Below are 284,455 nucleotides of genomic sequence, written 5' to 3'. Positions count from 1 at the left end.
ACAGGTCCATTTTGTGCCCTGAATTTCTGCGTCTCCACACCTCTTCAGATTTTTCTGTCCTTAAGAGCTCCAGCAGGAGCTGTGCATCCAGGTGCAGGCACATCAGTGTGAGTGCCAGCAACTGGTACGAAAACAGATGGTGGTGGGTGCAGTGTGCTCCTGCTGAGCCCTTCTTGCTGCCTCCTGCAAGCTCCAGTCCTTCCTCTTGGGTGCAGCAGAAACATGGCAGCATTTACCCTGCTGGCACACCCTGCCCTTTGCTGTGGCACTGTCCCAAATCTCCAAGTTAGCTCTGCTACAAGAGAGTGCCCTAAAGGGCTCTGTGCTTTGGCCTCACAGCCCTGCTGGGGTGCTTTGAAAAATACCTTAACGTTGAACCTGTACCTGCACACTGATCTGGGTAAGGTGGTGTAGACAGAACTGCATCCAACTTCCTGGCTTTCTGGGAAGCTGGGTTATGCTCAACAAAGGCACTAATTAGTCAGGACTTGTTAATGGTGTTGCTATTTGGCAGTGATGTCTCTGGCACAGGCCAACACTGTGCTGCATGTCTGGGGGAAGCCCACTGCTGGGCAGGCAGTGTGCTGCCAGCTGCCTGCAGCTCCCAGCCATGGGTGTTGGGTGACTGTGCAAGGCATTTGCTGGAAACAGCCTGTCTGAACCTGTGTGCTGCTCACTGCATGGCTCTCCTGGGGACAGGAGGGAGGTGTCACTGCTGCAAGTAGTTGGTTGCTGAATGAGGATTCAAAACACATCTGTGAAATGTTGCCTTTGGAAAGCCCTGCTGCAGCAGGTGGCTTATTATCTACGGGGAGGAAGGGGAAGCATTTAGGAAAGTCATTATTCCTTTTGGTAAATGAAAGGATGGTAAACATTCCTTCACATCCTGGATAGATCAGTAGCACAGCATTAGACCAGCTGGTGGTAAAATTTCAATGAGCATTGAAAATGCAATAGCAGAATTGACCAGTCCTCTATTAATCTTGAAAACCATGGAGCCTAAGCAGGCTTTGATCCCAGGGGATGGCTAGAACAAAAGCTTGGAAGCAAATGCTTCCACAGAGCAAATGGTGCAGTATGTGAGTGATTCCGGTGCGGAAATGTGGCTCGTGCCACAGCTACTGGTTGGGCAGGCTGCTGCTCTGCTCTGGGGCATGGCAAGGTGAATAGCTCTAAAGCTGCTAAATCTGTCATGCAGGTGAGCTGAGGTGTGTGGCCAGGTGCTGGGCAGGCACTGCTGCTGGTTAGACACGTGCTCTGCTTGTTTCCCTTGGTGTCTGTACCACCTTGTCCATGCATCTTCTTGGCGTTGCTCTCTCCAGCCTGTAGCTAGGGGAAATCAGAAGGTAGGTCACCTTGAAGAGACACCTGAAAACCAGCTAAGATAGAGGAGGACTTGTGATCAGTCTTGTGGGCAGCGTGGGACCCTCAGGAATGCAAACGCAGTCACTGTGATCAGTACTTCAGGAAGAGGATGGACTTATGGTGGGTAGCAGCCTGCTCTGTGTGCGTGTCCTCTCCAAAACATGCAGAGCAGAAGCTGGAGCCTCCTGCTGTCCTGTGACTGTCTCTTGCAGTTACCAACCAGAGCCCACATCCAGCTGCCACACGTGAGCAGTGCCACACTGTGTTTGCCAGCTGGAGCCTGGGGCAGGGACATCACAGAGCACCCTGCTGGGGCAGCTTTGGCCACAGGAAGTGGTGAGCTGAGCTGAGGATGAGCAGAGGCAGTTCAGGCAGACGGCATCCCTGTGCCACTATTTCTGGCTGGCACTTTGTCTTAATCCACTGCATGTGAGCAGGGTCCCAGCAGAGTGGACAACACAACAGTGCTCCCCATGAGGTCAGGATGAAGCCTTGAGGCAGCTTCTGGCTTTGCTGAGCTCTTATCCTGAGTGCTGGAAAGTGGAGGCTCACTCAGGCTCCTGTTTGTTTCCTGCTCTTCTTGTGGCAGCCATTGGAAATACTTTTCCAAGGAATTTTGGCGTGCTCCTGAAGTGGAAAACTGCTGTTTCCAAGTTCCTGTGTTTGACTTAATGCTTAGTGTGTCATGTTAGCACCTTCCTGGCTGAGGGGCTCCAGGGCAGTAAACTCTCAGCCCCACTCTGCCTGAGCCATTGCGCATCTCCTGCCTGGCTCAGAGGAGCATCCTCTCACACCACAGACTTGTTGTGCTTTTTGTGCTCAGTCGTACCTTCCTGCTGCTCACGCTGCCAGATGCCAAGTGTTTCAGAATGGCCAGGAATCCCCATCTTAAAATAACTTGTCTTAATGACTGTGCCTTCATCTCGGAGAGCCTAGCACCCAGTTCATCCATCTTCCCTAGTGAAATGACTTTCCACTCACGTTAGCTCATTGCCTCATCTCTTGCATTGCCCTGGATCTAGCTCTGCTGTGAAGAGGTGCATTCTTCCTGTCTGCATTTTGCCCATCTCTGCCAATGGCATTCAGAGGAATCAGTCTCCTGCCTGATCCAGGTCTGTGCCAACTCACAGATCTCTGCCAGTTTCATGCTGGCTTTGGCAGGTGAGCAGTCCTTCCTGTCTGCTTTACGTGTTTGGCTCTACCATGAGAAGTGGTTATCTGGAAAACAGAACCCACTGTTCATTGAGGGAGTGTTGGAGTACAGCTTTCTTGCAAGCCCCAGGGTAACAGCACTGGTGCTTGTGGCTGTCCAACCCCTGTCAGAATTTGTCTGCCCCAGGACAGAGGAGACCAGCCCTCACTGGTGCATCTCATCCTTCATCTCCCCAGAAGCAGGCTTGGAGCAGAGCAGGAAGAGTGAGGAGCCCCTGTGCCAAGTGACAGGTCTCACTTTGCCTCCTGCCGGCTGCGGCCCTAACATCACTTGTACAAATGTTTCCTCTTGCAGGCTGGTGGAGGAGCCTGGCTGCCTCTGCAATGGGCCTGATGATGGGTAAGGAGCTCCAGCTGGGTGCAGTGCTCACTGTCTGGATCCAGGCCTGGCCAGGCAGTGCAGTTCCCAGCAAGGGATTGGCTGGGAGCTGAGTGATGGCTGATGCTGTTGGCCCAAACCAGACCAGGGTCTTGTGTGATGTCTGGTGCTTAATCCTGTAACACTTCAGAGGGGATGAGGGCATGTGCTTGCCGTGCTTTGGTAAGCAAACTCTTCCCTTGGCAGGAGGGGGTTATGCTCAGGGAAATGTCAATGTCTTGTACTGCAAATAGGGCACCTGTTATAAAACTCTTCTGTGTATCTTTTGACTTGTGTTGTGTTCTACTAGATTTGAGTGTGTAAAAGCTCAAGAGAAAAGACACTGTTGTGTGTTAAGGATGCAAGGCTAATTCTGCTGTACTCAAGATAAGGTCTGCTGCTCAGTATATGGCTGGGTTTCTCCTGAAGTGGCCAGCTGCAGGGTTTGGCAGTGTCTTACTCCTGGTATGGGAAAGTTCCTTGTCAGCTGAGTGGTGTGGGAATGCCTTTTCTCCTCTAATAGCCTGTGACAGAATTCTTTCCCACTGAGTCTGCTGTGTCCTTGAGTTGAGTTGGAGTTCAGCTGGGGCTGTCCGACATTACTTGGGATACAGAAGGGCACCCAGAGCACAGCAGCTGCAGGTGGTTCCCCAAAGTGTGCTGCACAGGGTGCAAGCATCCACTGCTACATGGCATTTCCCATCCTCTTAATGGGAAACCTGTGAGCACACAGAGGTTTGTGCTTGTGGATTCTCCCATCTGCAGCACTCAGTCCCAGCTCCAGCTGTTCCTGGCAGGAGGAACTTTTGGAGGGCTTCTGTGGATTGGCTGGAGCAGCCTTTTCTGTCCTTTCTAACCCATACCTTTCTCGTTGGCATGCTGGCCAGTTACTGTCACCTTGCAGTGCCTGTATACCTCATGGTATGTCTGATGTCTTTCTCCTCTCTTCTTGTGCAGCAGCACCAACTGACCCAGAAGCAGTGGTGAAGAAGTACCTGGTGGAGGTGAAGGGCACTCCTGCAGATGAGGTGAGGAGTTGTGGGGGTGTACACGAGCTGTCTAGCTGCTCCATAAGGTGCTGCACAGTCGCCTTCTCCTTGCTGTCTTGTTCTCCAGGACTGTATCATCTGCATGGAGAAGCTGGCCTCTCCTTCAGGTTACAGCGACGCTTGTGAATGCAGAACAATCAAGGCAGAGATGGTCGGTCGCCTGACGAACTGCCAGCACTCCTTCCACATGCTCTGTGTGCTGGCCATGTACTCCAATGGAAACAAGGTACTGAGCCAGTCCATCCCCACCAGGTCCCGTGTGCCTTGTGTCTGGGCGATGCACTGCAGAGCTCTGACACCTGCTTCTCTCCCCACAGGATGGCAGCTTGCAGTGCCCCTCCTGTAAGACCATCTATGGAGAGAAAACTGGCACTCAGCCCAAAGGCAAAATGGAGGTCTCCACTTTCCCTCAATCCCTTCCTGGCCACAGGGACTGTGGGACAATCCAGATTGTGTACCACATCAGCAGAGGCATTCAGGTGAGCATAGCTTGCCCCTGGCAACAGCTGCAGCCTGCTGGCTGAAGCTGTGAGGGCCCCTCCCTCACACAAAAGTACAGGGCACCAACGTGCTGCCTGCAGGCAGCCCATTGCTGAGCAGCTGCCAAAGATGCCATTCTTCTGAGAGTTTCCTCAGGCCATGTGGAAAAGCTGTGGTATGGGATTTTCTGCCACCAGAACTCACATAATCTGAAGAGCTGGCTTTACCTGTATCCCAGCTGAGGCGCCTCCTGGAGGACCCATGATGTAGCACGTCCCATAGGAACCTGTCAGATACCTCCTACAATTAGCAGTGCTCTGCTGCTTTCACGTGGAGAGCTGCCTTGGTATAGGACTGCCAAATCCTCGTGCTTACCCCATTTTTGCTGCTCTCTGAGGATGAAAGTGCCAAATACGTCTTCTCTGTTGCAGGGCCCTGAGCACCCCAACCCAGGGATGCCTTACACAGCAAGGGGATTTCCTCGCTATTGCTACCTACCAGACAATGAGAAAGGCAGAAAGGTAAGGTGTTGTGTGATGGGTTTTCCTACTGGGGCACCAGATAAGTGGCAGGGGGATACACCAGTGGTTGGAAGGGATCTTGTTTCCTTGGTTTCCTGCTACAGCAGGGATTTAGGCTGTTAAGCTTCTGGCAAGCAGCTTTCATGGCTTTAGCTGCTGAAGGACAGTTCTGACTTTCTTCCTTCCTATCTTTCCCCACCCAGGTCCTGGAGCTCCTGAAAGTGGCCTGGAACAGGCGCTTGATTTTCACAGTGGGCACCTCCAGCACCACTGGTGAGAGCAACACGGTGGTATGGAATGAGATCCACCACAAAACAGAGATGGACACAAACCTGAGTGGCCACGGCTACCCTGACCCCAACTACCTGGACAATGTGCTGGCAGAGCTGGCTGCCCAGGGCGTCACCGAGGACTGCCTCAGAAAATGAGTGGTGTTGAGGGGCTCAGCTGGGCTGTGCACATCTCTGTGGCCCCCTGCCCAGGGGCCCACCCAGTGCACTTAATCGTGTTGCCTTAAGTTCCTGTGTCTAACCATCTGTCACCCTAAGCAATAATTCTGTCATGTGGGAGTGCTGTGTACTCTGTACAGTCTTTTTTTTTTTTTTTTTTTTCTCCTGGAGGGAAGCTATTTTTGTAGAAAACGTGACTGTATGTCCAGGTAGGGTTGGTGTCTGCAGCTGGGAGAGAGGTGGTGAGGTGACAGGGCCCCTTGTGAAGGCAGGACCCCAGTCCTGGTGCTGTCTGGGGTGACAGGAGCGTCTCTTCCGTAAGAGCACTTTGGAAAGAGGAGGGCCTCCCTCCTTCTCATTGCAGTTCTTCTGAGCAAAGCCTCCTGCCCCTGTAGCAGATACCTGTATCTCTTGGTTGTAATAAACACTTCATTTCCATGGAGAGCTGCTGCTTTGCCTTCATCCTGCGTGGTGGCTCAGGATTCCCCCTCTGAGGGACTGGTCTGCTCTGTGGAGCTGGTGTCACTTGATCCAGCCAGGAGAAGGGAGGGGAAGCTCAGCTCTGCTGGAGGACCCTGGCTCTCTGCAGGGGCAGGATGCCATGTGCTGAGCCCGGGAGCTTGGCTTGCTGTTTCACCCCTGCCTCCCCCCCTCCTGGAAGCAGCAGCAGCAGTTGTGGAGCTGTGCTTGTCCCTGTGGACAGCTGCTGGGGTTTTGTGCCTGATGCAGCTCTGTGCTGTTGGCGTGGGGTGGTGCTGCAGGGAGTGCTGGTGCCACCGGGTGGTGACAGGCCCTCTGCTTCCCTCATCCCTTTTGCTGCTGTGATGCTCCTCTCTATGCAGCCTCCCTCTGTCATGCCCATACGAAAATGAAAGGATTTTTGGAGACATTAAGGGCTGGGGGCTTGTATCCAGTGTCCTTTTTGTCCTTGCCCCCTTTGCTTAACCCTCTGAGCATCAGTTACCACCCTCTGCTACACACAGGCTTTTTGGAGAGAATGATTGCTGGCTTTGTTTGGGGATGCTGCCAAAGCAGGGTGCTCTTTTGAGCTAGCTGTGGTTTGCAGGGCTTTGTGGAAAGATGATGTTGTTCTGCCCTGTTTGCCAAAGGGAGGTTTCTAGTTTACAGCTCAGCTTTCTATCCCCTGCTGATGTCCCAGGGAGCAAAGCAGAGGGCTGAAGTGAAAATTCTCAACACGAAGCAAGAATTTCCTGCTGCAGGTAGTTGGAGCCAGCCCTTGAGTGAGCGCTCCTGTACGTCAGTCAGCTGCAGCCTCCCCACCTGGCGGCTGTGTGGGGCTGGGTGCTGCGTTGTCAGCCTGACTCACATGGTGTCACCCACTGAGCACTGAAGGCACGGCTCTGGAGCGTCCCCAACAGCAGCTGCTGCTGTGCCTGGGTTTCTCCAGCTCCTCCCTCCCAGCACAGGGAAACTGACTGCAGCTGTGCCTGGTTCTCCCCTCCCCAGCTGGTCTGTGTAATCCATGGATGTCCAACCTGTTGGCTTGCCTGGGCTGTGTTGAGTGAAGAAAAATTCCTCTGGGCCTCATACAAAATATATTATTGAGTTAACGTATGTAAGTAACAAAACTTATTTTTGTGTATATATATATATATATATATAAATTAAAATGTAAAAAACCAGCGACAAAACCATAAAGTTAGCAGGCTGCCTGCACTTGTTTCCATGAAACTCATGCATTGATGTGTGGTTCAGGGGAAGTGGTTGCAATTCTCATCGGGCTCTCAAGGTGTTTGTCAGAGAGTTTTGATGAAATACTGCTCCTCCTCTCCTTCACCTTTGAAAACAGCTGTTCACAGATGCACCCAGCTCTCTGGTCTGTCCAGGTCTCTGCAATGAGCAGCTCCTCCCATTTCAGTATCAGCAGGAAGCTCGCACAGAATGCCTTCTAGTCCCAGTGCAGGGAGGCTGGCTGCAGCCAGGTTTTCCCCTCCCCAGCAGGGCTGTAATCTCTGGATGCCCCATTTCCGCTTAATCTGAAGGAGAAGTCAGAAATCCTCTCGTACAGAGGAGTGGCAGCCCCAGCCCTTGGCAAACAGTGCAGAGAGCACTCAGCCCTGCTGCTGGGGTGGCCCTGAGCCTTGGCACAGCTCCTGCCCGGGGGCAGCATTATCTGCATCCCCATGTCAAGGGTTGGAGGGGGAGGGAAAGTGGGGGGGGGGGGGGGAGGAAATTCTTACTGGGTGAGAAAGGAGAAGGTAGCCTAGCCCCGAAACCCACAAGGGGCAAGAATTGGGAGATGGCAGCTTGGCTGCCACCCCACCCTGTGTACTGGGTGGGACCAGTCGCTCTTCAGCGCTTTGGGTTTTGGGTGAGTTTGGGGTGTGATGGCTCCAGGCGCTTCCCTGCCTTCAGGGCAATGCTGGCTGCACCCACAATCTGGCTCTGTGTGCCAGGGAGTCATGGGGCACTTCTGGGTTTCAGGCAGTATTGCAGTGAATGGGGTGGAAGGGCACTCACCCTATTTCCCCCATAGCCCTAACGAGGCTTCCCAGTCCTGCCAACCGGTCCTTCAAATGCAGCTCCAGTGTCACCTCTGTGCCTCAGTTTCCCCTTTTGCATCATACAGCAGTGGCTGCATCTTTGGTGTCCTGTGACTGGGGTCAAAAAGCTCAGGGCTGTTTTTGGGACTTGTGGTGACCTGGGAGGAGCCCTGTCCCTCTCTGCCTGCAGGGTCCTGCTGTGCTGGTGGAGCCAGTGCAGGAATGTGGGGCTGGGAGGGCCGTGCTTGGTGGGGGCACGGGGGCAGCTCAGCCCCTCAGCAGTGGGACGGAGCGGGTCGGTGCAGAACAGACACTGCCATGGAGCTGCTGAGTGTGCTGCTGGCGCTGGCTGGGATGGACGCAGCTGCTGGCCTGGGTGAATCTGGGGGGCTGTGAGGGGCTTCCTGTGGGTAGCGGTGCTGGGGAGGGGTTTAAGGGGCTGTGTGTGGCTGGGGGGCCTCTCACTCACTGCTGTGATCCCAGCCCTGTTGCCCTACGTGCCCCGCTTGGCCCCTGACGCCATGCCAGGGAAGGTGACGGCCACCACCTTTGTGCTGGAGAGACCCTGCTGCATCTTTGACCCCCTTGCCAATGCCTCCGATGCCGTCTGGCTGGCAGTGGCTTTCGCTGATGGTGAGCATGTGTTGCAGTGGGGGGCATTGGGAGTGTTCACCCCCGACTGCTCATCCATCTGTGCCGTGCAGCCTCCACCGCCTTCAAAAACCCCACATCCAGAGCTGAGGTGCCCCCATATGAGGGGCTGCCCACCGCCCGTGCCTACATGACACTGGAGATGGCAGCGGCCGCCTATGGATGCTCAGCTCCCGGTGCAGCCGTGCTGCGGGTCGGCGGGGACACGGCGTGCCATGGTCGGGCACCATGCAATGGGCCACTGCCCTCCCCGGGGCCCTACAGGTGAGGTTGTGGGATGGGACATGGCACTGTCCCCCATACCGGTGCCAGAGGTGCCCATCCTGCAGGGTGAAGTTCCTGCTGATGGGCTGCAGCGGCCCCAAAGCGGAGACGAAGTGGTCCGACCCCATCCTCCTGCGGAGAGGTACCACACCACCCCAAAACCAAAGGGGAGAAGAGCTCCCCAATGTCCCTGTGCCATCCTAACCCCGGGTGCCACCCCTCACCCCATGCCTTTCCAGCTCGCAGCCTGAGCACCATTGACCCCACACCAGCACGTCGCAGCAGCACTGCGGTCATCATCGCCGCCATCCTGGCCAGCCTGGGTGCCGCGCTGGCTGTGGCCATGCTGGGAGCTGTGGGGTACGAGTGGGGCATGGGGATTTTAAGACTTTTTTTTTTTCGTAAATCAGGAGGGTTGCTGTATTTTGGCAATGGGATGGGGTGGTTTCTGCGGTGTTTGAGCTGCATGGACCCTGCTTGATGCCTCACCCATCTCTTCCTACAGCACCCAGGTGTGTGTCCCCCTGTGCCACCGGGACCTGGGCGCCCACCTGCCCTACAGGACCCACCATGTCCCTCCAGCCCTGCCCCACACGCTGCCCCCCGCCTGCATCTGTGGCTGCACGCCGCGGCCCCATGGCCCATGGCCCACCAAGTAAAATCACTTCCATCCTTTATTGCTTCTTTTGTTGTCTTCTTCTGTTGCTTGGTGTCCCAACCACCAGGACATGGCCTGGATGTGCTGGGTGTGCCGTCCCCACAGACCCCCAGGGTCAGTCTGGAGGGGCTCTGAGGGCTGATGGAGCTCACGTGCATTGCGGGCAGTGGGGCCAGTCTAACTCAAACCACGGTCCTGCGGTTGTTCTACGATCTCGGGGCACAAGGCTCGTACAATGCTGGATGCTTTGTTCGCCATGGGACGGGGACACCAGGACGTGGGTTCACCCATCCCAAGGGTCCCCTTCTGGGAATGGCACTTTGGGACCCACCCATGCCACGAGCATGACAGTGCTCAGCACACCACCCAGCAGGCACCCAGCCGTAGCGTAATGCTCTGCAGGGAAACGAGCCCGACCTGTTTGCCGCGGGGCTGCGGCCGCACAGGAATGTGGGTGGTTGGAGGCCGCAGGCGGGTCCTGCGGGGGGGACAAGGCGTTTGGCCCCCGCCCTGCGCCCGCACTCCGAGCTCGGCACCAGCACCATGCGCCCGCTGCTGCTCCTGCTGCTCCTGCTGCTGGCCACAGCCCACGGCCTGGGTGAGTGTGCACCACAGGGGGCTCGTGGCCCCAAATAATGGGGTTGGGGGGGGGGGGGTCTGCTGGCTGGAGGTGTCTCCTGTGCATGCAGAGGGGATCTGTTCTGGAGGATGGGTGTTGTGGGTGACACCGCAGACTGGGACCCTCTTTGGTGTCACCCAGCTCAGCCCGCAGCACAGCACAGGGTCCCCTGGGGTCTCCCTGGTGATGGCACTGCTGCCCCTTTTCACAATATTTGCAGCATCTGAGTCCAAAACGGGTGGTGGCTGTGCGGAGCTGCCCTCCTCCCCGTGCCCAGATCCCACAGCCACCCGGCCCTGCTCTCATTGCTCTGCTGCAGTCAATTTGTCCTACCAACCCCACCTGACTCGTGCCAACCTGGGGGGCCGTGTGACGGGCAGCACCTTTGTGCTGGAGCAGCCCCGCTGCGTCTTTGATGAGTACAACACGTCCGAAATCTGGCTGGTGGTGGCTACCAGTGCAGGTGAGTGGGGTGACGGAGGGATGGGGCTCTACCGAAGTGCTCCCCTTCACTGCCATCCCCATCCCCGCAGGCAAGAGTAACTTCAGTGACAGTGCAGAGCCGGAGATGCCCGAGTGGAGCTTCCAGCGCTTCCCTGCCAACACCTCAGCCTACCTGACGCTGGGTACCATGCAGTATCACTACCGCTGCCTTGAACCCAATGGGGAGCTCACTGTGCTGCGTGTGGGCAGCGAGACCAGCTGTGCTCACGACGCCTCTGTACCCAACTGCAATGGGCCCCTGCCCGGCCCTGGGCCCTATTGGTGGGTTGTTAGGAACAATTTCTTCTCAGAAATGGCAGTGATGCAGTGTCACAGCTGCCAGGGAGGGGGGCTCAATGTCCCTGGAGGTGTTAAGAGCTGCAGGGATGTGGCACTGAGGTCGGGGTTGGACTCGGGGATCTGATAGGGCTCTTCCAGCCCTAGAGATTCTTGATCTCCTCCGCAGGGTGAAGTTCCTTGCGCGGAATGGCTCTGAGCCCATAGCCACCACGCAGTGGTCGGAGCCCATCACACTGAAGACAGGTACCAGGGTGAGGGTGGCACGCAGTGGGGTGGGACAGTAGGGCAGGTGAGGCACAGCCCTATTTTGCTCTCCCAGCAGCCCAGCAGACCCCAAGCAGCCCTGGTATGGGCGGTGGCCGCAGCGGTGCCATGATCGCCATCGCTGCCATCCTGTCGGTGCTGCTGGCCGTCCTGCTGGCCGCCTTCCTGACCATGCTGTGCAGGTGAGTCCCATAGGGCACAAGGGATGGCAACGGGTGCAGCAGCGTGCCGTGTCCCCATGCTGTGTCCTCCCCCAGCTCCGAGGCGTGCGGCGTGGGCAGCTTCAGTCCGGACTCGGTGTCCATCCAACGCTACAACACCCACCACGTGTACGACCAGCCAGCCGCACGGCTCTGAGGAGGGACAACATGTCACCGTGTCACCATGTCATCATGTCATCATTCCCTGCCCCCGGAGATGGACTGGGACATAAACAGATTCATGCGTGCCGTGCGTCTGCCTCTGTCTGTGGGCTGTACTGGGGGAGGGCTCAGCTCACACTGTGCTGTTCTGTGCATCACGTAGGGGCTGGAGATGCCCGGGGTGCTTCTGCCAGGCTCCCCCCATGGCACCTGCACCTGGGAAGGGAACACCTGAAGTGCTCCTGAGCAAATATTTGGTTGTAGGAAGCAGAAAATCCTGTGATTTCCAGAACAATGATAATGACTGCCTCACTGTCAGCCTGCCAACCGCCCCCAGCTGTAGGGCACCGTGTCCCCATGTTGTCCCTGTAGTGTCCCCATGGAGCCTCCACAGTGTCCCTGTGGTATCTCCACGGTGTCTCTGTGATGCCCCTGCCAAGACCCCATGGTGTCCCTCAGGGTGCCCCGGGGTGTCCCCAAGGTGTGCTCATGGTGTCTGCCTGGTGCCACATGGTGTCCCTATTGTGTCCCCATGGTGTCCTCACAGTGTTTGCACATTGTCCCCATGATGTCCCTCCCTATAGTGTCCCCACGGTGCCCTTGTGGTGTCCCCAGGGTGTCCTTCTGATGTCCCTATGGTGCCTCCATGGTGTCCCCATGGTGACCCCGTGGTGTCCCTGGGCTGAGTGCAGGGGCTAGGATGGCACAGGGTGGTCTGGGAGTGCGCCAGGGGTACATGGGATTTTGGGGCATTGGAGCACTTAGCGTGTGAGCAGGCACTGCGCAGGCATGGTGCCGAGCTGTGGGCTGCAGCACGTCCCGCTGCCACATTTGGGGGGCTTAGAAATGTGGGGGTCCCTGCAACCCCCAGCCCCGTGGCCACGCTGCGTACGATCCCCCCCCGCCCACAGCCCCAGGCCCCGCCCACTCCCTATATCTGGCCCCGCCCATTTCCGTAATCCCCGCCCACCGGTCCAGAACCGCTCTCTGATTGGCCGCCCGCCGTGCCGGTCCGCACATGGGCTCGGGGCTCCGTGGCCGCGGGTTCGGGGCCGCGCTCCGCTGCCCTCTCCTTCCGTCCCTCCCTCCCTCGCCATGGCCCGGCGCAGCGTGCTGTCCATCCGCATCGTGGAGGGCAGGAACCTGCCCGCCAAGGACATGTGAGTGCTGCCGGGGCTGAGGGTTGGCATCTCGGTTCTGCATGCTGTTTTGCCTCCGGCCCCCGGGAGAGCTTTGGGGAATCCCTCCCCAGGGCTTTACGGTGACTCCCACCCAATGCATTGGGCTCCCTTGAGGGTGGGTTTGGGGTGACCCCCTCCCAGCTCTTTGGGATGGCTTCAGGATGTGTTCCCCCAGTGCTTTGGGATTTCCTCTCCGGATGGCTTTGGGATGACCCCCTGGATGGTACCGGGGCAGCCCTTCCTTTAGGATTTCCCCTAGGATGGCTTTGAGGTGACCCTCCCAGCGGTGCCCGTGCTTTGGGGATTCCCTTCAGCCTGAATGTGGGGTGTCCCATCAGCTCTGAATGCCTTGGGGCCACCCCTGGCTCTGTCCCTTTTCCAGCACCTGCTGCAGGGGTTGCTGTTCTCATCGGGTGGGGATTTCCCTTCTTCGAAGCCCCCAGAGGTCTGTCTGTGGTCCCAGCATTATCCCAGCTCCCATCTCTACGGAGCAAGATTTGGGGACAGCACTGGGTGGCATGGGGACAGCCCAGGGGGGATCCATCTAAGGGGAGCCACTAAGGAGCACTGCAGAATGCTGGAAAAGCAGCAAAAAAACCCCACAGCCGTCATGGAAAAAGAGGATAAACAAGGAAAGAAGCACAGCTTCTGGCTTTTTTAAGCTCCGTGTGTCAGGGCTCGTGTTTTTCAGTCCCTTGGCACGATGCCCTGCGGGGACCTTGAGCCGGCGCGGGGGGGGGCTTTGCCTTTTGGAGGGCAGAACACGTCTTGGGATGGTGCCACGGGCACAGCTCCATCCCCTCTTCGCTGTGCTCCGGGATTTACGGCACCCTTCCCTCCGCCATTGGGATCGCTGTGATTTCCCCGTGGAAATCCGAGATGTCACAGCGCTGCCGTCGGGTCAGAGTCTGCCCGCAGTCACCCACCCACGGCACGCTGTGTCCCCGGGCACGCTGACACCGCTGCCACATTCTGCTCCTGCACGGCAGCGCTACGATTTCAGCGCATTTCACCACCCTCACCGACGCTGTTTCCAGGCTGAGTTCCCTGCCTGCCTGCTCTGTGCTCCCTTCCTCCTGTGAGCCCCCTGCCCCTACGAGCTTTGGCACCGGGACCCCACGCAGCTGTCCATAAAGAGGCGGAATAACGCTCTGCTCTATGGCACATCGCTGGGCTCCTCCCTGCATCCCCAGCGCAGGAAGACAAAGAGCATCTCCTGCTTTGTGTGCGCTGCCCGGGCAGACGGCACGGGGCTGTGTGTGCTCAGCGCCCGCTGAATGGTTTGCACAAGGCAGGAAATGTCAGCAATACTGCGGGGTTAATGGGGCTTCATCCGCCGCGTTCGTGTCGAAGCTGCCCGCAGGGGAGCTGGCTCTTAGCAACCAGCGTGACACGGTGCTGCCTTGCGTGGGGACACCCCGGGACGGGGACACCCATATGGTCTCCAGGATGCAGCGCGTGGGGCCAAGGTCCCTGCAGCTCCAAGGCAGCTCTCAGCTGTTTGCTTTTCCTTGTTTATTTTACTTTCCCCAACCTGCTGCTTGTCACCGTCCAAGCAAACCCATCATCCCAGCCACGTGGCTCCTCCTGGACCCCTCCGGTCCCCTTTGCTCCCCCAGCAGCTCAGGGCACCAGCACCCCTGGGAGCTGCCGGCCCCAGATTGAGGACCCAAAGTCCTTTGCCCCCATAGCCAGCACAGTTCCGCCAGCTCCGCCGCCTCCGGCCCCAGTGAGTCACCCTCCTCAGGAACTGAGCTGGCCATAAAGTGGTGTTTTTTTGGCAGTTGCACACAGGAGCATTGACCTGAGCTATTACCAGCTCATTGAGCATCGCTGTGACCACTGGTCTGTGTCACCGCAGTGTCCCCAGGGTTGTTCCCATCCTTGCAGAAGGATCTGGGTTCTGGGTCCATTTTGAGGCTTGAGGGGGCTGTGTTGGCTCCTGGAGCTCCTGCTTTGGGGAAAGGGTGGGATTTGTTTGTTCCCCTTCCGATCTGGACGAGGAGCTGCCATCAGCTGCCAGCAGGATGCTGTGGTCAGGGCCGGGAAGTCGGGGTCACTGCAGTGCTAATGGGGTCGTGCCATTGCCTTCCAGCACGGGGAGCAGCGACCCGTACTGCATTGTGAAGATTGACAATGAGGCCATCGTCAGGTGAGCACATCCAGCCCTGCTGCCCTCTCCCATCTGGCTCCCAAAGCTCTGCTTTGGGTTTGAGACATGGATCCCAATGTCCAATAATCCATGGTCAACCCATAAGCCACCCCAGTGTGGGTGCTGTGCACCAGTCCTGTCATCTGATGTTGGGATGTCACTGCTGCCATCTGTCCCACAGGACTGCCACAGTGTGGAAGACGCTGTCCCCATTCTGGGGGGAAGAGTATGAGGTGCAGCTCCATCCCACCTTCCACAGCATCTCCATCTATGTCATGGATGAGGATGCACTCAGGTATGGGCAGAGCGCTTTGCGGACAACGCAGTGTTGGGTTGGGAAAGGCAATGCTCAACCCCATAGCAGACAGCAGAGAATCCACACATGGCTGTGCAGTTGAGGGCTTTGGGACATCCAAACTGCCTGCAGCAAGGGGTGGCCTAGGAGCTCTGTGTCCCCTCAGTGCCACCCTCCATGTCACCTCCCTGTTGTGTATTGCAGCCGTGATGATGTTATTGGGAAGGTGTGCATCACCCGCACCATGCTTGCAGAGCACCCCAAAGGTAGGGGACGGCGGGGTGTCCCCAGCCCTACACCCAGCCATGTCCCCAATGCCCCCTGCCCATGGTGCCCACTGTTCCCCCAGGATACAGCGGCTGGGTGAGCCTCAGCGAGGTGGACCCCGATGAGGAGGTGCAGGGGGAAATCCACCTCCGTGTGGAGCTCCTGGAGGGCGGCCAGCGGCTGCGCTGCACCGTGCTGGAGGCCAGGTGATGTTGGGGATGGGGACGTCCCAGTCCTGGGATGAAAGCTTTGGTGGTGTCTGGTGAGTCCTGGCTGCTCTGTGACTCAGTTTCCCCACTGCACTGAGACAGTGGGGAGCTAAGGAGGGGAGACAGGGAGCAGTGGGTGCCCACTGTAGGGATTCTGAAGGCTCACTGGAAATTTCTCCCTCTCCTCCACAGGGATTTGGCCAAGAAGGACCGGAACGGTGCGTCCGACCCCTTTGTCTGTGTGAGCTACAATGGCAAAACACAGGAGAGCACCGTGAGCTCAGCTCAGCATATCCCCATCCCTGATGTCCCCTTGGGGGTCGGGTGTGTGTGACATGGGGACAAAGCCATCTCCTTTGCAGGTGGTGAAGAAGTCCTGCTATCCTCGCTGGAACGAAGCCTTCGAGTTCGAGCTGCCCGACCCCCCTGCAGAGAAGCTGTGTGTAGAGGTGTGGGACTGGGACCTCGTCAGCAAGAATGACTTCTTGGGCAAGGTGGGCTCCCAGAAGCACCCTGCATCGCCCCGTTACTGGGGTGGGACGTGAGCCTGTCCCAACCTCCCCCAGGTGGTGGTCAGCGTGCAGGGGCTGCGGGCAGCTGGGCACCAGGAGGGCTGGTTCAGGCTGCATCCAGACACAGCCAAGGCCAGGGAGGAGAGGTGAGTGTTTTGGGGTGTCCCAGAGGGATGTGGTGTGGGGTGCATGGTCTGGATCTGCTCTCCATGTTCCTATAGGCGCCGGGGCAGCCTGGGCTCACTGCAGCTACAGGTGAGGCTGCGGGATGAGACAGTGCTGCCCTCTCACTGCTACCAGCCCCTGGTCCAGCTGCTGTGCCAGGAGGTGAAGGCAGGGCACCAGGTGAGGTCTCTGCAGAGCCCCAATGGGACGTGGTCACAGTGCCTGCTGCCACTGTGCCACCATGTCCTCGTGTCCCTGCAGGCCGGTGGGGTGCACCTGGTCACCCTCCTCGATGAAACCACCACGGCTGAGTGCCGGCAGGATGTTGCCGTCAACCTGGTGAAACTCTTCTTGGGCCAAGGGCTGGTGAAGGAGTTTCTGGACCTGCTTTTTGAGCTGGAGCTGGCCAAGCCCTGTAAGCCTCGGGCAGAGGAGGGCAGGGTCTTCCTTACCTCTTTTGGTGCTGTAAAACCTCCGGAGTGCTCTGGTTGGGAACCTGCTGGGTTCATCCCAAGGAACTCATTGGCTAAAGTTGGCTGAAGTTGGTGGAGGCGGGTGATGTGTGGTTGGGAAATCCCCGTAATTCCAGTGGAAATGAACAGGGTGCAGGGGGTGGAAATGCCTGGTGGGTGACCTGGGGCTGCTCCACAGACTTTTTCCTGTTTCACAGGTGAACCCAACACTTTGTTCCGGAGCAACTCCCTGGCCTCAAAGTCAATGGAATCTTTCCTCAAGGTGCTGCTGCCCCCAAATCCCCCTTCTCCACAGGGAGTTTCACCCCAAAGCCTGCTCTTTCCAGCTCACCACAGCTCCACACTGTCCTAAGGGGAGAGCATGGGGAGCTGTGCCTGCCTCTGGGGCAAGAGTTGGAGAAAACCCCCTAAGGTTGGGTGCTGTGTCCCCTGGGCAGGTGACAGGGATGCAGTACCTGCATGTGGTGCTGGGGCCCACCATCTCCCGGGTGTTTGAGGAGAAGAAGTACGTGGAGCTGGACCCCAGCAAGGTGGAGATCAAGGACGTTGGGTAAGGAGCACGGGGGCTGCAGTGGGTGGGGGTGCTCGGAGATCCCACCGATGGGATCTGTGGTGCCTGCAGGTGCTCGGGGCTGCACCGCGTGCAGACAGAGAGTGAGGTGATAGAGCAGGGCCGCCAGCTCCTCCAGTCCTACCTCAGGGAGCTGCTGGATACCATCGGCAAGTCAGCTCCTACCTGTCCTCCTGTCATCCGTGCTGCTTTCCGGCAGCTCTTCCAGCGCGTTGGGGAACGTTTCCCCCAGCATCAGGTCAGGTCCAAATCCAGCGGTGGGGGATGGAGGAATGGGGCGGACTTGGTGTTGCACCGTGCCATGAAGAATCTGTGGGTGCCCATCCCTGCAGTTGTCCAAGGCCAGGCTGTACAGGGCCCTGGGCAGCTTGAGCTGGTGGGGTGCAACCAGCCCATGGCAGGGGTTTGGAACTGGGTGGGCTATGAGATTCACAACCCTGAAGCATCATGAAGTATGGTGCCATTGGGATGGACTCTCACACATCTCGTGCCTCCGGTGGTTGTAGCACACTCAGTTCGTGGCTGTCACCAGCTTCCTGTGCCTCCGCTTCTTCTCGCCAGCCATCATGACCCCCAAACTCTTCCACCTAAGGGAGACGCACGCCGACGCACGCACCAGCCGCACGCTGCTGCTGCTGGCCAAGGTGGGACATGGGGACAGCGGGGAACGGGTGGCACTGGAGGCAATGACTCCACCATCCTGTGGTCTGCAGGCTGTGCAGATGGTGGGCAACATGGAGCCAGCGGCAGGGCGGGCCAAGGAGGAATGGCTGGCCCCTCTGCAACCCGCCCTACAGCACGGAGCCTCCCAGATGAGGGCCTTCATCATCCAGCTGGTGGGCACGGAGGAGGAGGAGAAGGGTGGAGAGGGGTGGCCGTGTGCCCCCCGCACCGCCGTGGTGAAGGAGGGGCTGCTCTTTGTGCACAAGACGCGGGGCAAAGGGCCGCTGCTCGCCTCCACCTCCAAGAAGCTGCACTTCTGCCTCACCAGTGAGGCCCTCAGTTTCAGCAAGAGCCCCGGGGCGGAGGTAGGGGGACAGGGGAGGTGGGATCCCATTGTGGCACGGAGGGCACCGAGCACTGTGTCCCCAACGGCAGAGGTGTGGCTCCATCGCTTTGGCCAACATCCGTGCGGCCGAGAAGGTGGAGGAGAAGAGCTTTGGGAGCTGCCACGTCATGCAGGTGGTCTACGTGGATGACGCTGGGCAGCAGGAGACGGCGTACCTGCAGTGCAAGGTGGGCTGGGACAGGGATGGGGCTGTCACCCACCAGGACGCTGTGTCACCACATTGTGTCACCATGCTCTGCACCGCCGCAGTGCGTCAATGAGCTGAACCAGTGGCTGTCCGCCCTGCGAAAGGTGTGTGGCAACAACCCGCAGCTGCTGCACGCCTACCACCCCGGTGTCTTCCGGGGGGACAAATGGAGCTGCTGCCACCAGAAGGACAGGACGGGTACGGGGGTGTCGGGATGCGGGGTGGTGGAGAGGTGTCCCCACCATTTTCAGCCCCTCTGTCCCACAGGGCCAGGGTGCGGCAGGACACGGCACAGCATCACTCTGCAGGACTGGAGTGATCCGCTGCAGCCCGACGTGGAAGCGCAGCGCCTCTTCCAGCACCTCCACGGCCTGCAGCAGCCTCTCAGGTTGGATCCCAGAAGTGGGAGCGGACTCCTGCATGCCCTCTGCCCCACAGCTAACCGACCCTCTTCTCCTCAGGGAAAAGTACTGGCAGCTGATGGAGGAGGGGGGACCTCAGAACGGCCCTCGAGGCTGCGGTGAAGGTAGAGGCGGAAAGGAGAATAGAGGGAGGGACCCCCAGCGCCCCATCCCCACCAGAAGCGCTGTGCTTGGGGCCCGCTCCCCGCCCCCGAAGGTCTCACTGCCCCGTGCTCCCCCACCCCAGGACCCCTGCTGCCCATCGAGCTCCGCCGGCTTTTCGAGGCGCTGCAGGACCTGGAACGCTGCCACCGCCAGCTGCCCCCCGCCCTGCTGGAGCTGCAGACGTGATGGAGCGGGCTGGGATGGGGCGGAAGGGAAGGGAAGGGGGGAGGGGGGGGGGGGGGAGAGGTGAGGGGGGCTGTGCCTCGAGTGTGGCAATAAAGGTGCAGTTCCGCCCCGCGCCGCGTCCGGAGTCTTTGTAGGACACGTGCGCGCAGTCCTCCCGCCCGGCAGGGGGCGCCACCACCGGAAGTGCGGGCGGAAGTGGCGCTCTGGGCGCCGCAGGAACGGTGGGGAGGGAGCGTGAGGCGGCGGGATGAACGCTCCTCCGGCTTTCGAGTCCTTCCTTCTCTTCGAAGGCGAGAAAAAGTGAGCAGCAACCAGGCTGGCGGCCGTGGGGGGGAGCGGTGGAGGGCACCGTGCCCCCCTAGTCCCCCCCACGGCCGCCCAGGCTGTTGTGTGCAGTGAAACATTGCCCTAACGGCCCCTGTGCTGTGTAGGATCACCATCAACAAGGACACCAAGGTGCCCAACGCCTGTCTGTTCACCATCAACAAGGAGGACCACACGCTGGGGAACATCATCAAGTCGTGAGCTGAGGAGGGGCTGGGGAAATCTGGGGGGAGGCTGGTTAAGAGTAATGAGGCTTTCCTTAAGCTCAGATATGTATTTTAATGCAGGCTTGTTCACTGCTGCTTTTCCTTTCCAGGCAGTTACTGAAGGACCCTCAGGTGTTGTTTGCAGGTTACAAGGTCCCACACCCCCTGGAACACAAAATCATCATCCGTGTCCAAACAACGCCAGATTACAGCCCCCAGGAGGCTTTCACCAACGCCATCACAGATCTGATCAGTGAGCTGTCCCTCCTCGAAGAGAGATTCAGGGTGAGCTCATTTCTTTCCACTGCAGGAAGCTCGTGCTTTGAACCAAAGGGAGGGATGGTATATCCCAGAGGTGGTGCTGCCTTATAGCAATAAACTCATCTGAGCAGTTGCTCAGAACTTCCTTGCAAGCCAGGCTCCTCCTGAGGGTTATTTATGTGCCCTGTAGGAGTTACACGGGTGCTCTGTAACAGTTCTACCAATGATTTTCTCATGATCTTGCTAGCACAGAAAACACTGTAATTAAAATCAAATTATATACGATCTGGTGCTTGATTTAGTGCCTGGCAACCCTGCTTGTGACACAGGACTTAGTATTAGATGATCTTTGAGGTCCCTTCCAACCCATCCCCCTTTTATGTTTGCTTGGCTGCTCAGGTTTCCATGGGTGCTTACACCTTATTTTGCACATGTTCTGGTGTTTGATATCAGACTGATGAGATCAGTTTTAAACCGTCCTCCAGCTCAGTGACAGTTCTGTTTGTGTGCTTTACAGGTTGCCATCAAAGACAAACAGGAAGGAATCGAGTAAAATGAGCACACCAAGACTGGACTGCGCTTCTGATGAAGAATGATGCGTCTGGGAGCTGAATGCTTTATTTAAACCTTCATTCATGGCAATTACTTTCCTTTTCATCCTGCTTATTTTTGGCAGCAGTATTGGGAGGGGAGGTTTGTGTCTGCCAAGTCTTGTTTGATTTGATGGCTTAATTCACTACAATGATTTTTACTTTTCTACTTGGAGCCTTAATGCTGCTATGTGCACCAGGCTGTAGCTCAATTTGACTGTACTTTGGAGATGCTGAGTGGCAGCAGCAGATCACATTCCTGCTTTTCCATTTCAAGAAATCCAGATTCTGGCAGGAGATTTGTTACTGTGTTTTATTAAGTGTTGTTTCTATAAAACAAATGCACAAATTGTGTAAACTTACAGAAAAAAGAACTGGATGACTGGATGTGTTTAACAAACTCTGTACCTTTTGCACGTAACAGCTGGTCTAGAAAACTTCATGGTTACATGGGTAACACTCACTAATACTGCACTATTTCAAAGCATGGGAATGAAATTCTATAACAAGTAACTATGACTTCTTCCAAATTGCTGTAATGTTCACACTAGTGAGAGCAACAAGGTAAGTGAAAGTAGGGTCTGTTATCACGTTGTTTATGTAGACTTCACTCAGGTGCTCCCCATTTGCTTGAAGCTCTGGCCACTTGAGAATCTGCAAGGAGAACAGAGTTTGTGTAGAAAAGGAACGGTGTCACTGTTCCTAAAACTTGGTGAATGTTAATTATTGCAACACCTGGTTTGACAGTTGGGCCTGGGTTGTGTCTACTGCTGGAACAGAGGGCTCACATCCAGCGTGGTGGAGCTGAATAGAAAGGTTGTTCCCCTGCCTGAGGGAGGCAGATACATGCCAGTCCTACTGAAGGACTGAAGTTCAGTGCAAGAGGGACTTGATCAGAAAGGAAAAATTGAAAGCAGCTCCCCCTCACTCCTCCAACAGCTGACTGTTGATTTGAGCATGTTTACATTTATGGAACACGAGGTCACATCATATTTACATACAGTTAGAGCTTATGTGCCTCACAGCCTTTGTGAACATGTTGTTGTTCAGTTACCTCTGTAAGGGCACAGTACTGACCCAAAACAGGAGTGTTTTCATAGGCCAGGGAGAGAATGAGCAAAAGGGAGGCAGGAACACATCCCAGAAGCTTGCCCTTCTGCAACACACGCAGTTCTGCCAAGGAGCAGCTGCTGCTGTCACCCTCTACTCATCCAGGCAGGGAAACAGTGGCTGCACACCAGACAGCAGTGCAGGAACAGCCAGGCCGTATCATTTAACCGCTGTGGTTTTTTCAGAGCGGCCTTTTCCTAGGAAAAGTCAAGCTACAGCACACAAGAGCGAACAGATTTGCTTTGCAGCTCATAATCCCTGTCACAATTGTGTGTGTGTGATTTGAAGTGGCCGTGGTCACGCTCTGGAGATTGGTTTTAATTGGCCATGAATGTTAGGTAGAGAAGACAGTAGGCATGTTCTGCTGTGAAGCTGCTCAGGAGAGCTGCCCTGGGGAGGAGGGGAGCACAGCTCTGTCACAAAGGGTAAATGAGACCTACCTGTGTGGGTGGGATTCTCTTGTCTGAGTGTTTTCCCTTTGCAGAGCTCCATGCTGTGGTGTAGTTTGAGAGGTGGTATATCCACACACTTCCCTGCTCATCACCACAGAACACATGCAGTTTTGCTGTAAGACCAAAAGAAACAGCAGAAAAGCAAGAGTGGAGCTGAGGGTACATTGGTCTATAAAGCTGAGCTCAAGGCAGTGCTTTATCCTCTCAACAGAGGATGTCACATTCCAGCAAAGTTATCTTTCTAGCACAAAAAAAAACAATACTAAACTACACAGCTCTGGAAAAAAAAGCCTCCATTCAGACTCCACAGTCTCATCATTTTGAAAAGTGATGCTCAGATCAGGTTTCTTCACTCTTTGTTAGTCCTACACTGCCCTGGGACAGGTGCACCACACCAAGGTAAAACCCCTCTGCCTTCAGAAGTCAAGGAACAGTCTCAAGTATTTACATGCAGCAGGTGCCCATTAGCTGCACTGTGCTGCAAGTTAAGGGCTCCTGTTGCTCATGGGGGGCAGGCCTGCTATGTTCTCTCGGCCTGGGAATTAAATCCACTCCTCTGCTTTAAACAACAGGCTCCTCCAGCGAGTGGGAGACATTTGCATCTGTGCACAAGTAAACCTTGAGCAGTATGGCTGCCTCTGGTGCAGCCTTGATGCTTGGGAGTGCTGAAGGGTGCTGCCTTACCTGGGCAGGTGCTGAGTGTGAGATAGGACAAGTCTGTTGTGGACCACTCCAGTTCAGCTAGAATAACTGCAGACACTGTTCTCTGGCTTCCTTTCCCCTTACTGTCAAAAGATCGACTCCAGCTCCATAAGTATATACATCCTGGTTTGGAGCTCTTGGAAACTAGGGAAGAAAAGTGGAAGATGATGTAAGGTGCTGAGAAGTGCTTCAAAACAGCTGGGGAAGGCAGTCCATCCGGAAAGTGGCTTTCAAGACATGGAACCTGACAGCATCAGCAAGCACTTCCACTTCTTTTACCTTATTTCAGGATAATTGGAGGATTCAGGGGGATTCTTAGTCCCACACATGTTCCAAAAGTGCAACAGGCAGAGCTATTCAGAAAGACCCACCCTAGGTCTTACAGAGCCTCCAAATTGTGGGAACTCCCAATCCTCTGCAAAGGGCTTCCAGCAGCCCTTGAACAGCAAAGGGTTCTTCCCTCCCACTTCAGCACTGCTAAGCAAAGTCTGCTGTGTTGAGTCCGTCTTTTTTCCAGCTCTGCTCAGATGAGACTCCATACCTCATCTTTACACAAAGATAAGCGAGTCTAGAAGGAAACTCCATTGAGCACAGCACTCCAGAATCTACAGCAGATGCAGTCACACCCCATTTACTTCCTCTGCGTTGTCCTTCACACCGAGGTACCTCACCTCTTGTGGATCTGGCTATCGTGTTTATACTCACCTACAACATCATCATTCAGAAAAGCCAAACCGTCAACCCTGTGAGATGTCGACATTTCTCCCTCCTCATCAGGAAATTTGAATGAGGCTTCAAAAGGCCTGGGGAAGGAAGAGTGAAATAATTCAGGTCCCGAATGAGCAGCACTGAAAATGTGCTTAGATACAGAACCCAAGAAATGGAAATCCACGTTAGTCTCATTCCAGATAAAGCAGATTAATCCCCACTTGAAATTAATTTTTGAGATACCTGACTTTTTAATTTCCAGGAGCCTGCTTGCTTCAGGGACTGCTATTTTACTCCCTTTAAGTTTGGTGAGCCATGCTGCATTCCTGGCACAGACCTCCATATGAAATAAAGCTAGGACTACTTCTGTTGTTACAGAAAGCAACTGTTGCTCTCACCTGCTTTTCTCTTCCTTCTCCAGTTTGATATTCCACGTAAAGCAGCCTTCTTCACAGCCAGCCAGCAGGTACTGCTCTGGGCAGGTGGGCACCAGGGCAATCCGTAAGGGTACAGACAAACATTCCAGTACCAGCAGCTGGCTAAAAAGAGAACAGTGAAGTGGTGCTGCAAAGCAATAGCTAGAGCCTCCTAGACTGGCCACATCTGGTATTTTGTACCTTTACCTTGCTTTGAAATTGTAGTCACAGTCTGGAATTCCAATATCCCACAGCACAATTCGCTTGTCATAGGATGCAGCTGTAGGACACAGAAGAGGCAGGCAGTGACACTGCTGCTCATTTGGTTCTCATGCTAGCTGGCAATTCTACCTGTCAGGAGCTGTAACACTAAGCCTGGGGCATCACAGAGCTCACTAAAGTACAGCAGCAGTCATTGAGGATCCCAGCTCAACACCACCTCACAGACATTGTCAGACATTCAGTCATTTGCATTCTTGTGCTCTAAGAGGAGCAGACAAAAGGAAAGTTTGGTTCCTGGTGTCTGTTACCAAGTTGTGGCTTCATGAGAACATTAATTAGCACTCATTCAAGTTCCCATTTCTGGCAGTGGGTTCCTGTGGAGCCTACAGTCCCTACTCTCAGACAGATTCTGCTGTATTCCACACGTTTGTGTTTGCATCCACAGTAGCTCCCATTGGGAAAGTTAGGGACAGATTTAAAATAAAAGACTCTTACTGTCTCTGTCACCCAGCTGACTGAGTGGCAGCAGTAACAAGGCCAAGAGAGTATTTTCAGTGATCAGAATGCCAATCAATTAGCATTAACTCAAACAAGTCAGTGTCTTGTCCTCAAGCTTGCAGACGTAATTTATTACAAGAGATTTTTATTAAATAAAAAAAAGCCTGAGCAACTCTGTCAAGCTCATCAAGCCTGCACTAAGCATTACAGGGATGTGGTAGCTACTTCCCAATCTCTTTAGGTTTCTGCTTTTTACACTGTTGAGCTTACTCTTGTGAAGTACCCACTGCAGCTGCCCATGTTTTAAAGACATTCCACTTGTAATGGTTGGTGTAGCACTCTAACCACTCCAGGATGTGAGCAATTGTAGGCAAGAGGGACAATGTGCTGTGGGGTGCAGGTGTGGTCTGAATGTCCCTGTAACAGCTTACTTTACAGACCCAACAATGCAGCTGCAATTTGTAACAGATGGTTCATTTCCCACCGCTCCTTAAGCCTTCATCTCAGCAGCCCTGCCTGCTGCAGCTCACTTCCACCTCAGGACCCAGATAGAAATTTCTGACGAGGCACAGATTTTCATTTATTTCAAAGCAATTAAGTGCACTGCTTTGCTCATTAGAACAACAAAACCCAACAGGCCACGACATGCTGCAATGTCCCTCTTGCCATGCTTGATGAGAGCCCTGCTAGCTGGCTGCCTGGCCCCCAGCAGCCGTTCTGCCTGTCATTCTTCTTACCCAGCCCTGCGGAAGGAATCCACTACTGAACTGTTTGTGGCTAGTGTGTGGCAGCCACCCTGAGAGCCAGCACAGCAGGGAGCTACCAAGTGAGAAACTGGAGCTGCTGCACCTCAGCTAAGGAATAAGACTCTGTCTGAAACAACTTGCCCCTGCTGTGTTCTAATGCCATCCAAAAGGAACTCCCTGCATTCACCTGTCCGTACTCATACCTGTGTGGTCCCAGTAAGCACTCAGTTTCCCATACCTGCTTGCAAGGTGACAGTTCCCCTTGTGAAGGAAGCCCAACCTTTTCCAGATTAGGTGCTGAAGCTAAGATTCTGAACTACTGACTTACTGAAGAGGTGAGTTTCTTGAGTCGGGCTGAAGCAGACGGTGGCAATGGGCTTTTTATGAGCCTTTATTTCTCCATAGCAGAAGTCAGCTGCCACATGAATCAGTTTGACAATCCCTCTCCTCCCTGCAGCTGCCAAGATGTTATGAGATTTCTTCCGACTGTCACTGATCACCATTGGGAGAGTTGTCCATGCAACACTGAAGAACTCCTAGGACAGAAAGAAGCAGAGAACAGCATGAAAGAGAGTCAGCAGGAAGGCTGTTAGCTCAGATGTAACACAGCTGTCATGGAGCAATCCAGGTGAGCTGACACGACCACTCAGGCATAAGCACTGCATTTCAGAACACCTTCGGAAGAACAAAACCTATCAAAACAGGATGTTTATTAGTCTATGCTGTCAAGCTTCCTTAGCAGCCTGGATACACACACACACTTATGCCTCTCTGAAAAAAAAAGAAAAAAAAAAAAAAGAGGCATAAAACTGATTAAAAAAGAGAAAGAAAACAAACCAGGCTAGAAGAACTAGCAGGAAATATTTACTACCCATCTTTTAAGACCTGCCCACAGTAATGCTTGCAACCTTCTTTCAGAATTGTTTACAATTTTATCTATGGAATTAAAAAGGATTATGGAATTTCCATTTAATGCTCATCGTTCACATCTGCAACCCACCTCTGTAGCCACCTTATACTTCTTCAGCACCACCCCTGTTTCACAGTCGATCAGACAGACAGACTCCCCTCCACACGTCGCCACAGTTCTTGAACAACTCACAATGGGATCTGAAAGATGAAAAGAGAAGGTGAGAAGTTCACAGATAACACATGAAGACTGCCCACGGCCTGGTGCTCTCCCAGACTCCTGTTTTCAAAGGCAAAATATGTACACAAATCTCTTCCTGAAAACAGAGATTACAGCTTGATGAAGCTGGGGGTCTAACACATGGATTCTGCTGGGATTCCAGAGCCAGGGGGTTCAGGGAATCCTGCAAACCTCTTTAAGAGCTCACCTTTCCTGGGTGCACAGTCCAGCAATGGCTCGAAGACACAGGACCAGAGCTGCGTTTTAAAATCCTCGCGGCTGTTGCCTTTACTGTGACACTGAAGAAAATGCAATGGCTCTACACTGATATCCTCCTACAATAAACCATCCACATTTAGAAAATTAATTCCCCCTAACAGCAGTTTGTGACTGCCGTGGGAGAACCCTCTACCAAACACAGCAATCTGAGTTAAACCAGAGTATTTTTCAGCCCTCCTGGGCAGGAGAGATTAAGATGCCACTGATGCTCGAGACTCCCGAAACAGAAACTGGAAAAGGTGTGCCCTGCAGACCCCAGCATGGAACTTTCTTTTCTCTTGTAGAGAAATGTGAAAAACCCTTTTAAAACCCCACTGATAAGAGCTGAGAGGGAAACGCTTTCCCCCACGCAGCCATTAGCTTGACCTGACAGCAAGTCCCATGCCAGTCCCATTTCTAAGAACAGGCTTTCAGAGCACCACCTCAGAGTGCTGGTCCATCCACTCCTTGCAGAGAATTCACTGTCTCCAAAGGGGGGCCTTCCCTGAAATTTCAGAGATTTAAAACAAAACACAGAATAAAACTGTAACTTACAATATACCTGGCCAGTCACAAGCTCCAAGATATGCAGAGCTCTGCTGACATCTCAGTGCAGCTCCTCCCACTAAACCAAGAGGTTGAAAACCTGTCCCCAGGGTGGGGATAAACATACCTTGGCCTTGGAGTTCTTCACTGGGGTCAAGTTAACAACCCCGTTGTCCTGTTCCTGGCTTTTCTGTTCTCCTGGCAGCTGGCTGGATCTTCTATTGCTTTGCCCTTTGGGAATCTTCTCTCCATTCTTATGTGTCCCTTCATCCCCCTGCTCAGGGGTTGCCTCTTTGGCTGGCTCATTCGATGCTCTTGCTTTATCAGGAGCTGAATCATCCTCCTCTTGACTGGAATTTCTGGGATTAGGTACCGTTTCCTCAGTTTTTGCCTGGGACCTGGACTTCTTCCTTCCAAAACGTGATTTTGAACGATTTCTTTTCCTCTTTCTGGGAGTTACCGTAACCTGTAAGACACGCTGTCAGTTTCTGCAGAAGCTTCCCCAAGATGTGCAGATGGTTTGCAAGTAAGAAAGAGCCTTGATTCAAATCCCAGTACCCTCCTGGAGTCATAAACTAGGTTCCAAAAATCAGGCAGCTCAGACTCTCAGAGCTCCTAGAGGCAGAAGCTAATGACAGCCCAGTTTGCAATTCATTTCTCCTGCCCCAGTTACTCGTGATTTACATACATGGAAAAACAAATCTGGCCCATGGCCTGAGAAGATTCAGTCTGCAGCTGTTCCAAAGCTGTTCCAGCACCATCTCAGCCTGCCATGTCAGCCCAGTTCTCTCATCAGAAATATTGCTTCCCCAAAGGATGGGTGGAGTGGGTTGGTTTATACTCATGAAATCTTTTGGGTTTCCTATGAATGGAACAGCTCTGTCTTCTCGAATAGCAACCCAACCTTCTTATTGCTGGGATGGCTTCAATCTGGCTATAAAGAAGTCCCAGTTGTGGAACACAGGCTGCAGCCTGAGGCTGCCCCTACAGTCAGCACAGGGTCACTAAAGGAAACTGACAAGCATTACTGAATTTGCTAAAATCTAATTTAAAAAGAAACGTAAATCATTAATGTAAATCACCTACCTTCGCCTCCTCCTCTGCAGCTTCCTTGGAGCTTTCTGCACTTTCTTCCTCATTCTCATCCATGTTTTCTTCTGTTTCAGTATCTGTGTTTAACTCCAGACCCAGCGAGCAAGTCAGAAACTCTTCTGCAATCATTTTCACCTTATAAACAAATATGTTGATAGATACAAAAGAAAGACAATAAGAAACCACAGCCAAACTCCGATATGCCATGACAAGAGTTGGTCTGCCGGGCTTTAAAGCATGTTCTTCCCTCCTATTCTACATGAATTTCACAAGGTTATTTCACTGGTCATACTGAAATGTGCAGGCTGGTGCACCAGCACCACACCTCTCTGATCAACCATACAAATCATGTGGATGCTGCAAACTGCCCAGGACAGATCAGAATCTGCAGATCTGCACTGCAAATGAGTGACTACAATGACTTCTGCAGATGATCACCACCCTGCAGTGCATCACACTGCCAGCTGGAGTGGACTGTTCACCTCCACATACAACAACATCAGTGGCAGCCTGCATCGCTGACTATGTCTGCACTACTTGATCCAAGAACTTCACTCTGTCACGGACTTCCAAGGTACAAAACAACATCCCAGCAGTAAAACAAGACAAAGGAGCGATGGAAGCTGATGCACATACAACCCTGTGTTATAGATAAAATGGTAGCTTTCCTCACTAGGAGCAACTACAGTCCTGTCATTACCTTCTCTCCTTTCATACAGCTTCCTTGATGGAAGCCACAAGATTAAAGGCTGCCATTAAAGTGATCTGCAGTTTGCAAAATTAAGTACTAGGAATACCATAGTCTTGTTAATTGGTACAACTGTCATTATTGTTTATGAATTAAAAACCAATGTCCAATGACAATCATTGCATCTTGGTGCACACTTTGCATTGGTGCTCCTGTAACTGCTTAACAAAACAATGAGGAAAAGAAAAGATACCATCCTCCTGAAAGAGTCCTCTGAGCCCAAATCTACACAGTACTTCAATCAGAACTGTTCAGGATCAGGCTGCAGAGCCCTTGCCAGAAGAAAAGAGTGTCAATGAAAAGCAGCTCACCCGCCAGCGGGTGAATTCACTCAGGGAGCTGGGTCCATACACAACATTAGTCTGAACTGACTTCAGGAACTTTTTCTTGATGGACTTCACTTGCTCAGCTGTGTACTTCTCAGGAAGTTGGTCACGGAAGAATTCTTCCCAGTGAGCAGTAACCTACATAGAAAGACTGGGCTTACTCAACAGTGTACTACAGAAAACTAAAGCACAACAGTGCTTGTAAAAACATTTCAGCTGTTAACCCTGTGGCTCCACTATCCACATGATGGCACTTACTTGATTTATTTGATCAGCACTTGAAGCACAACTTCAGTGCAAACAAAATCCAGTCCCTCAGATCCAAGTTTGTGTGGCAAAGAACATGAACTCAGACCAATGCCTGATTTCGTGCTTCTAGATTCACAGCAAGTGCTCTTAAGAAGTCTCACACCATGCTTCACTGCAGAGAGCACCTGACAGGTAACTATAACAGCTACGTGACAATGGGCATCTTTGAGTTTTCTTGCAGTTCAAGTGTTGCACAAGCGCAGCACACACACACCACCACCATTTGTAAATTCAGATATCTTGGCTCCAAAAGGCTTCTGAACCTTGGGCACAATGAAGGGAGAATTTGTCATGAGCTGAATGACCACGTATGCAAGTAAGAGAACCATTCCAGGCACGCAGAGCAAAAGAACAAACAAGTCCTTGTTCCTGGAGCGTGCTGGGAGAATCAAGATTACCCTGAGCCTGGTTTTGAACTCCCATGCCTGGGGCCACGACAAGTAACATCAACTAGATGGAGAGGTGCACGCAGCTGGTAAGGAAGCACTCTGTTTCTTCCATATTTGCATGGCAACTGAGTGACCTAGAAACTGGAGGCTCAAACACAGCCCTCGCTGCTCCTGCCCCTGTGGAGCATTCATGACAAATCCTCTTTGCTAGTCAAGAATTCTCTGGCTGTCAGTTCCTGCCAGTTTTGCAGCCTAGTACTCCAACAGAGTCAGCACTATGGAAACGCAGAATGTCCTCACACTGATTGAAACTGAAGGTAGAAGTGGCAACAAATGCAAGCAGTGACCAGAGAAAGCAGTAATGAGGTATTTAAAGTACATCCCATACTGTGGCACGGTATTTAGTTACTTTGCAGGTGTTCACAAGTGAAGAAAATACTGCCCATCTTACCTTGCTGGTCAGCTTACGGCTATTGACACGCCTCACGTGATTAGCCAGCTTGGTTATGTCCTTGCCATTGAGCAGCCGAAGATTTTGCAAAAGAAACATCACTTTATAATCATCATTGAGCTAGAAAGACAGCAGAGTTACAAAAATTGTACACATGGTGGTTGCTTCAGTTCATTTATTGCTTATTAAAATACAAGCCAAGGAAGAGCAGAACGTATTTACGTGAGAAAACATACTCCATAAAATCTTCTCAGCGTTTCTGACTCAAATAACTTTCACTTGTAAATTAGGATTCCTCTGTAAGTTGGGATCTTCAGCAATGCAGACAAGTGCCTCGCACTTCTGCAGTACTTGACACCAACACAAGGTGGTGGTGATGAAACTGGCCTCTGACCCGCCTGCAAGGCAGGGCACTCTGTTCACATCCTGCAGAATAAAAGCACTGAGTGCTTTCTAAGGTGCCCTCACTTGTTGCCTAAGAATAACACATGAGAACTAGGTACAATTGCTGTTTATTTCCCCCTCTACGTAATATTTGTAAGAATGGGAAATAACTCACTGTGAGGTACACATTGTTCTCGTAATTTAGCTCTTCAAGCAGAGGGAACTGTTTCAGAGCAGTGACATCTTCCAGCTGGTTGTTGTTGCAGTTGAGGACACGCAGATCAGGCAGGGTTAGACTGTTGGGAAATTTGTCCAATAAATTATCAGAGAGATCCAGTTTCTGTAGATGCCTCAGACGTGAAAACAAACGTGGATCTAAGTCTCCAGTCTTCAGCTGCAGCTTGGACAGGCTGAAAGGAAAAGAGAACATCAGCTACCTGCATTTCAGTGCAAAACGAGTGCTGACCTTTACAGGGTACAAGGCCACACCTTGGGACACCCCTCAGTCTGGTTTGAGAAGGGAAAAAGCAGCCTTCCTCAGTGAGAAACTGAAAACTGTGTATTACAGGAAGGATGGTGCAGGGATGATTAGCCCATTTAGCTGAAGCCCACAGGGAACTTCCAGCACTGTCAGCCAGGGTCTCCTGAGGACCTAAGCCTGAGTTCCTCTAACAAACAGAATCTCCATCTATAATGATTAGTAAATAAAGGGCCATACACAGAAAATGCAAATAAATCGGGTACATGAACTTAGAAAGCAAGATCACTTCCCACTTGTCATCTCAGAAGCCTAACCAGCCAAAGTACGCACAAAAAGCTGAAAAGGCTGCAAGACTGAGTGTGACTGCTGTTGTGACTCCAAGCAGCAGCATCACTTGGGGCTGGGACACAGACAAGGACTGGGAGAGACTCAGCACAGCGCTCCCCAAATGGACTTTCAGAAATATTACCCTTCAAAATCATGGCATGTAGCTGCATGGAAAAACTACTTCTAGAAATTCACTGCTTCTGCCACCTGAACACCACCTTGTTACCCAGATTCCTGCAACCCACACTCTATAGATAAATTTTCAAGTTTTTCCCTGAAAACAATTATTTCAGCACAAGACAAACTAAGAGAAGTTACTTGTACGTACATATGAAACACAGAGCTCCTCCATCAGCAACAAAAACAACACAGACACCTGCCAGAAATCAGCTAGATGAGTCACTTGGAGTGACCAGTTCTCAATTTAAAAAATATCCCACTGTTATTTACCACTTGGAAAGTCATTTATTACATTCAGTGACCTCTGAGAGAGTCTGAGCAATAAAAGTGCTTTAGAGGCTGCTAAGCATGTCAGCTCACTCACCCTTTCTGCAGTGTTGCAGATAGTAATATAATTGGATTTAGAGCAAAGTGATGGAGGAGAAAATAAAGGGAATGGACATAATGCCAAAACATTAAGAAAATCCTGTAGATCCAGACCAGAAGCACTGCTCCTATTTACACTGAGCAACTGCTACCAAAGACAGAAGAGGTTTCTGAGGAAGGAAGGAACACCTCTTAGCATTAGGAAATCAGAACCCAGGAAACATATATGGTGAAGAGAGGCAGTAATTGTGGCAGCTCACTGCTCCTGCACTGAGAACACCATCTCTAATTCTGGGCTTTGTCATGATTTCTCTTATTTCAGTAGAAATGCCTGGAAGGAGGATTACCCGTGCTGAATTCATCTGGAATTTTCCACAGGCCTGCTTGCACTTACTTCAGTGTTTCTATCTTTCGGAGCCTCGTGGATTTCGGAACCGCTCTTTCCAAAAGAAGCTCTGTAGTAATTTTTGACATGTTTATCTTCGTCCTCCAGCTGCAATCACCAAGCAGCTGTAAGAACTCTTCTCGTAGCCCCCCTGGGAAAACAAACAGGGATAAGAAGAAATCCTTTGCGACCGACTCCAAAGGGGAGAAAAAAACGTGATGAGGTCGGCTGCTGCTTCTGCTGCTGTGTTTGAAGCGCTCTTTTTCTACGGCTGAGATGAGAATAGTGGGGCTACTCACTAAGGTGGGCACACACCCCGAACGAGCCCACCCAGCCCGTCCCAAAAGCTCGCTCCGCGAGCCACAGGCTGGCTGCAGATGAGCTGCGTGCACCGCGAGGGCTCTCGGCGTTAAGGGCTGTGCAGTGCAGCCAGGCTCTGGCCCGAGGACGGCCCTACAGCAGGGCTTAGGATAAGCTCACCTGCAGCAGCCGCGTCCTCTGGGGGAGGCGATACAGAACGCAGAGCTGCCCACACGGCCGGACTCCTTGCCGGCAGCCTCCGCGTTCCTCAAACTCGGGATTAATGACCACCCATAGCAACACCCGCCGCTCGGTACGGCCGTTTCTTCGCCGGGCCGCCCTTACTGTAAGCAACTTCTATCCGCACCCGGCACAAAGCTCTGCCCTGCCCGCCCCGAGCCGCGTCCCCCCACCCCTCCGCAGACAGCGGTCGCCGGACACTCGGCACTCAGTGCTTCGAACGGGGCTGCGGCACGGCCTCGAGGAGGGAAACAAAAAGGCTGCACCCGAACGCGGCGGCAGAGCGGCGGCAGCTCGCCCCGGGCCCGGCCCAGCCGCGTCGCGCTGCGGGCACGAGTCCCGCGCCAGAAAGCTCTCGGGAACAGCGGGGTCCCCCGCTCCGCTCCGCCCGGTGCCCCGCTCCGCCCCGCCGCGCCGCGGCCCGGAGCGCCCCCGGCTGCGCGCGGCACTACAGCTCCCAGCGGCCCCCGCGGCGCACAGCAGCGCTACGGGCCCCGGCGCCGCCGCGAGGCATGCCGGGAGAGCGAGGCCGCCCCCGGCCCGGCCGCGCGGCCTGCACCGAGCCCGCGTGCCGCCCCTCACCTGCAGCGGGCCGGGCCGCGAGGGCGGGCAGGGGGAGAGAACGGCCGCGTCCCGCGCTCAGCCGGGCGGATGGAAGAAGAAGAGGAGGAGGAGGCGGCAGCGAGCGGAGGCGCGGGGCCGAGCTGCGGCTGCAAGGGGATCCGCTCCTGTCTGCTCTGCGAGGGGCCCGCGCAGGCTGCTCCGCCCACACAGGTAGCGGGGAGGGGGCGGCGGGGCGGGGCCGGCGGGGGGCGGGACGGCACGCGGTCCTTCAGAACGTGCGGGACCCCCGCGATGGGCGCGCATCGCTGAGGGCAGCGCGATGGCGCTGCGCCCCGGACGGTGTCAGCTACGTTCCAGCACCGCTGCGGGACGGAGACGGTACTACAGGAACGGGCTGCGCTCAGCATCCCTCGCACCTCTGCGGGCCGGGCAGGCGGTTTCCACGTTGAGGTTTTGGGGTAATGAAGGGAAACGGCTCGTTATGAGAGCTTCCCCCCTCACGTGTTTGTCATCTCTTTTTATTTCTGCAGGGGGAGGATAATTTCACTTACTGTCCGGCAACGGGTTTAGCTGAAGGCAATGAGTGCTCCCCATTTGCTGGCTGGGCATTTCCGTTCCCAGGGGTGTTTTTGGCGGAGGAGTTCATTAGCGAGGATGAAGAAGTGGAGGTGGTTGAACTGATGGATAGGGATGAATGGAAGCCCTCGCAGTCTGGTCGAAAGAAGCAGGTTTGGCTTTACAAGCACGTTTCTTCTTAGATCTCTCTGCATTTCAAACCCAATCCACTTACATATTTCATTAACAGCTTTTCTTTGGGAACTTTTTCTGAAATCAATTTCAAGAATGACTTCTCATTAAAATCAGCTGCTCGCAGAAGCAAATTCCAGTTGCGCATTCAGGCATTAATCATAGAATGGCCTGGGTTGACAAGGACCACGGTGCTCATTTTGTTCCAACCCCCTGCTATGTGCAGGGTTGCCAACCACCAGACCAGGCTGCCCAGAGCCACATTCAGCCTGGCCTTGAATGCCTCCAGGGATGGGGCATCCACAGCCTCTCTGGGAGAGCTCACACAGTTTTAGGTGAGAGAAGTAAGGTTTTTTTTTGTTTTTCTTTTTGCTTGCCAGCTAAGAAACCTAATTCCAGAGAGATTAATGTAGCCTGTCCAAGTCAGCTCCTCAGGGAAGCGATGCAGTCAACATCCCTGGAGGTTTTCCTGAAAAGGGCAGATGTGGCAGTGAGGAACACGGCTCAATGGGCACGGTGGGGATGGGCTGATGGTTGGACTTAGTGGTCTCAGAGCTCTTTTCCAACCTTAATGGTTCTGTGATTTTGGAAACTGGTGAGGAGCTGCTGGAAGAGAACAGAACTCAAAAGCCTTGACCCCATAGGGATCATAGCCTCGGGTCTTGTCCCAGGTTTTCCTTTAATGCTGTTTTTTTTTTCCCCCTCTTCCAACAGGATTACGGACCCAAAGTGAACTTCAAGAAACAGAGGTTGAAAGCTGGTGGCTTTACTGGCTTGCCAAGTTTTAGTAAAAAGATTGTGGCACAGATGGAGGCCTGCTCTGTGCTAGGTGGCTTCATGCCTGTTGAACAATGCAATCTGGACTACAGGCCAGAAAGAGGTTCTGCCATTGACCCACATTTTGATGATTGGTGGCTGTGGGGAGAACGTCTGGTTAGCTTAAACTTGCTCTCAAAAACTGTGCTGTCCATGTCTTGTGATTCAGAGGACAGCATCCAATTATTTCCTACTTTCAGTAATGAAAACAGGGAATTAAATCCCCTTGGATCTCTTACACAAACGTCACCATGTGAGAATTCAGGCAAACAGGGAAGCAGCTGCCTTTTATCCCCAAGGCTCGTCCCAAGTAAGGAAGTGACCGTTGCCATTCGCTTACCCAGGAGATCTCTGGTGGTGCTGTATGGTGAGGCTCGCTACAAGTGGAAGCACGCCATTCACCGCAGGCATATCGAGCATCGGCGAGTGTGTGTCACGTTCAGAGAGCTGTCTGCAGAGTTCAGGGCTGGAGGAAGGCATGAGGAGCTGGGCAGAGAACTGCTGGAGATAGCTCTTTCCTTTCAAGGGACACCGGTGTGATCAGCAAAGGGCTGCTAGAATTGTGTCTTAAGAAATGTGAAAAATAAAAACCAGGATTTGTAGAATTTGATTTATTTCTGAAGTGTACAAAAGAAGCTGGGTATGCATGGATGTTAACAGTTTTTTGTGAAGGCTGTCCTGGGCAATGGCAGCTTTTATCTCATCCTGCTTTACTGTTTCCTGTGCCCTAGGTCCACACCTGTCTTCTCACCCACTTCAGATTGTTCCTTGAGAGAGAAGCTCTCCAGGGGGCAGGCAAGCATCTCTCCACAGATAGTACAACGCTAAGAACTAATTAAAGTAATTATCCTTTGCTGAAGATTTATACTTCAATAGTGAGGATGAGCCATAAATGCTGTGTGTGACCTGTATCTCCTGGGACCAAAGAGCTGCATTTACAGAGGGCCAATGCTGACTCTTCCACAGAGACAGCTTGGCACAGCTCAGACCAGAGACTCACAGACTGTGTTATTTTCTGGTCGTTTGTCATCTCTGAACCCCGCTGTCAGCTCTCAGTATTGAGAGTCAGATTTTGGGAATAAGCTGGGCAACAGACTGCAGCACCAGTGGCTGTCATTTTTTTTTCTTGGCACCTCCAGCAGTCAGGTGTGAATCATACCTTGTACCTAAGATTCAAGTCATCACTTGTAGCAGGCGCTGATTGAGGGCCATCTGTCTGTTCAGAACTAACTTCTGTGCTCTTGTAAATGAAGCTGTGCTGTGGAAGAAGCATGACACACAGTTGTATCAACAAAACCATTCAGCACTCTCACAGATACGGTAATGAAATGATACTTTGCAATGCTGTCTGGTTTTGTTAGGAAAAGGGGCCTGTTTCTTAGGTGAGATTTCAGCATCCTTGTACAGCTATATCCTGTCCTAGAAATACTTCCTTGGCATAGCACATGGTTTTTAACATATCAGTAATGCATTCATGCTGCAGACTGCCCTCTGCTGCAGGCATTGCGGAGGAGGCAGCTCCTCAGCCCGACTGAACTAGGTTACTAAAAATCAGGTGAATCAGGACATTTGAAATGATGACCGCTATGCTCCTTCAGGGCTGCAGCGAAGCTGTTTTAGTTTAGCCCTGTGTTTAAGCCGTTGTGGACACAGCTACACAGTGATTGCAGCAGGGATCAGCGAGCACTGCTTCCGTGGGCAGTCCTAAACTGCAAACCTCCACCCACACCCACAGCGTCGCTGCCTCAGCAGCAGTTCCAGCATGCCCTCTCTGACAGAAGGCTGTCACTGCAGTGAGGAAGCTGAGCTTTATAAGGAGAAAATTCTCACGGAAATCTCAAAATTGCAATTCCTAACCTTTGTGAGGCAGGTTGGTGCCATCAGCCCTGTGCTGCCAGCACCCACGGGCTCAATAGCATGCTGTCTCCAGGCCCTCCATTGCTGCTACTGCACTAAAAGACATTGGGCCAAGCAGGAGATGGCTGGCAGACTGCCGGGGTTCAGCAGAGAGCTGGGCAAGGAAACCCATTCTGCAGGTAGGGCAAGCCTTGAGACCACATCTACCACCACCCTGCTGCCTTCTGGTGCTCAGCCTCTTCAGCAATCTGCTCTGCACATAGCAAAATACAGCAATCAACTGCTTCCATTAATGTTTGACCATTATTTCCAACATTCCCTTTTACTTTTCCATCATGCTCTCAGCTTGTGAGAATCCTTCTGGCACGGGTACCCACTGTTTCATTGTCTCAGCAATGGGAGCAGATGCTGGCTGCTGATGAATCAGTGTGCCACGATAATGAGATAAACAATATTAGTTCATTTTGTGCTCTGCATTTGTTAGCTGATTTTTTCTTTGAGATGTACAGCAAGCTGCTGCTCTTGCCAGAAAATTCCAGCCCTGCCTACTCAATATCTTCAGTTTAAAATCTGCAAATAATTATCTTGTAAGCCAGGAACTGAGGGCTTTGTCAAGATGGTTTTACAGTCCAAGACTTAATGTAGCCATGACTCAGTTACTGCTATGTCCACCTTTTATATTTTTCACCTGCTGAACGCTCTCCTAGGCACCACCTCTGTTCACACTGCAATTACAATTACAAACACATCGGCTCTGTTTGGCTTTTTAAAACTTCAGGAGAGAATGTACATAAAGAGCCACAGTTGTGCTGTGGGATATTAATGGTCAGGTCTGGATTATCAGTATTGCAGAAATTTAAGAAAAGCATAAGGAGGATTTAATTAATTAGGTGTTAAAAGTACTTTTGCCCAGTCTGTTAGTGTGACAAACTTCAAATTATAGGAATTCCTATCAGAGCTGTTTATCTTTTTAACCCCAATTAGCACTTGTAAAACACGTGCCATGAACCATTCTCTCATTAAAAGCAAGTGCACCTATTTGATATCTCCTTGTGTGTTTTAAAAGGTCACATGTAATATCTATGTCAGCTTTAGATAACAAGAGGTAAAGCACAAATTAACCCATAGAGGATGCTGGAGGACTTCAGCTAGCTTTCAAAAAAACAAAAACAAAAAACCCCACCAGCATGAAATCAGCAAGAAGCACAAAACTTAGCACATCTGTCTGGTTTTGCTCACAGCTGAGATGCATACCTTGTTCTACATGAAGCACTGCTCACGAAGAGATAAACCGAGTGCTGGTGAAGCACACATACAGAGGTTTGTTCTCTCCTAGTGTGCAGCAGTCAGCGTTGCACTGGTGGTCACAGCCTGGAGAAGGCGAGCTCTGAGCCCTGTGCAGGGGTGTTCACTGGACGTTTCTCAGCTCAGCCAGTGTGTCACTGCAGGAGCCACTTTCTGGTCTGACATCACACAGAGGAGGCAGCCTGTGAGAGGATAATCAGAAGATAAGCACAGGTCTGTCTGTGTTTGGCCTGAGCTGCAGGCTGTGGCTCTCAGGGAGGCTGCTGAGGAAGCTGATTTAAGATAAGGGAAGAAGATAACAAAGCTGTGAAAATAGAGAATCTTGAAACTTTTTGTTAGTTTAGGGAAGGGAGATGAGACACGGTGAAATCCCACATAAAACCACAGAAAGGCACTAAATGGGAGCAGCCAGCCCTGCAATCCACCAGTCTCCAGCTGCCCTCGCCACCCTGGGCCCTCAGAGCCAGGAAGCCAGGAGATGCATGCTCCACCATCTCCCTCTCAGCTCTTCCACGTATTGCAGCACTAAGCACAGCATGCTCTGCTCTGAGCCCTGACATCATTTCCATTGATCACATGGATTGAGTCCAGGCAGCCAGGTCTAGCACAGCTCTGTTTGCATCAGTGCTGAGGCTGCTGCTGCTGCCCACCAAAGCAATGGGATGGGTTGGGACCTGACAGCCTGCCCATGTTAAAAATAGTGGGATCAGGGAGCAGGAGCTGCCACCAAGCTGGGCCAACAAGAGAACCTGACACTGCCCTGGGTGCCTGCCTGCACTCGTGGCCAGGCTGGACTCCTGCTAACGAGGGAAGCAGCCATGGGGTGACACAAAGCTCCTTGCTCCCCTTTCCAGGAGGCAGCACTGCAGCACATGGTGGCATCTTGCTGCTGGCACGAGGTGCCCCGAGAAACATAAGGCCTGGGACAGGGTTGTGGCTGCTCCCTGCAGCAAGGTGAGCCCCGAGACCTGGCTGAGCTCTGCTGAACAGGCTGGAGGGATTGCCTAAGCAAAATGAGAGCTTGTGAGGAGAGCTGAGGGTGAGGGCAGCACTGCAAGGCCCCTGGCTGATGCAGAAAGCAAACAAACACCATCCTGGCCCCAGTGCAGGAGCAGCACACACACACAGGTATCCCAGAGCTTACTCCATACCTGAAGCCACATCGGTGACAGACACCCGGAGCTGATTGGGACAAGGTGTTCAGGCCAGGCACGAAACATGAGCTGTTGCTGCCAGGCTGCAGGACAGCAGCACAGTGTGGAAAGGCAGGCATCTCCCTGCTGACTGATGGAGTCCTGCTGCCAGCCATGGGGCAGCAGCAGAAGCAGGGAAGATTTTCTGGCACTGCAGCACAGAAGCAGCCATCTGGACAGGCACACTGTCCCCACTCATTTACAGATTAATTAAGTCTCTGTTGTTGCTGGTACCATGGGAGATCTTACTGCAGTGCAAGTCTGGACCCAACAGCAGTGAAAACGTAAACAAGTCAGAGGAAGAGGTGAGAAACTGAGTGCTCTTGTTGGGAAAAGGACCAAGAGGACGTACAGCACAAAGATGATGGGTAAGAGAGAGAGAACCCAGGTGGCAAAAAGCAAAAATACTCCCATGGAAGGGGAGAACCCAATGCCCACAGAGAAACAGAAATCGAAGCTGTGAGCGAATTGAGGAAAGCACACCATTATGCAGCTTTAAGCATGTAAACCCTCGGGAAACCACCTGAAGCCCCCGATTCCTCGTGGAGTGAGGCAATCCCTCTCCAGCCACAGATCTGCTGCCTTGAGCCTGCTGTGAACCAAATCCCACCAAAGCCTCACCAGGGCAATCTTCAAAGCCAAAGCACAGTCTCTGCTGCATTTCTCTGCCTGCTGAAATTAATTATATTTCCATATGAGCTGCACTGCTGTCACAGCATCACATACACACTGTGAGATTTGACAATTTCTTTATTACAAAAAGAAAGAAAGAAAGAAAGAAAGAAAGAAAGAAAGAAAGAAAGAAAGAAAGAAAGAAAGAAAGAAAGAAAGAAAGAAAGAAAGAAAGAAAGAAAGAAAGAAAGAAAGAAAGAAAGAAAGAAAGAAAGAAAGAAAGAAAGAAAGAAAGAAAGAAAGAAAGAAAGTAAGAAAGAAAGAAAGAAAGAAAGAAAGAAAGAAAGAAAGAAAGAAAGAAAGAAAGAAAGAAAGAAAGAAAGAAAGAAAGAAAGAAAGAAAGAAAGAAAGAAAGAAAGAAAGAAAGAAAGAAAGAAAGAAAGAAAGAAAGAAAAAGCTACAGTACTTTCCTCTACAACTGATTTCAAACCTCCTGGGCTCCACAACGCACAGAGACCAATTACTACTGCTGTTATAGAAAAAAATGCAAAGTACAGATATGACATTAATCCTATCTGCTGTAGCTCTGGCTTCGCAGCAGAGATTTTGCTGGAAGAAGAGCCTACGTGTGTAATACTTGGCAGAAAACTCAACTCTGATTTTGTTACGTAAACCTTTAACTTTTATTTTGGTAAGAAGAGGAGGAAGAGAGGCGGGCTGCTAGGGGATGGTATGAATTTCATGACCATCCACTTCCCGGAGGACACTCCTCATTTTTTGCATATGTGCATGAGTACAGGCTAGTCATGTCACACACAACAACTATTTTCTCTGCTGCACATCAGCCAATATGGTACATGCCAACTGTGGCAAGAACAACAGATGAAAGGCACAGACACGGTGCTAAGCAACTTGTTCAGCAATGCTCAAACTCACATGTAAACAAGAGAAATGAGAGTTAGTTTCCCAAGACCCTCATCAGAGAGAGGCACAGGGAAGGTCTCACTGGGATTTGAGTGTCCTCCCCATTCTGGGAAGCTGACATGGAACATGCTGCCATTAGATTTCTCAGATCCCAGTGGAAAAAAGGACCATGGTTAAACAGAACATCACAGACATCCGTAACGATTTCAGGAACCTACGCAGCCTGGGAGCTGGGAGATCCTGACTGCAGTGTTTGAGTGCAGAGCAGGAAATGGGCATAGGATCAGGGCCAAGAAAATGGGCTTATGTTTCTTTCAGCCCTGTGTCAGAAAGCTTCACATTTCCTAGAAGAGCTGATGACTGCAAAACTCTTTTTCTCTTGAAATACTTTTTATGGCAGTTTTTGCCCAAAAGGATGCTGCAGGATTCGCTAGCAGTGAAGTGTCTCTTTCTTTAATGCTGGAAAAGCAGCAGCCCAAATGAAACGTGATAGCTCTTTAATGGCACACAGATCTCCACTGGGTCCAGCTCCACCAGGCTCACCCTGCAGCTCCAGGTTCCCCAGAGGAGCTGCCTGCTTTGGTGCAGGGAGAAGGAAGCGGTCCTTTTCAACAGGCAAACGCTACAGCTGACAAACAGCACCAGCCAAAAATGGAGGACTGGGACTTATTTCTCTCCAGCACACCATGAAAAAGACATTCCAACAGGACATAACTGCAAACAACACAGGGACGAGTTTCTACCACTGTCTGCTGCCACTTTTCCTCCCTGAAACTCGCTTTTCTAGTCCTTCAGAGCTTCATCTCATTAAATTTCGTCACTGTTCTGTTTTAGGAATGTCCTTGTTAAAACTAAAACACCTGTAAGCCTTCCCTGGGCTCTTACTGAAAAAAAAACAAACAAGTGATCTTGGCATCTGTTCAGTCTAAAGTGACAGATGCTACTGAAGACAGAACAACAGAAGTCCCCAGCCCCCTGCATTTAGAATTTGTAGAAGCATGGAAAGGAATAGTGAGAAATGAACATAAAAGCTAAGGCTGATTTCTTCCTGGTTATATGTTTATGGAACATTTGCTTTGGAACAAAGGCGATGAACACTCACAGTTCCTATTGTGCTTTCCAAACATCCTCGGGTTGGGTGCAAATACCTTCATTAACCAGCTCGGCTCTAGAAACAAACTGCCAGTTAATTGCTGCTGCACAGACAGCCAGGGAGTTCTGACACTAAGACAGGTCCTACACACACACAGCCTTTTTGGACAGCTGATGCAGTTTTACTTTTGGCAACAGAACATCGCATTTGTAAAATAATGCAGATTTTTGGCTACTTGTGCCAGTGTAAAGATTTGACCTTGAGCTCCATGGCAGTGTCCACTTAAGTACAGAAGTGTGTAGGACCAGAGACCACAGAGTTTGAAACAGCGTTAGAACCCACAGCTATACATGGCAGGCAATTAGCAATTACATATTTAAGCCTCCAAACAATCCACCACCAGTGTGCCCCACCATCCAGCCAAACAGGCATTTTGCTCTCGGCCTCAGCCCCCATCACACCACCTGCATGCCTCTGTCATGCCCATCTAACTGCACTTTCAGTTTGTGGAGCTCTTCGATCTCTCGGTTGTGGCGCTCCGTTTTGTGCCGCACCAAAGAGCGGTAGAAGTGAATGGTGAAGACAACAAAGATCAGCCCCACTGGGACCATGATGATGGTGGAGACCAGAGCTGCCTGCCAGCCCGCGTGGCCGCTGGGCTTCTGGATGGTGGTGGTGTCGTTCTTCAGGATGGAGTCCACGGGCAGGAACTTGATCCAGCACAGCAGCACCACTTCCGCAAGGAAAAGGAGGATCCCCAGCACCGTGGAGAAGCCCCACGCCAGCTCAATGTAGGGATGCATGCGCTCGTGTGGGGATTCGCTGATGGAATTCAGGTTGTGGATGTTGCTCACTGCTTCCACGTTAGGCAGAATGCAGGTGCTGATGAGAAGGGCAAAGAGATGAACAGCCACCAGCACCGTCGTGCAGGCGCTGAACGCGATGAGCAGCATCTGTGGGTACTTGTACTGCATCTCCAGCTGCACCTCCACCATGGCAACCTGGGGGAACAAGAACAAGAGACCACTACTCAACGGCTGCTGGTTTTCCACCATTCAAGGCTTTAATCCAGGAAAGCATCTTTACTCAGGAAGAGCACCTAAGGGCAAGCACACACTCGAGTACTTTTAGCAGCAGCCTAAACGGCCAGTCCTGTTCCCTCGATGATGCATGCACTGTCTATCTCAAGCAGCTTGGTCTATCTCAAGCTTTACACACACATTTTGGTGCTGCAGTTTTCCAAAATAGCAGCTCCCTCCTTGCAGCCATACGAATGGCACCAAACCGTGCAGGCAGCAGCAGGAGCTCGTTATGCAGCTCACAGCCCGCAGGCAGCCATCCCGCTCACTGCTCTCACACCTTCCTCTTCTGCTCACCGCCGGCCGCTCGCTGCAGGAAGTTTCAACATGGTGAGTGCACAGGAGAGCAAAAGCAGCAGCCCTGCTGGCTGGCTGCCAGCCTGCCTACCCGGCCTCCCAAGGGAAGAATGAGAGCTACTTCATAATAATCCAAGTTAGTCCATAGTTAAAATAGCTGCCTTCTATTCTCCGAACGCTAAGTTGGTTTTTATTACAAATATGCCTGGATACAAGCTATTTATATCCCCAAATATCTCCCTTGAGGTCTCATAACTTACTGAAGGGAGGTGGATGGCTACTGGCTTACGGGCGCAGTGACAACTCCATTCTCTGAGTTCAGAAAAGCAGGCTCCTATCAGCTAACAAATCTCTGAAGCTGTTCATTTTAAGTTACTTTAATGAAGCAAAGTATGAATAGCCATTCCAGGCTCTGTGTAATGATCTGCACCATTCACTCTGGCATTACTTATAACATTACTTAGGCACTGGGAAATTAAGTTGTCCCTGCTGGTGGCCCTGAAGAGGATTAAGGAGCATGGAAGCAGTGCTACGACTGCTGTCTTTCCTGCAGTTACTTTGAAATCACCAGCAGCCCGAAGGAGGGAGCAGGTCAGGTCTGAACAGATCTGCTAGCTGCAGGACACAACACGTGTGTGGGGTAGGAAATGGCAATCGCAGCATGCCCAGGCTTTATTCCTACATCAACTACAAATGATGTAAGAGACGCTAAGAACACTGGAACAGAATTTTGGGCATTCCCAGCCCCGTGTTCTGGTGAGGAATATGTGGTTGTGTTTTTTTGTTTGTTCGTTTGTTTGTTTTGAGAGGTTCCTGTTAGTAGCTCCTGTCACAGAGAGGGAAAAAAAACACAGGTTTGGCTTCACCACCATTGCAAGGAAGGTCCATGGAAATAAAGCATACACCACACTGCCTTAAAATCATAGTATTGCTGAGGGTGGGGAAGACCCCAAGCCCAACCCCAGCCCACCATGCCCACATCCTTCAGTGCCACATGTCCACAGCTCAGAAGCACCTCTAGGGATGGGGACTCCCCTCCTCCCTGGGCAGCTGTGCCACAGCAGCACTGCCATTTCTGAGAAATGTTTCCTAATATCCAACCTGAGCCTCCACTGACACAACTTAAGACCATCACCTCTCATCCCCTAATCAGAGTCATCTTGGTTGGAAAAGACCTTGAAGACCCCCCACATCCAGCCATCAACCTGACTTGTGTTCCTTTTCCAGTTCCCTGCACACAGATTTCGGGAGATCAGACTTATCCTCTGCTGCAGTGCCCTGCATGACACACCTGTACAGCACAGCGATCGTCAGTCAGGCTACACCAGGCAGGAGAAGCTGCAGGTGCATCATTCATTCCTGAGGGCTCAACCACCCAGCAACACAGCATCCAGCAAGCTGAACAGGAACTGTACCAGCATGTTGAATCCATAGCTTTATATCAGAGCTGAAAGGCTGGCTGATGCCAACATATCAATTTCTAGCTGTTACCCGTCGCATCAGCAGCACTTTGCAGCTAATTGGATGTTTCCTCCCAGACAAACCTGTTCCCTAGGGCTGGCTTCAGCTGTGCAACACGATGAATTTTTAACACTGACTGATGGTTCAGTAAGAGGTATTTCATAGAAAAACATCAACAATCCAGATAGGGCAGCAAGGCAGAAAAACAGTTTGTTTAACACAAACAGACAAGGTGAGCGAGCTCTATTGCTTTACCCCATACAGATTGTCATGTCATCCTCTGACCGGGATAAGAGAAAGAGGACAAGCTGACATAACCCATTTAAAAGCCATTAAGCATGCTACATGGTCTGTCAAACTATTAATATGTCACGTTCAATACAATTATACTCCTCTGTGATAGCAGCCCCCTCTGCTTTAACCTCCTTGCAGAAGCCAAGGTATCAAGGGATTGACTCTGCAAGGCGCTGAGCACGCTGCTGAGCAGCAGAGGATTTCAGCACGGGCTTAATGTTAAGCTCAAGGATTGCCCTGCTGGACCTCACACTTGTAGGTTTGCTAAAGGAGCGTGTGCTCTGAATTAAGCACAAGTCAGATTATGGGCTATGATGCTTTTCTCTCATCATTTCTTTGTAAAGATCACTGGAGCCCAGATTGTCCACAACAAAGAAGTTGCTCATCTTGAGAAATTCAGACTAGTACAGATAGTATCACACAGGAGGATAACAAATGGTTTCACATAGAGCACGTTACATCCACACAGATGGTTCAGCAGCCTGTGCAAACAATCACTCCAGTAGAGCTTTTTTTTTTCCCCCCTTCTTCTTTTCCCTTTCCCTAAATCAAATGCATATCCTGCAGCAATTACACAAGTGCTGCTAGTGGGAACAGCTCTTCTTTCCAAGCAGGGAAACGAAGGAGATTCCCCAAGCTCCCTCTCAATCCCCTTTACCTGCAGTCTGCCCAGGGAGGCTCGTGCAGCCATGCAGCCCCTCTGTGCAGCACTGGAGCTGGAAGCAGCCACATCCTCCCGGCTCTCTGCCAGGAATACCACAGATAGCATCGCGTAACGAGGGAGGTTTGCATTATTCTGCAGCCTGTCCAGAAGGAGCTGGATCAAAGCCACCGCCTGTTGATTCAATATCCATCAGCTTGTAATAATTTTCAGCCAATATGGGACTGGCTGGAATTGCACACACTGACAGGGAAGTAAATAAAGCAATAGCCAAGCCCTGTGTGACACCTGTTTACATGCTATGGGCACACAGTGCTGCACAGGAACCACTTAACTCTAAATAACTGCACCACTTTCATCAATAGCCACTCTTAGTCAGTGTCCACATCCTAAGAACAAGCCTACCAACCTATGGACAGCAACAGATGCATCACCTTCCACTGGAAGGCCAGTGTGACCAGGCTGCTGATAAAGAGAATCCCTTACTGCAAAAACACCAGTTTCTGAGAAACACTAATTTGGGATGTACTTACTGTATTAAGCCGATGGTCTATGAATAATACTACACCTATTGTTAGAGACAAGGCAAAGGGAGCTCCCTGGCACCAGCTCTAACATGCACCCACCTACTGCCATGCTTTAATGCTGCTCCACTTCGGGCAGCAACAAAACAGAACTCCCCACTGTAATGCTAAGGAGCATTCATCTGCTGGGGGTGGAGATGCAGGGGTGGGAGAAGCTTAAAAAGCCCACAAAACTCTACAAAACATAGAAAGTTCCCCAAGCCTGCCCATGTCCTCCATGCAGCTCCCTTACATCACATCCTGCCCTCTGCATGTGTGTGTTCAGACCTCAGCAGCAGCTCACTTCCTGGACAGAAAATCTCTGCAGAAGAGATTTCACTCTGGATAAAACCAGAGGGGAGAGGAGGAGGCTGATGGCATCACAGCTCAAAAGCCTGAGCACCACACCGCTATCTCGTGGTGTTTATTTGTGCGCTCCCTGACACAGCTCTGACCTATGCAATAGTTCCCAGCTAACACCCAAGCACAGAGCACAGCAAGGACGAGGGATTACTCCCAACAGGCAGCACTGACAAAAATACACTCGGTTTGGCTCCCTGCAGGCTGCACAGCCCTCTGACGTTGTGCCCGAGGCCGCAGGGCCTCTCACAACATGATCTCCCTGTTTGTGCCATGCAAAGTGCTTCCGGGCAGGCTGCCAGCCAGCCTCCACCTTATTACAGGCACCACGACCTGAAAAAACATACAGAAAATGAGATTAGGACCACAGCTGTGAGCAGGTGCAGCTGGCAACACCTGGCCTTGGGGCACTGCTTGGACACGGGGCAGCTCTTGGGATCGTTTGCAGGGAGGAGATCAGTGTTTGCGAAGGGCTGGGAGGATAACTGGGAGGTGTGGGCAGCTCCTGTATCCACACTGTCTTGGGACAGCCAAGCACATCACAGCACATCCTGCTTCTTCACAGGGACAGAACACCAATTAATAGAGATTTGTTGTTGTTGTTACTTTTTCATAATCCAGAAAGCGTTCCTGCAAAACCAACGTACCATTGCAAATCCAGAGAGCAGAGCAGAGGTTCTGCTGGAGGCTTTCAGCTTGGCTCGGCTCAGGTACAGCTTCCTCCAGGACAGGGCCTGAACAGAGTGGTGGTTGGAGGTCACCAGCTCCAGGTAGCTGCGGCGCACCCAGTCCCGATAATCCATGCCCTTGGTGCCAGGCTCAGAGCAGCAAGCAGGGGTGGAGGGATCCACTGGGACGTTCAGTTCAGAACTCATCATGAGGGAAGCACTGTGGAAATAAAAAAGCCGTGGTCAGGACGAGGCAGCAGACAGGACGAGCTGCTGGAAAAGCTGTGCTGGAACGAGGCTATCCTCAGTCAGTAGGGAAATGATACACAGAACCACCTGCCTGCTAGAACTGATCAAGAGAACCAGGTGGGATTGCAGAAGGAAACCTGGAACTGCTCCAGCATGATCAGGGAGGTCGCACAGCACCCAACTTTACACGTCAAAGCCAACATCTCAACTTTCCCCTTTCATTCCTCCCCACTCATTTGTTTTACAAAAATACACTTTGAAAATATGGTCACCATCCCATTGTTTGGTTTTTAAGTTGGCAGTTTAATGTCACATTGCATCGTGCATCAGCTCCAGATGCACTGCATTAACGTACCAGGGTACATCCAACTGAAGTGCCCAGGGCTCACTCTGTGCTCCCTTTGGACACCAGTTTTTCCATTCACCCATTGCTCAGCTCACACAGGCACAGCCCTTGCCCAAAGCAGCCACGGAGCTGAACGCTGCATGGGGTTAATGAATGGATCTCCCAAATTCCTGCAGCAGAAACTTCCCCCTGAATCTCCAGCAGCTCCCTAAAGGAGAGCTGATCAGCCCCAGCCCCACACCTGTGGGTCACAGGCACCGTGCTGTTTGCTGGAGCACAGCTCCAGCCCTGCCCAGCTCCCCGCCATATGGTGTGGGCTTATCAAGTCATGGTTGCCAGGAGACTGAAGGAAGCAGCCGAGATAAAAAGCACTAACTGCCCCCAGCTCTGAGCCACACTGCTCAAAAGGAACAGTGACCAAGGCTGCAGCTGCAAGCCAAGCACTGTGAGCTGTGAGACTGCCTGTGAGTGGCAGAATTACGGCACTGCTTCCTGTGATGGCATCCTGTATATGCAGAGTGGGGGTGCTGGCTTTGTTTTCGCTGGGACGCCGACGGTCTCTGCGCTGCCATTTGTTTTCATAAAGCACACAGGAATTCAGCATGTTGGAAACATCAAGCCCGGGACAAATTCCATTAAAAGAAACACGAATTCAGAGGTTACAAGGGGAGAACAGGAACATCCAATCACAGCTGCTTCTTTCCTTAGAAAAATAAACTGAAAATACCACAAGGATGAATTTTTACTCTAGAGCAACTCCAGAGATGTTCCCAAGTAAGTAAACATCTGCAGAAGGAAACCCATAAACCCATGGAACAGCACTCACCTGGCTGCCTACGGGCATGGAGGGGCTGCGGGGGGCTCCGGGGGCTGAAACACAAAACCAAAGGAGCTTTTTACACTCACGGTACCTTCAGCTGGAAGCATCCTCACTCTAGAAGCCCTTTTCAGGCAGCAGTCTGCACCAGAGGTGAGTTATGGGGAGATCCACACTCCTGCCTTGCAGGTTACAGGTTCGGAACAGAAGCACGCGCGCTGGTGGGGCTGCACCGCACCGCACAGCACGAGGCTGCGTGCCCGGAGGCTCTTCCTCAGCTCTGGCCAAACTCGTGCCAGGTCACCGCTGCGCCAAACCGCCGCTGAAGACGCAAGGCGCCGACTCGTATTGATGTCGGTATCCCCCGCAGCGCCAGCTCGGAGGAAGGGAAGCCCCGGCAGCGCCCTGCATCCGACCTCCGGGGTGCGAGCGCGGGGATTCCTGCACGGCACGACTGAGGTAGGCAGCCCGGCTCCCAGCGCTCGCGCGGCAGCCTCTCCGTGGGCCTTCAGACCCCGCCCCTCAGACCCGTGCGGAGCAGCGTGCCGGTGCCTTCCTGCCCCGCGGCCAGGCCGGAGCCCCAGATGCCCTCCAACCCCGGATTCCGCCGCTTTGAACCCCTACCCGGGTAGAACGAAGCCCCCTCCCCCGCCGGGCCGGTCTCCCCGCTCACCGCTGCTGCCCGCTGGCCGGTTCGGGCGCGGCGCCCCGGGAGCCGCCGGGTACCGGAGCCTCCGCCGCCTCCACCGCTGCCAAGGCAACGCCGGGCCCCCGCCACGTGACCCGCAGGAAATGGGGGGGCTGGCGGTAGCCCCGCCCCTCGGCACGTGATCGCAGCCACATTGGCCAGGGCTACGCCAGGCTCCGCCCTCTTGCCGATAGCCCCGCCCCCTCCGAACGCGTACTGCTGGGGAAGCCCGGGCCGGTGGATGCTTCATTGGGTGCGGCGATCCCAGCTCTCCATCTTTGCAGAGAACGTACCGGTAGCACGGGATGTAAATGCGCTTTTATTACGGTTACTATACAGCAAAAGCCTACGCTAGAGGCAGTGCTGAGCGCTGAAGGAGCCGCCCTTTGTAAATGAGGGCTATGAGAGCTGCTGCTATCTCCCTGCATTCCTCCTCTGTTGACTTAGCAGGAAATCCCGCATAAACCCATCGGAGGAGCACGGGAGGGGGCAGACTACGGGAAATAGGAAGGAGCTCCTGCCCTGAAAATGAGATAAAGCGCTCGGAGGCAGCAGCGCAGTGCTCCAGCTCAATGGCACAGCGGTCTGTCCTCCTGATAGCATCAGTACAGGGGAAGGGAGGAAGCAACAAAGGAAAACAATTCCTAGAAACGTGGTAGAGAGACAAACGTATTTTCCTGACCGCGCTTTTCATCTCTGAGATAAGGAATACCTCTGCACGGTCACAGCACTAACGCTGCTGGCTCCTGTGGAAGTGGGGCAGCCCATTCAGGTCCCTGGTGACATCTCTCCTTTCTCTGATGCAGACTGACTCCTCTGGAAAGAAATCCAAAGTGAGAACTTAATGGAAGCAGGTCACGCTTTGGGGCTGTTTAAAATCTTCACATCACTGCTGCTGTATCTGGAACAAAAAGCAACTCCTGAACTGTTCTTTGTTTTACTGCACTTGGGAGCGCTTCCATTTTTCCGCTCTGTGGATGATGCTTCTCCCATACACATGTCACAGCACCTGTGCTTCGTCTTCACACCAAAACTTCCCTCACTCATAAGTGTCTTTGTATTCTGGAAGACCACCACAGCATGGCATGGTATTATCAGAACTCAGAGCAACGCATACCGAATACGGACCCTGCTGCTAAAAGGATGGCCATAGGGCAGACACCACCCTCAGCAACACATTCTCTTGGCTTCTTATGGGTTTCACATACAAACCAAGCACTCTCCACAAATGCAGCACGTGAATAATTCAGGATGGGCAGCACGATGTCCTGAGGAGCCAGGGCAGGGTCATACAACCTGTGTTTAATTCACCAAGACCAACTCAAGTCCATCTTCTTCCCAACTGTGAGAAGTCCTCATGCAGCACACGCCTGCTCTGCTTAATGCCAACCAGCACTGATTTATTCAGCTCAAAAGCCTGACAAGCTCACAGGCAGAACAGTCTTTGTTTATTTGCAAGGCTCTCAATTTCCCTCCAACCAAAAGCCAACAAACACCACAACGTGGCTTGTCCCACATCACAGATGCATCAACAGGGCGTACCTACCCAAAGGGGATTTGAGTGAAATAATTCCCCTAACTCAGCACTTTACACTGTGATAACACCAAAACTGTGGGACATCCAGTCTGTATCTTAAGCACTACAGAATGAAACAGTCACAACTTACCCAAAGCACGTGGCTCTACCCAGATTTAACACAAGAGTTCCATGTGGAGCTCGAGCTGGGGTATGGAGGCACAGGGGATCTAATCCAAAACGGCACTTGATGACATCTGCTCCCCCACTGTCACAGAAATACCACTGAGAAACCACTGCATAAAGCCAGCACAGAGTGCCGGATTTCTGGCAGCACTGTTCAAGGACTAAAAACTATCAAGTGATTCCTTTTCACTGTTTTTGCTTTAAATAATTTGGCATTAACAAGAACTTGAGAAGAAGTAGCGCCACATTCCGGATGCTGATGCTGTGTGATGCGGGCACTGCTAGTTCAAGATGCACTGAAAAGACAACAACCTAATTTACAAATAAAACCATTAATGCATTTGCTTTTCATTTAAGCATCAACAAACATACATACAGATTATTTTTTTTCTTACCAGAGAACTCAGTTCAAAGCAGAGAGCTCAACAGAGGGAAAGCCAGGTGTCACTACATGAAGCTTAACACAAGCAATGCTGTTCCATTCCAACCCTTTCTGCTTTACAGATTTGGAGGTTTTACACACACAGTCTTTAGGAAAACCTTAATAATGATCAAATCCAAAAGCAAAAAGTATATGAAATGCAGCTATCACCTTTTTCCATATTTTCATGTGCCAGACCGCTTGGCCTTTCTGTTCCTTCCTGCAGCATTGCAAACACCTCTTCATTGCACCAAAATCCTCTTCAAATAAAAGAAGACAGAACAATCCAACACATCCCTTTTATTAATTTAAAAAACATGGAAGAAAAGTAATAGGGAAAGTTTTAGCAATAGAAAAGGGATCTGGCTTAAAAATCTATAGAACTTGTCTAGAACATAAACTGATTTCTTTGGGTTAGAGATGACCCCATACAAATCCCCAGATTCAGAACACTCACAGTGCATGACAGCCTGGCTACAGACCACTTTTCTATTTCAGCCTGAACTCTGCCCTTAGATTCAGGTATCTGGTTGCTACCAGCTTTGACAACATTAGATTATGTAGTCCTCACAGTAATATTTTCCTTAAATGGTAATGGGTGTGTTTTAGTTTTCAGACAGAAAAACACTCTGGGCCGTGTCAGAAAGAACTCTAAGGTCACAGAGACTTATGGCTGACTCATTAGAGCAAACAGAGCAGACTGCACAGCAGTTATACAAGCAATTAAGAAAAAAAATCTCTTATTTGGCATTTCTCTATTGACATCTCTCGGGCCTGCGATGCGAAGGTCATTCACCATTAAGCAGATACAACGTTCACCAATGGGTTCTGCTTGGCTGAGATGAAAGACTTTCATGCTTCTGCATGTAAAGCAATGAACGGTGTTTCCTGCTGTCCCTCAGAGGCCTCATCCTCTTCCCATCACAAAACTTGGCTCCTCAGCATCATCTTCTTTCTCTTCCTCCTCCTTGCAATCCTCTTCGTCATCCTCACTGCTGACTCGCTCTTGAGACTGATCAGACTCTAAAAACAGAAACCATGAGAACTGGTAACACATCCACGTCCTCCTCATGTACTTCACAACGAAGTACAAACAGGTATTAGATCACACCAATTAGTACCAACAGATAACATGCCCCACGTGTCCTCCTTGTGAAGAACCTCATAACAGTGAGTGAAGCAGAGCTCCGAATACCAAATTCTTCCTTGGAGAAGCAGTCCCTTACCTCCAGCACTCAAGCTGCATTACCATTGTGACAAGCCCAACATTAAAGAACTCCACCTCCTATTGAATGCTATCTCAGTCAGAGGCAGTCAGGTGCTAAAGTCATAGATTATCTCATTCCCAATCTCACCTCTGCGTGTTGGCACGAACTTTCAAGTATCACAAAACACTGCTAAAGAATGCACGCACCAGGAAGCTGCCTGCCAGGCTCCATGTATTTCAGCATCTATCCAGGTTCACAGGAACTCCACAGGGTGCCAAAACCTTTTACAGACTGTTAAGTTTATTACAAGCACAGGAACCCTTTAAGGTAGGTGCCAGATTAGCTGGGTTCACAGAAAACCAGTGAAAGACCAGAAGAGAAAACACCTTTTAGAAATTAAATAATGCATATGGAAATTAGGTATGGCATAAAGAGCAACCTGGATCTGACAGCTGTAACTGCTGTCACACCCCTCCTACCTCCCTGTTTCTCAGGTCAAGTCAGCTCAGCTCAGGCTCAGACCGCAGTGTGTAGGATCAGTGGTGCGATGCCACCGTGTGGTGAAGTTCAATCCTGTCAGTTTGTGTCGGCGGACTGTAAAACTTCGTGCCAACCCTTCTTCTTAACAGCTTTCCTTCACAAAGGTGAAAGATGGCCACAAGTCCTATTTATTTCTTTACGTAAATGCTTGCCTACCAGGTCTGACAAGCACTTCAATTACTTTGGAAAAAACTCTCAGATCTCAAGGCACACAAAACTAGTAAAAGACAAGCCTGTTCTCAGCAGACTAAAGACAGCTGTATGCGGTTTCCAGCTTATTTATTTGGTTTTAAAATAGAGAATCACAAAGTATAACAAGCAAAGAACTGTTCTAAAGACAGAGGGGCTCAGAACCCGGCTCCCCAAAGATGACTTATTTTACGTGGCAGTCCTGTAGCACAGAGTCCTGGCTCCTCCTTCTCCCAACCACCCTGCAGAGCCAGGCATTCTATTTCATTAAGCTCACACTCAGATTCTCCCCCCAGTCACAGTTTATGTGCAAGTAGCTTTTAAAAACAAACCAGACCAAAAGCACTCTGCTACATTCCCCTGCTGTCACAAGTACAATTAACCTAATGATTAATCTATCCTCCCACATCTACATGGGAGGCTGGCAGTGGTTCAGCTGAAACAGACCCAAACAAGAGCAGAAATACAGTAGAACTGTCAGACAAGTTATGTTCTAGCAGAATTACCAGGAACAGTGTTAACTTCCCAGACTTACTGTGATCAATGGGCTCGGCTCTTTGAAAAATTAAGGTAAAGTTCACTCATTAAAAGGAAGCAGTGAGCATCCAAACATTTGAACACACATCTGTTCTGACACCGCTGAACATTTATTTCCAAGACTGCAGGAGAACAGAGGCAGAGCTTATTTCTACATGAAATGAAATAGTTGTGTGGAACAGATGGCACCAAGGTGGCTTAATTTCTTACATACGTAATCATAACTTAGTTTCCTGTTGTCCAAGCCGTGCATTTTTCCCCTTTTTCTCAGGTGCATTTAAAAATATGGCTTTCAAAGAGGACTTTCGACAGATGAACAGAAGTACCACACTTAAGACTCAGTCCTATCCATGAAGAATGCTTGGTGGGAGGTGGGATAAGCCCTCCTAAGGGTTATTAGAAAACAGAACTGAGACTTGAAAAAAGAAAACTAAATCTCACTGACCTTTTTCCTGCTTCTTTTGTTCAAGTTTATTTTTCTTAGCTTGCAGTTTCTTCTCTTTTAGCTTCTGGCTAAAAAGCAAGGAAAAAAGATTCACATAAATCCAACATTGTAAAGTGTCTGCACACTGTAATTACACACTGATTAAGGACCTATTACAGACATCCCAGGAAAAGACTTCAGAGAAGTGCAAATTTGGTCTCAACAAGTGGTAGCAAATCTAGATATAAGACCAACAGAAACTTTTCTGTGTTGGTTTTAGTCCTGTGGATACAACTATAACTGAAATCACACGATAAACAAGGATCTTCCAGAACACAACAAAGGAGGAACAAGAATGAAACTGTTCCTACATTTTAGCTACTCAACCTACAAAAATATGGAGAAAACTTTATCAAAATCCCAAGCTGTTGGAATTCACCACTGAAAAAAGTCATTATCAGTAATCTGCTTTTAATAATAATAATAATAATAATAATGCTGCAATATACTTTGATCTTCACCTTCGGCTGTGCTTAATCATTGGAATAACACTGGGGATGATAAGAGGAGATTTCAGTTCTGTTACCTAACAAAGGCAGACAGGCAGTCTAATGGCAGACACCAGGCAGAGCAATCTGGGACTCGTGTTCCCCTCACAACACAGTCAGAGGGTTCTACAGAAAGACCCCAACACCACCCTGGGAGCTCAGGACAGAAGAGAAAGGTGGTGAGATACATTAGGGGTCTCCTGCGTGCCACAGCTGCTTGATACTTACACCATAAGACCATTCAATGCAAGAAGGGGGTGTTTACGTGTTTGGGCAGCATTTCCTGCTCGAACACTTGTTCTGCTTCTCAGCCAAGGAAGAAGCAGCAGCCAGATCTGACTTGCTGGCCATCTGTTGGACCACACTACATGTAAAGTAAGATGGCAGCAGTGTTTGTGTTGTGCACATTTGTGCTAATGTGCCAGTGAGTCACTTTGCATAGGCCTTTCAGCAGCAGCTCTCAGCTACAAAATGCAAAATGCTCATTCTCAAAAAGACAAGAGAGAAGCTGCTGAGGGTCAGACACTGGCAGAGGTAAGCAGCCATGATATCTGCTACTTCTGAAAGGCATGGCAGACTGGAACGTAACATCTTACATCTCTGCTAATGATTCTCAGACCATTTCTTCTGTTTCACTTTGCCTAAAACGCATGGGAAAGGAATGATTTCATATTTCTTATTTTTTCTATTTCACTTAATAGACAGCCAGCACATTACTGAGGTAGGTAGAAACTGCTACTGATTTTAACAACACTGCACAGCCTTTTCTATACCCATGCACTGAACTGGGCTAGTCACACTGGCAGCACGTCATGCACCATCACACCCTACTACTCCTAATCCGTTAAGCAGCACCACTTTCGCACTCGAGTTGCTTGATGTCAGCTGCTACAGACATTTATGTAAGCCAGACGTGTGTACAGAACTTTCCTGACATTGCTCAAACAAATACACAGTAAGGCTTCTTGAGTCAGTGTGACAGTGTCAGCAAAAGCTGCTCAAGCAGCCAACGCTATCTTGCTTGCAACGGCACTGAAAATAAAACCACACCAGCAAAGCGTGTCAAATTTACAGATGCCTTTACAAACCAATGACATTAATGAAATTAATTTATGCAGACAGATTTCTTGGCTGATTGATGCAGACACAGAACAAGAGTATTTATCCAAAGGATGTAGCTGCAGATGAGGCACAGGGCATGAGGTTTTCCATGTCAAACCTCCCGGGAGCAATCTGCCCTTACCGCTTCCTTCTGCGTTTTGCTGTTTGCTCTTCTGCAATCATCTTATTCCTCTCCAGTTTCTTCTGGAATTCCTCATCTAGTCTTTGCTGTAATTGATCACACGTTATACTTTGGTCACAACCTAAATTAAAATACTTCTTTTCAAAATCATGTCCTTTTAGGGAGAAGTCCTTTAGCAAAATACAGAAGGGAGCTCTGCCAGATTTTGTCTGGCTGCTTCGTTAACAAAACACATAATTCTAGGGAAGACTTGTATACAGACAGCATTGGTAACCTGCAGCCTGAGCCAACCACTGAGCACTTCAGAGGAAAGAATCCTCAACAAAACAGATGAGTGACACTGGGCTTCTGCCCTAAAGAATATATCAATAAAAACAAGAGGATAGTCTGAGACACAAACAGAAACATATGAATTAGAGGACTCATTTTGGCCAAGAGAGAATATAACAACAATGCTCCCTGAAAGAGGAGACACTCTTAACAGATCTGTATTGTGTGCATGCAACTGCTTCGATGCTGTCTGTGCAAGACACTGGTACTAGGGATTTCATTTTATACTTAGAGACATTTCTAACAGCTGTTAAAGCATTCTCAAACCCACATGAGAACACAAAGATTCATCTGTCGTATTACACATTAGGATCTCTAGTGAACAGAGAAGATGGGGGATGTCTGACACAAACCATCAAACGTTTTAATGCTGACAAAAGACTCCACGTGTCACATATTCCTTTGCTGTTTTCTTTTGATGAGAAGTGGTTTGGAACTGAATTGTTTGCACATGATTTTATACAGAAAAAAAAAAAATAGCAATGGACACCAAAGGCTTATGAGAAAAAAATACAGAGTCCTGCTGACCTTCTCAGCCATGGCATCCATGAAATCCTGCCTCTGGTACTCTCGGCGCCGAAGATGCCGGTACACATGAAACTCCCCACTGCCAGCTCCAGCACTGGAACCTGCAATAAGAAGGGGTTTGTCTGCTAGAAGATAACACACACTGGATGCTCACAAATTACTACAGCTAGATGCTGGGGGGCCGGATATCTGAAAGTGCAGTGTACAAAGAAAGTCTATTAACAACACAGAATGTGTCTGCATTTTATATAGGAGCAAACAGCTCCCAATCAAAAGCCAAAGTGAGCTGCAAACTCTTATATTTCAATGCAGTTTCTACCAGTCAGGACCAACAGCAATCACCATATCCTCTCAATTCTCCCCTGAAGAGAACTCAGCCTTAGCTGGACACAGCTCGAGTTTGAACGCACACCCTGTTGTCTCCTAGACAGGGGTGAACTACAACATCCTGCTGAGGCTGCCTCTCACCGATTCTCCCCATCTCATACAAAAAAAATAAAGATCAACTGAAAGGTGATAAAACCCACTGCACTGTTGTTTCCCACGTAAAACTGACTCCACTGACAGTTTTTGTACGTTTCTTCATGATCAAAATCCCTACAGTTTTCTTTTCCTACCACCAATCTACATGTTGAAGTCTCAGAGGAGCTTTCAGTGTGGCACTCATTCTCACCCTGTGCCTCCTAAGCCATTTCTCAATGCAAAGTACACAAAAGCATTCTTAAAAGAAGACACCTAATAATTAAAACACGAGATTGCAATAGGGCACTTTGATACCAACAGAATCCCAGCATGTCAGGTGCTCCTAAAAAAACAAAACAGCTCTACTGAAGCACCTGGCAAAGCTATTTGAAAAACCTATGAGGGAATTGTAATAATGAGAACAGTTTACTCAAAAACATGTAAAACTTTTAATCTTAGATCAGTTATTCTGAAATATGAACAAGCTGGCCTTTGGGAAGGATCAATAAGATGAAGATTCCAAAGAATCTGCAGATCTACATGCAGATGCACTTTAGACTACAAATACTAACCCTAATCCCTCCAGATAGAAGTGTAGGCAGAACACTTGGGCTGGATTCCCTCCATGGCTGTCAGCTCCCTAGCTGACCATGTGCTGTCACATCCCTGCATGCCTCTGCCTCTCACCACCCAAGATTCAGACTCAAATCAATTGAAAGAGGTAATTCACAACTGTAAGCTTCCAGAGCACTTTCATATCTGTGGAAAAGACAATTTACTTGTGCCTTGTGATCACTACAGCACAAATTACTCCTTTACATGTAGCTTGTCTACTGGAGTGCCACAGGTTTTGACTTTGATTAAAGCAAGGCCCACGAACAATGCAGACGCTGAGAAAACAACTCAAAGAGCTCATTTTATACCTCTTTTCTCCAACAAAATGATTGCCAATGGGAAATCACCTCCAGTTTTTTCTGTTAAATAGTGTCTAAGCTCAAAATGGCTGATCCTACAGTAATCTGAAGAGCAGTGCCTTTACCCATCACATCTCTGACAAACTCCGGGGGAGGCCGTGGCGCCCACTCATTCAGCTTCTCAGGAATTGGTACAGTCTTTTCCTGTAAGAACAAACCAACCATCAGCATCCTCCGGGGGCAACACCTACAGTTCTAACACAGGATGGAACGTGCATGCCCGCAGCCTCTTCCACCACAGGGCAGACCCCAGAAGGAGCATAGCTGTGGATACATCTCCACTGACAGGGAGCAGGCAGAAAGCAGGAACCAGAGGACACCTCTCAGGACAAGGGTCAAGACGCCTCATTAGAGCCCAAGGGTTGAGATTTCCCACCAGCTCCCGGGAAATGCACAGCAAGAGGCAGACATCGGAGCCCCGGGCTGCCCCATTCCCCGCAGGGCGCCTACTTCCCTCACAGCCCAGGGTGGGACGCGAGCTCAGTACCCGTCCCTTCGCGGCCGCAAGCACGAAGCCGGCCCGCTTCCCGTCCCCTCACCGGGTTCCTCATGAGGCGCTCGAGGCGGAGGCGCTGCTCCTCGGCGGCGTTGCGAGGGATGACGAGCGGCTGCGGCTCCTTGCGGGGCCGGGGCGGGCGCGGGGCCGAGGGCGCCGCCATCTTCCCGTCCCACAGCGCCCCGCCCACTTCCGGCGTCGCCACGCAAGACGATGGGCGTGGCCGCCACGATGGGAGCGGCCTGTAATGGCGGCAGGCCTGAGCCCTCCCCTTTTGCCAGCCCGCGCAAACTGCTCGGAGCGTTTCAGAGGAGGTGCAGGAGGCAGCGTGGGCTGCGTGAGCTGTGCGAGCTGTGCCTCAGCCTCCTCAGCCTCCTCAGCCTCCTCAGCCTCCTCAGGGCTCGGGTATTCGCTGTTAGGGAGGCCTAGGATGTGTCATTAGTAAATGCACACTGCACAAGTGATGCCCCCTCAGGCATGGCGAGGGCTGTTAGGAAGGAGCAGGCGGTGCGCTGCGGCCTTGCTGGAAGCTGAGGGCTGCTCCGAGTTGCTGCTGCTGCTTTCTCCAGCCCCACAGCAGAGCTCGGCAGATCTCCTATCACCCCACTGCCCCCAGCGCTGCACCCAGTGACCCCACACCCCTGTGGGATCTGTTAGCAAGGCCGCTCCAAAATCCGTCACACTCCAGGCTCTGTGAGGAGAGAATTCTCAGCATTTTGCACGGACGCCCTGGCCCCAGCCAAATCCCTGCCCCGTGATGGTGTAAGCGATACGGTGCTTCCTGGTGCCTCCCGGCAGGGCTGCAACACCATCTGCTCGTGTCACTTTGGCAATTAGCAGGCTGTGCCCGCTGGCAGCGAGGAGCTGCAGCACAATTCCCCGTGGCATGGACTCACAGTAATGAGGAGGGTCGCTGCCTCATCTGTGCTTAATTAACACAGGGGCTTTGCCCAATCAGCGTATGGACCAGCTGAGGGCTTGCACACCCCGAGCTATGCTTGCCTGGAGGAATGGAAGCTAGAGCTGGCTGTGATACAGCTCTCTCTACAAGCCAAATTTTTCATCGAGCTGCTGTGGCCATACAGAAATGGCATGGCATGTGCTGGGGCTGCGTGTGCGTCAGAGAATTAGCTACTAAAGGTCAACGGTGATGGAAGAAGAGGGGCATCAGGCTTTGTGTCTTTATGGAGATAAGCTGGGGCACGGAGCTAGGCGCTGGGTTGAGACAGCTCCGTGCTGTGCATGAGGAGAGGGGAGAGAAAGGGGAACGCAGAGGTTGGGAATGGTTCCATCTGAGATTTATGGGTCATTTGTATTGACCTGAATTTATTAAGCCCACATGCTCTTCTCTCGTCCGTGAAGAAAATCAGAGCGGATCCACAGGTTCAGTCCTCTCTTTGTTTACAAAAGACTTTTTACCTCTGCTGAGGTTGCTATGGAAATGGCTCTAGTTTATGCCTCGTGTTTGTCTTACCAACCTGATTTATAAAAGAATGGCTTGAATTCAGAGCTGGCTGAGTTCCCAGCTGTCTGCGCTGGCCCTGGAAGGCATCCCTGCAGCCACAGCCCTGGCTGCTGCCATGCAAACATCTTCCGCATGCTGCCTCCCAGCTTGTGAGCTCCTGTCTCTGCAGCTCTCCCAGCTCGGGGTCCAAAACACAGCTTCCGAAAGTGGGGGTGTGAGCGACTGTGCCAGTTGCTGCTGGAGAACAGCAAATCAGTGATGGCCAGACACCACTATGTCTGGAGGGCTGCAGGGAGCAGCTGGACGCCTCAATTCTCTTGCCCAAAGCGTGGCTTGTGCTGACAACGACTTGCAGCTCTGGGAAACAACAGGCAGCTGCCTGTCATCGGACAGAGCCCACGCAAACAGCACGGGGAGACAGACCTGCAAGTAACACCCTCCCAAATGGCACACCTAGGTGTGGACCCTCGATGTACACGTGTTACTTTTGAGATGCATCTGGGGAGGAAAGACGAGATTGTCACTTGTGTCAGACCAAAACAGGATGGATATCGTTGCATCGCTGTAAAATAAAAAACCCTTGAGCTGGGATCTGGGCAGAACTGGGCTTGCAGGGAACACGGGATTTGCATCAGAGCAGTTCAGTGCAAAGCAAACAACAGTACTTCCTGATGCGTATCAGAGAAGCTCCTTTGTGTTCCAAAGCAAATGCATTCTGAGGTGTTCTCGTAACAAAAGGGATCCTTCCGGAAGCGCAGGGAGCTGTGCACAGAAAAGCCCTGCAAATCTATCAGGTAGGAGCCACCGCAGACAGCTGAAACACCCGAGAAATGCGGGGGGCTGCACGGCTGCAAGCTCCACATCTTCCTCCTTCTTCACGGCATCAGCCAGCATGCAGCACACCGCAGAGCAGCACCAACCTGTCCAGCCCACACTGAGCCCACTCTCCCGTTTTGCTGCTACATCTCCGTGTGCAGTGCAGAGAGCAACCCAGCAAAAGGACAGGAACGCACGTTTTCCAGGAGAACTAATGCCGTAATTAGGCAATTCGCTAATAGCCGAGGTGTGAATGGCTTATGGGGAGGCAGGAGGAGCAGCTGTCCTGCAGACACAGCCCTCGCAGCAATGAAGGGCTGTCAGCTCCCCAGCTGGCCAGGCCCTGATGGATGGGCATCCAGGGCTGGTTAACAGGCTCCAGAGATTTTTGGGGAGGGAATGTTTTTGTGAATGGATCGTGATGCAACCGTGGCCTGATTACAGAGCTGAGCAGCTCTCCCCACCCCAAAAAGCCATGTGTGAGCTGTGTCTGGAAGCTGTGTCTGCCATGCTGCCGAGCTGTGACAGTGCAGTCTGGAACCACGTACCAGTTTTCCCTGGGGATCCTCAGCAGAAAAGAGCACGCTAGGAAGATGTACGGCAGCAGAGCATGAGGCACTGCCTGCCTCCCTTGGGGATGGGGGTTGGAAAACATGTATGGGGAACACTGCTGCTAGGAGATGCTCCCCAGGGCTGTTAATTCACTTTTATCTGCTCCGCTCCAGGGTTGAAGGCGTTTCAACTTACACTGGCAACACACCAGACAATGAAAATGACAGACTGAGAGGAGAGGAAACCCAGCCCTGCGAAGGCTGGATGTGTCCTCAACCTCCCTCTGCTCAACCGTGATAAAAAATGCCCCCTCCTCCCTCCTCAGTGTGCCAGACCCACTCTGCTGGTCAGCCTGTGCCTCACCATAGCTGCCTCAGGCCAGCAGCGAGGTCTGTACGCACGCTGCATGACAGCATCCTCTCTCTTTCTACACAGCAAAGCTCCATGCTCAATGTTCTTGTGCTGTCCTTTTTGCAAGTGGTTTTATTTTAAAACTGGAACTTGAGTTCTCCATTTGTTTAACAAGTCCCCTTTTTTTCCTTTTTTTTAAATAAAATTAATTTATTCTACAGAACAGTAAACTCTTCCAGACTCTTCCCTATTTACAAATGAACATGTTTGTTTGCAGATCGCTGCTCCCCCCACCCCTCTCCTATCCCGTGACGCAGATGATGACAAATCAGCCAACATGTGAAGTTCTCCAAGGCAGTGCTCCCATCCACCGCCACCTGGGGACTGTGGGGAGAACAAGAGCAGTGACATCTGTGCCACATCTGGAGGTCCCCACTCAATCACTGTGTATGTAAAGGGAGTTTGTGTTAAATCCAGCGACACAGAGCATCCAGCTTCTCCCTACGTGAGCAAGGAGAAATATCCACTCCCACCGCCCCAGCCTTTGCATAGGGAGGTGGCCACTGGCAGGGCAGGGATTGAGGGCTTGTGTTTGCAACAGTGGGAGCTCCCAGCCCTCAGCAGCCCAGAAGGCAGCTCTCAGCTCTGGAGGAAGCTACAAGCCTCAAAGACAGGCTTGCAGCCTGTCTTCTTGATGTAGAAGATCATCCCTGCCCGTGGGAAGGATGAGAAGCGACTCCAGAGTTGGGACACACTTTGCTAGCTCAGGAAAGAAGGCACCTAACAAAAAAAATCTGATCCAAACCAAAACCAGACACCAGAATAACTCTTCAGGCAATTCACTGGGGTTCGAGCTTGGCTGTGGCTTGACTCTTACCCTGCATGAAGAACACAATCCCAGCAAGCAGCCTGGCCCCAGCATCTGTGCTCTCTCTCTCAGGTCTCTGCAGTGCAGGAGGGAGCTCCTTTTCATGCTGGAGATGTGCTGCAGGGGTCTGCTCAAAAGCCACCATGCTGCTAACAGGCAGAGACAGCACATGGTCCCTGCAGGCAGCAGTGCTGCCACGTGGCACTGGTGAGGGCAGGGTGGCACGTGAGCAAGGGAAATCCCAATGCTGTCAGCCCAACCCAGTCCCTGTGTTCCACCTGCACAGCCACACAGTTCCACCAGGAGCCACACTCCTTTCATTCTCTCTGGGTTTTTCAATTTCTATAAGAAAATAAAATAAAATAAAAATCTTCAATAGCATCTACTGAAGGTCTGTAGTGTTTGCACTCCTGGGGTGTGCTGTGGTGGCAATTTTGCTTCCAGCCCTGCACCTGGCCTCTGTCTGACCCCCTGGAGATACCCCAAGTAAGGGCTGATGTGAGTGGGGCTGGTGTTGTGTTTTCCAAAGTTTGCCTTCAATGATGGCAATGAGTGCTGTGGAAAGGAGGGAGAAGATTGCTGATACCTTTGTAGGCAATTCAAGGTTTCAGAAGCAAAGGAGAGGAAGAAAGGGGGCGTTCAGGGAGTCTCTACAAGGAGAAAAAGGACAAAGGAAGAGAAAGGGCAGGAAAGCAGGGAAAGACCTTCCTCCAATGAGATGCATCAAGCTTTGGACAAAAAGCCTTCTCCTGGCAGAGCATGGGAAACTTGTGCCCCAGAAACGCACAAGGATGGAGCTGTGCTGAGCATGGGGCACAATGCCTATAGGCACACAGACCTGTGCCTACGAGGACAGCTCTGCAGGGACACTTCCATCCCCATCCCAAAATGCCCAAACCTCAGTGCTGGGAGAACACTTGGTCAGGAGGGAAAGGGAAGGTGCCGCAAGCTTCAAAACAGCACTGATGCTTCCAACCTCGCACCCACTCAGTGCTGCCAGGTCCAGCTGGGCCATCACACAGGAGCAAGGAGGATGTCCTAGCCCCGGTGCTGGTGGTGGCAGTGAGGCTGGTGCAGCAGCAATGGGCACGGTTGCCCCGTGTCCCCCCATCATCCCGCCCCTAAGGGGCTCAGTAGAAGGAGTATTGGTTCTCCACTGCCCGGGTCCGACTGCGGGCGCCGTCAGCATCGTGATAGTCCTCAGTGCCGGTGGCAGCAGGCTCCGGCCGGCGCTCAGCGCTGTCGCTGCGGCTGCGGGGGCCCAGGGCTCCCTCCAGGCGGTGGTAGGGCGTGGGGACGGCGGGGGGCACAGCCACCCCCTCAGTGGGTGGTGGGACTGGCGGGGCAGCGGGCGCCGTGCTGCAGAAGTAGTGTGGGGGTGGTGGGTCGGTGCGGCAGAGCGGCGGCTGTGGCACGAGGGCTGGCGGAGGGCCAGTGTCTGCAAGGGAATCATGGAATATCTCAAGTTGGAAGGAACCCACGGCACCACTCAGAAATGAGACCATACGTCTGAGAGCACCGTCCAGATGCTAATGGAATGGGGAGCTCAGCCCCTCTAAGGGTGCCTGGGGGATGGTGCCTTCCCAAGCCCGTTCTCCCCATCCTTCACCCTGTGCACCCCAACCTTCCCTGCCTACCTTCTCCATGCCCCAGTGAGCTGTGCAGACCTCTAACCCTCTCCTATCTGAGCCAAGGATCCTAAGGAGACTCATTCATTTTTGGGTGGTGTTTTCTCTCAGAAAGAGTGGTGATGCAGTGGCACAGCTGCCCAGGGAGGTGGGGCAGTCCCCATCCCTGGAGGTGTTCCAGAACCATGGAGATGTGGCACTGAGGACATGGTGGGGTGGGCTGGTGTTGGACGTGGGGATCTGAGAGCTCTTTTCCAACCTGAATGGTTCTACGATTCTGTGGTTCTACGATCCCAGCCCCAATCCTCCCCACCAGCCCCAAACCCAACACGGCCCCAGCACCCACCGGGCTGCAGGCTCTGGGCCACCACGTAGCTCCGAAGCGTGATGTCCGCAGCGCCGCCTGACTCCAGCGGGATGGGGTGTGTGTGGAAGTGCCGCAGCATGTCGAAGATGCTCTGGAACCAGAGGTGCTGCACGTGGCACTGCCCGCTCTCGTTCAGCGACAGCCGGAGGTGCTGTGAGGACAGGACAGGAGGTGAGCTGCAGGTGGAAGGCCCCAACCTCGCTCAGCCTCGCAGCTGCCCGAGGTTGGCTCAGGAAGTCACCCACCTTGGCTTTCCCCTGGAAGTTGAAGGTCAGCACGTACTCCCCTGGCCGTGTCTCACTCTGCCGGATGACGAACAGGCCGTGGCTCCGGGCACCGCCGAACAGCACCAGCTGAGCCGCCTTGATCCGTGACAGTGTCCCATGGAACCAGGGGAAGTCAGAGAGGTTGATCTCTGTGTCCACTTCGCTGTCCTCTCCTGGCCGCAAGCACCACTGGGTTTTAGGGAGCATGTAGGCACTGCCCTCTCCCAGCCCCAACGACGAGGCAATGTGGCCACATGCCACATTCCCCCAAGCAAACCTACCTGCAAGGTGCGTGCTGGCTGTGGGTGCAGACTCCAGTGTCTGCAAGAAGCTCTCCAGTGGGACGTGGGCCAGCAGTTCCCCCACGGAGTCCCTGCCCCGGCCATGGGGTGTGGGCATAGCAGTGGTGGTGGCACTGTGAGCACCGGGCAGGGCACATCTATCCGGCAGCCTGTGCGCATCTGGAAGGAAACATTGATGCTCTCAAGCAAGAGCAGGCATGTCTCCATGATGGGGGCTAGCACGAGGACCCAAGCTCCCAGTCCACGCTGCCTGACAGGAGCTGCCCCACACACAGCAGAGGTGGCAGCAGCAGACACCTCCCGACCCCCATGGGATTTCTCACCATCAGCCAGGAACTCGCAGCTGCAGGAGGACGCCCGGCCCGGCAGGCAGGCTCCCTGAGCACAGGATGCCAACTCGATGTCATCCCCGCTATCCCTGGTGGGAGAGCACAGAGCAGAGGGTCACACACTACACACGTGGCATCACCCCCTGGAGAGACTCCTTTTGCTCCAGCCCCACCATCCCAACCAAATCCCAGCTTCTCAGCCTCAGCCCTTCCTCCCAGAGCACAAAAGAACCCGCAGCACTCAGTGCCATGGGATGGGGCATGGTGAGAAGCTAATGCACCACACACCCAGGCTGCCCCGTGTACTTGAGCACCATTGTTGAGCAAGCTCCCAGCTTGCTCACAGCCTATTTTTATCCACCCGTGGCATTCGGGTGCTCTTTTGCTTAACAGCAGCCACGTGTGTGCCAGCAGCCAGGAAGCGGCTGCGTTAGCGTAAGGGCTCACGGGGGAGCTGCTGAATTATTTAGTGGCCAGTAAGTGAATCAGCCACTGGGAGTCATTCAGCTGCAGCCACTTTAAAAAAAGAAAAAGAAAAAGAAAAAAAAAATAAATAAGAGTAGAAGGAAACCAAAACCGACAGAGCTCTGCAGAAATCCCGTTGCTGGGTGCTTACGCAGAGGTTTCAGCTCGGTTCCTTGGCAGGAGGACTGAGCGCTGCGTGCAGGAGCTGAATGAAAATTCATTCTTGGCACAGAGCGCGCATGGCAGCGTATGAAGCGGCTCATTATTATTTGCTGTGGAGTTCATTATTATTTGCTTTATGGCTGTGTCTGGAGGCCAGCACGGGGTTGTATATATTTAAAGAAGCACACAGCTGAATTTCCCCAGCAAAAGGCAGCTTTGGGGACAAGCTGATGTGGGGAGGGGGGCACAGGAGGCAGAAGGGAGCTCCCCAAGCTCCCATCCCAGCTTTGTTCAGGGCTCTCACTCCTAAAAGCTCCCTTTGGAAGCCATGGCAAGAAGGGCAGTGCTGGAGCTCCCTGGGGGAGTGTGCCTGCAGAGCCTTCATTATGGCACGGATACTGGGCTGGAAATAAAAGGATGGGAGGTACGGCTGATACTGAGTGCACGCTCTGTAGGGTGCACCTCTGACACACAGCAGTTGCTGACTCTGCCTCCAGATTTTTGCCCCAGTGAATTAGGGACTTTCTGCAATATGCCGGGCAGCAGAAATTGCATCAGCTGGGGTCTGTTCCAAGCCAGTGGTCTGTGAGGGCTGCCTACCAGTACCAGCAGCCAGCCCACCACTCTCTCTGGGCTGTACAGGGGAACTTTTCACTTGCTGGAACAAGACGATTTTCCTTTCAACAAGAACATCATGTCTGAATCGTGCCCAGGTCATGTCCTGACCGAGTGGGGAGAAGGGGGTGCAGTGTGCAGGGGGAGCCCAGCCGTGCCCATGAGCCTTACCCAGGGTCAATGCAGTCCTGGATATCTGCCACCCACGAGTGTTTCTGCAGGGAGTCAATGGTCTCCAGGATGTATTCGGCACCGTTCTCCACCTGGAGGTGAGTCACAACAGTGTCAGGTCATGTTTAGAGTCCTGCACCCCCCACCAGGCAAAGCCAACCCCATAACACAGTGGGACAGCAGCCACCTCCACATCTCCGTACTGCCACTAATAACTTCTTGCTTGGAGGACACTGAGATGTCTCCATCCCAGCAAAGGGATGGCAAGGGGTGACCCAGAGATGCTCAAAGACTGTGAACCCAAAGGGTCTGGGCTGCTCTGAGGCTGGGAAGGGTGCAAACACCATATGGCAAGAGGGGAGCAGTGGGCACCAGGAGATAGATGCTGCTGCCCCATCCTTCCCAGACCCCCTGCATGACCCTGAGCTGGGAGGAGCCCTGACTCTGGGAGGGTATCGCATTGCCAGCCAAGAGCCTTCTTGCTAATTAAATTAATGGCATACAACTGAATCACTGTCCTGAAAATAAACAGGGAGCAGTGCCCGGGGCGAGCAGCACCCGGTCCCCTGCCATGCGCCAGCTGCAGGGGAGCAGCAGAGCCCCGTTTTGTTTAACCAACGGTTTGCAGCTTGGGAGAGCACAGTGCTCCTTCATGCACAGCATGAAAGCAAGCAGAGCATGTGCAGGGCTCGGGTATTTTGCAAGCACTGCTTGTGCAATGGAAAAAATGCGTGTGCTTGGTGTCTGATGTGCGGCAAGAATGCACCGTCTGCTAATTGCTGGGTGACTGAGCATCATGGGGTCCAGCGTGGTCCCTCTGCATGAGGCAGGGGCTTTCCCACCCATGGGTGAAGGCTCTGCATCAGTCCCAAGTGCAGAAGGCAGCAGGGGCTGCTCCCCAGCCCCTGTCCCACCACTCTGATCCATGCCCCAGCACCGAGGGGGGCGCCAGCCCTCTGCAAAGGGCGATAGCAACAAGCAACAGGAATGAGGCCCAGGGCAGAAAGTGAGCCACGAGGGTGTCAGAAACACACCATGAAAGGGAAATGCGGGAGGGAGCACAGCGGGAAAGGGGCAGCAGATGATGCTGAATGAGTCCCTGGGGTTGACTCAGTGCTTGGTGCCTCACAGAAGAGATCGATGGCAATCGTTTAACCCTGCAGGCAGAATGGGGCAGGAGCAGGTTAGAGGGTATACAGGGAGGGGATAATTACTGAGAAGGTGGGAGCAGTGCTGGAGTCAAGGCAGTGGAGGAAGAGCAGCAAAAGGGGGCTGAGATTTTACAGGGATCTGGAAACCATGATCAGAAGAAATGATGAGCCATATTCCAAGAGCAAACACTGATAGTTAATGGCCAAAGCAGAGGAGATGCTGAGCTCTGTGCTCACAGCCCTCACAGCCCCACTCATGCTGACATTCAGCAGTGACGAGGACAGAAGGAAGGAGGAGAGGATGGATCCCTGATCAATTCAGAGATGACACCACGCTGCAGCGTGCTGGAGGATGATGCAAGAACTCCAATGAATGCCCTGATGCTGAGAAATCAGCTTTGAAAGAAAAAGACCCAGGCAGCTCTACATCAAGGGCATGGCGCTGACGCCAGCAGGGGAACCACGGCTGCAGAGTGCTTCTGCAAAAAGCACGGCAGGGTTAGGGCAGCTCATGAGCTGCTGTGAGTCAGCGGCATCCTCTGGGCATGGAGACAGCCAGAAGATGCGCTGGGGCTGAGGAAAGAGGAAGAGGAAAGGAGAAGCGATGCAAGGAGAAGCGATGCTTCCTGCTGACTCCGGGCTGCTGCACTGCCTTCACTTTGAGGCACGTGGGGAGGACCAACATCAACAGGGCCTGAGGGAACAGCATGGAGCTGTGTCAGGGGAGGGTCGGGCTGGTGGTTAGGAGAAGGTTCTGCACCAGAGGGTGTTGGGCACGGAACAGGCTCCCCAGGGCAGGGGGCACAGCCCTGAGCTGCTGGAGTTCAAAGAGCATTTGGACAGTGCTCTCAGATGTGTGGTAAGAGCTGGACTTGATGATTCTTATGGATCTCTTCCAACTTGGGATATTCTACGATTCTGCGGCTGGGGCCATGCAGTGCACAGTGAGAAGATCCCTGCTGCCACCCACCCCATGGTGCTTCCCAACACTGCCACCTGAGCCTGGGATTTGCCACAGAAGGCTGCTGCCTGTCAGCAGGGAGCATTCAGTTAATTGCGTTGTAAGGAGAATGATTTCTCTGGGGTCTCTAGCTGGGGATGGATTCAGTCTCTCTGCTCGCATCCCTTGCAAATTGTCTCTGGATACCCATTTCAGCACTCTTGTAGTGATGGGGTAAAGCAAAACACGATGGCAAAGCCAGGCAAACACCAGGGAGGCGGGGGAGTCACCATCTCTGGAGGTGTTCACAAACTGTGCAGATGTGGCACTGAGGGACACTGTCAGCGGGGGTGGGCTGGGGATGGACTTGGGGATCTGAGGGGTCTTTCTCAACCTTAATGATTCTATGACTGCACCTCAATCCCAATATACCTTGGCATCAGGTGGATGCTGTGTCACTGTGGGAGCCCCAAAGGAGAGCACAGCATGGGAAGGCAGGGCAGTAGCAGCATCAGTAATGCTGGGGCAAGGAAATATCCCTGGGGCCAAAGCATCCCTGCAATGGGGTTGGATGTGGGGCTGGATGCCCACCGCTGCCCCTACCCTCACCTTCAGCACAAAGGTGTTGTCCTTGTCAGGCATCTCCAAAGGCATGGTGGTCCGCACCTCGATGATGGCTGACAGTGGGATGCTCACCTTGGGCTTGGAAGCCTGAAAAAAAAAGAAATAAAAGAAAAAAGAATGAGAACAAACAAACAAATAAATCAAATCAATCAATAAATAATAAAAAGTCTTCGCTCAGTCGAATCAAACTGTCCCAGGGGGGAACGCAGCTCTCAGCAAGGCAAGATAGCAGCTCAGCCCACACGCTTGTTACGGGGGGGTGGGGAGATAAAAGAAAAAAATTAAAAAAAGCATTGATTTCCCTCATGTGCCTGATAACTCTGAGCTCTTTTAATTAAATGAAGAAAAGGCCTGGTGGAAGATGGGGAAGTTCATGTGCTTGTCTGCCAAGCCTCCTTGCTGCGGCACTGGCATCCCGACGGGGCTGGTGATGAGCACTGGGCTGCAGGTTACCAACAACAGGTTCAGTTCCTATTTTTTTCTTTTTTGCCTTTCTTTTAAAAAGGGGAAAAAAGCTAAAAGCTGAACTATGAGAACAGGAACTGTTCCTTTCCCCTCTGGGATGTTTCATTTCCACCTCTGCGATCCGCAGCACCACCTCCACGTGTGCTACGTGGGGCCCAGCACTGCTGTGTTCTTCCATCCGCGTTTCCACCAGACAAGGTGAGAAAGGCAAAACCCAAACTCCTCATTCAGCAGCGGGCAGGGAACAGCCTGCTCCTGAGGAGTCTTCCTGCACCCCGTGGGAAGTGCTATTAATGGCCACGGGGGCATCTCTGCAAGTGTATTTTCCCCTTTTTCTAAGCCTTTGGGCGCTCAAAACAACTGTCAGGGATCCCTGGGCTCATTGCTTCCCACTAAAGCAGTAGTTAAGCAGGGACGTGATGGGATGAGGGGAGAAGGAAAGGAAAACTGAAGACAGAGGGCTGTGATTACAGCAGGCTTTCCTTCCCATGGCATTTAAATAACATGAGATTTCTATTCTAACACATCTAGTAAGGCCCCAGGGAATCACTTACTATTTGCCCCAGGGCTGCCAAAGATGAGCACACACAGCACAGATGAGGCTCTCGAAGCACAGGGGAGGGCTGGGTAGCACAAGGACAGTTGGACATTAGGAAAATCTTCTCCTGAAGAGTGGTGATGCAGTGGCACAGCTGCGCAGGGAGGTGGGGGAGTCCCCATCCCTGGAGGTGTTCCAGAACCGTGGAGATGTGGCACTGAGGGATGTGGGCAGTGCTGGTGGGAGGTGGATGGTTGGACTGGGTGATCTTAGAGGTCTTTTCCAACCTCAGTGATTCTATGATTGTTCTAAATGAATTATCAGTTTGAAAATAAGGAGTGCCGAGTCCAAGTGTGGGACCTCCTGGTGGCATGTGGAGCACTCTGCAAAGTGTTGGGGAGAGCAAAACCTCCTCGTGTTCAGGACATTGTGCATCCCAGCATGGCAGTGAGCTTCTCTGCAACTACCAATGCCTTGGGCTGAGCCAGCAGGCTGGGCTTCAGCACCTTTCCAAAGATCACTGGGGATGAGAACCGGTGCTTCTGTGGATGGGACCCAACTGTGTGTGCATTCATGTCTCAACGCTCAGCACCACACCTCCCCAAACCCACCAAGCACAACTGCTGCCTCAACTTCACCCCAACACTTCCAAGGACCTCAGCCAGGCCTTACCTTGGGAGGGACGTAGAACTCGAGCAGGAATCTCTCCCCTTCCACCTTCACGGCCTTGCGCAGCAGGAGGCGGCACTTCTGCCACTGTGAGCTCCCCACACAGTTCGTGTCATCGGCCACCATGTAGCGCAGCGTGCCCTCCCTCTGGATGTCCACCAGCTCCACCTTGGAGGACTGTGCCTTGGACAGACGCAGCTTGTGGGTCCACTTCTCCCGGGGGTCACCGGGCTCCTTGCCCCATGGCTCCCTCTCGGTCCTCCTGGTGCCTGGAGCCGCCTCGGCGCCCGGCTCGGGAGAAGACCTTCGGTGCCACATCTCCTTCATGCCGTCCACCACACACAAGCTCATGTTCCTCAAGGAGAAGCCCTTTTTGAACTTGGGCTTGGCGGAGGCGTGCACGGAGACATCCTCCGAGCTGCGGGACTGGCCATAGGAGGACACTTTGCGGGCCTGCGCCTGCTGCACCGGGCTGAGATAGCGGCCGGCACCCAGCGGGGCCTCCATGCTGTCCAAGGACTCGGTGGACGTCTCCTCCTTCCGCTGGGCCACCTCCCGCCCGTAGGGCACGTGGCAGTTCTGCAGCCCCACGAAGGGCACGATGTTGTACTTGGTGGGCGAGTCGGAGACGAACACCCGGCTGACCTCCACGCTGAAGATATCCAAGAAGTTGGCGGCGAAGTGATGGGAGAAGGAAGCCTCGGCGCCCGGCGTGTCGTAGTGCGGGTTCTCCTTCAGGAACTGGCAGAACTTCTGGGCGAAGTCGACGGCGGCCGCCTGGGCGTGCAGCTCGCAGAACTCACGCCAGTCAGGGAGCGGGGAGGAGGGCTCCTGGCACAGGGCATCGCCGTTCATGGCTGCCCCATTCCACCTGGCGGCGGGCTGTGGGCAAGGGCACAGCGTCAGCATGGCCGCGACGGCCCCCCGCAGCTGGTGCGGGTCTGCAGCCCCAGCACAGAGGGGGAAACGCTGTGGGAAAGTGGTTTTGTGCTCTTTCCTCTCCCTCTGCCGCACTGGAACCAAACGTGGCCCTGGCAGCAGCCATAAATCGTACTTATTTTATGATTATGACCCATTCAAAAGTGCCATTGATTTCTCATAAAACCACCGAGGAGTGTGTGACCGGAGCAGCCCAGGGACCTCCAGGCCCATTACCATCATTAGACCCCACAGCCTCAACAGAAAGCCCCAGGGATCAACAAGTCCATGGGTTAAAGGGAAAAATCAACCAAGAAAGCAGAGCTGGAGCCAGCAGGAGCTGAGCAGAGGTAAAGGCCAGACCCACGTTGCCATGGGAGAAGCACCCAACGTCACCAACCTCTGCCCAAACTGTCAACACGAGTTGGGAGTGTGAAGCCTGGCTTTTTCACTGCCTCGCAGTTCCCCATGTGCTTCTCTGCCCCACTCACACAGCAGGGAAATCCCCGGCCTTGCAGTTAGGGATGTCTTTGAATTTCCCCAAGAGACAGCAGGAAAGCAGCGTAAAATGCAAAGCTGTTTGTTACCAGGCCAGCAAATGCAATTCTCACACATCCATCCATCACTGGCACAGAATTTAAAGGCTCAGCTACTGCCCTTCAGCACTACAGCACACGGCTGCAGCTCCCTGAGCACACAGCAGCCCAATAGGGATTTTGGGGAGACAAAGAGGGTCTCCTGCTGCCAATCCAAGTGGGCATGGCCAGCATCACCAGGAAGACAGCTTTGCCCTGGGGGCTGTGCTTCTCCCCATTGATCCCAGGAGGGATGGAGCAGGAGAGAGACTGCCCAGAACTGAGGGGTTGCCAAGATGTGACACCCAGAGAGATTAGAGAGGGGGAAAAAACAAACAACAAAGCCCAAAGCACTTCAAAAAATGATAAACCCCAAACAGAAAGCCGGGCCACCCAGCCGCAATGGAGACACGCACACAGAGGCATCACAGCATCTTGCTTTCATCTGCACAGGGATGACAGAATTTCAAAGGGCAATTTATAAAAATGGAGCCTAGAGGAGCAATGATTTGCAGGCCTGGAGGAGGCAGTGGGGTGCACAGCTCCCCATCATCCCCTGCCCATAGTAGGTCCAGGACCCCTCTTTGGGAGCAGCAGGGGGCTTGGGGCACCCTCCAACACCGCAGAGATGTCCCCCCCTGGCAGGCACTCCTTTACCTGATTCCTGCAGGAAGCAGCTCCCAATTATCTCTGCAGATTTACCTTTCATCTCGGTGCCTCCGCTCCCCTCCATGCCAACAGCACTGCCCCACTTCTCAAAATAACTTCCATGGCACAGACAGCATCCCCAGGCGGGGCGCTGGGAGGCAAAGCAAGCAGCAAATCCACAGGGGCTTTTGGGAGACTGCGGGCAATTCACCCTTAGCCCCACTGCCCAGGTGCTGTAATGTGCTCCCATGGAATAAGGCAGAGCCCTTGGCAAGGGAGGTCTGCCAGAGGTCACAGACAGAACATAGGAATATGGGAATCACCACTGAGGTTGGAAAAGACCACTAAGGACATCAAGTCCAACCCACCCCACCCCACCGTGCCCACTGACTGCAGCCCTCAGTGCCACATCTCCACAGCTCACAAACACCTCCAGGGACGGGGACTCCCCCACCTCCCTGTGCAGCTACTGCATCACTGCTCTACGGGAGAAGAAATTGTCCCTAATATCCAACCTGAACCCCCGTGGTCATAGAGTGACTTCAGGGACCGTGGGGCACCCAGCCAAAGACGTGGGCTGTCATTGCCTCTAACCCACCTGCACCTCAAATGCCACCGGGGCAGAGCCGCGTCCCGCTGCTGCTGTCACTTGGGGGGAAGCAAGTCAAGATTTTAGAAGGGGAATGAATGAATGAATAAATAAATAAATAAAAAGATTCCTGGGGAGCGGCCAAGTGGAAGCCCAGGTTGCAGTGTGAGCCAGCTGCTGGCAGCCAGGCCATGCCAAGCGCTGCCGATAAGCCGCAGGGATGCGCCCCGTGCAGCGCCGTAAGAGTCGGCACACAGCAGGAGGAGGAGAAGAGAGGTGAAGAGAGCTTCTGACCTCCAAAAGAAGAAATGAAATTTCGGCCGTCAGCAGAAGTGCAAAGGACCACGGAAAAAAACCAAAACAACAACAAAAAACAACAGGTCTCCGGTGAGGTGGGAGTCAGGACAAAGCCGCTGGGATTTGCTGAACCAGAGGAGTAGGGAGGAACTAACAGCTAATGAGGTGTTAATAACGCAGTGCCGGCCACGGGACAGCGGAGCAGCCAGGCCAGCACTTGCTCCAAGGGCTTTATTTAAGGAAACAACCCTAATAAAGAGATGTTTCCTTTCCGCCCCACACAGCGTGGCCAGGGGAGGAAAGTCAGGCAGAATGGCACGCAACCTTCCTAGGGTACGGCACCGCAGGGACCCGCGGCCATCCTGCAGGGAGCGCTGGGGTCAGGGGTGTGCAAGGAGGAGGTCCCGCTGCTCAGCTTCCAGCAACATCGATGCCACTCAAAGGAAAGCCGGGCACCTGCTCACCCCCAGCACAGGGGCTGACCTCAGCCGTCCCCACGTGTCCGCGCCGGGAGATCCCTGGGTCACGAGCGGGCGCTGCAGCAATGTGACACCGCGCGGTCCTTGGTGCCGCTGCTGGCACGGTGAGCAGAGCGCAAGGCCCCGGGGCGCTGCCAAAGAGGCTAAAAACAGGATGGGGACCGCGCCGGGGGCACGGCGAGCATCGTGCCCAATGCACTGCCTTCATGTTTGCTATGCGGCCCATAGGGATGGGAGATGGAGACCCAGCCACCTCCTCCTGGTGGCCTTTGTGCCGCCGCCAGGGCCCCAGACCGGCTCTGTGTGTGGTCAGAGGGACAGAAAGCCGTAACAGCAATAACAGAATGCCTGCCAGGGCACCTTCTTGGGGAAATAAGGGTGCTTTTGGTGCAGCAGGACACTGTTCTGCTGTCCCAACGGGTGCTGTTCACCTGCCCGGCTCCAGGAGTGTCACTGCACGCTGTGATCCACCCTGCTGCTATTTTTACCCCCACAATAGCAGAGTGGTGGCAGAGCCCCATCCCAGCCCGGCGAGCTCACGTTTCCCTCGCTAAGCCTCAGCTTCCTTCCGCCTCTCGGCCCACAACAAATCTCTCCTCCTCTCAACTTCCCACTCCAACAGAGCCCACGCTGGGCGCCTCTGAGTGCTGTGCCTTAAGCACTCACCCTATAGGGCCATAGAGGGCTCAGAGGAGTTGGTTTGGGGCACAGCGTGGCACGGCACAGCTTTTCCCAGCTCTCAGCTGGGATCTCCATCCCTTAGGGGATGGGAAGGAAAACCCCAAGATTGTTTTTCAATTACGGCTCATAATGAACACGGGATAAAGTTACACAGGTCTGTATGCGTTGTCTCTCAGGCGCGTGCGCCGACAGCATCCGATGGCACCCAGATGGGGAAGCGGGGCTCTGCCCTACACCACAACGCTCACAGCCCGGCACTCAATGCAGCACAACAGCTCCATAGAACCCCTCTGAGCTCCACGTCCCTTGAACAGGCGATGCCCGGAGGTCCCACATATCTCACTCCCCCTTTGCTGTGCTGGGTACAGCATGGGGGGCTCTATCTGCGGATGCTCCCCCCACAGCAATACTCCACTGCCAGGTGCACAGAACACCACCAGGACACCCTGCAGCTGCCACGGGGAAGATGGAACCTTTGCTGCTCTGCTCGCCCCCAGCTCGGAAGCGCGGCGCTGGGGAATGCCAAACATCCACAGACTGTGCACCCAACAGCAGGTGCTGTGAGTGCTCAGGGCTTTCCCCCCTCGAAAAAAAATAAAAATAACACCATCAGGTGTGGGATGACAGCTCTGTCGCAGTGGGGGGGATTTGGACTGAGGAAGAACGGGGCACCCCAAGATGCACGAAGGCAGCAGATGTGCGGCCACCACTGGGTTTCTGATTCTGCATTTGTCAGCCCACCCTGGGGAAGAGGAAGAGGAGGAGGAAGGGCTGCAGCACCCGCAGTGTGCAGACACCAACGTGTCTCCGAGGAGGAATGAGAGCAGTTGGGTGAGAACCACGAAGGTTGGCCGCGACCACTGTGACCATTCAGCCCGACCATCGCGAGACCCCCTCGGTGCCGAGCAGGGAGCAGAGCCGTACAAAGCCCAGCACCATCACAGCGCCGGCACGCGAGGGCCGTCTGTGCTCCATCCCGGCTGCAGCCCCGAGCGCAGCGCAGCCCCGCGGTTACCTCCACTCCCGGCGCAGCTCAGCGTGTCCCCGGGGCAGCGCGCTTCCACCCGCGCAGGTGCATGGCTCAAAGCGACGGATCCGTACGGCCGAACACGGCTCTAGGAGGGACCTGGAGGGCAAAGTTGGACGCGCTCAGCCCCACCGGAGCGAGAGCGGCGCTTCGCATCGCGGCGGATCTCACCCGCGGGGCACCGCGGAGCCCCACAGCCCCGAGCAGCGGTCCCAAAGGCCGCACAGCGCTGCGGGGAATGCGGCAGCGCCGGGGGGGAGACCCCGGGAGGGAGGGGGGATAAAGGGGGTAGGGAGCGGAGCTGCTGTGCACCCGGAGCTGGGAGGGGAAGGCGCCCCCCCCCCCCCCCACGCCGAGAGCCGCGCGGGAGGCGTGCGAACCTCATGCAAATAATGGAAATAAACAAATAAAGCCGTAGGTAAATAAAAAAAAATAGAAAAAAATCAAAGCTCGCCTCTAAAGGGCCGCGCGCGCGCAAAGCCGCGTTGTGTCCGCGCCCCCCCCCCCCCCCCCCACCCCCCCCCACCCCCCCCCCCCCCCCGGGGGGGGGGGAGGGGGGGCCCCCCCCCACCCCCGCATCGAAACGCGGGGGTGCGCTCCGCAACGCTGCGATGGGGGGGGGGGATAGCCGGGAAACCGGTACCGCCCCCACCTCCCCCAGCACCGCCGCACGCAGCCGCGCTCCGGTACCGGAGGATGCGCTCACCCGGCCCGGCACGGCCCTGCTCGGCCCGGCGCTCGGTGCGGCTCCGCCGGGGCCAAGGCTGCCCGCCGCACAGCCCGGCCCCGCCACCGCCCCCCGCTCCTCCCCCCGCTTTAAAGGGCCCCGCCCGGCGCTGCTCCGCGCTGTGCTCTGCCGTGCCGTGCCGCCCCCGGGTCAGACGGCGTCCCCCAGGGCACCCCGTGTCCCGCAGTTCCATAGGGCACATCCCGCATGGCACCTCGTACCCTACAGAGCATCCCACATGCCGCAGGGTTACCCCACATGACTCCCCGCATCCTGCCCGGCCCCCCATATCCCTCACAACATCTCACCCCTTCAGGATACCCCAAATCCCATTGCATCCCGCAGGGTCATCCCGCATCCCCATCTCCCATCTCACAAAGCCTCATCTCCCACATGGCACCCCGTATCCCACGCTGCACCCTGCATCCCAAATGCACCTCACATCCTGCAGGGTACCCCAAATCCCACAGAGCACCATATATCCCACATGCCACACAGGGTACCCTACCGAATGCACAGCCCCCACTCCTGCAGGCACCCCATATTCCCCAATTCTGTGATCCTATGATTCCATATCTCATCCTGCATCCCTCATGGCATTGCGCACAGTACCCTGCATTCCACAGCAGCCCCACATTCCACATCCCACCCTGCAGCTCTCGTGGCACCCCACACCCTGCACAGCATCCCAAACCCCAAAGCATTCCATCCCACCCTGCACTCCCATCATATAAGGCTCCCTGCCTCCTCCACACACCCCCATTCCATATCCCACCCTATATTTCACATGACACCCTGCATCCTGTACCCCATTTCCTCCTCCAGCATCACCCCGAGGGACAGCACCTCCATGCTTCCCATGTGACCCTAAAACTCATTTTCCCACTGCTTAGGGGAGGGGGCTGGGGACCAGCAGCCCCCCGGGAGCGCACCCAGCCCCAGGCTTTGCCATGCAGCAGTATCAGCCCCAGGTCAAGGTGTCAAGGTCTGTGGGTCGGAGCTTGCCTCGCTGTCCCGCTGACATATTTATAGGGCCATCGCCGTCCCTGCCAAGGGGGTCAGGACACGGCCATAATCCTCCTCTCGCTGCAGGGGGACCGGAGCCGGGGGAGCTTTAAGCGATTTACTGCAGGGTCACATTACGGAGGGGGCCTCCCTGGCAGGCGGATCAGGATGACTCACCAAAAAATGCAACGGGGATTTGCGGGAGGAACAAATCCTTTTTAGTTCTGCAAAGCACCTGTAGGATTAAGGCAATGCTGGTTATGTAAGGGGCAGAGAGGGGAAGGTTTGTTAGTGTTATTGTTGTTATTTATTGTGCTTCCTTGCCGTCCTTTTACCTTACAGGGCGTCACTCGGCGGGATTTTTGGAGAGCTTTGGGATGTGCAGGGGACATGGAACCAGGGCGGCTGTGGGACCGGGGCTGTGCCTCATCCACATGAACTGTGGGGCAAAGGGTTTTCCTCCAGCCTGGGGTTTGCCAACTGGGCTTTGCTCAGCGGTCCTACAGAGCACCTCCGGCCTGTTGGGGCTATGGGGCAGCCCTATAGGGTTCTCTGGGGCACTGCATGGCCAGAAAGTGGTGTGTGCCATCAGCCTCTTGGACCCTGTGGGTTGGGTATGGCCAAATCCCTGGATAGGAGGAGCTGTTGGTCACCGCTGCAGGTCTGGGAATGGGCTGAAATGGACCATAGGGTGGGTGGGGGGGTCACTGGTGTGAAAGGGGGAGAGGGAAGAGACCTGGAGACAGCTGTGAAACCCCAAAGCCCACAGCGATGGGGAACTGCAGGGAAACCCCACTGGGGCCCTCCTGGAGCTGCTCCTGGCCACCCAAAGGGCAGTACGAAACCACTGTTGCCCTTCTTCCCCTAAAAGACCGCCAAGGGTGCACCCCATGACCCCCCCATGCATGGGGACCTGCAGAGCCCCATCCCCTCGTGTCACCTCGCAGCATCGCTCCTACAGCAGCACAGACAGAGCTCGCAAGGACCGGCGCTTGCAGAAGGGTTTCCATAGCGACCAGCACCCGAAAAGCCCCAGATCCCAGCTGCTCTGCAAGGATGTGGGGCTGCTGCTCTGTGTGCCCCCCAGCAGCACGTTGACCTTGGGTATTGCTGCCCCCAGGATGAATTCTTGGGGGTGGCATCTGTGCAATGGGGACAGAGCTCCGTGCAATGGAGACAAAGCACCATGCAGTGGGGGCAAAGCACGAATGCAAAGCATTAAGGATCAATTTCTATGCAGTGGGGACAAAGCTCCTCTCAATGGGGACGAAGCACCAGTGCATCACACAGAGGACAAAACATGAATGCAATAGGGGCAAAGCTCCTTGCAAGGGGGAGAAAGCTCCGTGCATGAAGACAAAGCTTCACATAATAGGGACAAAGCATCAGTGCACTGCACGGTGGGGACGAGACCCCAGTGCAACAGGGACAAAGTTCCACTCCATGGGAACAAAGTGCCAACGCACCACACAGTGGGGAAAACCTTAATGCAATAGGGAGAAAACTCCACGCAGTGGGCACATGGGGGAACAAAGCAATGCACTGTGCAGTGGGAACAAGACACCGAGCTCCATGCAATGGAAGCTCTGTCAGCGATGCTGGGGGGTTTGCGGGGGCCGGGATGTTGTCACCCCACCTCTGGGCCCAGCTGCCATTGGGTGAGTGACAATCCCCACTGCCACCTCTGGTTCTGCTCGCTCCAACTCTGCGGGTCAATCAATCCCTGTGTGCATGGGCTGGGGGCTCTCTTGGGGTACGGGTGCTCCGATATTGGGGTGCTGGGACATCTGGGGTGCTGGGTGGGTGCAACATGGGATGGGCAGCAGCAGAGGCCGTGCTCCCTGCGAGGTTACATTGCACTGCCACCAAAAATAACCACATATAACAGAACCACCTATCGATCCCCAGGGCCGGGCTGCACCCAAGGTTAACCCTTTGGGTTCAGTTCCTATATTTCCAGCTGCAGTGCCACGGGGCAGCGGGTGCTGCTGGCTGTGGGTGTCTGCGCTGTGTGCAGCCGGCGCTGCTGAGCGCGATCGATTGCAGCGCTCCATTTGCAGAGCACGGACACGGCGCTGCCTCGTGGCTATGGAGACCCAGCACTGCTGTGGTGACAGCAAGAGAAGAGCTGCGCCCCCGCCGTGGCCCCCAAAATGCAACCAGGGTCTGCGTGAGCAATGTGCAGGTTAGAGGGATACAGAAAGCACGGGTTTTCCTTTAATTATTTCCCTGAATGGCTGTCGATACTAATTAAGACTGTTTCCCATAATCAAATTTAAAGCAGCGAGGGAGAGCAGGGGGCTGCCGAAATCCTTCTCTCTTGTGCTGCACTGGGATCAAAGCGGCTTTCAGAGTAAATTAGCAACAAGCTCCCATCTCCCCCAGCAGCTGCAGCACTGAAGGACGGCGATGTCTGAGGAAGGGGTCCTGGCAACCCTGCAAAAAAAATAGGACAAAATAGGACAAAAAGGATAAAAACTGCCACTCTTCTCCTCAGCGTAAGGATGTCTATCAGCTGCTCAGTGGGGATGGGGATGGGCCACAGCCGCTCACTGCTCAGGGATGGGGATGGGCATGGGTGTGAGCAGAAGTGGGGCTGAGGCTGTGTTTGGGATGGAAAGGGAAGGGAAAAGGATGAGGGAAATCCTGGTCAGCCCTGCACCGTCCTCTTGCTGTAGGGATGGGGGTTCTGCCATCCCTGCATCCAGCGTGGCAGACTCCTAGGATCATTGAGATGGGGAAATCACCACCGAGATCATCTCATCCAACCACGCATCTGAGCAAAACATCCCGGAAAGAAAACCCCAAACAATTCACTCAATGCATAGCTGTTTATTTAATCACTCATCCTGCAGAACTCTACATTATTCAGAATGATTTACGAAGAGTACAAGTGTGAATAGCAGCAGAGGTTCCAAGCCACTCTACGTAACATCTAAAAAAAGCCAATAGAACTGTCCCAGCAAAGCCCCAGCGAGCAGCCCACCCCTCCCTGGATCACATTTCCCAGCAGCAGAGAGCAAATATCATCACCTAAAGCCAACGGGCTCACAGGGGAGCAGCCCTAACACCCTGCCCTCACGTGGTGCTGAGCATCCCATGGCCCCGGCTCCATGCTTACTGTACCCATCCTCAAAGTGCCGTGGGTCGGTCTTACCCCGCACTGGGGCTACTGGTTCCCAACAGGGGCTGAAGGTGCAGCGTTGCCCCCATCCAACGAAGCAGAAAGCGAAGCGATAGCGAAGGGCCGGATCCTGCAGCGGGAGGAGCGGCGCAGGCAGGCTGTCATTGCCACATGTCACCTCCATCTCCATTCTCGTGGAACTTGTGCAGGTGGTCGGCGAACCTGGGGAAAGGGCCGGGTTAGGGCGTTCCTCCAGACATGGGGGGAGCCAAGAGATCCCACCTTGCCTTCACTCCGTCTTCTGCTGCTTTCCCAACCCAACCCCCAGCCTCGCTTGCAGCACCCGGCTCTGCTCAGCCCCCCGTTGCCACCCCGGCCCACCCAGCCCTGCTCACACCCACTTCTTGGCGCAGAACGCAGCGCAGTCTCTGCCCACGCTCTCACTCCAGGCAGTTTTGTAGAGAACCTGCAAAATAAGGAATGCAATTGGGGTGGGCCTGTGTGCAGGCCTCTCCCTCATGTGCCCCCACTGCGGCGTCCCATCCCTACCACGACATCCCGTCCCCGCCATAACATTCTGCGACATCCCATCCCTATCATGACATTCCAACTCAGCACGATATTCCAATCCATCAGGACACCCCATCCCTTATGATGACATCCCAGCCCCACTGTGACATCCCTGCCATGACATCCCAACCCCATCATGACATCCCTGCCATGACATCCCAACCCCATCATGACATCCCTGCCATGACATCCCAACCCCATCATGACCTCTCATAATATCCCACCCATGTGAAACATCCCTTCCTCACCATGACATGACATCCCTCCTCCCCACAGCATCCCACCACATTCCCATCCCCAGCAGTGCTGCAGGAGCAGCAGCTTTGCCCGCTCCCAGGCAGTGCTGGGCTCGGTCTCTAAGCCCTTTTGTTTCTAGGTGAGGCCATATCATCCCAACCATGCAATATTCATGATTATTTTTTTAGGTTAGAGCTTTAAACTTTAATGACACTTAACTTTTTATTTTCTATGCTCCTTCCCTCACCAAAACAACACAAGGTTGGATTTACTTTGAGATGATCAAGTAGAAATATTGTTCTGACTTGTCTTTCATCTCGTTTCATCCTTTAATTATTGATGTTGAGATTTCTTTTTTTTTTTTTTTTCTCTTGAAATGATAACTCAGCCCCCAGCAAGCATGTGAGGTACAGGATTTTGGGCAGCCCCAGCACTGCTCCACATGGCCGTGCTTTGCTCCCACCACACTTACCAGGAAGACAAGGCAGTGCAAGAGCAGCGTGTAGAAAAACGCGACAGTGCGAGCGGTCTTGTTGGATAGGATGAGCCGCCCCTGCAGCAAGAGCAGAGATTGAATCCCATTTTGATGTGCTAGGGATTCAATGCCTAGGGTGAGCGGCTCGGAATTTTGGTGAGCTCGAGGCTGTGAACCACAGGGCTGATCCCCCTGGGAGATGGCAGCCCTTTAGGAGACCGTTGGCCATTGACATTGGCTGAGGGAGGATGGAATTGGGTGTCCATCCCTTGGAAAGAGCCAAGCTTGGGAGCAACCACAGCCCAGAAAAGCAGCTTATGGAGAACAGATCCTACACTGCCACTTTGTATTCCTGCTGTGAAAGCTGGGGATTCATCATGGACAGAAGCAAATTCCCCAAAACACCACGTGGGATTTCTGAGGGTGGCATTAAAACCCACAGATCTCCCATCCAACCAACCCTGTGCTGAAATCATCTTTGCTATTCAGGGCCACGGCGGAGGCTGCTGTAACAAACAAGATTATGTTCTTAAATATTCCCAGGGAGTAACTCCCGTAAGTCAGTTTTTTTGTAAATGCCTCTCATTAATTCTCCGTGGCGCTGGCACACCACCCGATCCATATTCATGCTGGCATTTGCTTGGTTTTCATGCAAATGACAACTTTGCCCTCGTTGTGAGACATTTCAGCATTCTGTGGCTGCTACAGGCCAGCGTTAACCTCTGTCGTGCTGGATAGCTGGGGGTCAACACCCCAAACCCCACGACCGTGGCAGGGACGGGTCTGCCCCACGTCTCACCATGCTCAGCGTGGCTTTGTCCCAGGGACTCAGGCTCAGGTACTTGCGCTGGCGCTCCTGCAAAGAGAAGAGTGCACAGAACTGAACTGGGGGCCGGAAGGAGTGATGTGAGGGATGCAGATCTGGGAAGGTGAGGTGTTGGTGTGAGTGTGGGCGCACTGTGTGGGGTCCCATACCTTCCTGCTGAAGGAGGAGAAGGGGTCCAGGCGCTCTTCGTACTGCGAGGAGTAACGCAGCTCTGTGTCATCCCTGCTGCTGCCCTGCAGAGGTGAAGGCACGATGAGACCCATGGATGGCACAGCCACGTGTCCCTGTCCCACACCCCTGGACACAGGTGCTGCCCTCCCCAGCCTTATTGGGAAGAAGTGGTCCCAGTGGATGGAGTGGTGCATGACCCAGTGGATGGACTAGCAAGACCAGTGCGTTCCGATCATCACACCCCAAATCCCTGCGGGATGGGCAGGACAAGGAGAGCGGCTTAGGGGGAAGAAATCGGTGCTTAACCCAATAGCTACTGCCAGCAGGGCGAGTGGTGAGGAAGAGTAAGGAAACCTCTTGATAGAAGGGAACAGTTGGGATGGGCTCAGGGATGGAGACTCTGCCCTGCCCTCACCAGCACACGGTTACTGGTGGCTTCAAGGCACTCAAACCACGCTGCAAGAGGACCTTTAGCAACTATGCCCTTACGTTCTGCAATGCGATACCCCGATGAGGCCAGATCCCGATATAGGGACGCTGAATTCATCAGATCTGGCCTTATTGAATGATCTTTGATGATTATTTTTAACTTGTCACATGCCTGATTAGGTTGTGAATTATGCAACGCGGCGCGCGGCAGCCGTGTGCTCTTTAGCTCATGCTGATGGCATCCAGGGGTTGCCTTGTGGCACAGATAAACATGAGGATGATCTTCCGTGGGAGACACAGGGAAAAATGTCAGAGGGGCCAACCTCACCTCGACGTGAATGAGACCCAAATAAGGTCCTGCACAGTTGTGGGAGTCTCCCATCCCCAAACGCCATTAAAATGTCCATCAGTAACAGGGGAGGTAAGGCAGGGAGGTGGCAGGGGACAGCCTCCTGCTGCTGTTACTGGGATAAATGAGGGGTTTGGGGTCTGCCTGTCTGTGCCAACCCAACTGGAGGACAACCAGCAGCACTCACCCGGCCAGGGTAGCTCTGCAGGAACTTGATCTTCTCATAGAGCTTGATGTTATCAGCCCGCAGGTTGTCCAGCTCGCTCTGCAATGCGTGCACTGTGTGCTGCATCATGCGGTTCTCCTGCATGGGGAGCAGTTAGCAGAAAGGCTCAGCCCCAGTGGCACTGCCCTCATATGGGATGCAGAGCCCCACTGCACCAATGAGGCTGGGGGGTTCACCTGTCTGAGGTCCCTAACACTAAAGGTGTGGGGTGTCCTCAATGGCACAGTTGCATGGCTCCACTCTTGGTTCAACACAGCCATGCAATGAGGGTGATGGGGATGTGATGGGAGCCTGCTCCCCACTGTGTACCCCAATGCAACTCCAAAACATGGTAGGAGGGGACTTGCTGATGCTCAGTTTTGCCATCCCTGATGCAGTACCACATTCCTCACCATGCTCTCCCCTCTCAGTACCCCCAACTTCCCGGATCTCGATTAAAATTGCTCCTCAATTAGAATTATCCCTGTTGGCCCAGCCCTGCCTTATTGAGGAACCCAATCCCGTGACGCTATGGGAACTGCAGAGCCAGCTCTGCCCACATAAGAGTTTCTTTGGAGCCATCCTTCAACTTCCAGAACTCTTGGGTGAAACTCTGCTCCAGTCCACATTCATTATGTGCTCTTTTCATCCAGCAGCCCCAGTGCTATGCTGGATGGCCAAGCAAGATAGCCAACGCACCCTCACTGCAGCAGCAGGGATTTGGACTGCCCTTATGAGCAACACTGACAGGTCCTGGTCCCATTGACCCTTGAATGTATATTTCCCACTGCTTGCACTGGTGCTGTGCTGATGACAAACCCCACATGGCAGACAAGCAGCCCACGGCAGCACACAGGACCCGCCCAGCCCACGTACCCCCTCCAGCTCCTGGTTCCTGGCTCGGAAGCGTTCCCTCTGGCTGGAGATGATGGAAAGCAGTGAGTCCACCTGCCCCTCAGGGAATGGGGCACTGGGGGACGGTGGGTGACCTGCAGACAACAATGAGTGTGAAGCAAAACCCAATGGACACCCACCACCCATCCTGCTGCAGCACCACCCCATTCCGTGGGTACCCCCAATGGGCGCTGGGCTGTGGCCAGGAGGACCAGCAATGTGTGCTGAACACAAAACACATCACTGTCTGCCAGTGGATGTGCTGTCTGTGTCTGCCTGGGAGCATCTCCACATCACTGTCCCCAAGAGGTGAGTGCCCTGCCCATAGCACTGGGATGGCTCCCACCCACACCCCAAGCAGTTTTGTGGCTGCCTCTCACCATAGAACAGCGCGGTGGCCTCCTTGATGGGCTCAGGTATCTTCTCCAGGCTGGGAATGGCTGCGCCCTGGGGGCAAGCAGAAGGGATTCAGCATTTCCCACTCAGATTCAGATGGGTGCTCAGCAAGGGTCAAGCCAAAGACAATGATGCTTGATTCTAATTGCTGCTATGCTCAACCCTAAAACCTGTCCCTTCATGGGAGGAGAAGGGCTGGATGGCCCTCAGAAGCCACTCCTGCCACATGCCAGCACCATCCTGTATATGGGCTTGATGCAGAACCCAGGTGGGCAACAGGTGGGAAAATAAAAAGAAAGAAAGAAAATGTGGGAAAACAAAACCCAAAATCAAACAGAAGAAGAAAGAATAGAGGAGGTGATATGACAACCCCATGCGTGCTGCAGGCCCTCCGCCATTGGTGGTCTTCCCTGGGGCCACCCCGAGTCATGGAGCTGTGAGCCATGAGGTTACCTCTGCGTCTGGACGGTGCACAGCAGAGAGGGCCTGGATGGTGCTGAGGTCGTGCTCCAGTTTGGCCACCAACTCCTTCTGCCCTGCCAGCCCCGACACGGCCTCTGTCAGCTGGATCTGCAGCTCCGCACAGCGCACTGCAAAACAGAGCCAGGGCTGTCAGCCAGGGCCCAAGGGGACACCAAGAGATGTGGAGTTCCCACCCAGAGTGCTGAAGCTGCCTCACAGGCAGCAAATCCCGTTGTCCAGGGCTCCATCCTTGCTTCTGGGGGCAGCAGGAGTACATCAGCAGCCCTGAGCTGCTCCAGACAAAGCACCCACTGGGGTGAGATGGGGCCAGGGACATCTTTGGAGATGGTCCCTGCCCAGCTTCCAGCAGGGCAACATCCTTCTAGTGCCCCCCAGTCATACCCACCCCCCAAACCACAGCAGTGCAAGACCCCCAAAAGGGCCATCCAACCCCAAAGCTGTGCTGGCAGAGCTGTCCCACTGGAGGTCACTATTTCTCAAGAAATGGTGACGGCTCCAATCCCCAAACACGGGTGGTCCAATGCAAAATACCTGCATTAACAAGATTTGGAACGAAGAAAACCTCTTCCCTACGGTTAATTCTTTAATTGGATGTTTATTAAAATTGCCTGTTCACGTGTTATCAGGAAGCTCTCGTTGGCCAAAGCAAAGCAGTCGCAGTGGTGCGATGCTGCCCTGCACTTCCCCATGTCCCTGCTGGTGCTGGAGCAGCTCTGCATCCCCATTTCCTCCTCAACATTTTTGCTTTCGGGGTGCATAGAGCAAAAGTGCAGTTTGCTTTCTGTTCTCCAGTGAAGCACAGCTCCCACTTTTAAACAACAACTCGTTCTTCCTTCCCTTGGGGTTAATCTCCATGAAAACAGAAAAGCTGGGAACCACCCCTAATCCTAAAGCAACCGAAACGGATGGAGCTTCTCTCTGATCCCACCACCCCATATCTTTGTTCAAAGTTTTTTTAATCATAACTTTCTCTGCCCCAAAGGGCAGCAGCAGGAGCAGCCCTGGCTCAGCTGGGCACTGGAGATGAGTGCTGAATTCTGCCTTTGCATCCTCAGAGCTGCTGTGCTGCCACGACCCGGCCCTGACCCTTCAGATGTGCAAAGGCCTCAAAAGAGAGACAGAGGCACCACAGAAAGAAATGGGACAAAGAAGGTGAAGTCCTGAGGATAATGGGATTTTAAACCTTATGTCTTTCTCCTCAAGCCTCACTGTCCTTGACTTTTCAGACTACAGAGAAGCCATATCCAACATGCTACTGCTTTACAAAGGCAATGCAGCAACCGGACAGCTGAGTGCTGACAGAACCCCCAGCTCTGCCCGTGTCCCACTGCAGTGCTGCCAGCTCCACCTGGTATGCAGGAAGCACGCAGTGCAGATGGCAGCAGTGCTGCAAACCTTCCTGTGCCATCCTTGGCAAGGTGGTGGGCAGATGGGAGCTGCACCAGGCTGTGCGTGGGGCACCAGTGGTGCATTAGCAGTGGGTTGGGCCAACCTGCACCTGATGATGGTTTTTCTCAGCCAAATCACTCAGGACACTGATCCAAAAGCCTCCAACTTTCATTATGCCTGGCTGGTCAGTGTGGGTCATTGCAAGAAGTGCAGAACCATAGAATCACTAAGGTTGGAAAAGACCTCTATGCTACCCCACCCCTGGAGGTGCCCAAGGCCATGGATGGGGCTCAGGGCAGCCTGAGGTGGTGGGGGGCACCCAGCCCACAGCAGGTTGGAAATGGATGATCTTTAAGGTCGTCTCCAACCTAAGCCATTCTGTGATTCTATGGTAAGAACATCAAATACAACCACCAGCCCAGCCCCACTGTGCCCTCTGAGCTCCCTGTTGACTGCAACATGGCTCCCAGCAATTCAGCACAAACTGCCTGTTCAAACACAAGGGTCAAGCAGATCCATTGAGTTTTGGCTACCAGACACTGAACTTGGGCTACCACCACTGCACCACAGTCCTGCAGGCACAACTGTGGGAACTGTGGGAGCCCTGGTCTCAAGCAAGTGATCAACTACACAGCTCTCCCACAGCCTTCAGTGCTGGCCTGGAGAAGAGTGAGGGTCCCTGCTGCTGAGCAAAACTCATGGAGATGGTGTAGCACTGATCAGAGGCGTTCTACGTTAAATAGGCACAGCAAAAAATACACAATCAAAAAGCAAAATGGAGAAGCCCTAGAGGCACACTGTGTGCAGCTCATCAGGAGCACCCACCAGACTTTAAGCCCCGCGTGGCCATGGAGTGCTGGCAGCTCGGCCTCCTGCAACCAGCCCCAGCAGTTGGACTCCCTTGGTAAATTGTCCAAAATAAACAGCATCTGTTTTCACAGATGGAGAAAATTAAGACATACTGGTAACTTAGTTTGAAATAATAAGGCCAGACATAAAAAAATGAGAGGCAATCTTTCCATAAGATGGTGGCTTGATTACTGAGGATAGAGCAGATGAATAAATCACCTTGGGCTGATAGGCTGGGACTTGCTACACATCCATAGGACTGCAGGAACTGCTTGTGTGAATCCTCTTAGCCCGAAGGAAACAGGAGCTGAGTGATGCTATGGAAGGGACCTGCAGGCAGCAGCACACACATGGGCACTTACTGCAAATTAGCTGAGGCTTTGCAAGTTCACACCCTCATTTGCCTGATGGTAACTTTCTAATCTGCCTCCATTACTGAATGGCATCCTGGGATTTACAGAACTGTAAAAAAGAAGAAAACAAGAAAAGGAATGATGTGGCATGTTTGGAGCTTTCTTTGAGAAACTGTTCTTTCAGAAGTCAACTGAAGTGCATTGAAATCCAGCACTTCAAAGGCTTCAAGCCCATTTTATTGACTGGAAGGAAGATGATGGCAAGATAACGAAGGCTCAGGAGCCTCGAGCCAAGGCTGAGAGCCAAAGATAGCAGCAGGAACTGGGTCTGCCCTCTGCAGGTCACTGAGCCCTTCCCGTGCTGGGCTGCCCTGGTTAATGACCGGGTGCTGAGGGCAGTCACTTAGAAGTCAAAATGGTTTCACTTCCCCATGGGCTTTTTGGCATCTCTCTCCCATGAAACTTTCCAGGCCAACAATATCTCAGCTCCAGTCCTATCTGATGCCAGAGCTCCCAAGTTTATACTTGTATAAGAACAATTTAAGGTTCTTGAAATACTTTGCATTGGGCTTTTAAGGAAATCTGACAAAGATGGTGCTGTTACAGCCCAAAGTCCTGCTCCCTTCCGGGGAGAATCAAAGGGAGCTGACCGTATTCCGTAGCTGAAGGGATGAGGGGGGCAGAGTCCACAGGCTGCAGTTTCACTCCTGGATGAACCGGGTTGTCTTTGTCCTCTTCTGATTCCAAGGAGCAAGAGATCAGAGCAGAAGTTCTTCCCATAACAGGAAGGTCATCAAAAGCCTTTTTGTGCTGTACATCTCAGCAGTTCATATTCTATCTTGGCCTTTTTGTAATGTGGGACAGTGTTTCTGCATTGTCCACACTTGCATGGGGTCATTCACTCTGTCCTAATGCTCTTCCTTGGGGCTGCTGTTGCAGTGAGCTGTCAGTGGGCTGAGAAGCAGGACAAGAAGGCAGGGAATTATTTGGTATTTCTTTACGCAAGGCATCAGAGCCCTCTCTTACTCAAATCTAGCAGCATCATCTTCAATGCAAATCTGTTCAGAAGGAAATGCTGCAAGGCTGTAGCCCAGCAGCCCAGCCAAACTGCCCCTCAGATTCATCTCATCTCACAGGGCAGTTTAACGTCACCATCACCTGAAGGGTGTATATTCTTCCAAAGATCTCCCCAGAGTGAGTGAAGACACTGGAGATGCAAGCCAAGAGCTGCAGAAAGCCCAACAACTCTACAGAATTTGCACACGGATTGGTCTTCTGGGGCATTTTAAAGCAACCTTCCTGGAAAGGGAAGAAAGGTCTCAGAGAGGGAGGAAGGTCAGCCTGGAGCAATCAGAAGTTCGTGTTTGCCCAGGAGTCAGATGACAAAAAGGAAGGGGTGATGACATCCCTCACAGCCACCTGCAGCCCCCAGGCACAATCTGCCCCATCTTTAGCCACAGGTAGCAGCCCTGGAAGAGCCCCAAGGACCAAGTGCAAGCACTGCTCTGAAGATGCAGAGAATACATCAAGAATTTTCAGTGATGTCCTTGAGGGATGCATGCAGAAGATAGGAAGACCTAGATGGCAAGGGCTGGGACTGACAGGAGGAAGGGCAGCAAATCTCATTGTCACTGCTGTGTGCTGCCAAAAAGAAAACAGGGCATTCCTGCTCCCTCCCTTCCTCTGCCCCTTTCTTTTTAGCCCACTCTGCAGCATGAGAGCTGTGGGAAGGGCTGAGGGCTTTTTCCTGCCCTTTTCTCTGGCCCAGCCACTCCAAAATAAACAGCCCCCAGAAAGCAGCACAGTGCCACTTCAGAAATCCACCCCGGAAGGAGAGATTTCATAGAAGAGCGGATTATTTCCAAGGGTACTAAGATAATTACATGGGTAACGAGGAAGAGTTCAAGAAAACAGTTTGAATTTTCTTATCAGTTTCCCATAGCTTGGAGCAAAAAGAAAATAAAATGCTCTGCTATAATCAAATCATGTTTTCTGAAGCTCTCTGTTGGCAAGCACGCAACCTCTTCAGCTCTCCCATTAAAGCAGAAACGCTTCTCGCAATGGAAAGAAGTGGGGCCCAAGAACAGGACGCGGGCTGCTCTGCCCTGTCTGCTCCTGCTGGGATCCACAGATCCATCACGTCTCTCTCTCTCACTAAGGCAGGGGGCCCAAGGCCACCGCCCACCCGACGCAGTGCTGACGTCTCCCTGCACCCCAAGACCACAGACCAGCTTTTCTGCCCTTAACTCCGTTCCTTGTCCAGCACCAGCTCTGTGCTTCCGCACCTGCACCGCGCTGGTGGCCACGTGAGGCTTTGTTCCTCGGTGCAACAGCACCACACCTAAAGAAAAACGTGAGTTATAGACATACAAATTAACCAACCTGAGGCTTTCACGCTTTAAAAGTTTTAAGCTGAAAAGCTTTAAGTGATGATGGTAAAATCATTCAACACAGCGATAGCAATCAACAGTCTGACCGAGCATTGAGCAATAGGAAAAAAGGTGTTTGTTAAGCCCAGAACCTTTACATCCTGTGGAGCAAACTGCCAGACACCTCAAAAAATAGCAAGCACACAAAGAAGTTAAGGCATGACATAGTTCTATTTCCAAGTGGTCGCTCCTAAGCAAGGCAGGGGATGGGAGGTGACAGCACACGTACCCACGTCTGCTGCCTGAAAACCACAGCATTCCAGCTCAAGGTTTGGGCTGCTGGTTTCCAAACTGGAATTCACCAGGTGGGTTAAGATATCTGTCCCTTACCAACATCAAACTTCAACTCGTCACTCTGTAGGCACTCAGGATGTTGATTGGAACAGCATCTTATGAGGCACTGGAAGAGGAACTGATCTTTACATGCAGTGAAAATAAAGAGCAAGCTGCGTATCTGGCAAAATTCCCCTTTCTTCCATTCATTATTATTATTTTTAACCAGCTATCTGTTGGCTTGGTGCTCAGCACCCCCCTGCAGTCCTACAGCACATGCTTTCTGCCCACCATTCGCACTTGACCAGAACACAAACTGGAAGCTGACACTTCAACGTGGCACTGAAGAAATCTCATCCCCACCTTGGAAAAGGATACACAAAAAAGGATTTTTCTTCTCCGGCACAACCACAAACCCCATGGAACTCAGTCCCACACAGAGCCAAAACCACCAATGTAAATGTTTGCTGCTTGGACTCAGGTCTCACCTTAATAAAGACAGCCCACACGTGATTGTGTTTGTATAAAAGATATTTACTTCAATTATCACACCTAGGGTGCTAGTGAATAATAATAATAATAATACATCGTGTGAGTTTCATACAGTGATATTGCTTCTCCATATCATATAGGGACCGTTGTACAGTGCTGAGAACAAACATTATATGGCTAACCAAACAAAGACAGATAAACAATGCCATTCTGCTGACGGAGGGAGCGCTCCCCGCTACTGCCAGCCATATAAACTCTTACTTTTCTTTACGTTTAAACAAATACCAAGAAATAAAATGTTACAAAAGATGAGTCACAGCAACACAACGTGGGCTTCTCGAAGCTACTTGTACAAAAAAAAAAAAAAAAAAAAAAAAAAAAAAAAAGAGAGAGACACTTTTTTTTTTTCTTTCCTTTTTTTTGGTCAATTGGGTCTTTGTGAGGATCTTTTTTTTTTCTTTTTTTTTTTTCTTTTTTTCCGTTTAAATCCGTGATTGTGAATATAACAAACAAGCTCTAAAAACACCTAAGACTTAGTGCGTTACAGAAACAAAATATAAAATACTGCTAAAAATGTAAGACACCACAATACACTGGGGTAAGATCTGAGCTTATCATTAAAAAAAAAAAAAAAGTTCTCAGGAAAAAGTACACCACTTTCTGTTTGAGTTCATCTTGTGCTGTGTTAGTAGTCGGGGCATTACAAAGGTCTGCCCATCATCATGGCAAGTAGTTATTGCACAAATGCAGAGAGTTAATTTCTTAATAAAAACAATGACAAAAGGGAACATGAGGGAAACAACTAGAGAAGGAAAGGAAAACCAAACCAAAGCCAACAGAAGAAACGCCATCCCTCCCCCCCCCAGCCTCCCCCTGCTTTGGGACACGGAGCCCTCGGCTGTTTGAGTGGCGCAGCGTTGGTTTGCAGCGCCGGCACACAGCTGGTCAGCACAGCACTGCACAGAGCATCCTGACAGCAACAAGCTTTTTCATCTCTTTTCTTTCTTTTCTTCCCTATTTTTTAAGGGTTCTCCAATCGTTTCCAGAGGGCTCCTTTTTTTTTTTTCTTCTTTGCTTTCAGGCTACATCACCAAAGGATGGGAATTCACCGGGCGGTTTCGAGCGGGACACCCTCAAAAGGCAAAGTGCAAATCTGCATCCAAACCCAGCGCCCTGCAGCAGCCCAGCTCCGGCCCTGCCGCACGCGGGGGTCACTCTCTCATTTTTGCTTTGGCAGCTTTTCTCTCATCTCACCTCACCAGGGATGAGCCCAGCCACTGCAAGAGCACGGCACAAAGATCAGCGCATGGCACAAAGATCAGCGCACGGCACAAAGATCAGCGCACGGCACAAAGATCAGCGCACCACGCGACCTGGCTGTTTGTTTTGTTGTTGTTTTAAACCTCGACCAACTTCGGATGAGAAGAAAACCAGCTCTGAATTCAGAAATTCAAACGTATGCCAACAAAGATGAACGTCACGGGAAACCAGTCTCTCATTTTACATCAACACTGGAGGAGATGGCAGCGTGCTCTGACAAGGGGCACTGCGTCTTCATGACATTCTCAGTAGAGGCTCTAGGAGGCTAAGGGGATTTTCTCTCTGTATATTTTAAGTCTCTTCTCTCACAACAGAGGCTTCTTATTCTCAGTCCTAAATTACTTTAAAACTATTTAAATAATATTATTTATTAGGCATTTAGATAAAATATCTTTAAAAAAAAAATGGTTGCTCTAGGAAACACAACAGGGGCACAATGATATGGATACTCAACCAAGCCGACAGCACCCCGCTCCATCCAATGTCTGCCTGCAGGATATGCATGCTCCTGTTGCGTTTGTATCAAATAAAAACAAACCTCAGCAAAGAAACTGATAAAATCAATCTCATAAATAGGAAATACGCGGTTGTTTTCCTGACAGCAAACCACCTCTATGTATTTCACCTTATGATGTAGAGAGAGCAAGCTTGGAGAATGACACGCGAGTGCTGCTAAGGGCTGAGGATGCTGGGGGGTGGAAGCCTGTCTGTGACAGCCGGGTTAGGATTGGGATGCACTGCAGTGCCTCACTGCTGCCAACCAGTAAGGATGGCCAATGGCACCAACACGGCACCAGCAGCAACGGCCGGAGCCTGGGAGCAGCTCCTGAACGCTGGCAGCCTGCGAGCACAAACCAGTCATGTTTTGCCTTACAACCTTTATTTCCAAGCCCACAACCAACCGCGCTGCCAGAGCCAACCCAGGCAGGCTTGTTTTGGGAACCTGAGTTCTCCACGCTACCGCTCGCCTGCGCTCATTGGATGGGCCAACGACCTCCAGATGCACAATGAGAATTTCTATTGCACAAAGACGTAATGCACAGTGCTTGAAGTGCTCATCAGCAGGGGGACAAGGAGTGCTGGGCCGCGAATCGCTCCTCGGTTGGCGTTTCCCTTCCCGCACTAAACGACAAGCAGGTGGCTGCGAATGCTGCAATCGAGATCACTGTGCTTTAGATTATTCTCCACGAAGAGATTTAGAAAATAAGGCACATAGCTTTCCAAGTATAGAAAGTTTGTTCAAGAGAGAATTTTAGGAAAGTAGCAAGAACTGAAAACTCAATGGGAAATGTGGTGGCGTACAGAATCCTGACGATACGCCTACAGAACCCAAACAAAGCATTCCAAACTAAACCAAACTCTTCTCATCCCCACTCCCTGCAGGTGGAAGGAACTGGAAGCCCTGATGGAGGACAACGAACAGGACACAGAGGTGACCGTGCCGACCGCCCGCATGCTGCCCCTCGAGCCGGAGCTCGGGTACCGCTGTGCAGCTGTGCAAGCATCCCGAGGTAACCAGGTACTTTGGAAACACTTTTAAAGCTAGTAATAATTTACTCACATCGATCATACGTCAAAGTGGTAGGAGGGCTCTAAGGGAAGCTAACAAAAGCCAGGGGAGTCTGACTGAGGGAGTGATTGTAGGGAAAATTTTCGTTGCTTGGGGATAGATTGTACTTCAGGGCAAGTCAAGTGCCAAGTTTTACTTCTCTTCCAAACACAGACGTGTGCCTCTGGGAGGGACAGTGCAAGAGAATTTCAGGTTCATTCCAAAAAGTATTTGAATATTCAGCTCAGAGAGAGCAAGAACGAGCCGTGTGCTCGTATTTGTTACTCGGCTTCATGGACATACTGGCTGTTTTTGCAGTTGTCTAAATACGTGGCAAAACTCTTCACCTTCCCACTGTACACAGATACAGAAAAATACACGTGACTTGTGCAAGTGTCCAGCATATGAATTTCCTGCAGGCCGTACTGAAGGGGGATTTTGCAGAGATGGATTGACTCCTGATTTTGAACCACCCAGCTCTGGCACATCTGAGACCCTTGGCATTATTTTTATGTATTCTGAACATGATCTTTCCCCTACCAGGTTAGCTAAACCCACAGAAATCTGACCTCTCCAGTGGATAATTCTGCATTTACAGCATGGAACATGTCTGACTAATGGGAAAACAGCATCCTATGCATTATAATACAGATCAGTTTTCTGCCTCCGCTCACCTGTGCCCCAAATGACTTCACATATCTGGCTGCAGCAGTTCTACTGATGCCAAGCATGAAAATGCTACACATACAGAGGGGTTTTCCCCCTATGGAAACATGGACACGTAGACACTTCACTCCTAAAAATGTATTCATTACCCGCATAGACGGAAGACGGCAATGCAACTCAACACTGCTCTTCTTGTTACCAACAGAGGGCTGTGCTGCTATGAACATCACTACACATCACACAGTAACCATGTCACCAGCAGCTCCGTCACCCACAAGCCACAATTCCTGGCCCTCTCCACTCCCCTGGGTCTTTGGATGAGTTCTGTACCACGTCATTCAAGTAGCTCTATGAACAAAACTCAAAGACGTGACGTCACGGGGGCTGCAGGCACCCACTGCATCCTGCTCTGTTTTGCTATGGTTAAGAATTTAACCTGCACACGGCTGTTTCAACAAACAGAAGCAGTACCATAAAACCAACAGCTTTAGTGTTACCTAATCTACAGAACTGTGACAAAACTCCTCTCCTGGCATCAACATGAATAAAGCAAGTGTGAACGATGGCAGAAACTGTCCTTTGTGGAATAGCTGGACAAGGGAAAATACAATAATCTCATTAATTTTTAAAAAGCAGACGTTTCATTTTAAAGCACTTTTGTGCCTGAGCGTCTGTGACCAGCAATGAAAAACCAACAACCGGGCGTCAGATCTTATTTAAATTTCATTCGCAAAACAGCTGCAGAAACGCAAACTTCCCTGGGCAGGCAGGGCTGCCACGTGGAGGGTTTGGGGAAAGCAGGCGTGCAGCCTGGCTGGGTCTTCGGCTGCACCAGAGGCTCTCACTGCTAACGCTGCAATGAATGGCTTCCTCCTGCTGGGAAATGAGCTTCCATCCAGCAACTGCAACACACATGGCACAGAACTGCTCATCCCTGAGGAGGAGATGGCGCCACTCACACACCTATTTTTAAGGCTTTTTTGGAAACTCAAGTGCACAGCCTAATGCTAACCTTCTCCAAAAGGATAAACCTCACCTTTGGAGCAGAGAAACTCGATATCCTTGCATATTCACAGGGCAGGGTACAGGACATGACCTGGTCATGTAGGACAGATCACTCCCTAGGCATAGCACAAAGGGCTTGTCTCGCTTTAAAGATCATTATTACCTATATTTTACATATGGCATATCAATACATCCTGCAAAAGGGATGAGGAGGAAAGAATTAATTCATGAAATAATATTTCTACATGTCAAAGCTCAAATGCATGCAGGGAAAGAGACATGGACCACTCGGTCACTTCTTCAACTAAGAAAGCTGAGTGTCAGAAAACAAACTTAAGATTTTGTGCTTTAAAAGCCAGTGATTGCAATTTAAAACCATCTGGCAAGATTTTTAAACAGCTGGAAAAAAAATACTTTGCTCAAACAGAATTTTTAAATTCTCTATTTAAAAAAGAAAGAAAAAGCTGATTGTATATGCAATGCAAAGGAAGAAAACGCTGATGTTCCAACAGTGGGGCAGCAGAAAGTGCAAGGGGGACGCAGCAGCCAACATATGGGTGAGCTGAACTGCCATTCCATCCATGTGAGCCACACTGAGCACTAAGAGATGTAAGCAGCTTGTGAAATCAAGTTCCCCCACCAAAGAACCAACTTCTCTCTTCCTCCCATGTTTCTGATAGCCCCCAAGGAGCACTCACAGCACAGGGCTCAGCCACACAGCAGCTCCAAGACAGGAAACATTCCAGGATATGTACACTGATGAAGAAGTAATAAGAGAGCGCTTAAGATTTGTGTTAGAAAGACACAAATGAAGCAAAAACAGTGCCCTCCATGTGCACACAACAGATCCCTAAGTGAGAGTACTGCTCTCTCTGCACCTCGCTAAAGGCACTGCTCTGCCTCACTGCAGCGCTTCGGAGTTGGACTCGATGATCCCTGGGGGTCCCTTCCAACTCAGGATGTCCCAAGACTCTATGATTTCAGTTCAAATAAACTGGTTTGGATTTAAGTGCAAAGAAATGTTCAAAACCAAAGAATTTTTTCAGGTTTCCCTCAGCCCTATTTTACATAAATGTATCACCTCCATAGTTGGAGCTGCCACCAGAGCGATGCTCTTGTTAGCTCACTATTTCTCCAATTAAACAGCTGAAAAACAGCCACTCTTCAGTAACTGCACAGAGAATATTGCATAGAATTCTGCCATGTTCATTAAGCCCCTTCTCTTCACCGTTCCCACATGAACAAGTTAGAAACAATGCAAGGATCTTTCACCTCATGAGAAAGGCACGTGTATCTTCTTCTCTTTAACTGTACGATAAGATTTTCTTATTGCAGCACGGAGCTCTTACTAAAGGATTCACTAATTCACAGCACGGCCAGAATGCACTGACAGAAGTTCCTTTAAGGAGTGGCTCTACTTGTAGACATTTTTCAGATGAATAAATAAAATGGTCATATTTTACAGCATCAACAGCAACTTTAATTAGAGATATTTCTGCCAATTATAGCCTGAAGTCTGTATCCTCAAAGCCAGAAGCATACTGACAATCCCATGCATGACCCCTCTCCAAGCAATACTCTTTCCTAGCTTTCATCTAAACAAAGTAATGGACCTTCCTCCTTCCCCAGCCATCCAGAGAGAAAAACAACAAGTTTTGCTGCAGTGGGAAGCTATTTTTGATACAAGAGCCCGGGCCCTTCACCCACAGCTTCGTAACAACACGGAATTGGAAACGGAAAGAGAAAATAAAAATATTTTTAAAGAACCCCCAGATAAAACCAGACTGTGGGATTGCAGGTCTCCTGCAGTCTGTGCTTTCATCCACTGGGTAAGAAACGTGGGCAGTGAGAGCCCCGTCCCCAGGCTCCGTGCTCTACAAAGCCATCGTGCCATGGGACAGCCCCCACCCCATGTCCCTAAGTGCCTCCTCTCACCTTATTGTGACTGAAGAACACAAAAAGCCCCAGTGCTACTCTTTGGCATGTCCTCTCCTACAGCTTTTTTATGCTCTACTGTTCATCAAGTAAAAAACCAACCCCAATATACATTTTCCTAGAAGCGTTACCTTCAAGTGCCACACTAGATAAGAAATATAGCTAACACCTTTCAGCGCTGCTGAAGTGTAGTCTCCAAACCAGGGAGGTATGGGACTGTTTGAAAGCCAGTAGGTGGCTCATCTCCAACAAGAGAATCTCAGCAGTAGTTCAAGCTGATCCATTTTACTTTCCACCGGAACAGAAAAGCAGCTGCAATCTTGGCTAAAAGCAGGGAACCAAAAGCTGGGCACATCACTTGTGCTCTATGAGCGCGGCCGCACGGTGTGGGTCTGCCGTGCCCCTACACAACGTGGTCACAAAGGGACCGCAGTGACACCCGGCCGGGGCACCCCAGAGCATCTCAGCAGGCAAATCCACATTCATTGCAGATCATTACATACGAAACAACAAAAGGAGCTAAGTCATTAATAAAGTGCCAAAAATATCGGAAATACTGACAGCATTTTTATTTGATTAATTTTTCAATAGATACCAGTGACAACCCTTGGCAGGATGGAGTGACTTCTGACTTACGAATGCTGTCTTTATCCAGCGAAATTACATGATTCAAATGTAATAATGGAGCTCAGAATTAACAGTTAGTGTTATAAAAGAAACATTTCCTCTAGGGCAAGCTACAGATATGCTTTTAGAAACCATTATAGCATTAAAAACCGGGCAGACACTGAAGAACCCTAAAGAACTAGTGGGAGTCTGAAAAGCAACCAAAAAACGAACAGGAAAATAAAAGATACAAGTTTCAAGGCACTTACGTATTGCTTATTAAGAAGAGAGATTGACCTTAAATGCTGCATTTGTGTTCAACCTGTGAATACAGTTCTGCTGTCGGATGATGCAGCAAGAGCTCTCAGTAAGCTTTATGGAATGCAATTATAGAGACACAGGCACAAGAACAGTTTGGGGAATATTAATTAAAGAAAAATAATCAAACAGAACAAAACCCTCCCTATCGAGAAAGCCGAGTAACCGCTTGGCTGCATCAAGCACCTGGATCTCCAATCAGCAGACAAGGACAGCAGAACCAGACTGGCAAACGGATTGCCCAGAATTAATTAAAAAACCCAACCTGAACCAAACAACAACAACAACAATAACAAAAAAAAAAAGAACAGAAGAAAATACGTGTGTCTTCCTGTCAGAAGCTTTGCTCTGCGGCTGAAGACACACCTGGTTGTGACTCGTAGTAAGGTATGTGCACTTCTACCAGGACGTGCATTGACAGACGGAGCTGTGCTTTGTAAGTCAAACCTGCACAGGTACAGAGAGGTACGGCTCTGCTTCACCACGTTCCTTCCCTTGCTGGCCTTTCCTGGGGGCTAACTGCGCTCAGGCAAGAAGCTGGAGTCGCTGCCAGCACTGTCACACGCCGGTGTTTGTATTACAAACCATCTCCTCAGCTCATCACAGAAAGGGGCAGTTGCTCTCTCTGTTCCTCAGTTTGAGTTCTGCATCACAAGTCCCCAGCTACCCAAGGAGGTATCCTGAAACAGCTAGCAGTAGAAATAGGAAACGAGTCCCTGCCTTTCAGCCTCCTAGAGCCTTCTTCCCTCGATCATGAAAAGGATTGGTTTTAGTGTACTGATTCTCAATTTGTGACACTTGCACTACGTGCTGCTGTTGCATGTTAAGAGACTGTAAATGAAATACATACGTTCTAAAACATCATGCAAGAAATGTGGTTTCACATCTTACAGTCAAAAATCCTACTAATGAATTAATACAAGCACACTGAGGTGTAATATTGGGAACATACCTTTAAAGTCGGAACTCCTCTCCCCGTCCCTCCCTCCCCCAAAATCAGAAAAGTAATATTAATTAAACTTAAGAAGTAATGAATGCACCATTAAAGTGTCATCAAAAAGATGCTGACCTAAGACAAAAGTTCAATGATACACAATACGGTCAAAAAGTCTTCAATCAATAATATACAGTATGACAACTACATCTTGTAAATTATACCCAATACTGCCGGCAGTCTATCCCTCTAAAGAATATTTGCCCCCTTTCATCCCTTCCTAACAATCAGATAATAAAATACAGCACCTATAAATAAGCAAAAAAAAATTATATATATATATATTTATATATATATATATATTCCGAAATCATCTATTGTTAGTTTTAAAGATATGGCAATAAAGGAGTCTAAATTAGCAAACTTGTAGAAGCCATAACTGATAAAACAGCTTATTGAAAAAAGGTGGCAGTAATGCACTCTATGTGTGCACAAGTACGTAAGAAAATACACAGACGTATAAAATTGCACGCACACACTCACGCACACACATCCTTCCACGCACCTCTATGCTCACGCATATACATATAGACAACAGGAGGAGTTAGAGACAAGTTAGAATTTGATTTGTACTTTGATCAGCCCTAACCTGTGCATAAAATAATGGCGAAAGGCTGCATTTCTGCGGGGCAGAACGGGCGAGACCGGGACTGGAGAGCATCAACGTTTTGGTTTGGAGTTTGGGCTCCTTCGGCCCTGCTAAGAGCCTGTCTGGTCATTGCCATGTACTATTCCTCCACGTAAAAACAAGCTTCCCACAACTAAAACATTTAAAATCAGTGCTTGCGGTGGGAAGAGAGTCAGTAAATGGCCACCTACAGCAGGAAAACTTCTCCATCTGAGGCAGCTCCCGTCCCCTTAGTGGTGTGACAGCAGTCGTACACATGAACTACGCTTCCCTCGGTTCCAGGTAAGGTGAACAGCTCGGGTCACGGAGCGTGTCCCCGAAGAAGCAGGCTGAAATGTTACTGGCCAACGTTTTCTGAGCAATCTGACTTGGCTGAAAGGAAATCCTGTACGCTACGACCCAAGTGAAATGATCAAGTACATGCTGTTTCTAAGTTGTCTCCCAAACCTCCCAGATATGAGGTCTGATCAGCGTGCTCTGTGGTTAGAGGTTAAAAAGCAGATTATAAAATACCTAGATTCAGATTTTTTTTTTTTTGTCCTGATTTGGCCTAAAATGGAGTGTATTAAACAAATTCTGGTCTGCAAAAGACCAGAATCAGTTAAAGCTATGAAACAATGTGCACTACGTGTCAATATTCTATTTCACTTACAAGAAAACACTAAGTCAGCTACCACAAATTAAGATATTTTCCTGATGTGACTTTTTTTTTTTCTGTTTTGTTAAAAAATATGTGGAGTAAATGTGTTTTTTTCTTTTTAATTCAAAGTTTCAAACAACAAGATTCTTTTCTTTTCTTGAAAATACGTAGGAATCCAAACTAGTGTGTTTAGAGTCGGTTGACTGTGCAATCTCTTAGTGGCAACTGAACAGCTACAAAAAACTTTCTTTTTTTTTTCTTTTTTTTTTTGAAAAATCTCCCCTTTTTTCCTGGTTTAAGAAGATAATAGTGTATTATCGCTCTGTAGCCATTAGATGGCAGATAAAAAGCCCCCTTTTAATACGTGGGTTCGATTTTTTTTTTTTTTAAAACGTTTTTTTTCTTTTTTTTCTTTTTTTTTTTTTAAAGCCCACACCAAAGAGGAGGGCACAAGGCAAAGCTGTATGAGTTATTCCAGAAACCGTGGAAATCACTTAGGGCAATAATAAAAACACTTCAGGGTACAAAAAAGCTCGACTACACATTTCAGTTTTCTTCCTCGAAAACACGAACATAAATTGGGCTTAACGCTCCTTTTGTTTTCTATATGCACCTTGGCCTATGGCGTTTTTGCCCTGTGGCCCGCAGGGCGGATAAGTGCGCAACACAATAAAACCAGTAGAGGTCCAGTTTCACTTCCCAGCTCTCCAGAGTTGGGCGAGTTTTAATCTCAAAACTCCCACTCGGCAGCCTCCTCCCGGCTGGCGGCCTTCTCCAAGCGGTGGATTATGTTGTTCAAGTTTGCGGCTTTCTTTTTCCTCAAGGAGCTGTCTCGTGTGCTCCTGGAGCTCGCTGCCTCGGAGAAGCTGAACAAGCTCTGCAGAGAGTTGGCTTTCTGCGAGCCTGCGCCCGGCGTCGAACTCGTACTTGGCACGCTGGAGCTTTTCTCTGAACTCTCCTTTGACTTGTAGGAGCTCTCCCCTGTAAGGACTGAGGTGGAGGCAGCTGAGGTAGAGGCATCCCCTTCCGTGGCGGAGCCGGGCGGCGTCTCCGGAGCTTCTCCCGCATGCTGACACCCGGCCGGAGAGCCCTGGCGCGGCGCTCTGGGCCTGCCCTCGTCGTCGGTGTCCTCCAGGCCCTCGGCCGCCATGAGCAGCGGCTCCGCTCGCTCCGTGGGCCGGGCGCCCGGCGCTGCCTCTTCCCCCGCCTCCAGAGCCGACTCCGCTTGCCCTCCCTGAGACTTTGTGGTTGCATTGCTGTACTCGTCCGCCTCCGCGCCGCTCGGCTTTCCTTCAGGTGGGCCCTCCGCGTCCACGCCGTCGCAGCTGTCTCCCTCCGAGCTGTGGGCTGCTCTGCTGCTTCGTGCCGAAGGAGAATCGCTCGACCCGGCCTGGCTCTGGCTTCCCGCTTGGATCTCCTCAATGAACAGCTCCCGGCGGATGCGAGACCTGGGGGGACAGACAAAAGGGGTGAGAGCTGCCATGCAGCAGGCTCCTTCCCAGGGAGCCAACAGCAGCAACCAGTGTGTGTCGGCTGCAGGACAGCCGGGGCGGTGGGAGGGCCACATGCTCCAATTCAAAAGACTGGCAAAATTGGGAAAAACGTGAAATATTGTCAAGATGTTCTTAATTTCATTCATCCCCGGCCACACACCCACTTCTAAGCCTGCTGTGCAAGGAGGGACCCAGGCTGCAACATGCAGCTCCTGCGAAGCGCAGCGGGAGGGAGGTTGGTGGAACCCACAGCTTTCAGCGCAGCAGCTCTGCAGGTAACCTGCCCAGTGCCTGGTCACTGAGAACGACCCGTACGCCGCCAGGGAATCGCTGAGCTGGAAGGGAGCTCTGTGATCACCTGGCCCGACCCCCACACTGCGCAGGGGCACCCACAGCTCCAGCAGGTGCTCAGAGCTCCATTCAGCCTAACCTGCACTCCAACCAGCCCATTTATTTTACCAGCCAGCCCTTCTAATGACCACAGCAGGCACTGCAGAACAAAGCAGAGATGTAACGTTTTTTTGTAGATGATAATCAATTGGTAATAATACGATTGGTGAAAAACAACCTAAGAATTTTTTCTTTATGATTTTAAATCAAGTTACATTCATAATTTCGTGCCGTATTTTTACAGCGCTGGATGCAGTTTCATGGACAGAGATGAAAGGCTCTGCAGTCTCTCATTCTCACTGGAAATCTGACATCAGGAACATGAACATTTACAATACGCTGGACCACAAAAGGGATGATTTTAAAACTATGAATACGTTTCTAGTAGATCCAAAGGAAAATAGCTTATAAATACAAAAGAATTCAGACTTCTCTAAAAATGAGACACGATTTGTTTAAACATAAAAGTAATGAGGAAAAAATCAGGGGAAAAACAGCCACCAAGGAGAAAGCAAGATGAAAGTCCGTCGTTCTGAAATCCCTCCGGGGAAGCACAGCCTTGTGACAGGTTGTCAGTCTAACAGCTAGTCTGACTTCTGTCTTATTTTTTATTCAAAAAATCGATTTCAGAACATGAATAGTGACAAGGCAAGCAGTGCATTTCAAGGGAATTAATGCACTCCACACGTGGCTGAAACTGCCTGGTGTTCCACCCCGTGCCTCCTGTTACTGGAAGCATGTAATAATCCCCCAAACACTGCCTAGGCCACCAGCAGGAGAGCTTACGACCACTGGTCAGGTCCCAGTTTGCAACCAAGAGGGAACCACCATGACCTGTGATAAGAGATGAGAGCACAGACCAGCAGAACTTTATCTTTCACTTTTGGTTTTTACCAAGAAGGACTGCTAAGGGTCCTGGCAAATCACAAGTGAAACTCTGTCCCACAGATGGCTCTAAGAATTCTCAGCTTATTGCTCATCTTGCCTCCAAAGGCAGCACGTGATGGAAAGAAAATGCAATGAATGCAAACACCAACTGAGTACTGCTTTTGAAGCTAATGATATTATTGACTTACTTGAAATGCAAGAGAGTATTTCAGCACTACTTGCTGACTCCACACTTCTGAAGGATTTAGAGGGTCTGTAATTTTCCCTAAGAGAATATTTTTCACCTAACAGAAGACCACAGGTGCTAGCATTAATTTTCTACTACCATCAGTTGCATGCATTCTGGAACATCAATTTTCAAGTGCTCTTCACACCTATAACCTCCCTGCATGGACAGAGATACAGAACATGCTGCATCTGTGACACTTCCCAAGTCAGGAAAGGAAAGAGTAAGAGCTTCCTGCCTGCACAGGTTTTTAAATACCTCAGCTCCAGCAGGACAGAGAATGACAACATGCTCACTGAATACCTGACCACAATCCTATAGAACACAGGTTCAAAGTCTGTGGAATTCACACCCCATGCATTGCTCCTGGAATCTCATCTGGCTCCAGATTAACTTAGCATTAAATCCCTATGGTGCTGTCCTTGACAACAACACATCCTGTTGGCATTCATCAGTGTAACTCAAAATATCAGAGATCTCTGTGCCAGCAGCCCCGTGTGAAGACGGATAGCAATTCCCACCTCCTGCTCTCTTTTGCAGTTCCTAAGACAATGGAGCATCAGACTCTGATGCTACTTACAGGGCTTCACTAATGCAAGTCTTAATTCAAGGTATATTCTTATTTTTGCTGTTCCCAGAGCTCTGCAGTTGGTATAGATGCAAAGCAGAAGTCTGGAACAAGTTTGCAAACACAGCAAAATCCCTTATACCTATTTATTTCTATTTTGAAGTGAATTACTCCTTTGCCTGCTGAGGACTTTTTTTTTGAAGTTTCTTCTGCTGTGGCAAATAAATGCTACTGCTGACTTCCCACCTGGTAGGCAAAAAGCCAGATTCTGTTGTAGCAGCCATCTCTGGAAAGTGAGTGTTGAGCTGAATCCCAAAGGAAGCATCACTGCAACCACATTCCCAAGAGACAGCAAGACTAATGTGTCCTAATCTGTCCCTCCCTGAAAAATGTTCTTTAAGGAAAAACTAATGTTACAGAACGGCTAGATGGTCTGAGGTGTGGAACTGCTTCTGTATGAAGGCTCTTCAGTGTAAAAAGAAGAGGGAGGAGAATAAAGGAGATAAACAAAATTGTATGGCCTGAAGAAGATGAAAAGTCTCTCAATTAGTGGTAACACATGAGCTGCAGAACAGGAAGATTCTGTTCCCTAGGAGAACTCCTAAACTGTATTTTTCGGTGACGTCCTGCAAATGTTTTAGGAGTACTCCATGCATGAAAGCTAAGAAAGTTACTGCTGAAGGAATGGAACAGGCACATGATTTGATTTTCAGTGCTGCTCCAAACAGGCTCACAGCTTCTCTTTAAAGTCCTACGGACTCAGCAGCAGCACATCTGGGAACAGGTCCAGACCACTCCGTGCTGTGGGGCTCGTGCTACCCACCAGCTTACAGCACCTTGTTTATGCATTTTTCTTTTGTATACAACTGTCAGCACTGAGCCTACGTCGACGTACGGCCTGGTGTGGCCAAACACACCGATCAATCATGACTTGTCACGCTTTCTCACAGCACGCCTGAACAGGAGATCTGATGATAATGAGGAAGATGACACATGCCACCAGTGCTCCCGCACTCATCTGCCTAAGTGAGAACAGCACATTTTGCTGTCAGGCCGAAGGGAACATATTTTCATAGGCATTCCTCCAACTTGTGTATAATTGCCTAGAAGTGGGAACTGGAATAGAGGCCTGTATTTGGAGAACTGAGCAGTGAAAGAGGCTGCATCTGTAGCGAATTCAAGTCAATGAAATTCAGTGTAAATATGATTACTGGCTGGTTATAATTTTTAAATTTTATATTGTTTACTATAAACATTATTTTACTATTGTACATAATATTTCTGAGATATCTCATTAAACCGTGCTTCTTCTGCTTCAGCAACTTGCCTGTGAAAAGCTGAGAAGGGCTAAAGTGGAAAATACCCTTTAAATGTTAGCAGTTTTCTAAAAACAAACAAGTTTAGCAAGCCGCTGTTAGAATAATTAGGAACATTACTGGCTCCGAGTGAAGGAGCAGAATGGCATTAAATCTGGTGTCTTAACTGTACCTGTTTAATATTCATTAGAACAAATTCTCAGAGAAAAGTCTGCTGCACTAATTAAGATTCCCAATCCTAAACACAGCTGAAAATATGTTTATCCAAATCCTTCTAATTCTTACACGCCATTCCAGCATTGTTTCTTTTTATTGGAGTCTCTAGGCCAAAATCTATTTCAACTCTCCAAATGTTGAGAAGGTTCCCTTTAATAAGAAAAAGGAACTGAACAGCCCAACATCAAATTTCATCTCAACAGCACTCAATGATTTAATCATAATAATGAAATAAGTCCGTGGCAACATGTGACTTCAGGTTATCAGTTCTCTGTCCTTTGTGACTGCAGAGCTTCCAGCACGCATCATGTCTATTTTCTGAGCTCAGTGACCCAAGACATAGAAGAAAACCTATTTTTTGCTCTTATTCTGCAAAGACGCATGATGAAGCACTGTAATTCTGATGCCATCCAGTAGAGGACACTTCTAAGCAATCCCTACCAAGGTATAAAATGTACAACACACACCCATGTGTACATACATGTGAGCATGTCTGTGTTTATGCATATGCAAGTAAAGAAGACCAGCCTTGCTTACTGCAACAGGCTTTATAAATATTCAGCACAGCAGTGGACATCTCTAGATCAATGCCCATCCCAAAAGCAAGACTTTCTGTCTAAAAGCTCTGTTTACATCAGTATGTGAAGATTGCTCATCCTCAGGGATGACTTAAAATTAGGCTGGAGCATTGGCATTGCAGTTAGTCAGAACCTCCCCGCTGTCCAAACCGTTCACTTTGTACAACCACTAAACGCTAGCAGAACACAACGTGCTGAAAGAAAGCAGCACCCGGCCAAAGCAAATAAAATAAATCCTTTATGAGGGGGAGATCTCCTACCTGTAATTGTGGAACCAGTTGATCACGGTGCTGGTTTTCAAGTTGAGCTGCGTAGCCAGTTCCTCAATGGTTTTTGGTGATGGGTATGGCTTTTGCTGGTAGGCTCGTTTCAGAGCTTCCTTCTCTTCTGGTGCCAGCACCACCCGGGGCTTCTTCAGCTGGTGCTGTGGCTGTGGGCTGGCACCCTGGCTGTAGTCGATTCCAGTGGAGGAGGACTCACACGACTGACTGTCGCTCACAGAGCTGTGTCGCCGCTTCATGTAGGCTGAAAGAGAGGCACATGGGATCAGCCCCGGCTGAATACAAATGCAAAATCAATGAACGTACAAGCTGCGGGATAAACGCGGAGGTGACAGGCTGAGGCTGCACGGATGGGCTGTGCGGGGGGGAACAGGGGGGAAGCAATTGTGGGGAAGATGCAAGAGACAGAAAAACAAGATAGAAGGAAAGGAAAGAGGGTGAATCGACTGGAAACGTGCCTGAGTTTTCTGCTCTTTCAGTGGATATGGGATGTGAGTAACAGTGGTCAGATAGCAGGATGTGCTTTAAATTCGCAATTTCAGGGGTGATGAACTTCCGCATAAGCACCATCATAGCACAGCTACTAAGAGCCTAAATGGCTCTGGTTGTTAAACACGAGGGTTTCTCTAACACTTCAGATCTCTCAGTCAGCACAGTGGGAGCTGCAGGCAGCCAGAGCTCCATCTCCAACACACGATGGCGCCCGGAGCCCAGGCATCCCAGCGAGGGGCTGCGCACCCACCCGCCGTTTGCTGCTTTCTCTTCCACATTTTTGCTAGAGCAGTGACAGGTTATGAAAGGAAAACAGCCCACAGCATCCTCCTCCCCTATACAAGGCTCTTTTAAAGATGCCTGTACTTGTAATAACTCTCGCTGCGCTGCTGCAGCTCTGGGGCTGTGAGCCACCGCCAACTCCTCCCCAACAGGGACTGAATTATCCTGAAAAATCCTGCAAGGAGAGTCCCAGCAAATGCTGTCACCGTCTTGATGGATTTACACTGGGCAAAGGCAGGTGGGATTTACTGTACCTGGCAGCACCATGCACAAGCATTGCTAATGAGGAGGTTGAAAACTGCAGGTATAGATGAATCTTGTGAATAAAATATTTAATGCTCTGTTAAATACCTTCTAGATATTTAAGAGTTTAGGTATTCAGGAGCTGCAATTTGATAACCTTGCCTATTCTGTTCCAGCTTACAGCAGCCCGACATCAATCAGGCAGGCAGTAAATCTCCAGTAGGCAGCAGCACTGATTGGAGCCAGGGAGCAACGCAGGGCAGGTCACGCCGGCCAGAAACCAAATTATTCAAAAGAAAAAAATAAATTCTTTCTCTGCACAGCTCTGCCTTTAGATTGAGGGTGCACAAAGAAGGGAAATCCGATGCAATCAAACCAACTGAAATGCTGAGAGCCTTTCTCACGCACACCAACCCTGAAGGTCTGGCGAGGCCTTCTGCCTCCAGTGGGTACCACCATCCTGTCCTCTACACAGAGCTGTGTCCACTGCGACCTTTTTACACAGCGTCTTACTTTTGTTGAAGTGAATTTTGAATGTGCTCTGTAACCTTTGGGGGTATCTGCACGGCCCTCACTTTGTTCTTTCGGAATATGACAGATTACCTGTGGATTGCCTACTGTGTAAGATCACTGATAGGGAACAGAGCATGAGTTGCTAATGATCCATCACTCTGCCATGATGCCGTGCTGCGTCTGCTTGAAGTAACTATTAAAAAAAATTTTTTTTGTTTCCTTTTTTATTTTTCAACAAACTTCATTAAAAATCACCTACTTAAGTTGTTCCACTCACTGTGAAGTGATTGCAGGTACACTTAATGCCTTCGATTTCAAAGACTCCCAGATGTTGTTCCAGACTTGTATTGATATGCAAACTATACACAAGGTTCCCTTGTCTACTTTGACAACACAACCAAAAGAGCCTCTACTCCTTCAGCAGTGTGCAGCAACTTAAAGGAGGCCATGAGACAAAACAGACCCTGGTGCGGAAGATGTCAGAAGCGTGCAGGCTATCTCCAGCTGGAGGTGCTGCAGTTTGGTCAGGTGATGGTACGTTCTGCATCTCTCCCTGCCCTCCAAAGGATGGCATTTATGGCAGCTCAGAGCTCCCAGGAAGGCTCCTAAAGACAGCACACAGCTGTGACAGCTCGGGAAGAACGCCGTGCCCTGTGCCCACCTCTGTGCTCATAACCTCACTACAGGTGCAGAGATTTATTTGGGTTTCTTGTGTGAATGGAACCAATTTTATAAATGTACATATTTCATAGAATCAGAATGGCCTGGGTTGAAAAGGATCACAGGGATCATCTGGTTTCAACCCCCCACCACAGGCAGAACTGCCAACCACCAGACCAGGCTGCCCAGAGCCTCTAACATAAAAACAAAGAAAAGGAAATCCCACAGTTAGGACGTAACCATTTCTGGAGAACAATACATTACTAGAACAAACAGAATCACACAATCATTAAGGTTGGAAAAGACCTCTAAGATCATCAAGTCCAACCCCAACCCAGGCCACGATGCCCACTGACCATATCCCTCAGTGCCACATCTCTCATGGTCTTGAACACCTCCAGTGTCTTCCATCGGGCCAAAGGCACAAACCTGGCACGAGGCCACATGCTGAACTAGTATTTAGGTTTTAGGTTTTAGCAAAGTTCTCTGGAAACTTTATAACAGCTTTTCCTTTTTAGTTCTGATTTTAAACGTATGCGTTGTGTGTAGCCAACATCAGGAGATCACCGAGCACATTTCCAGCAAACAGTGAGGCTCAAGCTGCAATCCAAATTGCAAACACACCTGATGTTTGAAGACATTTGATTTTGGTGTGTGATTGGTCTCTACTTCTCAGGAGACTAAAGAAAAAAACCACACGCATTATTTGGGCAAAGGTCTGGATGCGAGTCTGAGACCAACCTGTCAGGGCCAGCTCCATCTGCTCCGTTTTACTACCTCTATCTTCCCCCTGCTGTTGCCAGCCCAGCATCCCTGTGCTCCTACAGGCAGACTCCCCAGCATGTGCTCAGCCTCAGATGAAGCAGAGCTAGCAGCTGCCCACTGAGGTAAAACAGAGCCCCTTTTAATATAATTTTTATCTTATGCAGTATTGAACAAGATTATTAAAAAGTGAAATAATGGGGAAATAAAGGGAATTAAATTTTCTCCTGACAGCAGGCTTCAGTACTGTTCAGTGAGGAGTGTGACGTTACCAGCAGCACACACACCAGGAGGTTGGAGGGAAGGGAACAAACTCCTCCTTGGCAGAAAACACAGTGCAGAGTGTCTCAGCCTAGTGAGCGTGACCCCCAGCTTCCTCCATGAGGTTACTTAATGTACATTGCAAAGCTTCAGGATCTCTTACAAAGGGGCATTTATGGCATAAACGTCAGACTGGCACAACAGGAGGAAAAAAAGGAGAGATGTGCAGCTCAGCTTTATCATAATTATCAATCTAGTCTCCTAATAAACTGTGGAAGAGAAATAATTGATAATAATGTTCTACTGGTAGCAGATACAGTTGCATTGTTCTTTAATCGACATTAGCTTAAGGGGAAGTTAAATTCTTCATGTGGCTCTGGTGCGATTTGAAAGGTTACATCGCAGGATCCTTACCTGCAAGAAAAGGATTTTGCAGAAAATAAAGGGCTGAATTCACTGCAGAGAGCTCTGCGATGAGGCCAACACTGACACAGTTCAGGAGCTCAGCACAGAGACTCAGATGATTTATAGCCCTCCCTCTGTTCAGGTGCCATCTACACAGCATATGTATTGCACAGCATTTGATAAGAATCCACTTTAGAAAACAGTTCTGAAAGGATATTGTCAGTACTACTTTCAAATTATTTTTATTTTATTTTCCTGCGTTACGGCTGAAACCCTCTTGGAGGCTATAAAAATCCACCCAGTTGACAATTTTATCTCTGCTGTATTTCTGATGCAGCAAAAACCATCATGGCTCCCTCTCCTTTACAACTGGAAGTGGGAAACCCCTCTGGATCACTCTCCCAGTGGCAGATTACACACAGCTTCAGGTGAGATCCTGCCCTGCCCGTATCACACTGGTTTCTGTAACGAGCATTTGAATTTCTTCCCAGAAGCACACAAGGTCACTTTTTCCCAGAACCTCCTTGACTGTAATTTTTAATATAATCCCAAAGTTCTGGATGAAACGTGTTAATGTTTTCAGGACATCAGTCAACAGCAGTGCTTTCAGTGCACACGATTAATGCTGTCTGAGCTAATATCATTAAGGGATACCTTGAGAGATGGATACATCATTAATCAGTTAACTGCTGGTAATGGCAGCCTATAAGCTTCTCTTTTAAAATCACATGTATGTAACAAAACCAGGCTCTGGACAACTGCTGTTTTCTAGTAATGAATTTAAGATACACAGAGTAGGCTGAGATTAGTCAGATGTGCTCCTCATAAGAGAGCAAAATAAGTTAATCTCTCACAGGTGTGTGCTCATGACACAGCCGCTCTACTCAAGCACATCTGAGCACTATCACCTTCCCCATCCCTATGAGGGCCACAGATCTCATTATTCTCAAACACCCTTTTATAAGTGCTGCATTTTTGTATCCTCTTAGTGGCCATCCATGCAGGACTGGCAAGAAGCTCTCTCAGGAATCAAAGCATGGTTTTCAGCGCAACATCTGTGAGCAGCTGCACTGCCATTAAGTAACAACCCAAAGCCAGCTCCCCAACTCACATTTCTCATTTGCTAAGGCAAGTTACCAGTGATACACTAGGGCCTCAGTAATTAATCTATAGGAGAATACAGCAATGAATTCATGACAGCTGGTGAATGGTTAGGGTTGCTTTTTTTTTGTTTTTTGTTTTGTTTGTTTCTGAGATGTATCTGCTTGAGCTTGCATCAAACAAAGCTAAGAAAAAGCTGTCTGAGCGCCCTTCGTATTGCTGGATCCACGTTGCCTCTATGCTCTTTACGGAGAGTTATACAACACAGTCATCTCTGAAACAAAGGAGAGCATGACTCAGCATTCTGCTCCACGTTACCTTTTTTCTCCATTCGCTTCATATCCATCAGCTTCTCCACGTTGTTGGGATCGTTCAGCCACAGCTGCATGCGGACAAAGGGCTCCCGGCCCTTCAGACTCAGCTTGTGCCAGGGCTTCGGGCGAGCCAGCAGGTCTGAGACAGAGCCTTGTGTCAGCCCCAGGATTGTCTCCCCAAACAAACGCTGACCTAATACAAAATTGAAAATGGCATGAATTCACTAAGAGACAAGGCAAGCTAAAAAGACAGACCACATCTACAAGATCATTCATCAATTATTCTTACTTCACTGAGAAGCATAAAAGCTCTCCCCACCCACTAAAGGTGTAAATATTGAGCTTTAATTTAATCCTTAAGATCTGGCATGACAAGGATGTGAACTCAACACCTTTGGGGATAAGGACCTCACAGTGGAAACAGTGTGCAAAACAACCCCCAAATTAATGAGATTAAAAATAAACCAAACTTCCAGCTCAGCAGGCAACCAGTGAGAGCAGTGAGGCTACTCAGCTCTTATGCAGGAGGAGCTGCAACAGCTTTGTTCCAGCAGGGCAATCCGAACATTTCAAGCTATCAGTGAACCAAAACCAATGCAGCGCCCATTCGGCAACAGTCATCTAAATGTCCTCAAAGGCATGTAAATGTTTTCTGTGTTGTAGTGGCTGTTGTGCTCTAACAGTGTTTTAGTGGCTGTGGATAATCACATTTTACAATATAACAGTTTTTCCTGTTTCTACAGCTTCTACAGTGCTTCTGGTTAATCATTACTTTTACTTCTTTTAAAATGCCATTGCCTAGCAGGGTAAAAACTAAAAATGGTTTTCAGTGTGAGGCATTTGTAAGCACATTAATAACACTAGTTTTACATGCTTAAGATCTCACTTACTGAGGACTGGAAAATGCCTGTGCAGCACAAGCCCAAACAGACAGCTGGTTTCCTAACAGCCTTCCCCTCAGCATTCTCCCTAAGCTAAGTTGCCCTAATACGCAACAGCTTTTGTTACAAGACAGAGCCTGGAGTCATCTGAGTCACTGCTGGGTACTTCTGGTGGAAGCGAGGCTATCGCAGACTTGCAAGTTAACCCAAACATCTTCCTATCCCATTCAAGTTGAGGCCTTGAGCTCTGGTGTCTGATCACTGGTTTCTGAACCCCTCACTCCAGCAGAAAGCAGTATCTACTTGCCAGCAGTGCCAGCAGTATCAGCCAGTGGCAACCAGCAGATCCTGAGGGACAGTAAAGGACCAACGAAAATATCAGGTCCACAGAGCCCTCCCTGTGCCGGACTCCATGGTCTCCCTCTGCTTTACACCTCCCCCAAGCCTCCTGTCTTCGTGAGTTCTTTCACTTCACAGGCTAAGTGGGAAGGAGGGAACGGGCAGGAGCTGCAGCACAGCCCATGAGGATGGACTGGGGCAAGGCTTTGGAAGGCAGCAGCTGGGACCACGAAAGGTGCACAGGGAAGCAAGGACAGGGTTCAGAAGTGTCTGCTCACACCTCCAGAACAAACCCTCAAAATGGATCTTACAGACTGAACAGAAACCAAAGATCAGAACTTAATTTCCTAAGAGTCTTTCAACTTTCAACTCAACAACAGGAAAATGAGAAAAAAAGCTGTAATTCAGGGCTAATTTTACATCTGCATTTCAGAGTTAACGTGCTCTCTCCCTTTACATTAATAAAAAAAAAAAATAAAAAATCAGGAAGAACCCATCAATTTACCTTTAAAAGAGCTACTTTTGAGCCAAGACAGCTGCTTTAAACACCTTTTAATCTGCCTCTGCAAATGACTTCCCTCTGGCATTCCCACGCTCCCTAAGCCCACACTCAGGCACCGGCACGGACACTGCAACCCATGCAGAGCTGTGCAGTCAGTGGGACCTGATGTGGGTCACAGCAGCCCCCCAGGAGTGTCATGGCCACCTGTGACCCAGGCAGCTGCTATGGTTTGCTGTACAGCCACCAGGAGGGAATACTGGAACATAAACAAGGCAGGGATGAGCATCCCAGGGAAGGTACGAGCAATGCTGCTGAAGGAAATGACCTTCAGATCATAGCCTAGAAATTAAAAATCCAAGGGAGGAGAGAACATTGGATTCTTTGGGTGCTAAGGAAGAAGCTCAATATGTTTGTGTCACTTATTGTATCCTAGGATACAGCAGAACAGCATAAAACACCTGAAAGGCTCCTGAGCTAACGGAGAATGTGTTAGGAACCATTCTCAGGAGGCAGCAGGTGCACCATACTCCATCTTCATCAGTGTTATTAATAACCTAAGTGTTCTTAAGCACGGGCTTCCTGAAACTTCTGTTAATTCTGTCTTTTTGTCTACTGCCTTTCCCACTGATGTAGCTCCTCATGGATGCAACCTCCTGCCTATTATGCCAGCTTCAGGGCTAGTCCTGGACCTCTCTGCAACATTCTGCAACACAGTGGGCATGGTGGTGATGGGCTGATGGTTGGACTTGGTGATCTTGCAGGTCTTTTCCAACCTTAATGGCTCTATCATCCTACAATTCCCAATACTGCAATCTTCCAGCAGCTCACTGCATTCACTTCCCTTGCTAGGGAATCCATCCTAGCTGGATGTTGCCCAATAGGAAATCACTGATAACATGATCTTGGGGCTGAGAGGACTAGCAGCATCCCAGTGTTAATGCTGTACCATCATTTGCTAAAACGGTGTCTGCTGCTTCAAGTGAATGCTTAAAAATGAATGCTTAAAAATCATGGGATGGGAGACCCACCAAACTCAAGTCTGGTTTGCTGAGCCACCCTGAACGGTTTCACACAGTCGTGGTCTTTAGTGGCCAGTGGTGTTGGAACTGGGCCACCAGCAGTTGCCTAAGACAGGTTGGCAAGGCCCTGTGGCCTGAGACACAGAAAGCTGTGCACCAAGTCAATGTGGTGCAGCAGCACACTGAGGGCACAAAAGGAGACATTGAAACTGGTTCCACACCTAATGCAGAGTTTGGGGCACATTTCCTGGCTCTTCTGCTGCTTTTTAGGCTTGTCAGCCACACTGTAGGAAAACAAAAATCATGGGAAATAAAAAAGACTAAGTAAAAATGGCATCAAAGCAAATGTAAACAAAAATACTTTTTCAAACCTCCCTGGATCACCAGAGCAGGCACAGCACTCAACAGTATTTTGCTCAAAAAGCAGAGGCTTAGGCCTGCAAACTCTTACCTGGGGCTTTGTCTGGTACATAACTCCACTGAACAAGCCTATCCCAGTGTGAATGAGCAGTAATCCTGCTGGGTTCAGTGGAACACACTCTCATGCAGGGTATGCCCAGGATCAGGGCCTATTTTTTTTTTCTTCCCCAATTACATTTAATGACAATTTGCAACCTCCCCCACCCTAGTAAAATCCAGAACAACAACACCTTGTATTCTGTGTCTAGCCAAAAAAAGGCTTCTTTATGTACTAAAATAAAGGAGTTTTTAGTGACACAGACATCATGCTCAGATGACATGGATGTAATCCTTCTGATAGAAATATCAGTAATCAAAACCTAAACTTATCTTTTAGGTTACACTTGAACAGTGGGAGATTGGCATGTATGGAGAGTGATTCCTCTCCACCCTCTCAGACATCTCTTCTGAATCTCTCCATGCAGGTGGGAAGGATACATGCTAAGCACTAATGCACGTGCAGGTAACACTGGTGCAACCTGCCTGCCTTCCAGCTAGGAATTTCAGAGGACTCCTTCAAGCTTCCCAGTGCCTTGTGAGGGAAGCAGTTGTTAAACAGGTACAAAGAAGTAGGGATTCAGAGGCACTGTGGCAGTATTAAGCGTGGATTTCACCTGCTCACGTGTGTTATTTCCTCTGACTATTCCAAATATTGCCAGTCATATCAATATTGCACTTAATTTGATACCCAAAACCTCATCTGCAGCAAAAGCAGCCTTTGCTTTGCATGTCTCAAAGCAGAACAACTGAATGACCCCATGCGGTTACCTAAGGATTCACATACACCTCAACTGAGTCTGAATTTACCCTCCTAGCTCTAAGGCACACTACTTCCATGTGATGCACCTCTCTTGGCAATCACACTGCCCTCCTCTGCTCCTCTTCTCTGCCTGCCCTGCTGGTGTCCTGAACCTACAAGCATGGGGAAATCTGCATTTCTCCAGTGAGACCTCACTGGTTTTGGGGTTTTGGTCCTCTCGACAGCCTGCTGGCCTGTATTTAGGGAGGTGGGACTGGTACCTGGCTGCTGAGCCAGAACCAGAGCTTAAGGGCAGTGAGGGTAAGGTAACATACTGTTAAGTAGATGTGACAATCCAGAAGGACTTCTTTACTGGCTAAAAAAAAATCTTTGAAGGATGAAAGCCCAGGCCAGAGTCAAAATCAAATGTTCTTGTCAACATCTACTAAAATACAGCTTAAAAACAACAGCACCAACACTTTATTTCAACCAAGAAATGGGAATAAAGCGACTTACCAAGATTGTTGTCCGTTAGCACTTCCTTGACCCTTTTTGTGATGCCATACGTATCCAGCTCCGGGGACATAGCAACCAGCTCCTGGATGCTGAGTGCTGAGTGGCCCGACAGTGGCAAAGGGGTTGTGGACTGGGATTCGGAAGCAGGCGGCTCGCTGGGCTCCTGGGATTTGCCATCCTTACTGGTCTCTATGGAAGGACAGGGCTGCTGTACCAATTCTGTCAGGCTTTTTACCGATTCGCTGGAACTCATGGGAGATTCGGGAGCAGGACTGCAACTGGCAGAAGTCTTTGGAGTGCTTTCTGTAATTGAAAAGAAGAAAGAAGCCCCTGCTTTAGAATAATTGTGATGTTTTGATTGCAGGCTGTTTAACTTTCCTTCTCGTTTATATCCTACCTACTTAAAGAAATGCCTAAGTATGCAAAACACTTTTCCTTACAACTTGGTTACTGAAAAGCCTTTTTTTTTCAAAACAGAATTATTTTCTTAGTTTATCTTCAGTAATCTTTCGTATAAAAACAAGAATATACAAATAAAAATCAGGAATAAATGAAGTGCAATAGTTTGTATGGTTGCAAGGAATTCCCTTGGTCAGGAAATTTTCTGGCTTTGCTTTCACAACACTGCTGTCTAACAACACTCTATAATCCACAATTACAGAGGTTTAACCTCTTTCTGTGACTATAAGAAAATCACCACAATGTGGTCGTGTTCACGGGGGATTTTCTACAAGTGACACAGCTTTGTATCTTGAGAGCGTTGTAGATTTCATATTGTTTCTTATCACTCACATCACATTTTTGCACCTCTCATTGCCCAGGAATAACTTAACACAATTAAAATACGGCTTGCAATTATGTCGTATTAATTAATGTGTTTGAGAATCCAACCTAAAGATGGCGAGTGGATCAGGAGACAACCAAATCTGTTATTTTGACACTTTGACAGGAAGCTTTTGGAATCTGTTAATTTGCCAACAACAATAGTTTCTGTGCAAAATGCTGTTTTCCCTATGTAAGCTCACAATTGTTTCTAATAAAATGCTCTTCATCATGCAGTGGCCAAGCATACCCCAAATCCTATTCTTCACAACAGGACTTCACTTTACAACAGTGTTTTCTGAGCACTGCATCACTCACTACAATGGCAGCCACTGCTATGAGCTGATGGTTGACACCAGATTTCACCATTTCTCACCGTCCACAACACTGCCAAATGCTCACAGTCTGCCTGGGCTCCATGGACACGCAGCTCAGGCAGTATGGGAAGCACATCCTCAGCACTACAGGAAATGCTGGGTAAGTTCAAGTAGGGTTCACTCGGCGCAGGGTTCGCAGCACAGTCGTGTTGTTCAAGGCAACAGAAGCTTCCAGGACTCCGTAATTTAAGAGAGGTTCCCTGACACACTTACAGAAAGTTGTCTCTCAAACACAGAGCTTTCACTTAGCGCTCTGTGAGAGATGCAAAACAGGCAGGCATAAAGGGAAAGCGAGGTGCATATAAATCTTTAAGGCAAGAGGGATCTTGCAAATCTTATTTCTTCTCTCTGTTCACCCCGGGTCATCATACAACCGAATATAAAACCCAGCAAATGTTATTTTTGTATCGAGAGCAGCAAAGGAATTGTACTGTAAATTCGCCCTGATTCACCCATGCGAGGGACCAATTTGGCAGATCATCCATCTTGTTCACTGTACACTGTCAGGGATGGCATGAATTCCCTACATGATAAACAGATTTCTTCTCAGGTCCGCGTCCTTTAACCCACAGCAAGGTCAAAATTATGGCTGCCTGGCTAATAAACAGCGCGCCACTCGCTCAACTTCCCTCTAATTTTGTCCCTTGTGCCAGCTTACACAAATCTTACTGAATAACTAGAGCAGCTGCAAATTTCCTACACAGTTCCTCATCCGTGCGCCGCAAAGCACGGAGTGCAGAAAAATCCCAAATAAAAAACCACCCAACAGCCATGCAGGAGTCAACAAAGCGTTCCCTAATGCCTCCTCCTCCCTCTCCTTCCCTGCCCAGCCTAATTATGTAAACAACAGAGGTAATCTCTGCCATCATCTATCACTGCGATGCTCGATGTTGCTCACATATTAGCTTATTTATTTTTTATATCACATATCAAGAGCTTGCTTGAATTTCATTTTTAAGACCAATCTGCTGCTTATTTACTCAAAAAGGTAGGATTATGTGGATCTAATTTTGGAAGGCAGTACAGATGACAAACTGTTTTTTTCCTCCCAACGAAAGGCAAGTGCAGAATGGTTCCAATGAGACATTATGTGCATAAACCACAAATAACTCCAAATATGTTCCCCGTTCACTTCTGGAGCTTTTCCATTTCAGGAAAAAAAAAACCATTTTAAATGTGACACAAATATTGGAGGAAAAGGACCATTATTTGGAAAAGCCAATTCCATAATCGAATAATGCAAACATTTCCCGTTAACCTATTAAAAAATTAAGTAGACATTTAGAGTAGAAGTGACTGCCGACAGAACAAAGGGAAAATTGGATGTGTTCACTATTACAAATTAAACTGTCAATCTACAGTCATTTCAGATGTTTTACGAAATAATTTGTCTGTATTCATTTCTCCCAAGTTCCTCACAGGACAACGAAACAAATTCAGGACGTGTGAAAAATACACACTGAGCTTTCAAAATCAAACATTTCTGATCAAAATAAGGGAGTGCATTTCTTTACATCCTGTTCTGTTTCCCACACTTCACCAAAAAACAGCCCTAATTTAAGGATGACCCAGTTCATAGGTGAGCCATTCCCTGCATTTGTACAGCTCTCCCCACGCCACCTTGGAGGAATGATTTTGTCTGTCAGGGCCCAAGGATGGCAACGAGACGCAGTTCAACAAGGGCAGTTAAAACGATCAAGAGCTTGTTGTAACTTCTGCATATCTTCAGGTTGGTACTGACAAGTGCCATTAAAGACTCAAATGCCCCACAGATGCAGTTAGGTGATGCAAATCTTCTAAAGCTGCAACCCAGTCATGGAAAGCCAAAGCCATGTCCTTCTTATGTTACTCATTCAGAATTCATTTTTGGGTATAGGGAAGTCAGGCTTTACCAAGCCGTTGTTAAAAGCACATCTGTATGTGCAAATAAACAACAATCAGATGCAGATCAAGTACTGGGAGCTGACATCCAGCATCAGAAACGCTTGACAAGAGTGACTGGCCTCCATCCATAGCGAAATCAGAACTACTGGACACCGACACCAAGGATGGGCTGCTGATGGGAACCTTCAGGTCTCTGAAGGCAAGTATGACTTCATGAAGAGAAACACATCTGATTTAGTTTGGGGGAACCAACGTGCATTAGTTGGGCAGGCAGCACCGCTGGTAAAACATGCAATCCTTATTCTCATGTCAGGAAGTTCTTCACTTTTGTTTTTTCCTACTATAGCCCTAGAGAGGGATACAGAATCTAAAATAAAGGTAAATGAATGACTAGAAACAAGGTCAGCATGATACAAACACCTCCCAATTTTGTTTTCTTTCTAAACACTACTTTCCAAATATAAAATTGCTTCTTGAATAACCATACTGCAACAAAACCCAGCACCATATTACAGCTTGCCCATCTGCTTCATCCCTATCAGGAAACTGCACACAATTTAGTGTGTATGAGTAGGGTCTGTTGGAGCTCCTTTCAGAACTGGCTGAGAACTGTAACAAACTGGCTTTGTCTTAATTACATCAATGCAAAAAATCTGGTGTGGTCTTGCATTGCTCATAGCAATAGCCTTGGTTCCATCCATCCTCCCTGTACCTTAATCGCTTTCTATCATGATGGTGTTTGGAAAAGTGAGACAGCCTGAGACAGTCTCAGGTCACTCCTTACGGCGTTTATCCAAACTTTAACATTTGATTCTCCTGTTCTTCTCCAATGACAAAATTTACCATTCTCATGCTGGGTTCAGATCTCCGGTACCAGCTCCTGAATTGCCTGAACACGGTAAATGCTTTGGACTATGATTATCCCACCAAAGCCCATCCTAGTGATGTACAGCAACTCCTTTACTTGCAGAATGCAACTTCTCCACCACAGCCTCTGCACAGAAGCAGCAGGACAGCCTGCACCCACAGCACACACGACCATACAGATATCCTGTCCTTCGTCTGCCCAGGAATTGCTGCACTGCTAACGTGAGCTTAGGTAATAGGCTTCAAAGTGACTCAGGGGAAACAAGGTATGGAGCACAGAGAAGCTGGGGAAGATCATGCGAAATGCAGAAGGTATTTAGGGACCCCTAAAAGGATTATGAAAAATACTGTATCTAAAGACAGCAGGCAGACAACAGCTGCCTTAAGTTTTGGGGAGAAGTGGATTGGAAAAGCAGATCCACTGTAATTTTCAGAGACAAATCTCTGTAGTTTATCTGATCCACTATTTAAATTTCAATACAGAGTCCTCTATCTGCAGTAATAATAACCTAAATTCCATTTAGTGTTCATTTGAGCAGTCAGGATAAAGTCATTTCTTATTATCTCCCCACTGTGTAAAAAACAGCTTGAAGGTAGGAAGTCAGCAAGCATTTTCACCAAAAAGTAATTATTGTAAGTGACATTTTTACTGCTGGCATGCCATAAGGCGAACTGCGCATTTGGAAGGACAAGTTGCTAAAACAAAATGACAGGGTACTCCGTGACATTCCGACAGGAACCCAAACATGATTTATCCAGCACTCGCTTTGATGCACCGCTTCTCCCGGTGTCCGCAGCCCAGGCTCCAGGTCTGTGCCGTCCAACCCCAAGTTGTTCCCCAGGAACGGCAGCAGTGCTGATGTGCCAGGCAGGGCAGTGAGCATCCTGTGCTCTGCTCCCTTCTCCATGGCCAATTCGTACAGAAGATGAAAGCAGACAGATACAGATAGGAGATTTCTTGGCAAACTCTTGAAAGAGCACTTGATACTTCAGGGCCCGCCTTCACCTACTCGTACAGATGAGTTAATGGACAACGGCAGCCCTGGCAGGTCGCCTGAGATCCCAGTATCTCACGCTGGGACGGGGTTAAGTTCTGTTTCCCCTGTTTCCAGCCACTGAGCTGCCCAGTCTGCAGACCAAAAATCTCATTATTGTGTTTGCCACTATCTGGAAATCCCAGGCAGAGCTTTTGCTCCCCATCTCCCACCTAACTGTAACCCCGGGATCTCCTAAAGCACCCAACAGCTCTTCCCATTAACAGAGCGCAGGTCTGCTCTCTAATAAATCAGATCAGCATTTGTGGAGCAATGCTGCAATCCATCCCTATTCTGACTAATTAAACAAAAACATCCCTGAATGCTGAACTCCTTCTCACAGGTAGCATTTTTGGTGGATTTATTTTCAGTGCATCAGTCTTGCCTATCTACAGTGTGCAAATTAACGTGGCTTACAAAAATATGATCCTCCCCAGAGTTATAAATTCCTCCAGCTATACGTATGGAGCAGGGAAAGCTCCCTCCAGCATGCACACAGAAAGATACCATGCATGTAGGTACGTACAGCCATACTGCAGCAAGTGCTTACCACAGCTACGGTTACAGATTCCCACTGTGACCCTGGGGACTTTGTTTGTTTGTTTGTTTCACAAATGTTTTAACTTGGGGGAAAATGTTATTTTGGGTTTTGGCTCGGGGAAATTTCACGTGGCTGGAGGAGGGATCAAAGGAAAAGGCCTTCAGGGAGGCACACAGAGGTCTGCATGTCTGCACCAAGAGGGGAGGAACCAGCATGGGTAACTCCAGGATCACTGAGGGAACGAGAACAACAAAGGTCCCTGTCCTGCACAGGAATAGAATCATACAGATGTTAAAGACAAGGACACAGAACTTGTTGGATGAGCAAGGCTAGGTGTTAAAAGTACCTGAAAATTCTGCATTGTTGAAGGATTGCAGGGTGTTGCAGCAATTCCATGTTGTGTGTTCTATAATTACATTATCTCTATGCCTACACTAAAAAAAAAGATGTTAGCCATTTCAGAAAGCAGGAGTTAGAGCAATGTGAAGTTCAGCACACGGTTGGCGTTGGAGTCATGAAGAAAGCCCGGCAGCTGGACAGGCAGAAGCTCTCAGTGAAGCCAGGTGACGGATTCTCCTCTCAACAAATGCACAACCAGCTGCCCCACAGGCAGACTCGAGGTGCTGTCTCACACCCAAACCCCATTAGAGAGGTGCTGTGCCCTGCTGACGCACGATGCCTCGTAAGCTGAAAGGTGTGGGCTGCACAATGTGTGCAGGTACAGCCTGCCATGAAGGGCAGCTGGGACGTGCAGATATCAAGGATCTGTGCAGAAAGATGCAACTTAATTAAAGCGGCACAGAATCACAGAATGGCTTGGGTTGGAAGGGACCTCAGGCATTATCTAGTTCCAACCCCTGCCGTGGGCTGGATCTCCCCACCCGCGTCCAACCTAACCTCCAACCTGGGATGGGGCACCTGCAGCTCTCTGAGCAGAAACATCATCAGGCCAACTCTCAGGTCAGACCAGCAGCCCCAAAGCCTTTTCCAGTCTAAGGGATGTCTATGGAAGAGGTAAACAGCACAGCAAGCATGCAGGGAGAGCTTCCTCAAATGCCAGCTTGTGCATAGGTTCCTGAGGCACAGTTTTTGCACTGCAAACTGCTGAATGGTGAGTTTTCACGTTCCTTAACAACTAAAACCAACCTTTACAAAACGGAATCAGACTTTAATTTAGATGATTAATGGCAAAATCGTGGCAGCTTCAGAAGAAATTCCTCTGCTCTGCTAATCTGTATTTAATATGCAGATTTTCCCGTGTTTCTGTAACTTAGTCAGAAGTCAATATTTAGCAATAACTGCTGGAAAACGCCTTCAATAACCTTATTATTAAAACAGCTTGTGTGCACAAGCTTTAGTCAGGATTTTCTGAATATTAACAAAATATGTCACAAAAGCAATCAATCAACATGCCACAGTTACATTTTTAGTCTAACCAAAATAAACACGTGCCACAATACCTTTTGGAAAGCAGAGCTTGCAGAGGCTCTGCTGCATGCTCTGGTGCCTCTGTTGACGCTGACCTTGCGGTTAGAGACTCACTTTCAGGTATTTGCATCTTTTGGACTGTTTGCTGTCCTTCCCTATGGTAACCCTGAGTGTGGAGGTATTTCTATGCCCTCCTGAAGATTTTAACCTGTTGTCTGCTCCAGACAAGCAGAATGCATGATATGCACTGTGCATCCATTCTGCACTTATCTGAATCTCCTCCTCTAAGCATTGTGCTACGGGCAAGACATTTATGGGATGGATCCGAGGCTAAGATCTGGATTCCCTTCCCAACAGTCCCAGCTAACAACCACAGCAGTGCTCTTAAAAGCAAGCACTCCTTAGAAGAGCGACCCTGAGCACTGCTGCACCCAATGCACTCCTCTTCAGGAGCAGTACTGGCAAAAGTACTGAAACAAAATGACATTTACATTGTATGCAACAATATTATAAAAGCGATTAAGGTACATTATTTTACACATCCTCATAATCTCTCCATACTGCTTTACTTAATTTGTGATAAAATTGTTGAGAAAGGGTACTTAATGTAGGACAGTCAGTAAAAGTAATTTATCATCTTCCCGCTTCGGTGCTCACGTTATCAGCGAACTCATTTTCTGCATTCATCATGCAATCAGCCTATTATTTGCATATTAATCAGGCAGTGGACCATGAAAGAGCCGCATCCCAGCCAAATGCTGCACTATCTCAGGAGGAACACTCAGTAATTATCATACATCAGTGTTATGATGTGGTAATTGATTATAACATCTTTCTGTTGCCCCTGGGGAGTCCCACTGCTAACCCAGCTCCAGGCATTCTGTGCAGATTTTTCTCTGAAAATTAGAGAAACCACTGCTGTCCTTTCATTAGATTTTTTTTTGCTACCTTTACAATAGGCAGCTCTGAGCATTTCCCAGTTATTTTTGCCTTTTTTTTTTTATAATGAAACCTTCATTAGAAAAAGAGCACATCTGCCTCATATTACAAAATATAAGAAAAAAATAAAACGAACAAAACCAACCACCCTTAAACAACAGTTGGGCTTGTTCCTGTGCGTCCTCTCTTACAAGGTCTGGTGGCTTTTTAGGTACTGGTATTGCTTACATAACGACTTTCCCCATCAAACACAACAAAATGTTGCAACTTCAATAGACAGTAATTGCAAAGTTCGTATAAAGGCAGTTAAGCTGCTTTATTTAGGTGCCAAACGAGAGGCTAATTTTGGTCCTCTCGTAAAGGACAAATGAAACATCTGCCAGTTCAAACTTGTACTATTTTTAGGATCCCAGTTCCAGGGGGGTAAAAAGAGAGAAACAAATACAAAGCACCACTGTAGTTACAGGGCAGTTAATGCCATACCTCATTCGTTTGTGCAGAACCAGATGGGGAGAGCGAGGTGGGAAGGCTCCCATCCCAACCTCCCTTTGGCAAGCAAACACACACAGGTGGATGCACAGGAGAAGCTGTAGGGAGCATGTGGGACAGAACTGAGTGTGCCTGGGCTCTGCAGCGAGGCCAGATGACCTACTGGGAAGGCTGGAGAGAGGAACTCACGAGGACAAAACGATGGTCCACAGCAGCTCCCTGCCTTTGGACAGCCCTGTCAGAGGGAGCTGGAGTGCGGACACCAAACGGGGATTTTCTGTCAAGCTCAGGCTGTGCCAATGAGTGGAATAGAAAAGATTATTCTGGGGAACAATCGCTCTTTTCAAGCACGCTGTAGGGCATGACTCATAGAGTGGAGAAAAAAAATGTTTGAAGTTGTTATTAGCAGTATCTCCAAGAAGTGTAGAAGTGGAATACTTAAAGATGAGGCTTACTTTTTGTGTCTGATTGCCACTGGACTTTCTCCTTTCATTAGGATTATTAATTAGACATTGTTCTATTTTCACGGTTATTTAAATTTGATGTCAAATACATTTTGTTTTCAATACAAGCTCTGTTTCCTACCAGATTTCAAATAACCACAGGATTCTCTCCTGTGCTGTTCCTTTGGATGGCTGTTCGCAGATTTTAAGACCTGCAATATCTATCAAATTTGGTGAGACAAAGTTGTCAGTTTTTCTCCCTTCCTGCTGCACCCTTAAATGCAAAAGTCAGGCTAGAAAGTAGCTTAAAAGATATTAATTTTCTTGTAATTTTTTTTTGTCTTCTTAGGGACAATTTGATATAAGTAACGCATAACTCTTCATAATCATAAGAGGATTTTGTTGTTCGAATCTAACAGGCTGCTTATTTCCCTGTCCCAGAGCTACTTTGTGCAGAAGACAGCTGCCTCGTAGCTCCATCCCCATTATAAAATGGAAATAACAACCTGCACATTCATTGCCAGCAAACCTCTTTTTCGGTATTTTGGGAGGAAAATAGCCCATTATCTGTTCTTTGAATTGAAAGCAAGGCAATTTTCATCCCCAGAGGAGCACGGTGCGACTCAGCGGGCAGCGGGTGGAGCTGGTACCTGGGAGGGCAGCTCCATCCCAGCAGCTCCATCCTGCTGGCAGCAGCAGCTCCTGCATTTCCTCTTCCCATAAACAACCAGCGAGCTCCTGCCAGCTGCCAGAGCCTCCCAACAGCAAAAAGCCTCATCTCTTCAGAGCCCTCCTGACCTCTCCTGCAGCTGCCAGCCCACAGGGACGGAGCCCAGCCACTGCCCCAGCTCCTGACCCCCCCGGAGCTGTGGCACGGCTGTGACAGCTCTGCTCGCCTTTCAGTGCTGCTCCAGTTATTTTTGTATTTGGCTTTGTAACGTAGCAGCTCTGTGCCTTCCACCCGGCTCACTGAGGTTGGCAGCTGGCAGGAGGATCCCAATGTGCTCAGGAAGAGGAGAGCAGGCATGGACCCCTTCCAGAGAGGCTTCTTCCCTCTGAATGAGCAATGGGGGGAACAGTAAGCAGCAATAATTAATGAAATGAGGTGACAAGCAATGAGCAACAGACTCACAGAATGGAAGGGACCTCACAGACCACCTAACCCCCTGCCATGGGCTGGCTGCCCCCCACCAGCTCAGGTTGCCCAAGATCCCATCCAACTTAGCCTCGGGCACCTCCAGGGATGGGGCACCCACAGACTGTGGCAGTAGTGCCAGGGCCATCTTCATAGCAAAGAATTTTCACCTGACATCTAACCTGAACCTCCTCTCTTTTAGTTTAAAGCCATTCCCTCTTGTTTTGTCACTATCTGCCTGTGTACAAAGTTGTTCTTGTTGATTAATGAAATGATGGAAAGTGGAATTACAGAGCTCTAATATTTAGTACTCATGGTTTCCTTAAAAAATGCCTGAGCAGAGAGCAAAGATACCAAAGGGAAGTGGAAATACGTGTTTACAACCAGACAGGGAAACTTCTTGAAAATGGACACCACCAACTCACAGCCATGCTTCAGAGTGAATTAAATTTGTCTTCAGAATGCAGCAGGAGTTTCCTCTTGCCATACTAATGTGAAAAGTGTGTTGGTGCTTTGTCATTGTAATTCAGCCGCAAGGAATATCTGCCTAGAAAATAGTGTTTGCTCCACGATTATGTATTTTCTGCTAGCACTTTTATAATAGTACAGCTATGACCACAATGAGGATGGAGTCATCTTCTGCAAGTTTAATCACCGGCTGGCTCAGTGTGCAGAAAAGAACGCAACCAGGACAGGAATTCTTCCCCTCATCCCAACTATTCACCAAGCATCCCTGATGGACAAAGGGCTGCAAGGCAGAGGGTGCAGGACAGCCCCAGGCGACAGGCAGGAGTGAGCAGGTGATGCCCAGTAATGGCATCCAATGTTACGTGAAGAACTAACTTGATGCTCTGACTTCATGCTGCGTTCCCAGGTCCCAGCGAGGTGCCCTGACAGCAATTCTCCCAGCTTTACTGATACCAGAAAGGTTGCCAGGAAGGTTTTCATGGTCCAAATGTCAGAGAAATGGCACAGAATATGATCACATGCACTACAGACAGACTGCAACAGCTGCCCGTACGAGGAGCCAACTGATACCCCTTGGTTTGAAATCAAGACAGCCAGGGCCAACTGCTGCAGCACCACAATCTCGAGCCCCACACAAAGAATGCAGAAAGCTCCCCAGTGCACACCAGTGTGTTTTGGGGCTTACGGAGACAACGCTCAGCCGGCTTTGTGCTTCAGCTCCTAATTTCTGCATCCAGCACAACAGGAGGTAACTTCTCAACTGAACGCAGACTCAAAACCAGTCATTAGACAAAACCTATCCAGCCTAGGAATTCTCAGCTATTACAGAGCCACGTGATCCCTCTTCTCTCCCATTAACCAGAACCATTTCATGCCATGCACAATTTTATTCACTCAGGCTGCCCTGCAAAATGACTGCAAAACAATTTCCCTCTTCCTTCCGATTCACCAGCAAAGCACAACTCACACTGGGGAAAATCCAGCAGCACCACCAACTCAACTGCTGGTAGCACCTCCAGGTGCTGAGTGCCCAGATCCACAACCTGACCCCCCATCACAGCCCAGAGCATCAGCAAAACAAACCAGTAAAACCAGTACAAAGAAGAAACCACAGCCCATGCTTCATTGCCTCCATGTGCTACAGAGCCCCGTATGTGTCGGGATGGGCATCTCAGAATCATCCCCTATGTGGGCTGCAAGCCTGAGATGCTCTCCCTGCACTTTATTTCTCTCAGAGCAGCAGATGTCACAGCATCCTGCTGTCAGACAAACAGGAAGAGCTACCTGGTGCACAGCAACTTCCTGCCCACCTGGCAGCTTCTGAGCTGAGAGACGCTGCAGGAATGAGTGGTATATACATAAAAATGTAAGGCATGCCTGGGTCCATCATCCTTCCCCAATATGTCTGTTAGCATCACAACTACAGCAAAACATAAGATTGCACTCTGACTTTTTTTCAGATTTCTTTCCCAAGAGATGATAAGAAGTAATCTCCCTGTTGTTACAAATGCTTTATGTTGAAAATAAAGCTTTTATGCATATTTTAGTTGATCTCAATACAGTAGATCTCGGGTTTTAAAATCACCAGATAATACACAATTATCTCAAGCTAGATTCTGATTTTGAAACGAGCTCTAATTAGCTCCCCATTTTATGCTGCTATAATCCTTTCTTCAACTCCCATGAGCGTTACCATTGCTAAGCAGCATGAGGTTAGGAATGATGGATGATACCCAGAAAGGAAGACAAACAAAAGGGAAATTCAAAATCCCCTGAGATCACCCGCAGCTGTATCGGCAAATGAAGATTTCCACATTAGGTCATAAGACGACCCTTACAGAAACACATACCAAAAAGGCACGTCTTCATCCCGCTGAGCATTTGCTAGTCTTTAATGTAGTATATAGAGAGTGTATGTCCTTCACAGAGGATATGCACTGAAGAGAATGAGAATTCAGCCTGCCTGGGAGTAGTTGTGAGATGAACAGAAACATTTTCTTAGTGTCTTATAGATGCTCACTAAAGATATGGGATCCCGAAATAAAACGAACCAATAGGGGCTATGTACAGAGCAAGTATTCAGAAAAACATCCAAGCACATAAACCTTCTCCTGACACGTGGCTACCTTCCAAACCCAGCCCAGCCCCATCATCAGTAATGCAACTAAATAAGGGCCAAATTCATCCTGAAAAAATGCTGATGCACTTGGGTGACACTAATTCAACTCTTTTTTTCTTTCTTTTTCCATGTGATTTGGTCCATGCTTTTGACACATAAATCATTAAAAAGGCAGATTTACCCAAGGGCATTAGAGCATTTAGGTGGAAAGAAGCACACAGAAGAAATGTTAGCAAAGGCACAGGGATACTGTTTTCGGCCACCTGGGGTAGGACACCACTTCTGGGGGACCACACGTGCACCAGAGCTTGCAGAGCTCCTCTCATCACCAAAGCCTCCACTGAGGTCACAGGCACTGAACACAGATGGATGCATCTGGTTGGAATTTTGGTACAGACTGATTTCAGGAATTCATCGATACAGCTTGCAGAAAAGAAAAACGAGCCTGCTTTATCTCTAATGATATCTATATAATGCTTCTCCACTCATCATTACACACAAAAGGCTGCTGGGTCCATCTGTCCACGTGTAACTATGGAAAAGTACCGGACAAAAGAACAGATTTTCATGAATGAGGTGTTAATCAAAACCTTATGATCTGGAAGCGTAACTAACTGGGTCAGAAATCCAGAAAATCCTGCTGGTTTGATATAATAGTGCCAAACAGTAATGAAAATACTCACAGCTAATAAAAGTTGGAGACGTTACTATGCGTGTTGACACTCCGCACACTGAAGACCTTCTTGGCAAAGCACTCAGGAGCCACTGAATGTATTAGTTTAATTTCACTTCTTTCCCTTCATGCATTCAACAAGTTCTGAGCCAATTATAACACACGGAAAAGGCTCCAGACCTTTTCTCATTTTAAAATTGTTCTGATTAATTTCTATTTTAAAATTACAAGTATGCAACCCTTTCTGCCTTGATTTTCCTGGGAAACGTCTCAGAAGACCTGAAAATTGTAGCTGGCTTTCTTTTTTTTTTTTTTTTCCCCTCCCTTCTGCCCTGGAGTGGAGGATCTTCCACAAATGCATAATTATTTTTACCTTTTCCAAACTATTTGCTGTGCGTTTAATTACAGCAGAGCTGCTAATAAAGGAAAATTACCAATTACTCGTTCAGATATCTCGGTTTTGCTCTTTTGTTCTGCACGGTGTCACAACCTCCTCATTCCTCCATGCACAGAGAGGTGCTGAGAAAAGGTGGTCTTGTGAAACAATTTTGTTTTTAATCATCGGGAAGGAGAGAGAAAAGGGCACGAACCCATTTTCTCATTTGTAAGTTTGCTTTAAGGAAAGAAGGACAGCGCTCATCAATAATATGATTTTATTAGCTGATAGGAACACGCCACGTCACAGAATATGAGCTCAAGGGCAGGAGCTGACAAACGAGATTGCGAGTGTGGGAGTGGAGCAAAACATCACGGCAGCACAACTGAGCTTCCTGAAGGAAATCACTCCCAGCTACCAGTGATCCTCCTGGGGATCCCCAAGGTGGTCGGATTTTAATGCTCTGGGCTTGTCTTTCAATCTTTTATAATTACAGTTAGTCATAAATATGATGATTAGCAATAACAATGCAGCCTTTTCCCAGCTCCTCTGATTTCAAATTCCTCTTAAAATGGCTATAATTAATTACTCATATTTTCCATGCTGTCTTAGGCATTTATAACGGTTACTCTTGCGCAGTACTGATGCTACAAAACGAAGTCAATGGCACACTCTTAATGAACAGCAGCACATAAAATGTCATAGGAAATTTTCACGTTTGCTAAATGCTTGCCTGTAAGTAACAATAGCTCCATGTCTGCAAATAATTTTTCCCATTTTGGTTTTGTTTCCATGCCTTGTTTTTTTTCCAGGGGCGTATTTTTGCTTTTATCTGTTTGTTTTTCAACTGTTCTTTTTAAGAAAGAACACGGACTGAATATCATCATAGATTTTCTTCTAGTAAAACCTTTTAGAATGCAAAATATTTTCTCAGTAGCGAGGAAAAACAGTTCAGTTGGGATATTCAGAATAAACCCAACAAGCTCCAGAAAAGGAGTGCTTCAGAATGGCAGGAAGGTGGAAAAACAACATAACCCACACTGCTCTGTGTCCTGAAACACTGCAGCTCTCACATACAGGGCATGGAGCACGGCACAAGTATTTTTCTGGAGCACAAAACAGCCTGAGTGGTTTCCATGAGTGAAGCAGATCATTGCTAAGAAGTCTGTGTGGGTAGAGTTTGGTATCTAACAGCAGGAACACAGCTGTTCTGCTCCTTCCTATGCCGTGGCCATCGCTGTAAAACCTTCAGCAATTCCATTCTCTTTGACGCTCATCTTTGTTACATCTGCTTTTTTGCAAACGGAAAGGGGAGGGCGAAACGAGGCTGGCTCAGAATACAAAACGAAGCTCGGAGCAGAAACACGTAACGTGGGCTTTTCCCCACCTTCAAATTAACAAAGCAGATTTTGTGCAAATGGAAGTGGAAAAATATGCCAGCTGGGGTATGCAGATCGCATTACAAATGAAAGGCTTGTTTTACAGCCATTGTCACATGTCAGCCTGATACGCTGAACTATGGTAAAAAAAACCCTACAGAGCTGAGGATCTCTAAGATCAGACGGAGTCTCTTCATCTAATATAAGCAGCTAAATATGTGTATTCCCTATATCTGCCATAGCAACAAGGAGGGAAGAAGGAATTAACTGGGTTAATAAAAAAAAAAATGGAAGGGTCTCCTGTATGATACAACAAAACAAGAGAAACCTCTCAGCATCAAAGCAAAAGAAATGTAACAAAAGCACAGAGAATTATTTCAGAGCAAATCATTGAAACCAGCTGATTACCTGAGCTTGCACATCCCTGCTGTAGGGAATCCTGTAATGATGTCACAGAGTGAAGGACTAGATAAGAGAGGAGAGGAAAATCAGGGAACAATAAAAGGAGATGCCAAACCACAAACTAAACAGTAAGCAGCTCAACAAATAGCAAACGGCTGAGCTCAGCAAGGGCACACTGCTCATAGAAGTCAGTGGCATTATAAGGGTACAACCGAGGCCAAGCTCTAGCCTGGCCTTTCTGCATCAGTGGGTATTAGGACAAGAGAGAGAGTCACAATAAAAGCATAATTGCAACAGAGCATTCCCCCTTCAGAGCTGAGTTCTAGCTCACCTCCTGAGACAGCAATCAATATTCTCCTAGGAACAATAACAGTCCCCTATGCACCACTAGAAAACAGCGCGCAACATTTTCCAGCTCTTTGGCCAAATTTTTTTGAATTACGTGTGGTGTTCATGCCTACATAACATCGTCCTCATTAGGAACTCAATAACAGCTGCTTATCAATTAGGCAGAAACGAGGGCTCCTTGTGTAAGCGTTCCCAGTGAGACCCCTAGGAGCCGGCTGGGACGCGAGGCCACGTGCGGCCCTTCCCAGCGCATGGCTGAAGTCCTGCTCACTGCAACCTTAAAAAGATCTCCTCCTCAACTCAAACAACAGAGTGGAATTTTAATTACCTTGTCCTTGTTGCTGCCCTTGTGCAGGCAGGACACACTGTCCCAGCTCACCATTCAACCAGAGCTGCATACGAATAAATGGTTCTCGGCCTTTTTGTGTCAATTTACTCCATGGCTTTGGCCTGGAGAGCATGTCACTGACACTTCCTTGGGACAGCCCCAATACCTGAAGTGAAGCAACCAAGAAGGGCACGTTAACACATTTGCTTTGAAGGGGGTAATGTAAGTCACTGCAGCTTCCTCTACTGCTACGCTGCTCAAGTCATTTTAACGTGGACAATTAACAGAACTTGGAAATGACACGGATATGCACTGGGATGGCGATGCCTTTCCCTTGCCACTGCTTTGCTCTGGAGAGTGTTTTGTATTGTTGGTTTTTTTTCCTGAACGAGCAACAGTACAAACAGCAAAAGGATGGTATGAGATCTGCATGCTTTCCGTATTGTCAAACACTTTCATCGGTTCTAACAGCAAAAACACAGCACAGCAGCACACAGAGGTAGATAAAACAGGACATGATTGTCATGCATTTTGTTCTCAAACGAAAATAATTGGGACTTCTGAGACTAGGCCTGTATTTGGTTCATTTCTTTGGTGTGAATTCTAACGATGTGTGTTTTCACCTGTAGCAGCAGCTGCTCCATGTGAGCAAGTACTCAAGAACACAGCCGTGCACAGCAAAGAGGGGCTCAGACAGGCACAACTCTCATTTGCCTGGAACTCAGCACGGGTGAGGGATTAAAATTCACCCTTAATGAAAAGTGTCACGGGATCCTTAACGACCCCGAGAGATCAGGCCTTTCATTTAGCATTTAGTGAAATGTAACAGGGCAATGCCAGCTCCTTCAGCACTATCAGATCCATTCGTTACAGGAAGAAGGAAAACTGGGTGCCCACCACTGCTCACAGCCTGGAAGTGCTTTCTGGTGGTCAGGGGCTGGCAGCTCCATGTATTCAGTGCTCCTTATCTCAGTTTGCACCTGCAGTCAGGCGCGCTTAAACACCTGAGATGCCCAGCACCAGATACACGACACGGCTGGGAATTCTTGACTTCAGACTAAAGAGATGGAAGGGATTTTCCATGTGTTTGTTTAAATACTCTGTGCACATTTCCAAATAATAATAAGGAAAAATGCTCTCATGTCCATGATCTTCAACCAAAACAAATTTAAGACTCTCCAGTCACGACAATGGCATTACTCAAATATTCCATGAATTCGTTACATTAAGCATGAAATATTGAGTCTCAGTAATATCTGCTTCAGCTTTCCATGTTTCTAAACTCAGTGGCCCAATTTCTAATTGCAAGGAACTGAAACCAGTCTTTGTACAAAACCTGTGCACTTCACAGAAAGCAGCAGGACTAACGCTTTCCTTTAACATCCTAAACAAACATTTTTTCACAAAACACATGTGCACCATTCTGTGGCACGGCTGTGGCAAACCGAGCTGCGTACTGAGCACAAAGCACATCAAAACACCGGGGTAAGAAGAGAACCAATTCTTTACCTTTTCCCCAAAGATCCTTTGGCAGATGCCATTCTTTGCTAGCTTTTCTTTGACCTGCCGCGTTAGTTCTATCGTATCCACTTCCTGGTACATATAAATCTCATACTGCTCAGGTGTCAGAGGAGGAACTGAAGGTTTGGATGGCTTGGACAAGGACACGATAGGGGATGAAGGGAGGGGGCTATTTTGTGGCGTCTCACTGCGACTCGCCCCAGTCATGCTCAATTCAGAACTCTGCGAGTACGGAGATTCAGCGTTTGGCCACTCTTTCCAATACTCTGAAGAAGATGGTCCTTGGAGCTGGCTACGATCTGGCCTAGTCTGATTGCTGACCTTTTCTTTTCCACCACTGGCTTCCTCAACTTTTATATCTTCGGGAAGAGCTGCATTTCTTCTCTCATGCTGCACAGTATTCCACCAATGGTCCTTCCAAACACCACCACGTCCCAACTCATTTTTAACATGCCTCAACATACCCTGGGCAGAATCACTTATTCCATGAAGCTCTAAAACAGGCGCCTCCTGCGGCTCCTTTTTGAGCCCAGAGAGGTTCTGCAATGCAGAGATACTGGAATCAGTAACAGATGAATGTTTCTTCAGGGATATGGCCAAAGGAGGATAGCTGGAAACTGAAGACATTGCAGATGTAGATACTAGTTTGGGGGACAGGATAGAAATGTCAGCTTGAGACAGAGGTGTTGTTTTTAAGGCAGGATCAAGAGCAGCCTGCTGTGCCTCCATTTCACGTCGGGCTTGTTGCAGAATGGATCGAATAGCATCATCAGAATTGCCACTGCTAGATGCAGAAGGCGGCTGAGCCGGCTCAGCTATGAAAAACAACCAAAAGACTAAATGCAACAGAGGAACATGCTTTATATTCAACATGCGCTACTGTAAATATTTTCCTGTATGAAAAAGGGCTGCAATAAATTTCTGGATGGGAGGGAGGGAAGGAGGGAGTTTTCACTAAGCAAAGATTCTCACTTTCCAAAGTAAGGTAAGATTTCCAAAGTTCTGCACTGGAAAATTTTTATCACTGCCAAAAGGCTGGACGTTTGTACACACTGACCCAACTGCAGAAGTCTGTTAGCATTTGCATGCTTTCCACCATTGCAAAAATTATCAAATAAATGCCTTTGAAAATCAAGCCTTCGACTCTTCTTCTCCCACCCCCAATTGGTCAATAACATTTTGTGAGTCTATGCACAGGTTTATTTAACCTTTCACTTCTACCTCCACAAATGAATCGTAACGCACTCAAAGCTGAGCACAGCTGCATTCACCTGGGTGGCCTATTAATAACCTCTTACAGTATAAATAAGGTGAATCTTTCTAACTCCAAAAATAAAACACACATTACCACAAAGCAAGAAGTTTAGTAAAAGGCTTCATTATTTAATTTGACGAGCCCAAATGTGCTTCTGCTTCCTGTTTTCTCATTCCATGGTTCCAATCACTGGAACAAACAGCTCTACAAAAACCAGGACTGACGCCTCAACACCACTCTGTGCCCCATTCAAACCTCCAGAATGGAGGCATGGGAAGAGAGAGCACCTAAAGGAGGTATTGAGTGGTGAACTGGCGTTCTGCAGCAGTTAGGGGATGAGCAGAGCCTGGAACATGGGTGTATGGTTCTCTCTGCAGAATATGAAAGCTTTGCAATGGCATCTGTTTTCATTGTTTAAGTTTTCCACTGAGGATGCCAGTGTTTGAAAACCAGCTCCTCTGAAAGCTGCTCTATGAAGAATGGGAAAAGTGAAGCACTCGGGAATCCCACAACTGCAAACAGAGACCTCAAAGTGAAGTGAGACTGTCCTAGCAGTATGCCTCACCTGAACACATTTCCAGATCTGCCTCCCTACCTTCCTTCCTGCACATGCTGGAAGGTACATGAAAAACTAAGAAGTGGGAGAAGATAGAGAGGCCATCTTTTCTGAGTTACCTTCTGGTTTCATAGGGAGTTTGGAGGCTGAGTTGGCATTAGAAAGGAAGGCCAACACACTCAGATAGAAGATGACACTGAACAACGTGCTTCCAGCTTCCTGCACACTGCCCATGTTTTTCTCTACGTCATCATTAGTGGCATAAACTCATTTAAATCATGTATGAACTAGCATTTTACATTTTGCCATGAGATTAGCTTAGTTTTCATTTGAAAGATGAAAATCCAAAACTGCAAATCAGCATTAATTTTTTTAAGAAAATGAAACAGAAGTATTGCAAAGTAGTGTCTACTTTAGCACCAGCCCTCTAGATGTACTGGAAATTCTTTTAAAGTTGAGAGAGCTACGGAGTAGACAGCAATATTAACTACATGGCAGCATACAATGAGAAAATAAACTTATCTCAGGCCAAGATGTTAGACATTCATTAAATTTTTAGGAAACAAAATTCTTTTTGGACTTGTTAGCTTGTCCTACATCCTTACATTCTGTAACAAATAATGAAGTCGTGCTGGAATTTGCCTGTGCTATAATTTGAGTACACAGTGTCCACAGGAAGCCAGCAGTGAGGTTCTGGTAACTGCAGGCTACCCTGAGCCCTTCACTCGTGCAGATCCCCTCAGCTCCCTCTCTCCATGTGTCCCTGGGGCCTGAAAGGGAGAGTGCTGAGCAAAGGCCCCATCAAGCAGTGATGTGCATTAACTTATCTTGGGCTGCGTTACAGACAGAAACCACTCCACGAAATAAAGAAATTTTAAAAGGCACTTTAAACCTACATTCAAGGTTTTAAGAATATAATTAACTGACCAGAAAGCTCATGGTAATTGTTTTAATTAAATTCTGAAATAAAAGGAGCGAGAGACAAAATGAGGCTGTACCTGTTTTCTGTACTTGCAGCTCCCTTTTGGCTTGTTCAAGAATGGATTTGATGGCTTCATCAGAGCCAGTCTCTGTGGTTCGGATTCGTGTGGTTATATTACCTGAGGAGGAAAACAAAACTAATGACACTGGGAAAACTTTTATTTGCTTGCTTGTTTGTTTTTTTAAAACACAAATGCAGGCAGTATATACTAATGTGCTGCCACATGAGCTGACAGCAGCTCACATCAAACCCTTACCAACATCTACAACACCAAGAACGCCCTTAACACAACAGAGGAAAAAATCCTCACTGCATGAAAGCTGTCCACCTGCTGCACTGAATGATGAGAGCAGTAACATCACCAGAGGAAGAGCTATGTGTCATACTGCATTTTCAAATATAACACACACAAGTCGATATTTTTAACTTCCCTTTCCCTGCTTTTTTTTTTTTTTCCTTTTCTTTTTGGAGGGGGAATGGAAACAGAAGGGAAAAGAACCAGAGGGGGGAGGAATAAAGACAAAAACAGAAGCTCAGAAACCATCCTTGAAAACAGCATCAGCTACCAGGCGAAGTTGGATGAGTGCATGTTCAGATCAGAACAGAATTTCAAAAACCTGGATACAGGAAATCAGAACAAGTCTGTGCCTTTCTAGAAGCTGGTACATTAACAGAACCAGTCATTTAAGCACCAACGCCATCTGAAGTACTTTTCAGCTAAGAGTTATTTCTTGTGTTTTGTTCACTCTTTTTTTCCCTTTGTTTTTCTTTTAAGCACTATGGGGAGAGAAAGAAGGGAAAATTCCTAAGACTGGAAAACCAATGCATTGTTCATTAATCAGATTATCAATTGACTGAAATCAAAACAACGGAGGGGTTCTGAGGTAGCAGTTTTTATTTTTGTCTGGCTAAAAGTCAAATTCTGCAGCTGATCTACTACAAAGCAAAATGTTCGTATTTGAATGATATTTTACTGGTCTGATGTTCCCCTGTCTTTTTGTTCAGTCTGTTCCATACGCCATACTAAGGAAAGCACCACGCTAATCTAACAGCTGATTCAAGTGTATTTGTCAACATAAACCCCGTGAGGAGAAAGAAGGAAAATTGAGAGCACAGGCAGAATGTGACCAATCTTGGATCACACACAGCTGTGCAACTTTCCTGCTCTAGAATAATAAAAATAGCAAAGAGAGCATTTCAGTAGATGCAATGATTTTTAGGGCCACTTCTACCACTTATCTCTCTATCTGTGTATCTAGCAAGGAGGAGAGTAGAGAAGAATCCAAACAGGGTTAAGTTAGTACAGCAGCAGCAGAATTAGAAAAGCAAAGTGCTGGTCTAACCCATGGTTTGTTTTATACTTACTGTCTGTTTTTCTATCAGATTCCAGGCCAGAATCAAACTGCACAGTTTTAAGGAAACACACAGCTAAAGCACACTCCACTTCCTAGGTATTGACTGCAAAGAAAAACACCTGCCTGTGACGTACCTTCAGACCCATTTCTTCGTTTCGGTACTTCCTGAAATAGTCTGTTCAGGTTCTGGCCTGGATTCTCTGTTGAAAAACAAGTTTGGTAAGAACAAAACAATCAGGGGATGGTTGCTCTGACATCATGGGCTGTGTGACATGAGAAGATAGCAGCCTGTCTCTAGAGACGAGGGTTCGAGCGTTCCTCAAACCCTCGAGTCTCTGTCTGAGCGCTGGAGGAGCTGGCTACTTTGGAAGAAGCAAGGCTGGCTGATTTGTTAATAAAGATTACAGCTACGTTCGGAAAGGAGATTAGACAGATATAAATAAATGTCTAGAGATACCAAAAATGAAGAGGTTAAAGATGGGCAGATAATCCCCTCAAGTACAATCATCAAAAGGAAGAGCAGATTATAAATCTAACAGCGTTCACTTTCAATTAAACAAAATCTAGACAAATCCTGCCTGTCCTTTCCAATAGTTCTAGCCTGTAAACAACTTACTTTTCAGTTTTCTCTACATGTAAATCTCAGTCCCTGCTTAAGATGAATCACAATGAAATGCATATGTTATTTCTTAAAACCACCACCCTACATAAGCAAAGCTGCTTTAAGTTGGCTTCCTCTTTTAATTAGCCACTTCATGCATCACCTACGATATTTTGTCACAAGACACAACAAAAACACGGTCTCAATAAACAAGAGAACAAATGACTGCCATGTATCTCTGATAGCAGCAGCTGGAGACCCCTCCTCACTCCCCATTTCAGTGTTCCCTGCTCCTTGTCCTGGCTAGCCAGCGGCTAACGCATCAGCCAAGGCACTAACCTGTATGGTGCTGAAATGCAGGGCTACAAAGCTGTACTTTCTGCACCTTACTGATCGAGGTAAAACAGCAGCAATGCACAAATGGCCTCAAACAGAGAAACCTTCACCTTTTTTGCACTTGCAACTAAGAGGAAAACTGGGCAAGTCCCTCGGCTGGTGAGCGCTTACCTCTTTGTCTACCCTGGATGCTGCGAAGAGCCAGGATGTTCTGCTCGTCCGACAGGAACTGCTTCATCTTATGAAATGGCTCCTTGCCTCTCACAGTCAGTTTATTCCATGGCTTTGGCCGGGCTAGTATCTCACTCACAGACCCTTGCGACAGTCCCAACACATAATGTCCAAATATCCGCTGTCCAATATTGTGCTTGATCAACTGCTCTTTCACCTGACGTGCAATTTCGGCTGTGTCTATCTCCTCGCCTTCGGAGATGCTCCCAGCACTTTCTGACTGGCTGGGAGATGGGGCCATGCCATTTACATCCGGACTTTGTTGTAATGGACTTTGGGAAGAGATGGAGTTTGTGCTGTAAGGACCTGTTGAAAAAATCATGCTTGTGCTTCCTGCTTCCTGCATTGCCTTGGAGTAGAAGGACTGCATTAGCTGTCGCTGGAGGAGAGAGTTTAGTGCAAATTTTCCTGTGGAGGCCAGGGGTAAGCTGGGGCTTGCCAGGGATGAGCTGAAAAAGTCTTGACTTAAACCCGTTGGTGAGAACTGGTGTGTACCATTAGTATTGGAAGCCTGCTCCCCCGCGTTGCGGAGCAACTGAGAAGGAGGGGAAGCCGGCAAGGTTGCAGGACGCTGACTCTCAGGCTGGTCTTTCCCTTTTCTCCTGGCTGACCCTACAAGGAAGGTCAAACATAATGCATTATGGGGGATTAAAGAGGGAAAAACCAAGATAAAAAATGCAAAGTTTGCCCCGCAAAGGGAAAAAGTGCAGATTGACAGGGGCCAATGAAGTGGTGGTGGGATTTTTGTTTTCGTTTTGTTTTTGGTTTGTTTTCTTTTTTTTCTTCTTCTTCTTCTTTTTTTTTTTTTCTTTTTTTTTCCATAATTCAAATTTCAATAAGCCAAACAAGGCCCCCAAAACAAACAACATGCATTTCATGTTTGCACCTTTCTTGTATGTTGCAGCCTGGAGAATCCCCCTTACAGACATTAAAACTAGAACAATTACATGAAGTGCAGTTACACATTTAAAATCAATGCAGTTACAGACAGCAAGTCCCTTTGATGTCTCTCATTCAAGACATTACTCATTGGACCTGACTGAGCCCAAATGCAGCAAACATTTACATTTTGGAACAAACCAATTTGAATAAAGGAATCACCAATAGGTGGATGCACCAAGATCACTCAGTTAAGTCATAAAACTCTTCAGAATTCAGTAATCCCAGTGCCAGAGGCAACTTATAACTTTCTTCCAGCTGCAAAAACCATAAGCATTCGAGTATCTGGAAATTCCATGACTTGCCATTTAAAAAAAATGTGCACACAAAATGTAAAAAGCCCACATTAGGAAAGCTGAACAGCAAACACGCTTCACTAAAAAGACAGTATTTTGTTTTTCCAAGCTGACCTGCTGGTAATATATCTAAATGTATCAGACAGGAAGATTATTGTGTTCTGCATGCAAACATTTTGCATAACATTGTGCGTGGGGGGAGAGACTTCTGGTGCCACAGATGAATTTGTTCCCAAAACAGCAGACAGCCTCAAACACTACCACTCGGTACATCTCGTAACGCCTCTTTCCTAACCTTTAAAGAGTCTCCAAGGTCTCCGAGCTTTACTTTACTATCCAGCCTATAAGACTGCAGAAATCAAACACTTCTCAGCACTCTTGTTGCCTGTTCGTCTTCCTGCCGTGCATTAGCTCACACTCTCACCTCTTATTCAACCCTCCCTCCCTTTATGAGACACAAACATAGCAGAAGAGCTGAAAACGGTGTCAACCTACCACTCAGGTCACTGTTTGTGATTCGCAGCGTGGCGTTCTCGGACTGCAGCGAGCGGTTCTTCTCCAGCAGCAGCACCTCCAGCGGTTTCGATGCATCCTAAGGAAAATCAAAGTGGGAGGTTTGTTTCCAACAGCATTAAAAGTCTCGCTCGGGCACTAAAAAGGATTTCAGAAGAGGAAAACAAGTGCTCATCTCTGCTACGAGCGCAGCTGGGGAATTCAACATGCATATATTTGCAGAATCACTCAGCGCTCCTACATGAGCTGTAGTAGAGATGCGCTGTTTAATTTCCAGTGGAAATCATTCATCAATTCTGCGTTATTTGGAAATGTGTAATGGAACATTTACTCAATCTTGCTCCTTTTGAAATGAGACTGGCGTGCTTTCAATTTAAGAGCTGTAGACTACTTTTAATCTGATTATAATAGGAGTTGAGATTATTTTATTTCTTCTAGGTCGGGCGACCCAAGCTAAGCATTTCCTTGAAATGCTGCTTTTCAGCTGAACACTTTGTTCAAAGAGAAATTCAGTCACAGAAAGCCGTCATTTACTTTCCTGTAAACAGCCAACCCTCGGCCATCAGAAAGCACACTGAAAATTAACCCCCGTAGGTGGATATTCCATTCAGATTTCAGGAGGAAAAGCTTAATTCAAAACATACAAACTTATGGAGAGTAACTCACTGGGAGAGAAGAGGTTTTTTTCCTGCTTTCCCAACACTCAGAGGTCTGTTTTATTTGGGAGCATTATTTTCAAGGTTAGCATTTACAGATGCTCCAGTCTCTGCCCACTGCACTACCAGCATGAGATGCATGCAAACCCGGCTCAGCTGCGCATCAGCTCTACGATCTTAGAAGACCCAACTGCACACCACAGTGGTTACCCAGTGCAGCACCAGCCGAAACGCCATTCTTTCTCCTCGGCTGCTTAAAGGAAACTAACAGGCAGAAAATGTTCAGTTCAGCTTTTTGCACGGGGATCATCAGGAAAGCAGTGATCATCCCACATGTCTCAGCATCAACACGAAGCTGCCTGTGCTAACGCGAGCAAGTTATAAGAGAAACTGTGGTTAATTAACTGAACTGCTGAAGTAATTAAGAAAAGAAAAGTAGATTCAGTACCTGCGCACCAGAGCTTTCAGGTGGTGCAAACTCCATGGATTTCAATATACTGTGGGAAGGCAGAAAAGAAATTATTTTCTGTTTCTTCTCCTCATAACAACTGCACTAATGAGCATTAACATTATCATTTCCTAATCTCCAGCAACACTACAAGTGCTAACAACTTTCCTTGCAGTAATTCCATCTGATAATGAATACAGAAAATAACTATTCAAACTAGTTATTGGATAAGAAAATTTTCTCAAGCGTCTTCTAAATCATTCCATATGCAATCCCACAAGGCCAGTTTAAAGCGTAAATTTAAAGGTTAATAAGGATATAACATTTTAAGCTGTCAGAAACAATATTAATTTATCTATGAAGCTTGAAGGGAATGGAAAAGTTGCAGCAAAGCAACAAAACAGGGGAATCACCACCATGGTTACAGTGCTTTATATAATATACACCAGCTCACATATCAAGGAAAATATGCACAAATAATCTTCCCAACCAAGTCACTACAGGCTAAAAGGCAGTTTTTCATTTTAATCACCTCCTCGTTCTATGGCAAAGGGAAGACACAATGGCACAATATTTCTTAAGAAATATGAAAGATCCACATATTTAGTAGTACATTAAGAGAAGAATCTGATAGCCTCGTTGTCGATGTTTTACATAAATACTGAGCAGTCAGAGGATGGCTCCCTTCTGTTGGTGCTGCCTGCTCAATGAGAGCCATACAGGAACACAAACTTATTCCTGTGCTTTGTCTACACATTGCTTTACATAGGCCATGTGCAGGCAGGCTGTTAGGCTCCTCAGTCCGAAGCAATACATGATTTGAGCTTTCAACACATACGGATAGCATTTCTGCAGCATTTTTCACATCTAAAGCACCAGGAACTTTGTGAGGCAGGGAGCAAACGTTTTATCATGTAACAAATATGGGAACCGAGTCAAAACGAAGCAGAAGGCTGGTGTGAATGTGTATGAACCACTTTTATCACACAGCATCACTGGGTGATGCCTCTGGCCAGCAGAAATCAGGGCTGAGGTTATCCTGTGATACGCTGCACAGAAAGCAGTGCTGCCAACACTCTGCTTTCGTGGGCACCTCACCTATATGCACAAGTGCTTCTTTTCTGCCATTGATGGAGCCGTGTCAGGTGAGAGACCATGCTCCAATGGCTCAAGTTCTTAAAGCTGCTGGCATTACATGGACTTTGCAGATGTTTACTTGGGCTGCTAATAGCTGTTGAAAGCGTTTCCTAGGACAACACCTCTGCAGAGGAAATGCTCTGTTCAGAGCTGGGGAAGACAGATACACTGAGGAGACCCATCCAGGAAGTCCCCCAGGCTCAGGTAAGCAATTATGTGCATCCTCAATGGACTCTGCAGAGTACGGCCTTGAGAGGTCAGCAAATGGCAGTGCGTCCCAACAGTCATATATGGAGATCCGTCTGAACTGAAAAATATGACAGCCTGTAATAGCAATCCATTGCACGGCAAGCTTTCCATGGCCATAATTGTTGTTTCTGTCACTTCAGTGCAAATCAGCATCACACCTGCATCCCAGTGCCCCCACTTACCACCATGGCCGTGAGGAACAGCCCCGGAGCACAGCAGCCATGTTCCCTCCTGGGCGAGCTGAGCCAGAAGCAGCGTGCTCCCACAGGTATGCACCAGACTGGTAGCAGTCTGGAGTGCAAAGTAAGCCTGAATGTATTCAGTGTTTGCAAGGGGTTCTCAGCACTAACAGCAGGGCTGTACAGCCCTGTTCTGCCATGCTGACCACCTCCACAGGCTGCCCTACCGCTCCTTCTCGGCTCCCAGCACTCTCTGCCAGCTGGGACCAGCAACGCCCCTGAACCCTGCAGCAGCTGCATTTTGCCTTGAGCTTGGAACAGGCATGAGCAACCTCAGCTGGAGACTCAGTGACCTCTGCCTGTTTGAAGTGGCTTTTCTGCTACCTGAAATAGCCTACTAGCAATTTCACAGGTAATTTCCTTCTCTGAGAAGGCAAAATGAATTAAAAATCAGGTCGATGGTATCTTGAATTGCCCTTGGAGGGATACTCAGTATAACAGGTTCATTTTTTCAAATCATGTACACCTTAAACATGTTAAAAATGACTCTCCAAATGTGTCATGAAAGAGACATTTTCTCAGGAATATGAGGAAGCAAAATGTTTCCCCTTCGGATTCCGGGAATATCTTTGCCCATGAGATCTCAGCTCAGTCTGCTGCTTATCAAGATCAGTTATCTGCTTTTTAAAAGAATGATCTTGTGACTTCAATCTGCACATCTAAGACTACTTGAAAGACTTACTCTAAAGCAAAATGTGCATTGGGACAGTTCGACTTTCTGTTTTTATGATCTTGGCTGCAAAGGCAGGAAGGTTAGCACTGTCGTATTACTCAAGAGGGAACTGAAAGGACACAGAGAGCTCTCAGATCTCAAAAATAGTTTTAAAAGCCATTTGGCACAAAAGCCTGTGCAGAAAGGAAGAAATTCTTCCACTCCAGATCTTGATGTGGACCCCATTAAGTTTCCCCAACACTGGAAGCAGGCTGATGCTTGAGATCCCTTACTCTAGAATAGCTCTAACATCTCTGAGAGGATTAAGGAAAACAGAGATCAGTGCCCAAAGGATTGAGAAATACATTCTTACTGACAGGATTCTTTTTACTTGGTACACATGTGCATTATGAACAGCTAGTTCTTGTCAGTGCTTCAGGGTACTGTAGCAATGCACGGGACACCAGACTTACAGCAATACGCTTTTTGTGGTTTCACTTCAGATCAGACTGTCAGGGATGCACTTTCAGGTTCTGAAACATCTTTTGCACCAGATGGGACCAGAGGGGCTGGCAGGCATGAGCTGCTGTGATGATGCAGCACTGTAAAACTGCAAATAGTGCTCTTGCCAGGGGCTGTAGCCCCCAACTCAGTCCAGACATGAGCCCCAAGCCACCTACTAACTGGCAGCTGTCTGTCCTACGTCATGCTGCCCAAATAAAAGACATTACCCACACATGTAGTGATATAAAAGCTAGAACAAGAAGCATTAGGAAAACTTCTTTAGTTCCACTGAAAAAATGAAGGGCTGCATTCGACAGCACTAAAAGGTACTGAAGTGGTGAGATGGCAGACATGCCACCCATGCCTTCATCACAGGCCAGGAAAGGGGGACTTAATTTGCTGGCACCCAACAAGGGCCACTTCCAAGAGATTCTCCAGTCTATTTCGCTGCAGGTTTACCTTGAAATGATGAGCACATGCAGAATGATGAAGTTTTTTTAAGACCAGTTAACATTCACTCATAGTGATCAAAGAAATGGTCAACTCATTTTACTGAAACTACACACCTGCACCTGTACAGGCTGCTGCTGGCACTGAACAAGAACTGCAGCCAGCATGGTTCTAACATAATGGCACCAGGTCTGGAAAGTCACTGGGTGTACAAAACCAAACCTGCTTTCCACATTCTCCAGGGATGTGTAAACAAAAGCACATGACTCCAGCTTCATCTGAAATACCTCATTAAACAAGGTAACATTTTTTCAGTCTTCTTAAAATACACACAAAAATGCCAGAGTGATGAAAGAAGAGATGGAGTTCCTTGCAGTTACTTAAACCTTGACACTAAATATACCTCTAGTCAAGAACCTACTCTTCTGAACCTGACAGCTTATCTTGTTATAGTTTAAAATGAGGCTCTTTTAAGTCTCTCTCAAAAAAAACCAACACCCTTGAAATAGGAAGAGGCTGTTTGTGGCTTTAGTTTAAAACCACAATATATTAGCAAAAATATACAGTGAAACAAGCACAGCACGAAAATGGCAAGTGCTGAACTCTGGCTGGCAGAAGCAGAGAAAAGGTATTATGGCCAAAGGCCATGTATTAAATTCTTGGTCCACACTACATTAAACTGTTGGCTGGGGAATTTTGAAAGTGGTCCACCTAAAATACCAGAGATTTTCAAACTTTTTACCCTCGGTGGATAATGACTGCAGAGCCCTTTCTCCATGGACACCTGCATTATTTGCAATGCAATACTCTGCTACAACAAAGAAGGCATACCCACAGATGCAGCAGACACATTGCTTCTGGATGCCATTTCAGCCAATATTCCTTATTTCCCCGACTTTGTGGTTTTGACTGAATTCTTCATTGTTCCAAGAACACAAACTTGTGGCTTTATTTAACAAGTATTGTTAAAATAGTTTGTGAAAAAATTATGTGAGCATTTAACACTTACTTTAATTCTTTCTTAACCTCTTCATAATCAGCCTGTCCTTTCAGTTTTTCTTCCAGTTGCTTTAAAAGAAAGAACATGAATTTAGTTTACATTTTCTTCTGCAGGCTTTCAAAATCATCTTTAAATTATTCCATATATACAGCAGCGCACAAGTGAAGGTTAATGACTCATACCTAATTTACATATATTAGGAAACAAACTATAACCAATTCAACATAAACACAATTATACCTCACTGTTCCTTTATTTACAGGGTGCCAAGTGTTACAGAACTCAGTAGGTCCCAGTTTGGCTGTTTGTAATGTGGCTGTGATATGTTCAATAAAGAGATCGGTGAAGAAGACATTAGAAATGGGGCAGGTGAGATTTTTACAAGAACAGAGTAAACAAGCAGGATGCTTTGACACATCCTGTATTCTTGACATGACAGCTCCTGGTAGCCTCATCCAGATGAAAAGAAGGCTGAAGAAGCATTACGTATTGCAGTAACTAATACAATTACACAGCAGAGGTGAAGCACTGAGACCACTTGGCTCCTGGCTCAGGTCTGCCTGACGTAGGGCGGTCTCAGTGGCTTCTCGTCAATGTGAAGATGCCACCAACACCGAAACAAACCTCCTAACACAATCCAGAATGCAATGCCACACATTTGGACCTTACCCCAAAGCCCCTGCTCCCAACAACAGCGCTCATCACTAGAGGATGAACGCTTCAGGAGGCCTAAAACATAGTGATACATAATTGATGCCGGTTATGCTGCTTGTAGAAGCCACATTAATTTCCCACTAATGATTTCTTCGCTTAGTACAGACGCCCCTGATATCTAAGCAGAGAAAGAACAGAGTTTATTGCCTTGCAATGTCCGTGGTTCAGTTCAGGCTAGCTCTACCTCGCTGAATTTCTGGTAGCAACATTGGCACAGAATCCCAAAGAAATGACACGATGCGTCACCCTCAATGAAAGAGCATCTACTTCAGAGGGAAAGGAAAGAACGACACGACAAAGAACAGGGCTGTGAGGCTGCTTTTGGTGGAGATGTGAATTTGGGAAGATCCTGCACAGCTCCCAGCCTGCTTGTCTGCACGCAGGGGCTGCTGGGTGAGGGCTAACATGAACCTGGAGCATTGTTAGCAAACTGCTTTAAAGTGCAGCTCCACAAAGTCCTGCAGCGGAGCGGATCTGGGTACACCAAGAGCAGGGCTGGGGCAGCCACTGTGGGAAGTGGGAACCTCGGAGCCATTCTGCCCCTTACCTCTGTGCCTCTTAAGGTAGCATCTTATTTTGGAGTCTAGAGCAGCTCTAACAGCAGGGTTAACTGGCTAATCATGCTAGTCCTCAGTAGAAGGAACACTGGAGCGCATGTGAAACAATCAGTGTTGTCAGATAAGATGTTAGTTACTTAGGCAAGGGTACAGTAAGAAAAAAGCCTTCTGCACAAACACATAAAATACAGAAAAACGACTGATTTCCATTTTAACGCAACCGATATGAAATGTAATTCTGTATGGGGATCTGTCATATTCAGTAACTCTGTCAGGAAATTTTAGGCATGAAAACATATTAAAAAAAAAAAAGAAGCTGATAGAATGAAGCTGGTTTGGACTCTCGGGGCATAAGACCACTTTTATGCTGTTATAGCAGTATGACAAGCAGCAATATTTTACTTTGAATTGTATAAAAAACACATACATCCATCATTCCCAAGTACCTAATACAGAGACTGTTGCCATGGAAAATCTGCACCTAAATGTATACTTTCACTAAACAATACAAACCAACACCCGGGAATGCAGTGCCCATATATAAGCAGACCATTTAGGCACTTGGCATCTTCCCAGTCAATGACTGCTTTAAAATGTATTAGTATGGTAATTGTCTTGAAGAACCCTGTAAAATGCACAGAACATAGCATAACAAAGGCTCAAGCTGTGAGACAATCTGGAGGAACTAATATCTTGCACTAAATATCAACCTGGTTAATTCAGACAAAATATATTCTAACATCCTCCAGCACAAGAAAATGCATTGAGCCAGAGGACAAAAGGAATGGTGGCATTTCTGTACGGCACATCTGCAAGCATCCCACGTTAAGGAATCACGTTGCATCTGTTGTATGAATGAACCCATCAGAGCATGCACATACTGGGTCCCCTCTCATTCTAACGATCAAATAACCCTTATCATATTGTTAACTAAAGTGTCCCAGGTGAAATAGCATGGACTTTACTAAAGGACTTTAAATATCCCCCCCCCCAAAAAAAAAGACTGATGTCTTAGTTTAGTGTAGAGTGATAAATAAAAAAGACCAATTAACCAAGGTTACTTGATGTATCTTTGCTGACTGGCACTGCTGTGTTTTATCTGGGTGGCAGGGAAGCTCTAACTCCCAGCAATGAAGAGTTAACATAATTACAGCTACAAGAGTCTTGTTACTAGAGGACATATTTTGATTATTAGATCAGATGAAGATAAAGTAGCAATAATTTTGGAAGCATTTCTGTATTGTTTCATTAAGTCATAGAGCATTAAAGGATTCCCCCAAGATATGGTCTGAGAACATTGCTTTAATTTGTGAAACTGTGATTCGTTAGTTGTGGAGGCACCCACTGCCATCTCAGCTATTCTAGAAGCAATCCCTCTACAACCAAACATGAGATCAACACATCACCACTGAGTTTTGGCTCTTTGTATGACAGATCTCAGACGCAGGCTTTCCCAGCACTTTGGGGAAAGAAAAAAAAGCAGTTCAAATATTTTTATAGTGTAACAAATAAGGTTAAAGAAGGTTGAAATAGTGTCAATGCATAATGAATGGGATCCTAAATACAGAGCATCAGCTGGGCAAGACTGGGAAAATGGAAGATTACCAAAATGCAAATCAAAGACTTGCTTTGTCATTTCTGTGATCCCATTCCCTTTGAAGTTAATGGCTAAACTGATACTGACCTGAACAGGAACTTGCTCTGTTTCAAGACAATCTGCCAAGTGCAAAGATTCAAGATACTTTCTATCAGGTTTTACATAAAAATTAAAAAGCCTCATAGCATGGGTTGGCCAGCAATATCTGTTCCTCAGTTCCAGGTCAGCTCTTTTCTCCTGCACTGAGTGGTGCCCACATGTACAACAGATGGGCAGAGACTGATCCCAGCAATGCAGGAACCCAGCAGACTTCTTTGGCTCTACCCAATTTTCACAACAATTCTCCAAAGCTGTCTTAAAACATGTAGGAAGCTCACTGACTGCATCACTCTTTCACCCCTAGCAGCTATTTCACCCCACATAAATTACACGGCACCGGAGCAAAACGAGCAACCTCTATGAAATGTCAGAATTAGAACAATTTGTAAGAGTTTCAATTGAGCATTAAATCATTCTGATAGAGGAAAGCTACCCACGCCACAGTTAGAGCTAAGTGGGTACCATCAGCCTCCTGCTTTCAAAAAACTCTCTGACTATAAAACCTACAAAACTATGCAGTATTTAATGGAATAGATAAATTTATCTTGTTTACAGTCTGAAGCTCGAAGATGGTAGAACAATGAAAGAGACAGGAGTTAAGAGGAAACTGATTCATAACAGATGTCAGGAAACACTTCTCATGCTTACTGATAGATCAACACTGGGTAGGACAGCGCAACAAAGAAAGTAAAGTTGTTGGAAAAAAAGGTAAAGGGGTCACTCACAAAACTGGTGCTCTTCTAGTTTTAGCGCAGTGCTACTGGTAGCAAATGAGTACAGGATTGCACTGCTAATTATAAATGGGAATTACTGCTCAGCAAATAACAGCTGAAAAAAGTTTCAAATGCTTACTAAAAAGCCTTCCCTTTGTGTCTGAATTTCACTTGTCTTCATGCTCTAAATGGTACACTTCCTTTTTCAATAGGTGGAGAAATGGAGGCAGTAGCAGGTAAATTCAAAGATAAACCAGAGCACAACAAACAGCCATGGCAGATCTACAATGCCAAGCACTGGAATGGGAGCTAAGTTTTAAAACATAAGAAAGATTTTCTGTGCCTTTTCACCTCAGCCATTTCACTGCTTTCTGGTAATCCCAGAGAGCTTACATCAGTAAAACCCAATACTGCTATGTCATCCATGTGCCCCAGCCCCAAACGCAGCCTTACTTTAAGCGTGCTGTTCTTGGCGGTCAGCTGCTGCTCCAGCTGGGAGATCTGGCTGCTGGAGTTCTCCCGCAGCTTGGTGAGGCTGCCCTGTAGTCTCTGGACATCTTCTACCAGCTGGGCAATCTCCCTCTCCTTCGCAGCCAGTTCTACTTCCAGGCTGGACCGTGTCAGCACCTCGATGGCCTGCTCCTGTTGTGAAAAAAAACCATGAGACCACATAAATAAAGGCAGGAATGAGCTTGAACTCAGGGCAGGTAGGTAAGGCCCAAGCACGGCACGGGACAGTGTGAGAGACAGAAACAACTCCTGAGCCTGTACTCCTGTGACTGCATGGATCTGGAAAATGGACCTTTTTAATCAGCACAGCTCCTTGGTGGAACGGGGATAACAGGTCAAATAAATCTCCCTATTTCCTAAGTGTACTGGAAAACTGCAGTTGCAAAAGTCAAATTCAGATTTATTATTTATAGTCCAAGTGCTTTGACAACTATAAAAATCTGTGCTAGCAAAAGACTAATCAGATAAAATATTCTGAAGTAATGGAGCAGAATTTCTTAATCAAGAATAGCAGAGACGTGTGCCTTTGGCTCTTCATATGTATGCCACACATTTCAGGCAAAATTGTCAGAAATTGCCCCAAACTGCTATTTCCAACGAACTTGCTCCTTGCATGACAATTATTCAGTGTTATTGCTGGCAAGTGAAGCCTCTTCTCCATAGGGATGCAGATCCACGTGACACCTGTAAGACAAGGCTGTTCTGCCTATGCACTCCACTTAAAAAAAATCCCCTAAATTAGAATTTTTTTTTACTCCAGTTTTCCATGGCTGCCAACTCTGTCCTCAAGCCTGAAACGTCCTTGCTAGACTGACAAGAAATAAGAAAGAGCAAAGAAGGAAGGAAGGTAGATCTTTTCAGAAAAGCCAGCACAGGCTGATTGCAACATCTCTTTTGTCTCCTTTTGTGTTAAGAAATCAATAGCTATAATGCGTTGGAGAGCTCTGAGCCTCTCTTCCAGGAGGAACACAAGGAAACCCCTGGGCAGATCCAGGGAGCACGAGGCAGCCTGAAGTTGAACACACATTCCATTAAAAAGCCTAAAGCGCATCTTAGAAAGGTTAATGGCTGCTCCTCACAAAACACCAGAGAAGTAGGAATGAATCCATTTACCAAGAGAGAAACAATGATCGTGAGCATTATATCGAAGATCCTACGGTGAAAGAGCTGAGAATTCAACCCACCGACGCTGTCACCCAAGCACTTTCCTTACAATTCAAGATGACATCGCGGCAGACTGAAATTCACTCCATCCCCTCTCTTCTGGAAAATACAGGCACAACAAAATACCTTTTCTGTATCTCCTAAACACTGAGCTGGATTCTCAGGGACTACATACCATCGTGTCTCGCAGAAAGCTGCATGTACGAGCAGCAGTTAACAACGCTCTCCTATTACACTGAATTATACTTTTAACTTGAAAAAACCCTCTAATTTGCTTGCATGAAACATCACAAGTTGTATAATCATCTGCTGCTTGTGCCTATTGAGACTAGAATGTAGAGTCTGAAATAAGATAGATAATGATCATTTTCATCCTGCAGTAGTTGTCATATTAAATATAAATGAAGTGCAGAAGTACTATTAAATACAAGAAAGACCTAATGTTAAAATAATGATAAGACTAGGACATAAGATAGGAAGAGGCAGGTAATTCAGAGTTACAAGAGAGATTCAGGCTTTGTATTTTTTGCTCTGCAGTCTGCCTCTCTGTCTTTTGACTTTGTTAAGAAAACGTTGGGTCATGTTAATGGGCGACCAAAGAGATCTGGAGGACTTATAATTTGTTACTCATTTTCTGCAAATGTATTTAAATGCAACTGGATGCTTTTCTGAAATCATGCATGGTTTCCAAGAAAAGGGTGATATAAGGAGCAAGATTCGTTTGTTGAATTTGCTTAGAATTAGACCCAATTTCACTTAATCGTGTCTTTGCATACACCCAACTGGACCCGCTGATGCCCTTCGGGTGAAATTGGTTACAGCCCCTCAGTTGAAGCCCCTTGAGGCATGCAGAGCATTAACAGCACTCTGTTACATCGCACTGCTGCTTTACTTTTCCACAGTTGATGCTTGTATGAACGTGAAATGATTTCTAGGAGTTGTTGCTGTCTGCCTGCACTGGCAGCAGTGGATCAGTGTGCTGGCCAGCACAGACCAGAGCCATTTCTGTCCATCTCGAGGCCTTTTGCAGCTACCAACCCCCCTTGGAAGTCTAACAAACCTGCAATCCCAAAGGAACACAATTCCATTTCAGTTAAAATATTATTCTGAACAGATATTTTTATAGCTGTGAGCATAAATTGAAAGAGCTGTACGGCAGGAATGTCAGAAACCTGTAAGAGTCAGTAAATATTTTCTCTCACCACATCAGGTGCCTTCTGGATCTGTGTAGCGAGTTGGAGAGATTTGTTAGCTGACGAGAGCTGCTCCCTTAAGGTCTCTGCCTCTCTCTGAGCCACCTCTGCCCTCTGAAGGAAATGAAAAGGGGTGAAAAGAGAAAGTACATTCAGTTTAACAACTGACAATTATTACAAGAACATTCATCAATTCATGCCTGACTGAATATAATTGATTTTCCTAAACACTCAACCTAATAAATGTTAGAAAAAAACATAGAATGTGATGGATTTTTATTTTAAACAGTACAAGGAAGAAATAATTGAGCGATTATGACAGTAATTTAACGCTAGGAGCAAGGAATCCCCTGCTGATACTAATGCTGCGGCCCACTGAATTTCCCAGACTGAATAAATACAAGTGGAAATGGAGTCTTTTTATTCAATTTCTTTCTATTCTCATAGACCAAGCAGATTTTATTGCAAGGTTCCTCATGGGAACAATTCTCACGGGTAAATGCTGAATTAAAAGATATTCTGACCATTCTCTCTAACACACATACAATGTTGTGGGCTGTCTTTCCTCAGTAATTATTTCCCCAAACATGAATAGTTTGATTCTGTTCTTTCAGCAGGTCGATTTATTCAACAATATTTAACCCTACACTGACAATTCTGCACAGATCAGTTACAACTGCTGAGGATTTATGCAGTATCTGATAAGCCTGGGACTTGGCTACCAGACAAAATTGCCATATAAATATTGAATAATAATAGAAAGGAGAAAGGCAGAGCTATGAGCAAAGCCCCTCAGTACAAGAGTCGGGAGAGACAGATGGATCAGTAACATCAGGCAATAAATAGCAGCAAACTCTTTTCCATAAGTGCACATCAGCTTCTCTTAAGAAGAGTGGAACAACACCTGGCTGTTTTTACACTGTATGCTCCTTCTGGCAAGTTTCTTCCTTCTTTCTTTTCCAAACACAGTGCTTTCCTCCTTGAATAATCACTGCTTTTCACCTGGGCTGCTCCTTGCAAATCACACTGCACTCAGCTGCCTCCATTTCCAAGACATAACCGACCTCTCCAAAACCACAAAACTGCCACCAGTCAAAGCCAAAACTTTTCCTGACTAGCTTTTGTCCTTCACACTGATGGCTCTCTCCCTTTGTGGGATAACAAATCCATGTCTCCATTTTTTAGCTGCCATATTTCCGTGTTCTACACTCCTCTCTTTTTCAGCTCCTCCTTTTGAAAACCTAAATCAAGAGAATCATGGAATCATTAAGGATGGAAAAGACCTCTAAGATAATCAAGTTCAACCATCAACCCATCATCACCATGCCACTCAGCCACGTCCTTCATTTAAAATACGTCATTTGAACATCATAAAATCCTATATGCCCACTGTGTGTGCATGGTCTTTCAGTCACCAGTCAAAGCAGACTCTGCTGCTTTGTGTTTAATCAATCAGTAAACTAACTGCAATCAAATACTAACTACATCATCTGTGCTATTTGCTCACAACATACATTAAATGATTTTGCATAGGTTCTACAGCTGTAATTAAAATGCAATTGTAAAAAGTACAGTAACAGGGCTCTATTAATCAGAGCACGGGATGCAACCTATTGTGTGCATGAATAAAATGGTAGCAGCATTAACAAGAAAGATCCAAAAAGAGAAAGTTTCTGTTGTTTGTGCAGCTGGATGGTATTAGGATGAAAAACTGAGCTAACAATAAGGATTGAGATTAATTATTTTCTTGCATTTCATTAGATGTGGAGGTGAATATATTGACTGAATAACTGCTAAACAGCTACAGCAAAGGAAGACAAGGTACCACACCACGGACCTTGCATCTAGTGCTGTGTAAGTAATGGGTTTTGCAGCCTTAAGCAATTCTGCTGATGGTTTCCATTCCTAACAGCATTGTCTTGAGAATCTATTCAGCCTGCATGCAAGTGAACCACAGAGGATATTTCTAATAGATGTTACGTCTGCATGTACAGTAAGCTGTCAGCTGCCATTTCTGCAGAGCCTCCCCAGCCAACTCAGAACACCTGTTGAAATCCTGCAAATAATATTAGACAACATTTCATACTCCGCATTGTTAAAAATACATCAACAGAAACTCTGGGCCATTCTGTTCGGGAAATATGGGTCCATTTTTCCCTTTTTTCTCCCAGAATGTAGGTTCTTTAGAGCCAGAATTATAGATGTGTTCAATGCCTCAAAAGCACTTTTGGGTGCTATTGCAATATGAATTATAAATTACACACAGAAACCTGTTAAAAGAACATTATGGTTTCAAAATGGAGCACTTAGAAGTTCTGAAAGCCCAGCTCAGCACTGCTGTGCTCAGCCTCCCCCGAGCTCAGGGCTGTGCACAGTAACTCCCCACTAACGTGCTACCTCTGTGCTCCAGTGAGCCCTGCTACTTGATGCAACCTGCAGCATGAATACTGCTCAGCGAATGAGTATTTTGTTTTGTTCTCGTTCAGCATGTGACCTCCGTGGCTTATTTACTGCTAACTAATCCTACTCCACTCCAAAGATGGAATTAATCGCTTCCTCTCAGGCTTCACCCTTCTCTTTCCTGCCATGGCACTGAAGGGCTTTGCAAACATTCCTGAACACACATGCAAAGCCCCGTGTTGAGCCACCCACACTGCCCACACCCCAACATGCCTCCCACCGGTCCTTGGCACAGCCGTGCCAGCGCTGGCTCCTCCATTCTCACCCCTTCTCTCCCCCAGCCATCAGCTGCACTGCCGTCCGCCTGCCGAGCACAATGGGGCTCTGCAATCCTCACCCTGCCCCTCGGATTCCCAGCCCTTCTGCTTGTTATTTTGTCCTCTTTTGAAGTCACTGTGGCATTTCCATCTTGTGTGAGCTTAATGGTGCCATTAGCTCCAAGCTGGTGAAAGCAAGCTCTTGCCTCAGACACCCAACAAATAGATACAGACTTCCAGAATTCGCCTTACCCTGATGACCTCCTCCTTTCCGTCGTTGGTTCTCCTCCAGCCTTCCCCAAAGCAGCGCCGTTCTGCTCCTTCCCTCCTCCCCACAGCCTCTTCTCCACCTCCAGCTCCCACCCCAACATTTCCAGTTCCCCCTCCCAGTGCCCCACGTCAAAGTGGCACCGCTCCCCGCACCCAGCAGCACAGCCTGGCTGGTTAATGTTCACCCGGCCGCACAGTTAGACAGCAGCATGCTTGGGACAGACACGGACATCAAAGCCCACAAATTCAAACCAGATCCTGTTGGGTTTGTGTGAACTCAGCTCTTCTCAGACACTCATAGGCTGGCCAAAGTTGGGGTTGGTGGTTTTTCTTTTTTTTTTCCTACTTTGCTACTTGAAGCAATGAGAAGATATAACCCTGAGAAAAAGGCAAAGCCTCCCTCACGGAGTGCCAAGCTCCTGCCCTTAAATCTGGGCACAGCAGGCTCCTCACCAGAAGAGAAAGAACAACTCCTAACATGTGGGAAAACAGGGATTTTTTTCCCCCCTAATCTTGTTCTTAGAAATGGTTGGACAATTTTTCCTGAATTTAACAGTATGCAGCCAGAGACAGACGCCCAGTACGGAAAATGGATAAAACAGCAATCTTGCACAACTTGGAACCGCTGGAAAGTTCACAGAACCTTCTCTTTGTGTGAAAATACCCTGTTTTAGCTGAGAAGTAGGTATTTCAAAGCAAAGAGCTAAAACTCTTGGGCTGTCACCTCCTATCTATGACGTAGAAGAGCCTCGGTGCCCATGACAGTCACACCAACGGCCTTGGAAAAGACCATTCAAATTCAGCACGGCTTAAAGAAAAAGCCCTTTTTTCTGTATACAGCGGCCAAACAATGCCTCCTCACTCCTATACCACTTGTTTTCAAGCACAGTTTTCTCCTTGGTACCATAATAGATCCAAATATGTTCATTCTCCTTCACACAGTATGTAAGGTTTGTACCCTTCACAGGAAGCCAGCAGGTCACAATCAGAACGTTGCTGCGTGCTTTCCACCTGCAAACAGCTAAAAGCCTAACACAACATATCCAGTACACATTATTCTCATTGTTCCTTGACAAGATAACAAGAAGAACTGAGTGCTCTTCTACTGGCAGTAAAATGTTCATTTGATCGAGGAGCAGTGGTGTGAATGGGGAAATGAGATAAAAGCAAGAAGTATCACCGTTCCCTTAAAATTCCATGAGCCAAGCTGGTCTTTCTTTTCACTTGCTAAATCCAGGGCTATACATGCAAAAATCCTTCTATGGGCCAGGAATGTCCATTATCACAAGTAAATCTGCTGAAGTTAACAGGCCTGGTTATGGCAGCAACCATCACACCTGGTGTAAGCACTTCCAGCTCACGCTGCCTGCCTTTCAAGCTGCCACAAAAGCCGTGTTCCCGGCGGTGCAGGATCACGTACAGCACACTGCTTCAAGGTGATTTCAACTCTGCCTAACTTTTGTGATAAACAAATTCATTTTGAGACCTTTAAGCCACCCCACCAGCTTTCACAAAGCACCAGTAAGGTTATCAGAAAATTGGTGACATATGAAAGACTCTTCAGGACTCTGGCACCTATTTTTTTTTTCCCAGCAAAGGAGAATTACATGAAAAACAAAAAAATACCCAACAAACAGAAGAGGTTGGGTTGTCTTCGTTCTTGTCTCCAGGCTATTGTGCTTTTCTTTCCACCTTGAAAGGCTGCCAGATAAATGTATTCCCGACTGAAAGCCAAGCATTTACAGGAAACTCCTGTGTTTGTATGAAAATAATATTAACCGTATTTTGCCTTCATACAGCCCTTTTCCATGCAAGGATCTCCACGCACTTTATAAAGCAAATGTTATTGTTCCCATTTTACAGACAGTGAAATTAAATCACGGTGTTAAGTGCATGACCTCATCGGCCATAAAATGGCATCGCTTCCCAAGGCCAGGGGAGCCATGGCACAGCGCGGCAGCACAGGCTCCAGCTCACAGCAAAGGCAGTCAGACACAAAAAGCTCTGGTCCTCTGGCAGGACGTGTGCCAGCACTGGTGCAGATGAAAGAAGCGTGTCAAGATGAATAGCCATCTTCATGGCAATCCAACAAGGAGGACTGGCTTGTCACTGGGTTTGCTACCACTGGTGGTTCAGAGCAGCACTTACACCTATATCCTGTTGCATTTGTGTTGCTAAGTGAAAGAGGAGAAATTAGTCCATCTGCTGCTTGAAAACATACATATTTTATAGCAATCTCACTTAGTGGGAATATCTTTTCAAACCTTTTTCCAATGCGATGTGCTGGAGATAGGAAGGTACTGTAACCAATGACATAGAAAATAAAAGTACCTGAGAAGAGCTTTCTTGGTATGATGACCAAGTGAGGCTTTGTTCGTACTTCAACAGCACACACTGCTTTATTTATTTCAGTGGTAGTTTGACACAAAAAGTGTTAAAACTTATTAGCCCTTGCTTTGTAGATCTGAAAATCTAACAGTGCACTTCCTTGGGATACACAGGACTGACCTAGTCCAGATTCTTTCATAAGTGGCGATGCGTTTGAGAAGGAGCTGTTGTTTTATTGATAACAGAAGTTTCTACATTTTATTTTCTTTCCCTCGGAAAAATAAGCCGAAGAAATCTGGGAATGCATTCAGGACTGCAAAGATGGGAAGAAAACCAATGGAAACGCTTTGCTTTTTCCAAAGGGATAACATGGCATAGACACAGAAGAAAAAAACAGATTTAATTACTTTTCTATAGCTTTTGCAATACAGTCTGCAGGAAAAAAAATCCTATGTACTTTTCTATTATTACTCTCAAAGTCTATGGACACCTTTATCGGAGACCTTTCAAGTCTATTTCCTCCTAAAGATTAAAATATAATCATCGAGTGTCAACCAAGCCTAGCTGAAGTCCTTCTCTTTATCTTTCAGAAGTGAAAAAGCACTTCCTTTCTTTTCTTAACAATGAGAAGGGAGTGTACAAAGCCAGCAGATGTGGACACATCGATGCCACGAAACGACAAACCTAGCCTCAATGCTAAAAGCTTACATGGAGCCTTCTCCTACCTCTTCTTCTTAAATGAAACACTCCAACGTGTTTCTGTTTTTGCAACACGCAAGGGATGGTTTTGAACAGAAGCCTCAGCGCTTCCCATGCACAACTGCATGACTTTGGGTTGCCAGATAAAATACAGAAACAGAAGGATAACTCATTTGAATAAATTCGTCATCCCAAATATTTGTGACTTACTGCCATAAACACTTACGAGAAAGGTGTAAACTTGAAAAGGTACAGAACAGGACTAACCATAAATATTTACATAAAATATACATTCATGTAACTGTAACTGTTGTACACGCAGAAAAGCACACTGGAGCTTCATTAACTTCACTGATTGGAAACGGTAATATTCTGGGAATCAAACAATAAAAAATTCAAAGATGCTATATCCCAAACTATGATAAATCATTTATTTTGACAAGTAAGGGTAGTTTTGCTTTAATTATTTATTATTATACTTCGTAGCATATCAGAAAATATGCAGTGATTTATTGTGCAAAATGAAATCTTAATAAAATGAGTCCCTTCCTCAATCTACAGGATTATTAAATCTTCATGGAAATGTGAGGGTGAACTCTCAGGTTATTTTCACCATCGAGCTGGTTGGATTGTAATGTGGAAATAAGCAATGCCTCCTGCATTTTGTTATATTCTGACTTCAATCTCTTAGGGCCCAAGTTGTACAACCTCAGGGACTGTGAGAGAAAGAGAGCTCACGCACACCCAGCTGCTGCTGCCCACAGCTCTGCTGCTGCTGTGCAGATGGTGCAGCAGCATCCTACTGCTCAACACGAGGGGGCTGCTGGATGCAAACCTTCAGCGCCTACAGCCCTGCTACACCTCCCTGTTAGGAGCCATGTCATCACTGCTCTTAAGGGAGATACAGTAGAATCTGCCGTTTTTATGCACTAATCTTGTCCTTTTCTGTATTGATTTACATCTATCTCTCAAGAGGTTAAAGCAGACCACCAGTGACATCCACGCTCCTGCCAGAACACATCTGTCCAAAACAGGGCAAGCTGCAATACTTCAGTTACCCTCTCTGAGCTTTGCCAGCCTGAGCGAGACCATCTCAGCTGCAAAACAGCACTCAAGGTCTTGGATTACCCACACTGAGTGCCTGGATTAGCAGCTGATGGAAAGCTGTCATCTGAGCAGCTGTGCTGCCACCACATCGCTACCTGCAGCATCAGGGCAGCCACCCCGTGCTCCTCAGCCCCAGCAGGCAGCTTCCTCCTTCAGGCCAGGGATTTAGAGCTGTTCCTCTTTGACTAGAGGTACAGCTGGGGACAAAGCTCCATTTATGCCTGGAGTTAATGAAGACAAACTGAATTTTGTGGTCACTCGGTCCTACCTCTTTTTCTTTCTAAGCAGAACACTGCAAAGTATTTAAAGGTCATTATGTCTATGATCTAGTAATTTCTTCTGGGAAATGAGAGTGCTGGGATAACACACAAACAAGCCAATAAAACTCCTGCATGAAACAATTTAAGGATCCAAATGAAGAAAAAACAGTGGGAGAAGAGAGGTGATAGAGTCTAAAGATGGAGGAGAGTGGTTCATGCAGCAGCCATGCTCTATTCAACAGAACAAGAAGGTGGGAATTACATCCACTCTGATCCCCTGGCTTCCATCACGCAGAACACAGAAACCTGAAGAAGTACCTGGCATTTAAAAATATTTCTCATTTTTGTCACAAGCATTTTGCAGTTCTGTACATTTCTCCTCTGAATCCCAGCTGAGTTTGGGTCAGTGTTAATTCCAGAACAGCAAAACACTGCATCAAAATCAGCAAGGCAATCTATTTAGCCCCAAAGTAGAAGTCATGCTGAGCATTACTCTTTAAAGGTAGCCATAATAATAGGGAATAAGTACTTACTGAAACATTAAAAGGAAATGTTAATTTAACTATTAAATAGATAATTATGTTAAGTACTTGTTTCTGCAATTGTAACACTTCAGCCTGATGCAAACTCACTTTTTGGTCTGTGCACTTGATTTAATTTCTTCCAGCTTTTTTCCAACTGTAAAGTGAGGCTGCTACAAAGATTACTCATTTGTAATGTTATCATTTGTAGAAGTGTTTTACAAAGATAAAGCATTGCACTATTACTACAGGGATGGTCTGCTCATCAACACTTCCCCTTCCCTCCTTGCCCTGAGGTCACAATCTCCTCCTGTCCCCCCTTGTCCCATGCTTTGCTGAGCTGCACCAACTCCCAAACCCACAAAACCAAAACAAACTTGGTCCCCTCGCCCCAAATTCCTGCTCTTCTGCAGTAAGTGAGCTCCGTGTTTTTCATGGAACATTTCCAACTGCAAAGGGTGATTTTTGGGGGGGAAGGACCATGGCCGCCTCGAGTGGGAAGAAGAGGTGGGGGGCGGAAAGAGGAAAGAGACAGAATCACCTCTGCTGCCTGACAGCACCTCATGGAACTGCACGCTGTTTATGTACAGACCCAGAGTCTGCTTAATTATAACCACAATAAGGATCGTGCACATAAGAGGTTATAAACGGTGACATAAAAAAAATCCAAGTAACTTTAGAAAAAAACCACTGCAAGTTTGTTCCAGTAAGATAGGAAAATACTGCCAGCATTTTTATGTAACTGGGTATCTTCCATTTTAGTGTGGCAAGCAGGAAATAAGAAATACCTGTTCCTTAATTACAACAACTTTTCTACTTGAAGAACAAACCTATTGGGTAAATAACTGCTACAACTTTGAAAGACAAACTGCCTTCACAAGAATTACAAAATAATTCTACCAAAACATCTTTTACAACCTACATAATTTTAGAAAGTCTATGGATTTTCAAATAATTACTAGCACTTCCATAAATATTTAATGCTGTCTACAAAAGTTCTTTGACAGAACTAAGAACCCACTGTGCAAAACCCAATTTTCCTTCACTGACTCTATCATCAAACCAACAACTTACAAATCTGCCTTCCACTTTATTAACATCTTTCCAGTGTATACAGAACTAGTATAAAAAACAATGCACTTGCTGTGATTATCCAGTCCCGTGTAACAAGACATCACGCAGACTGTGGTTGGGAATAAAAGGACTGAGGCTGAGATTCATGACTGGTTTATTTATCTGAAAGGGGACAACCCTCCTCCCAGCCCACCACTGCGCATCCCCCCTTCTGTGCAACTGAATGCAAGCTGCTCTTGCGTACGTTTAAATTGGATTATAAACTCATGACCTGAGCAACTTATGATCTGCAATCTCTGATCTTACCTGACAGATGGATTAATGAAGCTCACTGACGAAGAAATGCCTGGCTGACGTTTCTCTCTATGAAACCATTACCTGTTTCATACACCACCTGGGAATCTGCATGTCCACACGCATCTTCCTCATCACCTTACACAGCCACTCCGTGTATGGAATTGAGACTATTCCCAAAGATCTGAATTCCTCTCTAAATTTAAGTACTTTCTTACTGTGCAGTTATGACTGTTAATTGCATATGAAAGAACTGTCGTGAAATTCTAAAGAGGAAGGAAAAAAAATAAATCAAAGTCATACTTAGAATGTGAGAAACTAATTTTAAATCCTACCTGATTTGCTCTTTCAAGGTCTGTCATGATCATCTCGATTTCATCAGCCCTGGGAGAACAAGAGAGCAGAGGTTCTGTTATCACACGAAGAATACCTGCAATACGAGTTCATGCATTGTACAACTGTGACATTCATACAAACAACACCAATTTTAATTTTTCTAAAGGGCACAGAGCATAAAGACTGAGCAGCTAAGCTTTTGGCTGGTAAAATCCTGTTGGATTTCAACTCTGTGGATTGGTTTGTAAATCTCCAAATCTTTTGTCTGTTCCAGTTTTCCAACGAAGCGTCATCCTGATATCTGAGCATATTTATTACATCTTATTCCCAAACCTCCTGCAGAATAGCTGCGTCACCTCTCGTAGATGTAAGAGTGCTTCAAAAATGATTATTATGAAGAAGCCAAAGAGTCTTCAGTCAACTGCCTGCATATGTGGAGACCCTACATGCACAGTGTGTTACTCTTCTGCTTGGCTCTTCTGCCAGAAAAAGTCAAATAGAGTCAGAAATTTCAAGTATGGAGAAAGAGTTTTTTGGGAGAAATTTAAGGAACTAAATTCAGACTTTGGCTCTTAATGCACTTTACAAATTTGGATACGAAACTCAAAGGGTTGAAAGCCACACCGTTAAGGAAAAATGGACCCATCAGGTACACGTGTGTTAAGTGTCAGCTACCATTCCTTAAAAACCCCTTAAAAACTCCAGCATTTCTAAGATTGGCTCACACAAATGGATATAATAATTAGGGAATAAATTCTATCACCACACTAAATCATGGGCAAATACTTCCATCATACAATCAACTGTGAAAGTACCAGCAAAAGGGCACTGCTAAAAGAATGCTCTGCATCAATATATGAAGACATAGTACTTCTCCTAGACACTTTGCCTGTCTCATCTCTGGGCCATATGGCTGCATAAACACTGTCCTCTTCTCCTACAAGCAGTAGCTTTAACCAGCATGTCCTTTTGCAATCTGCCAACACCACCATGTCTGTTTTTTGTTCATAATCTGTAGCAGATCATGATCAGTAAAAGCTGTGAAATACTGGAATTCCCTTCTTCTGCTGATGCAAAGAAAGTTGGGATTTGGTTGGTTTTCTTTTCTTTTTTTTTTTCGGATTATCTCAATGAAAATCCATTTTTCTATGCAAGTATTTTCTGCAAAAGATGCTTACTGAGGTACACAGGTGTACTTGCTCAACTGACACTGAATACTGACTGACTCTTCAACAACATTTGGGAAATGCAGTAGAAGATTACAATAGGTAATAAAAAAAATAAACAAATAGAAAATTATTTTTTCATCACAGTCTTAAGGCGGGGGCAACACGAACAGCCCTTTGAAAAACCTTCTGGACCATAATGGAAAATAGATGAATGTGTATTTTCTCATGCAGAAGAAGCCAGTGTGTCCTTACACTGGAAAGAAACCATGCACAAGATGTTCTGAATTAATAGATATTATTTAATGAGTCGAACAACAGCTTTCTGGGCAAATAAGGACTCAGAGCATTCAGGGTCTAACCAGGAGGCCCAGACATGCTCAGGTAAACCTACAGTAACATCTTTCATCTCTTCAGCCTAGCTGTGAAGCAGTATTTTTTGTTCAGGCTCCAGGCCCAAAAGAACTCCTCCATCCTGTTAACCCACATACAGAAATCACATCTCAGATGTCTGCACAGACGTGCAAGTGACCCCAGCACGCATTCGTAACAGGGAAGAGAGCATCCAAATGCATTGCAAAAAGTTTCCCAGCATTTTACAAATATTTTTAGTTGGGAGAGTTTAAGGATCCTCTCTATATAAGCTTATGTATTCAGGTTGAATTTATGTGTGAATGCCTCAGGTTATACGGAGCCAGTAAACGATGTCTGGATTGTGTCACACGGCTCCCGGAGCAGCGCCTGAGCATCCCTCTGCAACACAGGGCTGCAGCTCCAGAGGATGCTGATTCTGCTCACTTCTTTCTGGGCTCAAAGAGCCATAAAATCCCTCCTTTTCCTCCAGATAAGGGAGCGCCAGTATCAAGTATCAGCCAAAGGTCTGAAAGGCTCTAGAGCCTAAGAGCAGAGCACAAAAAACCCAGGCCAAGAGAAGAAAAGTGCCTTGCTTTTGCAGAGGAAGGGCCATTCTTCAGTCCAGCTGAGAGAGAGGGCTGGCTGCAGAGGAAAGAAAAAGGCTCTGATGCAGAAAAGAAGTGTGTGCGGGCATCTGGGCCCACCACAGGACCTTCAGCCACCTGTAGAGGTCACAGCAGCGAGTGCAGGAAGCCAAGGGTTGCGAAAGCCAAGAACATTCTGGATTGATGCACATTCTAGCAACATGAAGAAATTCTAATGCGTACAGCTGCAAAGGGAACGAGGAAAACCGAGCCCCAGATCCTGGAGAAGCAGAGGCGCAGCGCTGCCCTAAGGTGTGCCCTTACAGTGGGGTCTTTACAGCAGACACAAGTAGCAGTGCCAGTCTTTGTATGCTGTTTTGGCTGGGGTCACGATTTAAGAGCTCTATTACAGCACTGGTATACGCAGTCAATTACAAAAAAAAAATGCAACCAAGGATACAGCATGCCATAAAAATGACAGTTCTGCCCTTCCTCATGCACAGATAATTCTGACCGAATCTGGTGGAGTGTCAAACTGTAGCCGAGGGCAAAAGCGTCCCTTTGTCCTTGCAGCCACACACAGGGCTGGTCCTGAAGCCCTTTTCCCCCCACATCCACCCTACCCAGCCTTCCCCACACACCTCCACAAGGGTTATATTCCATCCTCACAAATTCCCAGCTGAGAATCTCCATCCTAGCAGCCTGCACACCTACCAAGGTTAATGCTGCAACCGTAAATGTTATCTTCAAGCAAAGTAATGAATTAAATTACTCTGTATTCTTTACATGCACAAGTGTCAACAGCATTCAGAAGAGCCTTCAAAAGGAATTCAGTCTTTTCATTTTAAAAGCTCAACTCCCACATTGGTAGCTGGCACTCAGCAGTGTAAAATCACTTATTTGAGAAAAGTCTCTAACAGCTACATTTGCTGTTTGCTCAGCAATAGTATTTATTATAAAATAAATTACAGTTCTCACCCCTTTTATGCACTCACAGAAACAACTTTCATTGATTCATTGTTTACAAAGCACCGTGTTGAACTCAAACCTGCGAGGCACAAGGAAATCCCACTCTGGCTCACTGAATTGGGCCCACACAGGTCAGTTCTGATGCATTCACCATCCACTAGATTTGCTCACTTTCAGACCTTCTGATTTCAGTGGAATTTTTTGACAGCTAAAAGCCCATGAACCAGTGCTGATGGCATCCTGTCCTGCAAGTTTTCACTGCAAATCTGATGGGAAGCTTGCAGAGAACAGTGGCTGGGTTTAACAAACCTGATCCTGCATTTCTGACCAAAGCCATTCCAAGAGAACTGAACTCACTTTGAAGAGTCACAAATTGTACGGTTTTACTTTTAACCTTATTAACTCCTGAAGCAAAGGTGACTTGGCCCCTTGCAAAGGCCTACACACAGCCCACCATCCCAAGAGCTACAGGCAAGGAGAACAACAGAAAACAGAGTTCCTTCTTTGTGTGAATACAGAGAATGAGGGTGATTAGCAGCAAGAGAAGCCATTAGTGAAATAAACTGGTGTTTATGGTCTTTTGGAGCAGATTTCCTCAACACGGTGGTCAGGATAAATGCCAGCTTTAACCAGGGTTTGTCAAGGTTGATACTTTCTTAACATTGAAACAGATAACAAAAAAGAGTGGTAAAAGCTGTTTTCTGTCCTGAGTTCCAAGACAGTACAACCATTAATTTGATCAAATTCTTTATAATCTCTTTGTTACAGCAGAAATGACCGTGTGCTCAGGCTGTTCTAGTTTGTTCTATGCTGTGGCACTTTTAGCCTAAAGAATTAGCAAATCACATTTTCAGTTCAAGCATGCGGAGCTACAGAACAAACAGAAGAAATAAAAAGAGTCCCAACTACTGAAATGGCACGACCACAGATTGTGATACCTGCTGTTTCCTCTCTTGCAGCTGCGTTTCAAGTGAAAAGTAAAATGCATTAGAAGCTACGGATTTCACAAGGAGAAAACTTTTACCCTTTATGAAAGAGCCCTCAAAACACATCATCTAAAAAAAAAAAAACCAACAAAAAACAAAATCACCCAACCCACCCAGAACAAACACAGCTTCAGGAGTTCAAAAAACAACAACACTCAATTCTTATGGGAAGTAAAAAATGCAGAAAGGTTCAATTTTCTTTCTAAGCTCAAGCGAACTGATTAGGTTTGAACAGCATAACAAGCAAGCAAATTCAAGTGCTGGTAAAATGGATGCAGCTCAGTTTCTTCCTCTAAATAAATCAGATGAAAACCCTAAACACCATGAAGCTATTCACTTGCAAGCAAGAAGAATGCAGACTTTATGATTAAAATCCTGTTGATCCGACTCCTTCATTTAGATAGCAGCTTAAAGAGGCAGAAACAATTCCTTTTTTATTAACATGACAAGTGAGCGCTTTGCCAAACCTTGTGGCTGCAGCCCCCAAACATTCGAACCTACTGAACCTTGAAGGAAACTGCTGTTGGATTCTTTATAGATGGAAGAACTGAAAAACACAAATGACACTTTTGAAATTGCAGTCAATGGCGTGGCCAAGAAACTTCACTAGCGGGGCAGATTCATGTTTTGGTTTGGCAAAAAACAAACAACATCTTTTCCCACAGATTTGTTCTCTTAAGAAAGGTGGAAGTTTCCTGGTCAGAGCAAACGGTACAGGGAGCCAGAGGGCTTCTCAAAGCCTTCTAATTACTGTAATGTTTATGCAGCCCATTTCAAACTGAAAGCACACATTCCCAACTAATACTCATTAATGTTTAATAAAAAAGAAAGAAAAATCCTACAGCTGCTATGTACCTGTGATCACCATGGAGCACAATTCAGCAGAATTACGTAGCATTTGACAGAATCACCTTACCCTCTCCAAATGAGAAGCACTGCAGCCAGCACTGTGCCAGTGCAAGAGCAACTGGGAAGTTTTAGGGAGGGTCAGAAGAAAACTGCAGTGCGCTGTATTTTTTCATGTTTCAATGCAATTTCTACGAGGAAAAATTCCGGGGTCGAAGAGGTAATTTAGAATCACTGAACAACGTCAAAATTGCCTGCAGTCCAACGATGACGGCATTCACTCAGGGCACAATTCCTTCATTGGAACACTCCGTTTTGATGTGCTTTGAGTTTGCTTTTGGTTTCCTACCTAAACTCAAGATTCTTCCTGAACTCTGCTGGCAGGTTCCCCCATCTAACTCCTGCTCCTTGGTGCCCACTAATGGAGCATGCTGGGCTGGATTCCTCCATTTCCAGGACCAACTCACAAGGGACACAACACACCTAACACCTTACCGTGTCTCTGGCAGGAGGCAATGCAAACCCACTGCCAATCCTATACACCTCACACTTTATGAATACTGCTGCTCGTGCAATGCAGGCATTTTTTGAACTCATGATGATTCTAACGCAATAAACACCCACATTAGATAAATCCACATTTATTGCTAACAGCACCTCCAGAAGTGGAAGGCACAAAGGCTGTACAAATGAAGAAACGTTTTATTTCAGCTAACTGTGCAGCATGTCCAAAGGCAAGAACTCACACACGTTTTAGTACAGAGTTCTCAAATCTACTTTTCAAATTGCAAGAGCTATAGGTTAATATTTTCTTTCACAGCAACCCTCTAAGGATCTTCAGATCAGATAATCCTTTTTCCAAAGTCATATAAATCCGGGCCTCTCGTAAAAGAATTTCTCTGTTCAGGGATTCATAAATCCACCAACTTTAGTAATGAATTGGGTGTTTCCTTTCCTAGGAACTCAATTGAAGAAAAAATCCTCTCTCTGCTTAGCAGTGAAACACTGAAGGCTTTAAATTGAGAGATCAAAGAAATGGTGGTTTCAGGTGCTCTGGCGATTACACAGAACGTCATCAGGATTCATCAGGGGAACAGTTAACTGTCCAGTGGACGTTGTCCAGACTCCTCTAGGCTGTCATCCCACACTGAATCAAATCCTTCCCCCAGGAAAAGGGAGAGAGACTCAAACCTAACTTTCCAGGTTTTTGGTTTTTTGGAAATTAAGTCACGTTTCCCCCCTCACTGGAAGCCCTGCAACAACGCAGTGCACTGCATACAGATTGAAGCTGAGAAATGAACGAAACCTCATGCAAACACTTCTCATTAAACATACCACGCTAGTGCTGTGAGTTGCCTTCCCATCGGCTGCAGGTATAACCTCCAAACAAATCATGTCTCAGGTGCTTGAAAGATGTCAAGCAATCATCAAATATTGACAGAGATAAAAGAAAAGTTTATACAAAAGTTTCTAAAGCTCAAGATACCGTACAGTATTTGGACAATGCAAAACACTCTTGATTGCTAGAAGGAAATAAAACAAGCCCCTGTAGAATAAAAGCTCTTTGAGTCTGTAGATACATTGTTTTCTAAGAAAACCTGTAAGCACTTTGTTATAATATAAGAAGAGGTAACGCTTTTGGGGCAGCCGAAAGTACACAGAAATCAGCATCGCTGCAGTGATACAACAGGGAGCAGAGTTTCTAAAGATCAGCAGTGTTTGATTAATCATTTTTTACAGAGAGAAACTGGTATGAATGACACTAACTAATAAAATACAAAGAGAAAAAGTTATATATAACAGGAAAATGTCAGCTCCTGGAATCTCAGAGTCCCATAGTTTTACAGCACGTGACCTCAGCACACACTGCACACCAAGGAATGCTCAACGTCAGCAGCTGGAATGAAGAAGAGCGAAGGCGCGCTGCATTAAGGACTAGCCCAGCCTATAAATAGATGGTGCACTTTTTAATTCAGTGACAATCATATTTTCTTATGTATTTATAAATGTTGTACCACAGCCAACACGAATGCTGAGCTCCCCTAGGGCTCATTCCTCCCTTTAAACATCCTCATTCAAGGATCATTTTGGTTTTCTCTGGACAGCAACAGCTCCTCTTTGTGCTGTGTGCCCAGCCATCGCACTGCCTGTTACAGAAAGGGACACCAGAAAAGAAATGCCATCCATCCTTTTTTCCTCCTAGGCTCATGCCCTACTTCATTAAGTATTTCTGCTCTACCCCACAGAGCCTTATGAGCAACGTTAAAAGCAGGAATCAGGAGTGTCCCGATTCGGATTATTGTGTGTTCCCTCCCACCACATTGCTGGTAAGGATCCTTTGGCTCATAGAGGAGTTCAAAGAGGGCTGCTGTAGCATGAGATTATGTCTGCACCTGAAACCTACAGAAACAAATGGCCTTGCTCAGTCTCATCTAAAAATCAGTTTCCAGCTTCTCTGGGAGTGGATGAGAAGCCTCAGACCTCAGGTGAGAGGTGAGGTCTCGTCCTCTTGCAGGTTCTAATGCCAGCAGGCAAGGAGAGGCAGCTCAGCAGTGCAGCTCTGGAGCAAACATTTGGACCTGCCTTCAGAAGCTGTGGAGAAAATGAGACCTTTTGGATGCTTAATTCTGGATGTATTTACACCTGAATACAGCCTGCATTAGTACCTAGAGGCACATACACTGAGATTGACGTGCTGCACCAGAATCAGTACAAACCCATCAAATTTACTGGATGAAGTCCTCAAGGTGAGGAACACAATCTCCAGGTTCAGAACGTGAGGCACATTCGTGCTCAGAGGTGCTGATTTAGACTAACCAACATTCCTACCTGCCCTCTCCACCACTGCCAATCTGCACTGCGCTGTGCCCTGGGCAGCCGGAGTCACTGCCTGGTGCAATACTACAGCTCTAAAGATTGTCTAACAATATAAGATGACACAGATATGACAAACTCTGTATTTCCTAGTGCCTCCTATCACAAATTGAAAGAACCTGCTGCAATTCCCCCCTCCTGACTCCAGTTGATTCAATAACACATCAGAATTTAAACACAGGCATCCTTCCCCCCGTTTCACTCACACACAAAGCATATCAAAAGCATGGAATTACTCCTGACTTGGCCTTGAGCAGCCAACATGATGTCAATTTTACATGTTTTATAAAGCAACAGCATGTAGAAAGCAACTCAAATGCAGGTCATATCAAGCATGTGACCCACAGAGCAATCAAAGACTGCCTGAAACTGTCATTCAAGGTTCAATCATCTTCTTGCAGGAAAAATGAAACATCTGTGGCCCAGAGAATTAAGTTATGTATTGCATAATTCATCTGGTGTCTGCCAGAGCAGCCATTTTAATGCTCTAGTGATAAACATGTTTGATTACTTTTGTTTTGTTTCCTGTTGCCTCCGTGGTATTTTATTTATCTACCCACACTACAACAGAAAATGGAGATAACAAATATACAAAGCAGAGTTACAGTCGGCTGATAAGATGTGGGAAATCAGCAGTCTTATTAATCACATGAAGATGACATCGTTATTAAACCTTCTGGTCCTTGCACTGTACTCATTCCGGTTCTTTTGGGCACGCTCTGCAGTTTGATTTGATAAGAAAATAATTTCCCAAAGACTCAAACATGAGCTGTAGAGGTCCTACATGACAAATCTGCTCTCCTCATGAACAAAGCCAGTTCCTCACTGTTCTCCATCTTTTCCATCTCCTCGCTTCTTCTTGGTCCCAATGGAAGCAGGAGGAAAGCGCATCTCATGCTGGACAATGCAAAGGACCCCTTTCTTGCCCACTCACTCCACACCTGGAGAAACCCTAATTGAAACCATCCTCTGCAAGCCATTTTGGGAAGTGGCTGCTTTCTTAATGGCAACTCGATCCGATCTGCTCCCAGGCTCACAAACCTGAACACCTTCCCACCTGCCATGAACGTCACCAACTTCCAGAACATGTCCAGCAAATCAGTGGGACATCTAAAGCTCCAGGTCTGCTCCTGCTCACCAGCTGTCTATTCCTATTGCCAGGATTTGGCCATTTCTGCAATCTATTCACTGAGCTTTCAATGTCAGTTAATTTGTTAAAGAATTAAACAGACCAGCTATCATTAGTGCAATATTTTACAAGACTTGGTCAATACTGGCTTGATCCAAAAAGGTGATTTGCATTGGCCTGATGGAAGAGAACAAGGAATGGCCTCTGAAGTGAAGCTGCATGCATTCTCATGCATTTTCATGATTTGATCTACAGGATTCCTACAACGAGCAAAATCCTCAATAGAAAGCAACAAATCAGCACCATTGCAAAATGAGATTCAGTAGGGCAAGAGTTTTACCTGACACCCTGAAATCCTGCACGCTGTTCCTGGTGATGCCCTGCACAGAGCTGAGTCAGTGGCTAAAATAGCACATTCTCCCATAAGCCTAAATACAAATAAAGCACTGTTTCCTATCGATTGTTCCTATAGCGTTGTTTGGACAGTATCTATTGTAACAGTATCAGCTGTCCCATCTGTGCTGTGTCGCTGCCCCCCGGTGCTACATCCTCCTACAATATTTCTAGGTCACTCCCTTGTCTCCTAAATATCATCTCCTCCCCTCCCTGCTCACAAATGCAGTACGGATTATGGATGCTTTCCAGCAACATGGACATGGCTGCTCAATCAACAAGTGCACAGAGCAGCTGCTGCTCTCCAGGTGCAGCCCTCCACTCACATAGCTGATCTGTCTGCCTTTCCTACCCGCTCCCAATTCCTACCGGAGACACCAGAGCTCCCTGTCCTGGGGATCTTTAATGCTGTTAATTTCCACTGAAGTCAATCACAAGTTAATTTAGGAGGTTAGCTGACCAACTGCACGCTGAGCACCCAGCAGGTTGGCAGTAATGCAGATCACAAAGCCATGGAAGCTCTGTTTCCTTGGGAAGCGGGGCTGAAAGCTGTGCTCCTGCAGTGCTAGGGCTGGCTGTTCTGCTCTGCTCCCACTGTACCACAGCAGAAATTGCCAGTTTTGCTTCTGCTTGGAAAAAAAAAAACAACAGTGTAATGAATACAAAATGAAAACGTCCTTAAAGAGCAGTAACTGATTACCTGTGCTGCTCTGCAACTTGCATAAGCTGTTTCATAATTGTTTCTTCAAATGCCTAACAGTAACAATAACGGACATGACGTGATTTTAGAAATGAAGCACCTGCAACATTTACTTATTTTACTGATGGAGTTACAGCAGACCACATACCCAAAATCAGATACCTTAATTGGAGGCATCCTAGGTATCATTCCTTTTTAAGGGAATGATGTATTTCAAACCCTGAAGGATCAGCAGGAAGGTTAGTCTGTGCTTCGATTAAAGATCCGCTAAATATACACACAGATATTTTAACTGAATAATGTCACTGGAGTTACAGTATGGGAAATGTGTGTATATGCCTGGGCAAGGTCATGCACTTTGTGTTGCTGATGCCTTTTTTTTTTTTTGCTTTTTATTTTATTTTGGCCAGAATCATCACATACATCTGAAAAACGACTAGGTTTCGAACAGTTAAAATCACAAAATGGGCAATCTTCTCTCATTCTCCATGAATGCTAATATCACATATTTCTGTATGTTTGTTTGCTTCCAAACAAAAATAGCCTCAAAAGTTGGACTACGTTCACAGTTTTTACTATAGCAACGTACCAAATTCATCTTCAGGAGCTTCTTTCAGAGGCACTCAGCATCTCCTGCCCTTAACCGCAAAAAGAGCTGGGGAGCTCCGTAATTTGGGAAATACAGATAACTATTAATTTCTCCACCTGGTTATTTTGTACCTTTATCCATCACTGTAAGAATCTATAAAAAGCTTTTCTTTAACTCGGCCTAAATTCAATGAAACAGATTTAAATCCGTTTGAAAATAAAACAGTACAGCAAGGCAGTTTTATGTACATGTGTCACTCCACAGGCATATATCAATGGAAAATTACTGTTTACCACTGCAGCAATGACAGAACATCAGCTCCTGCCTTATGGAGAACAGTAATTTTCCAGTGGCCTGAACAAGTATTGGGGTAAATATAACGGACCAAAGAAGAGAAAGCCACACCTGCCTCAATCAGTTCTCTCTGTTCTATCACACCTGACTTTGGTAACTGGCACTGTGAAGACTACAACAGCACCCCGTGGTCTTTCAAAGGATCTGCGGGCATGAAGCAAGATAAAACACATCCAGTCAGGCTTAACGTGCTCCTCCTGTGTTCCTTCAAGCATTTACTAACAGGCACCCAAATATGCTAACATCCTGCTTCCCTACCTGGTCAACTGCTCCCATAGCATCCAGACACTGCTTTAACATTAAGTGCAATAACAATACTTCAATAATACTTTTTAGAATTTGTATGGAAATACACCTTTTTCTTTTTCCTTTTTCCTTTTTCCTTCAGTTATTTTAAGGATATGCTCTTTGTGCACAAGAAAGACTAAATATTGACTCTGCAGCAACACAGCATTCAAGTGGGAGACGTATTTGAATGCTTTAGTGCTCTTGGCTGTAGAAGTGAATGTAGGTGATGTGCCTATTCTCTGCGAGCTACTGAAACAAGTATTTCCTTCTGGCTATTGGAGAAAACTGCATTACATGGTCTCTGATAAAGGCAACTGATGTCCTTCTACCCAATAAATGGGCTGAAAATAGCATAAGCCACGATGGGGGATGTGTTATACTGTACATTTCGAGCAGCCTTTACCTTTCCCATGAGCTTTGCTGAAGATTAACAACCAGGATGATTGCTATCTTTACAATAACGTATCCAATTACAAATAGAGTTTTCTCTTCCCAATTTGTTCTAGCTTTGTTCTGAAAGGAAGCACTACTTCTGTCAAACTGCAGTTATGCCACCGTTTTGCAGTTTCAGTTTATTACTATCATTACTATCAGTAGGATGAATCTGGCTGACCTGAGTGACAAAGCTACAAAACAAACAAACAAGCAAAAAAAAACACAGAAAAACAGGCAGAAAGAAAAAACAGAGGGAAAGGAAGCAGACTGAACAGAGAAAATAAACAGGAGCAAGGAGAAAAAGCAGGTACTGCCTGAATCAGCACAGCAAGCACAGCTCATTAGTACTTAAGGGAGACCGATCACCTGAGACACAGAACAACCTCCCAGTCTCCAGATGAAAGCCTTGCCTGCCTCGCTCCCCTGCCCTGCTCCAGCCCTGCTCTCACCCCAGTGGGGCAACCTGAGAAGCCTGAGCCTCCACTTCCCCAGGAGCTGCTGATGGGTAGGCTGGCCCCAATTAGCTGCTGTGTGGGAACGAAGCAACACAGCTTCACGCCAGTCGCTGGGACCAGCAGAGCAGCTGGCATGTATTATTTTTACATCTTTGCTGAATACATAAAAGCTGCTCTGTCCTCTTCTAACTTAAGCCTTCAGTTGCATTGTATGGTAAGAGATGCTCACTGATATGACTGACAGAGTGCCTGTCTAAACAGAATCAAAACTAGGTATATACCAGACAAAGAAGTTACTTAAAATAATTGTTGGTAAAAAACAACAACACCAGATACTACTGCGGGCCCTTGGAGGACAGCAATGCAGTATTTTCTAATTTAACCTGTTACAATTTTATCTGCAGAAGCACTTTTCCCGTTCTCTATTTCCCTTTCAACAGTTGTTAGCCTTTAAAAAAACTGCAGAAGTGAAACAGCTCCGGGCCTGACAAGTATTGCAGGTACTGAACTGTTTGATTATTCTGTTTCAACCTTTTATGTAACAGGTTTAGTATTTCCACAGAAGTGATGTTTGAACTGGAAATAGTCTTCTGTTGCTAATGGTAGTTCCTCAGCCACTTTGCTATATCCAGACAAACACTGATGTCACAGACATCATCTCTCCAGTGGACAAAAACCATCCTTTCTAACTGCGTGAACAGCTGCAGCAGAGAAAAGAGGTAAAATAATGCACATCTCACTTTTGGATTTGCTTATTTTTTAATAACTAACTGTTAGCCAGTGCGTCTTGGAGTCACAAGACCTGTGCATGGTTCACAACTAAGCTGACAGCACTGAGATCCTCACCTGGTAGCTGGCCGGGCTGTAAGCTGCCTAGCTGGCCCCATGGGCTGGATGTGAACTGGGATGCACCTGCACATCAGGGTGCATGTCTGATGGGATGCTTTGGGGACACAGTGGTTGCAAAGATGCAGTCAGTCTGTCTCAGTCTGCAGGGATCAATTGGGTGCTTCCCTGTTGCATGTGCACAGCTACACAGCTTCCCCTTCTTTTTAACTTTGGACATTTTGTGCAAGCTCCTGCACTGTATGTGTAAGAGTTTAACTTTCTAAACAAAGTGTATCTAGTCTTCCTCTGTTTTCTCTAGGCTTAGCTCCTTTTATGGCATTAAGCAGTAAATCAGTAATTCAGGGAACCTTACTGTGCTCCTGAAGTGTTTGTTAAACAAACAGAGAAGATAGGGCCAGACTCGCTGGCAACTTCAGGCAGCAGAGATGAGCAAACAGGAACTAACTACAAAAAATGTGGGGGAAAGAGAGGTTATTTACTAAAGTTTAGTTAGTACAGATATCAGACAATAGATTACCAAAGAAATGGTAATAAAGATGCAAGAGAAAGGGCAAGGCTTGCATACTATGCATACACAGAGCCTGTTGCACAGTGACCTGGGTGAGCACTGCATGCACCTGGCTTGGCTCTGTGCTAACATCACATCACTGCTACCAATGGAGTGACAAAAATCAATCCAGCAGGCAGCAAGACAAATAAGTCCTGGGTATCACAGCTCAAATATGGTTTTGATCAATAACAGAAAATTAAGTCCTACTCCTTTGCCAAGAAAATAGATTATTTAATCAGAGTACAGGCGGATAGAGGTGTTACATAATCCAAAACAGCTCACTGTGCTATATTTAGTGGCCACTGCCTTTCAGACAGGGTGAAAGTACACCCAGTACTGGTTACCAGCCCCATGCTGCAATGGTCTTCTGCTGCGTTAAGCTGGTCCAACACACTCAACGTGAAGGAATTGTGTATTTGAAACCACACCAACAACTGTGACAGGCAGATGAATTGGGAAAGGAGAAGATAGTCACTGCTGTTGTATGGAATTATCCAGCGGGGTCAGAGGATCATGAGAGTTCTGTAAGAATCCCAGCTAAAAATTACACACCAGAGGATCTATAATACTGCTTCCAGCCTTCTCCATCTTCTGATTACCTTGAGTTCTCCATCGAAGGATGAAATGTTAGCATAGCACTTTTGCACTTAATGACTGGTTGCTTTTCACAGTTATTTTTGTGACCTCTTAGCAATAAGCAGAGGAATTCCAGGAATTTGCAGAACACACTGAAAATCACTGATGTAGACCATCAGCACAGAGCTCGCTCAGTAGCACCGCAGCTGAGGGCCTTGCAGCACTCCCCAAACCCACGGGGCTGTAATTAAAAGCTCAAAGAAATGCTGGTCTGTGGGCAGTCCCCCAGATGTGAACAAAGGAGTCATCAGTGCCATCGTCCATCTGTCTGTCCCTCCACCTCTCCCATCGACCAATGCACACTGGAAAAAGGAGTGCAGTTAGTTCTGAAGTCAAGCACTTCTGGCTTTTATGGTTTCAGATAAAGAAAAATCAAGCTACGGCTGGGCAGATTCAAGCTGGACATTAGGAAGCATTACTTTTTGGAAAGGGTGGTCAGGCACTGGAATGGATGCCCAGGGAGGTGGTGGAGTCACCGACCCCGGGGGTGTTCAAGGAAAGACTGGACGTTGTGTTGAGGGACATGGTTTAGTGGGAGCTGTTGGTAAGAGCTGAGCGGTTGGACTGGATGAGCTTTTAGGTCCTTTCCAACCTTGGTGATTCTATGATTCTAAAAAGGAATTAAAAAAAAAACCAACTCTTCAGTGATTTGCTCGCAGCCCATTCAGGCTTTTAATCAGCAATCAAAGAAAAACCTACATTCCTAACTGGAACTAACTACAGCATTAAAAAAAAATTTAAAAATTAGCAGAATGGCCAGTGAGCTACTGGTACTGTGCACTTCTCAGACAGGTTTTGGTATCAAAAGCAACAAGTATTTACGTCAGTGTGATGTGCATTGAGTTTACAGAGCTGCTTCGCTCAGTGTGAGTGCCCAGCTATGGCAGCTCTCCAGGCACTGAATGCAAACCGGTCAGGGAAGATGGGATTCTCCGTGGCCATACCTTGAAGGTACATTTTGCTCTGGGATATTCATTTAAGACACTGAAGAGAACAAAACACTTCGTGCAGACTGGAAGTTCTTAGTGGTCGCAGTATTTTAGAAAGATAAGAAAACAAGCACGATAAACAGAAATCAAACAGCATGACTGCAATGTAACAGATACCTCAGAGATCCCTCAAATGTTTAGGAAAGCTAGAGAGGAAAGAAAGCGCTATGCCCATTAAAAATAATAATAATAAAAGATAATTATAGCTGGCTCCAAATGTTAACAATTTAATAGTTACAGGATCTAAGTACTGTAAATGACTAATGCATGCAGCAAATGTATTTGTAACAGTGTGCAAAACAAAGCCCTTAAATGTAGATAGCTCTGGAAAAAAAGGATAAACTGTTTTATAACAGAAACTCTGAAGCACACAACATTGAGAAAGTTTGTTGTATTGTCTTCCTTTTGACTGGCAACAAGATCTCTGTCGTTTGCCAAGGTGATGGAAAGACCAATCATGTGCAATCTGGGGACTCCACAGACCTACATGACCAGAGGAAAACCACCTTCATACTTCTGAGAAGGGTGAGATATTTTTTTTAATTCACACAAAAAGTCACTGATCAATGTATTTCCAAACAGGCAGCCATACAGAAAGATTACAGATAAATCTAATTGACCACAAACTGGAAGAACTGACCGAGTTCTGCAGATTAGTTACTGCATGCCATCTCGTGTGCACATTTTGTGACAGTGCAGTCACAAACACTACCTAAATCCACAGCCCCCCAGTTCTACTTCAAGAAACAATCACCATTTCCCTCAAAAAATTACTGAAACACAAGAATGAAATCAATACACTGCCCCAAGGTATGTCTTGTTATTTACTATTTTAATGCTGATTTTATTCAACAAGAGGAAGCTGGTGTGCATCTAACGTTGTGCAGCCACTAGTTGCAGGCTGGAGTTACCCTACGGAGCATGACTGCAGTGCCAAGGCGTGCAGAAATCTGCAGGACAGCTCAGCATCCCCCACCTGCACAAGAGCACTGACGCCTTTCATTCTCCAAACATGCCCAAAAGGAGACCATCACTTATTTCCCTCAACAAACAGCAATGCAGGTCACTCCTTCCTGCCTCTGGTTAGGAACTTCCCAGTGCTGCTGGCTTATGAGCAATGTCCCTGAGGGGCACTGGTTGGAGCTCCGGACATGGATTTGTCAAGCAGGGAATTAGCAGAAGCCACAGATAGCAGGAGCTGTCTGGCCCTCATTTCCTTCGTGGATGGTCTGCTACTGAGCTACAGGCAGCAGCTCTGCTAGCTGAAACTCACTGCATATTTCCTATTATCAAAGAAAGAAATTCTGTTGAGTAATGCTTTCATTCAATTTGCTCACAATGTTCTCTGTCGATGAATATATCTGATTTCATGTAAGTGTGATTAAATAAATCAGACAATGCTGGGCTGTGTCAGTCTCAAGAGGTTCTAGTTCAAGATGTGAAACGCTTGTCCCAATAAGCACAACCTGAACTAAAGCCTGTGCGTTATGGATCCTCTTAATCACAAGAATACCCTGCTCACCTCCTTACTGACATGAGTGTACCACCAGAACCACACATTTTGCACGTGCTGTCACGTGGATTCCAAGTCTTTCACAGTACCTAAGGACCGGAGGGAAAGGAAATGAACAGGAAAAAAAGCCAGAAGATGGAAACATTCCTGTGAAGTAATTTGACTTATTTGGAGCTCACGGCTTTTAGCACACAGAAGGATCAGGTAACAGGGGAACGAGGGCTGCAGCTGACACTGCCTGATAACAGAAATCGAAAAGAACAACGCTGAAATCCAGGCTGTTTATAATCAGTTGTCTACGCATGATGTTACAGGTCTAATCAGAAGTAGCCCGAGTGCTAAATCTTCATCTGCTGTGCAGAAGTTCACGTTACACCATCCTCCTTGAGAAGTTAAGGAACATCAGCCAAAGAATACAGCGATCCCACGCCACGTATTCTTTGTAGAACGAAAAAGCCTTTTTGAAAAGCTATCAGTTGAACAGCAGCGTGATTAAGAAAAAGAACTGTGTCTGGCAATGCGACCTTTCTCTGCTGCTCGCCACCAACCTGCCTCAGTCTGCACCTAGCACAGTGACAGGGTTGTCACCTCCAGCCCACTGAGCTGCTTTCTTGTTTCCAGGTACCAGGGAGTGATGCTCAAAGGACATGACTTTATTTTTTCCTGGTGATACATCTCAAATTAATTCCAGCTATAACAACAACAGCAAGCAGCCCTCCTTCTACTACATTCAATTCATGTTAGCTGCACCTCCTGACAGGAGGCAAAGGATTTTATCTCCTTATCAGCAGCCCCCAGCTCTGCGCTCCCATCTCCCACACAGCTCTGGCTGCTGCCCTACAGGGATGAAGGATCCCCACTTTGCATACTTCTGGGATGGAATGCACCCAGAGCTGCAGCCCCTGCATGGAGCTCTGCCTGCACAAGAACTGCTGCCACCAAGGTGATGCTGTGTTAGCAATTAACAATGCATCAGGGCTCGTCCCCACCCTTTGTTGTACAGTTTGCAATGAAATGGCAGACGGTGCACAAGCTGAAGGCTAATACAGAGAAACTTGGTATCTTCAGCAAGTTGGGGACAACAGTGAACAACTGTGCTGTAAGCAGAACATTATTTTCTCTGATACCATACACAGAAGCCACTGTTTAATTAAAACTAAGCTGCTTAAGCCATTAAACTGGCAAATGGCTGCAGCCAATGCCTTGTCAGTTGTTAGCATTCACATGGCAGGAGCTGTTTGTTGTCACACTCAGATGGCAAGTTGCAATGCTAATGCACTTTTCCCTACTGGCTCCACAAATCTGAAACAACCCGGGTCTGTGAAGTTATTAAAAGTGCTGCTGTGTATTCCTGAGGAATACTTTCTTACTGTGATCTTCAGAGATGCTAACACTACGCACTCAGCTGCAATTTAGTTATTTCAATCTCTGTCCTAAAAATATAAGCCATTCTAGTGATTTACGTGCATTTTTAAAAGTAGAACTTGTATTAATTCTGGCTTTGAGCCCCCGGTTGAAGCCATCATCCTCACTTCCCCAGTGTAAGAAATCCAGACATAGATTCTGTGTCCCCTGACTCAGATCCTGCATATCTCAACTTCAAAATCTTTAATTAAAAAGAGTAACTAACAGGAGCCAATTTTCTCAGCTCACATGCAATTAAAAAAAAAAAATAATCAAAGATTTATCTTGGGTCAGTACCAGGAAAAGAACATCCAGGCCGCCCAAAGCCACATCAGAGCCACAGAAAGTGAGCAGCACTGAAAGCTGAGAGGCTCCTGAAGCCCCTCTGCCTATTGCTTGAATTGAGGTCAAGAGTGAGCATTGGGCAGCAGCAGCAGCGCAGGATTTGGGACAGGACACTTTGCCTCTTGTCCTCTGGACCCTTCGTTCCCTTCTCCCAGATAGGAAGGATGAAGGCAAGGAACTTTTAGAACAGTTAAAGGCACTGAATTTGTTCATCTTTTTACTTCCTCTGAGTCATGCTCCTCAATCTTACCACTATGCATATTAGAATTTGCTACAACTCATTAAATAAACGTTTCCACTTCGACTCAGTAAAAGCAACAGACTCCCACATTAAAGCATCACACAGGTAAAATAATAAAAATCACTATTATGCTTAAAGTCACCCACTGAAGTGAGCTAAAATCTTTTTCATTTGGTGCAGTCTTCAGAAAACAATATTTCCATTCCTACAGAATGACCTAATGGACGGATGGCACTGTTCAAATGAATGGTCAGCAAGTGCATTTACTTTCTTCTATTCATATACATTTATTTTTACAGGCTACAATGCAAGCATCAGAACAGCGCTTCCACTTTGCCATCCAAGGACTGAAAGGCCATCCACATTAATAAAGCCTTGCCTTACCCCATGTGCCCTTTTTACATATGGCAAAACTGAGTCATCAGACTTGTTTTAGGTAGTTCACTTGACACAACAAAAATACGAGGTAGGAGCTAATTACCACACAGTAATCAAAACAGCAGCGTCCTTTCCCAAGCCTTGGAATTTGTATCCAAACACAAGGCTTTGTTGTAGAAGTGAAGTTACAGACGCCTAGATCTACTGAATGAAATGGCAGCATTTCTCTGCATTTAGCAACGAGCTTTGAAAACCTTGATCTCATGAGTCAGTAATAACAGTGGGGGAAGTACAGACAATCTTGGGCCTGTAATCAATAAGACAAGCTGCTTAAAAGACCTCATCTGAAATAAATGTGTACATGTCTCACCAGAGCCGAGATGCTGATTTATGATTAAAAAGTGTAAATGTACTTCTGTGATATCAGTTGAGAGCAACTCACATGTTTCATTCGCAAGGGCTTAAGGCAAATGGCTTAACATCACCAGAGCACAAACTCCTTCCTAAGCCTTTCTCCCAAATGCCATTAACACCTCTGCATGTTCTGCGTCCCATCCAATTCTCTCTGGCTTACACCAGTTCCATCACAATTTAAATACATCCAACTTCTTTTCCATTATTAAAGTTAAACCTACAAATGCAGCGTTCTTCTCTCAACAAAATCCTGCCAAGGTCCCTGAAAGGCCAGGCCCGGCTGTGACATGATCTGCTGCCAACAGAGCTGTCTACAAACACCCCGAAGACTGTGCAAACAGACTTTAAAGGATTTGGAGAGGAATATTCCCCCAGATAATACAGCAGGCCGGGTATTGTTTAATAAGTAAAGGAATGATTTAGAAAAGCTGATGAGCAGAGGGTGCAGTGGCATGAATATGAGAATTATTCAGGTTTACCAGGACTGCAACAAAATGATCTGGAAGAACATTCCCACAGTAAATTAATCTACAGCTATGCAGTATAAAGCTATTTCAGTTTCTTCCCCTTTTTGGGCATCCAGCATAGCAGCACAGGTCTTTATCAGAGATCAGACACCAGGCAGAACAGCGCCCACAGAACGACTGCATTACTGTTGAGCCGAGGGAAAGTAAATAGCCTTAGAAATTCTTTTTGTTAGGGGAAGAGAGAAAAGGCTAAAAATGTGTATCACAGATAATTTCTGGAGTCAAATTCCAAGTTATTCTGTTACTTTTCCAATGCAGAAGTATCTGGAATCTTTCCACCCAAGGCTGTATTAATCTACAGGGAAATTAACTGCTACAACAGTTGGAAATGTAGGGGTTAATTCTGACTGCTGTCGAATGCCCCAAGTCTGTGCTCTGTTCATCAGAGCATTAAATCTGAAAGCTCAAGAGAGTAGTGCAGCCGTGCTGCAAGGGCTATGTTATAAAGTTCTGCATTAAAAATTCATATCAGAGGCTTGCCACAGTACTCTGCTCTGGCTGAAAGGAGAGCTGCCGGGGAAATATTAGACACCCCACTGTCTTTCTGGCAATTGGAGACATTCCTCAACAAACAGCACCTCAGGAAGGGAATGAAAGGGCAAACAAACCGTGAAACAAATCAATGAGTTCAATTATCTCTCTCTCTCTCAGAAAGGAAACTTTTCATTTTTAAGGCTGTTTCATGAAATCTTTTAATGACGGCCCTGAACAAGGATGCTGGGCGCTCTGGCTGCAAACCCAGCTGCTAGGCAGTACTTTTTTGTTTGGTTTACACGAGACACAGGTTCCCAGCGCAGTGCAGGGCAGAGCCATCCCCCACCCAGACCTGCTCTACTCACCTTCTGCATCACTGTGACCACGTGGGATAATGGGGCTGGAAGAACTGCTGCTGCTTTCCCTGAAGTGTCTCCAGCAAAGAGTGAACTTAGATTTATTAAGATAGTTAGCAACTCCACGGTTAAGTTATGTGCTCCTCACTGCTGGTTAAGGCTGTATGCATTTCACAGCAATTTATGGCAACCCAGCTGGTAAGATGACATGCTTGGCAATGACAGTGATGGGTGTTACATTTTAATGAAAGGCAGATGTGCCCCTCAGGTTATCTGATGCAACCACTGTATTCAGGCAGGTTAATAATACAGGCACGGTTAAGTGGAGAAATATACAGGAAATGAAACATCAGTAAATAGTTTCTTGAGGAACCGTGGAAAGAAAGCTACCTGTTTTACAGTCTTCCCCTGCACCAAACATAATAGCAAGTTTCACTCTTCCCAGTGCTGAATTTTGAATTAAAGGTGAGCAGACGGACAAATACTGCCCTGGTGCTACACAGATAAATGTATGTGAGCATCACTCACTTTGAGTAACAGAGCACAAAAAGAACACTACAGGTGGGGTGATGGAACTAACTAAGTTCTAAGAAACTTTTCAAGGCTTTTTTTTTAGTTTTAATTCTTTGTTAGAATGCTTTCTTTCGTGTAAAACAAATAAATACTGCTTTCTGCTTAAGGCTACAGCTTGTGTATCACTGCAAGGACACTGTCACACACACATGGGGGGGAATAGTTACAGGTGTCCAACTAAATCAGGCCCACAATCATTACCACAGCTGGAAACCCAACTGACTTCAACCTGGTTCGGAGTGGTTCACCCCCATGAGTTCACTCAGGAGGGCAGCAGTTTGTCATCTAGCACGTGCAGTCCAGAGAGAGTCAATGACAAGCCAAACCAAGCCTAGAGTGGCTTACAAACCCCCACAAATGCATAAAAATCTTTCAAGGTGGGAAAGAATCCCTCATTCAGTTTCAAGTTCATGAGTTAGAGGGAAAGAATGAAAACAGGTTGTATAGTCAGTGATCACAAGTAACCAGAGACCACTGAGTACAAGCCAGTGAAAGGCTGCTAGAAAAGATGAGTAACCCTAAGGCAGCATTTCAGTCAAATTTGCTTTTTGTTCAAGATTTGTTGCTAACAGGCATTTAAAACTCACAAGATTCAATCAGTGAGCATTCAGGCAGCATCAAGATGTACCTAAGTGGAAAAAGGGAAGGAGCAGGCCTTCCTTCTAACTGCTGCTTCCTCAGCGTTGATTCCTGCTGCAGCGCTGATTGCCCTTCGCTGCCTGAGCAAACTCCATGTGACTCCACTTCCCAACATCTAAAAGAATGGGAGGAGAGGCTGCCAGAGCCAGAAAGCAGTTAATTAGCCTCTGCTATGATCTGCCCCTGCAGAAACACACTAGATAAATGGTAAGGGTTAGTAATATCAGGCTTACAGGATTGTAAATGCGTTTGTTTATTTAATGCTTTACATGAATGCTAATGAAGTTATTAACAGGCCTGCATGTTGTCTATTGTTTTTCTTGGTTTCAGTGCCTGCACCACACTGCCTTATCCCTCCTGCTCCATGAGCTGCCCAACATCTTTGTCATCCAAATCCCTGAATTAGTGCTCAGGCTTGGCTCCTAGCTCCTCATGTTTGGGATTATCACTTTCTTACTCAGAGACAGAATTTTTAAAATCACATTCATTAAAACATACTTTAAAAACCTCCAGATAATGAGATCTATTTTCATCACACCAGATATTTTCTGGGGCATACAAAACTGCAGTCTCACATGGTGTTCTTGTCTTTCAACTGAGATCAGATGATACATAAGTGAGGTCTCAGTAAGTGCTATCTCCAGGATGAGGCTGAACCAGACGGGACAAGCATCTCTGATGTCCAACACAGATGCTTCTCCCCAGGCTGTGCTTCAGCCACAGGCATTGAGGATAAGGGTTAAAATGGAAATAAAAGATTTACATCAGGTGGGCAGAAGAAATCCTTGCCAGAAATTTGAAAGCTCCAGCAATGGTGGCAGAGATGGCAGCTGCAGGACTCACCCTGAGCTACGTGAACACCTGAACCAGCACACAATCACCAAATCACAAAGGTTGGAAAAGCTGTCTAAGATCACTCAGTCCAACCGTTCACCTACCACCAATGTTTCCCCACTAAAACACGTTCCTTAGTGCAACATCTAAACGTTTTTTGAACAAAATCAACAGTGGATAATACGGTGAAAACCGTTTGAAAATGTACTTTTAAAGCAACTGTGGATAAGGTAGTGCCCTTGTTTGTGTAGTAAGGCAGCTTACAGCTGTAGTATGACGGTAACTTTTTAAGGTAGGGAAGCAATAAGGCACATTTATGTGCACATTTAATGAGATGCTGAAAAACCTGTCTAATGAGGAAATAGCATATGGATACTTTAATGAAGGTTGTGCCAGACACAGTCGCTGACAGTAACTATGAACATGTTCCTGTTCTTGGAATTCAAACAAAAAAAGAAAATGAAAACAAAGAAGGGCCATGAAAACTGCTCATTTGGAACGAGGCAGGACATAGGAGAGCAGATGAGCAGCTCCCAGGGCACACTCGGCTTTCCAAAGGGAAAGATCACAAATGCAGAAAGAAGAGACTGTTTTCCAGGACACTGTTTTGATGGTTGGACCCTTGCGAAGCTTCCTCTCCATCTTTTTCCATTCCACAGGCAGCACAACACACACTACGTGACTCATTTTCTCACCCGCTTTGTTGTTGCGTGGGAGTGGGAAATGCAGCTGGAATCCATCTACTGAGCACGGGGAGAAGAGGGTGAAGTCCATGGCAGTGAGGAAGGCCTGTGTGGTAACTGCCTGGCTCAGCAAGACTGCTGCTTCTGTCAGGCTTGCAGGGAATGCAGGTTCTGCTGGCAGAAAGATGCTCGGGGTCTCTTCTGCTCAGCAGAACAACGCAAAATCCTGAGATTTGGCCCCAGCAAGGGCAAGTGAGGACAGACAGGACAAGGCTGACACTGCCTGCCTCATGGAGACCCAAGAACTGAGGAAGCTCCAACCTTACCCATTGGATTGCAGGCCCAGGACACAGCTGAGCACCCAGCACACGAGCACAGTGCTGTGAGACCCTCTGCAGCAATACTCCATATTTACTTAAAGACTTCCAGCTAAGGATCTTGTGTCAACCCAAGGTTATAGATAACAGAACTGGGTGATGACTAGAATATGCTGCAATACCCCAAGGCTATTTTTTTCTCCTTTGGGCAGTTAAATAACACCAGCTTTTAGGCTACACTAGAAAAGGGAACTGAACAGTCTCACTCGAGGTTAAAAAACAAACAAATAAAAACCTTGTGTGGACCTAGGGCACTTCTGTGCTGTCAGAAAGTTACATTAACTAATTACAAGTCTAGCAAGAGACAACACAGTCCAGCTCCAGCACTAAATCCTACAAACTAAACGCTCCATTTCTATGGAGTTCTCAAAAACGCAAACTTAAAAACAAGAAGAAAATCCTTCTTTACCAGCTTGTGGTTTATGCCCCTGATGTCTGCGTATTTCTTGATCCCAGCCAAGAGCAGACTTGCTCTGAGCATCATGCTTGTTCCTCTTGCCTCAGCCTCTCTACCCAAAAGTAGAGGCTAACAGCAATGTTTCAAAGCAAGCCTTTCACAACGGTTTCCAAGTGTTTGATGGCAATGCTGTAATTCAGTCCTCACAGCACACAGTGTTGAGATTTCATGGTTTGACTGTAGGCTGAACTCAAAATTTGATCAACCCCCCCCTCTAAAAAAAACTGACGAAGAAAAAAAACCAACCTGGTTTACAGAAGAGCTTTCCAGTCCTGTTTCACACAGAGCTTTACACCAAGGAACAGCCTTGGTGATTCTGTGATTCTATGATTCTGTGAAACTGTGCAGATCTCAAAAGTATTCTCACTAAAGCACTTCATGTTAACGCTGCATAGTGATTGTGCATAAGGTACAATTAAAACCTTTAATAAAAATCTCAACTTGTAAAATGCACACAGAGCTTTCTGTAGGATACAAGAGGTTTGATTTTTCTTCCTTTATTTTTAGATTAGTTCTCTTTAACGTTTTCCTTGTATTTTCATCTCCCCGCTATCACTACTCCTGGGTTTCATTGACAGCAATATGACTACAGAGAATTTAAAGAGAGAAGGCTGTAAGACACATGGTCTATGAAGTTCTCCATCTCCTGTTTTTAGGGAAATCACTTTAAGTACAGCAATAATTCCAGAGACGAGCATTAGAAGTTAATGACTCATCAAAAGAACAGGAAATAGGAAACTTTAAGACCTTAAAGGCACAGCAAAGAGAAGGTATTTCATGTCATGTACAACACAACCACCCTAACTACAGTATTTCACGCTCAATGGGGGAAGCAGCATTTGAGGACATCTATCATGGTAATTATGTAATGCTGGAGGGAGCACAACTTTATTTTTTATTCAGTTTGACCCTGAGCACCGTCAAAATAGAAGACTACAAACATTTGGAACGTGATATATGGGTACGATCTCGTACTTAAACAAGAAAGGTTTAAAAAAATTAAAGTAAATAATTCACAGGCCAGATTCAATTCTCAGGATATATTGGGAATTACTCCCCTGCAGTCAGAGTTAACTGAGACTTGCCCCGATGTAACAGAAGACTCCACATGACTACTTGAACTCTAATTCCGCCATGTAACTTTAGGCAGAAACAATTCTCATGATTAAAACTGCTGCTCCTGTCTCAGAGCCCAACCCAACGCTCCCTCACACACAAAGCCACCTATTTAGAACTTCACTCTATGCCCAAAGAACAGGTCTGCTGTACATGGAGCAGGAGTGCCCTTCACCCCCAACAGCCACCAAACACAACCGTGTCCTTCTGTCACTGCATTTTGGCAGTGAAACATCACCCCAAACTGCTCTTCCTGTCCCCAGCACTGGTGACTCATTCACCCTGCACTCACATGCAGGTAACAGGAGGAGACTTTTGCCTCGCTGCAGCCCTCCTGCCCGCGTTGCAGCATCACCTGCCTCCCTGCTCAGCAGTCCCATCTGTCACCCAGCTCTGACTTTGTGCAGATTACTCGAGGATTTATTTATTTTCAAGCAGGCTATATGGATGAAAACAGGCGCTACTTTGTCCTCCTGCTCCTTAGCTTCCACCCATTTGTCTCATTAACTCATTTGGGGCTGTCGTGATGTTAGCTCTTTAGGGCAGAGATGGCCTCTGTAAGATAAAATCCCACCCTACTGCCCCAACCTCACTGGATGAGGTGTGTGACCACCACAAGGAAAGTAATATTAAATACAAACACTGAAATGTTGTGAGCCACGTTCACAGAGCCAGGCCTTAAAACATCAAGCATCTCTCCCGGATTGTAAAGCAGGGACTGCCAGCTCACAGACCACATTTTCATCAGCTGCACCCTCGTCATTTCCTGATTTCGTTTTCATTAAAGTGTAGTCCAGGATTAAAACCAGTCAGCTGGATCTTCTATGTGGTGCAGGCAATTTGCAATATTGCACCAGCGTTCAATCTTAATGACGCTGCACAAATACGCCCCTCTGTGTCATCCTTTACTACACTGCAAAAAAATAATAATCAGCCTAATCTATAAATGGAAAACAGTTTCCTGCTTCATATATTGGAAGACAACGTGTTTTTCTATAGGTTATTAAAAGTAATCACTTTAGGATGAATCCTCTAGTGAATACGACAATGTTTTCCATTTCATTTTCTGTGCGTGCACCACTTTCAAAAGATCAGAAAGTTGGAATCTCCCAGAAAATCACACAGGAATGAAAGCAGTGGCAAAGCTGCCTCGACCGACAACCTCAACCTCAACATTTTCTGCTCTGTGTTGTTTCCTAAGGCTTTTTATTGCACGATCGGGTGCAGTACCTAAAACCCTCACAAGACTATTTAAAGTTTACTGGTGAAAATGTAGCATTTCTGTGAAATTTGATATTTTCTTTCATCAAAGGCAGGGAGCCTCAACCCACATGTTAACAGTAATGTAACAAGCCTACTGCATGTGCTACAACTGAAGATCCTTTTCCAATTAGAATTCATTTACACTGGGGAGAGGAAGGGCAGGAACAAAGAGGTGGCTCTGGAATTCATTTAGAGCTGGAATTGGACCATCCCAGCTCGGAGGACCGGCAGCTCAGCTGGAACCTACACACTTGCTAGGACTCTGCAGAGAAACAGAAGTGAAAGAGCTTGTTAGCAGGGAGCACAGTTTGTCCTCAGAAATCCAAGGCAATGCACACGAGAACTTTATTTTTTTCTATGGAGGGTAAAGAAAATCACGTCTGTTGTATTAGGAGAAGAACTACTTAATTTTCCTGAAACTTGAGCCTGACTTTGCTTTTCAGTTCCAGCTCTGGTAGAATCTCCAGATCAAACTCATTAGCGTTTGTTAAAACCAGGTTTGCTGATAGAAATGTGTGGGACAGCAAACAAAATCAGCATCAGGCCTCGAGAGAGGATGTGCCTCTTTAATTGAAAAAGGCAGAGTAATCATTCATTTATTTAACCCAGAGATGATTATAATCTGAAAACCTTGAAATCCTCTTACACAACAACTGTTTTGGCAAGCCCCTCTGTGTTCCAACAAATATTAAACTGTGCTTGCCATTTGTCTAAGGAATCTTGTATTAATAAACATGAAGAAGAACACTTTTACCTCCCACACTCAACGACAGAAGAAAACAAAGACCAGCTGTATTCATCAATGGATCCTTGTTCTGCACATAAAGGCTAATTACATTTTACTTCAAGCCTACACATGGAAAACTTTTCTGCTGCCATCTTGTCAAATTCAGCGACTGATGTTCCAGCTGACAGACTGCAATGACTGCACATAATGAACTTCTTTCTGCCATTAACACCTTCAGCACCCTGGGCTATCTGCGCAACGCAGCGCCCGGCTTCTGCCAAAGGCAAGGCTGAGCTCTGTGGATTCCAACGGAAGGAGCTGATTTCACTGAAGATTTGAAGTCCAGAATCCAACCTCGGTTGAAGATGCCCTGCCAGCACCGAGCTCAGTTACTCCAAACCTCCCTCTGCACACAGCGCTGTGAGCCGGGACGTTCTGAAACCCCCAGCAGAAGATAAACAAACCAGCTGACACAGTGACTTCCAACTTCAAGATCACAACCACCAGTCGCTAGGATAGAATCCAGACTCCTTCATGCTGATACTGAAGACTTTTTTTTTGAAAGCTTTTCACAGTTACAAACAGTTAAAAGACAGATTTACTCCAAAACTGACAATCTTCAAAGTACTTTTAGCTTCAAAAAATTGACAATTATCTTTTTTTTCCTGAAGGCATTCCAATTCATCTGCATCAAATAAGTGTCTGTAAAACTAACAATTCTGGCCTAAGATAAAAATCACATGTTTTTAAAACACAAAATTAAAATTGGCAATACAAGTAGCTTTTCAGACTTAGATCAAAAGAGGGTTTCTTTTCAGAGAAGAATCAAACTGTCTTTCACCATTTTTATTGGTGTTTTTTCAACTTTTCTCCCAGCTTTTACAATTAAAATAGATGACTCAATCTCACTGTCTACATTCAGTTCCCCTTTCATGGCTTTCTAGATTTCCATGTTGCAGAATTTGGGCTACAAACACCATGGATGACTGCTATTATGCAAGCACTATTTCTGCCATAAATATCCAAAACAATGATAAAATATTTCTGCTGTTATTACAGTCTACAAGTTTGTTTTCACAGTGTATTAGTTTAGGAGATAAAGTACATGCCTAATGCCTGCTTCAGGATTCAGCTCTGTGATATCTACATTACAGACCCAGCCTTCATCACTGTTCTGATACAGATCACAATAAAGCTTCTTGCAACTGCAGATCCTACTAATTTGATGTAATTCGCTGTGTGTTAGGTAAGAATTGTACTCAAGATCCTAAGAAAACATCTGTGTGAATCTTCCTGAGAAAATGAAATACATTAGAAGTGCAAGCAATCTGTTTAGAGTACATCTTTTGCACAGTGTAATATAAATCATGCTACTAAGGGAAACAGTATTGAAATCCAAAATGCAAACACTGCAAGTAAGGACACTGAAAGGAGTGAGGGGTTGAAAGGTTCAGAGCCTACAACCACTGAGCCCTAATGCCTGTTCCTGCAGCAATGACTGCAAGGCAAAATCCCAGCAACAGAGCTGTCAAGCATCAGTTATGAGCAGAAAGGGAAATAAAGGCAATTTGCAGTAATTTAAGGCTCCATCAGAAACATCATTAGTATGCATCTCTTAAAGAAGGATGAAATCAACGAGGGAAAAAAATACATTTGATCACCTTATGCAGACCTCAAAGGGGACTGGAGTTACAGGGTACAACCAAAATTTACTTCTAAGATTACTGTTAATGATGTGAAAGGTATTTCAACCCCAGACACTGATTCCTAACCGCTATGGACAGAATTCTGTAAGCTCCAAGCTCCCCATGTTCTTCAGAGGGGAACTGGATCCTCTGCGCTCACAGAACCACACACTAAGAAATTAAAACTTCTTGTGAGTTTAAGTGGCCTCGAAAAACCTGATTCTGCCATGTGCCACACCAGAAAGCCACTTCCTTATAAGCCAAAACAAAGCCATGGCACTCTTCCCACCACGCCTGCACTGAAGTCTCTCTCCCGAAAGCATGGAGACAACCAGCAGCCTTCTGCTTCCATTCTCTTCTGTACCACAACAGGTGGCACAGCTGGGAGGAAGGGTTTTCCTGTCTATTCACCACCCATCACTCTCCTACTTGGAAAAGCAGGCGGCAGTGATGCCCTGGGTGTGACACATGCAGCCGGCAAAGGATATGTCCTTGCTTACAGAGGGCACCCCTTGCTTTCCCATCTCATTCCAGAAGAAGGAAGCACTGTTTGGGCTGAATTCTGGGATTGCTGCTGTTCATGAGATTTCCTTCTCATCACAACATATCCATAAATAAAAAGAGTGAAAAGAGAAAAACAGCAGAAATCTGTTTTCTGTCTTTTGTTTTTGGAACTGAATGTTAATAAAACCAAGGGATAATTGAGTACAGCAGCCATTACAAAGACAAGGAGATATATATATATATATTTGAGACTACCTGTGTTCTGCTTGAAAAAAGCAACAATTGGCCAAAAATGTCATTCCGTACAGTTTGGGTGGATTTGGGAGAAAGATGGCTGTTGTGTCACAACCAGAAAGAATCAGGTGCTTATCAGTGCAGTGGATATCCAGTGGTAAACACATTCTTCTCAGCAAGACTGCAGAATCACAGAAAATATTGTAATCCTGAAAGTGGCCAATTTCTAAATAAAATATGAGACATGGAATAAAAGATGCATAGCAGATGCAGCACCTGAGAATTAAATCAGGAATGCAGCAGCATGTGGCCCAGGAAAAGTGTATTGTTGGGTAGAAAAACATGAGAATTAATAAATTCTCTACAGGAGACCAAATTATGACAGTGCTTTCAAAAAAGTGTGGACTCCTGAACCTCTCCCATCTTGTCCATTTCCAATAGGCAGATACAAAATAAAAAAAGCAACAATACCCTGAAGGAAGAAATAGGAGGAAAGCAGTGCATTCTTACTTTGCAGTAGTTTCTTCATCGTATTTTGTTTTCAGATCAAACAGTTCTGTTCTGGTTTTTTCCAAGGCTAAAAGGCAAAAACATGAAGCATTACACTGCTGTAACAACAGCGAAAAGCAAGAAGACTACTCCATTCTTTTAATTGAGCCATAAATAAAGCTCTGTATCTCCTGATGAAAAATCCTTTGCTCTATCTTCTCACCTAGGCAAATCATTACGACTTAGCAGAAATTTATCTTCTCATTTTTCGTTTTCTTCTGGTATTACTTCAACATTATAAAAATTTCCAGTTTCTATTCTGCTTAACAAAGCTAAACATTACTCATTTCTTATTTAGCCAGCTAAACTGCTTATTCATTTGAAATATTTACTGCAATAATTCAGGCAAGAAAATTTCTTGTGTTCTTGAAGGGAACAAAAACAGACGCATCCTGACCTGGGATATGTCAGAGTGCAGAGATGGACAGAAATATTAAATGTCACAGAACAGGCAAGGCACACTAGGAGATACTGGGCTCATATTGAACCAGCCCACTATAAATACTTATCAAAGATCAGAAATGTGTGAAACCAAAGCAAAACATTAACGTGGATGAAAAGTTCCATGGCCTGTTTTCATTGCTGTGATGTTGTAAAGCTGTACGAGCTTTGTGCTTGGCCGTGCCCACTCTATTTATCAATAGACTGGCTGCAACTCAAGTGCTCATTCAAGGTGTGGAGCCCCAAAGAAGCTCTGTTTCACAAAACACATTCGAGCTCTGCTGGTTCACACACAGTCCCGACTCGATGGAGGATCTCCGTCCTCTCACCCCAGCCTGTGCACTGCTATAGGTCAGAACAGCGATGCCAAACCTGTCTGCAAAGCTTGGACTTTGTGTTCAGCTTCTTCCAGCTTCGAGGCTGTCGACATCTGTGTCTCCTGCAATTTTCTGTAAACGGAGAAGAAGAGGTGAGAACAGAGCACGCAATCATGTTAAACAACTTACTTGTATTTTGCAAATTTGGAAGATGAAGTGATTAACTGTCTCCACCGTAACCAGACAACTGACAACACCACACAGACTACAAGGTGCTTCAGTGGGACCCATAAATCATGTCACATTGCAATACTGTTCATACTTTGCGGTCCCACTTATTAAAATTTTAGCAGTGTAGCCACCTCATAACATAAGCTGTGAACATTATACAAGAGTTGACTGCTATATAAATGACAACTTCAGAGGAAGGTTTTCTTGAGCATAATTTGTTTTGGAAATGTCACACACATTAAGAAAATTGTCACCAAGCACCCTCTGTTGTACAAAGTTAGTACAAGGAGAATGATACATTTCCATTTTACTGTCATAATGAAGAAATTTCTTGCCATAAGTGATATACTGGATAGATGAGGCAGCTGTTTCATCACAGCTATAATAGTTGCCAATTTCAGTAATATTATTTAGCTACTTCAAAAAAAACTCCACATATTTCAAAACAAATTTCACATTGATATTTTCTCCATAACATAATCAGACCTTTAATATGCTCACATTTCTTATGGCCACAGGCAATATTTTCTGGTGTGTGTCAGCAATACACATTAGCATCATCCTTCCACACAGCCACTACAGCCTTTGCTAACGGCTAAATGAAAGGAGTTGTAAAACTCATCTTCAGAAGAGAGTCTGTCCAGCATCTCCCAGAAGACGTTATTTTTGTGACACTGCTTTTAAGATATTCTGCAGATTTTGGAATTGTGAAATGCTTTATAAGAATACCAGCATCTGACTTGCACTCTCTAGGATACGTACCTTTATTCTCCAGCACGACTGACCAGACTGGTAGCTATTTGTAGTGAGAAACACACGACAGCTCCCTTCACCCCAATGACACACAGGAAGAACTCAGAATCTCCCCTATGCATTCTTTTTTTTTTTTTTTTTTGCATTCTAATTCTCTCATTTTGTTTTATATTTATGCATTTCTGAATTGTACTTGCTGAAGACATTGCTTACATGTTACTTATCAGAGAGTAACCACAGATAATGATGACCAGAAAATGCCTTGCGTTCATAGGTAGATCCTTCCCATTCAGCTCTGAATTTAAGCAATCCACGTATCAACTACAAAGCTCAACATAAACTGACGGGCTTCTATGCTAAGCTGAACATGTTAGCCTCAATGTTATTGTTCCATGGGAGAAATAAACTCTTCAAGGTAGGGAACTCAGCTTGAAGGAACTCCCTTACAACCCTTGGTCTCACCCAGAGAGATTTGTCTGCCCACTGACCTCTAAGATTCAAACACTCTTACTATTTGCAAAAGATCAGAAATGCATCCAAGATGTTTAAAATAAATTTAAAAAAAACCAACAATAATGTAAAAATTAAAATACTCATTAATTTTAACACCAGAATGTGCAAGCTGTTTTGTAGTTCTAGTTCAGGAACACAGTCCCCTTCTTAGACATGATCGTATGAGCAGGAGTGAACCCCTCTTGGGCACAGTGCTCCATCTGAAATAGCTCAGGGCTGTACCGATAGCACAACGATATTCTGACACAGCAAGTGGGCACAGCAGAGTGAACTGCATGCAAGCTAATGGAGAAAGATTGGTGTCACAAAGGACAACGCAGCCAGTGAAGAATAAAAGCAGGTTTGCACTCTTCTGAACATGACACCCCTCCACACAACGCTACTGCCAAGCAACAATCTGTCCCTGTTTCACTCCTACACTTCCACAATTGTTTTTCTGTGCAAAGTTGAGTATCAAATGATTCTGTGTCAAACACATAAATCACCAGAATCTCTCAATAAACGACCTGTCTCAGCACACCAAAGAAAGGATCCTGGATGGGAGGAGCAAACAGAAAAACACATCTCTCTTTTTCTACAACACCTGCAGAGGACACACGCACACTCACCTCTCCTTCTCCGCGAAATCATTTTGTAATTTTTGTTCTTTTTCCAGAGCTATGTTCTCAGCTTGGTTCTTCAGGGTCTGTTCATATTCTCGGATTTTCTCCTTAAGTGCTTTTATTGTAACCTCTACAGAAAAACAATAGGGAAAGAATGAGTTTACATGGCTCCACGTGGCTCCACAACACAAGGCTTTCTTTACCCTGTAGGCTCAGTGTGTTTTAAACTTTAGCTCTTCAACTCTGACACAAAATCAATGGATATGAGTCCCTTCAGAGACCTTTTACTCCCTAAATGTTAAATTGAACTTTAAGTGTTTATGTTGAGAAGGATCAATGCAGTTTGCTGGAAAGCAGCGAGGAGGTTTCTCTAACATGACTTAAAAAAAAAAAAAATCAATTCTAAAATATAATATCACCTTATTGACTAGTCTTGAATTAGCTCGCTGCTGAGTACAGATTAATAAAGTCCCAGTGTGGGTTTAAGTATGCATTTATACATAGGACAGTTAATTTACCTCATGTGCTCATGTAAAAAGAGGCAGTTTTACTATGGTTCATGCACAGATGCAATCTAACACTAATTGAACACATATCTTGGGTACAGCTCTGTCCTGCTTCACAGCTGATGACAAACAAAGATTTAACTGCAGTACTAACAACAGATCAGATGCAACAGACACTCTGGAGCCCTTCATACTCCCGTTACTCAGACTGCCTTGTCATCCTCACTGGGCTTCATGCACGAGCACCAACTATTCCAGCTCTGAGTGCATTTGCTGTATTTCAGAAAATCTGAATAAACCCTCCTCTCAGATGAAGGAGCTTCCTTGCATTTGCTGAGCCTAGTGATGGATGAGAGATGAAGCAGAAACCTGAAGAGTCACCATGGAGCCACTGATGGACAGTGTCATGCGTGCCCTCATCCATTCCTATGTGAAAGCCCTCTGATCCCACCCACAGGAAAGGACCAAATCCTTATAGGGGCCATGAGAAGAAAAGCAGGACATTCACCAGAGTATGCTTTGTAACAATAATGGAATTTGGAAAAAGCATCAGAGTGCCAGAAGTCTTGCAGCTAGCAATACACTTCAGTGTACTCACAGACAGATGTGGCAGGTTAAAGGCATGGCTTATTAGCAGCTGCCATTAACAATGCTTTGGGAGAAACACCTTTGGATATAAAACATTTCTGGTTCTGCAGAAATATGGGAGAAAGAGTAACTCTGCTATGAAAAGTAAAGCCTAAGTACTTGGGAAAAAATATCTCAATAACACCACCAAAATCAAGCATAATCCTTTAAAAGCCTGCACTCTCAGACTTGACTGGGGAAGTGTCCCAGCAGACAGCAGATACCTGGCGATAAGGTCTGCAGGCTGGGAGCTGCACTGAAGGCAGCTGGCCAGAGAGACCACGAGAGCAGAGGGAGAGTGGAGAAGTGACTGCCAGCACAGCCACTGCTTCTGAATGAAGGAGTGGGATTGTGCTTGCCGTGCAAAAATCAGATGAGTCTCATTACTGATTAATAAGCCATGAAAGGGACGTGATGTTTTTTTTTTTTTTGTTAACGAGCAAAGAGAAATGCTTCTGAGATCTGGGAAACATGAATTCTGCTCTCCTGAATAAGCAAAGGGTGCTCCTTCACACATGCAAAAGGATGCTCATTCCTACATACAAAGGATGTACTATTTGTGCTGGAGGTTTCTTTGCTGCAAGTATTTTCACATCTGAACCTGCAAAAGTATTCAGGTATGTGAACAAGCACAGAATCAGATAAGCAGCTTCCATTTCAATAATCTCAAGGAAATTATTAGAGTTGCATCTTATCCATTCAGAATGCCTTATTTTAGAAGGAAATAGAATACTAAAATTAATGCAAAAATGCACAAACATGGGAAAAAGTATTACTTTTGTGACAGAATCTGCTTTTACCTCTAGGCACAGACTAATCCTCTGCACTGCTCCAAAAACTAAGTGCCTCTTTTGCTGTTCAGGTCAGCTGAAGCTTGTTAGCCACTGCCATTTATACCAGTTTTGGAAGAAGTTCTTAAAGGCATTGTACGGCTTGTATACAGCCCTCCAAACAAAGAGATTAACTGATCAAAGCACCCTTAGCCAACAACAGGCTTTTCCCTGGATATCTTATTAATGCCTGTTTGAAATAGAGTGTGAAACTATTGCGCTGGCGTCAAACACAGCGCAAACACCACAGTGGCACCACAGAAAGGAAGTCAGCACGCACAAGGGGAAACAAAAAGACCAGTCTGTGCGCAGCTGCTGCAAACAACTAAGGACTTTGAGATCTCTTCCACCTTCTGGGATGAACCCCCATGTCGTGCCTGCATGTATGGGAAGCACAGCCTCGTGAAAACTGCACAGTGAGTTACAGTTATTGTACGTTTCCACTGCAACACTGCCAGTGGGCAGCATTATGGCTCCCACGTAACACCTTCTGTAGTGCAGCCTGAATCTTTGCAGGCTGGGACCTGTCTTCCCAAAGGCCATCCCTTCCATGTTAATATCATGTAGGTGTATAGATGCTCCTTCTGCTGAAAATGAGATGCAATAAATCCAACCTGGCTGCTAATGTTGCTTTCAAGCGTTACCCACTTGGGTGCAATGGCTCCATAGTCTAAGAAAGCTTCAGTGTCTCCACATGTGTAGAAAAAACCCTCATCTATGATCCAGAACATAGTACTGAATATGAAAATGACCAGCCCTACGTACAGGGAAGCAGGCATACAACCAAGCAAAATTTGCTTCCTGGTGCAGGAAACATGTTCTTCTGAGATAGAAGAAAACTTGAACAGTCCTAAAGACAAAATGCTATAAATCTAATTGAGATTTTCATGTAGTCCATCTACTCCAGTCTCATGAAAACTTAATTAAACATAATTAGCTTGTTTACATTGTTCCACACTGTTCTTTGCACAGTTTGTACACTAAACGTAAAGTATGCATGCTGAATGTACTCCAGCAGCAGAACGCAGATTCACATGAGGAAAAACAGAGTAAAATTTCCATTTGTACAAGTCTGTACCTATATATGAAATACTGGTTGTTTTTTCTTTGTGCATGGCTGTGTAAGATATGTGTTCTACGTGCACCCACGCGTCCATTCAGCTTGATGTCAGCAGCAGCACAGCCTACATGTAACTTCAGCTGGTGGAGTCACTTCCAAGCAGAGCTGCAGGAGGCTACGATGCAGTAACAGCCTCCTTCTCTGATGCGGTGCTACAGAAACTTTTCACGAAATGCAGAGTGTAACCCAAAGCCACAAACGCACAAATGCAGAAGTGGCAACAATACAATACCACACTTTCTTTACTGAGTTTCAATGCTACTGTCAACTCTGCCTGTGAGAAATAAAACTGAATTTAACCTCAGTCTTCAAATGTTAGCATGCATTAAAAGCTGATAAACAAATTCATTTGCAACCTACCCTGATTTTTCACCTCGGCAAATTCTTTGTTGTATTCCTCTAGAGTTTCCCTAAGTTTCTGGTTCTCTGTTTCAATATCGTGCATACGTTGAACCTTCAGCTGAAGCTGCTGTCCTAAATCCAAAGCTGGAACTGGATCTGAAAAAGAAACAGTAAAGTAAAACATAAGGTAACAGTAACACTGCTGCAACTCCAGCAGCTCAGAGTACAAGCAGCCTTTTTCCTTTATCGATAGCCGGTGACAAGTTTTAATTACTTCTCCTGCATGCTCCTCACTCCATATCCTACATAATTAAAAAAAATATGGATAGTTAAGTTCATCTAGGCTACCCTTTAGACTGGGGCTGCCTTCCTCACTGGGGCATTCACCCACAGGGCACTCTGCCCTGGGTGCAGACAGGCACAGTGCAACGGCACGTGACAGCCTAAAGCTATGTATTTTTCTGTTCAAAATGAGAAGTTGGAGGGAGAAAAGCAAGCCAGACAATACCATCCACGGACAGCTGGTGTCCCTTAAATACCTTCACTTTTGCAGGACTGAATTTCTGAGGAAAATTCTGCCCTCCTGCACAGCTGAGCACTAAAAGGTTATTTGATTAGAGAGACGTAAGCTGTATTTTCTCGGAGCGACAGATCAATAATAATGGTGTGAATTTAATACCATAAATCTTGGATTTTGTGACCTGCATTCCCCACTTTTCTTACACTTCTAATCGAATAAACATTAGAAATTATTTTATAAGTCCTTGTAATATGAATTCTCCAATGCTGGTTCCCTTCCCGAGGACACACCTGACACGTACTCGGGTCATTTATTCTGGGATTTCTTCCCCATCAGGATAGGAAAACGCTGGAGTCCAGCGGACTTATAAAAGATTATTGAATACATTTCTCTTATGGGCGCCAGCATCTCTTGTGGAATGGCTGCAAAGATTTAGTCTCCTGTCGAGGAATGCTAAACACCAAACTCAGCGGATCAACAACAGTATATGTTAGGGAGTTCACTTAATTTTCAACCACCACAGTCATTAATTTTTCAGACCACCCTCAGTCTCTGGAAACACATAATAAGTCTATTGTACCTCTGTTAACACATTAAGCATGAGCCTGTGTGTTTTTTCAATATGCCAGCATTGTTTCATAGTTTATAAAAGAATAGTGCTGGGTTATGTTGAGCTCAGAGACACTGTAAGTAGCAGTCTGCTGCATTTTGTTACTTCGGTTCTTCAACAGCTCATGGCATTACCCCGTTCATAATACAAAATCTAGGTTGCTTGTCATCTGTTCTCTGTACATACATAGTTTATGACTACATCGCTTTTTCATTTATGCTTTTTAGGCCAAATACTTTTCGTTATTATTATCTGCATTAAAATATTTATAATAAATCAAACTTAAAATGTTATTGCGACAGAGACGGGGGGGAAACAGGTAAGGAATTACACACCAAGTTGAAGTCACAGCAGTAGCACGAGTTCCAGCCCCTACAGCACTGCTGCGCGGCCCCATCAAGGCGCAGGCTGTCACAACATGCCCTTCTCCCACGGAGGTCTGCGACCCTTTGTGGGACCAAATGCTTGTCAGCACCGTGCTGCAGAGCCAGGCCCGGGCAGCAGGGATCTGAGCACTGCTTATGAATTCCTACAGAATAGCACTAAAATGCTACAAGGAAAGAGAGCGAACTTCACAAACTTGTGAGTGCGATTTTACCCCCACTGTAAGACCAGACACCACAGATGCATCTTGCTCCAAATGCACGTGGCTTTTTTACTTTCAAATCAGACCAAAATAACATGGGCATTATGAAGGGAATAATGACAAACCTTTAGTCAAATCTGAGGTCCCTGAGCAGCTTTATGCACAAAATGAAAATGCTCACGATCTCATAATTATTCATCAGGACATGTATATTTAATTTAGCTCTATTAAAGGTTAATGTTCAAGTAGCAAAACAGTGGCAGAACAAACAAAATGTAAGAACAGTCTCTGTGCATTAAACTTCAAACTTTACCAGAGCCCATTTGAAGGACTGATGGCCTGCAGCCACTAAATAATGCGAAGGACACAGCATGAGCACCTCTTAGCCCTAATTTTTATCACTGCATGGCAATAAGATGACCAAGACACTGTGACCAGAGATAGAAATAATTCAGTTCTCACGACAAGCTTTAACATGCTCTAATTAAAAAAAAACCCAAACATCTAAAAGGCCATGATTTCTGAAGTATTTATGAACACCAATTAATACGAAACAAGCATAAACCCTATTTGAGTGGAGTGCATTTAAAAATAAATAAAAATACTCCGCTCTTCCCAATGTATGCATGCATGAAGAAGCATACCTTTGTGTATTAACCAGGCTTACAAAGTGTGTTTCATGTCATTTAACAGGAGGTCACTGAATTTTTAAACAAGCAATGGACCAAAACTTTCGATTCATTACACAAACAACAGGCACACACGTTTCAGACAAATCAAATGCCACTAGCTTATAGGCAGCAACAAAGACGTGCCTTTTCTGTAACTACTAAAAGAGAAAAATCATCTCAATTAACACTTAAATGTAGAAAACTCATTGCAAATTATTCTCCTTGTGTGGCTCTTATCTGGCTTGCAGAAGTTCAGGATCTCTGCATGGCACAAGATAAATAAGAAATGAAAAAAAAGACAAGAAGGATCAGCTCATCTACAACTTAAAGCCCATAGTGCAATTGTTACTGCCTAGCAGTAAATGGAGATGTTTGTTTTTATGCTGAGTTCTGCACACATTTCTATATTTTCCTGCTCTGCTTTCCTAAGCCACCTGTTGCACCCTACCCCACAGAGATGCCCCCTGCACCGTGTGTGCATATAGAGCCCCTCACACCCAGACCTGATCCCTGATGAGCCGTGGGTGCCCCTGCTCACGACAGGGCTGTTGGACCTGATGGCCTTTAAGGGCCCCTTCCAACTGTAACGATTCTGTGACTCTATGAGGCTTCCCCACACTACCGGAGCAGCGCTGCTGCTTTTGCTTCCCCAAAGACCTCGCTGAGCAGCCCAGAGGAGCTGAGTGGATGTGGCCCAGCTAACGAAAAGGGCAAACAAAAAGGGCAATGTTATATAGAAGTTAATACTGTCCGTCAAACAAGTGGGGTGCAAAGCAGCAGCACTTCCAGACCATTCACATGCCATGGACAACGCACCATTTTTGAGCAACAGTGCAAAAGAACAAATTATCGGTGCTGCTGCTTCTGCACGTAAACAAAGCACCGCTTTCAAAGCAACCTAAAGGCAGGTCCTGATAAAACGCTGCTTTACGTTATGAGCTGGATGGAGGCAGCGCCTCACACCTGCAGCCTCAAACCAGGAGGCAAGGCTGGTCTACCCTTGACCAACCCCACTTCCAAACAGAATCTTGATCATAAAATCCAAACCCAGCACAAAGGCAGCCCTCGGAGACAGAGCAGCGCCTGCTGCCCTCCCTGGGCACACCGGGCTGGACGCTGACATCACAGCACTCACACTGAGCAGGGGCACTCTGGGCTAATGTAATCATACGATTACATAATTAACCCAGCTGTCTCATTAAGAAAATCAACTGGAATTCAGGGCATAATTAGTCATACAGCAATTAGCATGCTGATGAACAACTGATGAAAAGCTGTCTCGATATGGAGTATGCTGGGACCACCCTCGTTATTTAAGCAGAGGAGGGGAAAAGCTCCGGAATGTAACGCTGCGTTGGAGGTCTGCGTTCGGTGGCGTTTCGGAAGGTGGAAGCTCAAAAGTTGCCTGAACAGCGCGCGCTGCTCGGAGCTGTCAGCCCGAAGGAAAAAAAAAACGCTGTCAGCGCTTAAATACAGAGAGAGACACGGAGCGCGCGGTGCCCGCAGCCCGGCGGGACGCTGGGGCCGCCCTCACTCAGCCCTTCCCGGCAGCCCCGGGCGGCTGGGGGGCGCGCGGCAAGGCCCGGCATGGAGCCGCCGAGCGGGACGGGAGGAGCCTGAGGCGGCGCTGAGGCGGGAACGGCCGCGCGCCCTGAGGCGCTGCGCGGAGGCAGCGGCCGCACGCAGCAAAGAGTCGCAATTCGGTGTTTTGAAAAAGCACCCGAACCCTTTTGTGGAAGTGCGGTGCCTGCGGGCCCGCTTTGTTTGTTTACAGCGTGGGAAGGACCGCGCGGCGCTCTGTCCGTATCTTAAGATGGAGCTCCTTTCCAAAACAAAGGGCTCCGTGCTCCCTCCTCACCAAGAAATCAAGTTATGAAACAGTGCCAAACTTCGGGGGCAATTAATATTTCATTCCGCCGTAATGCGTTTCCGAAGGTTTGGGTCTAAAAATAATCCGTTTCACAAAGCGCGGCTCTGTTGCCCAAACCGTGGTGTAAGGAAGGCTTCCTCACAAACACCCACGGCAAGCGATAACGGAGGGGAGAAAAACAACAACCCGTCTCAGCACGGCGTCATTAACGCAACTTGAACTCTGCTTTTATTGATTATTTTTAAAGCATGGCCACAACGCTGAAGTTTGGGGGTTTCCTGAAGGCACCACTCCAGGTCCCGCACTTCCTCAGGAGATTGAATCTGAAAATAACCCGAGAGCCTGCTTCGGAAAAAAAAATAATAATTACACTGCAGCTTTTGAATATTCAAACACCTCACAGCATACTTAATTAATTCATTAATTATTCCCCAGAAATTTCTGGGGTAAATTGATACAGCCTAGAGAGACTGAGACAAAGATTTCGCGGAATAAATGATAACTTTGCTCCCGTTCCCCCCTGACTCTGGCAGCCCAGGAACAGAGGAGCTACAGCCATGATTTCGTTCAGAACAAAGCTCATCATCTCTCCAGCTCCTCACTTCATAAACAACATGAAAAGGTTCTTCCTTCTATCAAGAATGAAACACATTCCCTTACTCCCCCACCCCACAGCACCGGGATCTATCTACTCCTCTTCTTTTTCCCATTTTTCATGGCATTCTCCTCACCCTGCTGCTCTCGGAGCATTCCATAAGGGCTCCATCAGCAATTCCCAGTACCCATTTCCCTCACCAGTGAGAAAGCAGGCACCAAATTGTGCCGAGCCCCCAGAACAGCAAGGCAGAATTTTTCCAGCTCTGATGCAGCCCTTTGAATAGGGATGACAAAGCCACGGCACAACAGGCTCTGCTCCTGGTCGATCGCAATGAAGTGGCAGTGGCAACTCTCTGATGCCCACAGGGTCAGTTGAAATGGTACGAGATGCAATAGGGTCATTCTGTCCACAATCCCATGGATCCCTTTGCCATTATGTGGCTCTTAGATTTGTGGGCTGTTATTTCAAAACATCCTCTTTCTGGTGAGCAAGAACAGAACTCAAGGGAATGGCACGGAGCTGCGTCAGGGGAGTGTCAGGTTGGGCATCAGGAAGAGGCACTGCACCAGGGTAGGTGGTGGGCATGGGACAGGCTGCCCAGGGCAGTGGGTACAGCCCCGAGCTACTGGCATCCAAGAAGTGTTTGTCTATCATTCAGACATATGTTCTGATTTTTGGATGGTTTTGTGGAGCCGCAGGTTGGACTCGATCCTTGTAATTCCCTCCCAACTTGAGATATCCTATTATTCTATGATCCTTTCTTCATCTACCAGCGTTGCAACCTGCTGGAGGGATGCTCTGGCCTTGCACCAGGCCGTGAGATGCATCTCTATGCCAGTAACCAAAAGAGTCGAACAAGGCAGTGTAAATGATTGATTCCTTAATGAATTGTGTCTCAGTTCCCTTTATTTTCAAAGAAGGAACCGAAATTAATCCACGGAGAAGGATTTAATATTCAAAGTGGGTACGCATAATAGGTGATACAAGATTTTATGGCACTATAATATGCCAGCTAAAAAAGGAGCTAGTGACTTATAAGAGAAACCATTGCAACTGAAAATGCTCCAGTCTGTCATTAATATTCTTGTAATGGCTGAAGACATTGGAATTTACTGCTTGCACACCGAGCTCAATACAAAGCAAAGGGCATTTACAGAAAATCACTCATATGCTGAAAGTTTCGTTCCTTCTGTTTTGAGATTAGAAAAAAAGAACCGTCCACCGTATTTGAAAGCTCTGTATATACTGAGAGGGATTTGTTCTGATTCCATTTCACGTTCCTGCAACTGAGGAAGGGAAAGTCTGATATTCCCTATCACACAAGCACCCACGCGCTGCCTCTTCTGCTCTGAATATGCAGTCCTGTTCCAGGTAGGAGGGTCAGGGTTGTCCTAACCCCAGTCTCTAAAGCAGGAGCTTGCACAGGGCGCTGCAGCAGCACCTCCAGGCACAGTTGCCCATCGCTGCAAGGCTCTCCCGTGTCCGTTCACTGCATCCTTCCCCTTATCTGCACCTCCCCTCTTCTTTCCGTGCCTCCAGCCTACCAACTAAAATAGGGCTTGACAACCACGCAATAAATTTTTCAAAGTGCATGCTTTAGGGATATTTCTTCCTTGGAATATTTATTCCAGCTTTTACAAAGGAATTTATCCAATTATTAATTCAACGAGGAAAAATGGATGAAAAAAGAATGTGATCAGACAACCCCAATTGGAAGCCACATGTTCAAGTATCAAAGCAGTTTTCAGTTATTGTGACACTCGTCTCAATAAGGATAAAGAGAACCAGGATAAAGACCAGCAGGACTTTGTGCCTCGTCAGAAAATAACCACGTACCCCATCAGTGTGCCCTACCAGCACGCACTCAGCCAGCACAGATCCCAAATGGTATCTTATGCTGCGTCCCGAGGCACGGCGCAGAACTGCGACCCCAGAGGGGAGGAGACTGAAGTGATTCTGAGCTGCTTTCCTCAGTGCTGGAAATGAAGGGTAGCAGCCACTGACCCCAGCAAACCGCCGCTCCGAGTCTCCCCACGCAGCTCTTCACCCCCACCTCAGGCATTCTTTTGTGCAAAGGTTTGCAGAACAGTTTGTGGGAAAATCACCAATGCCTACGTTCCCTCATTTTTTATTCTATAGACTTCTCTTCCAGCCAAAACTGGGGCATTTTAAATATGTTTATATAAGTCTCTCTTTTTTTTCTTTAACCTGGCCTGAACATGCTGACGAAGCATCAAAGCGTCTGCCTTCAGATGGGATGCAGTCACACGCTGCATCGCTACCTGCAGCCGCATGAGTTCACTAATTTTCACTCTTTCAAGTATTAACTACGTCCAATTTTCTGCTTAATTTTATCAGATTTTCAAGTGTGTTTGAAAGACACCCTACCGCTCTCTCCGAGGTGGTGTATGCACTGCTGCTGCTGTCCATGAATAAGTTCATTTTGCTTCCTTTCCTCCTAGGACTACTCACTGTCACGCTGATTTGTTTTCTCTCTAACGTCGAGCAAAAGCACTCGTTATGAATATTCATTTCCATTGCAAAGTTAGGGACAGCAAAAATACCAGCAGCCCTTTCATTTTACGCTTCTAGCTCCAATTTTATTTATGTATATTTCATTTGAGAAAGGGTGATCATTTTGGCTCCTATCACTGTTTATCAAACCTGGAACTGCTTAAGATTTTTCACATCATGTGTACCGAGAGCAGACACTCCTCAGAAATGCTCTGTGCTGATCAGTCGTGATACACCACAAACTCATATCACAGCCTGACACTGCTCTCCTAGAGTTTCTGAAGCAATTAACCATTAGCTGAATGAAAAGTACTCTGAGAATTAACTTTTGCATGCCACGTTTTCAGCATGAATTTCCTGAATTGTATTTGCTCAGCTCTCCTCTACAGGCACAAAGGCTCTGTGTGCTTGGCTTTTAACTTCAGCACACTGTGCAGCCTTCTGGTCATCTGGGTGCAAACAGTCTGTGCAGACCTTCTCCTATCAGGACTGGTATTAACCTTTACACCTTCTGCTTAACATTGCGCTCCACAAAACAATCCAAACAAGCCACATAATGACCAAGAATACGACGGCTTCATACACATTCATCATCTCCAACATAAGCAAGAGATAACTTTTCTGAGAAGAAATCTAACCTGTTTTTTTCTCATGTCACCTTTAATCACAGAACATTGATCGAGCGGCTGTTTAAACGGCAGTCTTCTCACAGTCCAAACAGCAAAGCAAGTGGCTGAAAGGTAAATGATCACAAACAAATGGAGCTGGGAACTGTGTTCCTTGGTAAAGGAATGGGGCTTTCCTCATGGGTGAGAAACAGATTTCTGCCCGTAGAAGTAATTCACTAACATTTACTTTAACTGATTACTTCTTTTACAAGAAGTTTGTGTTTCCTCAGCTAAATCACCCCCTGAAAAAGAAAGCCCTGTGCCGGGCAGTGTGAAATCTGCAAGCCTGTGACTCCTGCAAACACTGCATCCCTCCCTGCAGCCCTCCTGCAGGGCAGCCCGGCGCTGGGCACACGATTTATGGCAGCCAGGAGCAAGGGAAAGACTAAATTTCCACTCCAGCCATCTCTCATGGTTACTGCTTTTTATTGTTTTGACAGGACGCATTAAAAAAATTGTATGTTTCTTCTTTCTACCCTCTATTTTGTTTTATGCTGTCCTTAGCAGGGGCTCCTCTGAGCTAAAATGCACATTATGTAGCACCAAACTGATGGCGAATCTGATCACAGCAGACCTGTGAAGAGTCTCCAATAAAAACACATACCCTTTTACACTGCAAGAGACACTTCATTTAGTTCCTTCTGGATGACATTCAGATCAAGCAGAAACGTGCACCGTTTACACTTGAGCCCTAAACAGCAGCACAGTCCCACCAAACTCAGAGCAAGGCTGTGCTAACCTGCCCTGCCTCTGAGAACATGCAAATGCTGACAAACGTCCACCTGATTCCTTACTGTACCCTGGCAGGGTGTAACGAGGTGTGGGACAGTGGTGGGGAGGCTGAGGGCTGAGTGTGGGACCTGAGCACAGCAGCACCCAGATGAGCTTTGCCTGTGCGCAGGGAGCAGAGGAGCGGGCAGACACAGGTAGTGCAAAGTGTGCTGCTCCAGGGAGTGACTGATGGCACCCAAATTCAGTTTAATTGATGCCACAGCAAGATAGAGGATTTTCTGTTTAAAGGCAGAAGTCGTTTCTTTTTGTCTACGCAGCAGCCATTCGTAACGGGAGTGTTACTGAAAGCCAAGAAAATGAAAGTCTGGCATTGTGCTGTAATTGCACAGCAATAAAGAGACAGCATAAAGTGAAATTCAAGCAGTTTATGCAGATACTGCTGTCTGGCATTCACTCTGGTCTCTCTTTTAACCTTTACTTGAAAATCACAGTGAAGTTTAGTTTAAGAAAAATAAACACTGCAAGTATCAAACACAATTTTTAAAAGAAAAATACTGAATTTTTAATGTTGTTCACACTTAATATTTTTCCTGTTAAAGCTTTAGGAAGAGTGAATTAGCAATGTACTGCAAGGGAACACTATTCCTCCAAACACTTAGAAAACTGGGCTCCAGTTTCACTCTCAGCGTTTGCAAGACTAAGACCCTGGAAGCCAAGGGCCTAACATAACACACTTGTTCTATAAAATTAGAAGGAAGGCAATCTTGCACAGATGGCAGAAAGCTTCCTCAAAACACAAACTCAACCTCCCGTTACCTCACAATAAATAAATTCACAGTATTTTTAAAGGTAAGTTGTGACAACCTTGCTGATTAGTGCAATTCATGTGGCAGCATTCACTTTTCTCTAGCTCTCTGCTGCATACTGAAAGTGAGGCACTTAAATGAGAAAATTAATTCCATTAATTAAAAATGTTCAGTCTCAAGCATACAGAGTGATATGAGTGAGAATTACAGCTGGATAAATGCACATAAAGCCAAGTGTTTACTGTCCCTTTAGGACGGATACGTTTTGCAGCACCAACCAATGATAATTCTATTTTAACAGTAGCCTAAAACTGGAGAGACGTGGAAAGGTTTATTTTATCTCTTCAAGAGAAAACCACTCGATGTATGTAGAAAATTGCACAGAACACCACTTTTCCCACAAATTCTTTGCTTGGAGAGCCTGAGTGAAAACTCTGCTCCAATTCAGGAAAGAAAATCATTAAACTTAGCTGAATCCATAAAGCACCATAGCTGGAGCTTCAATACAGATCATTGTGTACTGAAATTAAAATAGAAGCCCTTTTTAATTATATAAAGGGTGCACGTTATTACTGAAGAGAGGAACACAAGCTTTCCTCAAGAACCATAAAATTGGCTGCTGGGAATTAAACTTCAGCTGCGATTATTATATGGTCCTATAAAGGACATTGAACGTCTGATAAAACTGCGCCCTTGTCGCGTAACAGTGATGCTTAACGCCAAACAACCACTGCAGCATTCCAGCCATAGCTTTCTCAGAACATCACAGCTCCCTTCTCACACCGAAAACACTGCAGGATTTCGGAGCGAAACCTCTACCTAAATATCTGAAATACCAAACGGACAGGTCTGAAGATATATAAGCCACACAGGGGCAAAACAGCGTGTGTGATAAATTACTGCTGATGTCTTCTGTACACGAAAGCCCTCCACGAAGACATGCCCAGTGTGGAAGGCTATCTGTGCTGCGCCATGAGTGCCTCGCTCAGCCCCACCGCGCCGTGACCATTACAGTGCTGCGCATTCCTAACGGCTGTTTTCCTTCTTGTTCCATTATTTGCTGTAAATACTGAGTACTGGCTGTGCTTCCACGCAGCTACAGGAGACTGGTCAGACTTCTGCAGAATCTGGAATGTGCTTCTGACGGCACTGGCGTGCTCTGAGACCCACGGATGTAACGTGGAACCAAGACCTGCAGATATTTCTAATCCCACAGACTCCAGCGCACCCACAACTCAGCCAGGCCAAAATGTTTACGTGGAGTCAGAATATCAAAGAAATACTTCTCTGACATTTAACATAAGGCATGTGCAGGGGAAGGCTGGACAAAGGGCTGTGACTGTGTGCAATGTGCTGCAAATTTTGCTCTTGCAAATGGAGGAGAACGTCCCTTTTCTGTAAAGCCATCTTCCATCACAGCACGGGAGGTACGTCCTGCCTACTCCACCAAGCTTTAGCCCGACTCTGCTATTCCAATCCCAGCACCTGTGGTGATGCAAGGCTTCAGAAAAAGCCTTTGCACGAGAGCATCTGAAGGCTCCCATGGAATTCTGGTGGTGACAAATATCCAAAGCACCAGACACCAGACTGCCCTCCCAAATTATAGCAGGAAACGAGCACTTTGGGCTGGGCTGTGATGGACAGGGAGGGGCAGCCATGGCCTGGGACAAGCATTGTAAGCTTTGGAAGTACGCACATTGCCTCTGCATGGATTTTTGAAATATATATTTTTTTAACTGTGAAGCCGAACAAATGAATTGTTCAGAATCACACAATATTTTAATAATAAAAATGGACTCATCCAAACATTGAGAAGTCAAGTCAGTGAACAGTTTCAAGAGAAGCCATGAAATGAACCTTACTTAGTTCCTTCCATTAGAAAGAATGCTGGAGCGTTTGGTTTCAGAATCAAAACGTAACTCATGTTTAACTCAGCAAAGGGAGAACAAACAGCCAGCAGCATTCACACCAAAATACGCCAGAACATTTTCAGAATAAGGAATTCATTTTCTTACCTGGGACATCAATTAATCTCTTATAAACATTCAAGAAGGCTGCCTCTGCTTCTTTGCTTCTTTTACCCAATGCGTCAATCTGAGGGGGTGAGGAGAAAGAAGGTGTTAGACTCGGTGCAATACAACTCGTGCACTCAGAGCTATAAGAATAAACGAAAACATAACACATAAAGAGGGAACCTCATCTCCTGTGTACAGCTCCTGTAGCCTTGTGAGAGTATTTCTGCTATGTCTGCACTGAATGTAATTTGAAGTCCTGTTTCAGCACAACAGCAATCGATATTTTTAAGAACACTGCTGCCTGCTGTGATTCTTCACTTCAAATCTTAATACAAAGAAAGCAAGCCGGGCTCAGGCCGGACAGGCGTCCTCCTCAGTAACTTTCTTTTACTGCTAATTAAGATATAACACAGCAAATGGGATCTGCGTGCACTTCTGATGTCACGCTCTGCTTTCATTGCAGGTTTCCACTAAACCTGTGAGAAGATGAAAAGATGCACTTCTGGGCATCCTCTGCTACTGAACACTAAACAGCTCTGAATCTTTCCCATGCAAAGACCCAGGAGACCGAGCTGCCCTGTGCTGCAGAGCTGAAGGCAGGCTGCTCTGGCTTCACGTCTGTTCTTACTTTGTGTTAATTCATGCAGCGCTCGTTTAGGAAGCTGCCTGCTCAGGTAAGGCAGAATAACTACCTCCCACCATCTATTCTTTTCTCTGAACTTGTATTTTCCTCCAAAACTTCACTGTGGAAGGAAGGGCAGCTTTATAGCTCTGACAAGAAAGTATTCATTCAACAGCAACTTTTGGGTTTTTTTTTCTGCAAACTTTTTCTTAATGTACTGGAAAATGGAGGATTTACAATGACTAAATATTGACAGAAAGTACCCAAACCAAGACCAGTTCCACGTGATTGCTGCTCCAAAGCAGAGACAGAAAGGGAAGCAGAAAGCCTGGCAGCACTTTCCAGCAGCTTACTCTAATCAGGAAACTAAAAGCATGGAGATTATCGTTCCCATATTTTAATAAAAAGCAAGGAAGGATCTGAAGAACTACAGCTACAAAGGCCTGATACCAATTCTCCTGCATATTTGAAAAACAGCTAATATTATGAAGCCATTTAAAGGTGCGTACGTCAACATGTACTAAAAAAGGAAGGTCTTGTCTGAAAAACGTCCTTGAATTCTTTAACCACTTATTGATTCGGCAGATAAGGCAGAAACAATGGACAGAGTTTACTGTCTCTGCGTTTCAGGAAAGTGTTTTATTGTGGTATTTTGCTGTGCGTGCTGCCAGCCCGACGCGCCGCCGGGAAGCAGAGGTGCCAGGAGAGGAGACACAGCACAGAGCTGCCGTCCTCGGTGCCACGGCTGTGCTGTGAGAATGGAGCGGGCAGGGAAGAGGCTGGGGGTGGTCAGAGTAATGGAGGCAGGGAGCACGGGGGCAGAGCGCGGGACCTGCACGTGACTGCTGCAGATTAGTCTTGTGGCTGAGAGTGACCTGCAGGGATCACTGCGGAGAGGATTAAGGGCAGAAAACTGAACTGTCAGGACGACTGTGGAAACTGCGTGGAGCGCGAGGTATAAAGCCCTCAAGGCCTGCCTGTGCTTCCAGAGCTCACCAAGAAGGGCTGTGGGAGGCACCAGAACCACAGAGGGCAGCTGATGTGACGTGCCAGAAAGCAAGAGATTGATGCTGTTGAATAACCCATTTATTAATTTCAATCCAAGCAATCACAGATGGACCGATGCTCATTAGGAATGAGAACATAAGCAACTCAGAACGTTCTCCAACGCAGAGTATTTGAAATGAGAATATGGAACCAAGTGCCAACGCTGGAAAAGCGCTGTGCCTGAGAATCAGATGGGAGAGGGGGGGCAGCCACCAGAAAGGCTTCGGAGATATTTGCTGGGTGCACAGACAGACTTTGAAGGCCAGAGCACCATATGTCAGACTTCGGGACCTCTGTGTTCCCACATACGATTCTCTCTCGCTGCTGCTCAGCACAGCGCAGCCAAATTTAAATGACTATTATTAAATACAATTAGCATTGCAGAACAGATTCTGTACTGTATTCTGAAAAACTCATTTTCCCTGTCTAGGAAAAGCAAAGCATTTAGAGTAAATGCACTTCCATTCCTACGAAATAACCAAATGGGTCTGTTTTCCTATTACAGCTTCTTACATTTTAATAAAGGGCATTTGTACTTAAGTTCTCCTTAAATATTGCACATGGTTTATTCACTCCTCGCCAGTTACACCGTGACTGAAGTATAAAGCAGAACTGAAACAACATATTCCGAGGAGATCAGAGACTTTCTGACGGAAGCCGTTTGTAAATCACAGGAACTTTCACACCTTTTCTTTTTTCCTCCCAAAATTCTGAACCAGAACTCCAAACAATCCCACCAGGCAGAAAGCTTTCATTTATTCTTTTTTTTTAAGTAGTTAAAAATCAGTGAAGCTGCCTGGTTTAAAGTTCTATCAAAAATGGGCTCTGCAACTACTTGATATCTTAAAGAAAGCACTGTGACAACCTTAACTGGAATAACAAATGAATTACATATGTCAGCTTCCAGCTGCGTAAGGAGATATGGGACGAGAAGGTCATCAAAATAGCAAGATATAAATAAAGTCCAGTGACAAAGGAAGCAGAGCACTGAAATGACATGGAAATAAGTGTTTGGAAGCTCACTGAAACCTTTTCAAATCTGAGTAAAATTGGTTCGGGAGCCAACAGAGATCACACTCCAACAGTTAAAGTACATTAGAAAACTTGCTGAACACTTTTATTTGACTCTTGAAAACTTGAGGGACCCAGAAAGAAGTCAACTTATAATTACACCAGTGCAATCTTGACACGAGCTAAGCTCCACATCTTAATTTATCTGAACCAGGCCCCATTATGTCTTCTGTGACTAGAAAGAAACAACGGTGACCTCTGTATTCCCTGCCACCCCCATAAACATATGTTCACTTTTAAGTTCTGGCATACTATTTGTCTTGATAATACCACTGGAGCTACATGGAGATAACAGGAATGAGACGCGAGGAATCCTCCCTCCTTCACACACCCTTCATCTTCACAACCTCCCTGGGGCCACGCGGGGAGGAGCGCGGCGAGACGCCACGTCGGGCACGGCCCTCCCTCCACCAACAGTTTTTCCAGGTCAAGTGCTGTCAGGAGTTGCTGCTCAGGCACCGAGCTGCTCCCAGAGCTGCAGGACGCCTCGGTGATGTGCGCGAAGCACAAAGAGCTCACAGGCCCATATCGAGTCTCAAACACAACGCCGTGCCAAACAGGAATGCTGCAGGCCCAGCTCTTATCGTCGCTGCTCTTCAGTTGCAATTCTCACTCTCATTAACAACCTTAATATAAAAGATACCAATTTTTACTGTCCTGCTCCCAGAGCAGCAAGTAAAAATAATCAACTTAAACCACAATTTATATTGCTGCTGTAATTCTAAACTAAATAGGGGCCTTTACTCACAGAATCACACAGATACGAAAAGACCACTAAGATCATCCAGTCCAACCATCAGCCCATCGCTCCCCTATGCAGCCCTCATTTTGTTTTGCATTACAAAGTTTCTTCATTTGACTTCAGTTTTTCTGAGCTACTGAAGTGCCATTAAGAATTGCAAGAAACGTTTAACAAAGGGAAAAGCATGCCAATACCTTATTAATGTAAACTTATTTTTGCTTCGGAATCAAACAGGGGTTATAGCAAGTACTCCTGGCACTACACAATGGCACCATTCCTTCTCTTAAACCATTGGAATGGAGCTCATCTCCCTCACATAAGAGAGCATCAGTCACTGTGGTGGTGTACAGGAGCAGCCCTACAGTGCTCTGTGCATGCATTAGGAAGCAAACAGTGTTGGTGCGCAGTTGGCTGATCTGCCATCCTTAACACCAGCAGGTGCCTACATGGAGAATCAGTGAACATACAGAACTCATGAGGACAACTGGAGGTTTTGCAGCTGACAGAAGTAAAATCAAAAATGCTGTTTTGTTTTTCTCTTTGCTACACTTAGAATATTTCTGAAGCAAAATTAAAAGAAATGATTCCTGTGGAGCTGCTTAAAGCATATGGTGTGTATTTAAGCTGTGCTATAAATTCTTTAACCAAAGCGAGGCCTGCTCAGTGGTACAGCTCCCATCCCAGCTGTCTGGGTGCTGCACAGGTACGCTGCCTGTGATGGGCACGGTGGCATCGTGGAGACCTCCCAGCTCCTTGCTTCAACCTCACGTTAACGAGAGGGCTTCAAGAGGGACTCAGATCCCTCAGCTTTTCAGTTCTGCTCCTGCAAAACAGCTGCAACCTTGAACCCTTGAAACCTTTTCTTCTTTCATGCCCAGATAGATCCTGCTCTTCCCAGACAAACAACGCTGCCGGCCCTGGAGGAAAGCTCAGCTCCCTCTTGCCTGGACAGCTGCTTGTTGCTCTCTAGCCTTTGATCTGCCTTCCCAGTAAACCAACCCAGCCCAACGTGTGCCTCCAGATATTGACAGCTCAATGACAGCTCTGTTTAAACGGCTTTTCCTATCTGCCACCCTGCCTTCAGATTCCTGCAGCGGTGGATCTGTGATTACTGCTCTACCTCCCCTGCATCCTTCCATAACCTCCATGCCTTCCTCCACGCTTCTCTCTGCATTTCTGAGCAGCGTTTCTCAGTTTATGCTCTCACTCTGCTCCTCACCCATCCCAGGCAGGCACAAAGGGAGCAGCCCGGCTCCCTCCTGCCTCGGGCCACCGGCTCCTCCTGCATCAGACCCAGCAATCGCAGCAGCGCCGGAGCATGATTCAGCTCACTGACTCAATGGAAAACTAAGCAACGGAGGAGAGAAAATTTATTTTCCATCGTGTTGGCGAACTGAACTGACTCATCTCATACATTTGCTAGACTCAGCATAAGGGAGGAGGTGGGTAAAGGGGCTGGGGCAAGGACATTGCCTGCGGCAATCCTGTGTTGGCATGGGCTGGGAATGGCGTGAAACCCGTGTCAAGGTGTGGGTGGCAAATTGGGGTCAAAGTGCTAAAAAAAGTAAAAAATACCAGGAAGTAAGGAAGCAGAGAAGACACTTTGCAGGTGAATATGACAGCAGCTCAGTTCTTCCATGGTAAGGCAACAAAAGCAACTGTGAGTGCAGGATGGGTGGCTCTCACCAGGGGATGCTGAGCACCCTCAGCATGAGCAGGCAATAGCTTCCGGGGACACATCTTCCAAGGCATTGAATTCCATCCTCCAAGCTCTGTGCAAGCACAGGGCAGCATGCAGGACACCCGCCCAGCGAGGGGCACACCAAAGCTCGGTGCACAGCACAGCAAAGGGGGAGGAAGGAGGACACGGTGTCAACCGGTGCCATCCTGCTTCACCTGCAGTTTCACAGGAGGAGGAGCAGGAAAGGGAGCAGGAGCTCTCCCCTGCCCATCAGCCTTTTGCCTCAGCAGCAATGACCTGGGCTCTGCAATCCCCTTTCTCTCTCATGGATGTCCCCTACCTTTCTATAAACTATTTTTAAAATTAGGGCAGCGGAGTCTTTGGGACAACGAGTTCATTAACTGCCTCTGTGCAAAATCTACGTGCATTTAAATACCAAAGTGCAATCTTCCGCTCATGTTTTATACTGGGATGCCCTATTAAAAATCACCACTGCTTTACTTCAGCAAAGCAAAACTAGACAGTGGCCTGTGCAGAGCCTTGCAGTAATTCTGCACTAAATACAGGAGTAATTCAGTATTTGGACAAGCAGGGACTGGATTATGATGATGCTCGGCAGAATCCGGCCCTGCAGAGCCCCCCCATCCCCATTCCTTCCAGCACACTTCAAGCTCTCTTTTTTTAAGGGGAGGAGAAGATACTCCTGACACTGTGAACTGAAACAGTGCTGCCTATCTGAATTTTGCATAAATAGTTTCCCACCACTGTTAGCATTTCACCCAAACGCGTGGCAGCGGCACAGCAAGCCTTAATATAGACAGCCCACCAGCTGCCAACAGGAATTTCAGCACATTGTCAATTATATAAAAATAAGAGGATTTGGGTTGATCCCCTCCACAAAGTTACCCCGGGAGCAATGCCTGTTTCTGTAGGACTCTGCACACCAGACGGGATGGAGATGAACCTGCGAGAGCTTCGGAAAGGTGCCCCGTGTATGACTGGGGTCTGTTAGGTTTGGGACTTGGTCTGTTATCCCAGTCACTGAGATCTGTCCCAGGAAGATCACAATTACCACCAAAAATACCCGGCTGACTCCATTTTGTTACACGGCTCGCCTTAATGGGACTTTCATGGGAGGGTGGCTGCAATGGGATCGCCTCGACATGAGCTCTGCATTTTGATGTGTGCTGTTGACTTCCACAACACGGAGCAATTTGTAATAGCTTTGCCACGCTGTTGTTTTCAAAGCTCCTGCTACATCACAAGCATTTATTTCTGACCACAAAATTACATTTATTCAACAGAAAGCAGCTCAGGGTCTTTAAGAGGTTAACTTCTGGAGTGCTTGGCTGCTCTCCAGCCTCTGTACTCGAATCAGCGCTAACGCAACAGCACACAACAGCACCCAGGCTAGCCGTGATTAATAGAGTGCTGAATACGCTGCTTTCCACATACACACACTTTTCATTCCCTTGCTTCCATAGATCACGGACTTATCCTCAAAATATCTGACTGAAATTGAATTTGGCTTCTCTCTCAACCGTTCATTTCCTATGTTATGCAAGGTTATATCCTTTTCTGCATGAGCAGAACCAAACCAGCTGCAGCTTTTGAGAAGAAAATGTGTTTTCAATTATGAAGCTGGCCTGAATATTGAACCACAGTTCTACTGCTACTCTAATTGAGCCATCATGGAGCGAACCTACAGGAAAGAAATTGTATTAATTAGCTTTGTAAATTTAACATAAGGAAATTAAAGGGGGTGAATATCAGCTCAGGAACACTCCTTGAAAAACACGGAAGGAAAGTAGGCCTGAAGTTCTGTGAGCACAGGCATTATTACAGTGTTGATTCAAAGGCGTGATTAGCAGCTCCAGCACACCAAACAGATTTCCAGCTTCTGTTGTCTGCATATGGAAAATTATTAAATTACGCTGCTGACCAAATTAATAGTTTAAAGAGCAATTCAGCTAAGTGGGGAGCCGGAGTGGTCTCATCAGAACGGCACTCTTAGAAGTGCTCGCTTTGTGAGAAGAATCTGAGAAATGGATTTTACAGAAATGAAGCCTAGTGTGTTTGGAGCCCGTGCCTTAAAGGGTTTTCAAATGAGGGATTACTGCATTACTGTTGGACAGTACTGCTATGCCACATGAAAAGAATGCTAACGACCTCAGGAAATCCTTTCCCAGCCTTAAAATATCTATTTGATGACTTCACAAATACGGATTCAGACATTTTATTTCCATACCACAACGTCAGTCCTGTGAATTCACATAGCCCAAGAACGTAAAGTTTTATTTTTAAAGATTTCTTGGACAAATACCCATCGGCTCCCATAGACACAGCAATACAGAACGGCCTGGTGGGCAGGAACAGCTCGTCTGGGGGCTGCTGCCAACGTGGAAATGATAACGATTTTATGATTGAATGATAAAGCTCTTAAACCTCCAATTCTGCCCTGCGTTTAACCCAGCACTCTGTGAACAAGCCATGACTAAGATGCATCCTCAGGTGAATGAGAAGCAAGCAAACATGAGATTTAACATCACCAGCAGCTTAGATTTCGTTTCATAATGCTTTTACTTCAAACATCATAATAAAAAAGTTTCTTTTGATTGAGATTAATATCCACAGAACACAGAACGCTCTGGTTTGTGGGTTGGGTTGTTTTTCTGGATGAATTCGTATTCGAAAGCAAAGCAAAGGGGTAGCGAGGTGTCAATATCCACCTCCACGCTGAGAAGCAGCACTGGTTGCACTGACGGGCGCGTGTATTTTAAAAAGTGAACTAGCCACAGTTTTACAAGCAGATGCCCCATAAAGCATGCTCAGGAGGATATTTAATTACCAGAGCTTAAGGCAACCTTTCCAAGTCACATCAGGCTTGTGAGGGTGCAGTTCAAGGAGAGTTTAAGTCAACCTGTGCTGGCCCAGCTGCACCTCCTGCCCTCGGCTCTGCCCTGCTGCCTCTGCCAATCCTGCAGAGCCTGCAGAGAGCTGCATCAGCCACTGACCTGGCAGAAAACAACGCCAGCAAAAAGGGGAAAAAAGAAAACGTGCTCCTGAGGGCTCACTGCAGCAGCAGCAGTGTGGAGGTGAGGCAGGAGCTGGGGAGGCAGCCTGGGGCTCAGCTGGAGCCACATAAAGCTCTGTGTGTGCCTTGTGTCTCTGATTGTTACAGAACTGCACGTTCTCATCTTCTGGCTCTCCCTCAGTGCCCAGAGCCTGCAGAAAACATGGCATCCCACATGGGATTTGCAAAAGCGACTTCCCTTCTCTGGCAGAGTGTTAATTTCCTCTTTTTGGCCCACCTGCAGCATTCAGCTCATCAGCCTTCAGAAAGCCTTAACAACAAAGAGACCAAACATGATCAGATCAGTTCTTCCAGGTTTCTGAAAGCCCGTACAGATTAGAGAAACCAGAATCACTGGATATGAGATTCATCAGCACAGTACTGTGATTTATGTGTGCTTCGCTTCAGTAAGAGGGGATTTCTACCAATGAATTTTACTCTTAGACTTTATGAGATTGAATTTATACCAACACAAGCCTCGCTCTTACATTAGTGAAGCAGATATCTATGCAGGAAGAGTGTCGATGAGCCACGCCAAGGCCTCCAACAGGCGAGATCTAATGGCAGGATATTCCTTCACTGTAGCAAAACTTGGATTTATGGTTCTTACTTGATCCTCAGACATTCCCTTCATTAAAGAACAGTGCTGAAAGCATACATACACTTCAGTCAGTGCTTTGCAAGCTTGAAACTAAAGTGAAAAGGTTTAAGAGCACAGCAGTTCTGAAGTGTAAATTTCTACTGGCAAATGGACTCACACAAGTCATTCTTTGTTCTCACAGATTGCTATTAGGTATATCAAGGACAAAGTTGTTCTACTTATTTATTTATTTATAGCAGTACTTGGGAAATCGGAGAGTAAACTAAGAGTTCCACGCTGCTTTTAAGATGAGAAATTGTTGCTTATTTGGGATACACGTTCAGCAGGATGTGCAAGCAATCAGAAATGCAACCCTCATTACAGATAATAGGAGTTGTGTACTTAATTCTCTAGGCAGGCTTCTAAAAACACTCTCCTGAATTTCTCTGCGCGTTGATGGGAACTGCAGCAGCACAACATCAGCCAACACCTTATTACAGATCAACAAAGCCCAAAGTGCTGCTGCTGTGACTGAGCTGAGTTCAGGAGCAGAGCTCTGCAGCAGAACACAAAGCTTGCGCCAACCCCAACCCAGGCACTGATAAAGAGAAACTTGCAAACTCTTTACACAGCATCGTCCTGAAGGAGCGCAACATCCCCTGCCTGGCTTCCCTTAGTGAGGGAGTGCTTCAGCTAAAAAGCCCCGTTCTGAGAGTGGTTCCGCTGCCTTTTCCTATAGAAACTCTTCAAAATAACACCACTTGGCTTTTAAAGCTGTGATCGCTCTGATCATGCACTTCTCATGGAGCAGTGTGAAGAGGCACCAAGGAACAAGCCAGGCCTGGAGCTGTGAGCACTTTGTTGGTTTTCCAACCAACACCTGCCACCTTTGAGCCTTCCAACAAGCCCTCTAAAAAACAGCTAAAATGCAGTCTTTTATAGCTGGAACAACGTGTGGTATCTTCATAGTTTTGCACACACACACCACACTGAGTTCATTAAGCACACAAACCACCAAGTCACCGAGGCATACTGAGCTAGTGTGTGCACCTGAGTCACAGCAGAAAGCTTACGTTCAGGGCTGCTAAATGCAGTGGGACTGGATGAGTTTAGCTTGTCCAGCAAAAATGCAATGTATCACATGCATGCCAGCACACAGGGAAGCAGAACCCCTGCAATGCTCCGTGCTCACAGCTTCCATCCTGGCCTAGCTGTGCTGACAGGCTGTGGGCACACTGATCACGTGGAGCAAAAACAAAAGCACAAAGAGAATCAGAAGCTCTTACCTCTCCCTGGAAACTCTTCAGTAGTGGAGCTACCTGTTTGCGCAGGTCCTGGAAGACAGAAGAAAATATTCCATCAGACAAATGTGAAAGGATGTGTTGTTGTCAAGTTGTCTCTAACTCTCCTTTTGGGTCTGGAATACTACTTATGACGTGGCTGCATTTTGCGGGAGCTTTGGTTAAAGTAGAAGTACATCTAAAATTAAGTTTGAACAAGTCTGCATTTCCAGCTTGACACATACCTGTATGTGTTGCGATAGTATTAATTGACAAAACTGCACTGATGTTAGGCAAGCACTGAACGTCTCCAATCTCATCATTCAGCTGAAACACTAATACGATTAGCAGCAAATGCCTCTATCTACCTACACAGCAGCTACACCTCTGAACTTATCCCACACGTGGAAGCCAGGCTTAAAGAAATATGACTGGACCATCATTCCAGCTGGGAGTGCCGTCATTTTGTACAGGGCCTGATTTATCTGTTATTCTCTCAAGACTGCTCTGCCTTCCGCCATCAGAGAACTGGAGATAGCCATGTTGAAGATGAGAGAATTGTTTGTTGGTTTCTGTATACTCAAGTATTCTTCAGAATTACAACACATCATACTACTGAATGCGCTAAAATGCTGCTTACAGAAACGTCTAGAAGTTTCTAGCATAGTTTAACTCAGCAACCAACACAAGACAGGACAGCAGGAGTAGTTACATCTTCTATAAAACTCTCACTGTTCAGCTGACTCAGGTCTCATTTTCTTAGCAGTTCTCAGAAATACCATCCCATGCATGCCAGCAGAGTGAGGTCCTGTGACTTAATAGTGGACCCTCTCCATTACGCACAGCCAAAAAACTTCTTACACAGCCTGACGATGACAGAACAAGGGGGAATGGCTCTAAACTAAAGAGGGGAGATTTATGTTAGACATGGGGGGAAATTCTTTAGTCAGAGGGCGGTGAGGCCCTGGCTCAGAAATCATCCCTGGAGGGACCCAAGGCCATGGATGGGCCCTGGGCAACCTGAGCCAGGGGGGCACCCAGCCCATGGCAGGGGTCGTGGCTGAGGGCTGTGAGTCCCTTCCAACCCAGCCATTCTGTGAGTCTGTGACTCCATTTCTGCCATCATCTTCCACTGCTGAGGCACAAGCAGTAACTGCACAGCACATCTGCAGCCAGAAAGAGAGCGCAGGAGGCTCAGCCCAAGGCCCTGGCCTTGCGTGGCTCCAGCAGGGCAGCACTGAGGCTGGTCACCCAGGACGGGTGGCCCTGTCAGAAAAGTGGGTCACCACATAAAAATGTGGGACACTCTCTTTTCCAGTGCAAAAACGCTTCCGTCTAAAGTCATGCAGCAAGTTGGACATCGAACCACACACCAAAATACCCTCAGCACCAGGTTTAGTCTGATTTGCTGAAGGAAAAGCAGGCTTTTGGAGAAGCGGTTGTTGTCATTTAAATGACAAGTGGCGGAGAGAGTTGGAGAAGCAGGAGCTCTTGCACTCCCTGAGAGATGGCTTAGGGGGCTGAACGTAAATGAAGCTATCAAAGACAAATGATTGGCCAAATTTCACTGCTTTCCTGGTTACTGCAGTACCACACAGCTAATCCCCATCAAGCTCAGGATAATGTCACTGCTTTATAAGCTCATTCTTCCGTACCAAACCCATAAACGCTTCTGTTTTTACACCTTAATGCTTCCTGATATTTTCTGTCGTCTGTTTTGGGACAGAAGAAGGGTAAGTGCTGCCCGTGTGCACCACGACTGCCTGTCAGTAATGCCTCTCCCAGAGCAGAGCAGCAGGTTGAGCAGCTTTTCCCATCTCCTGACTACAGAGGGAGGCCAGGAGGCTTTGCACGTTTTGTAATGTGTTTTCCTTGTAGCCCGATGATGATGCCATCAAAGAAAACACAAAACCATCACTGGCAAAATAAATGCCTGTATTTGGGGCCAAAATCTTAATGCACGCTGAAATATAAAGTGAGACACACGATGGACAGTCAGGACGCTGGCATCCTTTTAAACTTCATCAAACAGGGAAAAATTACACCACTCAGGCAAAGCAGCACTTCATGAAAGTGGAAACAGAGGAGGTTTAACCCATGACCAACCCCAAGCCTTGCTGCACAGCTGTCATGTACCCAGCACTGCTCCCAGTGCCAAAGCACGGGCACCCACCCCACCTGCCTGCACAGACAGCAAAGCCCCGCGAGGCTGTTCACTAAGATAACCCTACCTGCCATGCAGGTCTCTGGGCAGACAGCACAGCTGAGGAACACACCTTCCCTGTGCCCTGCCTGTGTGCCTGCTTCGCCCCAGCTAAACAGCATCCATCTCCAGACAGCTCACAGCAAAAGGGAAGTGCAAACAAACAGGCAGAAATCAGAACCACATATGCCACGAGTCACCAGCAAACACTGTGCTGGTGACATTTCTTTTTGGCAGCTTGGAAAATTTCCAAATCGGACTCGGTCTTGAAATCCGACATTAACATCAAATGGAATTTTACCTTCTTTGTCACTAAACTGAACAGAAGGAAGGACGTTAAGTTTGGGCCCGGGGGAGCGAGCGGGGCCGGTAGCAAGGACACCGTGTTTGAGTGTGGTGGCCTTCAGTGCCTGGGCTGCCATCAGAACAGGAAAGGTGCTCAGCTCACATGCAGCCTGCATCACCGCCCCCCATCACCACCCCCCAGCAGAGCAGCTACAACCATACGTGCAATTGAACATGAAAACAAGTGGTAATTTATCAGCACAACGCAGTGCCGTATCGGAGCGCTCCGGTACAATGGCATTATCTGCCTGCTTCCCCGTGCTGCCCAGCGTGCTCGGTCTCCCTCTCTGCAGATGATGTATTGGGACGGAGCTGTTTTCTGAACAAGACTCTATCACAGACAAACTCGATATCTGAAGCAGAGACGATGAATTAGGATGCTGTATCATTGTCTGAATCAAATCTGATAGCTGAAAGCTAATGCAGCCTTTTCCTCTTTTCAGGAGCACAAACAACTGGTTTATATTTTGATTAAGCAGCCACACAATGAAATCCGAATCCAAACAATTTTTAACTCCCTTTCCATTCGCATTAAAAATAACTCTGTGGAAAATAAGCCAAGAATAAATCTATGGGAAAAACCTGGGCGACAAACGCATCGTTCACACAACTGCATTATTTCTTTCTATCTCAATACACGGCGCAGTACAAAGGACACATCAGCGGTCAGGGTACCAACGCCGTGCTGGTAATTTACTGGAGGTCTGAAGCTGCACAGCATCTTCTGATCTCCCCTCAGACTCTCGATCTCATTTACTTCCCAAACGCTTATCTCTGAATGTCACAACAAGAGCCCTCTGACCCTGGTTTGATAAAGCAGCGCGGGAAGCTGAGCCCGACCTGCACGCACCTTCATCATCTGCGCAGCTATCGTGCTGCTGTGAAACAAAACCAAACCAAAAGAAATGGGCAACATCATTTCCTATGCCTGTGGCCACACTTCCCATGATCTGCTCCATGTATCACCTCGCTGAGAGCAACACGGGCTGCCAGCTGCGCTGGGAAGGGCAGACGTCCCTGTGAGCCACAGCCACCTGCAGCACTGCTGACATCTCCGAGCTGCCCTGCCCCCAGCCAGCTGCCCACACTGCCACATCCCATCCCTTTGCATTCCCTCCTCGTTAGCCCACGCAGAACGAAGGGCTCAGGCCTGGTGAGGCTGAGCCCCCAACCCCGGGCACCTCCTGGGAGAGCTGCGAAACGATGATCAACCAACCAACCAAGCAAGCACTGGAAACCCAAGAGCCCAACAGGTTTGCTGGATGTATGTATCTGTCACCTACAGAGAAGGAAGGGCACAGCCCCAGGAGGAGCCCTCCTGCCAGTCCCTCTTGTGGGCCCATTGCTGCCTGCTGCTGAGATGGGACGGCTGCAAAGAAATGCAGCACCTACAGCTCCTCCATCGGAGATCCTGGGCACACGCATGGAGGTGCAACATGGGAAACAAGGCTTTGTCTCTGATTGCTTTCACTTGGCGTTGCTCTGAAACTGACACCCCAGACAGTTGTCCAAACAGGCACCGTGCAGCAGCCCACATGACTTATTTAATTCCTAAAATATAAGACAAATTAAATCATACAAGCAAACCATTTATTGCTCAAGCTAAACTACGATTTAATGAGATATAAAAGCTCTTATTGCTTAAGGGTGCTAAAGTATTTACTTGGAATCTGATCGTTAAAGAATGAATCACGATGTTAACCATTTTCTATTACTTTGTAGTTATTTGGATATAGTAACACAAAAAGATGTGGATTTTTAAGGGACATTTATAGATAGGTTTCAACACAGCACAATGATAAATAAAAAATCCCAATTTGCAGTCGCCGAATGTACACCACAGCGTTCTGAAATATTTCAGCTCCCAGATCTTGTGCAAATTCCATTAGCTTTAATTATTTATTAGCAGTAGATTTAGATTACTGTTCTTGACCTATTTTTCAGCGCACAGACCCACCCAGCAAGAAGTGAAAAAATATTCCATTTGTGAAGGGCTGCCTCGGTGTGGGCTCCGAGCTGCGAGGAGGAGCGGAGCAAAACACATGTGCTGTGATTCAGAGGGAGATGCTGACACTTTGGGGAGGTTAGCAGGGCATGCACTGCAGGATGGAGATGGGAGGAGATGCCCCGAAATGAGGCAGGTTGTGCTGGGCAGCATCCTCAGTCCTGCAGAACAGCGAGCCCAACAGCTGACTGCTGGTGGAAATCCCCTCTTTGCTCCACAGCGGGGCTCCCAGTAACCACTGAGCATCTGGGGGCTCATCCCGTGTCCTGTGCTGGTGGAGATAAACCCTGCTTCTCTGGGCAGGAGGAAAGTGGAGCGCTGGCAGAGGTGTCCCATGGCTGCACTGCTGCGGCTGCCACTTTGCTCTGTGGCACTGCTCACTTGAACAAATCTGAACGCAATCTTCTTTCAGCTTCTTCCAAGCTCAAATAAACTGAAAGCTAGCAAGTTTACCCTGGGCTTATGCAGCAACGTATAAACAGACCAGCTACCTCACAACTGTTTAAAGAATCAGCTGTGCAAAAGAAGAACTCTTGTCTACATATATGCATACATATATCTATATATAAACACACAGACTATACATAACATTGAAAAATATTCTTTTTTTAACCTGACTTTACAAATGAATGCACAGAACCACACTGGAACCTCTGTGTCACTTATAAACCAGCAAGTTAACACTGGCTACAAAAGACACTGAACAGAAACAATTCGGAACTTTAAAACCGGAGTTGCTAGGAAACAAAAAAGATCATTCAAACAAAAATGACTCAGGTAGGAGAGCTGTGGAAAGAGCCAATTCCAAGCAAATGAAAGGCTGATCACTAAAAACCTCGGTGTAAAATGGGGAGCGTCTGAAAAAAAGGGAATTATTATGAGCCTTAAAAAATTAACGTGCCTAATGAGAAGCTAATGACACGGGCCGTGACTTTGCAGAAAAGGCACCTACGAGTGCTGTGGTCCAATTAACAACACCAGTTCAAACACAGACTAATGCTTCACACGGTGGATTTTAAACGAGGAGTATTTAATGTGAAACCATAATTGCGCCGGTAATTTTCCACCTTCCCTCCACCACTGGCAGAGCTGTGTGTGAATCAGCACATCGTACCTGAGCTACAGGTAGAAGGCCAAACCCAGTGTGCCAGCGGGGGGATTCTGTCCTGCTACGTATGCACAGTGCAGCCGCTAAAAATGACTGGGATCACAGAATCACAGAGTCACAACATGTTGGAGTTGGAAGGGATCCCCAGAGGCCATCTGGTCCCACTGCCTGCAGAGCACAGGGACACCCACAGCTCCACCAGTGCTCACAGCTCTCCAGCCTGACCCTGGGGGTCTGCAGGGATGGGCACCCAGTTCCAAAACTGCAATGAGGTAGAGTGGAAAAACGTCCCAAATATCAATGCACTGCTTTAAAGACAGGCTAAGTTTGGAAGAAGAATAATTCCGTCTTAAATATTAAAAGAAGGAAAGGGATTTTTTTCCTCCCAGATCCGTACTGACCTCAGGTGAGTCAGGGCCAGGCTGTGAGCTGACAGGACATCAGATATTGCAAAACCTTCTGCCTACCGTTACTTATCACACGGCTGTGTCATTAACCACCAGCACACCTGCATGTAGGAACACAGGTACAGATTTGTATCGTTACAGTCAGCATTCCCTTCTTCCAATGTAAGTGTCAATGCTTTCGGGCAGTGGGCGCCCTGTGCAGTGCAGGCAGTGGGACCAGGCAGCTTTGGGGTCCCTTCCAACTCAAAGCGCCGTGCGATGCTATGATTTACTACGTCTAATTCAGCATGCCTGCTAAAAACACCTCAAAATCAATCCAACTGTCATCCCCCTGACCTAAATAAAAACGAAACACGGCGCACATCTTTTCACGTCGCTTCTGTACACAAAGCTATTGAAGGGAAAACAAACTTTTGCTACCACGGCGCTTCCCGGCCAAGTTCCTGCTGAACCTCTGTGCTGCCCATAGCGCATGTGCTTTGGTAGCACACAGTAGAAATAAATGAATCATCCAGATGAAAGAAAGCAAAACCTCACTGCAGCCTTCTTCAATGCATTTTGTGCTTGTTAGCTGAACTTAAGAAATAAAAATCCCACAAAAAGCGCTCTGGGGCAGCAGCATCTCCTCACGCTGTAATATATGGTCTCAGCTGGGAGCAATTCCCAAATTCATATGGTGAACTGTGAACTGCCCCGGTGCGCTGCGGGGGGATGAGAAGACGGGGGGAAGAAACGCAGAGGACTGAAGATTTAGAAAGGAGAAGAGACAGAGCTGAGTCTGTCTGTTCTGAGCGCTGTTTTTCCATCACAGAAGGCATGCGAGCCCAGCGCTGAATCACAATGAACTCAATAACAGATTAAAATGAGACATACTTGTGTAATAATAAATCAACAGCATTAATACAAGCTTATCTTCTCCTAACTCAGAAGGGGGAGGTGACAAATTGCACTTAAGGAAAAATAGTTTTACTGTTGCTAGCACAAGCCCAGTGTCTATAGGAGACTGCTAAATTTAGCAAGCCGGCTTTTGATGATAGCAACGGAAATGAATTCAAGTTTTTTGGTGTGTTTTTTTGTTTTTAAAAAGCTCCAGAACGTTACTCATCTTCTTGAACCTCCCACCAAAAGCAGAGCCTTCAGAGCGCTGCCCTTCCTCCTGCTCCTGCTCCTCTCCCCCTGAGCTCCTCCGGCTCGCAGCACTGCGGCGACTCGGTGCGGGCTCACAAATTCCCTATCTCTTGGCTGGAGCTGTTTGGCTCTGACAGATGAATCAGAGAAGTCCATAAACGTCTGGAGGATTTGTGCAGACTTTTCCTTGTATGACTATATATGGCAACTGCAGATGGACTTATCTACCATCACTTCAGCCCAGGCTGCAAACTTTTTACCTTACTCCTAATGGCAGGATTCCCTAATCTGCAGTGCCATGGAATTGGACACACAGTCAGACCCTTTTCTCAAAACCATTTTCCTACTCTTCACAAGACTGTAGAAGTGATGTAGGACAATGGATTAGGATAGGTGCAGGTGTCTGTCGGGCACGGTCAGCAGCATGGTGGGCTGGGCTGGGGCTGGACTTGGTGGTGATCTCAGAGGTCTTTTCCTGCCCCAACATCTCTGTGCCTCTGTGAAGATACTCTTCAGTAAAACCTGAATTGTTAACAACTCGGTATTACTCTGAAACGCGTTTATAAGTACAAGTAAACCAGAGTGAGATGCTGTGAAACTCACATTTTCACTTAAACTGAAGGCATGCACCTCAGCAGACTGCAGGTAGCTTCCATTACAGCTTACCTGAAATACCAATTAGCACCACGAGCAGCCCAGCACTAAGTGCTAAAGGAAAAGAAACAGGGGAGGTCCAAACTGACTGATGGGACTGACAGAGGAATTCCAACAACGCCCGCAACAATCCCTAAATCCAGAAAAATCTTTTCTTTCAGCTTCTTGCCACGACTGCCTTTTGTACACGTTCATTTCTGCACTACCTCAGCTATGTCCAAAGCAATAACATGTGATAAAGTAAAGAAAGCTTTCAGCCGGATCCAAAGACTGCTCCAAAGAGCACCGAGTCCAAGCAGCTTCCAGCAAAATACTTCCAACGCACCTCAGAAGTGACAGCCAGAGCCTCTGAAGGCTCAACACGGAGAAGACTGCAGCTCCTCAAACCCAGCACTGAAACCTGGGCAAACAGGCTGCAAGAATGGAAGTAAATATGGAGTTTTGTGTGCATGAAGGAGTGATGGGAGAGCGTGGCCCTAAGGGGATGGGGCCACCAGGACGAGCTGAGCGAGGAGACTTGTGGACTCAGAAACTGCTTTATTGAACTATTTCCTTGAAAGCATTGTAATGAAAAATATACAGAATAAAATAAATGGAACAGCCAGCTCCTGAAAAGCAAACCGACAGAGACGGTGGAACAGCAGGGAACGGAATGAGGAACTGAACAGAAATCCCTGGCTGTTTCGGGGCCGCGCTCCTATCAGCACAGCCCTGGGCTCTTCCAGGAGAAGCATAAGAAGACAGCATCAGGGACGGCAGCCCAGCTCCTCGGCAGGCAGCCTTCCCCCAGCACAGCCCCCCCTGGATGGTGCAGATGGAGGGACAGGAGCAGCCCTCACAGTGTCACAGCCCTCCAGACCTCAGGGCTGAGGTAACTCACTTGTGAATGGGATTCATCAAAGCAGACAATGCTGCCCAACAAGCTGTGTTTGATGCTGCTCTTGAAGTTATCATTACAAAAGCAGGGAAATGTTTCATTGCCATTATCAGATAATGGAAGCACAAACAGCTGTTGGCTCCTATTGCAAGAGGAGGGATGGAATTCAGCTCTATTCCATATGCTTTTTAATAGTGTGGAGCTTAAGGAAGGATGGCAGCCATTCTTCTTCTATCTTTCTGCCCAATACTTCTGACAGCTCTAACTGATACTCCGGAGTGCTATCCTTAAAAACCAGTGCAATGAAGCAAGCAATGTGTTCATGAAGTTCATATTTATATATATTTATCCGTATTGACAGAACAAGGGGGAATGGCTTTCAAGTAAAAGAGGGTTAGACGTGAGGAAGGAATGCTGCAATCAGGGCAGCGAGGCCCTGGCAGTGCCCATAGAGCAGTGCTGCCCCATGGCTGGAGGTGCTGGGGCCGTGGATGGGCCCTGGGCAGCCTGAGCTGGGCACCATCCCATAGCACAGGGGATGGAGATCCATGAGCTTTAAGGTCACCTTCAACTGAAGCTGTTCTGTGTCTCATCAGCTGGAAGTACACCATCCTATCACCTATAATGGGGTAAAACTTGGAAGAGTTGCGTTGAAACAGCAGAAGCAAAAGAAGAAAAGGAGAAACACCGATCCCAACAGCGTGAAAATCATGGCTTATGCAAACTGGAGTATTGCAGTATAAATCACACTGCTTACATTCACTAATCAGGAGTTTCAGTTGATGTAAGAAGGAAGCCAGAGTTAGCAAAACCTATTAGTGAACTGCCGGAAGGTTCACTAATGGCTGTTCTGCCCCTTATCGGCTGCACAAACAACAGTGGGCATCAGATCAACCAGCGACCCACCGAGCTCTCCTACACGAGGGGTACGGAGCTCAGCTCAGCCAGGAGAGCTCACAGAGCCCAGAGGTTCTCTCAAGGGGCACACGAGGAAAGAGTTAAAGCTTCAAACTGCTGTTTCCAACCCCCCCCCCCCCATCAAGTGTCAGCTGTGATAAGCCGAAATTAACAGCCCTGTGCTGTGCCACTTCAAATGAAAGGGGAAAAAAAAATTCTTTGTGCTATTCTAGGTATTTTAAGTTGCATATGAGCATGGTGTCTAAATATAGACAGCAACAACAAGAGGCGGCATTGTCCCTTTGGGCACATTGAATATTATCTCAGAATTCCCATCTTCCTGGGCTGAGCCTCTGTTTTCTTTTCCTCCTCGTTACTTTTCATACTCAGCACAGTGCGTTAACCCCTCTTTGGTTGCAGATAGGTCAGTTTAACCAAGAGTGGCCTTGTGATTCCAAGATCATTGGTAGTTATCGCCATGGGATTAGAAGAGCACCAGAAATAGTTGTGTTTACTTAATGTTGTCATTACATTAGAACGAGATTCGTCCAAATAATGAGGTCCTGGAATAGCAACGTGTCACTTGAAAACCGTGTGTCAATAGGGCTTGAATGTGAAGAGGATGTTACACAAGACAAAAAGATTCCACTAACTTAAGGACAAGAATTGACATTTTTCAGAACAGATGTCATTGATAATTTATAGATGCCTTTAAAAATTAAACTTTATATAGAATCCAGCTTAAAAATGGAGTGTTGTTGTCCATGTTCTGAGTGCATCAGGTACATTAAGCACAAGCGTACACTTCACTCTACTTCACTACACTTCACGAGTATTTAAATACTCGAGAAGTCAGGAGCAGCCACGTCAGCCAGGTCGTGTTGTGTTCAATATTAAAGGCTCACAGCAGCCTGCTGCTTGCAGTGAGTGCAGCACTGCTCCTGGGAGCTCATTGAGGGCGGTGAGGCACTGTGCAGGCTGCCCAGACAGGAGTGGTGCCATCCCTGCAGACCCCAGGGTCAGGCTGGAGGGCTGAGAGCACTGATGGAGCTGTGGGTGTCCCTGTGCACCGTGGGCAGTGGGAGCAGATGGCCTCACACCGTTCAGTGCTTCTATGATTAACACCTCATCTTTGTTCTCAAGGCTTGGTTTTGCCTCTCCTCACTCTCTAACCAGTAAGCTGAAGACCTCACACATACCCAAGGTCCATTCAAAGCAAGTTTTCAAGGAAGCACGATCTCGAAGCTATCGCAGCACTGAGCGCTCTGGTTCTGTATGAACACATCATGCACTGACACCAGAACTCCCCGCACCATTTGTCACAGGGCAGCACAACAGACACTGCCCGCCTCGCTCTGAAATTGCACAGCACTGCCGACTGGATGCTGAAATCCTGCTTCCTGCTCATGGCCAACATAAATCAAAGAAAAAAATCTGCTCTATTAAATCTATTTGCTCTGGGAGAACGGGGATTCATCATCTTCTAAAAGAAGTGGTCAATAAGATTCAGATGTGCTTAGCGCAGACCTGGATGAGTTGGGATGGCACAGATGAGGCTGTGGCAGTGCTTGGAAGGGATGCACGAACAGAAAGGTGAACGCTGTGCTTATTTCAGTGGGCTGTGGGTTAAGTGCATGGCAAGCACAGTGGGCTCTTCCTTCTGCATCCCCTCAGGGACAATCCTTAACACATCATCCCGAGAGACACCAGCAGGAAGAGAGCAGATAGGGCTGCTTGGAAAGTAAATCTGAAGTGGGTATTTCTTATATGGCCGTCACAAACAGCAGTCTGACTACATTGCACATGGAAAAGTAACCCTGTGCTCAAATAGCTGCAGCATCGCTGAGACTCTGCTGGTGCAGAAAAGGGTCCCACAGTGACGCTCAATCCAGAAAGCAGTTTGGTTTCACACTTGGCACAAGAACTTGGTCCCACAGCATAGAAAGGAGGCTTAGATAGCACAACCACGTAGTACATATGGAAATTAATATAGCTGCATTGTACTGACAGCTTTGGGAGTTGTCAAATTAATCACAAACGAATCTCTTTTTCTCCTCCCGTTTATGAACAGGACGGTCTCATTCTGCTGCTTCGCATTGTGGATTTCTCTTCCAACATCTGAAAGCCCCGTGTGGAACCCACACCCTTCCAGCCAGGCCTGATACAACGCTCTCAATGTGATAAAAGCACTCTCCCACAGCTCCCAGCCAGCCAAAGCCAGCCCTGGATGGCGACACTGCATCTGGTTTCACTTTCCAATAACAAAACAAAACGCTCAGGCACTATTATCTGCGAGGTCCTGAACGAAGGCTTCCAAATACACTTTGAGAACAAATTAAATGCTTATTTTAAACCGAACCGATGGTAAATACCAAAGTGAAACCCAGCTGATGAGCTTGCAACGTTTTGTGTCTGATTATCTTCCTGAAAGAGGAGCTTTTGGCGCTCCGGACGGCTGTGCTGGAGGATCAATTTCCTGTTCGCATCAAGGCTTCCACGCATTTGGTTCAGCTGATTTTGGAGGGCTTTGGTCTGCCCTGGATGCAGGAGCAGACAAAGATGGTGCTTTGGATGGCTCAGCCAGAGGCTGCACCCGGGGCTGAGCTCCACGGTGCTCCCATCGGACCCAGGGATGCTCCGGGCTGTGTGTGCTCAGCCCAGCACACAAACTCCATGCAGCACTTCCAGAACTCCGTGTTTTGCTTTCATTTTTTTTCTAACGTGCCAGCAGACATTTGTGAGATTCATTCCCCTTCTGCGTTTGATACAGCCAAGGAGGGAAATGAGATTCGTAAGCTATAGCCTTCATTCTGTTCCAAAATATTATCCCAGTAGCTAAAAAAAGACATGATTTGCTCCCACTATTGTTCCTTCTGACAGTTCCGTAGTGCAGCCAGCCCTTCTGCTGCTAGGGATTCAGAAGTCATCTTTATATACTGTTTACTTCTGCGCTTCCTCCACTCAAACATATGATTTTACATATTTGTACTGAGGAGCACAAAGTGAAACGCAGACGGGACGCACTCGCTCCGCACTGGCCTCTGCCCCAGCACAGACCTTCAGACAGGATACACGAGGACAGACGGCCGTGGGCTGGGGAAATGCTGCTGACACGAATAGCAGACAGACAGCAAATGGGAGCCCGCAGCTCCAGGAGCCATTTCCACGCCGCATGCTTCCCCAGGAACATCACAGGGTATAAAAAATGAGCCTGCTGCTCGTGCTGTGGTAGCACAGAACGGCTGCGGTCGGAGGGGACCTTAAAGCTCACGCAGCTCCGTCCCCTGTGCCATGGGCTGCTCCCAGCTCAGGCTGCCCAGCGCCCAGCCACGGCCTCAGCACCTCCAGCTGTGGGGCAGAGCCGCTCTATGGGCAGTGCTGAGCCCCGGCTGCACCATTTCTTCCCCTCAGCTCACCCAAACCTCCCTCTTCCAGTTTCAGGCCGTTCCCCCTCATCCTATGTATATCCAATTTCAGCCCCAGACAGAAGCAGCGCAACCAGAATGAGAGGCATCTGCTGCTCTTTTATTGCAATTGTTGCCAGCCGCATTAGTATAAATTTGAGGAGTGTTTTAACATATTTTCATTCGAGCTTAATTAATTTTCATAGGAGTTTGAGCTTAATTAATTTTCACACAAGTTTGAGCTTAATTAATTTTCACAGAACTTTGACAATTTCCTCATTTGTTGTTGAAATCACAACACGACTTTTCCATATGCGAGGCAACCAGAATAATATCAGCTCGCAGAGTCGTTCTTGGACTTGTTTTTGTATTTCACAACCAAAAATACTCCCAGTGTAAACTGTTAACTGAAGCCCTGACAAGTTTTATTATAAATATTCCCGGCTTTAAAGAGAAATTTGAATAAATTCACTTAGTGTATATGCAAGGCACAGTTTAGGTCTGACAGCTTCGGATTGTGCCTCATTTATATGGAGCAGCGATGAAACTCGTTAAGAGCAGGAGCAGAGGGCCGAGCACTGCTGTATGGGATGCACACAGCACAGGGACGGCTGCACCTGCACACAGCTCACAGTGCCCATGGACAGGCAGGCTGCAGCCAAACCCCTTCTCTCTGTTCTCCGTGCTGCTGAGCACCGCTGGCAATGCTCAGTACCTTCCCAAGGTGGAAGATCACTGCAGTGTCCTTGAGATTCATCTCCTGGTCACACAAGCTGTGATGATAATCTGTTGCGTGCAACATTAAATCTACTGTTACTCCACTAAAACGTGCTATAGTGATCATCTGTGCACACTTACACTATAGAGAAGTGCATTAGGAGATGGGAACTCAGTGCAGGGCGGTGCTGTCCCATCCCTGCAGTGCCCCAGCTTTAAGGTTCCACTCCAACCCAACCATGCTGTGGTTCTGTGGGTCCGGGCCCTGCCTGGGATTCCCTGCTCAAGCCGGGGCAGCAAGCATGCAGAGATGCCAGGCATGGGGTGCTCCATTCTGCTTGGATAAGAACTGCAGACCAAGAGGGGGATGGGAAAAAGAATGGAGAAGAAAGTAATAGTGATATTCTGTGATTCTGTGTGATTCTGTGAAAGGAGCTCGGTTGGAGAAATCCAGGCTAAAAATACTGGATTAACTTTCTCGTGTGATTTACATGAATTTCAAAGAAATAATGCAGCGATTGAAGATCCGACACACACAAGTCCTGATTCCCTGCACTCTTTCTGCAGGTATGGACCTCCTGAACCCCCTGAACCTTCCGTCCCATCTTCCCCTCATCTGGGACTTCAACCCAGCCACATAAGGGCAGAATTCTTCAAGGTAAGAGCAATAAATAAAGTGCATTAATGGCCCTCGGCACAGACTCTGAACCAATACAGGCTTTTGCCCACCTCTGGCTCATCCCACTTCTCCAGCAGCGTACAAAAAACCCTCTCTGTCCAATCCTTCCTACTGGACAATTAATGGCAACTGGGTCTTGTGCTTTCTAATCGTGCAGTAGAAGCAACCAACAGAACACACTTTTAAACTACTCTGACTGTGATTTTCTCATCACACAAGCTTTAAGAAGCTGCAAGCTTCATGGAGCAGCCTTAACTTGCAACCCACACTCCAGTTACTTTAGATAGGATTGCTGCTGAATTTTCCTGGTTAAGCCCTGTGATGTGAACTGCTAGGAACTGGTTCCAGGTAACTTATTAAGCACCAGTTGGTAGATTTAGAATGGCATTCTCAATCATCTCAAGCTGTTCCGACCTTGGCTGCCCTTGTTCAATGCCCACATTCAGTTCCAGTCCTGCAGCTCTTGGTGCTTTATCCGCCAGCAGCAGCACGGAGTCAGACCAACTGCAAAGGGCCATTTCCTGACATTAAGCCAAAAGGGGACAACAGGGAAAGCCAGGACTGCTGATGCATTTCTTCACTGTTTTGAATATAAGGCAATAGCAGAGCAACCACAAAAATCAGGGTAGGTAACAAGTCTGATTAACGCCACGACATCCCAGCAACTTCAGCTGCTTAAAAAAGTTCTGTTTCACCACTGGTTTAAATCAAGGTGCGCCAAATAACAACGCTCAGGTCCAAACCTTGTAAGAGATACAAAAGTCTGGGGGTGCTGGGATTCACCAAGCAGAGACCTCGCAGTTCCACTGCCTCTCAGAACGAGAGGAGAGCTCGTCAGGGTTCTGTACTGAAAGCTGTACTTGATGGCCTCTGTGTGTCCCTTCCAACTGAACAATCCAGTTCTACTCTTAACGTGATGCTTTGAATGATGAATGCCTTACTCACAAAGTGCCCTGCACTGGGAGCTGTGCATTTTCAGTGCCCACTGATGCTGTGCCATGGCCATGTGCTGGGATGGCTGCTGCAGGTTGTGTGGCACCAAACCTGCTCACCTCCATCCTCCTTCTGCCCTAAGTGCAGCTTAAAGCGACTTCAGTGCCAATGCTGCACGTACCTTTTAGCCGAGAACATTTAGCAGTGATAATTACTAACCAATTCCCTAGATAATTAGCTTATAAAAAGTGCAGTTTTGACTGTGGATTGCCAAGCGCTCTGCTAATCATCTCACACCACCTCCCCACTGTAACAATTAGTGAGGAACACTTTAAAAAGGCACAAACGAGCATTCAGAGCTCAGATGCAGCGGCCTGGCTCCCACAGGCTGCACAGAGCTGGGGATGCTCCGACCCAGAGGTACGAGGGCAGGTGGGAGGGGGCCCTCATTCATCCTCTGTGAGCTGCAGGCAAAGCACACTGTAACCTGACGGAGCACCAAGCCGCCCCTGGGCCCTGTGGTGTCTGTGTAATGCAGGCTTGCTTGTTCCAGCCCAACCCATAGGACTTTGTTGTCTCCCCAGGCACCGATGCTGCCTTGTGTGGAGCAGGGATCGCCGAGAGCTGCGGCGCTGGGGCTGAGCTGTGCTGGAGGTGAAGGCATCTGAAAGCCAGCACTATGTACAGCGTACACATGGCAATTTGTTACTGTGAAAAACCATCTGTTTCTCGGTATTACAATTCTCAGAGGGGAAATTATAGCTAGCGTTCAACATAAAACATCAATTTAAACCATCAACTATTCATAATTTCAATTCTTTATTGGAAACCAAGGACATAAATGTCAGGGAATAAAGCAATATTTCTTTTATTAACTGTTCCATTCATCTGGCTATTAAATAAAACCAGGACCTTAATAAATAGCATTAGCCTTTGTACTGACAGCCACCCCAACACGCACCATAATTCTAAATAAAACACATTATATTCCCAGTATCTTTGGCTTTAAAGTAAAAATTAGGACTAAAAGCATTCAGAAAAGTATCCTGTACATACAAGGCTTTAAGGAACGGCAGCAACAAAAGAATTCCCCCCACCTCATCTGCAGGCAGGTTCCCACTGCCCCCTGGCCACATCCCACCAAGTCACATCCCAAAGGACACAGCGGATTCCAGCACTGACGCTGCTCACCTGCTGCCAATGGAATTGTTCTGTTAATCTCCCGCTCACAGATACGATGTCAGCAGCAAAAATAGTAATAATTATTAAAGCAGTAATAATATTAAAGGAGGGAGTGGATGGAAAGCAGGGGAAAGAAAGAACGGCAGCGATGAGGCATCAGTTCTGCTTAGAGCACGTCATCACCCATCACTACAAAGAGAAAGGTCTGTATTTGAGTTATGGGGTGTTGCTGCAGTTTGGCTTTTAGGAGTGACACACAAAGACACCAATGTCACAGAATCACAGAACTGTAGGGGTTGGAAGGGACCTCCAGAGATCATCGAGTCCAACACCCCTGCCAAAGCAGGTTCCATGGAGTGGGACGCAACGGATCCGCTGTCATCCTTTGGCAAATGAAGGCAGCCCTCTGTGTGCTCGCCTGAGAGCTGCACAACTCCACCTGGTGTGACCTACGGAGGAGCCGCCCCACGTCGCAGAGAAGAGCAGCAGAAGTGTTCTCTAGGAGCTGGGGAGTCCTAAGAAGTCCACAGATCTCTGCTAATGTTCACATAATTGTCCATTATTCCTCCTTGGGAGCAGCTCCCTGCTCTTAGCACAGCCAGCATGGGGTACTCAAGAACACCATTACAGGGGAAAGGAAGCACAACTGTAATCAAAACAATGATTACTCTCACGTTCATTTAAATGCAGAGTGAGAAATGAATACAGAAATATTCACTTGAAAGTGAAAGGTAAGAATTAACTTTTCCCCATGGACATCAGAAACCTAACCTCAAAACCAGGAATTACTTGTGCATTTTTTACATCCCTTTGGAGCACACATTAGTTTCTCCTTCTGCATTTAAATGACTGTGATAGTAATTGTTTTGATTACAGCCGTGTTTCCTCCTTCCCAAAATGGTGTTCTGAAGGACCACACGCTGGCAGGTCTAGGAGCAGGAGAGCTGCTCTTCAGGAGTAGTAATGGACGACCATAAGTGCTATCAGTGAATCCACTGACTGTGAGAGCTGCTCATCTCTTCGCTGCACGACTTCTTCCAACTCCACATACAATAAAAACCATCATGCCAGCGTTCAGAAAAAAGCAAGACTAAAACACAGTTAACTGGTTAAACATGAAAGCGTCTTCTCTATCTTCTAAAGCTCCTTTATGAAGACAGAGCCAGGACTGTGAAGTCAAAAGAGCCCCAAACGTTCCAAAAAGTGGGCTATCAGGAGAAAGTAGCAACAATGCTTGGCTTCGTTAACCAATATTAATCACACGTATCAGCCACAGAGTTAAAGCACAGTATGACAATCCCAGAAATAACCGAGGGAGGAAGGAGAGCCCGGCACTGCCTGAGAGCCAGGCTTTTCTCCCAGGAAACCAATCTGAAATCCTCTGTCACGTTTCTTACGATGCCTCCTAACGGCACCTTCACAGCACACATCACATAACGAACGCAATTCCAGCACTTGTCAGGACACCTAGTTAACCACGTTTAATAAGGCACTTCATTTCCTTACAGTATCTATTGCTTGCATCCCCCGGAAAGTTATCAGTTCTGCCCTCCCACCCCTTGTCTTCATCCATTAGCATCAGTGAGCTTCTGAATAAATGCATATACATGCATCTCCCAACTGGGTCCCCAGTACGGACCGTCACTGTGTGTTTACATCACTGGACTCAGTAAATTCAATCACAGTGTCAGTAGAACCACCTCAGACTTGACTCTGCACATTTTTAAGGAGTAAAAATCAGGGCAATCAACTTCTGTCACACCTTGTTACTGCTGCCTTCAGGTTTCGGAGCGTGTAGTCGAGCATAATGCTGAACAGGGAGCGCCCTGGGACTGTGCTCAAAGAGGAGCATGCATGGTGCAAAATGCACAATGAGATGGAGGCAAGAGCACAGAGCTGAGAAACAGAAGGGTTGTCTCAATTATCAGCAGCTGAACCAAGATTCAGATGCCTGTACATTACAAACTGCCCAACATCTCTGGTCACAACCAAAGCTAAACATTATGCAGTAGATTTTATAATGGGCATCTACTTTCAGTTTCAAATGGAGAACAAAGAATACAGTTCAGAAAAGGAGATGGAGCCTGGACACCTTTACCAGCAACCAAAAAGCCCCTACAGAACAAATAATCACCTGCTTGTAAGCGCCTGGAAGAAAACCCATTGCTGAGCAATATAAAGTACCCTGCACTTTTATACTGAAAAAAAAAAAAAGCAAAAACAAAACAAAACAACTGGGAAAGAAAAAACAACAGAACCCCAAGATTGAAAAGAATTGTGTTTTCTGTAGGAACAAATGGGTGAGAAACACCTTGGGATCACAGCGGATCTCATGCTGGTGAGGGCTCAGCAGTGCCCTGCAGTTTCAAAGGAGGAAAGTATCACAGCTGTGAACAGCAAACCCACACGCATGCCAATAAGATGTGAAATAATTCCTCTGCCCAAGCAGTGCTGGGCACAGTGCTGCAGCTGTGACCTCGCTGGCTGTGGGTGCTGCACTTCTGATCCAAGAGAGCTCAACAGGACGAAGTGCAAAGCAATGGAAGCAATGAGGGCTGCATGAAGGCAATGCTCCTCTCAGCCCAGCCTCCCTGGTCTGGCTTCTGTACAATGCAGAGCACCAGGGATGCCTCCCTTACCGACACGTGGTGAATCCAAAGTGCTGGTTTATCTCCTCTCTGCTCCACACCACGGCCACTCGTCCTGTAGACACTCAACACCCCGCTGCAGATCCTCCCCTACTGACATTGCAACTAAGCAGCCTCAAAGTCGCGAAGAACATTTTTCTTAATGCACCTTGCTAATACGCTTTGCAGAAAAATGCAACAGAAGTACACAGCTAATTTTTATCTTTCCATAGGAACTGCAGTGCTTACGTATCTACAAGTACGAAGCCAGGTCCTGTTTCCTCTACCTGACTCTCTATACTGGTGTTTTCCCAGGGAGGTCGGGGGGGTCGCTGCCCCTGCAGGTGCTGCAGAGCTGTGAGGATGTGGCACCGAGGGACGTGGGCAGTGGGCATGGGGGGGTGGGGATGGAGGTGGGGATCTGAGAGCTCTTTTCCAACCTCAATGATTCTATGATTCTGTCTGCTCTCAGCTAAGCACCAAATCATCTGAACTTGAACCTGCAGTCACTGACAGGGAAGATGCACTTCTGTCAGTAAGCGAGATCATCAAGGAATGGGAAACTTCATCTTTCTTGGATGCTTTGCCTTTCTACATTTAACAAACCTGAGTTAGAGGTGAAACAACTGCTTCAGTCAAACAGAAGAAAATCAAAACTAACTGCATAATTTATAGACAAGTCAGTGGTTTTTATTTAAAACAAGACAAGGTGTGTCTTAAAAGGACTTGAGGAATAGAAGTCCAATCTCCTACACTACACAAAACACAGTTTTCCACTGTGCACGACTTTGTGCCCAGCCTAACAGCAAGAATCTCATTTTCCTTCACTTCTAACCTAGACCTTCCCAGAAAGCATTCCTATCTACTGGGACCCGGATTAGGAACAACAATATTTGCACACAGGTCTCCCTTGGTCACTCCTGTTTTCATGAGCCCAATCCGACCTTAAGCTGCATTTACCTTCAGCTGAGCTCTGGTAACTCTGGGTGCTGAGCCAGGAGCTCCTACTGTGGGTAGCTGTCATCATCTGGATGGAAAATGGAATAATTCTAGAGACAGCTACAGTGAAGCTTTTAGAGAAACAGCACACTTAGTGCTAAAATGCATTTCAACATGACTTTATTACACAATTGAAAAGGCTTTAAAAATCAAAACAAGAAGCTGACTCACGCACCTGTATAATAAGAAGCAGAATCTCTTGTTTGATTTCTACATTTTGAGCCAAAGAACGCAAAGCCATAAAAACAATGCAGTTCCTTGCAACAGCCTCGTAATGAATGTGGGACCGAGCTCCTTCCTTACTTTGAAAAGCTGCTTTCACAACTGAGCAGTTAGGATTCTGGCACAGCACTTGCTCCAAACTATAAAATTCTGAGCATGATTTAACAGGAAAATCTCAGGACACTGCTTTTTGGAGGCTGCCTATCTGAAGGTGCAGGAAAAAGAAAGAAGAGGTTGGGCTACTTATGACTGCTCCAGTTCAGCTGCCCATCGTGCAACATCTCTTAGAAAGAGGGACGGCCCCATCGCTGTGTACTAATCCCCTTTCCTTCCACTTCCTCTCTCCCTTGCTGCTGGTTATTGTCACGACTAACTGAGATAATACATGATGGCAATTTTAGGAACACAAAAATATTCATAAAATCTGCTCTAATTACAGTCTCCCAGAACTACCTGCTTCCCAAGACATCAGCCTAACTTTCTGCACTCCCAGGAGCCTCTACAGCACCTCCAGTGGTCTGACTGCACTGCTGTGGATAGTAAGAATAAGAATAATTTACCTGCTTGTTCCTTGTAATAAAAGATACTTTTCAATGCAGGACATCAACAACTGCTCTATGATCTTAAAATAGTAGCTATACACAGATCACCTTTATGGCCTCTGCTCCCAGGTAACCGTGACACTATGAGAGGTGATGGCCTCAAGCTGCACGAGGGGAGGTTCAGGTTGGGTATTAGGAAACATTTCTTCTCAGAAATGGCAGGGATGCATCGCACAGGGACAGGGTGAAATCCCCATCCCTGGAGGTGCTCCAGAAAAGGGTCAGTGTCACATGAGGCCCATGGCCTGGAGTGGCCACAGCCATGGGTAGATCGTTGGACTGGGTGATCTTAGTGGTCTATCCAACCTTAACAGTTCTATGATTCTATTAACTGAGGAAGAATGCTTGCTTACCAACTAAGTACGGGTTTGAATTTTTCACCTTTGATCCCCAAAAACAACAATAAAAACAAATCTCAAAATATTAATATACACTTCCAGAATGTGCACAGAAATGCTTTACTTGCCAGTGTAACACAACCATACGTTAATGGGACCACAACAGATGTTCAACTGCAAACAGCAACTTGAGCTGTTCTGGACCATATAAAATGTGACATTAAAACTCTCTGATAGTAAATTTGTTCCCAAGGGTGGGCACTGAAGACTCATTCACTTATAGCAGAGAGTAAGGAGCCCTCTCTTCCCCATAGAGCCCCCAAATATTCATACAGATGAGCTAGATCCAGATCTTGCCCAGCCCTAGCATCATCTATTCAAGCGCTGTTCACAGCCAGCACTGAAAACTTGTGTGACTACAAGAGATCAGCACTGCTTCGATAGGACGAGAGGTGATGGCCTCAGGTTGCACCAGGAGAGGTTCAGGTTGGATATGAGGAACAATTTCCTCTCCAAAGAGCGGTGCTGCAGTGGCACAGCTGCATGGGGAGGGGGTTCCCCATCCCTGGAGATGTTCAGAGCTGTGGGGATGTGGCACCGAGGGACGCGGGCAGTGGGCAGTGCTGGTGGGAGGTGGATGTTGGACTGATATCCTAGAGGCCTTTTCCAGCCTTAATGTCACTATGATTCTATTACAAGTCTTTCATGGAAAAAAAAAATGGACTAACAGAGCAGCAATTGCTGCCGATACAATGAGTCTATCCCAAAAACGTGAAAAAATGCTTCCTTTGAATTGCATGCACTCTGTGGAGCTCCTTCAGAGCAATGAAATCTACTCTAATTTAGGAAGGACACATGATGGGATTGTAAAATGATATTTGGTGTGGCGGTTCAAAAGCAGAATGTAGACAATTTCTAAAAAGAGAAAGGCTGTTAATGAAGCGAGTTGTGAGTGCTTTTTAAACTTTCATTCTCTCATTAATCAGTTACAAGAATAAGTCACATCAGAACCGTGGAGGCGGCCTCAGAGAAGCCCAGATCCGGGAAGAAATCCATTTCTGTTTACACGATCCAGAAAAACCCCTCGCAGAACAACTGCAACACAACCTCTGCACCTCAGACAGCCCCCATAGAAAGAGGATTCATTTCATAGAACACACCTCCTATTTCCGAACCGTTCCCATTTCAAGACGAAGAAAAATCATTCATTTTCTCATACACACGCGTTGGTGTCTGGGAGGAATCTTTCTCGAGCAGAAGTGCTCTATAAATATAAAATATGTAATTGACATCTCAATGACCCTATCATGATAAGCTATTGAGTAAAACTCTGCTCTTCCCAATCATCCTTTTTGGTGCAGAAAACATAAATTTTCATCAGCATTGAAAACGATGTGCTTCTTAGGTACAGCCATTCAGAAATCCGCCTGATGACCTTTTGATTTTGATGATAACAGCCTTGTTGTAATGACATACATACGTTTATATTGGAGTATTTAAAACACTATTGCAGATGAGACGAGCAGTGGTAAAGACTGGAATCAATGGGGCTGCCTATGCAGGTGCTCTGACTTAATTTGGGGTTATGTCAGCCTCTGTCTGCTGGAATAAAGGCTGGGATCATGCAGAAAGCAAGAAACCTACAAAGTTTTACTGACAAAGAAACACGAGTTTAATAAAAAGGGGATTTGCTTGATAAATTGTCCTCTTATCAGCAGTAAAATAGTTAGTGCTATCATTTTAAGGTGTTGCACGATCATTTTCAGGTTTTAAACAACTGTCTGAAAGTACTCTAATAAAAATGTAACTGATAATAAAAGGATGTTGCAGCAACTAAAAGGGAATTAAAATCATGCTTTCGTTGGTTCTGGGTTAAGGAACAATGGCAGGATTAGCAGGAAACTATTACGAAATTAATCTGATTAATGCCTTATAAATAATGAAGCTGTACTTAAAAGGGTCCACAAGCTTCACCATGTCGGAACGCGGATCCTACACATGATGCAAGATTAAAAAGCAGGCTGCCGTCCCTATTAACTAAGCAGCAATACCTGAATCCTCCCAAAAACCGAGAACAGGGAAAGGAAAAAATAAAAGGCACAGCGTGTCTGAAAAATGCACTGCCAGCAACTCCACCCTTGTTTACAATTGGTTTCAGAGGAAAGAGCAACAACACTTCATGCCCACGGCGCTCGCACTAAGGCCATGAACAAGGACACCTTCCACAGAGTGCCAGGCCATCTTTCTGAAGATTTGTTGTGGACAGTAAAATGTCTTCAGCTCCCAGATGGAGGTGGCTGCACTACTTGCTGCCCAAATCCCAGCTATCTGAACTCGCTTTCTGAACAAACCTGGGCTTCCCACCATGGCCCATGCACCAGGCTGTGTAAGCCAGGCACAGGTAAGTTAATGGCAACAAACATCAACCCAGACAAGGACAGAATTATGAAGATACGGTGATAGCAAAGAGAACAACTGTTTGACAACATACAATTATTGGCTGTGTTAAAAAAGAGAATGTGGAAATAGGCATTATTTCTATCTAGAATCTCCCACATAGGCAAAATGCAGTGCCAAAAGCTAAGAATAAAGCTGCAGGGGAAACTCACCTGATAATCCCTACAATACCTCTAATGATGCACTCAAAAAAGTGTTCTGCAAACAGGGAAAACGCCGATCAATGCGCCAAGGGCCGAGGTGCCAGCGTGGGCTCACCAGTCACATCTACTGAAGCTACAGCACAGGGCCCAAAGATCGTAATATTTTAAGATCAGATCTTTTAGAGTGCTGCTCTAAGTGTGCTTGAGAGGAAGCAGAGCCCTACAACAAGAAGCTGCCCTGAGTCAAACAAGGCAGAGCACGGTGTGCACTCTGCCCATGGCAGAATGTCCTGGCTGCTGTGCTGACTGAGCCAAACACCAACATGAGGAGGTGGGAGCACAGCGCCTGCTTTGCTGCTTCTTTTAAAATGCATGCATTTCATTACTTCCTTCTAAGGTATCGCTATTGGGCCAATCGAGAAAAGGGCAAAGATTTCATTTCAGAAAGTTTTGCAGGGTGAGAATTTGGCATTTCATGCTGCTTCTCTTCAACTCCAAATGTGGAGTTGAACAGGAGCTACAGAAGCTCCATTAAAGATGGTTAATGGAAGTTATGATCTAAACGTAAAATTGGTTTTTGCTCTTGAAGTAAAACTCAAGCACCGCTCCTAAGGAAGTTAGCGAGGAATTCAAGGGAAAGCCACAACTAGAAAAAACAGCAGTGAATGTGTTTCAGTGAACTACCAACAAAACCAATCTTCTTGTCACAACCACTATCTAGCAGGGAACGTGAAGCTGCTAAATTAAAATACTTCTTACCCAATGATCCAGCCCTTAAGCTAACATTAGAGAAATACAAGGGAACATATTAATTCTGTTCTCCATATCAGATTATTACTAGGTGACACTATCAGGAACTCATTATGGAAGCGAAATAAGTCTACGAAGTGATAATCACATTTGTTGTATATTGAAGGATAAGAGCTGGATCAGATCAGCCAGGCATGATCTCAGAAACTCAGAACATAGAAGTAACTCCTCCATGGAGCCAGCATCCAGCCCAGGCATTGCAGAGCACAGCTAACAGTGACCGGCTCCTTCCTGCTGGTTTAGCGAGGCACCAGAGGTGTCACATCCTGGGTCACCTGCATTACAGACAATGAAATCAGAAAAACAGTTTCACAGCATTATTCTGCCTTGCAGAATCAGTTCAGAATGCACGGCTCCATCGTGCTGTAGCGTCTGATTCAGATGTGGAATGTTTGACAACATACACAAAAAGGAGACCTGCTTGAATTTGAAACTTGCTACCAGCAGTAGAGTGAAGATACGTAAAACCTCATGTAAAGTGACGAAAAAGTCAAGTTTCTGAATGTATTTTCAACTGCATTACTGCTGCAATCGAGCAGTAATTCCTGCCCCTACAAGAACATTTTTCTAAGTGCTGACGTACCTTTGATCAATCCTAAATATGTAGATTGCTCTGCAAGTAATGCCTCCTATTTATTTCCATGGAAACTACACCAGATACAAAGAGCACCATAACTATCTAATGGAGCAAATTCTCAGCTACACAACACTATTTTTTAGCATGGTCGCCACCATCGGCTGTGCATTTCTGCCAGTGATTAAGCAGAGCTTGCATGCTGCACTCATAACCATCTGCATGGCTGCGCAGAACATGGCTTCTCTTTCACACTGCTGTCACCACTGCTGAAACCCACAGCCTCACTGTGCTCACATCCACTGTCTGGTCCCCATAAACGTTCAACAAGTGTAAATGAGAACCAATGGGTGCCATTTTTTTCTGCACGGAGGGTTTCAGTGACACACCTTTGCTCCACATGCTCTCCCATTTCAGATACTATTCTGTTGGACTGCCACTCTGCTGCCATCACTTGCATGGCAATAAACTGTAACAAAGCAATGGTGGGGAGGTTCGAGCTCTACTGTCACACCACCATGTGCCCCTGGTGTAGTGGGCCAACAGAACACAGGAGGCATTACTTCTGGAGCAGCCCGAGCACGGTCCTTGGTAAATGCAAATAATTGCAAATAATGTACTTTTTTTTTCCTTTTTCTTTTTTTTAGATCTGTGTTAGATGGTATTAAACACATGCTGAATAATTCTGGATCTACTATATTTATATTGTATCACTGCAATTACCTGATGAGAGTTTTGCAAGATGGCTTGTAATTCTCTTTACAGCAGTAATTTAATGGAGTCAAAATAACAGAATAAGGAACAGAAAATAGAAGAACAGTATAAAAATGGCAATTTTGCTACGGGAAGTTGGGACTTGCCATTTCAAATTAGCAGAAACCATGAAGTGGGCATTACTGACAACGTGAATACAGTAATTGGGGCTGATTTCCTGGCACTCTGCCGGATTCTCTGATGAGTGCCTGCAAGTTAATTACAGCTCTCCTCGCAGAGTGGGGACACGCAGCAGTGACGCAGGGACACTGAGCACTCAGCCCCATGTTGGGGCACTGGGTGAGGGAGGCAGAGCTCTGCTGCTCATCCCAGTAAGGGAAACCCATCTGGAAATTCAGAGTAGCGGTGCACTGGGATGTCACAAATAAATAACCTGTGGGGCTGCGACACGGAAACAAGAATCTGTTCAACCAAAGGGTCATGGGCTTCACCCATTAAAACAAGCCACCTGCACCCAACACTCAGCAAGATTCTTATCATAACCTTTGCCTTTAACTAGTGAAGTTTAATTAATTTGGCAGAACTACATAACTCTTTTCTGAGCGATAACTAGCTGCCCTCCTGGGTTCCTTCTGCAATCATTTCCTTTGATTAACTTTATTGTATTTACTCAAATGAACACATGTATTTCATACATGTTACAACAAATTAGAAGAGAAGAATTAAAAAGCAGCCTGCCAACTTAGGAAATGCGCAAGTGAAACTTCTGAATTAAAGCAGACAGCATTATTAGCTGATTATTACATGGAGAGCGTTCTGAAGAAAGAACATGCCCTTTTCCTTTTTCATTTTGTATTACTAGTGATTACACGATATATCTTAAATTACAATTTGAGGTAAAACTATGATTAAAAATTATTTAAATATTGCACAACACGTTAATTGCTGTGGAATGTCTTCATCTTTGTTGCTGCTGTGATTGCAGGCAGTGCAGGGTCTCCACGTCTGGCCCCAAGTGCAGGCCCAGAGCACGTCGCATCATGGCGGCCACTGCGGCCTGGGGGATGGCAGGATGCGAGCAGCCACTGTGCTTCCCCTGCTGGCCCCATGGCACTGCACCGAGGCAGGGATGTGGGGCAGCCCTCCCTTCCCACAGAGCTTTCTGGTATTAAAAAGGAAAAATCAGAAACAAGGGAACGATCAGCCCTTCCTCCATGCCAGCCCAGTGTCCTCATCGCCAGAGCTCTTTGCAGGTGACCTCCTGGAGTGGGCATCCCCGTTAAAACATCATCACCCCATCCTTCAGTGAGAAGCTTGGTTTGACCAGCTGGCACTGCAAGACAATTCTTTCATGAGAAACATTCCTAAATTCCTCCACTTGTGGAATATTGCACTTCCAGCTTTGAGGCCAACAACAGGCTTACACATGATAAAACAGAGCTAACCCAGATTAAGGCAGTTGGTGAAATTTAGGAGTCCTGTTTAGACCTGCTTGCTTCAGTCAATGAGAAAAGCAAGAACTTCAGGCAACTTTCTGTAGTTGGGGTCAAATTAGGGGAAAGGAGGGGAAAGCTGCAATGTTGTCTAATTTTTTCAACTCAACCACAAGGAATCAGTCTCCCCAGATGAAGGGAGGACAGTGACTACACCCTTGCTGTAAGCCTAAAAATCATTTTAGCACAAGAATGCTTCTTATTTTGTTAAATCTGGATTAATCTGCAAGATCCAAGTCTTGAGATATGCATTAAAGGAGTGTATGCACATAGCCCCACATAAGAATAACTGAGCAGCCTGCCCATCTTTAAATAAATTACTTGCTTCCAAGAGTAGACACTGAGGGACATGGTTAGTGGGAATGGTGGTGATGGGTTGACAGTTGGACTGGAGGATCTTAGAGATCTTTTCCAACCTTAATGATTCTGTGATGCAAAAACCACCCACAAGTCCTGGGACACGAATATGTGCCCAGGCAGGATGAGACCACTTCCTTCACCAGCACTGCAGTGGGACCTGCTTACATCTCCCCAGTCGATGTGGCTGGGAGGAGCAGCAGATCTGTGTCCACGTGGCACTGAGAGCTCTCCTGGCCTCACTCGTGGTACCCAGGAGAGAAGGCACTGTGCTGTCCTGTGAGCTGTGGAGAATTACACCTTCCCATACAGGAAAGCATATATCCAAATGTGACACTGTTTTACAGAATCACAGAATCGTTACGGTTGGAAAAGACCTTTAAGATCATCTCATCCTACCACATTCAGCACCTCCACCTGATCAATGACAAACCATGCTCCCATCTGTTCCGGGTTAAGGAAGGTGTTTCTGCACTCAATGTTTTTCCAAATGTGAAAGTAATACCTTACCCTATTCCAACTGCTGATAAATTGAACACACAATTTATGGCTTTAAATATGAAAGATGACAATGCACCGATGAAAGTAACAAACTTCCATCAGTCAACAAATAAAACAGCACAGATCTTATGGGGAGCGGCGGAGGGAACTGGGACGGTCCAGTCTGAGGAAGAGGAGGCTCAGGGAAGACCTCATTGCTCTCTACAGTGATGAGGTGGGGATTGCCCTCTGTTCCCAGGTAGCAGCAATAGGATGAGAGCTGATGGCCTCAAGTTGCCAGGAGAGGTTCAGGTTGGGTATTAGGAGAAATTTTTTCTCCAGCGTGGTGCTGCAGTGGCAGCTGTTCAGGGAGGTGATGGGGTCACCACCTCTGGAGGTGCTCCAGAACCGTGGAGATGTGGCACTGAGGGACGTGGGCAACGTTGGTGGTAGGTGTACAGCTGGACTGGATGATCTTAGAGGTCTTTTCCAACCTTAACAATTCTAAGTAGGTACCTTAAAGACTTACTTCCCAAAATAAAAAGCAAACTTCACATTCAGAACACTATAAATGATCAACCTCTGGAAATTTCCTTTGATTCTGTGTAGAAAACAATCTCTGACTTTTAGTGTCCTCATTAACTTAGCACAAACTACCTCCTAATTAGCTCATGCGCGAGAAATACAACAGAAAAGTGTAGCTGAATGTTTTAATGCATGTGGATTTACTGATGACAAGGATGCAGATCCCTGCCAATCCATTCTAACTGGGAAGTGTTCGTCTGCAAAGCATTTTATCAATATTAAAGCGATACTGACCGCTATTGCACCTTAACACCACCTCACTGTGTCACTGTGTACAAAAATCTGGCGCCCATCCATGACTCCAGCACAATACATAAAACTCGACAGATGTGTTTTTTAGACGTGTTTTAAGAAAACTTTATACTGATTTGAAAAAAAATAATCATTCAGGTCCATCCACACAAAGAGGCAGATAGTGGAAATGTACCATTTCCCCCTGCAATGCATTTGTAAGGGAAAGATCCAGAATTCTGACCTTTCCCAGTCTTTCCTCGCTGGCCAAGAAACAGTGCAGCACTGCACCTCGTTTAATCCCTTTCTTTCAATTCTCATCTCCCCTTCTGCTCTTGTATGCTAAAGGAGAACTTAGAAACATTCCAGTGCACGCCTGCCACCTCTGCACCACACAACGCCTGTATCCTCAGCAAAACCACTGAGCAAAACCACTGCGGCACTTGAGAACCTGGACAACTATTCAAGATATTTTTAGAGTATTGATAAGTGAATAATCTTTGGTTTAAAGAATTCCCATTCAGGAGCGATTGTTTTCCTTTCTGGGAATTAGCTGGTACCAGCCGAGGGACTCCACCCAGCAGCTCTGGGAGTTGTCTTTTCTGACTTAGTCACTCCGCACTGGAAAACCTCCAGCCAAAGATCCCAACCTGCAAAGACCCTGCTTTTAACAAGATAAATGTTGTGACTTTTAGCCGCTGAGCACCTTTTTTTCTACTCACCTACTGACATCATGGCTAATATTTCCTTTTTTTCATCTAGTAAGAGTCACCTCATTCCCAGAAATAGCTCTCCCTCATAGATTTACATACCTTCCTCTTACTTTCACTACAGAATGTTAAGCTTATAAGCTGCCACGTATTGAAGATCAAACATGAGTGCTCTTTGCACTTGATTTTTTATCCCTCTAATATCACCTTGCTGCAGCATCTCTTCTGATCGTGCACCATTGCATAAAACCATACAACCAAAAGAGAATTTGCTGCTAAATATGAAGATGGGAGGCAAGGGGACAGAGGCAGCCTGGCACTGCCCACAAATGCATCTATCTGCCGTTTAGAAACTATCCAGCTTCACTGACATAAAGAAGTGAATCTTTTAGCTTTTAGAAACTGACAACAGAGGAGCAAATGTGCAAGTTTTACTAACAGGCACTCCAGTATCAGTGTGTGATATCTGATATTGTGATAATTGAATTGACACCGAGGACATTTCAAGCCCTGTGTATTTGTTTACCAGTTATCCTTCCATTATCTTCTACAGTCAACAAACGTAGCAGTTCAGTGTTCCACATTTTCATTAATTCCAATGTTTAATTCTAATTCCTGGCACAAATTCTGAAAGATCAGACTGAGGAACATCAAAGCATGGGACACACAAGGTTCTACAAATACAACAGAACTGACAACATAAATCTTTCCATCAGGCCGGGTCATTGGAATGCTCACTGCCAATTCCATCCTTGGAGAGCACGGAAAAGTTACTGCATTGGTAAAATCAAACTGTTCGTTTCAGTGGAAATATTTCTCAACAGCAGAGATGTGGCAGATTTTATATAACATCATTTACATCTGATTGTGTTGCACTCCCAACATTTTTAATCCTGCATGGTAAAACACAACTTCTTATGAAAGGGGCAACCAATGCCAAACTTCAATTACAGACCTTTGCATTTGGCAGCAGCAAGTCGGGACTTGTGAGCCATTTTCTGCTCCTTCAAATCACCCTGCCTGCTAAAAGGAGGAAACAAATCTAGAGATGTTATTAGCACTCAAGTACCTGCTTATCCTTAAAAGCTGCAAATGATGCCACATCTAAGCACTTAGCATTTGCATGTATTGACAAGGAAAAAAACACTTTTCCATCCTTTTTTATACAACTGAAACCAAAATAAAACAAACGAGAGAACAGCAGTTACTGGGAACTATCAAATTGGTGAGCATTAACATTGTAAGTTGTATTTTTCCACATCTGTACGTTGTATGGGGTCATAATTTTAGGCATAAAGTAGTGGTGAACTGTTAATTAAGAAAAAAAGTCAGCCTGATTTGGAAATATAAGAACACAGCCAGCGATGCCTCCCAAGTGCCCCAAAACAGACTTCCTCTCTTCAATGTATTCTGGATCAGAGTGGCTTGGGGTGAAAGGGACTCAAGTGAAGCAGGAAGATATCATACAAAACCACTTTACCACACACTGCGCTCAGAAACCTGAGTGTCCAAGAGTTTAATATGTGATCACTGTCATCATAAGGACTTTAGGAAAAGTTACCAGATTTCATTACTCCGTGTGTGAAGACAGCCAGTCTGTTTTTGAAGTCATACAATGAATGTATCGCCAGCTACCAAAAAGGTAACACAACATTCATAGCCACCGAAAGCTTCTGTTTTGAACAGCAGCCCGACTGCATGCACTTTGCCCACTAATCTATCTCCCCAAAATGTTTCTGATATTTCAAAAGCTCACAGGCAAGAACATGTTGTGTCTCTTTCCTCTTTTATCAGGAATAGGAATATCAAGGAATGCAGACATCTTTCTTCCTTGCTCTGAAACTACACTGACTTGGAGAACAGCACAGCAATACTTAGTTTTGGACAAGCAGCAGGTTTTAGTAGTCAAAAGCTCTCTAAAACATATGTTCTAAACATACGAGTTAGAACTCATGTAAATTAATACCTACTAGGAGCTGTTTTCCCAGTCCTCAGTTAAGTACATGTCTAAAGACATGCTCATAGAGAAACTGAAGCAGGTAATATGAACTCACAGGTTACTTTCCTTAGGAAAGAATCTTGAAGGTTAGGGTTGTTGTGGGCATTTTAGAACAAATTGCCACCTGTGGGAGATTGGCAAGAAGTATCCTCCACAAAAGGCAGTGGTGGCAGAGACTGAGGGGCTGAGCATCCCTGTAGATGTCCCTGGTCACTGTGGGGAGCCGGACGTGACCTTTTATGGGCTCTTCCAACTCAAAGGATTCTGTGATTCTGAACTCACATAAACCCCTACACTCCTTTGCTGCTGACAAAGAACAAGGCTCTTGCACCATCAAACCACAGCTTTAAGTCTAAAGATGATCTTTTATTGGGGAACTATATTAACATGCAGTAGAGCCTGCCTTTATATGCCACTATGAGGTGGGGAAGAAGTCCTCAAAGCATTACTGAGCAGAGGGAATTGCTATTAAAAATGCTATTTAGACAGATGGGCACCTGTGGAAGCCTGCTCCACAGCCTCATCAAACTCATTAAAACTATCTTTAAGTCCTGGGCTTGGGAGCATAATCCCTTTAAGAAACCTGCAGATTAGGCAGCGAGAATAAAGGTAAAGTGGGAACAGAGCTGAAAAATACATGACACCCCGTGCAGCCCCCATGTCTTTGGGCATCCCCATCACCGCACTGCTGCACACTGTCTCCCCACTGCCAATAAAAAATAATGAGTTGCCAAGGCTGTGTGATGGGGGAATCGCACGGGTTGCTCTGCAGAAGGCAGGGCAGCCCTGTCCTGCATGGGGCATCCTGCTGGGGCGACCTCAGCACAGGGATGTGTGCAGTGCTGTGTCCTCAGCAGCCCTGTGCCCTGCTGGCACTGCCCAAGGGCTGCAGGAACAGCCGCAGCGCTGACTGCTGCCCCTGAAACTCATCTGTTGGGCAAGCAGGGCCGCACCGCTCCTTGGATGTGCCACCAAGAGGCCGGAGAGGGAGATCCCCAGCATGACGACTGGACAAAACGCAGACATGGAACGAGATGGTTCCCTGTGGGGTCAAAACAGAAAACCTGACTCTGATTAGGCTGCATTACCAGATAGAAGCAGGATCTCAATAATTTACAGCCAGAGATGGGACAAGCGTCCATTAGCATTAGTGTCTACGGATGCTCACTTTCTTTTGTCCCACATACTGAAGGCCTCTGAGACCAAGGCTGGCCCTGTGCCTCTCTCTTCCTGGCTCTCCACAACCCTTTCTCCCAGGCATAAGAGCAGCATTCCTTTTCAGCATCCTATGCCTCCAGATGGGAGGTAAGGAAGGAGGAGGAAGAAAGGAGGAGGAGGAAGGCAAGGCAATTTGATGTGAATCCAGACCAAGTAAACAGTCTCTAATGGCATCCAGTACCTTAAATGCAGGGTGATTTTGAAGAGTTATGAGGTCAGAGATGATCCAAACCATAGGAATGCATCAGAGCTGTATGCTCTTCAGTAGCTCTTACGTTTGGGAACAAAGGAGCCTGATTTATTTATTTTTTTAATCACTGCCTTCCAGTATCAGCAGTCTTGTGAACTTGAAGCCAAACAAAAATGAAGCATTAAGTACTAACACACGAAGATAATGAACTAGATCAATCATTACAGAAAACTGGGTCTCATCATACGAAGGTGTCTAAACCTCTGTAAATGTGATCCTGCCCTTTCTTCCTTCAGAAGGCAACCAAGACTGAGGAAGCTGTTTGTGCCCCTTCCACCACCGCAGTGCACGTCCCACTTCAGGACCTCTTTTCTCCCATAAATGATGTCTTCAAGCACTGGGACTCATCTGACAAACTCATCCTGTGTGACTGTCCCCAGCTTCAAAGATCCCATTGCAACATGTTTATTGACAGGCCAGAGTCCAAGCAGTGTCCAGCAGAAAGACAAGAATCAGAGCATTCATGTCCAAGACTGGATTTTTTAAAACCAGTATAACTCTTATATTGAAGTTACCTGCGCTCCTGCTCCCAGTGAAAAAGGCAAGGCAGCACTGAGTGACCTTCCTCATCAAGCCCAGGGATGGACACAGCATCCTGTGCCAGGGATAACGTCATGATCCCACTGGGATGAACTGGGACCATCAGCAGCTTTGCCTTTCCCTCAAGGCTTCCATGGGAAGGAGGAAGGTGAGCACACGAAGCTGCCAGCCACTCCTGCAGCTGAGTAGCACCAGCCACCCAAGAGGTGGTTGCACGGTTTTGTACACATAAAGCTTGTAAAGCACTTTAGGAAGCTGCAGGATGAAAAGGACTATATAAACGCGAGATATTATTATTATTAAACCAGTGATCTGACAAGAAGAGACAGCTTTTCAAATCCGTACAACAGCTTGAGCTGAAGAGATCAGGGAGTCTAATTTGAAAAAATAATAATTTGAAATGAATCTGAGGATTAGAAGTGGCAGCTCTTTTGTGGATTCTCCATGGCAGGTAAATTTAGTAGGCTACTTTAATTTTGCTTCGTTTTAACTCCTGGCAATGTCCTGTGCATTGAATCTGACAGAGAGACAGAGTGTTTGAAGCTGCCGTGGCTACGTTTTAGTCTCCCCATTTTACAATCAGTGTTTGAATCTGCTGCTACAACTCTGGGTACGGAGATCAGAGGCTTATCAAAGAGGCATCCATTTCAAAGACAAGCAGCAGCTTTGACTTCATTCCTTCAGTGCTTAAAATTCCTGAAAAAGCAGATGAGCACACCACAAAACAGGTCGGAAAGAAATCTCTCTCTTGGCTGTAAACCTATTTTAGTATTAATTTTTTAAGGATCTATTTTGGTCTCATGTAAAATGTGTGTGTTTAGCAGAGATAATCCTCTCAACAGGTGAGCTTAATATATTCCTCTTCCTGTAACTGCAAGTACATTTTAAACTGGCTTATTGCTTTATCAAGCATTAATTGAACAACTACTTCAACCAGTTACCTGATTTTTTGGACTAAAAATGTCTTCCTAACAAAGCATCACTTCATTTCTTTTATTGTTGCCCTTATTTTCACTGCATGGATGAACCAGGCGCACCGCAGGCACAAGATGTGCTGCCTGCAGGAAGCGCTGCTTTAAAGGCGCGCTGCTCTCTGGGACTGCTGCATGCTGATGGCCACGCTCAACCTTTGACCTCCACTGAATCTCAGCATTCTGAGGGCTGGCAGCATCAGGACCTCACCAGCATGGCAACATATCCTAGGGAACCTGCCAGGAGTTGGATTTGATGATCACTAGATGTCCCTTCCAATGCCTATGATTCTGTGACAAGACTTAGGTCTTCGCGGCTTCAAATGGCACCAGGGGAAGTTCAGGTTGGGCATTAGGAACAGTTTCTTTGCCAAAAGAGTGGTGATGCAGTGGCACAGCTGCATGGGGGGGGACCATCCCTGGAGGTGTTCAAGAACTGCAGAGATGTGGCGCTGAGGGATGTGGCAGTGGGCACGGTAAGGTGGGTTGGGGTTGGATCTGGGGATCCAAGAGGTCTTTGCCAACCACAATGATTCTATGACCACTTCTGACACACGGGGCTGAGGAGTCCCGACACATTCAGGCACTGTAGGGTTGGCACAACACGATCTTTAAGGTCCATTCCAACCCAACACACTCACCTGGCACCACTCTGCAAACCCCAGACATGAATCACAGAATCACAGAATCACAAGGTTGGAAACGACCTGCAAGATCATCTGGTCCTACCCCCCTCCCATTCCCATCAGTACCACAAGCTACTAAACCATCTCTCGTAGCTCCTCATCCAGGCGCCCCTTGAACACTGCCAGGGATGGCGACTCCACCACCTCCCTGGGCAGCCATTCCAGTGCCTGACCACCCTCTGAGAGAAGAAGTTTCTCCTCATGTCCAACCTCAACCTCCTGTGGTACAACTTGTGGCCCTTTCCTCGGCTCCTACTATTTGCCTGGGAGAAGAGGCCAGAACCTTTTGCACCACAGCCTCCCTTCATGCAGTTGCACAGTGCAGTGAGGTCTCCCCTGAGCTCCTCTTCTCCACACTGAACAATCCCAGCTCCCTCAGCCGCTCCTCGTAAGGTTTGTGCTCCAGACCCCTCACCAGTTTCGTTGCCCTTCTCTGCACACGTTCCAGGGCCTCCATGTCTTTCTTGTAGTGAGGGGCCCAAAACAGCACCGCACTTGAGGACATGGGAGAGCACAGATCTGCTGCAGCTTCCCAGAACTTTCTTTTGGAAAGTCAGTATATGGTTGAGAAATAAATAACCACCTCCACGCTTAAAAATGCAGAAATATCACCATAAATAAGCATTAGTGCTTCACAAATGGTGAAACCACAATTTTATGGTTTTAAACAGAGACAAGGTGGAATCGTGAATGGTAGCAATGTATTTCAGATGAAAGCTTTCAAGCAGATGAGAAATACTAACAGCAGTTGGAACCTGAGTAACTACAGTTGCATTAAATTATTCCATCTGCAAGTCCATTAAAATTTTTTAATGGTTTTGTATGGCTTTTATATTTATTGGGTGGGTTTACTCCTGTGTGAGTCATACATATTTATTGCCAGGGTCCAGATAATGGTTATTAATAAAACTCCTTTTATTTGCATACTGTCTTGAAACTGGTCTAAATATTTACAGCCTGACTATGAAATAAAAGAATCCTCCAAAATTCTCAATATCGTGGCTTTACTTTCTGTACATTTTCATCTTTTTTACTCCTTCCTCCAAAAATGGGGAAAAAAAGAACAACCTGGAAAATGCATTTTGCTTCTCAAAAGCCTGAAAGACACCAATTCTTTCAAAGGATTAAAGCACAGTTTTTTGTTGAGGAAGTACGAGATCCCAAACTGAAGGCAGCCTAGTCTCTATAATTAAGAAAACACGTATATTACTGCACATAATTATGAACAGTAACAAAAGCTCAGTATTAAAGCAGGTCCACTGAATCTCTGGAACTGTGCCTGCCAACTAAAACACCTACTATGAATTTAGTAATGGGTTATGCAAACATAAATTACAAGGCCAGACATTTTAAAAGGAAAAAAAAGTTGATTTATTGTCACATTGGAGACACGGCGGGATAGAAGCACAATTTCATTTTTCCATATATTCATCAACACTGCAGATGTGTTAATGCAAAAAGAATTCTAAAATAAAAACGACTCTCCACTGCTCTAATTCTCCTGTGTCATTGAAGTTACTTAAAAATGGTTACCAGGAAGCCTTTAAAAAAAGAAAGAAAAAAAAGAAAAAAAAAAAGAAAAACATGGTACAAGAATGTGGGTGCCGACAGGTTTAAGAGAATTTTACCAATACTTCTCCTCTTCAGCATTTGCTATCCAAAATCTGACCCTACAAAAGAGCAACTGTGCAGGAAGTTTGTTGTTTTCTTGTTTGCTTTTTAAAGAGAAATGCTCACAGCTCTGTACTGCAGTCACTTCGTCAGTGAGCATTTTCCCTCAATGCATTAATCGTTTCTGCTCTTGTTTCAAGTAGATCCAACTTTTCACTTATCCACTGTCAGAGCAATGAAAAGAATCCCTCGTTACTGGCAACTGTTATTAAAAGTTATTCACGACAACATAATAATTTTAATGAGAACAACATGTGCCTTTAATTACACCTGAGTGACTTTGAGGTGGTCCAGTGGATGAACTGGAGGAGATTTACAGAACATTTGCTCACAAAGTTAAAGTACTGATGGAAGATGTTTAATTATTTCTTCTGGTAAGCACACACACGAAGGAAGAGCGTGTTTAGATGCTGAGTCTTGAAAATAAGTCCACCTACTGCTCACAAGGTCTGAGCGAATTTAGGATGTGAGCTTCAGACTTGCTCTGGGAGCATTCAGCCTTATCGCTGTGGGATCGGCATCTACCTACCCAGTTTCACACTTACCTTTATAAACAGAGGGCTGGAGCACCTCTCCTATGAAGAAAGGTTGAGGGAACTGGGCTCGTTTAGCTTGGAGAAGAGAAGGTTCCAGGGAGACCTCATTGTGGGCTGCCAGTACTTGAATGGAGGATATAAGCAGGAGGGGGAATGGCTGTTTACGAGTGTGGACAGTGATAGGACAAGGGGGAATGGTTTTAAACTGAGACAGGGCAGGTCTAGGTTAATTATGAGGAGGAAGTTTTTCACAGAGGGTGGTGAGGCACTGGAACAGGCTGCCCAGAGATGCTGTGGATGCCCCATCCCTGGAGGCCAGGCTGGATGTGGCTCTGGGCAGCCTGGGCTGGTGGCTGGTGACCTGCACATAGCAGGGGGTTGGAACTAGATGGTCATTGTGCTCCTTTTCAACCCAGGCCATTCTATGAAATAGCACAGCACAGAACACAGCAGCAGCTGCCTGTCGGTACATACTTGCTTACACTTCCTTGTAAACTACTGAAATACAAAAAATATCCCTCATTCCTCTCTTCTGCAGTGCAAAATACAGCACTCCTAGCATTACTGAGATCCAATACCTGCAACTGATGCTGCTAGAACAAAAATGCATTCAGCTGTCACGCATGTTAACCAGAAAAGTGCTTAAACAGAATAAATTAAAGTCACCACGAGCAAGTGGCTTCGGAGTAATTAATTACTTGAACCACATTAACACATTCAGTTCAATCAGATGGGCCACCTTCTTGAATGTTTTTGGAACTCCTTACTAAAGCGATCACCCATAGATCTCCAGCTTTATCCAAAGACTCTCGAGGTAAATATGTTGAAAATTGATTATGCTGAAGGTATCTGTCCATGTTCTAGACCTGGAAGGTAATCCCTACTTCTCTGTTCTTATTATCTTGTCTCTTTACAGAAGGACATGGCAGTGTTTTACATCAGCAAGTGAGATATTTTAACATTCTGCTAAGGTTTTAAATATGTGAGGAATCTTAAAAACACAGAACAATTTTATGATAGAACAGAAAGAACACTGATAATGATGTTTGAGTCACACGGAATAGAAAAAAAAAGACTCTTTTTGAACAAACTGCTTATCTGCAAATTCATTTCTTCCTAACACCAATCTCTCCAAAGTCACGGGGAGGGTAAAGAAGAGGAGAACTTATGCTCCCACATTTTCTCGTGCACTAATTTTCAAGTAATATGTATGGAAGGACATCTAAAGCTGGTTCTTTTCATGGCCTGCCGTGCACTGAGTTGTCTAGTTTCACACTGCACTGAGCTGTGCTGTGGCACAGGACCATGCCCTGCCCCAAACACAGCCATCCCAGGGCTCCCTGGGGAAGGGGAGGAGGGCCATCCCCCCACTGCGCACTCTCACGAGCACAGGGAATGCAAATCAAAGCTGTTTTTAACAGCAGAAAGAAGAGGAGAAGAACCCAGCTCTAGATGGCAGCAAATCAATATCCACCCCTGCACGCAGCCTGGCGCTGTGCGTCTGCGGGAGCTGTGCTAAGCAGGGGATGCCTCTCACCGTGCTGCACAGCAGACCCGAGCTGACCATGCAGAGCTGCCAGGATCCCACCACACTTCCCTACCTGCAATTAGAATGTCACTCCTCTCGTTCCAGTTATTTTTGTTTTTCTTTTCTTTAAGCTTCGTTTGATTATCTTTTGCTGCACACCGGCTAATTCGATAGAATGCCAGAACCAAACTCCAGAACCAATGGAGACTTTAAGAATTCTGGCAGGTTGGATTTTCTAAAATGGAGCCCTCGTTTAATAATAACTGAGCTCCCTTCCTTTAATTACAGCTGCCATTGGAATGCCATCTCTGTAAAACAAACGTGGGTCTTACAAACATGCACCAACTTCATACATCACCTCAAGAATAAATCATAAATAATGCATAGAGGGGGCTGGATCACACACAGGAGCAGGACAGGTCGGGAGGTGAGGGAAGCTCAGGGTGTTTGATTTCTGGCATCTTTCAATATTCCATTTCCCAGGGCATTTAAAAGCTCTGCTTTGAGAACACCCTTCTGCTGTCCGTGCTTACAGGTCCCCCTGTGTCCTTCCCTAACTGCTGATCCAATCTTTAATCTGCTTTGCAAAACACAGCTGCCCATTTGAGCATTTTAAGGTAATCTTGGCTTTCCAAATCTCACAGACAGAGCACATTTGCAGCCCAGGAACAACACTGAAGGGCAACAAAAGCAAGGAGACCCCAGCTCAGCTTCCCTCCAGGAAAAGACCAAAGTGACCAAAGCCACGAGCTGCAAGGGGAGTCTGAAGCCCCTGGGATGTGGAACCTCCATTTTACCATCCTTGTTGCAGGTGAGATAGGCAACAGTCAGCATAGCTCAGCAATTCGATGGTTTAGATGGCTAAATCAGAAACATTTAATTGTCTTCTGTTACAATCAGAATTAAAAAGTGGCCAAAAGTGTTTGTTCAAGTGTTAGCACTCATATAAGCAGTGCCAGCCAACCTCACAACCTCCCCTCGTCCAGCTGTGTGCACAGCAGAGCCCATCCTCACCCAGCCTTCCAGGAGTCCTGACTACTGCTCCTCAGGTCTGAAACTGGACAGGAGTCCACTTCATGTCACGGACACACCATCAGCCAGAGCTCATTAGACACTGAGAGCTGCAGACACACCTAAGCACAATACAACTCGCTGCACTAAATAACCTGCTGTGCAAAGAATAAACAACAGGCACGCTGTAATGCATCGTTCTCCTCACTGAAACACATCTTGCTTTGGGAATCAAACTCAAAATGCAGCTACGTAATGACTGTGGATTGACAACTAAGTTAATAATACACTAGAAATCTTCATGTTTATTAGTCTTCTGTACTAAAGCTTATTTTTTTTTTTCCAGACATTTGGAAACAGAGGACACAGAAAAGAATACAGAGTTATAAATTAAACAGCTTTAAATACCATTGTCTTCCTTCCCCACAAGCCCTTAACAACTTACTGATTTACTTATTTGGGTGTTTTTCACTATTGCTGCTAACAAGATTAAAAATCTGCACTGCTCTATGCGCTAGATCAGCTTTCAAAAGACCAGAACAGTAGAAAGGTAAGCAAAAAGTGGTTGCTCAAGCAGGCACGTGGGTAGAACCCAAGGCAAAACTATCAATCAGCATTTCAAAGTATCTTCACTTGGCTCCAAAAACTATTAATCTGTGCCACCAGAATTATTTGAGATCCTTCAAATCTCATACTGTCCCTCCAACACTCGTGTCTTCACACCAAATCAGCACATGAGGACATGGTGAATTAGACCGAGAGCCTCACAATACATGAATACTGCAGCTGCTCACAACAGGGTGATGCAGGGTGGTGGCTCATGTGACAGATCTGGGGTTGCCTTCCAAGTGACAGTCACATAACATCAGTGATTCCAGTAATCTCTTGTCAGCATTCCACGGTAGCTGCTCAAGATGGAACAACAGAGATGGAACAGAGATGGAACAAACAGAGATGGAACAAACAGAGATGAACATACCCCAAAGCATCTGTGACAAGAGGGCCTGACACAGGCTCCTCAAGGCTGCGATGGGTAACAAGTATTTCTGAAATGACAAACTTGAAGTTTCTGCATGTAATGACCTACACCTCCATCTGCTATGCACCACGAAATGCTGCCTCCTAGATTTACGTCCAAGTTTGCCAACTCAGAAATGGTATTCTAATACTCTGCAATACAGAGCCCTGCAGTTGTTCCTATGTGCATGAAAATATTACTACATTTCTTCTGCAATGTGATAATTTGCAAAGAAGGCAGAAATAATCCCAACAGATCTGTCACAATCTTTTCGAGTCTTCCAAAACAGCAGCATAAACATCCTCAACTTCATTAGTAGTTTTTAAAGTCCTTTTCTGTTACGCAGGAGATTGCTTATGGCAGACACTGTGGAAAGTCTAGAGGACACCTCAGACAGCAATGGATAGGAAACTCAAGGCAAACGACATTTGTTTCCTGATTTATGGTGGGAACAGCAACAGCTGAGGGCAAGAGATGCTGCAGCAAACCAAACCACTGCTGCACCAGCGGGGATACATCCAGAATGAGCAATGAAAATGGAAAGCAGGACTCTGGAGCAGGTTGTGACATTCAGCGATTCCATCCACATTCTTCATAGGAAGAAACATGTTACTTCATCTTGGAAATTTTAATTAAGCTGCATACTGACTAATTTATTCAAAGAACAGTTCTGCAAGCAAGCAAGTTTTCTACTAGGGTTCTCTTTGTTATTAAAATAGTATGCTTGAAGTTCAGTAACACGAATGGGTCAGCTGGGAAATGCCAGTGGCTTCCTGTCCACCACAGGGAAAGGTTTTATCATATGGTGCAAGTTTTTTGATGAAGCTGAAGTTTAAAAAAAAAAAAAATCAGGTCAAGGTGTCATAACCTTGCCTTCCATCATCCTCCAGCCCTCCGAAATGGTCTAAGCTTGGAGTATTACTCAGCATTATTCCTTATGGGGAGGACAGAAAACAGCTGAAGATAAACACAGCAGTGCTTTTGTGGGGAGGAATGCTGGTGAAGTCTTCCAGCGAGGACAGCAGAGCACTGTCTCACTTATTCTGGTGGAAATGCCCACACCTACCACTGCAGTCACCTTGCATGGGACCGGGAGACCCTGCTCAGCTGAGCAACACCTGCATATCTGTCTGTTAGAGCTGCTCAGTTCAGAGACTCTTTTTCAGTTTTTTGATCCCGTTTTCATTTTTTAATTCTGTCAAAGAAGAGGAGTCAGATGTTGGGAAATGAAGCTGCAGAAAGAATGCCGCAACAGAGGGGAAAGAAAAGAAAGAATATCAGCAGTCCATGCTAGGAGTCCCAGGGCACTGGATAAAGATGTGGAATCTAGCACAGATCCAAACTCCCCGAAGCGTCAGGGATGTTCAGAGCCATCGTTTTGTATCTTGTCTGTGAATGAATGAAACCCTTCCATTCCCATCCAAAATCACAGAATCACAGAATTGTAGGGGTTGGAAGGGACCTCCAGAGATCATCGAGTCCAACCCCCCTGCCAAAGCAGGTTCCCTACAGCAGGTAGCACAGGTAGGCATCCAGGCAGGTCTTGAACATCTCCAGAGAAGGAGACTCCACCACCTCCCTGGGCAGCCTGTTCCAGTGCTCCGTCACCTCACTGTAAAGAAGTTCTTGCGCACATTTGTGCAGAACTTCCTATGCTGCAGTTTCTGGCCGTTTCCCCTTGTCCTGTCTCCACATGCTGCTGAAAACAGTCTGGCCTCACCGCTCTGCCCCCCACACCGTAGATATTTATAGACCTGCATCAGGTCCCCTCTCAGTCTTCTCGAGGCTGAACAGACCCAGTTCACTCAGCCTTTCCTCATTGCAGACCCCTTTCCTCATCCAGGCCCTTCACCATCTTCGTGGCCCTCCGCTGGACTCTTTCCAAGAGATCCCTGTCTTTTTTGTACTGGGGAGCCCAGAACTGGACGCAGTGCTCCAGATGAGGCCTTACCAGGGCAGAGTAGAGGGGGAGGATCACCTCCCTCAACCTGCTGGCCACGCTCTTTGCAATGCACCCCAGGATGCCACTGGTCCTTTTGGCGACAAGGGCACAGAATCATAGAATGGCCTGGGTTTAAAAGGACCACAATGACCATTTGGTTTCAACCTCCCTGCTAAGTGCAGGGTCGCCAACTATCAGACCAGGCTGCCCAGAGCCACATCCAGCCTGCCCTGAATGCCTCCAGGGATGGGGCATCCACAGCACCTCTGGGCAGCCTGTTCCAGTGTGTTACCACCCTCTGTGTGAAAAATACTACATGGAAGGCTACGTAACTATATTTTGTAAAAGTGTTTTTAAAACTTTACCATGAAATGATTTAGCAGCAGAAGGCGTTCACCTTGTTTTGTTAACAGAACTGAACTAATAGCAAATCATTTTTTCTCTGTATCTCCTGAAGTGACTACAGAGTGCACAGCTTTTTCCTCCACCCATCAATTCCCACTGAGTGACCACAGCCCTCTCACAATGCTCCTAAAAGTGCAGTGCTGAATTTTTTCCCTGCCAGTAACCTGCTCTGCAAAAACAAAACTGGCCTCCAGAAATCACCCTGAGATGAATCCACGAGTTTGCTATCCCTCAGGAGCCGGCAGCTGCAGCTCCAGCCTGCAGTTCTCCTTACAGGAAAAAAAGGAAGGAAGCAGGAAACTCAAATAAGTTTTGGAGAATGAACTTAAGCTTCTAGCAAACAATTCAAAAAATGTGGCCCCAGATATCCGTTTATTTTCTGGATTTTGTATAGTTTCCTATACCTTCATATTCTTTTACCTCTCTCCATCCCCAATAGACCGTTCTTCTCTGCAAGGGGAATAAACTGATTCCTGACTGGTACCTAGAGAGAACCAACACTTGTGTACCAGCCCAAATTGACGGCAAACTTCTTTGCAAAAGAAGCAAACAGAACGAAGCAAAAAACACCCTACACACTGCTACGCATTCAATACAGAAAATGAGCTTTATCTATCTAATACACGTATGTGCACAGACATGTACTACACACGCTATCATAGTCACGGAAGAGTTTGAAAACCATCCTCTCCATTCAAGCAGCACTCAGCTCTCCAAGCTTGGCCCAGCACCAGTCCAACACCCTTCGCACACCACCTGGGAGCAACGCACGGCCGTGCTGCACAGCTGCGCCCGGAGCTCAGTGCTGACCTTGTTGCATTTCCAGTGAAATCAACAACTGAACTTTGTTTGATTTCTGGTGGAAAAATGAGCATCTTTGAAGTCGTGCCCTTGATGTAGATTTATTTAGGCAGCAAAACATCACTTGCTACACCCAAGCGCTAAGAGAATTAGGTTTAACTGAAGAACCTTTTGTTTTTTTGCAGTTCTCCAGGTTTTAGATTACGACAAAATTTAGAGTCAGCCTGACTGAAGGCTGATGCTCAGATTTGCTCTGAGAAGTCAGCTCCTATTTCAGTACAACACAAAGCAGTCTCAGCAGAGAACATCACGAGAACAAAACATTAAGAAAAGAGCCCCAGATACACCTCAGCTCCTTACCTCTGGAGTGTTCTTCTTGAACTCCCGACTTTGCTCGATAAGTTTCTTCCTGGACTGCTCGCTTTCATCTTGCCGGTTGGCCAATATTGTTGCTGTGGCATCGAGTTCTCTCTGTCAAGAAAAAGAGCAAAAAAAAAAAGGGGCTACAGTTAGAGTTCTGTTTATTACAGAAAAATAACATCATGTGTGCGTCCATCACACGGCCTGGAATAGCGAGGCGGCTGAGCTTCAGGGCAGTACAGAACAAAGCATCATGCTTCCACAAAATGTGCTCCCAAATTAAGTCCAACAAAGGTCTACAACCTTTTCAATTCGATCTTGCAGCCAAAATATCACTGTTTTCCTCAAAAGCGTTCATGCCTCTACCACAACATTACTCGCAACAGCAGTAGTGTGCAGCGCTCACACCCTAATTGCCCAAATTCAGGGAAGATTACCAATCTTCAACACATCAGGTTTATTTCTTGTCTGCAGACACTGGATTTTCCCTTTGTGAGCTTTTTGGTGAAAAAAGTTACGACTAACTCACCATTGGCCAACCCTACACTTCAGCCTGCGGTTACGCTTCAGTCACTCTTAATGCCAAGTGACAATATATACAGTACTATGCTGCCATCACAATTCTTTCTTCCACTTAAATCTCTCCTTATTTGAATATAGAATTTTCTTTTCCTACCACTGGAATCTGTTCTTCTAAAATTATTAGGAGATATCCCTCCACTCCTCCCTTCTCCTTTCCCAGAGATATATATAAATATACTTGAGCACCTGATGGAGCTGCGAGTGTCCCTGTTCATCAAGGGCCTTTAAGGTCCCTTCCAACTAAACAATCCTATGACATATATACACATCATCCAAGTTCTCTCCCCACCAGTTCCTTTGCTCAGGACTCTGCTTCCAGAATGCCACTGCACTGATCCAGACTCGACTCAATGTGTCACCTCTCAATGCAGCATAAACCAACAGCACAATCTGCCCTGTCTGTCCGTCCCCTTCTTGCAATATTACCACATAACACCAAAAAAAAAACAAAAAAAAAGCTAAATCCTCCACCCAGCTACAGACTCCATTCCCAAATAACTCGGAGTGAAGGACTGCAGTAAAAATAAAGCAGATGTTGTTAATTTTAGACGGTTGGTTACTTTTTGTGGGGGCTGAATGCTGGCACCTTCAGCAGCAGGATGGAGATGTGTTCCATGCGACCCCACAGCCTGACCTGTGGAGGGAAGAAGTCCTTCCTGCAGCTTCCAGCTCAAAAGAATCAACTTTTTTCCCCTTTAAGTCTTTTTTTTTTTTCTTTTCTATGTAATGGACCACAGTTATCTTAATCCTTGGAAATAAGCTAAATATGACAAATGGATTTGAAGCTAGGCAGCACGCTGGAGCCAGTGACCTAAATATCGTCACTGCAAGGCTTTAAAAACACCATATTTCTGACTTTGAGGAAAAAAAAAAATAGGGCAATATGTCCACCAGATCTTGGTTTGGAATTCTGTAACATATGTGAAATCTATTGCAGAAAAGTGGGAAATACTTAACAGTTGGATAAACCACATTTGAAATTCATCCCAGCTAAGTTTATGCAAGAAAAAAGAGCAACAGAAACCAATGTGGTTAAGCAGTACTATAAAGAGCAATATAACGGCTAAGCAGAAGGCTTTTAAAAAATATAAACAATCTGGTACGGCCAGCAACTTGGAAAACTATATTTAAAAAGGAAGCCCACATTTAAAGCAAAGCAAAGCAAACACTAATCGTGAAGCACGAGGGAATTTCAGCAGACCAAGGAATTCAGTGCTCGTTTTACAGTACAGAGGGCTAGCGAGGAACTCTACAAATGGACAAGTGGGATTCAGAGACCCTCACTTCCAGGTTTGGAGACAAGAGCAGTGTGAATATCTAGCCCTGGATGTGAGACCTGATATATAAAAAGATACTATGTTTTCAAGCTCTGTCATAGTTAACAAGCCCTAAATCAAAATTACTTGACAAATATCCCCATTTTTGCTTCCTTGCTTGATCTCAACCACATACTCTACAAGTCTCATTTTTTCAGTGTAAATAACAGAGGATTGCAACCCACGTGCAGCACTGGACATTTCCCACACTTTGTGACAATCTTATGAGATATCCCGGTTATTGCACAAATTCAACATGGCCCATGCATTATTTCTGCAAGCACATGAGTATGATAAGGTAAACATCACTGACTCAGAGGTCCCATCCCTGAGTACTGCATCGCACTCAAAGGTATGTAAAATCCCCTTTCCCAGCCTTGCAGCCACAGAGTGCAAGGAGATGCAACAGCACAGAGACAGCAGTGCATTGCACAGCCCTTTCATGCAAAACAAAAATAGCAGACCGTGTCTGAGTGCCATTCTCCACTTCTTTGCTATCAGTGTCCAGTGAACTTTCTGGCCAAGAGCTGGCACTGTTCAGCCATCCCCGCAGACGCAGCCCGACGTGGAACATGCGCTGGAGGAAGCAGAACAAGCAGCACTATTCTCTTTCCCACTTCTTTCCCCTTCCCCAAAGTGCCATCAATTTAGGGCAGACAGGTGATGCTGCTTGAGCCACACAAAGCTGGAGAACTCTCTCTCCAGGGCTCCTGCCTTGTTGTGACAAATTTAGTGGGGGTGGGAGGCAGAGCAAAGAGACAAAGTTTTAGGCACTAAGTGCAGAAGCCATTAAAAGCAACCCTCAGAAAACAAGCATTAGAAGGTTTCCTTTCACGCTGTGTATATAAAAAGAAAGAAAAAACAAAGAGGTCAATCTGCTATCTGCTGTAATAAGCCAGCTGGAAAGGAACTGCCTGCCTTCACAGCAGCCACCAGGTGCTCCACCACCCCCAGCGCAGTCCTGCTCTGCTGCCATCATCCAGAGCATGGGGCAGCGCAGGAGCACAGCACAGTGTGCACCACTCAGCTCACAGCCCACCTTTCCCCTCCTGTTCTTTACACTGAGTCGGCACGCTTCAGCATCCCAGTTCCCCCAGAAGCTGCTCTACCAATCTGCCATAACAAATAACTCTGCTTCTGCTCAGGGCCAGTGTTTCTGTGCAAATTCAGAAGTTTGGTTTTTTTTTGCATCCTTTCTCAGGATTGCACGTGTTGGATCTATGATGGTTCTCAACAAGACTTTTTGCAGTTCTTAATTTCCTATTGCAGGACAATTTCTCAGTGCAGTGATGACACCAAAGCAGAAGTGCCTGACCCAGCCCTGCATACCTGCAGCCTGTCTTAGGGGGATACTGCACTTCCCCAGCAGATGCATTATGTAATCTTCCCATCTGAAAAAAAACCAAGGTTTGTTTTCTGCAAGATGAGTTTGTGCTCTGAAGCCCTTTCTAACAAAGCCGAAGGAAAGATCAGAGTTCAGTGAGAGCACAGAACCGCTGCTCTCCCACCTTACGAATAAATAAAAACCTGCAAGCATGAAATAAACTTGTTTCTTAAGAAGCATTCCGCCACTTGGCAAAATGATGCAACTACCTTTCGCACGCAGAATTAGCTAGGAAATTTCAATAAACACATTTTATTTCCGCGTACTCAAGTAACTTGATTCCCAGGCAGCTTTTAAACGAGCTTTAACTGGAACAAATTCTGCGCTCTGTGCAGTATTTCTGGACTGCGAGTCAATGCGTGTGTGGCCTCTGCATGAAGCAGAGAGGGAACAAAAGCAGAGGTGCCAATGGAGCTCATCGATAAGGTGCCTTAAAAGAGAGAGAGATGTAAAAAAGTTTCTTGTGGCTTTGCTCAGGCTGACACCAGCCCCTACTGCAAACACAGGGGAAAGCCTATCAGAAAGTCTTGCAAGAGGGGAAAGTTAGTGCTGGCTTTTCAAAGGGAGCTGCTATGGGCTCAGACCAGTTGCACCAGCAACAAAACCACAGTGACAGGAGCAGCACAGCACTGTGCCATTTCTTCAGGTACACCTTTAACTCTGAGCTTTGTTAAAATGCAAACAACTGTCCAGAGCTGTGAACACCCCAGTACCAAAGGTCTGTAGGATCTATTGAATGAGCCTTTCCTCCTGCTCAGGAATAACAAAACACTGGATATTCATTCCAAGATGCAGTTCTCACCCTCTGGCACAGTTCATTCCCTTTCCATCCGGCTCAGCACATGGTGCCCCAGGCTGTACCTGCACTGCAGGGCCTCATTTGTCACCTCCATCATGCTGCCCCCCAAAATAGGCCTCCCTGGCACTGCCATCATACTGCTCCTACAAAGAGGTGTCGGTGGGCGCTGCCATCACACTGCTCCCAGCACCAACCCTCAGACATCACCACCATTGTGCTGCTCCCAGTAACAGGCTCCATGTTCACTCGCAGTGCTCCAGCCCTGCTCTGAGGCTCCTTGTCTTCTCACGTGTCTCAGCTGTCCCTGTTTCCCTTCCCACCTACTCTCACCCATCACTATCACCCAGTAGCAAGCATGCCCTTAATATGCCAGGCAATCCAAACTCCGAGTTGGGGTCACTGAGACCCCACAGCCTTGCTCTCTCCGCATCCCCCCGCCTGCTCCCCCCACGCTCTCTGGAAGGGCTCCCACACACAGATGCTCTGTGCCCGCACCGTAATGCTGTGAAACCACCACCTTCCATTACCTCACCTTGTCGTTTGGTTTCAAAACCTGGCAAAAGAAAACCTGTCAGCAAACCCACTCCATCAGTTACTTAACACCCCGCTAGGTCCTGCGTTTCAGTTGACTGCAGTCTCTAAGGACAGGAGTTTCCTGACCAGAAAGCGCAGCCGTTTGCTGGGGAGCCATTTGCTCCGCTGCCTTGGAGGATGCAGCACGGCCCCGTTCCAGCTCCCGTCCTGCTGGAAGTGCAAACTGCTTCTTTCAAAAGCTGCAGTGAAAAAGGCCAAACAGAAAAAGTAACAAATTGATTTAAAGGTGGCTGCAGTCAGACTTCCCAGAAGGTACTTTTGGGAGCAATCTGCTCATCTGCTGGCCAGCCCTGGCCGTACAGAGTTCAGCTCCAGCTCACACCACAGCCCTGCACGCACTGCTGGTGGCCCTCCAGGGGAGGGAATTTGTTAGCTGATTGCATTGGCTAATTACTTTGCAAGAAAAAAAAAAAAAAAGCCTAGGCTTCAAACTTGTTATTTCATAGCAACTACAGGGTGCTGGGGAACCAAAGGGCATCATCTTCTGCCAAATAAACTACAAGAAACCAAAGAAAACCCACTTTGCCCAGACCCAGCAATAAGACATATCTGCCCAACCTTCTGTTTTGGGGGTTGATCCTGAGCTGAGGAAGACAGTCCATGCTCTTGTGCTCAGTCTCACTGCTCTACAGACCACCCCCTCTTAATAATAAATAAATAATAACTAATTACAAACTGCTTAATGCACTCCTCTCATCTGTTTCAACTAACTACTGCAGCACCACCATTCAGGTGAAGGGATCTGCACTGCCATCTTGTAGCAGAATGCCTCCACAACTTCAGTTTATGTCCCATCTCCACCTAAGACCAGATTCATGAGTTACCCAAACTAATTCTTCTGACCACCAATGAAAGCAAAATGCAGTACTAAAAGAGCAGCTCAAATAACGAAACATTCAGCCCTGTATCCAAGCTCTGCTACATCATTTAAAGTATTTGGTTACTCCTCTTTTCAGCCTAAGCTTTGCTAGCAAATGAAGCATGACCGTCCTTTAAGCAAGACACACACTGTAACACAGACTGGGATTTATAAGTTGCTCCAAAGGCCGCCACTAATAAATCAATAATGCACACACACACAGCCTCGTTTCATTGTGAGTTCTGGGTCCTTATTTAAAAGAAATAAGCTCAAAGGTTTTTTTTTGTTTTGTTTTGTGTTTGTTTTATTCCAAATGAAAACAAACTCACTGCTCAGACTTTATTTAACTTCACCCAAACCCTCACTACACTATAATTTAGAACAAGATGTCACAATTGTTTTTCCTTTGATGACATTTTATTCTTGGAAGGCTTTTAACATGGTTAACCATTGAGGACAGACCAACTGTCTGCCCCCAAATCCATCACAGCAGTCACTCCACAATCCTTCAGTCTCCAAATGCAATCACCAATCTCAAAGCTACTTAAGCTGTTTCTTAATGTAAAATATGGCCAATAATCACTGGACATAAAATATTTACCAACGAAAGAATGAGCACATACTGAAGAAGAGACCTAAAATATTTTGAAACCACATTCCAGCAGGAGAGAATCACTGCAGCCTTGAGCTAACCAACCTGCTGACTTCCTTCTGATGTTGGATGCAGCAGAAGAGGCACAGTGGGTGAATGAACTGCTATACCTTGTGTACCACAGAACAGTTTGGAAAGATGGAATAGACTCAAGCTGGAACTTCCTGTTATTAAAGACCTCAACAGCAGACGTGCACTAAGGAAAGCCTACAAAGTGCATCTTGGAATTACTGTCTGGTTACCCCCTCCTGCAAGGCTCTCCCTCCTTGCACTGAGGGAGGGACACATTCAGACACATTCAGGTCCTTCACAGCCTGCCTGTCCTGCAGAAGAGCTGTGCACCCAGACTCACAGCACAGCTGCACAGACAGACAGACAGACACCGGGACAGGACAGCGAGTGCAGTGCTTCTCAGAGGAAGCTGGATGGGGAAGTTCTATTAGGAAATCAGCAGTAAAAAAAAAATAAAAAAATAAAAAATAATAAAAAAAAAAACATCAGAAGAAAATTACTGGCAAATGAAATTGTTGTTTGATAAACAATTTGAGCAGGAAGAGTATTTGGCAGAGGGTTTTCAGAGAACGGTCCTTGACTCCTGACTAACACGCTTCCTCCCTTGGTCTGAGTTTGTTGACTTTCTGGGCACACTGCAAGGTTTATGCATTTTCCCATGATGGGAAAAATACAGCATTTTTGTGAAGCCGCCTGTGAATGCAATTGGTGGATGTTTTCTAAAAAATTACAGATATAAATAGGAAACAAGAAAGCAACATTTTCTTTATTTAGATGTTCGCTACTATTGAAGTTCCACTTACAATCTTAGTATTCTTTCACATCTAAGTTCCCAATAATGGCTCAGCTTGCTATGACAATACACGACTTTACGTTTAGCTTTTAATACCACAGCAAATGCTACATCATTTGGACAGTAAAAAAGAATACGATGCCTCTACAGCTTTTAATCTCTGATCTGGTCCCTGACAGTTCAGCACAAGCAGCACACTTTATGCACAACTTGGATCAGACTGCAGAACGCCCTTCCTGGCGAGGTGTTTCCCAACAACACATTGCACGGCTTGGTTAAGCTCATTTTCTGTGGCATGAAAAGGAAAATAGCAGAATTGACTCACGGAGTAAAATTAGCTGATGTACAGTCACAGGGAGGTTGGACTGAGGTGACAGCAGCGGAGCAGCACCCCACAAAGAATAGCGTGCTCTGTGTTAAACGGTGTTGGAGTTAATTTAGAAGCAGAAGCACTCTTCTCATTACTGTATTTTTAACACAGACTGCTGATTTTTTTTAGATCAACATTTCTGGTAACGTTCCCTAAAGTGCACATATATATATATATATATACACATGTATATATAATACTGGCCTTCTAGATCATGCGTTAACAGTCACACACAGAATATTCTTAAACACTGCAAACCTGAAATCCTCCAGCAGTGAGGAACAGTTCCAGGCCTCCCAGGATGAACACTGAGCCAAGGGCAGCCCACGTCTGCTCACTCCATCAACACAACTCAGGTGTGCAGTACAACCTAAAAACCTTTGAACCTGAAGTACAGATATATATATATATATATATACACACTTGGTGATAATTTATATAATTCCACCACTATTCACTGTGACAAAATCACAGTAAAATGAGGATTGCTATGAAAACAACAGATTAAGCTGCAGTGCCACTGTCAGCTTTGCTGTGACACGCTGTCACTAAAAGTCCTTAATTTTGGTTATCAAATACAATTTCAGCTCCTTGCACTTCAGAGCACTAAAAACAATTCTGTGTAAACTGTGTGTTTACAATCCTTCACTAAAGAATGCAGCTGCCTCAATCAATGCTGATTGTCTGTTAATTAGTTCAGTTTTAGAAGCTGATGGAACAGATTACTTCATTCCCTTCCCACGCACAGAGAAAACTCTACAAATAGAATTATCTGCAATACAGCAATTTTTGCTCCCCAGCAGTTTCAGGAGGTAGATGATGTACTTGGGACAGAAGTGCTCTCTCTACCAAGATGTTTCAGTTTGGATCTTCTCAAGGCATTCTCTCATACAGACTTTCCGTTCATATATATATATCCTGGAAGTGAACTAAACAGCAACGCTTCCAGACACGGTGGGACCACATCCCCTCTGTTTTGCAGAGGCTGAAACCATGCCTGAAGTTATCCCAAGTCCTCCAGAAAAAGCAGTCAGAATTTGCTGTGCATGTGATGTACATAATCATGTATATGCTGCATGTCATCGGCAATGCATCCTCAAATGGAAAACAGCATTCAAATATTGGATGCACAGCAGCAAGCTGAAGGTTTGCATTGATTGATCTGAAGCTGTTATTGCCATCATTGCCTCTAGTGTCTCATTCTCCTTAAACTAGAGACTCTTGAAGAAGAGACACATTTTAATGCTCATACGTGCACAAGAGCGTTGGACACTCTCCTCCCAGTGCCAGAAAACACTTCTGTTGAAAAAAATGATGAAATAGTGTAAGGCCCTGATCCTGGCCATCAGGAATGATCCTAAATGCCTCTTTGGAGATGATATGTGTTGTACTGAATAATAGAAATTTCAGTTTGAGATCGGCTTTCTTCCTCCCATAGTTTAAGAGAGAAAGAAAAGGTTCTATGTGGTTAGGAAAAAGGTTTTGGTCGAAGAACATCCATGTATTTAAAACACAACCCATTTCTGATACGATCAGAAGGTCTAACTACTCAGCTTATAACAGAAGAAGCAAGTGGACAAATACCAGGTCCCACAAAACCATGGAGATATCAGCCCACAGGAGCTGGATTCCTGACAGTGCATCTGGCTGAGCACAAAGTCTGAACTGAATAAAACCACGTTGACACCTACAGATGCCAGCTTCAACAGCAGCATCGCAGAGAGCCTAAAACCTCTTCATGCTTTTCAGAGTTCAATATAGAAAACATACAGAAGCTTTATTTTTGCGTTATTATGGAGACAGACATTCAAAAGAGATCACTGAAAACACCTTGCAGGAAATTCTCTGGAGCCACAGAAACAGCACCAGAGGAGGAAAAAGTTTTGGAAATGGCACTCACCTCCTTAAAGATGTTGACCTGAACTACAAGGGAACCAAGACTGAAAGCCACTCTGCTGAAGCCTCATTTTTTCAGTTATCGTCTTCCAGTTAACTTCAGCTAAATTATCTTTCCACAATTCTATCTGCTCAAACCCACTGCATGTTTATTCTTCATTCCTGCCTCTCCACTTCTCTTGCGTTGTCCAGGCAGAATACACTTCTGCCTTTCCCAATCCCTTTTCGAATCCAAATTCTCAACCCAGAATAAACATGGAGGGGTTATTTTTGGTTGGTTTGTTTGTTAAATCAGTTTTACCTTGGCATTGCTTTGGGATTCATTTATTTCAGACACGTTCAGCAAGCTTCATTACCCAACCCCTGATTCCAACAGCACACAAACCACCTTTGCTAAAAGTCTGGCACCAAAGGCTGCATTCAGCAACACAGCCTCAATGACAGCCACAACACTCAGCCACTGCTCTGGCTCTCCTGTCCCATGGAGCAGACCCAGGACCCTGGGAAGTCTCCCCCTGGAAATAGTGCCATGCTGCTGTTGTAACATCTGAGTTGCATCCTTTCCCACAGCAGGGTGAGATGCCTGCCTGCTGCTGGCTCTGTGCAGGCTGGACCTCAGGCTCCACTGCCACCAGTCCCAGATCTCACACGAATACTGAATTCCCATCAGAAGAGACTGAGCTGAAAAGGAACTGCTGCCTGCTGTTTGATATACTGCTGCAACTTAAGCATCACCTCTGTGTCCCCAGAATTATTTCCCACCACATCTCTAGTTATACTGGCCACGGAACTATGAATCAGCCTTTAGTTCTTCTGCTTTGTCTGCGGTAATACAGAGGATTCTGCAGATGCAGAAGGAAATCACTAAAGGACTTGCTAAGCCCTCCTCGATCTCCATCTTCAGAGGATGCACGCTTTACAGCCAGCTGTGGGATGAACTCAAGAACTACGAGAAACATTTGGGAAAAGCCCATACACGCTTTGTCAACTAATTTGGGGTATCACCATTAAGTGACAAGGCAAAACAGTCACTTAAACGTATTTTCTTATTTTTGTGCAAAAACTCCCTTGTTCCCTTCTCTTTCACACCTTGTATTCCAGACGTTGCTGGACAGACACACTGACCATTGGAAATAAACTGGGAGAGTAAAGGGCCCTACATCATGGGGCTACAAACCATGCTTTCAAAGTACAGTTTCTTCTGTATTCCTGTCTATACAGTAACGTGGGGAACAAAGGCAACCCACAACAGAGCCAGAAACTGAGCCAGAGCAAAGACTGGGCACCAGGTCTGTCCAACCACCACGCTGCACAGAGGCTATTTGGGGGAGCAGTGCTTCTTTTCTCCCCTTCTTTTGGAACTCCTCCTGTGCACCTTAACCTCATGCTTGAATCCAGCCCTTGGTGGGCAAGGAATAAGCCCACCTCTGCATTTTACTACTGACTAAATAGGTCCTAATAGTGTCTGTCTGACTAATAGTGTCCTAAATAGGACCAAAACAAGAATGACAAAACTCCGCATTACTTTCATCACAGTGCAGAATGGTATTTGCATAATGGATTCAGCCTGGAGTGAGTCTGGACTGTCTGGGCCAGTGAACCTGAGGTAACCCTCCACTGCTTATTTACTGCATCTCTAAAGCATTTCGGATTCCAAGCTGAATATATATTTCACACAGTACCAAAACTTTTAAATATCCACATGAAGATTTCATTTTTATAGGCAATAAACATTAAATCTAAAGGACTGGAACATAAAAAGTGTTTTAATACCATATAAATCACCTTTCCCTAGACAGAATAAATCTCTGAAGGTTTTAAGGACTGCAATATAAATTTTTATGGCAAATTATCTACATAGAAATTATCTGCATGAGATGCACTTTCACTTCTCTTTCTCATTTACATAGTGCTGACAATCTTTTCAATCATGACATCCAATCCAATTTGGGAAGTCCAGAACACAATGCACAGAAATGCCAGCCGAACACTGGCGGCTTCCTCCTCTTCTTCATCAACATTGTTCTGCCTCTGCTCTCTATCAAATACAGAAGCTCACCATAGCAGATAACAACACCAACATGAAAACTGAGGCTTAGATGAACAGCTACATCCTTTTTCAAAAGAATTTTCTGGCTTTCTAACACAGAGCCCCAAAGCAGGCATGGGCTCACTTCATCTTGCCTGTGGGAATCCTCTGAAGCAAAAAGGCAACAAGAGCCTTAGTGGGGAGGTTTTGGACAGCAGAGCAGTAGCCAAAAACTGCTCCTCAAGGAGCTCAGAGCAGACATTTGCACTGCCTTCTCAGCACAGGACAGCACTGAGAAGTCACGACTGCTGGACTTTCCTCCATCCCTGGGGATTGCCAGTGCCCTGCTCAGACAAAGCCACAGCAGAGCTGCGACCTGGAGGACAGACCCAGCCCCACATCAGGACATCAGACTACAGACATGCCCCCAGACCAGCCTCCCTGCAATGCCATGAGCCTTCTTTCCACGCAGCCAGTTTCAGATGTCTCTAAATGAGAAGAATCATAAGGAGATGACATCCTTGGCCAGATTTTTTAAAGGCTCAGGCTTCCAACCAAACAGTTAATAACTATGGAAGGGGAGAGGATGATTATTACCCACGCTGAGACAACAGGTGATCACTCCTGAAAGCTTCTGCCTCGGCCTGTCGGCATAAATACTTCCTCATAACTAAAGCAGAAACACACACAAGATGTTCAGTAACCGGGGATCCAAAGCACGCACCGCAGAGGCACAGTACTCAGTACTCCACTGCTACCAAAATTATTTGCCATCTCATTACAGTGAAAACGTGCTGACAAGGATTCTCATGGAAAGAACTGGCTTTTGGAGCTCCTGGCGGAGTCAACTCTGAGGGGTTCTGGGCACCTCATCGAATCATAAACACAACACTGAACTACATGAAGAGCAGCAAAGCTGCAAGGAAAAAACAAACAGTAGGAAGTTTGCAAAAAAGAGCTAACTCTGTGTTAGTTCCAACCTGTATTTCCCTTACAAAATGTTTTCAGGACATCTGTACCACCAACCAAATTAAGATAAAGCAGCAGGGGAAGAAACACAAATTGGTTCCCAGACGGCTTCCTATGCTTCAAAGGTATTTATTTAATAAGAGCCACGTATGGATGAAATGAGATCATCAGCCCAGTCATAAGATGGCTCTCCAAATTCTTAATGAAATCTTGCACTTTGTGATTTAAAGAGTGATCACCTGCTCACACTGACTCCAGAAAGCACACGCAGCAAGCCTGGCTGCCAGAATGCCCCAAGAACTGGAGGGTTTGTGAGCTCAATCACAGTGTGAGGGGGGGAGGAAAAAGTGCACTGACATGTATGAAACGTAGAGACTCACAAAAGAAGAAAATTACAGGGTCATTTCCCAGACACAGATTTTTGGCCAATGAAATGAGGTATTTGCTTTCTATCTGATGAAGGAGTGAAGTGACATAAAGCTTTCTTCCATATGATTTCACAAGCTTTTATTACTTTCCTGAATTATCATTGAATCTAGAGGACAGAATATTATTTTCCTTTGAAATACCAGGTTGTTGCTAGCCTTCCGACTTCTTCAATCCATAAAACCTATTAACATTTTCATAATTAATGCTAATACTTGAGAAAAAAAGCCATTGTGTTAAGAAATGCTTTAACGAGATCAAGAAGGAAAACAAGTGCTTCTCAAACTGTACATAATTTATTTTGCTACATGAATATTTCTTCCACAGAAAACCAAGCCGGGACTAATATCCCTGTGTGCCAGCACTCCTCATGTTCAGCTTTCTGCTCTCTTTCCCAACGCAGCCTTGCTAGGAGGACATGAAGATGGCCTCACCAGGCTCACAACACTGCGCCCTGCGTGCAGACGAGCACAATGCATGGGAGCAAGAACCAGGATTCCCCTTTAAGTCAGGGTGATGAACTTCATAATACTGGAGCCGGGACACACTGAACTGGAAAATTTGAGTCAAGTTGCAACTGTTTTTCCAAACAGATCATCAAAGAATATCCAGCCCTAAAGTCAGAGCAGCCCAACTATGCATTTTATAGAACACTTATCTATGAATCAGCAGATCACAAACATGAAGCCCAGACATTCTTCCCACTCCAGCCTTGAGTCATCCCATTAGGAGAACCAAAAAAGAATTTGTTGAAAAACTTTTTCCTGGTATTTTTCAGGAGAAAGAAAGGGTTAAAAAAAAAAGAAGACTAAAACAATAAGGAAACAGCAATCATGAAACTAGCAAACACAGACATTCGAACAGGAAGAAGCCGAGGCCTGAAATGCCAAAGCAAACTGTGCTGGATGTGTTGGTGCGGGGGGCATCTTCAAAATAAGTAAAGAATCACAGAGGATCATTCTGGCTGAAAGGACCCCTCAGACCCCAAGTCTGACCCCAGCCCACCCACCGTGCCCACCAACCACATCCCCACAGCTCTGCAGCACTTCCAGGGATGGAGATCCCCCCCTTCCTGGGCAGCTGAGCCACTGCATCACCGCTCTTTTGGAGAATAAATTGTTCCTAATATGAAACCTGAACTACCTTTAAGGAAGTTTGAGATTACAGACAAATCCCCTACATAACACATCCAATCAAAAGGCAAGTAAATTCCTCAGAAAAATCAACCCTTCTGTAGAAGAAATGGGCGATGAAGAGAAATTTGGGAATTTCTGTCAGCTGCGCCCTTCAAGCGGAGCTGGAAAGCAGCACAAGCAGAAGCTGCACCTGACAGGCTTGACTCCATCCCTCCACTCACCAAAACCCACCCCAGCAGCAGCAAAGCAGCCAGGGAAAACCATCTAATTCAGGCAGCAATAATCCACAGGCCGTTGTACATCCTGCTGTCATCCGGTGACAGGAGAAGACAGCGCTCAGCACTTCGGGAACTGAATCGCTGCCGTTTACTAAATTATGGTTTTGCTATTATAAGTTCTAGTCATCTGTACTCAAATATCACAGCAGAATAATGCAAACCCACACTGCCCACAGGCAGCAGCCGAGAGCCGTCCCCAGCTCACCCCAAGCGTGGGGACGAGGGCCGTGTCACAGGGTACAGACTGCAGGGTGGGCGACGCCGGTACCGAAGGACGTGACAGAACTTCAGCCTTGGCACTTTCTTCAATTACTTGCCCGAAAACGATGTGGTTCTCTGGGGAGAACTGTAATCCAAAGCCTTAACCACAAGGCCTTTCTGGATGGTACGAACAAGACCGTACCATTTGCTGTTAAGCTTAATGAGCTCCGCCACAGCTACACGCAAACCTCAGATAAATCTGTAAAACAAAATCTTTTGCTTCTGGGCACGGGTCGGTTATAGTTAATTGACTTTTTCAGACTTTAGCCCCTGGAATGCCTCAGCTACAAAGCTGAAGAGATGGAGATATGCGCCATATATATAAATGTGCTGTCAGAGGACTCTGTTACTCAAGGCTTCAAACACTTTGCCCCACGGAAAAGATACTTATTCTTTTACTTCATCCCACCTTCCTCATAAAGGTCTTTGGGGATATCAAGATCCAGATGGGTTACCATGTTACTTCTGGGCAACTCGTCTGGCTTGGCTCAACCATATGATCAAGCCCCATTATTTCCCTTCAAGCATATGCAGCAACATTTCCTCAAGCTGACATTCTCCTGCATGCATCAGCTAGAAGGCAACATCCTCTGGTTGTGATGAATAAATCAAACCCCCTATCCCTTACAAACCAGGTACTTTCTGTGCTTCCCACAGCATCACAGACCCAGCAAAAGCCTCCCACAAACCTTCCTGGCACAGGTTACGTATTTTTGGATTCAATGCTCTTGCTAAGATTCAGTTCAGTACTTTAAAAACGTGTACTCATCCAAAGGAAATCTGAGTTTGGTAAGATACGCTCTGCCTTCATGTGCAGCTGGCTGTGAGAGCCCAGGGCAGGCTCAACCCTAGATGGCACTGCTCATCGCTTGCTGGCACGCTGCACGCGGGGAACTGCGCCAAGGAACGCGTTCATCCCATCACTAATTATGCATTCAAAGGTATACATTAAGACCTCAGCCACCCTGTATGAGGGCAAGGAACCTGCAAGGTCCCAGGAAGCGGCGCGGGACGGCAGGCTGTGCTCACACCACCATCACCCACCTGCACGAACCAAGGGTGGCAGCGGGGCAACTCGTGCTTCAATCCCATACAATTCCCCTGGTGTGGGGCTGCCCCTGGGGAGCAGTCTGGGTTTGATGCATCGCTTTACAGAGTGAATAAAGTCCCACGTTGTTTTCTCAAGAAATCCACTGAAACCACCACAAAAAAAAAGAAAAAAAAAAAAAAGATGCCAGCAAGCTATGATACGAGAGATAGCAGAAACAGCTGTTCTGCGCAGCAGAAGGTGCTGGATTGGATTTCTGAACATTTTTGCTCAAATATAAGTTAGAATTGCATATCAAACTTGCTGATGAAGTGTTAACCAAGATTTGATAATGGCTATTTTCAGAATACCCTACAGTGTCTGGTGCTCTTTAGTTAACATGGTCTAAATACCAATTCCCCCCTATCTCTTTCCCACCCGGCTACCCACCCCCCCCCCCCCGTTTTGTTTTTTTTTTTGTTAATATCTGTTCACATCTCTACAGCAGCAAAGGCTTTCACAATTTCAGGACAGACTCTGGGGTTCTCATTATTTTCTACAGAAAACTCTGAAGTAGGAACAAAGGAGACCTCTCCTGCTGCTGCCCCAGACGGAGCTGACTCCGCTGCCAAGCAGAGCTCTGCCCTCTGATTTTAACAAGCCCCTTGCAGGTCTGCACCTGAAATCGTTGTGCATTTCAGGCAGCAGCACAAGCAGCATCCCAGCGCCCCGGATGAAAAGAGATGGAATTTATTGTTCTCCATCACATGCAAAAATTGAGAACAGGACCTCACCACTACGCTTTTTATAACCTGGTGTGTTGTGAAACTGCCACAGATTATTAAAATTTCAGATTGATTTGATAATATTTTTGACATACAAACATAGATACGTTTTTGTTTCCAGAAGATCTGAAATGACAAATCAACCCACTGTCAGCTTATAGTCTTCCCTATCTACTCCAATTTATTTACCTGTTTCTACTGTCTGCAACCCTAAACTCGGGGAATAAAACCTGCAAACAGAAGGCAACACATCCTGTTAGGAAGGCCATTGGGAATCCCCTCTTTCAATTTCTCCCCCATCTTTCCCTCTGCATCCCAACATTACCCATTAGCAAGCTTCATTTCCAGCCAGCAACAGAAGCTGGTAAGGAAAATGTGCTCATTACTACTCCATTTCTACACCAGGTTTAGCACATCAGGATGTTTCAGATGTCAAATTTGAGAGAGAGTTCAAAATTTCATTGAGTCCTTTTAAAGGTTTCCAG

At 47.0% G+C, this 284,455-nt stretch overlaps 11 protein-coding genes and 1 long non-coding RNA gene across 23 annotated transcripts in view; 6 read left to right on the top strand and 6 right to left on the bottom strand.

The window, feature by feature from the left end:
- The window catches only part of DTX2 (deltex E3 ubiquitin ligase 2), a 26,057-nt gene extending 20,181 nt beyond the window's left edge, over window positions 1-5,876 (top strand). For 2 of the 4 annotated variants that reach the window (XM_042879649.1, XM_042879646.1), the window contains 6 exons: window positions 2,873-2,917; window positions 3,893-3,963; window positions 4,052-4,210; window positions 4,302-4,463; window positions 4,896-4,985; window positions 5,189-5,876. In XM_042879649.1, the coding sequence (XP_042735583.1) occupies window positions 2,873-2,917; window positions 3,893-3,963; window positions 4,052-4,210; window positions 4,302-4,463; window positions 4,896-4,985; window positions 5,189-5,413 (752 nt within the window). In that variant the 3' untranslated portion in view covers window positions 5,414-5,876. The remainder of the gene's footprint in view (window positions 1-2,872; window positions 2,918-3,892; window positions 3,964-4,051; window positions 4,211-4,301; window positions 4,464-4,895; window positions 4,986-5,188) is intronic. The other 2 variants (XM_042879645.1, XM_042879647.1) reach the window with 1 other exon arrangement.
- Window positions 5,877-8,256: 2,380 nt separating this feature from the next.
- On the top strand, window positions 8,257-9,512 carry LOC122184748 (uroplakin-3b-like). Its single transcript, XM_042879942.1, has 6 exons — window positions 8,257-8,314; window positions 8,422-8,571; window positions 8,643-8,853; window positions 8,919-8,995; window positions 9,093-9,213; window positions 9,359-9,512. The coding sequence occupies exons 1-6, from the start codon at window positions 8,257-8,259 to the stop codon at window positions 9,510-9,512; spliced, it is 771 nt and encodes a 256-aa protein (XP_042735876.1).
- Window positions 9,513-10,002: 490 nt separating this feature from the next.
- Window positions 10,003-11,626, top strand: UPK3BL2 (uroplakin 3B like 2). 2 transcript variants are annotated; one of them, XM_042879900.1, is made up of 6 exons: window positions 10,003-10,109; window positions 10,450-10,593; window positions 10,664-10,895; window positions 11,080-11,156; window positions 11,236-11,359; window positions 11,435-11,626. In XM_042879900.1, the coding sequence occupies exons 1-6, from the start codon at window positions 10,055-10,057 to the stop codon at window positions 11,532-11,534; spliced, it is 732 nt and encodes a 243-aa protein (XP_042735834.1). In that variant the 5' UTR covers window positions 10,003-10,054; the 3' UTR covers window positions 11,535-11,626. The 2 variants fall into 2 exon arrangements, with proteins under 2 accessions (XP_042735834.1, XP_042735833.1); XM_042879899.1 differs by having other exon boundaries at window positions 11,233-11,359.
- Window positions 11,627-12,570: 944 nt separating this feature from the next.
- Window positions 12,571-19,402, top strand: LOC122184559 (ras GTPase-activating protein 4-like). 5 transcript variants are annotated; one of them, XM_042879591.1, is made up of 20 exons: window positions 12,571-12,699; window positions 14,816-14,872; window positions 15,054-15,167; window positions 15,372-15,433; window positions 15,517-15,640; window positions 15,836-15,917; window positions 16,006-16,137; window positions 16,210-16,301; window positions 16,377-16,500; window positions 16,582-16,735; window positions 16,991-17,055; window positions 17,231-17,343; window positions 17,416-17,602; window positions 17,871-18,008; window positions 18,078-18,392; window positions 18,463-18,600; window positions 18,683-18,818; window positions 18,888-19,008; window positions 19,082-19,146; window positions 19,269-19,402. In XM_042879591.1, exons 1-20 carry the CDS (start codon window positions 12,635-12,637, stop codon window positions 19,370-19,372), a joined length of 2,388 nt encoding a protein of 795 aa, XP_042735525.1. In that variant the 5' UTR covers window positions 12,571-12,634; the 3' UTR covers window positions 19,373-19,402. The 5 variants fall into 5 exon arrangements, with proteins under 5 accessions (XP_042735525.1, XP_042735526.1, XP_042735527.1 ...); XM_042879592.1 differs by lacking the exons at window positions 15,372-15,433; window positions 15,517-15,640; XM_042879593.1 differs by lacking the exons at window positions 15,372-15,433; window positions 15,517-15,640 and having other exon boundaries at window positions 12,611-12,699; window positions 15,836-15,861.
- Window positions 19,403-19,561: 159 nt separating this feature from the next.
- On the top strand, window positions 19,562-21,140 carry LOC122184525 (DNA-directed RNA polymerase II subunit RPB11-a). Its single transcript, XM_042879521.1, has 4 exons — window positions 19,562-19,672; window positions 19,804-19,893; window positions 20,013-20,187; window positions 20,681-21,140. The coding sequence occupies exons 1-4, from the start codon at window positions 19,620-19,622 to the stop codon at window positions 20,714-20,716; spliced, it is 354 nt and encodes a 117-aa protein (XP_042735455.1). The 5' UTR covers window positions 19,562-19,619; the 3' UTR covers window positions 20,717-21,140.
- Window positions 21,053-34,260, bottom strand: LRWD1 (leucine rich repeats and WD repeat domain containing 1). 3 transcript variants are annotated; one of them, XM_042879517.1, is made up of 16 exons: window positions 34,101-34,260; window positions 32,988-33,129; window positions 31,415-31,649; window positions 30,856-30,975; window positions 29,692-29,844; window positions 28,627-28,767; window positions 27,668-28,006; window positions 26,945-27,071; window positions 26,608-26,717; window positions 25,936-26,143; window positions 24,349-24,421; window positions 24,124-24,264; window positions 23,723-23,820; window positions 23,000-23,161; window positions 22,304-22,428; window positions 21,053-21,407 (listed from the first exon to the last, which is right to left on the bottom strand). In XM_042879517.1, the coding sequence occupies exons 2-16, from the start codon at window positions 33,065-33,067 to the stop codon at window positions 21,267-21,269; spliced, it is 2,253 nt and encodes a 750-aa protein (XP_042735451.1). In that variant the 5' UTR covers window positions 33,068-33,129; window positions 34,101-34,260; the 3' UTR covers window positions 21,053-21,266. The 3 variants fall into 3 exon arrangements, with proteins under 3 accessions (XP_042735451.1, XP_042735452.1, XP_042735450.1); XM_042879518.1 differs by lacking the exon at window positions 34,101-34,260 and adding an exon at window positions 33,459-33,678 and having other exon boundaries at window positions 30,856-30,915; XM_042879516.1 differs by lacking the exon at window positions 34,101-34,260 and adding an exon at window positions 33,459-33,677.
- Window positions 34,155-36,255, top strand: ALKBH4 (alkB homolog 4, lysine demethylase). Its single transcript, XM_042879520.1, has 3 exons — window positions 34,155-34,292; window positions 34,613-34,810; window positions 35,544-36,255. Exons 1-3 carry the CDS (start codon window positions 34,170-34,172, stop codon window positions 36,183-36,185), a joined length of 963 nt encoding a protein of 320 aa, XP_042735454.1. The 5' UTR covers window positions 34,155-34,169; the 3' UTR covers window positions 36,186-36,255.
- Window positions 36,256-41,271: 5,016 nt separating this feature from the next.
- ORAI2 (ORAI calcium release-activated calcium modulator 2) lies at window positions 41,272-49,881 on the bottom strand. The gene is made up of 3 exons (XM_042879687.1): window positions 49,434-49,881; window positions 47,992-48,232; window positions 41,272-43,630 (listed from the first exon to the last, which is right to left on the bottom strand). The coding sequence occupies exons 2-3, from the start codon at window positions 48,220-48,222 to the stop codon at window positions 43,085-43,087; spliced, it is 777 nt and encodes a 258-aa protein (XP_042735621.1). The 5' UTR covers window positions 48,223-48,232; window positions 49,434-49,881; the 3' UTR covers window positions 41,272-43,084.
- Window positions 49,882-52,519: 2,638 nt separating this feature from the next.
- PRKRIP1 (PRKR interacting protein 1) lies at window positions 52,520-59,877 on the bottom strand. The gene is made up of 6 exons (XM_042879926.1): window positions 59,758-59,877; window positions 59,284-59,362; window positions 57,783-57,883; window positions 56,925-57,010; window positions 55,155-55,222; window positions 52,520-53,258 (listed from the first exon to the last, which is right to left on the bottom strand). Exons 1-6 carry the CDS (start codon window positions 59,875-59,877, stop codon window positions 53,143-53,145), a joined length of 570 nt encoding a protein of 189 aa, XP_042735860.1. The 3' UTR covers window positions 52,520-53,142.
- A 3,249-nt stretch (window positions 59,878-63,126) lies between these two features.
- Window positions 63,127-78,427, bottom strand: SH2B2 (SH2B adaptor protein 2). 2 transcript variants are annotated; one of them, XM_042879920.1, is made up of 10 exons: window positions 78,379-78,427; window positions 77,661-77,771; window positions 72,462-73,340; window positions 70,772-70,873; window positions 68,072-68,163; window positions 66,653-66,747; window positions 66,309-66,488; window positions 66,007-66,200; window positions 65,741-65,912; window positions 63,127-65,204 (listed from the first exon to the last, which is right to left on the bottom strand). In XM_042879920.1, the coding sequence occupies exons 3-10, from the start codon at window positions 73,311-73,313 to the stop codon at window positions 64,897-64,899; spliced, it is 1,995 nt and encodes a 664-aa protein (XP_042735854.1). In that variant the 5' UTR covers window positions 73,314-73,340; window positions 77,661-77,771; window positions 78,379-78,427; the 3' UTR covers window positions 63,127-64,896. The 2 variants fall into 2 exon arrangements, with proteins under 2 accessions (XP_042735854.1, XP_042735853.1); XM_042879919.1 differs by having other exon boundaries at window positions 66,007-66,488.
- A 14,942-nt stretch (window positions 78,428-93,369) lies between these two features.
- Window positions 93,370-269,000, bottom strand: CUX1 (cut like homeobox 1). Its single transcript, XM_042879941.1, has 24 exons — window positions 268,971-269,000; window positions 267,803-267,913; window positions 222,992-223,039; window positions 212,890-212,968; window positions 201,318-201,455; window positions 197,881-198,004; window positions 195,831-195,907; window positions 194,979-195,045; window positions 164,578-164,626; window positions 154,982-155,086; window positions 152,559-152,747; window positions 148,435-148,493; window positions 144,195-144,243; window positions 143,073-143,169; window positions 141,283-141,954; window positions 140,309-140,374; window positions 138,836-138,937; window positions 136,015-136,841; window positions 134,506-134,671; window positions 133,836-133,892; window positions 118,454-118,756; window positions 114,003-114,191; window positions 108,945-109,209; window positions 93,370-104,457 (listed from the first exon to the last, which is right to left on the bottom strand). Exons 1-24 carry the CDS (start codon window positions 268,998-269,000, stop codon window positions 103,740-103,742), a joined length of 4,587 nt encoding a protein of 1,528 aa, XP_042735875.1. The 3' UTR covers window positions 93,370-103,739.
- LOC122184781 lies at window positions 175,649-176,262 on the bottom strand. The gene is made up of 3 exons (XR_006180618.1): window positions 176,214-176,262; window positions 175,781-175,813; window positions 175,649-175,666 (listed from the first exon to the last, which is right to left on the bottom strand). It is a non-coding gene; the product is annotated as an uncharacterized LOC122184781 (long non-coding RNA).
- Window positions 269,001-284,455: the final 15,455 nt, after the last annotated feature.

Source organism: Lagopus leucura, unplaced genomic scaffold, assembly GCF_019238085.1.
Source record: "Lagopus leucura isolate 7727_CA_CO unplaced genomic scaffold, USGS_WTPT01 Super-Scaffold_100024, whole genome shotgun sequence".
Lineage (NCBI taxonomy): Eukaryota > Metazoa > Chordata > Aves > Galliformes > Phasianidae > Lagopus > Lagopus leucura.
This window is presented reverse-complemented; position numbering and strand designations above follow the sequence as displayed.

Excerpts from the sequence above, each read along its gene's own strand:
- LOC122184748 (XM_042879942.1), top strand. The coding sequence starts at position 8,257 with ATGGAGCTGCTGAGTGTGCTGCTGGCGCTGGCTGGGATGGACGCAGCT. Across the intron at positions 8,315-8,421 it reads GGACGCAGCTGCTGGCCTGG|CCCTGTTGCCCTACGTGCCC; the intron begins GTGAATCTGGGG and ends CTGTGATCCCAG. Across the intron at positions 8,572-8,642 it reads GGCAGTGGCTTTCGCTGATG|CCTCCACCGCCTTCAAAAAC; the intron begins GTGAGCATGTGT and ends TGTGCCGTGCAG.
- UPK3BL2 (XM_042879899.1), top strand. The coding sequence starts at position 10,055 with ATGCGCCCGCTGCTGCTCCTGCTGCTCCTGCTGCTGGCCACAGCCCAC. Across the intron at positions 11,157-11,232 it reads GCCCATCACACTGAAGACAG|CAGCCCAGCAGACCCCAAGC; the intron begins GTACCAGGGTGA and ends TTGCTCTCCCAG. Across the intron at positions 11,360-11,434 it reads TTCCTGACCATGCTGTGCAG|CTCCGAGGCGTGCGGCGTGG; the intron begins GTGAGTCCCATA and ends GTCCTCCCCCAG.
- LOC122184559 (XM_042879591.1), top strand. The coding sequence starts at position 12,635 with ATGGCCCGGCGCAGCGTGCTGTCCATCCGCATCGTGGAGGGCAGGAAC. Across the intron at positions 17,056-17,230 it reads CAATGGAATCTTTCCTCAAG|GTGACAGGGATGCAGTACCT; the intron begins GTGCTGCTGCCC and ends TCCCCTGGGCAG. Across the intron at positions 18,009-18,077 it reads CGCTGCTGCTGCTGGCCAAG|GCTGTGCAGATGGTGGGCAA; the intron begins GTGGGACATGGG and ends TGTGGTCTGCAG.
- LOC122184525 (XM_042879521.1), top strand. The coding sequence starts at position 19,620 with ATGAACGCTCCTCCGGCTTTCGAGTCCTTCCTTCTCTTCGAAGGCGAG. Across the intron at positions 19,894-20,012 it reads CTGGGGAACATCATCAAGTC|GCAGTTACTGAAGGACCCTC; the intron begins GTGAGCTGAGGA and ends TTTCCTTTCCAG. Across the intron at positions 20,188-20,680 it reads TCCTCGAAGAGAGATTCAGG|GTTGCCATCAAAGACAAACA; the intron begins GTGAGCTCATTT and ends TGTGCTTTACAG.
- LRWD1 (XM_042879517.1), bottom strand. The coding sequence starts at position 33,067 with ATGTCAAAAATTACTACAGAGCTTCTTTTGGAAAGAGCGGTTCCGAAA. Across the intron at positions 26,718-26,944 it reads GGACTGTGCACCCAGGAAAG|ATCCCATTGTGAGTTGTTCA; the intron begins GTGAGCTCTTAA and ends TTCATCTTTCAG. Across the intron at positions 24,422-25,935 it reads TCAAGAAACTCACCTCTTCA|CTGCATCCTATGACAAGCGA; the intron begins GTAAGTCAGTAG and ends TGTGTCCTACAG.
- ALKBH4 (XM_042879520.1), top strand. The coding sequence starts at position 34,170 with ATGGAAGAAGAAGAGGAGGAGGAGGCGGCAGCGAGCGGAGGCGCGGGG. Across the intron at positions 34,293-34,612 it reads AGGCTGCTCCGCCCACACAG|GGGGAGGATAATTTCACTTA; the intron begins GTAGCGGGGAGG and ends TTATTTCTGCAG. Across the intron at positions 34,811-35,543 it reads AGTCTGGTCGAAAGAAGCAG|GATTACGGACCCAAAGTGAA; the intron begins GTTTGGCTTTAC and ends CTCTTCCAACAG.
- ORAI2 (XM_042879687.1), bottom strand. The coding sequence starts at position 48,222 with ATGATGAGTTCTGAACTGAACGTCCCAGTGGATCCCTCCACCCCTGCT. Across the intron at positions 43,631-47,991 it reads TGCTCTCTGGATTTGCAATG|GTTGCCATGGTGGAGGTGCA; the intron begins GTACGTTGGTTT and ends TTGTTCCCCCAG.
- PRKRIP1 (XM_042879926.1), bottom strand. The coding sequence starts at position 59,877 with ATGGCGGCGCCCTCGGCCCCGCGCCCGCCCCGGCCCCGCAAGGAGCCG. Across the intron at positions 57,884-59,283 it reads GTTTGTCAGAGATGTGATGG|GTTCCAGTGCTGGAGCTGGC; the intron begins GTAAAGGCACTG and ends TTCTTATTGCAG. Across the intron at positions 53,259-55,154 it reads ACAAAAGAAGCAGGAAAAAG|AGTCTGATCAGTCTCAAGAG; the intron begins GTCAGTGAGATT and ends TTCTGTTTTTAG.
- SH2B2 (XM_042879919.1), bottom strand. The coding sequence starts at position 73,313 with ATGAACGGCGATGCCCTGTGCCAGGAGCCCTCCTCCCCGCTCCCTGAC. Across the intron at positions 66,489-66,652 it reads CTGCGAGTTCCTGGCTGATG|ATGCGCACAGGCTGCCGGAT; the intron begins GTGAGAAATCCC and ends GTTTCCTTCCAG. Across the intron at positions 65,913-66,006 it reads ACTTCCAGGGGAAAGCCAAG|CACCTCCGGCTGTCGCTGAA; the intron begins GTGGGTGACTTC and ends CTGTCCTCACAG.
- CUX1 (XM_042879941.1), bottom strand. The coding sequence starts at position 269,000 with ATGGAACACATCTCCATCCTGCTGCTGAAG. Across the intron at positions 223,040-267,802 it reads TCAAGAAGAACACTCCAGAG|GACCTGCGCAAACAGGTAGC; the intron begins GTAAGGAGCTGA and ends TCTGTCTTCCAG. Across the intron at positions 118,757-133,835 it reads GCAGGGATGTGCAAGCTCAG|AAAGCACTCCAAAGACTTCT; the intron begins GTAATCAGCTGG and ends TTTCAATTACAG.